The sequence below is a fragment of the Carcharodon carcharias genome, chromosome 25, assembly GCF_017639515.1.
Source record: "Carcharodon carcharias isolate sCarCar2 chromosome 25, sCarCar2.pri, whole genome shotgun sequence".
Taxonomy (NCBI): domain Eukaryota; kingdom Metazoa; phylum Chordata; class Chondrichthyes; order Lamniformes; family Lamnidae; genus Carcharodon; species Carcharodon carcharias.
In genome coordinates this window covers 4,999,488-5,287,845 of record NC_054491.1, presented here as the reverse complement: position 1 = coordinate 5,287,845, position 288,358 = coordinate 4,999,488, and the positions used below count along the sequence as shown (strand labels likewise).

Sequence of the window (288,358 nt, the reverse complement as noted above, 5' to 3'; positions counted from 1 at the left end):
TGGATTTCTCAGGACCCACCAGACGTCAGTAAACACCAAGTCAATCAATCTTGTTGAAACTCTGTCTCACGAGGGGTTCCCAGCTTCACCTTCAAAGGTCTCCCTTAGAATTCTCTCAAAATGTTTCTCCACTTGGATGGCTTTAACAATGGCTCACCTCACAAGGTTTCAGTCTCACCTTCCAACATTCACACTCCCTGTATTCCTGAGCACACTCAACACTAGCTTACAAGCACACTTTCAGATCTATGACCATGCAAAGCAGGACACCACTGCTCCAAAGGGGTACCTTTGCCCCAGTGGCAACATCAGTTAGGATCACAAGTAGATGCCATACCCATTGTCTACCAACCCCTGCTTGTTTTTTTGCCAGTGGTGGGGGGTGGTGCCCATGCTACGTGGCAAAGCCACCAAGGTTCAAGTGTAGACAGGGTGAACTTACTGTTCTGGGACCCTGTGCCCAATGGAGCTGGTCCACCCTGACCCTGCTTGTTTCTCCTCCACCAGCCTCCCTGACTGCGTATCCACCCTCCCCTCCTCACCAGGGCCTGCCTGATTGACGCTGGTGAGACTGCCCCACTTACTCTGGAGTCCAACTCCAGCTCCGATCCTTGATGGGGAAAGGCTAAAGTCCCAGCAGCGGCCACGGCTTCCAGTGGAGTGTTGGGGCTGGAGAGCCACCAGCCGTCTGACTGGTCAGCAGCTCTCGGAATCAGGACTTTCTCCCGGGCGAGGGTGGAAGGCTCGACCCGAGCCAGTTAACAGGCTGTTCAATCAGCTTGGGGCTTCCTGACCAAGTAGAGGCGAGCTCTCCCCTGATTTTTCTGTTGGGAGTGGAGCCACACACTCAGCAAAAATTTCTGCCCACTGAATGCAGTGGAGAATAGCTTTATCAAAAATTAAGCTGCAGGTAAATCTAACATTCCACGATTAGTTGGGCTAAGCTAGGATATTGCTTAATATGAGGAAATAGAAAGAATTGAAACACAGGGGTCATTTTCAATGAACAGATTTCATGGAGTGGTTAAATTTATCAAGGCTAGGAAAGAGTCAGAATGACTGAGGAGATATAAATCAATCATAGAGTCTGTGAGACGTGAACAAGACAACATTTAAGAACATACTTACAGTGAAAATTGGAGAGATTTTCTCCTTTACCTGCAAAAGAATTTATGAGTCATTATGGCATTTGTGTCACTAAATGTGTTTGCCAACTTAGTTTAAAATTATTTGTATCAATGTCATAGTAACAAAAAGACTGCCATCACACTTTCTCCCCCAACACCCCACCTCACTTTCCTCCCTATCCGTTCATTCTGGCATTTGTCTCATGCCTCATGCCCTTTCCACTTGCCTCATCTTCCTCTTTCCCCTCATAGGCATTTTTCTCTCCCCACTTCATTCAGTTCATGTTGGCATTTTCCACTTCCTCTTTCTTCTTTTTCCTCCCTCCACTAGGTTCTCCCTCTCTCAGATCATGTGGACAGTCTTCACCCCTCCAGCAACACCCCCAATGCTCGCTGGTCCTTTTCTCCCTGGACTACCATTGACAATCTTCCCTTCCCCACAGCTTTGTTCCCAGCTCAATGCTGCTGCTGCTCTAGTGGATAAAACCATGGTCAAGAATTCCAGATGCAAATTACTGAAAGCGTTCTTTCCCCAGAGTGGGGCAGTGTTCCTGTTACATGGATCAACATTGCAATCATCACATGAAATTGGACAGTGAGAAGGGATGAGAAGAGTGACACTGATTCCTGCCTGCAAAGACAGACAAGCAGACATCGATCCTCAAACTCCTTATGCCTCGTCCTTCAATATCATTTAAATCGCATTTTTTCACCTTATTTCCCACTTAATGACTCGTGATTGAAATTTCACAGGTCTGAAATTCTGCCCGCTGCTTGAAATTGGGGGTGGTCCCTGTCTTCACTTTGCTCTCTGTGCCTCGGAGCATGTGGACAAAACTGTTTTGTCTGATTTTGTTTCCAGCAACCGCCACGAAATTGAGCTGTGGTTACAAAATGATCCAAGAGCTTTTGACTGGAACCCATTTGCAAAATTTGTGTGTGAACTGGAAAGCAACAGGTAATTATTAAGGAGCTTTGACTTGTTTTGTTTTTCAAAAAGGTAAAATGCAGCCCAATGGGTCATATACTTAGCACAGTGCATTACAGGGACCTACAGACCAGCAAAATCCTGTGTTTGCTCGCAAATTTCACTGAATTAGCTGATCTCCTCTGGTGTGTCAATGTATCCAAACGACTACATTAAAATACAAATTTAATCAGTTTAGATGGAAGTAGGAGGAACAAATCAATCTGTAACAGAGCAAGAATGGATCCACTAGAATTAGTGTTCATTGCTGTGTTTAGGTTTGATTCATAACTTGCAGTTTGAGTCAGGTGACAAAAAGATAATACAGTTCACTTAAAAAAAAGGCACATGTACTGAGAAAGGTGCTGTCCCCCATTATGTTGAGCACTCCTTGTTAAGGTGGTGAGCATCATAGGTTAAAAAATTTCTCTATAAAGCGATATGCTTGCCATTTCAACACACCACCCTGCTCTCATGCCCACATATCCGTCCTTGGCCTGCTGCAATGTTCCAGTGAAGCTCAACGCAAACTGGAGGAACAGCACCTCATCTTCCGACTAGGCACTTTACAGCTTTCCGGACTTAACATTGAGTTCAACAACTTCAGACTCTCTCTCCATCCCCACCCCTTTTTTATATTCAATTTTATTTTTTTTATTTTTATTTAATTTTTATTCAATTTTTCCGCACTTATTTTCATTATTATTATTTTTAAAATTTATTTCCATTTTTATTCATTGTTTTATCCCCAGCTTTTAGCCTATTTTTGATCTTTTTTCCCACCACCATCCCCTCCCCCCACCCCACTTCCACTAGGGCCACCTGTCACTTTCCAGAGTGCTTACCCTGGTCCAGCCATTATCACATTCTGCTTTCCACTCTTAATCTCACCATTAGCACCCCCTTAGCCAGTACCACCACTATTAACAACCCTTTGACCTTTTGTTTATAACATCTTTTGCAATCTCTCCTTTGTCTCCACCTATTGCTGGCTTTCTATCCAGCTTCACCTGTTCCACCGTTCTTAAACGGTATATATTTCACCGAATTTCTACTTCCATTTAGCTCTGAAGAAGAGTCATACGGACTTGAAACATTAACACTGTCAGACTTGCTGAGTTTTTCCAGCATTTTTTGTTTTTGCTTCAGATTTCCAGCATCTGCAGTATTTTGCTTTTATTCTATTGATAATATTATGATCACTTTAGATAAATATTCATGCACCATTTATTAACTATATCTGGCTCATTACTCATTACTATATTTAACATGGCATTCCTTCTTGTTAATTCTAAAACACATTGCTGCAGAGAACTAACCCGGATACACTCAAGAAATTCATTGCCTTTCTGACATGTGCTAGTCCGCTTATCTCACTTTACATGAATGTTAAAACCCCCCATTAAAACCACTCTGCCTTTATTAAATGCTTGTCTAATCTCTGTATTTACACCATCTACCGCTTCACAGTTGCTACCTACGGGTCTATACAAACAGTCTGAAATCTTTTTCGATATCTTAATTTTACCACTGAAGTCTCCACTGTCTGCTTTCTTTTCACCTCAGTCCGGCACCCCATCCATCACCTTAAACATTCACACCCTCCACCACCAGTGCATGGTAGCAGAACTGTGTACAACGTACACTCACCAAGCCTCCTTCGAAAGCAAGGAGACAACCTCTACCACCTAGAAGGAAAAGGACAGCAGACACATGGGAACACCTGTTGCTTTGCTATCGCTGGTCAAAATCCTGGAACTTCCTTCCCAACAGCACTTTTGGTGTACTTAAGCCACATGGACTGCAGCAGTTTAAGAAGGCGGCTCACCACCACCTTCTCAAGGGCAATTAGGGGTGGGCAATAAATGCTGCTCTTACCAGCGAGGCTCAAATTCCATAAAAGAGTAAAGTAAAAGGTCCAGGCACACAACCTGCCCTGCCTTATCTGAGTCTAGATTATTTATTTATTTCTGTCTACGTACGAACAAACAAACATAATCTTCTCAATATTACATTTCTCAATTTCTGCAGTGCCACCCCATAAGAAATCATCAACATGCATCATGAAGTTTCTCATTATGATTCCATTATGATTCCAATGATACATTGCTTTGAGTTGGACACAATCTATTTTCAGCAAAACAGATCTCACAGAGAAATGCCATGGCCTGGATGCATCATTCAGGCCATTAACTCACTTGTTTAGTTTTCCTATGTTGCACCCCCACTTTGAGCGGTTTCAGAAGCACTCCACTCTGAAAAGTATCACCGTGAAGAACTGCGGCATTTATGTTGATTCATCTGCATTCCTAAGAATATGTGGCCAAAAGAACTAAAAAAAAACTTTCCAAGATTAATTTTCCAGCGATGGGAGAGTTCACTCTACCTATATCACCCAGTTGCTCCTCAAAACCCCTTGCAATTAATTTTAGCTCTATAATTGCCATTTGCAAGGATCTTTTTTCAGTACAAATCCATCTATGTGACAAGTTGGTTGTGCCTCATCTGGTACTTCAAAATAAACTTCAAGCTCTCTCCAGCAAACAAATTCCCTTTAATATGTCTATCTCTTATAAGTTTATCCTCAAGTTTGTTGACAGCCGCTAAAACTTCATGATGATGAGAAGTTCTACTTCTAGTTCAGCTGTGAGAGTATTCTGTGGCCTTTATTTTCTTGACTAATCTATTCAAGCTATGGAATCTACTTGCACTTTTACGTCTGTCAGGAGTACAACTGTGACATTGCTCTCTTGCACTATCAGAGTGGCTTTCTCCAGCCTGTGATCATTTTTGGATGCAAGATCACTTCTGGAACCACTGTCAGTGCTTGCGCTGCACTAAGAACATAAGAAATAGGACCAGGAGTAGGCTATTCAGTACCTTGAATCTTCTCCATATTGGATAAGATCACAGTATATCTGATTGTTGCCTCAACTACAATGTCCTGCCTGCCCTTCACAACCCTTGACTCCCTTGTAGAAGATAAATCTATCTAACTCAGCCTCTTGCTGTTTGGGATAGAGAATTCCAAAGATTAATGACCCTCTGAGAGAAGAATTCTTCCTCATCTCTGTCTTACATTGGGGACTGCTTATTCAAAAACTGTGCCCTTTAGTTCTAGATACCCCCACAAGAAGAAACGTCCTCTCAGCATCTACCCTGTTAAGTTAACCACCTCCCCAGAATCCTATATGTTTCAAAGAATCATCTCTTTTTCTTCTAAACTCCAATGAGTATAGGCCCGACTCTCCTCATAAGATAATTCCTTCATCCCAGGAATCAACCAAGTGAACCTTCTCTGAACTGCCTGCCACATAAGTAAACCCTTCCGTAAATAAGAACTCAGAAGCTCTACGCAGTACTCTAGGTGTGGTTTCGCCAATAGACTGTACAGTTGTTGCAAGATTTGTTACTTTTATACTCCATCCCCCTCGCAATAAAGGCTTACATTCCATTTGCCTTCCTAATTACTTGCTGTACCTGCATGCTTTTTTTTGTGATTCATGTATGAGGACAACCAAATGCCTCTGCACAGCAGCACTTTGTAGCCTCTGTCCTTTTAAACAATATTTTTCTTTTCTTCCTACCAAAGTGGACACCCTCACCTCTTCCTACATTATACTCCATCTTTCAAAATTTTTACCCACTCACTGAACCTATCTATATCCCTTTGTGTCCTCCACACAACTTGCTTTCCAACCTCTCTTTGTGTCATCAGCAAATTTGGCTTCATAACGCTCAGTCCCTTCATCCAAATCATTAATATAGATTCTAGATCTAGCACTGATTCCTGTGGCACCACGCTAGTTGCCGTTTGCAAAACTGAAAACCACCCATCGATCCCAACTCTGTTTAGCCAATCATCAATCCAAGCTAATATATCACCCTCAATACTATGAGACCTTCTCCTCTGTCACAGCCTTTTATATGGCACCTTATTGAATGCCTTTTGAAAATCCAAATACACTAGATTTACTAGTTCTTCCTTATTACATCCTCAAACAACACTAATAAATTTGTCAAACACGATTTCCATTTCACAAAAATATGTTGACTCTGCCTGATTATATTATGATTATCTAAATGTCCTGCTGCTACTTAATAGTAAGTTTGAGCATCTTCCCAATGGTAGGAGCTAGGCTAACTGGTCTATTGATTGCTGCTTTCTATCTCCCTCCTTTCTTGAATAGGGATGTTAAATTTGCACATTTCCATAAAGACAGTGCCCCTTAAAATTTGAATGCATTTGAATCTTGCAACATGTCCTCCTCCCAGCTGACTTTCCTACTGGAGATAAAATGGAGGCAATGATGCCGATTGTTACAAGAGAAAGCTTAACTCTCAGACCTATTTGGAAAGGCATTATAATTCTCCTTCCAGTCATCGACAGGATGAGAAATATTTGTTTTTTGCTCTGAAGAATTTAGTAAAGGCCTTTTCCCAGTGGTGAGTAAAGTCTCGGGCTCTAATTAACCAGACTGTTTAACTCACCAAACAGAATCGTCCCAGATTTACACTAAGTGTTGTTGCAGGGCAGGAGAAAGAACATTTTACCTGCCGGCTGCAATGGCGGCTTTTCACACCATATTGATCCAATCCCACCTCATTAACCATGCGTTCCTGGGAAACACGCCATTTCGATGGCGGGCAGTTCTCATTCACCCGCAACGCCATCACCTCGCCGTTTCCTCACGTGGGTGCCATGTTTAAAGTGCAGCCATGCGCACACATCTCAGTGCTCCCGGCCCAGGACTGCTGCAAACAAGATATGGTTCTGAAAGACAAGTAAGCCCCCCACCACCCCCCCCAGGTTTAGTGACACATCCTTCGAGCACTTTTTGGACACTGTGGAGACCCCCTGGACTGGCTGGAAGAGGGGCAGTAACATTATCATTCCAGTTTGGGAGGCGGTGGTCAGTGCCAACGCCCTGCAAAAGAGGACAGCCACCCAGTAGCGGAAGAGGATGAATGACCTCTTCCGTTCTGCCCGGGTAAGTCACTCTTCTCATCACTTTCAACTCGCACACTCACAAACCCATCACACATCCGCAGGGCCCACACTCACTGCCAGTTCAAGGGACATCACCATTCACTCTTGCACACACACCTTCATTGTCCAAAGGACCACTCACCACTCACACATGCCAGGCATACCTATCATCTGGCCTGGCAGCCGTGCCGCTTATGTCCTCTTCCCCAGTGGGATTCATGCAGGACAAGTTGGCACGCAACAAAATGGAGAGGTCACAGACTGGTGGAGGAATGCCTGAAATCAAGGCCCCCATGGACTTTGGGAACTGCCATCTAACTGGCCGGCGAGGATTTGGACCGTTCCTGACAGTGATGTCAACACTGCTGTACCAAGTGAGATTCCAGCAGTGCAACATCCATCAGACAACCATGCTGTGAGTGATGTGTCCTGTTTCACAGGCCACTGCCATATACTAATTATCTCTCGCTACTTTGGCAGGCATATCTGGGAAACAGGCGACCGAGTCCACGACCCACAGCCTCCTATCAAGCTGCGAAAGCACCTCAGAAGAAGAATTTAAAGGCACCCTCATTGAAGACCTGTCACAGCGCTCATCCACACCGTCCACCAGCACAGAGACACAAACCTCAGTGGAACCTAGTTTGATGGTAGCTTCGGGGTCATAACCTGGTGAGCACATTGCACTGTCTGATCCACAGCAGGCGGCAGCAGGGACTTCCCAGATTTCCAGCACTCAGAGGAGTGCTGAAGGCCAAAATCTGCTGAGATCGTCAGATGACGAGTCTGTGGACTCAGTCATACCTCAGTTGCTGGGGTTGCAAAGGCAATCTCGGGAACATCAGGAAAGGTTATCCCCTGCACTCCTCAGATTGCAATGCAAGATGGAGGAGTCTGTCCACCTACCAGCTGAGGTGATAGTGCCAGCATGCCAATGCATCAAGGTCAACCCTGGCAGGATGGTGGCCGCCATGGAGACCTTGGCCCAGGACATCGGTCCTGCACTGCTGCCTGGTCTGAACTCCATAGTTGGCCTCCAGCAGTGACAATGCAAGAGGGGTGCAGCACAGCTCAATCTCACCCCAGCTCCCCCTTCTCCTCAAGGGGTCAGCCAGGAGTCCTTGGGCACCCATAGGGAGGAGGATCAGAAAGTGCACACTCCAGGGCCTTTCACGCAGGTGACTCCAGGAGTGTCCAGCTCAACCGACGCCCCTTTTCCTATAACCCCAGCATCCGAGGAGGGTGGATCCCGAAAGCAGGCCGGTGCCCTCCAGGTCTTGGCCCTCCTGAGGACTCATGCCAAGGTAATCAGAGAAGGGACATAGCAGTAATCAGGCTGCCTTCACCTCTGCTGTGGATGTCAGGGGAAGCACCAAAATGTAGCGGCAGCGTTAGGAAAGTTAAGAAGATGTCGTTGCACAGCATGGGCACGGCTGTTAATCACTTGTACATAATTTTCACTATTGTGAATAAACTCCCATGAATATCTCCTTGCCAATGGCCCCTTGTTCTGATGAGCAGTGTTTGTGTCACTCAGATATGAAACCTTGGTTCCTGCACAAGATAAAGGCAGGTGTCTCAGTCCAGGACCTCTTTCCTGTGCTTTGTGCAGCCTTCAGACCAAAGTGATGGTCCAGTCTCACACTCCCTGGACACATTACTATGCTTGCACCTCAGTGGTGCTTGTTATTGCTGCCAGAATGTCATGATCAGGTATCACAGAGTTCCATCATTCTGTCTCTGTGTGCTCTCAGCACCTTTGAGGTGGGGCTGGCCCCACATCTCTTCAGCATCTGTGACTGATGACGCTGTTCTCCAGTTTCACAGCTGTGTCTCCATGATATGACCCTGATCACAGAGCACAAGCGAGCTGCCCTAGCCCAGACCGGAGACAGACATTCACAGAGACGAAGTGAAGAACTATGGAGTGTCCTCATTGCATGTCATCATCATCCTCTTGGAATCGAGCGACGGTTAGGGCCTCCACTGCATCTCCATGACAGAAGCCTTATTACAGAGGTCATTAGCGTTGCCATCAGCCAGACTGGAGTCAAATGCTCACAAATGTAATGTGAGGACCTATGTTGTCTCCTCACTGCATGTCATCATCATCCTCCACAGACCTAACAGCTCTGAGGGCCTCCTGAGCATGCCAGCCTTGTCGGTCAGTGTGAGGGCCTCACCATCATCATCATCATCTCCTCACCCTCATACCCTCGGCATCCTCCTCATCGGAGGAGATGTCCAGCTCTTCCATCTCCTCCTCAGCCAGCTCCTCTCCCCGTTGCGGCATTAGGAAGCAAAGGGTGCAAAATTTGACAACGATGCATGACACTCTCTGTGGACTATATTGCAGGACTCCATCAGACCGGCCCGGGCACCAGAACCTCATTTTCAGCATCTCAGTGGTTTGTTCCACCAAGTTGCGAGCAGCTGCATGAGCCTCATTATACCGTCGCTCTACTGCAGTCTGAGACCACTGCATGGGTGTCATCAGCCACATCCTCTGCAGGTAGCCCTTGTCCACAAGGAGACATCCCTGCAGCCTCTTTGGACCCTGGAAGATGGCAGAGATCTGAGACTGACTGAAAATGTAGGAGACATGGGCACTCCTGGAGAACTGCATAGACCTGCAGGATGCATTTGTGGTGGTCGCACACCAGCTGAACATTCAGCGAGTGGATGCCCTTGTGGTTGACATAGCTGACCGTGTGTTGCGACAGAGATCTGAGCTCCACACAAGTGCAGTCAATGGTGTCCTGCACCTATGGAAAACCTGAGATCTGGGCAAATCCCAGCGCTCTTGCATCTTGATTGTCGCGTTCCCGGGCAAAATGTACAAAGTTGTGTGCCTTCATGAAGATGGCGTCCGTGACCTCATGGATGCACTTGTGGGTGGAGGCTTGAGAGATCCCACAGAGGTCATGTGGAGCCCTGAAAGGACCCACTGGTGTAAACATTGAGCACCATGGTCACTTTCACAGCCACTGACAGTGGATGCCCTCCATGTCCCCGTGGTACTAAATCCTGCAGCAGTTGGCAGATGTGATCGACCAGTTCCCTGGAGATGCGCAGTCTCCGGCGACACTGGTTCTCGGTCATCTGCAGGAATGAAAGGCAGCGTCTATAGACCCTGGGTCTAGCTAGGGGCCAAACAGCGATGGCTAGCTGTGGCTCTTTAGCTGCATGTGCCGGAGCCCCAGTCGCCCCTTCTTCCTGAGGGTGCTGGTCCTCCCTCTGCTCAGCCATGCACCTCCGTCCCTCTCTTCTCCTTCGTCTCTGCTCCCTGTAAGCCATGAAGCATACAGCTAGGCCGCCAGGCTTCATGCTCTGCTGTACTCCACCTGCAGGAAGAAAGGGAGAGAGTTAGCATGGGTATAGTAAGAACCTCTCTTGGTTAAGCCAGAAGGCCGCTTAATGCATCCTGGAGAGTGCTGGCCACCACTTGGATGTCCAGAGTCTGGTCCAAACCTGAATGATGACTTTCCAAGGGGCTTTGAGCACCTGCGCCAGTGACTGTTCCATGGCCAGCTTTCACAAGGAGAAGGAGAACATGGATACAATGGGATGGGAAAGCAGGAATTGTCCTCACGGAAATAGTTCCATTATTGTGTCTTCAGATACTTTACACTTCAACTGTCTCTGGATTTCACTCATCCACCACACCAGTTTCGCCTCATTCAAATAATGGAGAGACCTGCGATATTTCCGAATCGATAGGAAACGTTCCTGAATCAAGGGAATTTTGTCAGATTATAGTTAGGGCATCTGCAATGTTCTCACCTCCCCCTTCAATCCTGGAATGGAAACCATCTGGTCCTAGGGGTTTTTCACTTTTCATTACAGTTGTTTCCCTTAGGTTCATTTTGGTGGGTCGCTGTCCCCGATTCCTTGGGATTTCCAGCATGCTGACCTCTTCATCAACTGCAACTTTCACATATAGTAGTTATTCTACAGAATCACAGAATAACATGGTGCAGAAGGAGGCTATTCAGCCAATCATGTGTGTTTTCTCTCCAAATGAGCAATGCACCTAGTACCATTCCCCTCCTTCTCCCAGTAACCCCCTCCATTCTTCCTTTTCAGATAATAATGCAAGTCCCCCTTGAATGCTTTGATTGAATGGATATGCCTGATGTTTCCTTATTTTCATTGACAATGTCACCATTTTCAGTTTTCAAGGGATTCATATTGTACCTAACTACCCACCTTTTCCTAATATAATAGTAACACTTATTTGTGTTGATTTTGTTATCCCTTTTAAGTTTCTTTTTATGTAATACCTGCTGTGTTTTTTTATCATCCTTTGTGCTTCTTTGTAGTTTCCCATTCACCAGGATCTGTGCTTTTTTTTTGCATCTTTCTATGTTATTTCTTTTAGTTTCTATGTTGTCTCTTATCTTTAGACATCAAAGGACTATTTTTGACAAGTGAGCCCTTTCCGCTTAGGGATATAAACAGGAATAACATTACAAATTCCTTTTTGAACACCTCCCACTCATCTTCTGTTAAAGATGAAATCACATAATGATGCCTACCTCCTATACAGTATATGCTCAAGACTAAGAAATATTTTTGATCTCTCAGGAATTCAATTAAGGGATAGGGGGAGCAAGCCAGGAAAGTGGAATTGTGGCCATGATTGTGTTGAATGGTGGAGCAGGGTCATAAGGCTGTAAGATCTCCTCCTGCTCCTATTTCTTATGTTATTATGGTCACACTTGGGCAGAATTTTACGCCGGCAGGATTTTTCCAGTCCCGCCGAAGTCAACGGACTTTTGAACAGCTCACCACATTTTACGGCCCCACCCCCACTGTGACAGGCATCTAATATTCCGTCCTTTGTACCTGTATTGATGGGAGGTGAGCTACCTGCGCTGAGAACTAAAGTGTTCTGGGAGGAAAGGAAGGACACATAGACTTCATGAGGAGAGCAACTGAGTTCAGGGGATTGGCAATTGAATGAATTGAATGAAGAAAGAAGACTTCTCCATCTGATTCCTTTAGCAGTTATTTCAATACTGATAGGATGTATTTTTCCACTTTATTTCCCATTGAATGACAGATGATTGGATTTTCCCAAGTCCAAAATTCCACATATTGTTTGAAATTGGATGGGGTCCCTGCGTTCTCTGTGCCTTGGACCATGCGAAGGAAATTGTTTTGTCCGATTTTGCTTCCAACAACCACCAGGAGATAGGGATACGGATCGGAAGAAGAGGTGTTGTTCCTCCAGTCTCAATTTCTCTGCTCCTCTCACCCATTCTAACCTGTCTCTCTCTGAACTTACTGCACTCCATTCTCTCAAGTCCAACCCTGACATTGTCATCAAACCCGCTGACAAGGGTGGTGCTGTTGTTGTCTGGCGCACTGACCTCTACCTCGCAGAGGCTGAGCGTCAACTCGCAGACACTTCCTCCTACCTCTCCCTGGACCATGACCCCACCACTGAACATCAAGCCATTGTTTCCAGGACTGTCACTGACCTCATCTCCTCTGGGGATCTCCCTCCCACAGCTTCTAACCTGATAGTCACCCAACCTCGGACGGCCCGCTTCTACCTCCTACCCAAAATCCACAAACAGAACTGCCCCGGTAGACCGATCGTCTCAGCTTGCTCCTGCCCCACAGAACTCATTTCTCGTTATCTTGACTCCCTTCCCTCTCCCCTTGTCCAGTCCCTTCCCACCTACATCCGTGATTCCTCTGACACCTTACGTCACATCAACAATTTCCAGTTCCCTGGCCCCAACCGCTTACTCTTCACCATGGACGTCCAATCCCTCTACACCTCCATCCCCCACCAGGATGGTCTGAGGGCCCTTAGCTTCTTCCTCGAACAGAGGCCCGAACAATCCCCATCCACCACTACTCTCCTCCGTCTGGCTGAACTTGTTCTCACACTGAACAATTTCTCCTTCAACTCCTCTCACTTCCTCCAAATAAAAGGTGTGGCTATGGGTACCCGCATGGGCCCCAGCTATGCCTGTCTCTTTATGGGGTATGTGGAACATTCCTTGTTCCAGTCCTAATCCGGCCCCCTTCCACAACTCTTTCTCCGGTACATCGATGAATACTTCGGTGCTGCTTCATGCTCTCGTCGGGACTTGGAAAAATTTATTAATTTTGCTTCCAATCTCCACTCCTCCATCATTTTCACATGGTCCATCTCTGACACTTCCCTTCCCTTCCTTGACCTCTCTGTCTCAATCTCTGGTGATAGACTGTCCACCAATATCCATTACAAACCCACCGACTCCCACAGCTACCTCGACTACAGCTCCTCACACCCCGCTTCCTGTAAGGACTCCATCCCATTCTCTCAGTTCCTTCGCCTCCGTCGCATCTGTTCCGATGATGCTACCTTCAAAAACAGTTCCTCTGACATGTCCTCCTTCTTCCTTAAATGAGGTTTTCCACCCACGGTCGTTGACAGGGCCCTCAACCGTGTCCGGCCCATCTCCCGCGCATCCGCCCTCACGCCTTCTCCTCCCTCCCAGAAACATGATAGGGTCCCCCTTGTCCTCACTTATCACCCCACCAGCCTCCGCATTCAAAGGATCATCCTCCGCCATTTCTGCCAACTCCAGCATGATGCCACCACCAAACACATCTTCCCTTCACCCCCCCATCGGCATTCCGTAGGGATCGCTCCCTCCGGGACACCCTGGTCCACTCCTCCATCACCCCCTACTCCTCAACCCCCTCCTATGGCACCACCCCATGCCCACGCCAAAGATGCAATACCTGCCCCTTCACTTGCTCTCTCCTCACCGTCCAAGGACCCAAACACTCCTTTCAAGTGAAGCAGCATTTCACTTGCATTTCCCCCAACTTAGTCTACTGCATTCGTTGCTCCCAATGTGGTCTCCTCTACATTGGAGAGACCAAACGTAAACTGGGCAACCGCTTTGCGGAACACCTGCGGTCTGTCCGCAAGAATGACCCAAACCTCCCTGTCGCTTGCCATTTTAACACTCCACCCTGCTCTCTTGCCCACATGTCTGTCCTTGGCTTGCTGCATTGTTCCAGTGAAGCCCAACGCAAACTGGAGGAACAACACCTCATCTTCCGACTAGGCACTTTACAGCCATCCGGACTGAATATTGAATTCAACAACTTTAGGTCGTGAGCTCCCTCCCCCATCCCCACCCCCTTTCTGTTTCCCTCTTCCTTTTCTTTTTTTTTCCAATAAATTATATAGATTTTCCTTTTCCCACCTATTTCCATTATAAAAAGAGAAAAAGAAAAAAATATATATTTATTTATTTATTTTATATATTTTTTTACATCTTTTATGCTCTCCCCACCCCCACGAGCTATACCTTGAGTGCCCTACCATCCATTCTTAATTAGCACATTCGTTTAGATAATGTCACCAACTTTAACTTTAACACCTATGTGTTCTTTTGTATTATTGTTGTTGACATCTTTTGATGATCTGCTTCTATCACTGCTTGTTTGTCCCTACAACCACACCCCCCCCCTCCACTTCTCTCTCTCTCTCTCTCTCTCTCCGCCCCCCACACACACACCTTAAACCAGCTTATATTTCAACTCTTTCTTGGACTCGAACTCAAGTTCTGTCGAAGGGTCATGAGGACTCGAAACGTCAACTCTTTTCTTCTCCGCCGATGCTGCCAGACCTGCTGAGTTTTTCCAGGTAATTCTGTTTTTGTTTTTGACCAGGAGATAGAGCTGTGGTTGCAAAACGATCCAGGAACTTTTGGTTGGACCCAATTTATGTGTGAACTGGAAGGCAACAGATAATTATTAAGTGGCCCTGGTTTGTTTGTTTTTTTCTAAAAGGTAAAAAGTTACCCATTTGCTCATATACACAGATCAGTGTTTAACTAAGACTTCCAGAGAAGCAGATCCCAGGTTTGATCACTAAACTGCACTGAATAACTTAATCCTATCTGGTGTGTCAAAATATTCAAACAACTCCATTAAATTACAAATTTAAACTGAGAAATTTGGTGTTTAGATGGAAATAGGGGGAAAAGATCAACTTGTAACAGGGTAAGAATGGGTCCCCCACAATTAACGATCATTGCTCTGTTAAGTTTTGATTTGTAACTTGCAGTTAAGCATTCTTCTGTCAGTCAATTGACACAGACTGTTCACATCGCAGGAGTTCAAATGAATCTCTAGCTAAGGTACAGCGTGTGCATGCAATTAAACACGATGAATGTACAATTAACAGAAAACTTTTCATTTTTTAAATAAAAATTCAAGTTAAAATGCACAACCAAAATATTAAAATGAATAAACAGAACTTCATTATCTGTACAAAGCATCACACCCATGAAACATCCTTCCTCTGGAACCTGTAAAAATTTCTCTGTATATGCATTTCTATTTGTAAAACACTCAGGCAGATAATGAGTTACATCAACTCAATAATTTGCAGGATTTCTCTCCAGCATTTTTTTCAAGCAAGTAAGGTCAATCCATATCCTTTTCTCATTCACACTTTTCGTCAAGGGCAAATTATCCCACAATGTACGTTATAGATAACATTTGGTGGATATTGTTACGACCAGCTGAGGATGTGTAGAATGGTGTCCTCTTTTCCCACTCCCCGTTTGACCACAACTGGTTTTTTTTTAGAAGAATACGCTTGTCAATTCAGTGAGCTTTTAACTGTTTAAGTGCTGTGATTGTAAAAGACACAAAGGCAGGTTTCCTTGTAAGTTGTTTAAAGGAAATAGAGCAGTATTTATTGTACTTAACACCCAATTTAAATAAAAATAATAAAAATTCTCTGAATTGTGCACACAAGCATTCACACACACACACACACACACACACACACACACACACACACACACACACACACACACAGGGCTGAATCTTACACCTCGCAAGATGACATCTGGCGAGCGTCCCAATGTCATCCCACACTCGTCAAATATTTCGCTCAGCGGGCACATGCAAAAGTCAGAAGTGCGCCCACCAACAACTAAGAGGGAAAGTAAGCCCATTAACAGCGCAACTGACTCCGACTTTTCGTTACCTGTCCGAATTTACGGTTGGCGGGCAGGCAAATCGGCCAGGCACCTTTTGCATTTTTCATCAAACCTCATCCACAGGCAGGATGAGATTTCCATGATGAAATAAAATATAAATACATTTCTGTGGACGGCATTTTCATTAGTTAAGTTTCCAGCTGATTGTTCATGATGCATGGGCACTTTTTTTTCAGTTGTTGGAACCTTTTAGTTTTGCTTCTTCAGGTCTTCAGCTCGCTGAGGCAGCTCTCTGCCTTCGGGGAGCTTTCTGTCAATACCCGCACTGATGTTCTCACCCGCCCTCTTCCCACCGCCTTCCCACCCCCAACCCAAGCAGCACTGAGCTTTTTAGTACGTGGTTCACGCTGGATGGCTGTTCATTGGCCAGCCAGCATGAAATCGCGCTCCGGGGCTGATTGTAGTCGGCGGTCTGTTTCCTGGACGATCCTGAGCCCGCCAATCACATTCAGCCCACACACACAAACACACACACACATTACAAAGTTAGAGGACAGGAAAAGTGGTTTCAAAGCCCAATAAAGTTCAATGGTATAGAGATGGTACAGCTTGATGTATAGAAAAAACTGAATTATTGTAGTAACCATTCACCCCCTCCACCACCAGTGCACAGCGGCTACAGTGTGTACCATCTACAAGATGCACTGTAGCAAGACCTCTTTGACAGGCACTTCCAAACCCGCAACCTCAATCACCGAAAAGGACAACGGCAGCAGAACCATGGGAGACCTGCATCTACGTATCCCCCTCCAAGGCACACCACATTCTGACTTGAAACAATTTCGCCATTCCTTGACTGTTGCTGAGTCAAAAACCTGGAACTCCCTTCCTAAAAGCACCATGGGTATACCTACACTACATGAATGGCAATGGTTCAAGAAGGCAACTCACCACCACCTTCTCAAGGGCAATTAGGAATGGGCAATAAATGCTGGCCCAGCCAGTGATGCCCACATCCCATGGACACATATAAGAGAAAAAAAACCTCCACAGCAGAAGGAATATCACACAGCGCAGAAGATAAATTGTGATTTTTCCAGTATGCTAATTGAAAGGGACTATACCTTTCAATCATCTGGAGTGAATTATTCACCTGAACTGCACTGTGCTGGGGCAGCTGTCAACTTGCAGCTAAAAATTAATGCAGTTTTTCATCATTCACTGTTTTATTCCTTTCACAGAGTTCATTTCTGGAAGGACTTGCAGCTGCAGTCTCCATGCCCATTATGGTCATATTTTCACATGCCTCTGAACTTGTCATTGGAAAATGCCCCTTCATAACCAGTCAGAAGTTTCTCTGGTACTGTGAGTCCTATCTCAATCCATTGTCTATAATCACCTGTATGTCCTTTCTAAGAATTAGTGTAGAAAGATTAAATCTGGTGGCCAGATCTAGAAAATGTAGGACGAAAATATTCTTTACAGATTTCACTTATCCTACTAGACTTTTGTTTTAGCCTTGTATACTCTTCATCAACTGAACCTGCTTCTTGTAGCAGGACTTTCAACCATTGACAAATAGGGTGAGCAAATTGTCCGCGCAACTTTAAGATAATTTGCAATTGTCCCTCTGATTCTTAATGGGCAGAATTTTCTGCTTGACATGTGGTGGGCGGGTCCCACACGTCCGTGCATAAAATGATGCGCAGTGACATCAGGCGAGCGTCCCGACATCACCGGGCACCATCGCGATATTTCGCTGGGTGGGTGAGAGATGATGTTCAACGTGTGCCCGCCATTAATTAACGGGCTAGTTAAGGCCCTTAACTCGCCAATCGATGCCAATTTTCAGGCGTCCGTGTGATCTTCGGCTCAGCACACGGGTGCAACGGGCAGGCGGGTAAGAAACTTTTTAATAAAACTCATCCACGGGCGGGATAAGAGGGCTCAGTGGGGTTGTCAATCTGGCCTGTGAGTATTTATTGGAGAAGGTTTTTTAAACTTGCCTGTGTGATCTGTAGCAGTTCAGAACAAATTCCATCAGCTTCCTGCACACTTTGAACCTTCAGCTCAGCACTCTTCAGTCAGGAATCTTTATCAGGCCTGTAGCTTTCCAGAGGACTCCATTTAGCCTGATTATGGGTTCTGACATGTCCACTGGAGGCAGTTCCTCTGTGGAGGAAGAGGGGACTAGATTAAGGAGGAGGCCAGGATTGGACAGTCAGCATTCAGCAGAGCCACTTATGGAGGCCAGGCACAGGCACAAGGGGCGCAGGGCCAAGAGGTAGTCCAAGATGGAAGGGGCCACAGAAGACGCCACTATACTGCTGCCAGGGTATACAGGCGGCGAAGCAGCTACCTCAGTATGTCTGAGGTGCAGTGCTGAAGGAGGCTTCGTCTCTGTCTCTCAAGGGAGACAGTCAATTCTATCTGTCAGATGATTGACCCTGAGATCTCCCCTAACTACGTGGGTGGACACCCCATGCCAGTGGCTCTGAAGGTCACAAGTGCCCTCCACTTCTATGCCTCAGGCTCCTTCCAGGGCTCGGTGGGTGATCTTTGTGGTGTCTCCTAATCAGCTGTCCACACTTGTGTCAAGCAGGTTACAGATGCTCTGTTCAGACGGGCATTGACCTTCATCCACTTCCACTGCGACCAGGCAAATCAGACACAGCGAGACAGAGGCTTCACGGCCATTGCTGGCTTGCCCCATGTCCAGGGTGCTATAGACTGTACACATGTGGCCATCAAGGCACCAGCAGGTGAGCCCGGTGCCTTCTTCAACAGGAAGGGCTTCCACTCCATGAACGTGCAGATAGTGTGTGACCACAGGATGCTGATTCTACAAGTCTGTGCAAGGTACCCAGGCAGCTCCCACGACGCCTACACCATACGTTGAGGTGTTTTATTCTGAAACGTGGGCATTTTTTCTGGATTTTAAATTCTGTTTTTTGTGGATTTTAAATGCGTCAGCTCCGTGAGGTGGTTCTCTGCTTTCAGGGAGCTTTCCTTCCGCACTCCCCCCGCGCCCGCGCTGACCTCAGAGCTCGCCCTCCTCCCGCCCCCCCCCCACCCCCTCCCAACCCCGGCAGTGCTGCAGCGCTGAGTTTTTCAGCTCCCCTTTCAAGCTGGTTGGCCGTTAATTGGCCAGCCGCCCTGAAATGGTGGTCGGGGGCCGATCGCCGTTAGCGGTCAGTTCGCTGGCTGCTCCTGGGCCCGCCGATCGCGGCCGCCCGCCAACCTGAAAATTCTGTCCCGGGGTCACTGGGGGGGGGAATCTGTGCAGCGTGTCCCAATCTCTGCTGCCCACCCAGCTCCATCAGGCTGGTCACTGATGCTCTGTTCAGACCGATGATGAAATTCATTCATTTCCCGACGGACAAAACCAGTCAGGCTGAGCAAGCCAGGGGCTTCGCAGCAATTGCTGGGTTCCCCCTTATCCAGGGTCTCATAGACTGCACACGTGTGGCCATCAAGGCACCAGCGGGTGAGCCTTCGTGAACAGAAAGGGGTTCCACTCCGTGAACATTCAGATTCTGCAAATCTGTGCAAGCTACTCTGGCCACTCCCATGATGCCTACATCCGCTCCAAGGTGCCAAGGCTGTTTGTGGCTCCAGCTCAGTTGGATCGTTGGCTCCAGGGTGATAAATGGTATCCCTTGAAAAGGTGGCTCATGACGCCAGTCCAACACCCGAGGACAGAGGCGGAAGAGAGGTACAATAGGTGTCATGCCTCCACAAGGGTGGTAACTGAGACTTTGGGCTGCTGAATATGAAGTTCAAGTGCCCAGACCGACCAGGGGGAGCACTGCAATATCCTCCAGAGCGCGTGTCGCTTATAGTTGATGTCTGCTGCGCTCTGCACAATCTGGCGCTGACAAGGGGGTCCCAATGGAGGATGAAGACCTCAAGGCAGCTCCACAGGACACAGAGGACAACTCAAGTGATGGTTCTAATGGGGAGCCCTGGGAGGTACAGGGTGAGAACGTGGATGCAGACATGAGGAAACTTCAGGGAGGAAGGGATACCAGGGAGGCCTTGATTCTCCACATGTTCAGCTAGGCATCAAAGGCATGGCTTGGAACTTAGGGCAAGGATAAACATTCTTACTGAATATTGCTGATGAGGCCATCCTCTAACACCAACGTTGAATTACTACCTCTGAAATAATGTTAGCAGCCACTACAATTGGTCACAAGACATTCCTGTGATGAAGATCGTTGGGCCTATGACACTATCCTGTGGATCTCCTGTGGTGATATCCTGGAGCTGCGATGATTGATTTCCAACAACCACAACCATCTTCCTTTGTGCTTCTTTTTTGGCTCCAACCAGCAGAGTTTTCCCCCTGAATCCCTTTGGCTCCAGTTTAGCTAGGGCCCCTTCATGCCACACGCAGTTAAATGCTGCCTTGATGTCAAGGGCAGTCACTTTCACCTCAGATCTGGAGTTCAGCTCTTCTGTTTGAACCAAGGCTGTAATAAAGTCAGAAGCTGAGTGGCCCTGGCAGAACCCAAACTGAGCATCAGTGAGCAGGTTATTGCGAAGCAAGAACCACATGATAGCACTGTTGATGACCCCTTCCAAGTTTTGCTCACGGTGCCTTAAAATTACATTTGTGAGTGCTGCGTCTTGGTGCCTCCCCTCACTGGCAGCAGCATTAGAGGCAGATTGCTGACTGTGATGTCCTGGCGCCCCTCATGACCTTAGCAGTCATCCCCTGACTGGCGGAGCCTGTGCAGACGCTGCCTGGGAGGGTGCTTCCAGCACCTTGGCTGTGCATTGCTCAGTCTTCACAGCCTCATCAGATGCAATGGTCACTGGCAGATAGGCGGAGCAGCTGCTGCCATTGTCCAGAGCCCCTGAGAGGTGCCTGCCAAAACGACAAGCAGCTCATCCTCCAGCATGAGGTCAGTCTGAACCTCCCTGCTAACCACTGATGGACGACACCTAGCAGAGAAACTCAGTGTCCCATCCATCTCTCACACTGGCAGTGACCACCTGAGGTCACTGCCCGTGTGTGAACTTGCAGGTCCATACACAATCGCAGAAAGCCCTGTCTCTGTTCCTGGAGCTACCACTCTCTCAATGGAGGAGGCTGTGTGCTCGGAGCTTGGGTCATTGCAGTGCTCATGCTCCACATGGACTCCTCCATGACAGAGACCGTGACACCCAGATCCTCAGGGATCTCAGCCAGATCTTCCTGCGCATCCCACTGGATATCCAGCATCTCCATCTGATTGGCGACTCCACAAGCTCATCATCAGCATGTTCCAAGAATGGGACATGGGTGGATCTGCCTGTGGGTCCACCTCAGATATTAAAGGGTCTCTCTTTGGGGTCTCTGCAGCCTCTAGAGGATGATGCATCTGAGGGAGGAAGACAACAGGCAGAGAAAGAAAGGCTGAGAGATTCCATCAAACAAGTTTTGAAGTGTAATGTTCATTGAAATAACCCTCTGTATCCAGTGGCATTGAAACCTGTTGACTGTTGACTTCCTTCTGTCTGGAAGATGTCTGTAAGGATAAAGCAGCATATTGCACTCCTATTATAAATGTAACCTCTCTATTAAAACCTCTCTGTTAAAATCTCTGTCATTCATTATGATTAGCGATTTGAGGGAAAGCTTTTATAAGGTGGTTGAGCGCAAGTTTTCATGTTTGTCGCTTCATCATGTCTTTTTGGAAAAAGCTTGTAGGATAGAGCAGTTGAAAATTTTCACTGGTCCTGACATTTCTGTAATCACTCTGCCAGACTATGATGCTGTATTTTTTTCTGGATGCTCACAAGTGTAAGAATATTTATTGCTGAATCAGTATTGCAGCTGCTGCTACAGAAACTCTGTTCAGTACTGACTAAACGTGCAAAAGTAAAAACACGCTCTTTAACCAATTCAAAATTATTGTTTTTTTTTATTGAGTTTATTTGGTTCAGTTGGTTCAGTGATGCCACATCCCATGAATGAATTTTTTTTAAAAATGTCCTTATAAATTTCTGGCTCCAATGAACATCTTTGTCTCACTGACAGAAATGAACCTGTAATCAATCTCAGGATGAAATGCAGTTTATTGCAACCTCAAGGTTCCGGATTCAAGTCCCGCTCCAGGGCTAGAACACTAAAACCAAGGCTAACACTCCAGTGCAGTGCTGAGTGAGTGACACTCTGCCAGAGGTGCTACCTTTCGGATGGGGTATTGAGGCCCAATGTGCCTGCTCAGTTGGATGTAAAAGACCACATGCCCTGTTTCGAAGAGGAACAGGAGAGTTATCCCTGGCATCCTGGCCAATAATTATCCCTTAACGAACATCACAAAAAAACAATTATCTGAGCATTATTAAGTTGTTGTTTATGGGAGTTTGTTGAATGCAAATAAACTGCCACGCTTTTTACATTACAGTAGTGACTAAGATTCAAAAGTACCTCATTGGCACTTTGAGATTCTGGTGATAGTGAAAGTGCTATATAAATGCAAGGCTTTCTTTCTTTTCCTTTCTTTGTTTTTCAACACATTTGGTATCTTGATTGTGCCATCTGAAATTTGACAGGTATTTTCAGATCTTTTATACAGATATACATTATTGGTATATCCTTTCTCACTCCATAGCAAATACATAACAGATACTGGGAAAATTGCGAGAACAAAACTATTTTTCTTATGCACCTTATTTAAGATATGTTATCAGAAGCGAAACATACTCACTCTGGCTAAATCCTGTTGTTTTCACATAAGTGAGGCACATTGTTTTGTCAGATGGACATAGCTGGTGCCGTGAATTGCATTCCTCTATGAACCTGGAGTTTATACAGTAGTTGCATTTCAGGGCTTCAGCTGCAATATTAATGAAGGGCAGATGGTAATAATAAAACATTGAATCAGCCCTTTATGTGATGTCCAGTGGAATTGAAACCTGTTGACAGTCTGTTGATTTCCTTCTGTCTGGAAGATGTCTGTAAGGATAAAGCAGCATACTGCACTGCTGTTATAAATGTAATCTCTCTATTAAAACCTCTCTGTTAAAATCTCTGTCACTCATTATGATTAGTGATTTGAGGGAAAGCTTTTATAAGGTGTTTGAGCACTAGTTTTCATGTTTGTCATTTCATCATGTCTTTTTGGAAAAAGCTTGAAGGATAGAGCGCTTGAAAATTTTCACTGGTCCTGACAGTTCTGTAATCGATCTGCCAGACTATGACGCTGTATTTTTTCTGGGTTGCTCACAAGTGTAAGAATGTTTATTGCTGAATCAGTATTGCAGCTGCTGCTACAGAAACCCTGTTCAGTACTGACTAAAAGTGCAAAAGTAAAAACACGCTATTTAGCAATTCAAAATTATTGTTTTTTTATTGAGTTTATTTGGTTCAGTTGGTTGCACACTTGCTTCTGAATCATAAAATGTTAAATTCAATAGATGTTGATGTGGACTCACATTTCAGTGCCGTTCTAGACGTGTTGTTCTAGTGTTCTGTCCTTCAGATGAGGTGGGTTTGCAGCTGTGGCTTAATTGCTAGCGTTCTTGTTTCTGAATCAAAGGTCATCGGTTCATCTTTCCACTAGGCACTTGAGCACAAAATCCAGGCTGACATTTCACTGCAGTGCTTGTGGAAGAGGTGTTTAATCAAAGGTTCCACCTTTGTAATAAGATGTTACGCCAAAGTCCCTTCTGCTCTCTCAGGTGGACAGAAAAGATCACATGACAATTTGGAGTTCCCTTTGCTGTCATTGTTGTTGATTTATGGCATGCTGTCATATCTCAACGATGAGATCTTGAGGTTTATACGGTTAAATATGAACCATTTAGTGTTAGTCTTTAACTATTTACAGATGCAGGTTATTGTCTTGCATGGTGTTGTTAACTCCATGCAGGCTGGTTCCAGAGCATTCTTTCTAGACTGTTCTCTCAGTCTATTACCATGTGAATCCATACATCATACAGTGGACAGTGCTATTCTCCAGTCCCACATTAACCCTTCCTCTGCTGAGCACCTTTACATTACAGTGACATGCAGGCACATACTATAACATTTGTCAATATTCATCCCTCAGCCAAAACCTAAAGACCTTATCACACTGCTGTTTCTGGGTGCTTATTGTGATCAACTGTGCATTAAAACACTCCAAGAGAAATAATTGGCTGATAGGTTGTTGGGGACATCCCTAGATTGTAAAACCAAGGACCTCTCCTTTGATATTTCATTGGACAATTCAAAGGTTTACAGCAAGAATTGGACAACAAGTCTGTCCCTATATACCTATACTATATATTACTTCCTCTTTATATACTAATATCAAATCTAATATAACACTCTGCATTTTTTTTGCCCTTGTAGGAGGATAGGAATGCATATAAACAAAGCCACATCATAATTCATAAAAATTTATTTTGAACAAATAATTTGTATGAGTTTCTGGTGCAGCTCTGACAAAGATGAAGTACGTTATTGTCTTTTTCATTGGTGGCTGGCCTTTTAAATCCAGTCACAATATACAAGGCACTTAAAAATTGGCAGCCAAGTATCTGTTTCAAGTTTAATTTAATATTAACATTTTTAAGTTTTTGCAAAGCGTGAAAGAGCAACTAAGCTACTTTCGAACAGATTTACATTGATTTGTTCAATTAGATGTAACACAGTCAGTCAATTTGGAAAGTGGCCAACAGCTGTCAAAATAGTGGAAGCTCGGCTAACTTTGCAGGGATATTCAAGGATCTCGGCTTCCAAATCTCTGAGCATTTCAAGCCAGTTTATGTCCCTCAGCAGTAAGAAATAACAAAGAAAATAAACACAGGCCCTGAATTTCCTTGCTCTCTTTAGCACTTACAGGATTATTAGGCAAAAAAGCTTGAGAAACACACATTTAGAATATTCTGCTGCTTGCCATCTATTAATATGCTGGGTGTGAGTTTCCATGACCTTCTTGCAAGCTTCGAAGATCTGCCTATCCAATTCTCACGAGGCCCATTTACATATTGGCATCAGTCACCCAGTGGCATTTGCCACCTACACTTACTATGCTCAAGTGCTCTAAAGAAGCCTGCAATCTTTACAGAGGCTGCGTCACTTCTGTCGCTGTAGTTTCCTGGAGACCTTTAGGTTGGTGAGGCTGCTCAAGACTTGGTACCACTGGCCAAACTTGAGCAACATTAGTATCTGAAGTTTGCATCCGGGTCCTACAACTAATGTATTTGTATAGCAAAGCAGCCTTACCCCTCGTTTAAGGCTGACAGGATCCTTTTCAAGCAAGCAAGGTTTTTCAAGCAATTTTTCATGCAGGGACTGTCCCTTTAAATTTAAAGGGAGTGGAAACTTTCAACATATCCGGCTCTCTAAGTCGACTTTCCTGTTGGAGTTAAATGGAGTTAGGTTTTACTTCTGGCAATTGTTACGAGAAAAAGTTTAACTCTCGGGTCTATTTGGAAACGTATTATGTTTCCCCCCTTGGTAATACACAGGAGAAGGAATTCCTGCCTTTCATTCTGAAGAATTTGGTAAAAGCCTTTTCCAGTGGTAAGTAGAGTCTCTGAATCTAATTTAGCTCACTGGTGTCCTGAAGGGAAACACTCTAATTTGAGCATTCCCCTACTATTTTACTGAGCAATCACTTAGCTTATTGCTCAGCACATTTTGTACCAAGTACTTACAGAATTTCTGACAGCACAAAGCTGCTGGAGACTGGAAGCAGTTCGTGAATCTGCACAACGTCAGCCCAAGCCACTCCTTTGCATGTTCCATATGTGAGTGGAGCTGAATACCTTCCCCCAGCTCCAGCGCTCCTGAGTCAGTGACATTATTACTAGCTAGACTAACAAGTAAGGAGCAGGACTGGGGGAAGAAAGCAGGAATTATGAGGGGAGTAGATGGCAATAATGAGAGGGGAGAGTGAATGTGGCAAGTAAAAAGGCATTTAAGGGTATATGGGGAAGAATTCCACACCCCCCCCCCCCCCCCCCGTGGATGAGGTCTCATGTTTTTTTCTGAAGACCGAATTCAACAACAATTCAACAACTTTACGCCATGAGCTCCCTCCCCCATCCCCACCCTCTTTCTGTTTCCCCCTTCCTTTTTTTCCAATAAATTATATAGATTTTTCTTTTCCCACCTATTTCCATTATTTTTAAATAACTTAAAATCTTTTATGCTCTCCCCACCCCCACTAGAGCTATACCTTGAGTGCCCTACCATCCATTCTTAATTAGCATTCGTTTAGATAATATCACCAACTTTAACACCTATGTGTTCTTGACATCTTTTGATGATCTGCTTCTATCACTGCTTGTTTGTCCCTACAACCACACCCCCCTCCACTTCTCTCTCTCTCTCTCTCTCCGCCCCCCCCACACACTTTAAACCAGCTTATATTTCAACTCTTTCTTGGACTCGAACTCAAGTTCTGTCGAAGGGTCATGAGGACTCGAAACGTCAACTCTTTTCTTCTCCGCCGATGCTGCCAGACCTGCTGAGTTTTTCCAGGTAATTCTGTTTTTGTTTTGGATTTCCAGCATCCGCAGTTTTTTTGTTTTTATCTAGATAGTATTCAGTGACTGACGGGCCTATGAACAGAACATGCAGCACAGAGAGCAAGATGAATTTTTGCATGGAGAGTTGCGATAAGCCTGTGAAGTCAAGGCCATGTCAACGTGCAAGAATAGATGGTTGAAGAAAAGGTGATTAAAAGAAATCAAGAATTTGGGAACAGATTGAGCACACAGGATTAGGACTACTACTCATGTGAAGGGTAAACCCCAACTTCGGTAAACTACTTCGGTTTTGTAAGTCAATGTAGTGTAACAAAGGACTGAGGTGAAAATTGCAGGTTTTCTCAATTTCCTGTAAAGAATTTTTAAGCTATTATAGCACTTGTGTCACTAAATCTGGCCGTTAACTTGGTTTAAAATTGGAACTAGAAACGTCAACTCTTTTTTTCTCCGCTGATGTTGCCAGACCTGCTGAGTTTTTCCAAGTAATTCTGTTTTTGTTTTTAAATTGTTTATATGGTTGTCATAGTAATGAAGAGGTAGTCATCTCTCCCTCCTACATAAACACAGAGGCACTCTACTTCTTCCTCTCGCTCTCTTCAGCCCTTCAATTACTTGTTCACACACATCTTTTCCACACTGTTCCTCACCTCAGCTCACATAAGGTATTTCTTCCCTCCCTCCCAGTATTTGTCTGCTGGCTTTTAGCCTTTCCACTTCCCACAGACACTCATCTTCCTCGCACAGACATTCTTCTTTCAACACCACCCGACTCTCCCCAACCGCCGCCCCCCCAACTCCATTCAGCTCATGTTGGCAATCATGCCCTCCTATTTCCTCCCCTCTCTCAGTTCTCCCTCTCTCAGATCATACTAGCATCCCCGTGCCACGCGAGTGCTCACTTGCTCCCTTCTCTCGTCCCTCCCTCAGATCACATTGGCACTCTCCTCTCCCTCACATCTTCCCCAACTCAAACTCAGTGTTGCTGCTGCTCCAGTGGATAGATTTGTGGACAGGAATTCCTGATGCTGCAAAATTATTGGAAGAGTTCTTTCCCCAGCGTGCAGCAATGTACCTGTCACAAGGAGCAACATCACTATCGTCATGTAGGAATTGGGTGCGGTGAGATGGAATGAGAAGGATGACATTGATTCTTGCCTTCAAAGACAGACAAGCAGACATTGATACTCAAGCTCCCTTTAGCTGTTGCTTCAGTATAATTTGAGTTATATTTTGCCACTTCCTTTCCCAATTAATGATTGGTGTTTGAATTTTTCCAGGTCCAAAATTCCGCACACTGCTTGAAATTGGATGTGGTCCCTGTCTTCACTTAGCTCTCTGTGCCTTAGGGCACGCAGAGGAAATTGTTTTGTCGGATTTTGCTTCCAACAACCGTCAAGAGATTCAGCTGTGGTTACAAAATGATCCAGGAGCTTTTGACTGGAGCCCAATTGCAAAATTTGTGTGTGAACTGGAAGGCAACAGGTAATTATTAAGGAGCCCCGATTTGCTTTGCTTTTTAAAAGGTAAAAAGCTGCCCCATTGATTTATATACGCAGCCTAGTGTGTTACTGAGACTTAGAAACCAGGAAAATCCTGGGGCAGAATTTTCTGCTTGTCAGGCAGGCACACGCCCGACCAGAATGAGCGTAAAATGACGCGCGATGGCATCGGGCGAGTGCCCTAATGCTCCTATGAAACCCCCTTGTTACATTTCACTCTGTTAAAAATTGTTATGCAAATGCAACTTGTTATTGAAGCATTTGAAGACATGATATGATATTGTATAGAAGAATATTCTTCCTTTTATTTATTTCTGTCAGCTGGTGTTCATTTTTATGTACTCTGCCAATTTGTACATATCAACCATCAGAAGCTCTTTCCTAAAGACAATCACGTTTTTGCTGTGGAGCACCCCCTTTACTGGGGACTCGTCAGAACAAACATTGGAGAAAAATTTGCACCAGGCAATGCAAGTCACCTACTTTGAGATCGAATAAGTTGAGTGTGATTCTCTATAGTAACCTGTATCAGACACTGAGTTTGTATCTTTCAGGGAAAAATGGGCAGAGAAAGAAAAGAAGCTGAGAGATTCTGTCAAGCAAGTCTTGAAGTGTGATGTGCATCAAAGTAATCCCCTGTGTCCAGTGGAATTGGAACCTATTGATTGTCTGGTGACTTCCTTGTGCCTGGAGGCTGCCTGCAAGGATAAAACAGCATACTGCAGCGCTCTTAGAAATGTAACCTCCCTGTTAAAACCAGGTGGGGTGCTCATTATGATTAGCGATTTGAATGAGACATATTACACAGTTAATGGACTGAAGTTTTCATGTTTGAAATTTGATCAGGTCTTTTTAGAAAATGCTTTGAAGGAGGCTGGTTATGAGATAGATCAATTTGAAATTCTTGCTTTTCCTGGTGATGAAAGATCTGTAACAGACTGTGAGGCTTCAAGTTTCCTCGTTGCTCACAAGATCAAGAATACTTTGTGCTAAATCAGTATTACAGCTGTTGTAAATCTATGCAGTTCACAACCAACTAAATGCGCAAAGAATAAAAACACACTATTAAATCAAATCAAAATGCTTGTTTGTTATTGACTTTATTTCATAGTTGGCTTTATTCACTCTTCATAATCAAGAAGTTTTTAAAATTCAACAGAACTTGATGGAGAGTGACAGTTCAGTGCCGTCCCATGGCAGTGTTGCACTGTGCTGCCTTTCAGGTGAGATGGGGGGCCTGAGTTTTCACTTTGTGGGTGGAAACAGGAGTCAGGACTGTTCCTGGTTCCTGAAACACCTCCACTTGTTGGGAGTTTGAACGGCACGCCACCTTAATTAATGGCCTACTCCTGCTTCTAACCCATATGTTTGCACGTTAATTGACCTGGAGACAGTTTCCCTGTTCAATTAAGGCAGGCAGGTGGGCTCTCGAAGCTGGAGGGATAATCCGAGGCCTTGCAACCTCGGAGGCACAACATGGCGGCAGTAGAGAGGAGCTAATTGAGAGGGTGCTTCAACACAAACAACAACTTTTTATTTTCAAAATGTAATTAGAGAATAGCAAAAGCAGCCAAATCACCACTGTGATGATGTCGTGGGGTGGGGTGGCATGGGATCCCTTTACAGAGCAGCATTTGGCTGCAGCGGTACCCAGTGGGCCTGTCTGGAATGCTGTCGTCATGGCCTGTCACTGAGGCCTGCCACTTCCCCAGACAGATGAACTGCATCTCCCCCCATCCCACCCCCAACCTCTTTGCATTGGGAAATGGGAGGCTGACTGGAAAATCCAGGTTGATCTCATTTACTTATCATCATCTTAATGAGACCAAGTGGCCGGCCGCTCCCCCACCCTGCCTCAAGGGGGATGCATGAGAGGCAGACAGCCTTGCCGGGCTTTAAACCCATCTCTCCAAAGTGGCTGCGTTGGGCAAAGAGTCAGGCCACAGGCATGCCAGCCAGAGCCAGTATTTTCAGACTCCATCCACCTCTCTGTTCCCAACCTTGGCACGGCCCAAAAATTCTGCCCAAGGTTTCAGCCGTGACTCAGTTGCTGGCATTCTTGCCTCAGAGTCAGAAGCTTGAGCAGGTTCATAGTCCCACTGCAGCACAAAATCGAGGCAAACAGTTCATTGCAGTCCTGAGAGAGTTCTGCGTTGTTGGAAGTGCTGTCTTTCTAACAAGACGTTATACCCATCTATCCTCTGAGGTGGACAGAAGAGATCTCATGGCAGCATTTCAAAGAAGAGCAGAGGAGCTCTCTCTGGTATCCTGGCCAATATTCATCCCTCAACCAAAACTTCAAACTGACTGGGCATGATCACAATGCTAATTCTTGGACCTTACTGTGTGCAAATAGTTCATTACAACAATTAAAAGGTTCTTAACTTGCTGATAAGTTCTTTGGGACTTCACAAAGTCCTTATGCCAAGAGATCTGAAGAAGGGTCAAAAGGACTCGAAATGTTAACTTTGTTTCTATCTCCACAGATGCTGATAGATCTGCCAAATTCTTATAGCATTCTGGCCCAACAATACTGCAGAAATAAACTAATTGGTCATACCCAGCTTACTCCCATATCCTTTGATACACTTGCTTAATATCTCTGGGTTGAAAATTTCTATTAACCCAACAGCCACAACCCTCAGGAGGAGGGGATTCCACATTTCCACCACCCCTCTTTGTGAAAAAGTGCTCCCAGATTTCACTCCTCATTGGCCTGTATTGAATTTTGAGATTGTTGCCCTCTTGTCCTGGATTCCCCCACCACAATAATTGGCTAAATAGGCAAATACTTTATTGAATCCTCATTTTTAACACCTCAATTAGGCCACCGCATAGCATCTCAATTATGAGAAACTTCAGAAATTTTCTTCTGCGACTTGCCTGAGTGATGTGGTGGCCGTGGGGACACCTGTCACCCATCAGCTGATGTGCTCCTGCCCAATGACCTTCAGCAGGCAGGAAACAAGCTAAGCCCGAGATTTAAAATCTCCTCAGCCTCATAGTGCCAAGGTTTTATCACTCCGCCATAGGTCTCGTCTGCCCAATTCCTGCCCCAAGTTAAAATTTGGGTTTAAGGTAGCTGTTCAAAAATTGAAGAAAAGCATTCTATTTGATATTTTGTTAGTCCTCTGGAATCTGCCCTAAGTGAGCTTCAGAGAATATTTCTAACTGGACCCAAATTATATGTCACATGCCCTTTAAAATCGAGGGAGAAGATCAGCTGCATTATCCACCTTCAAGTTTGGCTTTTAATCAGGGGCCAGGGATTGGAAATAGGAGCTAGTTCCTGGGCCTGACTCCGCCTAACATTGTTCAGACACACCCATTGCAACTTTCGATTCTCCAGGCAATGAAAGGCCAGGGATCAGGCTTGCCGTCCAATCGGGGTTGGCGGGTGATCTTCGGATATTGGAGAGCCAACGGGAGACTGTTCAGCATTGATTAGCAGCCCCAACAGCTGAGGTGGGAGCTGCTATACTGGAAATGGAGACACTAGGGGACAAGTGGAGGTAATTTAATTTTCCTTTTCGAAAATGCATAGCTGCCTGACTATCAATCTGGGGAACTCGATCGCTAGGCAAATCCAGGTCAAAGCAGCCCACTTGATTGGCACCCCATCCATCACCTTCAACATTCACTCCTTCCACCACCCATGTGTAGTGGTAGCACTGCATGTAATCTGTAAGATGCACGGCACCAAAGTTTCAACAGCACTTTCCAAATCCACAACCTCAATCGCTTAGCAGAACAAGGGCAGCAGGTGAATCAGAATACTACCACCTGCAAGTTTCCCTCCAAGCCACACATCACCTTGGCTTGGAAATAGATCGCATTCCCTCACTGTTGCTGGGTCAAAAACCTGGGACTCCCTACCTAACAGATTTTAAGGAGCCCATATTCCTCTTAACCAAGCTCTTTCTTCTACTATAATCGTAAAAAGAAAATTTTGATTTCATTTTGATATCGCTTGCAAGTCTCTTTTCATAGTCTCCTTTTGTAGCTCTTATTCTTTTTGTCAACGTTGTATCTTTCCAATTCACTAGGATCTGTGCAATTTTTTTGCATTTTTGTATACTTTTTATTTTGATTTTATCTTGTCTTATCTCTTTATTCATCCTTGACTGTATTTTTTGACAAGTAGAGCTCTTCCCTTAGGAGTATAAACTGATTTGACATCACATTGAATTCTTTGTCAAACACCTCCCAATGATCTTCAGTCATTTTACCCATTAACAGATTTGTCCAGTTTAATGTGGACAGTCTCAGTCACATGACATTGAACACAGCTTTTACTAAATCTAAGATCCTTGTAGATGTTTCATGTTTCTCCTTTCAAGCACTACATTGACCTCAATCCTATTACAATCGCTATTAGATAAATGCTTCTGCACCCAATAGGCTGTTAACTAAATTTGGTTCAATATTCATAACTAAATCTACTATGGCGTGCCCCTTTGTTAACTCCAAGACATACTGTTGCAAAAAACTATACAAACATACAAACTAGGAGCAGGAGTAGGCCATTTGGTCCTTTGAGCCTGCTCTGCCATTCAACAAGATTATGGCTGATCTGACTGCAACCTCCCACTTACCCCGGTAACCTTTCACCCCCTTGTTTATCAAGACTCTATCTACCTCTGTCTTGAAAACTTTCAAAGACTGCTTCCACTGCCATTTGAGGAAGGGAGTTCCAAAGACTCAATACCCTCTGAGAGAAAAAAATTCTTCTTATCTCTATTTTAAATGGCAGCTCCTTATTTTTAAACTATGACCCCAGTTTTAGATTCTCTCCAAGAGGAAACATTCTCTTTACATCCACCTTGTCAAGATCCCTCAGGATCTTATATGTTTCAACCAGGCCGCCTCTTGCTCTTTTAAACTCCAGTGGATACAAGCCTATCCTGTCCAACCTTTCCTCATAAGACAACCTGCCCATTCTGGTACTAGTTTAGTGAACCTTCTCTGAATTGCTTCTAACGCATTACATCTTTCCTTAAATAAGGAGACCAATACTGTATGTAGTATTCCAGGTGTGGTGGCACCAGTGCCCTGTACAATTGAAGCATAACCTCCCTACTTTTATATTCAATTCCCCCTTATAATAACCGATAATATTGGGTTGAATTTTTGATTTGGCGGGCAGGTGCGATTGGTGGGCCCGGGATCAGCTCTCCGACTGTGATTGGCCCCCGAATGCGATTGCACACTGGCCAGCCAATTAACGGCCAACCAGCCAGCATGAAGCGTGTGCTGGAAAGCTCAGTGGGCATGGGAGGAGGGGGAGTGATGATGTCAAAGCAACTGAGGCGAGCGCTGAGAGGAAGGTCCCTGAAGGCAGAGAGCCACCTCAGGGAGCTGCAGGCCCAAAAATGTTCCAATAAAGTTTTAAAAAGCAGAAAAAATTTTCCGAGCATCTCAATCATCCACCTGAAAAATATAGATGGAAAAAATGCTGCCCTAAGGTTCTCGTTTTTATTTTATTTCATAACGGAAACCTCATCCCACCCTTGGATGAGGTTGCATGAAAATGTAAAGGCCACCTGGCCGATTCACCCCTCAACCAACCAGAAGATTGGACAGGTTTCGAAAAATAGCAGACAATTGCGCCATTAACGGGCTTAATTGCCCACATAATTCTCGGCAGGCATGCTTCTGACTTTTGTGAGCACCCGCTGAGAGAAATATCGTGTCGGGATGCTCACAAGACATAATCTCGCATGATTTCACGCCCGACCCACCCCATCAATATAAAATTCAGCCCATTCTATTAGCTTTCATAATAACTTGCTGCACCTGCATACTAGCCTTTTGTGATTCATGCACTAGGATACCCAGATCCCTCTGCATCTCAGAGCTCTGCAATCCCTTACCATTTAGATAGCAAGCTTCTTTTTTATCCTCCCTGCCAAAATGGACAATTTAAAATTTTCCCACATTATATTCCATTTGGGCCTGGTCTTTGCCCACTCACTTAATCTTGCTATGTCCCCTTGTAGCCTCCTTAAGTCCTCTTCACAACTTACTCTCCTACCTATCTTTGTATCATCAGCAAATTTAACAGCCATACCTTCGATCCATTTAGCCAAGTCATTTATATAAATTGTAAAAAGCTGAGGGCCAAGCACTGATGCCTGTGGCACACCGCTCATTACATTCTGCCAACCAGATAAAAGACCAATTTATGGCTACCCTCTGATTCCTGATAGCCAGACAATCTCCTGTCCATGCCAATATGTTACCCCCCACACCATGAGCTTTTATTTTCCGCAATAACCTTTGATGTGGCACCTTATCAAATGCCTTTCTGAAAATAAGACAGTACATCCACAGCACTTGTGACTCCTTCAAAGAACTCCAATGAATTGGTTAAACATGATTTCCCTTTCACAAAACTACTCTTCAGAAACTCACTATCTTTCTGACATCTGCCATCAGACAGAGAAGAGACAAGAGAGGAGAAACCATGTAGACTCTCTATCCGAAAGTTCATCAGTCTCAATATCTACTCGTCAAGTATTGGTCTAATTCTCCTTTAAAGTATTCCATTAATCTATACATCAATTTGACTGCAAATTGTCTTGCAAAGAAAGGTTGGACAAGCTATGCTTGTGTCCGCTCGAGGTTAGAAGAGTGAGAGGCAGCTTGATTGAAACATTTAAGATCCTGAGGGGTCTTGACAGGGTGAATGTGGAGAATATGTTTCCTCTTGTGGGAGGATCTAGAACTAGGTGCCATTATTTAAAAATAAAGGGCCAGCATTTAAGGGAAGAAATTTTTTCTGTATTGGAGACTGTCATTATACATAGCGACCTGAATTTTCATCTCGAGGTGGGGAGAAGGAGTCAGAAAAATTGCCAGCCCACCCACTTTGGAAGGCAACGCAGGATCTTCATTGCTGGATGGTGGGGTGCAGGATGGAGCCGGGTCAACCAGGAAGAAGTTCGGAGGCAGCCTCAGGGGCTGCTGGGTGAGGAAGTGGCCTATTTAAAAGGCCCACCTCAGTGCTGTGGGATTTCATCCCGGCTAAAACAAAAATACAAAGACCCTCCAGCCCTCACCCCCCCACACTCCTGCCTGCCCCATCCATGCCATCTCATGCCCCCATGCCAGGCGTTACCCACCCACCCACCCATGGCACCACAGCAAACCCCCATAGTGCCTTATGTCCCCTATGCCAGGCTATGGCACTTCCATGCCCCTTGGTCCACTATACACTGTATAGAACCAATGAACTCTATGGTGACAGTAAGGAGGTAAAGAAAAGCTTTAAAATAAAGTCATTAAGTCATTCATTACTTAACAGTATGGCCTGGAGCTTGCACTCTTCGGGTGCGCATGATTGGCAGGCTGGAAGTGGACGCAAAATGTGTTTCCAGATGCGATCAGCCTCGCACCCAATTTCACACAAAGGCTCAGCGACGCTGGGTGGGAGGGGGAGCGGCAGGGCCCGAAGAAAGTGATGGCACAGGCAGATGCTTCTAAAGAGCTCCCTGAAGGCAGAGAGCTGCTGTGGAGCTGCGTCGGCGAGCTGCAGACCTGTACAAATTGAAAGGGAAGAGAAAATGCAACAAACTGTGTCTATGCAGCACATTCAAGCACCAGACAGCAGAACTCAAAAAGCCTTAGTCTCCAGACACCTTTTTTTATTATATTTCACCCTGGACATTTGGATCGAGGTTGTGGCAAAAACACAAAGGCTGCCTGGCCAATTGGCTCGTCCGCCAACTGTAAAAATGGACGGGACAGGTAAAATTGCTGTCAATTGCCTCCTTAATGGGCTTAATTGCCCGCTTAATTAACGGTGGGGGTGCACGGCAGTTGGAAGTGCACCCACCAAGCGAAATATCATGCGGCTGCATACCCGACATCTTCTCGCATGGTTTCACATGCTGTTGGGTTGGACACGTGCCCTCACAAGTGACCTAAAAGTGTCAATCATCCAGCCCTTTAAAGTATCAATAATTGAAACCACAAATCTTAGAAACAACTTTAATCTTGTGTAAATAAACATTCTGAAATTGACAACAGAGATCAGGGAGACAGACCTGTCAATCAAACAATGTTTTCTGTGGAGCATAGCTGTTTCAACAGGAGTAATGGATTTCTGGACTCTCAGCCAAGCTTCATTATGTATGCCCAGACATCCTTTATGTTTGTTGAAGCAGCTGCTCTCCAGAATGTATTTTTTTAATGTAGTGGAAAGTAATGAATTAATTTTTTATCAAGCTTTATTTTTACACATCCTAATATTATAGGGTTCATTGGTTCTGAACAGTATATCAATGTCAATGGGCATGAAAGTGCCATAGCTTGGCATAGGGGCATGATGAACTATGGGGGTGGCAGGGGGCTTTACCTTGGCACGGGGTCATGAGGGGCCATGGGTGGTAGCCTCACCTTGGCAGAGGGAGCATGGGGAGGACCTTTAGAATTTACCATTTAACAGGTTCATGACTCCTCTAAGGTCCCTAAAAACCTGGCCCGAAATTTGGAAAGGAGGAGGACATGCCTATCTGCTTAATGGAGCCGGCCATGTCCAGAGTGCCAGGGGCGGGCTTTTGACAGAAACCAGCTGCACCCTTAAAAGGCACTCCCAAAAATCAGACAGCCTGGGATTGGGGTCAGGAATCCTGGAATCCGGACCCAGCCACCAAGGCCTTCCAAGTCATCCCAACTCGGAAAAATTCAGTCCAGTATTTCAGGTATGGCCATTGCTTAGTGCCTTGTACAAGCTCATTATCACTTCCTGAGATTTGTGTTCTATTCTTGTGATAATACATCTCAAAATGTCAAAATGACCACCAACCGTGTTGTCAGTTTCAGTCAGGTTTCTACCAATTCCACGGATCTCCCTTTGTATCCCATAGCCTGCTAACATTTAATTTACATCCCATTGTTTAGTACCCTTCTCTATCTCAATACCTTGTAATTCTCCCTGTTAAATGCCATTTCCCAATCAACGTCTCACCTTCCTGTTCTATCCACATCACCTTTATATCTTTTCTTGGCTATCCCTTATTTTGTAAAAATGTATCCCAATTTCATGCCATCTCCAAACGTAGAAAGGTGTTTCTTTGCCAAAGTTCAAGATCTTTTAAGTGCATTTAAATCAGCAACAGACCCTTTGCTGATCTCTGTGTTGCTGCAATAGTGACTCTACTGACACACCGATGCAGTATCATTCACATCCACTGCTTGCTTTCTGTTGTTCAATCCACCTCAGGGGTTTGTCTATTATTCCAATTCTTCCAAAGTTGTGGGTGAATTGCTAGGTTGATGTAGAATTTAACTTCTTTCAGAAATCTTAAAGTTATCGCATCCTCATGATGTCCATTGTCACTGATTGTCATTGAAGAATTCCAGTACGTGTATTAGGCAAAATCTCCCTCCCAGAAATCCATGTTGACTGTCATTTACCACGTCATACCTATCTAGGTTTTTCTCTATCTACTCTTCTTGAATGCTTTGTCTACATTATAACAATGGATGTTGATTTTATTAATCTATGGCTTCTGGCTATCCTGTCTGGTTCCAAACCTTGGGCTCTGCTTGCATTTCTCTTCACTTGTTAAAGATATCAGCAACAATGTGATTGATTTTCTTCACGTACCTTTGTATAAAGACCAGTTGGGCCTGGGCCAGTTTCTTCTAAACTCTAAAGAAGACAGGCCCAGTCTCCTCAATCTGTCCTCATAGGACAATCCTGCCATCCCTAGGGATCAGTCTGATGAACCTTAATTGCACTCTCTCTATGGCAAGTATATATTTGCTTTGCTAAGAGGGGCAAAGCTGCACACAATACTGCAGTGATCTCACCAATCCTCAATACAACTCCAACAACATTTCTTTACTCCTGTACTCAAATCCTCTTGCAATAAAGGCCAACATACCATTTTGGTTTCTTTTCCCTATGACTTGTTGCACCTGCATGCTAGCTTCCAGTGGCTTGTGAACAAGGCCACCCAGATCCCTGTGGACATCATCACTTGCCAATCTCTCACCGTTTAAGAAATACTCTGTATTTTTGTTTTTCCTGCCAAAGTGGATAACTTCCGGGTAAGTCCAGCTCATAGCATGGCTCATTTCACTTGCTAGAAGTGACATGCAGGGGCCTATTCTCTAAGAACAAATTGAATCTGTTCAAGCCTTGTGCCTTTTTTGAACTACTCAGAAGCATGGGGAGCCTATAGCACTCTATTGCTTTCTCTATGGCAGCACCTTGGCCAACCTGAGTTGACCTGCCAACCAACCAGCACCCCTTTTCTCCTGTGGTATAAATTCATTGTTTGAAATTTGGCATTCTTGCATTTGTCCTGATGAGTCCAAGACAAAAAGTTTTGGCTTGTTTCTCTTTTCAGCAATAATTCGGGAATTATTTTATCTGCTGGAACAGTAAGTCATTGGTGTTGATTATCATTACATACCCTTCATCATCACTGCCAGATTTCTATTGTCGCCCTCGCTGTACACAGCACAAACCAGAGATCTTGTGGCTCTGCATGGCTCTGTTCCACATTAACTAGTGCACTTACCAAGTGAGCCTGTACATTTCCCCTCCTCTGATGTTCAAGAAGAGGAACCACAATCACTCTAACACAATTTAGTGAATAACAAGTCGTGTTCAACCTCTACAGTTTTGACTTCCATTTATGGAAGTGTAAAAGGAGACAGTGACACAGTGGTAATATCACTGGCCCTGGTAGCCCAGAGGCCCAGGGTAATGTCCTGAGAAAGGATTCAAATCCCACCATTGGGATAATTTGGAATTGAAAAGCTAGTCTCAGTAATGGTGACCATGAAACTGTTGTAAAAACCCATCTGGTGCAATAATGCCCTTCAGGGAAGGAAATCTGCCAATCTTACCTGGTCTGGTCTACGTATGACTCCAGACCCACAGCAATGAGCTTGACTCTTAACTGCCCCTGAAGTGGTACTCAGTTCAAGGGCAATTAGGGATGGGCAGCAAATGCTGGCCTTGCTTGTGATGTCCACATCCCATGAAAGAATAAAAAAAAAACCTTTGGCCTTAGACACCAGTATGCAAACACTGAACACATTCAAACAACACTTTTTCCCCACTACTTAATCTATAAGATTAAGAGGATATTTGAAAGAGGTGTTCAAAATCATGAGGCGTCAGGACAGAGTAAATGGGGAGAAACTGTTCCCATTGGCGGAAGGCTCGAGAACCAGAAGGCATCCTTTTAAGGTGATTGACAAAGGAAGCAACAATAAAATGAGGAAGACCATTTTACACAGCAAATGGTTAGGATCTGGAATACATTGTGAGTATGGTGGAGGCAGATTCAATCATGGCCTTCAAAAGAGAATTGGATAATAATCTGAAAAGAAAAAAAAATGCAGGGTTACAGGGAAAAGACGGGGAGTGAATTAGGTGAGTTTCTCTTTCAGAGAGCTAGCACGTCAGGCAGAATGGCCTCCTTCTATGTGATTCTATGACTCTCAGATAAGTGCAACATTATCACATTACTTATCAGACTTGAAAGTCGCCTCCAGCACATGATGTCAGAGCCACTGAAAAAAATACATGGTTGACACTTATATCCTCACTGGTCATCCCCCACAATGTTTATTATTTCATTCACTGAAAAACAATTAACACTTATTCTCTTTTTTTTTTCTGATGATAACTCCCTATCTTTTTTTGTACAGATAAAGCAACACCTTTCAATAGAAATCTTATCATACCCCATAACTAGGTAATGTAGAGACCCTCCCTTTTATATGCAAGAGGTACAATCAGATCATTTTGAATTTTAATCCTGGACATGCAAGTTTATGATTGCCACTAAGATGCTCCATTTTAATTAGCCTGATGTTTATAGGTTTAAGTATATGGGGTTATACCCTGACAATTGATTCTTTCCCTGTGCTCGACATGGACAACATTGTCACCCACAAACAATGACAAAAGACTTTACCTTAATGAAACAACATGAACAATAAATAACACTTAAGAAAACAGCTCATTCTGTGTAAAAAAAAAGTGCACATTTTCCCATTAAAGTTTCCTTTGAGAAATGTATGAAATCCAAACACGCGCAGGCTGATGGTTTCCATTCATTTAGGTTGAGATAGTCAATTCCAGAAGAGTCCAGGTGATGACAGCAGTGCTTCCCAGCAATATCCAGCAATGACTGGAGCCATCGGCGGCACTGTCAGCATTACAAAAGTTGGTGGAACAGCAGAGAACTTTTCTACCTCCAACGAGTATATTATCGACATCAGCATTACACTCCAAACGAAATGAACATTTCTTGGTTACCTTCACAATTCCAAGTCCGGCTGTAATAGAATAGATATATTATATAACAAGTCTAAGTTCCTCAATTGATCACCTGATCATGGGGTTGTTATTCAACATTTCATGATAAATATAATCAATATTAATCATTAAAGTTAACCCTTGTTTGATTTGGATTTATCATAATTTTTCCCCTATCTAATGTAAAGCGAGTTATTTTACTTTTCCTTTCCTCTTCTCCTCCGACACCTGGGGGTTTACCAAGTTCCAGTGTCTGTCCACCACCTTATTGCTGATTACTAATCATTGAATCGTAGAATAGTACAGCACAGAGGAAGGCTATTTGGCCCATTGTGTCTGTGCCAGCTCTTTGAAAGAACTATTCAATTAGTTCCACTCCCCAGCTTTTTCTGTATAGCCCTGTAAATAATCTCCTGTTAATCTTCAGTGTTTTAAGGAGAACAATCTTAGCTTCACTAGTCTCTCCACATGAAGTCAATTTTCACTGGTACCATTCTAGTATTTCTCTTCGGCACCCTCTTCAAGGCCGGATCCATTCCGTCATTCACGTCTGATCCATTTTAGGGAGTATCAGCAAGCTAATTAACTGAGGATGGGAGAGAATCCATAGCAGAGCTCAATCTTCTCTCCAGCCAAAGGGGTTAACTGGTAGCAATTAGAAGATGGCTGTGACTTCCTCTCCCTAGTCCAGAGCTGCTGAGGCCACTTATGCCCAGGCTGAGAACAACAGTCTATTTTTGATGTTCACTGGCTAATCCACTATGGTGTTGCTGAAGTGGAGTCTGGGGTCTGCAACATGGCCCTGATACACCGTCCTGAAACCATTGTTGATTGTCCTAACCAGTCAAAAACTCTGCTAAGACATTTTGTGTGAGGGAATGGTTTAAATTAATCTTTGGGTCAACTACAGGCTATGTGGCATAGTGATATTGCCACTAGACTGGTAATCCAGAGATCCAGTGTAATGCTCAGGGGACCCAGGTTCAAATCCCACCACGGCAGTTGGTGGAATCTGTTAAAAGTCTAGTGATGACTATGAAACCATTGTTGATTGTCATAAAAATCCATCTGGTTCACAAATCCCCTTTAGGAAAGGAAACCTGCTGGTCTGGCAGACCCCATAGCAATGTGGTTGACACTTAAAAATGCCCTCTGAACAAGGGCAATTAGGGATGGGCAATAAATACTGGCTCAGTGATGCCCACATCCCACAAATGAATGTTAAAAAAACCATGTCCTTATAGATTTCTGGCTCCAATGAACATCTTTGTCTCACTGACAGAAATGAACCTGTAATCAATCTCAGGATGAAATGCAGTTTTTTGCAACCACAAGGTTCCGGGTTCAAGTCCCGCTCCAGGGCTGGAACACTAAAACCAAGGCTAACACTCCAGTGCAGTGCTGAGTGAGTGACACTCTGCCGGAGGTGCTACCTTTCGGATGGGGTATTGAGGCCCAATGTGCCTGCTCAGTTGGATGTAAAAGACCACATGCCCTGTTTCGAAGAGGAACAGGAGAGTTATCCCTGGCATCCTGGCCAATAATTATCCCTTAATGAACATCACAAAAAAACAATTATCTGAGCATTATTAAGTTGTTGTTTATGGGAGTTTGTTGAATGCAAATAAACTGCCACGCTTTTTACATTACAGTAGTGACTAAGATTCAAAAGTACCTCATTGGCACTTTGAGATTCTAGTGATAGTGAAAGTGCTATATAAATGCAAGGCTTTCTTTCTTGCTTTTCCTTTCTTTGTTTTTCAACACATTTGGTATCTTGATTGCGCCATCTGAAATTTGACAGGTATTTTCAGATCTTTTATACAGATATACATTATTGGTATATCCTTTCTCACTCCATAGCAAATACATAACAGATACTGGGAAAATTGCTAGAACAAAACTATTTTTCTCATGCACCTTATTTAAGATATGTTATCAGAAGCGAAACATACTCACTCTGGCTAAATCCTGTTGTTTTCACAGAAGTGAGGCACATTGTTTTGTTAGATGGACATAGCTGGTGCTGTGAATTGCATTCGTCTATGAACCTGGAGTTTATACAGTAGTAGCATTTCAGGGCTTCAGCTGCAATATTGATGAAGGGCAGATGGTAATAATAAAACATTGAATCAGTCCTCTATGTGATGAACTTTTAAATCTTGATATTATGTCACCAGCAAACTATTGTTTCACGAGAAAATATAAGTGCAGGAGATAATTTGTATTACAATTCCATGAACATAAATATCTGCCCAAGTACTATTTTCCAACAGTCATGCAACAACAAGTACAAGTCATTAATTTTGTGAGGTGAATTAACTATGAGTTTCTGCTGATATTCAGTTCTGCCTTAGTTATTATATAATTCCTAAAAACATATATATACATCCAGTTTTCTTCTCTCCCCATGCTATATCATACAGATGGAAATTTTATATATATGTTGCAAAGCCATGCTTTATATCAAAAATGACTTTATGTATTTACTGACTGAAAAGCACTGATAGAATTTTAAAAAGGCTAAGGCAACGTTCCAGTGACTTGACCCTGCAGTTTCCAAGATTGCAGAACATTTGCATCACCCTACACAACAAATTCACGCAGCCAACCTGCCCGCAGGAGGCCAGCAAAGAAAATCACCTGAGGAGAATGTGAATGAACCACAATTCCTGAGTCATTTGCAGGACATCCAGACTCAATTGGGTGAGCAACCAGCATTAGGCCTAATCACTTCAGACAAAGGACTCTGACTGAGAGAGGAATTCATCCAGCCATAATTGAATCAAGTTACACCTGGAATCTCCTAGCCATAACCATATTTGAGTCATTGGTCAGTTGGAGAGTGAGGAGATGTGACAGGCCAGGCAACCTTTTCTTGTATTTTTTTGTATTGTATTTTTCTTGTATTTTCTTGTATTGTTTTCTACAGGCCACAGACAGATGCAGAAAAGAAGTCGAAATGGCAAAACCCTGTCCGGGCATTCCTCCCTCTCTCCCTTTCTCTCTCCCCATCCAACTTGCAAGCCTGAGCCCTGTCTGTTGTTTGACTATCCATACGCCGCAGGCAGAAATTTTAAAAAAATCAAACTCAGCAGCTGTGCCTGTCTAAATATAAATTGCCCTTCAATATATGTAGATTGTCTTGAGGCCAGAAGCAGGAGACACTCAGCTCAGCCTGAAACCATCCCAGTCATTAGTCTATAAGACGTGTATACCTCTAACTTTTATTGGACCCTAAAAATCCTATTTAATCTATCCTCCCAGTACGTAACTTATTTGCATGTGTGCGTCAACTTCAAGCGTGTGTGTGTGTGTGTGTATGTGTGTGTGAAAGTTGGAGCCTTTTTATTATTTTTACTTGGACTGGGTTAAATACAATAAGTATTCTTTTCTTTAAAAAATCAAGAAAACATATATGTGTGTGTCATTTACAGTTACAGCATTTAAACAGTTAAACACTCACTGAATTGGCGAGCGTATTCTTTTTTAAAATCCTGTTGCAGTCAAACAAAGAGTGAGAAAAAAGGAGAGACATTCTAGCCCTCCTTACCTGATTGTAACAATAGTAAGTATCATTGAAACCAATATTGAAACATTGGAACCAAGCCTGATCTATCACAACATGAACACACACACACACACACACACACACACACACACATATCTACCCTGTCAACCCCCCTCAGAATCTTATATATTTCAGTAAGCTCATGCTCACATTCTTCCAAACTCCAATGACTATAGACCCAGCCTGCTCAACCATTCCTCATAAGACAACCTCTTCATCCTAAGAAATAGCCTAGTGATCCTTCTCTGAGCTGCTTCTAATGCAAGTATATCCCTCCTTAAGTAAGGAGACCCAAACAGTATACAGTACTCAAGGGGTGGTCTCACCAATATCCTGCACAGTTGTAGCAAGACTTCCCTAATTTTATACTCCACCCTGCCCCTTGCAATAAAGGCCAAAATTTCATTTGCCTTCCTAATTACTGGTTGTACCTACATGCTAACATTTTGTTATTTATGTACAAGGACACCCCTGACATAAATAAACCCAGCAATGATTTTGAATATATTTCCATTTGCAAGAATTTCAACTAATAAATATTATTAGAAATGAATTTGATGAAGAATTTTATAGACTAGTTTATTAAATTCTTACCAGTGAGAGAGCAGAAAGCTGCAATGATGGCTCCAGTAATGAATTTCATTTTGACCTTACACTTAGTTGATTTCTGATCCTCCTTGAGTTCTGTATGTTCCCTGTTGGGAACAAGACGCCACAATCATTTGTGCCTAATACAATTAAACATCTTAGAACACTTGTTATTGAAAGAAGACTTCAGCCCCAAAACCAGAAATATGTAATTACATTTATCCTAACATTAAAGTAATCTATTTATAGGTAACACCTACCAGATTACTATTCTGATAGATCAGGGGTAAAAGTTCCAACTCTGAACCATACAGCTTAGGGGAGGCCTCTGAGCTAATCCTAGGTCTGAGCTGATTTAGGTGTTCATAGCCAGGGTAACAGTATTAAAGTTGTTCATGCTGTCATTGAATTATGTAAGAGAAATTTGACCACTTATGCTTGTTTCTAGAAGTGTAGACTCTGAGTTAGGACAGAATTGGCTAGGCTGATATATGTGACCGTAGCCCTGCAAGTCTATCAGCCTCAGGTGCCCATCCAATTTCCTTTAGAAATCATTCATTTTTTCCACTTCCACTGCCCTCATAGGCAGTGAGTTCCAGGGCATGACCACTTGCTGCATTAAAAAAATGTCTTTCCTCACATCTCCCCGAATCTCTTGCTGAAAACCTTAAATCTGTGTCCCCTAATGCTTGTATGATCAGCGAATGGGAACAGCTTTTCTTTATTTACTTTATCTAAACCTATTGCAGATATTACCTCTCGATCTTTGGGAAGACTGTATCTACCTATGCAGGTATTCCCTACAGACTCTACAACAAAGCTTTTAGAGAATCTGACAATTTGTCAAAGACTACTCTTAATTCTACAGCAGTTCCAGGTCTTCTGGACAGTAAGTTTTCTGTTGGGTTTAAACAATGGCATTGGACCACATGCCTTCCATTAAAACATGATGAGCCTCACCTCATAAACAGGGCTTCCTAGCCTACAGTATGCACCTATTCAATATATACTCTTGGATGTGACCATTTCTTGTATAATTTGGCATCTGTTTGTTGAGGTTCTCTAATTCACCAACAACCTACACACATATTTGGCTGCACTGGAGTGCTGCTTTGGGCTGCAATAGAGTGCTTAAGTTGGACTTTGGTGACTGAGGGATTTCAGTGAGGATGGAACGAGGTGATCCTTTGAGTGCTGTAAACCAGTAGGGTAAGTATTTACTACTTTTATTGCTTATAGTTTTTAAGGTCTTATTTTGTGGTTCATCGTTTGTAAGGGCTATATTCTGTAACAACGAGGAGCAGGCAAGAAGGGCCCTAGAGTAGTTGATATTATTTGATATTAAGTATCTTCCAAAAGGTTTAATTTAAGTTAAAGGGGTAAGTCATGGCAGGGGAGCTCAAAGCCGTGGTGTGCTCCTCCTGCTCTATGTGGGAAGCTGGGAACATTTCCAGTGCTCGGGGCCAGGATGTGTGAGGGAAGTGTCTCCAGCTGCAGCTCCTGAAAGCCCGGGATTTGGAGCTGGAGCGGCGTCTGGGGACACTGTGGACATCTGCGAGGTGGATAGTATCGTGGATAGCATTTATAGAGAGGTATCGCACCACAGGCTAAGAGTCCACAGGCAAGAAGGGAATGGCTGACCACCAGGCAGAGCAAGAGGGCTAGGCAGGCAGTGCAGGAATCTCCTGTGGCTGTTCCCATGCAAAACAGAAATTCCGCTTTAGATACTGTTGAGGGGAATGGCCTTTCAGGGGAAAGCAGCAACAGCCAAATTCGTTGCACCATAACTGGCTCTGCTGCACAGGGGAGGAGTAAAAAGTGTGGGAATGCAATAGTTCTAGGGGATTCAATTGTAAGGGGAATAGATAGGTGTTTCTGTGGCCGCAAACGAGACTTGAGGATGGTATGTTGCCTCCCTGGTGCTAGGGTTAAGGGTGTCTCAGAGTGGCTTCAGGATATTCTGAAGGAGGAGGATGAACAGCCAGTGGTCGTGGTACAAATTGGTACAAACGGCATAGGTAAAAAAAGGGATGAGGTCCTAAAAGCAGAAAATAGGGAGTTAGGAAGGCAAGTTGAAAAGTAGAACCTCAAAGGTAGTGATCTCAGGATTACTACCAGTGCCACTTGCTAGTCAGAGTAGAAAGAGTAGGATATATCAGATGAATACATGGCTGAAGAAGTGGTGTGAGGGGGGAGGTTTCAGATTCCTTGGACATTGGGGCCAGTTCTGGGGGGGTTGGGACCTGGGCAGGGCCGTTACTGACGTCCTAGGGGGAATATTCGCTAGAGTGGTTGGGGTTGGTTTAAACTAAAATGGCAGGGGGATAGGAACCTATGCAAGGAGTCAGAGGAGGGGGGGTCAAGGACAAGAACAAAATAGAGAAAGGGGAATAAGAAAAGTGATAGGCAGAGAAATCAAAGGCAAGAATCAAACAGGGCCTCAGTGAAAAATAGTGGGAATGGGACAAGTAATGTTAAAAAGACAAGCCTTAAGGCTTTGTGCCTTAACACGAGGAGCATTTGCAATAAAGTGGATGAATTAACCACACATCCAGGGGTGTTCAGTATTTAGGAAGGACAGACAAAAAGGAAAAGGCGGTGAAGTTGTATTGCTGGCTAAAGAGGAAATTAACACCATAGTGAGAAATGATTTTAACTCTGACGATGTGAAATCTCTATGGGTAAAGCTGAGAAACACTAAGGGGCAAAACACATTAGTGGGGGTTGTATATAGACCCCCAAACTGTAGTGGTAATGCTGGGAATGGCATTAAACAGGAAATTAGTGATGCGTGTAATAAAGGAACATCTGTAATTATGGGTGACTTTAATCTGCATGTAGGTTGGGCAAAACTGAATTAATAACAATAGCATAGAGGAGGAATTCCTGGAGGGTATATGAGATGGTTTTCTGGACCAATAAGTTGTGGAACCAGTTAGAGAACAGTCCATCCTAGATTGGGTATGTGTAATGAGAAAAGAATAATTGACAATCTAGTTATGCGAGGCCCCTTGGGGATGAGTGATCATAATATGATAGAATTCTTCTTCAAGTTGGAGAGTGATGCAATTGATTCTGAGACTAGGGTCCTGAATCTTAATAAAGGAAACTATGATGGTATGAGGCATGAGTTGGCTATAATGGATTGGGAAACGTTACTTAAAGGGATGACGGTGGATAGGCAATGGCAAACATTCAAAGAGTGCATAGGTGAACTGCAACAATTGTTCATTCCTGTCTAGCACAAAACTAAAACAGGAAAGGTGGCCAAACCATGGCTTACAATGGAAATTAGAGATAGTATTAGATCCAAGGAAGAAGCATACAAATTGGCCAGAAAAAACAACAGGCCTGAGGATAGGGAGCAATTTAGAATTCAGCAAAGGAAGACCAAGGGATTGATTAAGAAGGGGAAAGTAGAGTACGAGAGTAAGCTTGCAGGGAACATAAAAACTGACTGTAAAAGTTTCTTAAGGTATGTGAAGAGAAAAATATTGGTGAAGACAAATGTAGGTCAGAAACAGGGGAATTTATAATGGGGAACAAAGAAATGGCTGACCAACTAAATACATACTTTGGTTCTGTCTTCACAAAGGGGGACACAAATAACATACCAGAAATGTTGGGGAACACAGGGTTTAGTGAGAGGGAGGAACTGAAAGAAATCAGTATTAGTAGGGAAATGGTGTTGGGGAAATTGATGGGATTGAAGGCTGATAAATCCCCGGGGCCAGATAATCTATATCCCAGAGTACTTAAGAAAGTGGGCCTAGAAAAAGCAGATGCATTGGTGGTCATCTTCCAAGATTCTATAGACTCTGGAACAGTTCCTACAGATTAGAGGGTAGCTAATGTTTACTTACTATTTAAAAAGGGAGGTAGAGAGAAAACACTATAGACCAGTTAGCTTGACATTGGTAGCGGGGAAAATTCTAAAATCCATTATATAAGATTTAGTAGCTGAGCTCTTGGAAAACAGCGGCAGAATTGCACAGAGTCAGCATGGAAAGGGAAATAATGCTTGACAAATCTACTGGACTTTTTCAAGGATGTAACTACTGGAGTTGATGAGGGGGAGCCAATGGGTGTGGTTTATTTGGACTTTCAGAAGGCTTTTGACAAAGTCCCACATAAGAGATTAACGTGTAAAATTAAAGCACATAGGATTGGGGGTAGTGTATTGAGATGGATAGAAAACTGGTTGGCAGACAGGAAACAAACAGTAGGAATAAACGGGTCTTTTTCCGTATGGCAGGCAGTGACTCGTTGGGTACCGCAGGGGTCGGTGCCTGGACCCCAGCTATTCACAATATAGATTTAGATGAGGGAGCTAAAAGTAATATCTCCAGATTTGCAGATGACACAAAGCTGGGTGGGAGGGTGAGCTGTGAGGAGGATGCATGGATGCTTCAGTGTGATTTGGACAAGCTGAGTGAGTGGGCAAATGCATGGCAGATGCAGTATAATGTGGATAAATGTAAGGTTATCCACTATTGGTAGCAAAAACAGGAAGGCAGATTATTATCTGAATGGCTATAAATTGAGAGGGGGAATGTGCAACGAGACCTGGGTGTCCTCGTACACCAGTCACTGAAGATAAGCATGCAGGTGCAGCAGGCGGTAAAGAAGGCAAATGGTATATTGGCCTTCATAGCCAGAGGATTCAAGTACAGGAACAGGGATGTCTTGCTGCAATTATACAGGGCCTTGGTGAGACCACACCTGGAATATTGTGTGCAGTTTTGGTCCCCTTATCTGAGGAAGGATGTACTTGCTATAGAGGGAGTGCAGTGAAAGTTTACCCGACTGATTCCTGGGATGGCGGGACTGACACATGAGGAGAGACTGAGTCGATTAGAATTATATTCGCTGGAGTTCAGAAGAATGAGGGGGGATCTCATAGAAACCTATAAAATTCTAGCAGGACTAAACAGGGTAGTTGCAGGAAGGATTTCCCTGATGGTGGGGGAGTCCAGGACCAGGGGTCACAGTCTGAGGATATGGGGTAGACCATATAGGACTGAGATGAGGAGAAATTTCTTCACCCAGGGAGTGGTGAGCCTGTGGAATTCACTACCACAGAAAGTAGCTGAGGCCAAAACATTGTATGTTTTCAAGGAGGAGTTAGATATGGCTCTTGGGGTGAAAGGGATCAAAGGGTATGGGGAGAAAGCGGGAGCAGGCTATTGAGTTGGATGATCAGTCATGATCATAATGAATGGCGGAGCAGGCTCAAAGGGCTGAATGGCCTACTCCTGCTCCTATTTTCTATGTTTCTAATACATGCAGAGATGTCTCAGTGTGCTTTACTGAACAGAGGATAGGTGACTAGTGGAGAACAGTAAGGGTGGGTGACAATACCATTCTGGCTAACTTGTAGTTTATGAATGGTAGAAATGGGAGGTTAGGCAGGGAGAGCATTAGAGAAGTCAAGCTACAAAGTGATAAAAACATGAATGAATAGCTTAAAGGTTAAGCGAGAGAAGTAGGTTTGAAGGTGGGAAATACTGTAGAGGTGAAAGAAATCAGTCTTAATGCCAGATTTGATAAGGGGAAGGAAGCTAAGCTCAGAGTGAAGCAATGTTGAATCAAATAATTTTACAGCACAAGGGGCCATGTGGCTGATCATGACCATACCAGTTCTCTGAAAGTGCTGTGACTTAATCGTATTACTCCTTCCTTTGTCCATTCACTATTTTCATTTTTCAAATATTAACCTACATCCCTTTTAAAAGGTATTTTTGATTCTGCGTCCACTACTCTTTCTTGTAGGTCAATCAATCATTTTTCTTATTCACTCCATTTGTTTTTTTTTCAAAACAGTCTGACATTTATGTCCATCAGTTATCCCACCCTAGAAATACAGAAATTCTGACAGGACTTTCCAGGGTAGAAACTGAGAGTTTGTTTTCCCCCCAGCTGAGGAATCTGGAACACAGGGGCACAGTCTCAGGATAAGGGGTTGATCATTTAAGACTGAGACGAAGAGAAACTTCATCTCTCAAAGGGCTGCTTCATCATTGAGCGTATTTAAGGCTGAGATAGCAGATTTTTGGTATCCCAGAGAATTGAGAGGTATGGTGAGTGGGGTGGGAAAGTGGAGTTAAGGCAGAAGATGAGCCATGATAATATTGAAAGGCTGAGCAGGCTTGAGCGGTGGGCTATTCCTGCTCCTCCGTCTTATGTTATATTCAAAAATAAAATTCCTTGGGCACTGGAAATATGAGTAAAAACAGGAAATGCTGGAAATATAAACAGAAACAGAAAACAGTATTTCTAGCAATTTCTGTGTTTTTTAATTAACCCTTAGTAATAGTTTTGCCAAGGTTCTGCATCTCTAGGCTAATTCTCAGATGGCAGCTACAGCAGGGTGTGAGATCGAGCTGAGGTTGAAAGATGCGCTGGTATTTGTGGGAGACAAAGCCAAAGTCTACAGTGTTGCTAAAATTAAGCTGGAGGAAATTTTGGTTTACCCAGGTCGTAGTATTACTTAAACAGTTGGGATGAGTGGCTAACGTTGCAGGTTGTTAGAAGGTGGAAACAAGGAACTTGGTGCATAATGCACGATAAAACATACCCCACGTCTATAGATCAGCATGAAAATGACAAAGAGGAGGTGGGGACAGGAAAAGCTCAAGGAACCAGTTGAGAAAGGAGAAGAGTAAAGGGTCAGAACTTTATCAACAATAAAGACCTTGAAGGTTTTGAGGCCATTTGTAAAGACAATGCTAAGGGGATGGTCATGTATTTATAAGGTGACTTTGCGGAAGGCAATGAACTCAGCTGTGAGGAAGGAGAATGAGTTTAAGTGGAAACTGGGGGTAATTTAAAATATGCAAATGTGAAGGAACTGTAGAAATAGCAGGGGATGCAGAGGTGAGATTAGGAATAATAGCTTGGGCAAGGTTCATGGTAAAACGTTAAGCCAGTTGGGATGTTGGTGTGGAGCAAAGGAATTGCCATGGGCGGAATATTTACTGGCCCCCAGATATTGGGAATGGTGGGGGTGGGGGGGGTGGGGGGGGGGTGGTGGTGGGGGTGGGGGTGGTGGGGGTGGGGGGGTCGCAGTGTGATGGAGAAATGGTAAAATGGAAAATGCTGGGACAGCTTCCCACGCAGTGCCACTGCTGCGGAGGGTTCCCCAGCAGTGGTTCAGCTGCTGCTGAACAAAGGACGGCACCAACTTGAATAACTAATGGACCACTTAAGAGCAATTTTTCAAGGCCATTGGAATTTTGATATTGGCTCACCCACCTCACAGGCAGCTCACAAGCTGCTTGAGACCAAAAATCTGCTATCTCAGCTTTAAGTATGATGGCAGCTTCTCTGGTGGGGAGGGGGGGGAAGAGGGTGGGGGGATGGGGTGGGGGTGGGAGGGATAGCATAAGGGCTGCTCCATGGCCCCAACGCTGACGCTGGAGGGGTTTCCTCTCCATTCTCCTGGTCCTGCTTGCTTCTGAGGGCACCTCAATGGCACTGAATTGTCATCTCCTGGCATTATCGCCAGGAAGTCCTGTCTCCTGTAACTCTGCCACCTGAGAGCCACCCTGACGATGGATCCTCCACCACTTGACAAAATCTCACCCTATGTGTTAATCAGGGATCAAGATGATGACCCTGCCTAACCTCTTCCTGAGTGCATGCTGAAAGCAATGGTAAAGCACAGGCTACACTTGTTGATCTCCAGCAAGCAACATCCAAATCCCAAGCTTAGAATTCTTGTACCCACCTGTTCCTTGTTTTAAATCGTCATGGGGTCTATTATTCTCCCCTGTATGTGTTCCAATGTGCTTTCATCTGTGTAAATTTATGCTGCTGGGAATTAGTGTACACATAATTAGTATACTCATTCCATCAGGAAAAAGCCTACATGATAGCAACTTGTATGGTTTACATTTTTCCTTTATCTTAGAAAATCCACAAATAAAGGTGAGCATGTCTCCAATTACAAATTGCTAGTGAGCTACTTAGGACATGTCAAAAATTAAATTTACTTCAATAAATGATTACTTGGCAATACAGCACAATATACATTATGTACAAAACAAAACAAATTAGATTTTCTTACATGGTTTGTTCCATATGTTGGTTAGAGCACAGAAGGATGCCATTCATCCCATCATGTCCGTGCTGCATTGTTGCAAAAGCAACTCAGCTAGTCCCACTCCCCTGCCCTTTAATTTAATATTTTCATCACTATCTTTGAATCTCTCCATGGCCTTGTTTTGCCCTATCTTTGCAACCTCCTCCAGCCCCTGCACCCCTCCCTACCTCTGTAATTCCTCCAGCCCTTACACCCCTCCCTATCTCTGCAACCTCCTCCAGCGCCTAGGCCTCTCCCAATCTCTGAAACCTCATCCACTAAACTGTGGGAGGAGTTTTTCCAGGGCTCAATATTTCACCTATTGACTGTGAATGGTTGGAAATGTAGCCAGTCTTGTTTAAATCTTAATGTAAGCCTGTGGCTTCTAGTTGTGGTTTAGCTCTGGGACCTCTGATCCAAAAATAGTTTGCTAAAATTTATATGCCTTTCAGCACATAACTTGGACAATGTCCCGCCTCAATCTTATTTTCTTTACTAAAAGCAAGCTCATTATTGTAAGGATCTCAAGACTTTGCAACCAAGCCCAGAATTGTTGGATGAGATGTTAAACGGAAGCGTACTTATAAAAGATGCCATGGCACAATTTGAAGAAAGTGCAGCGATCTTGATGTCCCAGGCATAACTTCCCTCAGCCAATATCACCAAAGAACAGGTTACCTGGTCATTAATTCACTTGCTGTTTAAACTTAAGGACCTTGCTGTTTGAAAATGTCTGCCTATATAACAATGATTGTACTTCTAAAGTAACTTAATTGATTGTAAAGCACTTTGGGTATGAATGGTGTTATGTAAATATTTTCTTGTTTCGCCTTTGTTGTTCTCTGAACATTTCCAAGAAACACATATAGTTTTGAGGGTAAAATGTCCAACGTTAGAGAAAATATTTTAAATATGGCTTCACTCATCAGTGTTCTGTTAAGCTTATATAATATTGTTTCGACTTATGCCACTAAGGCAAATGTGGCTCTACTTCTAATCTCTAAATGTTTCCCTTATTCTACAAGGTTTTCATTCATTATCTTTGCTGATAGTCAATACCACTACAGGATGATTAATGCACATCATCAGGCCTTCCCCCTGCCCAACTTTTGATTATGGCTATAACCTTTCCAAGGGATGATGTCCATCACTATTCCTTCTGCAGTAAACTAGCCAAGGACCTAGCTCAGCAGTGCCTGACGACTGAATCTGGGGCATTTCTGGTCAGAACGCTTTCCTATACAACACACAGTACATCCATTATCCATCAGCAGATTCAGAAAACTGTGTTTACCATAAACAGAAGGGCAAAAACAGTCTGTTTATTAGAAGCAGTTGATGGTTCAAGTCACCTCTATTTTAAAAGTTACATAAAGCTTTCTTATGTTTTTAAATTCTAGAGATCAACATTTAATATATTGCAAATCAGATAAGTAAATAGAATTTTTCAAGTATTTGATTTAACTTCTTCAGTTGATATCCTTTTTAAAATAACATCTTTTGTTGAGAAACTGGTTTTTAAATAACGTCTTCCAAGCACTTAAGATTTTCTCTTCTGCTTACCTCGCCCATGGGGCTGTTTTGACCTTTGCCCTGTTATTACATACCTCTTAATGGACTGTAAGAGGAGAAAAATACTGCAACAGGGTATCAACCATGGAGATAGAGTCAGGGTAATAAACAATGTTTTGGGATTTTTAACATGTCTTTATCAACTTTGGTGACAACTGACTATTCACAATTTACTTTGCAATTCAGATTAGCACATCCTAGAATATTAGTGTTACTATGGATACATGTATGATGTCAGCACGTCAGTTAGCTGTTTAAAATTAAATGCTGTAATAATGTCACACGATAATGATTGGGCATTAGCTGCAGTGATTGTGATGTAATTTAAGACCCAGATTAATTATGATGCCACACTCTTTCCTTTCTTGTCCAGACCACAGCAGGTTCCGAGTGGTTCCAGAGGAGAGTCATTACTGGACTCAGAACGTTAACTCTGTATCTTTCTCCACAGATGCTACCGGGCCAGATGAGTTTTTTCAGGACTTGCTGTTTTTATTTCAGATTCCCTGAGCAGTTTGCCAACAAAATATTTCGAGGTAATCCTGAAGGTGTCCCAAGGATAACGACTGATTACATGAATCTCGGTGTGTTTCATAACTAGTCAATCAATATAAGTTCTGGTTGGAAGATTTTTGCCAAAATGTCTTAATTGAAAGTTTGATTTACCATGAAGATACAGGGGGAAACTATTTATTTTATATGATTGCAATTTGTATCTTTACATTCTTGAATAATATGAATATTATGGAACCATAAGTTTACACATTACAGAATTCCCCCAATTTTTATCACCTCTTGTAAATCCTGATTCAGGCTTACATTGGTCATCCTCCAGTATATTGCCCAAGGGGATATAACTCAACTATGGGTCTAGGCCATGAACGTTGAGTCCGATATCACAGTTGAGCTAATTATCTCCTGACCTGACACTAATACACATGCCAATTATCTGATGCTCATCCTGCAATGTTAACCAAGAGCAATGAGCAAGTGTTCAAGCTGCTGGTGTCCATCACCACTCTACATCCTTGACTTACCTCAGCAGATAGAGGCATATAGATTCTTGGAGACAAAGCTAACCCATTGAAACCATGGCTGATGACACCATTCCACATTAACAAGGTTGCGACACAGATAGGGTACAACTGTGCACACACAAAGACCTAAGAAAGGGCCATCAGAGTGCTTAAAGCACAATGCTGGTGTTAGGGCATCCTGCAGTAATCCCCTTGATAAAGTGGCAAAGATTGTGGTGGAACAATGTGCAATGCACAATTTCAAACTGCAGGAAGGGCTCAGCCTTGACTGGCAGATGAAATGTTCAAGTAACTGAAGGACCTCAAGCTGCATGTCCCTGAGCCCACAAATGGTTGCCTCTTGGTGGAAGGCAAGGTTGCTGCAGTCCAGAGAGGTGTCTGCACATCCACCGAAGTTCCATCAGAGGATTGGAGGTAGCTAGGAAGAAAGATTTGCAGCTACTGCCTTCCACAACCTCAGGTCGTCTTAAAATGCTATACAGCCAATTAAGTATCTTAAAATCTAATCACTGTTGTAATATAGGAAATGGTAGAAATATAGGAAGTCTAGAACAGCTTCGCTGTGACATGTTCCCCACAATAATGTGAACACATAAAAAGGACAGGCAATATTTTAAAAATAATTGAACTTTTATTCAATGCAGCAGTGCAAAAACAGTTAAACTAAAGGCAGATGTAGATGCAACCAAAACCCAGTAAACTCCTATCAATAAGAAACAATTATTAAAGCCTGAACAATTTCAAAACCAGCAGACATATTTGACAAGGTGCACACTCGCCCATCTTCAGCTCTGTTGAACTCAGCAGCTGCAATAATGAAGGTGGCTGAGGAAAAGAGGACCAACAGCAGTTAACTTTGAGGCAGTCAAACAAAAAAGGATGTAGAATTGTCCATTTATAACAGGTTACGCAGTCTGAAGCGTGCCATTGGGACCAATAGGGGAGCAGAAGTAGGTAGACTCTGCATGCAAAGGGGCACCTTCAAAAAGAGGAGTTTGTTCAAAGAAAATGGATAGTAAATGGGTTTCAGCTGGAGGTTCCTCAGCAATCAAGGGAATGCTCCACACTACTTCCAGGCAGAAGTTGTCCAGCTTCCAACTAGCTGAATATGGTCCACCGGAGAAAAGTCATCTGGCAGTTGATGGACGCATTCACATATACTCTCCTTTCCAATGGTCCCCAATAGGTCCATCTCAAAGCTTGGGCTATATCTTCCATCTCAGGTTCCTCAGTAGTGGCTGGAGCTTCACAGCTGTCAGCATAAGGGGAGTAGGCTAGGTTTGGGTACAGCAGGAACTGCTGAGGCAGAGCTACAGTCAAACATCTCCTCCACCTCAGCTCCCTCACTGGAGTTAGGTTAGGAATGTCTTTCATTCCTCTGGGGTGCTCAGCCTCCTTCTAGTTTCCCCCCCCACCATTCCCCTCTTCCTACTGCTCAATCACTGCCTTGGTGCCCTCATGTCTGAATAAGCTAGAATAAAAGGCTACATTGATGTAGAATGCTCACCCCTCAGATTACATAGTCAGCTTTACAATCAGTACACAATATGGAAAAAAGCAATTTGACCCAGTGTTGATGTTCTTGGTGACACTCCACATCGTCCAATAGGGTATGAAGGTCCACATTTGAGACCGTTGCTTGAAATCATCCTGTGACATTTCTGTGGATAAGAGGATGTTTAAGAAGCGAAGATTACTTCATACAGCCTCTTAGAGTAAAGCCACAGTTAACATTTTAAAGTTGAATTCATGTGATTTTCAGAAGTTGCAGCTCACTTACCTCCCCAGAGCCACACATCAATCTGAGTTATGATGTCTGTTCTTAGGCTTTTCTAATACCATGTGTTTTGTCGGGGGGGGGGGGGGGGGGGGGGGGGGGGGGGTTAGCCATTGTCTGTGCCATGCAAAGAATGGACTTGCTATATTGAAGATGAATCAACAATCCAGAAAATTGTGGTGTAAATATAATACAATATAAACAGAGCATGCAAATATTCCATTAACAGCATAAGCCATTCCAACAAATTCCAGTTCTGTGTTATTCTCACTCGCCTCCCCTCAACTTTATCTCCATTATAAATGATCACTAGGAAACTACAAAGTATCTTTGCATGATAACTGCCACAATTCATAAATTATTTCATGTTTACAATGCACTCAATATTTTGTCATAAATTGGATAACAAATTATTCCATATTTACCAATTAATCTGAAATCAACTAATTCCTAATTTTTATTGTACTTTAAGCAACAAACAGAATCAAACCTGTAACACGTTCACTTCTTACAACTGCAGCCACATGCAACCTAAACTACAACTGAAAAATTTTGTAAAACTAGGAATCTAACACATGTATTATTTTACAAAACTGCTATCACTTAAAATACCCTTGAGTGCATTGCATTGATTTGGCCTCACTGGGCTCAAGTAGGGTATTTTTAACCACACAATTCAGAACAAGACTCATTTTACTGATATGAAGTGTTAAAGCTATATGTGTTCCTGTGATAAGATTGCAAAGAATTATAAAGTTTAGGCTAATGTTTGCAAGCCAATGGGGGAGTGTTAATACTTTTATTTATGACTTTAAATATATAAACAACACATGAAATGAGTTGAGTGGCAGGATTTTATAACACACAAAATCCTGTTGTAACGATGGAGCAAGATTCAGTTACTTCTGGGAATTAATTTCACAGCACATCATTCCTTCTTGTAGATTCTTTTCCAATGGTTTTATCCAATGAAAGCAAACTCTTTTTTTTAATGGTAAAATCAGTGGGACTAAAATTTGCCACCTAAATATGTACACGTTCATTTTGTATATACTTGCTCATCAGCACTTCCACTGAGTTTGTTAGGTTTTACTTCTGAAGTGCCACATCTGCAATGATGTGAACAAATGGCTTACAATATGTCTTCATTTGAAAGTAAATTCTGGGACTGGTAGTGCACCTTGCTTATACACCAATACAGAAATAAGCCTTGCTGCTATTTTGGTAGTGATGATCTCAGAAGTTAGCTTCCTGCAGAAGGTGTGTTTTCATGCAGGTTTTGTAAGGCCAGGTCAGTCCATTTCATATCTTGTTCATTAATAGATTCAGTCGTTCCTCCATTATCCTGTTCAGGTTCTGGAAGTTCACTCTGCGAAAGGCAAATAAAGAATGGAATTATTAAGACGAATGAGATTATTAAGATGTTCCAACAGGACATCCACAATAATGTGCCCCTCAATGTACTTAATCACCTAAGAGAAGCTAACAAGTAAAGCTTCCTTATGTTTCTAATGGTGCATCATGTGAAGCTTTAATTACCAACTTCTACCTAACAACATTTACTTGCAACAGAGAGGGACATTAACACCATGAAAAGCTGAATAAAGTTCCTGAAAGCACTACACACCCTTTAGATGTTTAGTCCATATGTTTACTGACAGTTTAATGACCCACTCAAATTTCCCAATGAACCATACATAAATGAACCTAATGACACACAGTTAAAAAAAGTAGCACAGATATACAGCCGCACATCAATGAACGATGAGAATTAATGCACCAGTTTCTCTTCCTGCCTCTTGGATATATACGTCAGATATATCTGGTTTTTCTACTGTCTGATATCTGCATATCTATAACTGCAATATTGACTTGAACACATCTTTAAATCTACAGCAGGTTGGATGTTAACGATCTGAAGTCGTTTTTGACCCCTTTCCAAAAAAATGTCCTGCCTGTTTTATTGACATTATGAGCATCATGAAATACAGAAGAAAATAGGTCAGCATTATGACACTGCCTCTCTGAAAAATAAAAATTCTACAAATATTTAGGTCAGAAGAGGAACTGGACATATGATGAATTATTTAAAAATGTTCCTACTTACAAATTTTTGTAACTCTTTCCCCAGGCCTCAAACAGGTACTAATATGGGTGTTTGTAAAATTAAATTTCTTAATCTTAAAATGCAAACTAGGTCACAGTTCAACATTTCTCAAAAATAGAATATTCTTACACTAATATATGTGTGTATCAAAACATTATGCTAAAATGTACAAGGTATGTTCATATAGAGGTAGTCTGAATATACTACAAGATATACCAGTAGCCAAATGAAATATTGCCATGTCGGCTGGTCATTGAGGGCCATATTACAGATCCATTAAAAAAATGTTTTAGCCACCCTTGCTCTTAGTTCTACTAAGTTAAAATAACTCCCTTCCCCAACCCCAGGCCCCTCACATTCCTCCCTCGTGTCATTCTCCTGAAGATGCTGGCTTCCAGTGAAGTACTGTTCCACATTCGACAGTCCTCTGGTACCTCACCAGGGCATCTCCATAGTAAATGTTTATAGGCTATTTATAATTGAAGGTATCACAGTTGAAGCTTACATAAAATTCACCCTGATCTATATAAACCTACACCAAGAACAATCAATAGATAGCAACTGAAGTAGGAACTATGGCTTCGTTTTCTTTAGGCTATTGATGTTGAGTCATAACACTGCTCCAGCCATGAAATGTCCTAGTGTACACAGCTCAGTTCTACAATACATTTTATTTTCCAAAATTATTTTAGTGGTTGAAAACATTTGTTTCTCGTAGAATTTTGGAACTATAGCTAGAGAACAAAATTCTAACATTCAATATGCTGGGCCATCATCCTGTACCGTGTACTTACAGTGCTCTAATTGCAACCATATAAAAATATTTCTGGAATCAGTGCAAGAACCAGGTAGGTCTATTTGAATCACTAGAGTAGGAGGCAGTCCTACACCTTGTTTTCATTTTGCCACATCTGTATGCCTTATATTAAAAGTTGCTGCACTCCAAAAGTAATTATGATGCACCTTCTGGCATTTATTCACATTTTAAGGTTCAATAAAAATGCAAATATTTATTTATATGAATTTTGTACATACTAGAGGTATTTCCACATCTTCATATGGCAGTTTGTCCTCACGCCATGCATCATCTATAAGGTCCAGAATTCTGCCATCTCTTTGTACTTCACTGTCCATTGATCCTCTCTGTTGGCACTGCAGACTTTACACACAGTCCAGAAAAGTTAGTAAACATAGAGAACGTGCATCTGCATCTATTACTCTCCCTCCCATAACTAATTTTTGGTGCTGAAAAATGCTAATTCTTTGACTGAAAAATATTCAAAAGGAAATAAGTTTGTCCAATCTGATGTTTTTTGCCAGCCGTGACATAGTTGGTAGCACTCTTGCTTGTGAGTTATAAGGTTGTGACCCACTCCGGGTCCGCAGCACAAAAACCTGGATTGAAAATCTAGTTCATTTGCACTGTGGGAACTGCTGTCATCTGGACGAGGTGTTAAACCAATCCCACCTGCCCTATCAGGTGGGTGTAAAAGATCCCCTAGCACTATTTTGAAGAGTAGCAGGGGAGTGCCCCCAGCATCCCACTCAACGCTTATTCCTCAAACAACACCACAAAAAACAGATTATTTAGCCATTATCACGTTGCTGCCTGTGGGAACTTGCTGTGCACAAATAAGTGACTAAACTTCAAAAGTACTTACTGGCTAGAAAGCACATTGCAACATCCTGAGGTTGGGAAAGGTGCTATATATATATATATGCAATTTATTTTTTACATTTATTTAACAATAAACCGTTGTAGCTGTAATTCATTTCCCTCAGTATGTGCACCAGCACATTTCTTTTTCAGTTAGCTCAATGGAACGGGTAGGATGTGTTGAGATCTAATTCTAGTGGCATTGCATGGCAAACAGAAGATTTGTCAGAGGAAGACTAGATCAGAGCTCAATGCACCTGCACCACTATTTTGCGAGCAACGACACCTCTCCATTTAGACACAAGACCCATAATCTTGATTCCCAGTTATCTAATTCCCTTAAAAAAAACTTCAATTTATTTTGTAACTATAGCCTTTGCGGTGTGTTCACAACTTGAATTCCAAGATTATGTCACCTTTTCCTAAATTCCCATGTCAAGGCAGTTATTCCCTATTAATTATTTTCACTTTGAACACCTCATTCATATCATCAGGATTAGAACCACATTTATTCAAGTTTCATCTAAACTCATTTCCTTAACCTCAGATTTTTGTCGTTTTATTCTTCTATGGGACATGGGCGTCACTGGCATGGCCGGCATTTGTTGCTGACCCCTTCCTACCCACCCCCAAAAGTCCAGCATGCCCATTTTTTACATAGTATCGCAGACTCGGTACTGTTTGATCTTCTTCAGTTTGCATCAGCCTTTTTGATGAGCCAAATCCTTCAAGCCCTTTTTAAATATAAATCTGGTCATGATCGCAGTTGCTGTCTGTGGGAGCTTCCTGTGCATCAATTGACACAGCGACAACACCTATACCTATACCTCCGCTGGCTGTGAAGCTCCTGGCCGCTATGTAAATGCAAGTCTTTGTATTTCCCCCCCCCCCCCCCCTCCAATCCCCTCCCCCCTCCAGCTGCCAGTTTGTGCTCCAAATGCGCGACCTCACATGTCGCCAGGGGTGAAACTGAGTGAGTGAATCCGGCTGGAGAGAAACAGGCTCATTATTTATCAATCAAAATCACCGCCTTTGGCTCTCAGGACAGGACAGCGACACTCGGCTCCTGTTTGGGTTTGAGCGGGGGGGAGGGGAGGGGGGGGGGGGAGAGCCGCTGTGGCCTCAGACAACAGCCGAGCTCCCGACCCCCAAAACCCGCTTCACCCGCTCCCTCAGGGGAGGAGGGGAGGGGGGGGGGGAGGGGGGGGGGGGGGGGGGGGTAAGACCACTCACCTCGATCAGTCCCCGTGATAAACGGTCCGGCCTCTTCCCTCCTCTCCAGATCCCGTCCCTCCGATAAACGGTCCGGTCTCTTCCCCACCCCACGATCTGTTCCCCCCGATAAAACGGTCCGGCCTCTTTCCCCCCCCCCCACATCCGGTCCCCCTCCCCCCGATAAACGGTCCGTCCGTTCCCCTCCCCCCCCCCTTCCTCCTCCCCAGATCCGGTCCCCCCGATAAAACGGTCCGGCCTCTTTTCCCCCCCCCACCCCCCACATCCGGTCCCCCTCCCCCCGATAAACGGTCCGTCCGTTTCCCTCCCCCCCCCTCCTCAGATCCGGTCCCCCCGATAAAACGGTCCGGCCTTTCCCCCCCCCCCCCCCACCCCCCACATCCGGTCCCCCTCCCCCCGATAAACGGTCCGTCCGTTCCCCCTCCCCTCCTCCCCAGATCCGGTCCCCCCGATAAAACGGTCCGGCCTTTCCCCCCCCCCCCCCCACCCCCCACATCCGGTCCCCCTCCCCCCCGATAAACGGTCCGTCCGTTCCCCCTCCCCTCCTCCCCAGATCCGGTCCCCCCGATAAAACGGTCCGGCCTTTCCCCCCCCCCCCCCACCCCCCACATCCGGTCCCCCTCCCCCCGATAAACGGTCCGTCCGTTCCCCCTCCCCTCCTCCCCAGATCCGGTCCCCCCGATAAAACGGTCCGGCCTCTTCCCCCCCCCCCCCCCCCCCCCACCCCCCCCCCACATCCGGTCCCCCTCCCCCCGATAAACGGTCCGGCCACAACCAGCGAGTAATTGGTGAGGAGATGAGTTTGTTTGAATTCAGACGGAAGGTCAGAGTTCCTCCCCGTACGGACCTCCTGCCCGAACTGTTGAGTATTTCCAGCATTTTCCGTCTTTATTTCAGAGTTCCGGAGACGAGGGTATTTTTTTCTTTTGGATTATATTTCGTTTTTTGTTTCTCCCGCCAACTCCTCGGCTCCAACCGTTTTTCTGACTCTCTCTCCCTCACCGACTTCATTTTCTTACCTCCTCCCCCCCCACCCCCACCCGCAACCTTCCTCTCTCCAGCATTATTGCGGGTTTTTTTTTTTCCCGTGCCGATAAATAATTGCCAAGTTTGGCCCAGTCCCTGTAAAAGAGTCGACCTTTCCCCTTCAGCAAAAAGATAGAAGCAAAAAAAAAAAAACTGCGGATGCTGGAAATCCAAAACAAAAATAAAAAAATACCTGGAAAAACTCAGCAGGTCTGGCAGCATCGGCGGAGAGGAACAAAGTTTAAAGTTTTCTTTTTATATTAAAAGCAAAAAAAAAAACTGCGGATGCTGGAAATCGAAAACAGAAACAAAAATACCTGGAAAAACTCAGCAGGTCAGGCAGCATCGGCGGAGAGGAACACAGTTAACGTTTCGAGTCCGTATGACTCTTCAACAGAACTAAGGAAAAATAGAAAAGAGGTGAAATATAAGTTTGTTTAAGGTGGGGGTGGGGTGGGGTGGGGTGGGGGGGGGGTGGGTGGGTTAGGTAGGGTAGAGCTGGATAGAGGGCCAGTGATAGGTGGAGATAACCAAAAGATGTCACAGACAAAAGGACAAAGAGGTGTTGAAGGTGGTGATATTATCTAAGGAATGTGCTAATTAAGGGTAGAAAGCAGGACAAGCAAGGTACAGATAGAAACAAAAAAACTGCGCATGCTGGAAATCCAAAACAAAAACAAAAACAGAATTACCTGGAAAAACTCAGCAGGTCTGGCAGCATCGGCGGAGAAGAAAGGAGTTGACGTTTCGAGTCCTCATGACCCTTCGACAGAACTAGTTCTGTCGAAGGGTCATGAGGACTCGAAACGTCAACTCTTCTTCTCCGCCGATGCTGCCAGACCTAGTTAGTTTTTCCAGGTAATTCTGTTTTTGTTTATGTTAAGGTACAGATAGTCTTAGTGGTGGTGGGGTGGGATCGAAATAGGCTAAAAGGTAGAGATAAAGCAATGGATGGAAATACATTTAAAAAGAATGGAAATAGGTGGGAAAAGAAAAATCTATATAAATTATTGGAAAAAAAAAGGGGGATCAGAAATTGGTGGGGGGGAGGGGGGGTGATAGTGGTGGAGAAGAGAGTTCATGATCTAAAATTGTTGAATTCAATATTCAGTCCGGAAGGCTGTAGAGTGCCTAGTTGGACGTGTTTGGGGCTCCCAGGGTTGGTGAGTAGCTGGAGTTTGCTGGAACTTGCAGGAAGAAGGTGGGCAGAAGGTTTAATTTGAATTTCTCCCTCGGAAGCTGTTATAGTGGTTGCTTTTTGTGTAGAATTTGATTTCCTGCAGAGCCACCACACTGCCAAAAAACAAAAAAATGCTTACTTACTTTACTTTTCAGGTGATACGTGTTCATAATTATTGACATCTCTAAGGGTCGAGATGTTCAAATTTTATCTAGAAATGAGCCTGAATGAAAAGTGACTGAAAATTCCCCCATCAGTTTTGTCAAAGCTTCCAGTATCACTCTTAAAAGTGTTATGTCCAGAGACTGAGAACGCTGGTGTTTCCAGGTCTATACAGGACCTCATGCTAGACAGGAGGAGCAAGTGGCAGTTTTCATTGCAAAATGCTGCCTTAACCTCAACGATTTTCACTAATTCGTCTGCCTAAATTTCAGGTTTTGCTGTAGAAATAGGGAATCCAATGCCTGTTAGTCAATGTAGTATATGTGGTAATATTTATTGTCGGAATTGCCAGTATGTGTTCCTCTGTCAATGATTGCAGCTGACAGCTATGGGACAATGAAATAAATCACACTGCAAATATTGGAAATTTGCAACAAAGAGAAAATACTGGAAATATACAGGTCTTTCAACATTTAAAAAGATTAAAGACAATTTAATATTTGAGATGTGGATCCTTTAGATTGGGGATAGGTTTGCAAATATGTTTCTGGATGCAAAGAAGGAAGCAATAGAAAGTGAAAAATCCAGTTTCTTGGAGTGAAGAACATCTTAACTTTTTTGTAGCAGTGATTTAACAGGTGAGGATTGAATGAACATTTTTTCTAGAGTACTTGGAAAGACAGAATGCAACTGAAGAAAGAGATTTACACTTACAGTGCCTTTCACAAACTCAGGACATCTCAACTTCAATGACCCTTTCCAATGCACCTTCACATTCTCAGCAAAAGGGCTTTTACATAAACAGGCATTTATGAACCAAAACATAACCGTATGCACGTTTCTAATGGGATATAAAGCAAACAATCTACAGCTTATCCTCTTAAGTTGTACTGGATGAAGTATGGATTGCCCACCTTATTCGGAACTTTCCATATGATGGAAAAACAATATGCTGCCATGGTTAATGTTGCAGGCTAATTTTTTTTATATAAGAAAGAGGCAAGGTAAATTGTATTAAGCTTGCCAATGCAGTACATAAATTTCATTGGTACCTAATGTTGTTTTGAGTCCAGCTTAACAAATTATTTAAAAATCAATAGTATTTATCAAGAGGCCTTTAATGTTTTTTATTTAATCTCACACCTTGCAATTAGGGAATCCTGTTTTGCTGGAATGGGTGAGAAATGCTTTTGGCCTATATGAACTCGAGAAGAGCAGCAGCTTTTTGCAAGATGCCAGAATAGACCTTTCCAGTCACAAGTATGAATTTTGATAAACTATCAGCTGTTGGAGCAGAATGATCATTGATGGGATAACCACCACAGATAGCTATTGTTTCTGCCTTGCTGTAGAAAACATCTTAACATTATCTGAAGAATTAAATTGGTCGTAATCAGGGTCAGCCTTCAAGTCATTAATACTATGAAAGGCTGACTATATTTTCTGAAGGCAGCTGCTTTTTTTTTTGAAGGCAGATCCTGTCCTCATAACATATACAAAGAAAACAGACATTTCTTCTAGGAAGTAGTTAGCTGAGACCAATTTGAAATTGATTTGTAATGTTTCAAGAAAGCATGGTGCATTTTTATAAAATTACAATCATGCGCTCCCATGGACAGACTGAATAAGCCCCTGAATAAGTAGCTGTTAACAGAAACTAGCTTAATTTTGTGATTAATTTGTAATGCTTTCAAACAGCATTAAATGTTTTATCTCTAAACACACAAGAAAACAACACATGAAGCTGGAATCATTTCCCCATGACAATTAATAGAACTAGTTTAAATTTGCCAACTTTTGCCTAACTAAAAGTTGAATCGAAAACTAAAAGAGAAATGTCATTACTTGAAATGAGATTGATCTCTAGTCTGATGGAATGTCAATAGGTCAAATATGAGAGAAGAATGCAAGGGGTTAACATTTCTGTACCACGGTGATCCCGCAGTTGGCTTTTGTTTTGTGTGCTTGCCACAATGGAACCTTGTGTTTGTCAATGACGTTGGCTTAACTGAGGAATTTGCTGTGTTTTTCGGAGGGTAGGTGGGTGGGAGGCAGGGTAGGGGTTAGACAGAGCCATTGCTCCCTTTTGATATCCTATGTTCAACAGTTGAGTGTCATAAGAACACAAGAAATAGGAGCAGGAGTAGACCATATGGCTCATCAAGCCTGCTTCGCCATTCAATACGATCATGGCTGTTCTTGGGCATCAACTCCATTTCCTGCCTGCTCCCCTTATCCCTTAATTCCTTTAGAGACCAAAAATTCATCTATCCCAGCCTTAAAATGTATTCAATGATGAAGCATCTACAACCCTCTGTGGGAGCAAATTCCAGAGGTTCACAACCATTTGAATGAAGTAATTTCTCCTTATTTCAGTCCTTAGGAAATCTCTGAATGACTGGATCTGAAATTACCATCTTATACTTTTTCGAAATGCCAAATGGAAATTGTAAGAGCAATATGTAACATTAAGAAGCTCATGCAGATCACATTTCCAGATCCAAGCTCTTAATTTGAATGTTCAGTGAAACTAGAATGTGAAGAAGCATTGGTTCAGACAATCATTTGTGCAAAAACTATTTTACTGCTGACAAGCTAAAATTCCTCTTCTACGAGCAGCCAGTCTTTGTGGAAACAGCATGCATCAAGGTGTACAGTGAATTAACATTGATCAGCCATTTAAAACATGTTGAGATTAATGAAGCATTCTCTTTAATGGAGATGGGATTGACCAATTTTAAGAATATAGTGAGTACTTTGACTTTCAAGCATTTCTGTCTTGAAAAATCATGAATAAAGATGAATTATTGAGTCATTGGAAAATAAAAAGCAGATTGTTCTAACTTGGTGACTCCTCTGGCATTAATTCTCCTCACCTTTGTGCCTTGGCTAAGTGTTTGGTTGAATATGTTATAGCTAAACCTTTGGGTTGTGGTGATCTTGTGAAGAAGTTTCCAGCAAGAGCACTATAGAAATGTTAGCATAATCAGCCACTCAGCTTCCCTTGACTGTACCCATGCTAGATTCCCCAGCCCATTCTCTTTACTCTTGATTTTTAAAATCTGCGTTACCCCAGATGGATCTTCAACCCCTGATCTTTAGCTCCATAAATTGCTGATTTATCCATTAGGCAATTAAAATTAATCAAATTTTCATTTTGATTGTAATCAGTTCTGAACCAAATTAATAATAGTTAAAGTTGAACAAATCTACATAATCAATAAAATATATGTACCTTAGGCATTGTGAGCAGTTATTGTTTTCTATCTTGTTTTTATTGTATTTGTTGGTTGGCTCTAATAACCTTAGCAAGCAGTGCATGAACGTTTCAATAAATGTGGACAAATGTTTCCTGGATTCAAATAAAATCTTGAGAGACTTGCAGGAAATCAATGAGTCTTGGTGGATTTTGTTAAAATGGTGCATTTCTATTAGGGAAAAATGTTGGATGCATCTTTTCAGTATTGGGAAATAAGTGATATGTTTGTCACAACACTACTACAGATAAATGATGACAATATATTTTAGCAAAATTTGTAAACAAAAAGCTTTAGCAACACCTTCATAATGTTCTCTATAATTGATGATAAAAGACCATAAGACATGGGAACAGAAATTAGGCCATTTGGCCCATCGAGTCTGCTCCGCCATTCAGTCATGGCTGATAAGTTTCTCAACCCCATTCTCCCGCCTCCTCCCTGTAAACTTTGATCCCCTTACCAATCAAAAACTTTGAATAATGAGATTAAATTCTGTACTGTGATTTATTAGTATTTTTATTACAATCTTCTGATCACCTCACCATTTTGTCCAATATTTTAATTATTTTGCATAATTGTTGATTTTTGGGGCAAAGTTTATCTTGTTCTGGAAGCTCCGCCATTTCAACAGCCCAGCTATAACTGACTTCTTTACGAATACATTGTTTAATGACTAACGAAATTATTTTTTTCTTCCATCGCAGGATTCAAAAAGGTTGAAAAATCGAAGATGCCCCCAAAAAACAAAAAACGCGGTGGATCTGGAAAATCAAGTAATTTTTTTTCAGTGCTTTACCAGTGATTTTGTGTTTGTTGTTGATGGTTTAATCTGGTGGCTTTGTAACCAACAAGTATTGTTTAATGATCTATCGTGATCTGTGGTGATTGGCTCTGATTTGAAAGCATCATCAATCCATAAGTTTCCCTCTTTACATTTTTGAGTTTGTGTTTTAATTTTCTCCCTCCTGTTCTCTTCCATTCCACTCCCCTTCTGAAACCATTAATCCTTTGCTGGAGTATTGCTGCAGGAGTTTTGAGCACTCCCTGGTCCTTCGTCCAGGTGACCATTATATTCCTGAATGACTTGATAGCGGATGACAGCAGGATATTTACCGAGGGGGGGCTTTGCTGGAACCACTCCTATCTGACACTCAAACAGATAGTTAGGGGGTTGGGTGGAGTGCTGCACAAATGTATTCAACAACAACAACTTGCATTTGTGTGCTGTTGTGTGTTCTAAAGCTAAGTGCAGCATCTCTCCCAGAATCCCAAATAACCTGGTCTTTTCCTGACAGCTATTACTGGCTGAATTCACCGAATCATCAGGTTTATTGAACATGGATGGTTTTAGTTAAGAACAAGATTGATGTATGATTTAAGTAAAGATCTTGCTGTATTTGCAGAATGGTGAGGCATGGCTGAATGTGAGCTCGTGGTTGTAATTTTCAATATAGAATGTTCACAATTGGAAGATGAGGGGATACGTGCTGAGTGGTGACCAGGCACATTCATATGGGGTGGGAAAATCAGCAAAAGCCTCTCTGGATCTTCTAGTGACCATAATAGGAAGTATAAATCTGGACGTGTTTTACATTCTATCCTGTGTAGACTTGCTGTCATCTTGTGTCACATCGCATCGTGAGGTTGTCTTGAGTCCCATTCCCCAACACTCTGTGCTCGCTGACCGCCATTGGCTCCTGGTTAAGCAATGTCCCCATTTAATAATTCACATCCTTGTTTTCAAATCTCCCCAAGGCCTTGACCCTTTCTATCTCTGTAATCTCCTCCAACCCCACAATCCTCTGAGGTCTCTGCACTCTGATTTTGGCCTCTTGCACTTCCTTGACTTTAAAAAATTACTGAAGACAAATATAGGTCCCTTACAGTCTGAGATGGGAGAATTTATAATGGAGAACAAGGAAATGGTATAGCATTTGAACAACTACTTTAATTCTGTCTTCACGGAGGAAGGCACAAATAGCTTCTCAGAAATGCTAGGGAACCGAGGCTCTAATGAGAAGGTGGAATTGAAGGAAATTAGTATGACTAAAACAATAGTGCTGGAGAAATTAATGGGACTGAAAGCTGATAAATCCCAAGGGCCTGATAATCTACTTCCCAGGGTACTAAAGGAGGTGGCTCTGGAAATAGTGGATGCGTTGGTTATCATCTTCCAAAATTCTGTAGATACTGGAATAGTCCTGGCAGATTGGAGCGTGGCAAATATAACCCCACTATTTAAAAATGGAGGGAGGGAGAAAACAGTGAATTATAGACTGGTTAGCCTAACATCAGTAGCAGAGAAAATACTAGAGTCTATTATAAAGGATGTGATAACAGGACACTTAGAAAATATCAATGTGATTAGACAAAGTCAGATTGGATTTATGAAAGGGAAATCATGTTTGACAAACCTACTGCAGATTTTTGAGGACGTAACTAGCAGAATAGATAAGGGAGAACCATTGGATGTGGTGTATTTGGATTTTCAGAAAGCATTTGATAAAGTCCCACATCAGAGGTTAGTGTGCAAAATTAAAGCACGTGGGATTGAGGGTAATATATTGGCAAGGATTGAGAAATGGTCAGCAAACAGGAAACAAAGTAGGAATAAATGGGTCTTTTTCAGGATGGCAGGCAGTGACTAGTGGGGTATCACAGGGATCAGTGCTTGGGCCCCAGCTATTCACAATATATATCAATGATTTGGATGAGGGAACCAAACTTAATGTTTCCAAGTTTGCTGATGACGCGAAACTTGGTGGGAATGAGAGTGGTAAGAAGGATATTAAGAGGCTTCCAAGCGATTTAGACAAGTTTAGTGAGTGGGAAATGCAAATGGAAAATGCAGTATAACATGGGTAAATGTGAACTTATCCACTTTGGTAGGAAAAACAGAATGGCAGAGTATTACTTAAATGGTGATAGATTGGGAAATGTTGATGTACAAGCATACAGGTGCAGCAAGCAGTTAAGAAGACAAATGGCATGTTGGCCTTCATTGTCATAGGACTTGAGTACAGGAGCAAGGATGTCTTACTGCAACTGTACAGAGCATTGGTGAGACCATATCTGGAGTATTGTGTGCAGTTTTGGCCTCCTTATCTAAGAAAGCATATACTTGCCTTAGAGGGAGTGCAGCGACGGTTCACCAGCCTGATTCCTGGGATGACAAGATTGTCGCATGAGAGAGATTGGGTTGACGAGGCCTGTATTCATTGGAGTTTAGAAGAATGTGAGGGGATCTCATTGATTCTGACAGGGCTCGACGGATTGGATGTAGGGATGATGTTTCCTCTGTTTGGGGTGTCTAGAACAAGGGGTCATAGTCTCAGGATACAGGGTAGACCATTTAGGAATGAGATGAGGATAAAGTTCTTCACTCAAAAGGTGGTGAACCTGTTGAATTCTCTAACACAGAAGGCTGTGAAGGCCAAGTCACTGAATATATTTAAGAAGGAATTAGATTTCTAGACTGTAATGGCGTCATGGGAAGGGAGTGGGTGTTTGATGTTGAGATAGAGGATCAGTCATGATCATGTTGAATGGCGGAGCAGGCTCAAGGGGCCGAATGGCCTACTCCTCCTGTTTGCTATGTTTTTAATTAATCTGCCACTGGTGGCCACGCCTTCAGTTGTCTAGGCCTTAAACTCTAGAATTCCCTTCCTAAATCTCTAGCTGTCAGAGGAAAGAGAGGCTTAAAACCTACATCTTTGACCAAGATTTTGGACACCTGCCTTGTTCTCCTTGGAGAAGAGGAGTTTGATGGGAGATTTGTAAGAGGTGTGCAAGGTTATGACAGGTTTGGATAAGGTAGACAAACTGTTCCCATTAGCTGATGGTAAAAGAACTGTGGGACACAGATTTACGTTTTTGACAAGAGATGTCGGGAGAAGAGATGATAAATTATTTCAAAGGGAAATTGGATGAGCATTTGAAGGAAATAAACTTGCTGGGATATGGGGATATAGCTGAGGAATGGAACTGACTGGTCCTAGAAAGCTGGCTTGGACTCAATGGGCTGAATGGCCTCCTTCTGTGCTGTAAGTGACTCCTGAACTGATATTATGAGCTCACTGAAAAATTTACCTCACTTTAAATTGTTATTGAATCATAGAATGGTTAGAGTACAGAAGAAGGCCATTCAGCCCATTATGTCTGTGCCAGCCCTCTGCAAAAGCTACTCTCTGGTCCTGTCCCTATGGCCCTGAGAATTTTCTCTTCTGAATCTTATCCGATTTCCTTTTGCATGTCCCAATTGTATCTGGCTCCATTATACACTCAGACAGTACATACTTCTCAGGAAGTTACCTACATATTTACCCTTCTATCTGTGTCTCTGAACTTAATTTGGTTGAACAGTTAATTTTCATTGGTCCAAGATCTTTAGGCAAGCTGGTGACAAAGTCATCAACAGCCAAATGGATGGTTGGATATATTCTACACTGCTGCCATTTGTATGAAAGAAGCTCAGTGGGAAGGTTAAGTGTCATTCCATTTACTATTTGACATCTTCCTTGGCATCTCTCAATCAAGTATATGTTTCACATGGCACAATGCTCACATATTTCGCAGGAGAATGGGATTAATTGGACAGATCTACCCAAGAGCCTAGAAAGGCACAATGGGCCAAATGGTCTTCTGTGCTGTATTATTCTATGATATTAGTATTTTACTTTAACTGCCGCAAATCACCACACTATTGGCAGATTGATCCTGACAGCTGGTGGTATGGATCCTCCCTAATCCTCACACATTTGTGCTACTTTATGTGCTCCAACAGTGTGTGGGAGAAACAAAATTAAGAAGAAAGATCATTAGCCCAGTAGCTCCTATATCTTGAATTATATTACTCATTCTTGGAATGCAGGGTTTATCTTATGAAGAAAGGTTGAATAGGTTTGGGCTATACCCATTGGAGTTTAAAAGAATGAGGAGTGATCGTATTGACACATATAAGATCCTGACGTGACTTAATAGGGTGGATAATGGAAGGATATTTCTTCATGTGGGGAACACTAGAGCTGGAGGACATAGTTTAAGAATAAGTGGTCTCCCTTTGAAAATGGAGATGAGAATTTTTTTTTCTCTTCGGGTTATTAGTATGTGGAATTCTCTTCCCCAGAAAGCAGTGGATCATTAAATTTATTCAAGGCTCAGTTACACATATCTTGATGGACGTCAAGGGGTTATGGGGGCAGACAGGAAAGCGGAGTTGAGACCACAAACAGAACAGCCATGATCTTATTAAATGGCAGCACAAGTTTGAAGCACCAAATGGCCCATTCCTGTTCCTAAGTCCTATGTTCCTTTTTGTATCTCAACAATTCCAACTGATCCTTTCCACAAGCTCTCCAGATCAAAACATCATAGGAAATAAGAGCAGGACTAAGCCATTTGGCCCACCATTTGATAAGATCAATGTTGATCTAATTGTGGCCTTAACTCCACTTTTGCGCTTGTCCTCCATAACCCTTAACTCAGTTGTCGATCAAAAATCTGTCTATGACTCAACCTTGAATATATTCAATGACTCACCCTCCACTGCTCTCTGTGGAAGAGAATTCCAAAGACTGATAATCCTCTGAGTGAAAAATTTTCTCCTAATTTCAATCTTAAATAGAAGACTCCTTACTTTTAAGCTGTGTCCTCTACTTCTAGATTCCCCTTAAGAGGAAACGTCCTCACAGCATCTACCCTGTAAAGCCCCTTCAGAATATTATACTCTTCCATAAGGTCACTCTCATTCTTCTAAACTCCAGTGAGTATAGCCGCAACCTTTCCTCATAAACTAACCTCTTCTTCCCAGGAATCAGCTTACTGAACTTTCTCTGAACTGCTTCCAATGCAAGTATATCCTTCCTTAAGTAAGGAGACCAAAGCTGTACACAGTACACCAAGTGTAGTCTCATCAATTTTTCGTACAGCTGTAGCAAGACTTCCCTATTTTTATACTCCACCGCCCTTGCAATAAAGGCAAAGGTTATATTTGCCTGCCCAATTACATGCTATACCTGCATGGTAACTTTTTGTGATTAATGTACAAGGACACCAGATCATTCTGTATTGTAGCATTCTGCAATCTCTCTCCATTTAAATAATATTCTGCCTTTCTATTCTTACCAAAGTGAACAACCTCACATTTTCCCACATACTCCATCTCCCAAATATTTTGCCCACTCACTTAATCTATCTATATCCCTTTGCAGACTCTTTGTACCCTCCTCACAACTTGCTTTCCTACCTATCTCTGTATTATCAGTAAATTTGGCTACAATACAGTTTGTCCCTTCACTCAAGTCATTAATATGGATCATAAATAGTTGAGGCCTCAGCGCTGATCCCTGCAGCACTGCACTAGTTACAGTTTGCCAACCTGAAAATGACCCATTTATCTGGATACTTAGTTTCCTGTTAGCTAGCCAATCCTCTATCCATACTAATATATCACCTCGAAGAGCTCTTATCTTATGCATTTTATGTGGCACCTTATCGAGTGCCTTTTGGAAATCCAAATATACTACATCTACTGGTTCTCCTCTTTCACTTCTGCTCGTTATATCCTCAAATAGCTAATAAATTTGTCAAACACAATTTCCCTTTCACAAAACCATTTGACTCTGCCTGATTGTATTTTAATTTTCTAAATGGCCTGCTATCAGCTCCTTAGTAATGGATTCTAGCATTTTCACCATTGATGGGTGTTAGACTAACTGGCCTGTAGTTGCCTGCTTTCTGTCCTCCCCTTTCTTGAATAGTGTTTTTACATTTGCAGTTTTTTCCCAATCCACTGGGGCCTTTCCAGAATCTCTCTCCATTTAAATAATATTTTACCTTTCTAGATTCCAGAATCTAGGGAATTTCGAAATATTCCAACCGATGCATGCACTGTCTCTGCAGCCACTTCCGTTATGACCCTGGGGTGCCGGCCATCAGGTCCAGGGGACTTGTCAACCTTTAGTCCCGTCGGGTTTCCTAGCACCTTTTCTCCAGTCATTGTGATTGTTCCAAGTTCCTCCCTCCCTTTCCCTTTTGATTTTCTACTACTCTTGGGATGTTTTGTGTCTTTTACTGTGAAGACAGATAACAAAATACTTGTTCGAAGTCTCTGCCGTTTCGTTATTTTCCATTATTAATTCCCCAATCTCACCCTCTGAGGGATCAATGCTCACTTTAACTATTCTCTTACTTTTTATATACTTGTCGAAGCTTTTACTATCTTTTTATATTTCCCGTTAGTTGTTTTATTATACTCCAATTTCTCCCTCTATTTGTTTTAGTTATCTTTTGCTGGTTTCTCAAATTTTCCCAATCTCTGACCTACCACCAATCTTTGCAGCCTTGTCCATCTTTTCTTTCAATTTGATACCGTTCTTAACTTCCTTAATTAGCTACAGATGGTGCATCCTTCTCGTGGAGCCTTTCTTTCTCAATGGAATATATCTTTGTTGAGAGTTATGTGATATTCCCGTAAATGTCTGCCACTGCTTTTCTACCATCTTGCCTTTTAACCTATTTTCCTAGTCCCCTTTAGCCAACTCTGTCCTCATGCCCTCGTAATTGGTTTTATTTAAGTTTAAGACACTATTTTCAGAGTCAAATTTCTTAACCTCAAACGGAATATGAAATTCCGTCATGTTATGATCACTTTTAGCTAGAGGTTCCTTTACCATTGTCATTTATTAATCCTATCTCATTACATGTTACCAGGTCTAAAATAACCTGTCCCCTGGTCAGTCTCAGAACGTATTGTTCTAAGAAACTGTCCCAAATACACTCTATTATTGAGTAATAATAACTATCCTCCAGACTACTTTTGCCAATTTGATTTGTCCAATCTATATGAAGAATAAAATTTCCAATGATTATTGCAGTACCTTTCTTACAAGCTGCCTTTATTTCTTGATTTATACTCTGTTCTACAATGCAGCTACTGTCAGGGCCTTTAAACCACTCCCACCAGTGACGTGTTTCCTTTGCCCTTTCTTATCTGCATCCAAACTGATTATAAGTTTTGATCTTCTGAACCAAGATCATTTCTCGCTACTGTATTGATCTCATCCTTTATTAACAGAGCCACCCCATCTCCTTTTCCTTTCTTCCTGTAGTTCCGTAAAGTCAAATACCTGTGAATGTTCAGTTTCCAGCCATGGTCACTTTGCAACCTTTTCTCTGTAACGGCTATCATATCATACTCATGTATTTCCATTTGTGCTGTCAGTTCATCTTGTTACAAATGTTGTGCGCTTTAATTCTGTTTTTTTGTTTAACCATTTTTCCCTACTCTGACCTTATTTACTGGTGCACTCTTACATTTGTACATTCTGTCCCTTCCTGTGACAAGCTGGTTACCTTTACCTGAATCACTAGCCTGCACTATTGCCTTGGCTTTTCTTGTTAACTTTCTAAATCTTCCTTCACATGAACCATCCACTCCATTATTTAGTTTAAAGCCCTCTCTGCAGCCTTAGTTATATGATTTGCCAGTACACTGGACACAGTGCAGTTCAGAGGACTGTCCCAACGGTACAATACCACTTTCTCCACTACTGGTGCCAGTGCCCCATAGATTGAAACTCATTTCTCCCATGTCAACCTTTGATCTATGCATTCAACTCTTTGATCTTATTTACCCAATACCAATTTGCTCATGGCTCAGATAGGCAGAGATTATTACTTTATGGTTCTGCTTTTTAATTTTGTCCCTAGCTACTCATGCACCCTCAGTAGAACCTCTTTCTTAGTCATTAGTACCCATGTGGACCATGACAACTGGATCTTTCCCCTCCCACTACAAGTTCCTCTCCACCCCTGAGGAGATATACTTAACCCTGACACCAGGTAGGCAACACAGAAACTATTCCCTACTACAATTACATTCTTTTTACTCCACCCGTTTGAATGACTCCCTGAATCACGATGCTGTGGTCTGTTTGCTCATCCACCTTGTGGCCCATGCTGTCATCCACACAAGTCAGTGACAGGAGGGTGTGACTACAGACCAAATCACAAATACATAACCTAAGGGGTGTGACTGCCTCCTGGAACAAAGTGTCCAGGTAACTTTCCCCCTCCCTGATGCACTGTGGTGTCCAAAGCTCGAACTCCAACTCATCACTTCTGAGCTGAAGTTCCTTGAGCTGCAGACACTTGCAGATGTGGCTGCTGTGAAGCATACTGGTGTTCACCAGAACCTGCATGCTACAGCTGCAACACATCACCTGGCCTGCCATCTTTAATGTGTTTTATTTAACTAACTAGGTTTCAAGTTTAGAAATATCACTCAACTGTTATCCTTGGTTGTATTAAGTAGTTTAACTTGTTAAGCTATAAATTTAGTGCAATGCCCTGTACTTATATCTCCCCAGTATCAGTTTAAACTACTGCCCACGTCAAGAAGGATAAAATCTCGCCAATCAATCACTTACCTGCTCACCTAATTAATGCCTTTGAATACTCACCAGCTACTACATGCTGAAAAATTGTTTTTAAAATGTAGCACCTACTTCACCTTCTGCATCGAGTTCCCAACTGCACTAAATTCCCAAATTAGCACTCTGGCCTCATTGTCTCCACTCTGTGCTCCCACTTCGTGTGATCACTAAACCTGTTTGCTTCTGTAGAGGGCTGGTGACTTGCACCCAAGTTTCAACTGCTAAGTCACCTTCCTGCTACAGTAATTAACACCTATTCAGGCAACCACTTTCAATTGATTGATAGATAACTGTCACTGATAGGCTTCTTAACTAGTTTGTAACTTTAAAGTCTCAGTCAGAGTCTGACTGTTAATCTTAATTATAGCCTGAGAAAAACTTACCAGAGATATCCTACCTGCACCAATTCCCAAATTAGCACTCGTCACACTCGGACCCCATAGTCTCCACTCTGCGCTCCCACTGTAGTTTTGATGGGGTAATGTTAAATGGCCGGTTAGTTTTAGTCGAGGAGTCTGAGAGTAGGATACCATGTGTAGCATCACCTATCTGTGACAGCATGCTAACTTTTCATTAGTCCTTGTGGTGCATGATGCATTCGGAACCTTTTAAGCGAGGCTATACTCACAAAGCGTATGGAGGATATATCAACATTTAAAGAATTAAGGCAACCCTATTAAGTAATCTGTTTTAACAGTCCAATCAACTACATTGGTTTTCTGGAAGAGACTCTTACATTTTTTTTGTTGCTTGCCCTCTGTCACCAATAGAAACAACTGAACCAGCTGCCAAATCTGCTAAAACAGAGCTGGATGACTCAACGGAACATGTGACTGTAGAGAGTTTGACCACTGGCAGAAGAACAGCAGTAAAGTCATCTGGTGAGGATAAAGACAACAAAGGGGCACACAACTTTTGGCTGATGAAATCAGAACCAGAAAGCCGAATGGAAAATGGTGTTGATGTGAAGGTAATGTGTTGTTATCATAGGCAGGGTCCGGTAGAGAGGGGGTGCAGATGGTGCCGAACTCTGGAGTCCACGGCTGGGGCTGGGGGTGGCGGGGATGTTGGGGGGGTGGTGGTGGTGCAGAGGCTACTCAGATTTGTAGACCCGACAGATCGATTTTAAAAACAATTCGGACCTTCAGACTGAGTTCTGATTTTTTAAAAGCTGGACTGTCAGTCGGTGTCAGGTTAGTTTCACTGAGTTGCAGCGCTGCTGCTTCCAACCTTCAAACAGCTTCGCGATTCTGATTCTTTTTTAAAATCCCACCAGAAATCTACAAAGTTGCCCCAAGGTCAACAGCAGCGCAGCAAATTAGAGTGTTCTTGTTTGAAAAACAGTAAGTGAAATCTCCATTCTAGGGCCGGTTGGATGATGGAGGGGAGGGGATTTGGTCCAGGGAGGTTGGCAGATGTTGGAGTGGAGGTTGTAGGTATTGGAGGGGTGAGGAAGTTTGGGTAGTGTTGGAGGGTTATGGTGGAGGTTGGGATGGCTGGGGTTGGGGGGGGTCACTTTTTTTTGCTGTTGGACTTTCTTATTTATTAATTACATTTTTCCATTTTCGGCTGTAAATGCACAATATACAACACATTTTTTTGTGACAGTTTCTGGGGGAAGGGGGAAACAATCCAGTTCTTGAGTTAAGGTCATACAGAATTTACATAGTTTGTATCATCCTTCTCTGAAAAAATCAGACCAGCAATTCAATCCATTGCACATTTTTTTTAAACTGGTAGATGTCTGATTGGCAAATCCTGGGCATAGTGTCATTAATGTAAAAGCAGCAGATGCCATTTATGGTATCTTGTGGATTGGTGCTAGAGAAATCAGATTGGTAATGTTGTATTAACTACAGAGTTGAACTGTTTTGTAATGTAGTGATTTTGTTGTAGCCACTTTCCTAACATCAATTTGATTGCTCTATGATTAATTATTCTCAGGGAATCAGCACAGGGACTCCAGTTTCACCATTGCTACAGTATCTCTGCCTACTGCATGCGATGGAATGAAATAAAAACAAAAGCTTTATAATGCACCTTCACAATGTCTTAAGTCACTTAGCAGCCAATTAAATACTTCTGAATTGTAGTCACTGGTATGTCATTCTGGAAGGATGAGATGAGCTGAGTTAGATGGCCTTTGTCATCTATAATTATTTTGAGACAACGGCTGGAGTTCTGATTATTTTGTTGCAAGTTTTCTATGAGCAGGCTTTGTGGGGTGAAATTGCCAGGACAGGAATGCATAATGGGTTAATGGGCTCATAGTGAATCACAGTTTTATCCTGCACATGATTCTCATGATTGTCTTTTTCAAAGACTTCAATCTTGTCCTTATGTCTACTTGCCTATTATTGCACTCTATCTTGATGCTTTTTATGAGATTTTTGAGGTATTGAAATTGTTAACAATCTTTGGCTAGACCCCAGGGGGAGATCCAGTTAGGAACCAATAACGTTTTATTTAAAGTAGATAAACTTCGAGATTCAAGACGCTTACCCAGTGAATAAAGCCCCAAAGATTCCACGTGTTTTAAACAAACCAAAATACATTTTACAAGTTCAGCAAGATAAAACAATTTACAATATCTATCTTATATTCTAATATTCAAGTTAAGTATGAGGTATATGTGAACAGGCAAACTGTGGTCGGACACATTACACTACACAATAGATGACAGATGTGACCAAAGCCAATTCCATGGATTTTTTTTTAATTCATTCATGCGATGTGGGCTTCACTGGCTGACCAGCATTTATTGCCCATCCCTAGTTGTCCTTGTGAAGGAGGTAGTGAACTGCCTTCTTGAACCGCTGCAGGATTTCTCAACAACACACCCAGACAATCGTCACATTGTGAGCCATCCAATCTCACTAAACCTTTGTCTTTCTCCCGAGGGATTCCAATCTCCATATTTAAAGATCCGCCTTGGAATTCTGTACAAAAATCGCTCCTACTCAGCTGGTTTCAACAACGACCCACCTCGCAGGGTTTCAGTCTCACCTTCCGAGATTTCTTTCTCCTGGATCTCCGAGTATACTCAAGCTTCACTTTCCAAGTGCTATTTCAGATTTTTGGCTGTGCCAAGCAGAACACCATTGCTCCAAAGGGGTACCTTTGCTCCAGCGGCCCACAGCACAGAATCACCAACCTTTGGCTGCTTTCTCGAATCTACAGAGCTCATTGTGCCCACTTCACTTGAAGTTTGCTCCTGCAGCTCTTTCTTGAATTTGGAGCCTATTACTCTGCTCTTTTCTTTAACTTCGCTTATGGGACCTGGTCCTGTCCCCTATCTTCATCCCTTACCTGAGACTACCTTTTGGGATCTCTCCCTGTCCCACTCCTGCTTCCTGGGACACCTACAAGATAATGGCGCTCCGTGTCAGGTCATCTGACCTGCCTTTTCACACCATTCTGTTTCTTTTCTCCTGCGCAGGCAGACAGGGCTGGTAAAAAGATGTACTGCGCATGTGCGGCCATTTCCCAGCAAGTGCTTGCGCAGGAGGCTCGAGGTTCTGGTTTCTGTCTCCCTTTTTGAATAAAGGAGCTACGTTTGCTATTTTTCCAATCTGATGGAACCTTCCCTGAGTCTGGGGAATTTTGGAAAATTAAAAACAATGCATCAACTATCTCACTAGCCACTTCTTGTAAGACCTTAGGGTCAAGTCCATCCGGGGGATTTGTCAGCCTGCAGCCCCAACAATTCGCTCAATACTGCTTCCCTGGTAATTATAATTTTGCCGGGTTCCTCCCTCCCTTCCATTTCCTGATTTACAGCTATTTCTGGGATGTTACTTGTGTCCTCTATAGTGAAGACCAAAGCAAAATACCTGTTTAATTCATCTGCCATCTCCCTACTTTTCATTATCAATTCCCCAGGCTCATTTTCTATAGGACCAATGCTAACTTTGATAACTCTTTTCTTATTTAAATATCTATAGAAGCGCTTACTATCTGTCTTTATATTACTAGCTAGCTTTCTCCTGTTCTTCAATTTATTACTTCCTTATTAATCTTTTTGTCATTCTTTGCTATTCTGTGTATTCTTTCCAAACTTCTGACCAGCCGCCCGTCTTTGCATAATTATAAGCTTTTTCTTTGCATTTGATACCGTCTTTAATTTTTTTAGTTAACCACAGATGGTGGGCCCTCCCTTTGGAATTTTTCTTTCTCATTGGAATGAATATATTCTGTGTATTCTGAAATACACCTTAAATGGCTGCCACTGAACCTCTATTAACATATCCCTTAACCTCATCTGCCAGTTCACTTCAGCTAGCTCCGCTTTCATGCACTCATAATTTCCCTTATTTAAGTTTAAAATAAGTTTGTCGCACTCGTTTCTCCCTCAAAATTAATGTAAAATTCAAATGTATTATGATTGCTGCCACCTAGGGCTGCCTTCACTATGAGGTTATCAATTAAGCCTATCTCATTGCTCAGTACCAGGTCTAGTATAGCTTGCTCTCTAGTTGGCTCCAGAACGTGGTGTTCTAAGAAACTATCCCAAAAGTTACAAAACCCATGATTTCTCTCCTTGGCCTTGATCATAAGGGGTGGTTTACAATAATATTCAAAAAGAATTGTAATGTGTGTTGAAGTAAGTTTGTTAACCTTTACTGTACTGTGTTCAATATGCCTCCTTACCTAAGGAAGGATAGAAATACTTGCATTAGAGGAGGTGCAACAAAGGTTCACCAGGTTGATTCTTGGTATGAGAGGGTTGTCCTATAAGGAAAGATTGAGTAGAATAGAGTTATAAAAACAGAAAATGTTGGAAAAACTCACCAGGTCTGACAGCATCTGTGGAGAGAGAAACAGTTAACATTTCGAGTCTGCACGACTCTTCAGAGCTAAAGAAAAGTGGTAAAGATAGAAGATCTAAAGAGAAGTGATGGAATTTATATGGAATTTATACTGCTTGGGATGGGGGGGGTGGAGCAGGTAAAGCAGGATAGAAGGTCAGCGGTAGATGGGGGCTAAGGAGAGACTGACAAAGATGTCATGGACACAAGACAAAGGGAGTGTTAATGATAGTGGTGAAGACTAAAAAAGATGCTGATAGTGGCATAAAGGTGAGAAAGCCGAATGTCTTAATAGCAGAACAAGGGTCAGCACTCTGAAAGAACACCATAGAACAAGTGACAGATGGGCCTTTTGCAGGGGAGAGAATGGGGAGGAAAAAGGATTTAAAAAGGGGGTTAAAAAAGGTATAAAACAATGAATGAGTAAATAAAAATGAAAATAAGTAAATAAATAAAAAAAGAAAATAAATTTTTTAAAAATGATTTAAAAAGGGTGTGAAGATAGAGGAGAGAGTTTATGATTTGAAGTTGTTGAACTCAATGTTAAGTCCTGAAGGCTGTAAAGTGCCTAATTGGAAGATGAGGTGCTGTTCCTCCAGTTTGCATTGGGCTGCTTTATCCCTTGTTTATGACACTTTTTTTTATCCTTTTTCCCCAACCAGCACCACCCCCCCCCCGCTCTTCCCCAAATGGTCATCTGTCACTTGTTCTATGGTGTTCTTTCAGAGTGCTGACCCTTGTTCTGCTATTAACACATTCTGCTTTCTTACCTTTATGCCACTATCAGCACCTTTTTTAGTCTTCACCGCTACCATTAACACTCCCTTTGTCTTGTGCCCATGACATCGTTGTCAGTCTCTCCTTAGCCCCCACCTATCACTGACCTTCTATCCTGCCTTATTTACTCCACCCCCCCCGCCAAATTAAACAGTATAAATTCTGTCACATTTCCACTTTAGCTCTGAAGAAGAGTCTTGCAAACTCGAAACATTAACTCTGTTTCTCTCTGCACAGATGCTGTCAGACCTGCTGAGTTTTTCCAGCATTTTCTGGGTTTTTTTCCATATTTCCAGTATTTACAATATTTTGCTTTTATCTTAGAATAGAGTGTTATTCTCTGGAATGAGAGGCGATCTCATTGAAACGTATAAGTTTATTTTGAGAGCTCTTTACCCAGTAAATGCTGTTTCCCAGGCTGTCTAGAAGTAGGGGTCATAGTCTCAGGATAAGGGGTCAGCCATTCACTATTGAGATGAGGAGAAATTTCTTTTCTTAGAGAGCTGTAAATCTTTGGGATTCTTTACCCCAGAGACTATAGATACTGAGTTGTTAACATATTCAAGACTGAGATTGATAGATTTTTGGACAGTAAGAGAATCAAGGGATATGGTGGGAAAGTTAGCCAGTAGACTTTTCTTCCGTCTGTATTTCAAATGTTAATATAAGATCAACAAGGTAAATTTTACATTTCAGTTACATTTTTCTCATAATTTACCTATTTCATGTTACTCAGATATCACACACCTGGGACTTGAATTCCCAGTGTGGGCATATCTTGGTGGTTAGATCTGACAATGTGTCCATTCACCTAATCTCAAGATATAGTGGAGTTTCCTGCCAATCCAACTAGAAAGTGGAGTTGATTTAGAAGGGGTAGTATAGCCTACTTCTGTTTCCACTTCTTAATGCTACTATATTGGTTATGCTGTATTTCTATAAAAAGAGCTGATCCCAATTTAAGTTACTGACTCTTTATTGAACAATGCAGTTCTAACTGTAGTGTTCTTCCTAGATATTTAATGGTGGGACGGTTAAATCACTACACTGAAAACTGACGATGACTTTATTCAGCAAGCCAAATTGTCCAAGAAAAATTACTCCTGTACAACTTGAAAACAGTAGTAAATATGAGCCTATTTCCTCAATTTCTCCTGCCCTGTGTGCATGTGTTTTTTTTTGGTGGGGTTGGTGGGGATTTGGTTGTGCAGGGCAAGGATGGGAGGTGAAGGTGGGAAATTAGTTGGCAAAACAGGAACGTTTCTTACTCTTGTGAATTCTGAGTATTTATCAAATAAACTTCTCCAGTTATTATTTTGAGGGGGAAAGTAAAATAAATGTTTCTGCATTAGTTTCTAATTCTTCCTTTGGTTCTATTCCTAGTTCGGAGTGGAGGATTTGAAGGCACAACAAAATCAGACTGCCTGCTGGGATGGTGTTCGGAACTACCAGGTATAAAAAACACTGGACATCACAATGAGAGATTTTACTGGGCCAAATTTCACTGGTTCCATTCTTTAACGTGTGGAATGAGTTAAAACACCTAGAGCAAGATAATATCAGGCTAGAGCTTTGGGCAATCATGAATAAAATAAGAGGCATAAGTCACAAGGGTATCAATTTCAAGGTTAAACTGGATATTTTCTAAGCAATTGATTTTGTTTTCTATTTGGAATTCAGAATTGACCGACATTGAGCTTCTAATTAATATTAAATGCTCACATTGCCGGGCCAGGAGTTTGATTTGTTGATTGAAGGCTCTAGGTAGTTTAGTTTTCCCCTAGTTAAAGGACTTGAACTCTTCAGAAAAATGGGAATGTAACCTTTCTGGAGCGGATTTACATCATTTTATTCAACGTGTTTGCTTTCACAACTTCTGCCTCCCTGTGCATTTTTGATTTAAAAGTTTGGGAAAGTTAGCCAGTAAAATTTTCGTTCATCAGTATTTCAAATGTTAATATGAGATCAACATGGTAAATTTTACATTTTTCTCATAATTTACCTATGTCATGTTACTCAGAAATCACACACCTGGGGCTTGAATTCCCAGTGTGGGTATATCTTAGTGGTTAGATCTGACAAATGTGTCCATTCAAGTGGAGTTTCTTGCCAATCCAACTAGAATATGTTCAACCATAACATGATTATAAATCCAGCATGGCTTGAATGCATTTTGAATAGAGCCAAAGGAGCCTCAAGGTGTTACGGTGGAGGACCATAAAAGTGGGGCTGGAGAGTGTAAGGTAAACATAGGACATACTCATTGTTTTCAACTTTTTTTTAAGCAATTCGCCTAAACTGCATGTTACAGAGTCTCAATTATCTCAAATCGTTTCCTTCACAGATGAAAGATTCACAGCATCAATGGAGCAAGGGGGAGGACCCCTTCAGCTGATGAATCAATACTCTTCCATGTCAAACACTACTTCAAGGAAGCACTGAGGGTGGAAAGGGTGCAGAATATACTCTGGGTGGGGGACTTCAATGACCATCACCCAAGAGTGGCACCACTACTGACCGAGCTGGCCTGGGTCTACAGCAGTTGGTGAGGGAACCAACGAGAGGGAAAAACATACTTAACTCATCCTCACCAACCTGCCTACCGCAGATGCATCTGACCATGACAGTTTCGGTTGGGGTGACCACATCACAATCCTTGTGGAAACAAAATCCCATCTTCACATTGAGGATACTCTCCATTGTGTTGCACTACCATGGTGCTAAATGGGATAGATTTCGAATGGATCGAGCAAATAAAGACTGGGCAACCATGAGGCACTGTGGGCCATCAGATGCAGCAGAATTGTACTCAACCACAATCTGTAACTGCATGGTCCAGCATATCCCCCCATATACCATTACCACCAAGCCAGGGGATCAACCCTGGTTCAATAAAGAGTACAGGAGGGCATGCCAGGAGCAGCACCAGGCATACCTAAAAATGAGGTGCCAATCCAGTGAAGCTACAACACAGGACTACTTAGATGCCAAACAGTATAAGCAGCAAGTGATAGACAGAGCCAAGTGATTCCACAACCAATGGATCAGGTCTAAGTTCTGCAGTCCTGCCACATCTAGCCATGAATGGTGGTGAACAATTAAACTGGAGGAGGAGACTCCACAAATATCCCCATCCTTAATGATGGCAGAGCCCAGCACTGCAGTGCAAAAGATAAGGCTGAAGCATTTGCAACAATCTTCAGCCAGAAGTGCCGATTGGATGATCCATCTCCGCTTCCTCCTGATGTCCCCAGCATCACAGGTGCCAGTCTTCAGCCAATTCAATTCACTCCACATGATATCAAGAAACAGCTGAAGGCACTGGATACTGCAAAGCCTATGGGGCCTGACAACATTCCTGCAATATTACTGAAGACTTGTGCTCCAGAACTTGCTGTGCCCCTCGCCAAGCATTTTCAGTACAGCTACAACACTGACATCTACCTCTAGATGTGGAAAATTGCCCAGGTTTGTCCTGTACACATAAAGCAGGACAAATTTAACCCAGTCAGTTACCGCCCCATCAGCCTTCTCTCCATCATCAGTAAAATGACGGAAGGGGTCATCAACAGTGCTATCAAACTACACTTGCTTAGCAATAACCTGCTCACTGATGCCCAGTTTGTGTTCCGCCAGGGCCACTCAGCTCCTGACCTCATTACCGCCTTGTTTCAAACATGGACAAAAGAGCTGAACTCCAGAGGCGAGGTGACAGATACTGCTCTTGATATCAATGCTGCATTTGACTGAGTGTGGCTTCAAGGCACCCTAGCAAAACTGGAGTCAATGGGAATCAGGGTGGGGGGGAAACTCTCCACTGGTTGGAGTCATACCTAGCACAAAGGAAGATGGCTATGGTTATTGGAGGTCAATCATCTCAGTTCCAGGACATCACTGCAGGAGTTCCTCAGGGTTGTGTCCTAGGCCCAACCATCTTCAGCTGCTTCATCAATTGCCATCCACAAGGTCAGAAGTGGGGATGTTTGCTGATGATTGCACAATGTTCAGCACCATTCATGACTCCTCAGATACTGAAGAAAATGCAGCGAGACCTGGACAATATCCAGGTTTGGGCTGACAAGTGGCAAGTAACATTTGCGCCACACAAATGCCAGGCGATGACATCGCCAAGAGAGAATCTAACCATCCCCCTAGACATTCAATGGCATTACCATCACTGAGTCCTCCCCTATCGACTTCCTGGAGGTTTTCATACAGACTAGCCTTATAAATACTGTGGCTACAACAGCAGGTCAGAGGCTAGGAATCCTGTGGTGAGTAACTTACCTCCTGACTTCCCAAAGCCTGTCCACCATCTACTAGGCACAAGTCAAGAGTGTAACGGAATACTGTCCACTTGCCTGGATGAGTACAGCTCCAACAACACTCAAAAACTTGACACCATCCAGGACAAAGCAGCCCACTTGATTGGCACCCTATTCACAAACTTGCTGTCCCTTCACCACCAATGTACAATGGCAGCAGTGCGTACCATCTACAAGATACCCTGCAGGAATTCACCAAGCCTCCTTAGACAGCACCTTCGAAACCCATGACCACTACCATCTAGAAGGCGAAGGGCAGCAGATAGATGGGAACACCACCACCTGGAAGTTCCCCTCCAAGTCACTCACCATCCTGACTTGGAAATATATCGCTGTTCCTTCACTTTCGCTGCATCAAACTCCTGGGACTCCCTCCCTAACAGCACTTTGGGTGTACTTACACCGCATGGACTGTATTGGTTCAAGATAGCTCACCACCACCTTCTCAAAGGCAATTAGGGATGGCAATCCCTAGCCAGCAATGGCTATATCCCATAAATGAATTAAAAAAGAATATTTACTTTCCCAGATGAGGACTTGCAGACCCTTCTTGAAGTAATTGAAGCAAGTAGGGATCAGCTTGTCATCTCCCCCTTATCCCAGCTCTCTCATATGCAGCGAGAAAGAGGTATTGGCAGAGCTGGCAGAGTCTCTGACTGCCGCATACATTGTGCCCAGAATGGAAGACAAATGCAGAGACAAATGCAATAACCTGAGATGAACATGGACCATGCTTTCCAGTCTTTTCCCGCCCACTGTGGACACAATGCATAAAACTCTGGCGGAACTGTCTCCATCAGAAACCTTGTATGTAAACTTCTGAAGTTGAAAAAAACAGATCCTTTGTTTTATCAAAGATTTTAAGTGGAGGGGGGAGGGGGATTCCTCCATTTCTCCAGAAGGATTAACTAGAAGATGGCCATGACCTGGTGATTGTTATGGCACAGCCGATGGTAAATGCTTAGCTGCTCAAATCCTGAAGGGAAACTTGAAACAACTGCCACACTGTTTTGCAATTCGTATAAATTTCAAGATATGTGCCATGAATTCAGTAGTAATAAGACCACCAAGTCTTATAGGTTTTTTTTACAAAACTACATTAAACCTTTATTAATTGAAGAAATGATTTTAAGCACGCACATAGGGAAGAATTTTTGTCGGCGAGTAGGGGTGGGGCCTGCTCGCCGATGTAAATTATGCATGGTGACATCAGGCAGGCATCCTGACCTCACCACACATCATTTAGTTTTTTGGCTGTGTGCCTGCCAAACTGTCAAAGGCCTATTAAGGCCATTTAAATAGTCATTAAAACAATTAACAGGGCTGTCCGTCCAACCTTAAGGTTGGTGGGCAGGCAAAGAGCCCGGGCGGCCTTCGCATTTTTCATGGAGAGGGTGCTCATCCACGGGTGGGATGACGTTTCATGAAGGTTTCATTAATTCAATAAATTTTTAAATCAAAATTCAGGAACATGTCCCAGTTCATGTGACACTGTCACATGAGGGGACGTGTCCTAAAAATATTTCCTTTTCTTTATTTAAATTTTTAAACCTCAAACTAATCTCCCTGAGGCACAGAGGTGCCTCGGAGATTTCTGCGCGCAGGCCCTGGCTCACGGAATCCCCCACCGCCAGTTCAGCGCTTCTGGGCGCGCGTCACACTGGGCAGGCCTTAATTAGTCCGCCCACGTAAAATGGCGGCATATCCCGATCAGGAACGCTGATCTGGTTCGCACCTACCCCCCACACAACCCCTCCGAAGGGGCAAATGTCTGCCCTTATATCTACAAATTATTACAATGATAAACTCTACATACCCTAGTTAATTTAACTCCCAGTTACACTTTTCTTAAGGCAACTGTAAGATACAGATTTTAAAAGACCCTGGAAAAGAAACATAATACCCTGAACAATCCAATTCAGTGAGTTTTCTTAACATTGTTCTTTGTAGACAACAGCTTGAGGCTAAGATGCTGGAGACTTTTCACATTTGTTTAGATCTTAGAATGCCTGTCTTTACACACAACCTTCACTCCTTTTATACATTTTTCCACTTTGAATGCAAATTCCCATTGTTTCACTATGTCTTTGCACTTTACCTCTTTGATAATAAAAATCTTTCATTGTACCAATTTTACCAGTAATCTTTGGGAAAGATAAGCACACTGTTTCTGAACTTCACCTGACTACTTGACACATTTCATCCTTTGAAATCATTCTAGTCTGGGTTATTTAAAAATATAAATGTCCCCTTTACACCTATGCCTACCTACTTAATAGTTCAAACCTAGCTTATTTTCTCACATATCGAAGCCTTCAGACCAGCTGCCTTTAATTCAATTAACACACACACACAGACATAGGCCCATGGACACAGGCCCTACTTTGCAATAAGTTCCAATAACTTCGAGAATTATTATATCTTCCTGACAGTGATTCAGTGGAGGGCGATTTAATGGCTGTAAGCCTAAGGAGGCATTTACTGGTGGAGCATTAGGGGATTATTAGAATCCTGGGCTCTATCAGTATGAATATTGAGCTTTCAGCAGGTTTGGTCTCCAAGATTGAAATGCTCAGCACCAACATTGCACAGCCAAAGGAACAGCTGCTAGAACCAGGTGACCGAGCGCTGTCGCATGCAATGTCTTCATGGAAAGGCGGCTGATATGACGCAAGCACTGGCTGCTGTCACCTCTCTGAGCATCAGTGCCAGCCAGGCCTCCCTACAGCAGACACAGTACTACCTGCACAAGGCAGCTCTGGATCTTCCTCTTGGGATGCAGCCACCAGCAGTCCTGGTCCAAGTGCACACGTTTGTCTCACCTTCACCCCGCGTCCCACGTCTCTGATCCCAACTCTATGCCTCAGGTGAACAGTCGGACAGAGGGTGTGCCTAGGCTGTAAGGCCAGGTGAGGTGCCTGGAAGCAGTTGGGGATTTTAATTCTTGTTTCTACCCCCTATTCTATTTCCTCCTTTGTCAGCAAGAGGGGAAATTGTCTGGCTGGAACATGAGACCATCGTTGTAATTGTTGCTAATCAATAACTTATTGTTTCCAGAAGTTAAGTATTTATTTAAATTTTTTGAAGTTTTCAAAAGTACTAGCAGTTTCCAGTGTTTATATTAGCTTAACTCAGTTTGGCAATGGTTCCAAAAAAATAATTACTGTGCATTGAAAGCTATAATTTTGTAATTAGTTCAAAAAACTAAGAGTTGAACATTGCAGTAAAACTGTTGTAAGTTAAACTATCTCTGTTGGGGTTCATTATAGCTTGACTTCTTCTTTTAAATGTGTATTTTTAGCAAGGTGCACTTGCAATTTTGAAAAAAATTATTGTAATAAATCAAAGTTTTAAGTTTAATAAAGCTGTGTTCATCATCACGGCCTCTCTGGTGTTGCATTTTGAATGAAAGCCTACACCACAAGCAACGATCTGACCACTTGTCCCTCTGAACCTCCTGCACCTTGGCTCTGGCTCATCTCAGCAGTGCACGATCTTCTCCTTCATTTGGCAGCTCTGGTATATCAATTACTGGATTTAGGAGTTAATTACTGCAGTAATTTGTAGACCTATATATGTGCTTAAAATCTTTTCCTCTATTAATAAATGTTTAATTTAGCTTTGTAAAAAACATCCTCGAAGACTTGGTGGTCTTATTACTACTGAATTCAAGGCATGCATCTCAAAATAAAGTACAAATTGCACACAGTTGTGGCAGCTGTTTCAAGTTTCCCCCTGGGATTTGAAAAGCTCAGTATTTATCATCCGCTGTGCCATAACAGGCCCATACACTCTCTGGACTGGGTAACTGTAAATGGACTGCTGCCTGTACTTCACTCTTCATGCCTCTGGTCTTCTACCTCCTCCAATGTAATAGCAGCGGAGAGGTATAGCCAGAAAATGACTGCATTAACAGGATGAGAATGACTCCAGTGATTCTTGAAGCAGCTGATTTGCACCTGCTACAAGGTGACCATTGACACTGGACAATCTTGTCATAATTTGAAGAGAGCTTCTGGGCAAAAGCATTTGCAGGAAAACCTAGTATAATGCTCTGTAACTTGGGGGAGCGGCCATTATCATGGAAGGAGAAGTGTTTGGATAGAAAGCTTGGATAGACTATTGTAAAATATTGAGGAAATATTGTAATCATGTGGACCAATCACTTGCACCCAATTTCTCATAACCTTTTACGCTGCATTGCCTGCTCTGATAGCATGTATATCTGGGTGCAAAGATGCCAGGAATTCCAGAATATTCAGGGTTTCCTGAGGGACGAAATTACAAAAACATCAGTACCCACAGTTTGATGTAAAATTCAGAAGAAGGTTAATTATTTTGGGCAGTTTTCCGTGTATTTTAATCCTTTGAATTATCTGAGAGACTTTTTTAAACACCCTTGGTATTATTTGCTTGGGAAGCAGAAAAAAATGTGTTCCTCACAAGAATTGAACAGCTGGTGGTGTAAGAAGATAATCAACCTTCTCATGTACTGTACATATGTGAACATATAAAATGTGGATTTAAGGCTCAAAGAAAAGCTATCACATCTAGTTACAAGGCATAAAGTGAAATCATAGTTTATTTTGTACATTCTGATAATAGGCTCGAAATTTCATGAGAGATATGAAGGTGGGACAGCTAGCCTTTTTCTACCATAGCAATTGTAAGGAGCCAGGAATTGCTGCAGTTGTCAAGGTTTGTATTTTCAATAAATATTAAGCTTTCAGTACAATTTTTGAACCCCTCAGTACAAGTTTTGAAGCTGTTTTGTGCTTTTTTTGAGCGCTTTTGGATTGTGATCTGCTTTGTACTACGTTTGTAACAAGGTGAATTAATATTATTGCAAAAAATAGGTGTTTTTTCCCACCCCCTTTAAACGTTTTGCTCATTAAAGTGAGGAATCTCAATGCTGGGGAATGAAATATTATGCCATTTGTTGTAGCCTGTTGGCAGCAAGACTTCTGGACACTATAAGATGCTGAGTAGGGACAGAATAAAATCCAGAGAAGAGTGCCCTTTACTGCTCCACTGCATTTCTGTTTTCCATACCAGCCATGTCTATAGCCTCAGCCATATTGCAAATCTATGGGTAACTATTGTGCTGTGGGACCTTTGGCTACTAGAAATGGGATATAGGCACAGCAGAGGGAGAGCAAAATGTGTTGCCTTGATCCCCAATTAGAGTCATTGCTTTTGGTGGGGTGGGGGGGCGGATGGGGGAGAACTTGCAGAAGAGAGTAAAAATTGGTTAGTGCTAAACTATTGTATCCTCGAACAAGGTTAAGGAAATTTAATGATTTTCCCTTCTGGGCCCAGACTGGTGCAGAAATGTATCCCATGATTGACCAGATTGAAATGTTGAGCGGTATTTGATACGTTAAATGTGGCAATGTGATCCAGTGTGCCAATAATAGAATATAAAATAAACAGTACAGCTTTATAGGACACTGCCTTCATCCAAGTGCAGTAATGAATTTATGTCAGCACTTTTAATCTGTGGTTAAAAATTCTAAATCCACTGCTTTGATTAACTCTCAACAATTACTTAAACTTAGTGTTTCCTACCTCTTTGTATTTGTAATTCTCGTTGTTTCTTTTATAGATCGTAAAGGAATCTTATATTGATCACACACAGTTTGATAAGAAGGATCCTCATTATGATCCCAAAAGCTCAAAGCAAAATCCTAAATGGTTCATGGTAACTGACAACATTCTCTTATATTTATTGCAATCGTAAAAAAAGACAAATCTTTCAGAAATGTTACAAATGATTTTGGTTTATAAAATTACTTGGGGTAATGCTGTGATTTATCACTCAGATGTTCTTGTAAAATGACATTTTCATTGCCTCTAGGACAATTTAACATATATTTGCAGTATTTGAGCAACAAATTGCAGCAAGTATAAAAATCCATGGGGCATCTTGAGATGTTATAATGTGCCAGCATTGATGATTAAGCTCTATTGGGAGATATATTCAAATATGGACAGGGTTGTCTGTTAGCTACCTTTTATACTCATTATTTCACAACAAATAGAAAACAGTATGTCTTACCCCATAGTGGCTAATCAGCTCTGGCACCTTTAGAATCATGAAGCAGAGCTCATCACACCCATACACACTTTTTCCCCAAAGAGAGGGAAATACTAATAATACTTTTACCACTTGCATTGGTTCACTTAATTTCAGCCGATCATGGTCATTAGAGGATGTCTTAGTACTCTGTTCTGTATATTATTGATCAAGTGCTTACAGATTATATCTTGTCAACAGACCTGATGCTTTGAATTTTTAATCATTCCAGCAATTACATGATTGTAGAGTGGCAATGAAGACCTGATTAACCACAGCCTCTGCAGATTATTAAACAGCATATGTGCAGCACCATAATTGGGTTGGTGTTGTAGGTAAAGCTCAAGAAAGTCGTTAACCAGATATTCTTTGTAGCTCACAACCACTGGAATGAATGCAGAGTCTATATAGAACCCATTCAAATATAATGTAAATGTTTACCCATTTGTTAAATTTAATAAAGAATTAAAGGGAAACTTCTTTATCCAGAGACTGCTTAGAATGTGAAACTTGGTACCACGAGTAATCGAGGTAAGTAGCATAAATGCTTTCAAGGGAAAGCTAGCTAAGTACTGGAGGGAGACAGGAATATAAGATTATGCTAATAGGCTTAGATGATGTAGGTTGGGAGGAGTCTCATGTGGAGTGTAAAAACTGGCATAGACCATGGCCTGAATGGCCTATTTCTGGTGATTAAATATAATTCTTTTTGATGTTTTAAAAGTGCCACTCCAGCAGTAATCAGATCATCCCGTTTCTTGTGTCTTTATTTCAGAATAATGGTGTTAATTGTCTCCCACCATGAAACTTTTCCTATTTGAGCAAGTGGGCACTTAACCTCTGGCAAGTGGCCTCTGTAAATACTGCTCTTGACCAGCTCAATTGTGTAACTCTTATTAGGGCATGTAGAATTATTACACAAACAATATAGTACCAAAGCAAAAATGGTAGGAAAATCTCAGTTCTGACTTGTGATTTGTCAATTAGTATGAGGTAGTGATGGCTGCAAGCAAGAGAGAATTATAAGCAGCAGATTAAAATCAACATTAAGGGTTGATTGCATAAGGGAGAGGTGCCATTAAATATCTACATTGGAAGAATGGAAAGACATCTGACACAAATGCATCTTCTCCACTGTCTGAGTTCCTCAGGTTAATGTCCTAGGCCCAACCATCTTCAGCTGCTTCATCAATGACCTTTCTTCCATCATAAGGTCAGAAGTGGGAATGTTCACTGATGATTGCACAATGTTTAGCGCCATTCATGACTCCTCAGATACTGAAGCAGTCCATGTCCAAATGCAGCAAGACCTGAACAATATCCAGGCATGGGCTGACAAGTGGCACATAACATTTGTGTCACAAGTGCCAGACAATGACCATCTCCAACAAGAGAATCTAGCCATTGACATTCAATGGCATTACCATCACTGAATCCCCAACTATCAACATCTGGGGAGGGGGCGTTACCATTGACCAGAAACTGAACTGGACTAGCCATATAAATACTGTGGCTACAAGAGCAGGTCAGAGGCTAGAAATCCTATAGTAACTCACCTCCTGACTCCAAAGTTTGTCAACAATCTACAAGGCACAAGTCAGGAATACTCTCCACTTTCCTGAATGAGTGCAGCTCCAACCCACCATTCAGGACAAAGCAGCCCGCTTGATTGGCACCCTATCCACAAACATGCATTCCCTTCACCACTGATGCACAGTGGCAGCAGTGTGTACCATCTACAAGATGCACTGCAGGAACTCGCCAAGGCTACTTCGACAGCACCTTCCAAACCCATGACTGCTACCATCTAGAAGGACAAGGGCAGCAGACACATGGGAACACCACCACCTGGCAGTTCCTCTCCAAGCCACTCACCATCCTGACTTGGAAATATATCACCATTCCTTCAGTGTCACTGGGTCAAAATCCTACAACTCCCTCCCTGACAGCACTGAGGGTGTACCTGTAGCACATGGATTGCAGCAGTTCAAGAAAGCAGCTCACCAACACCATCTCAAGGGTAATTAGGGATGGGCAATAAATACTGGCCTACCAGTGACACCTTCATACCATGAACGAATAAAAAAAATCATTTTCTTTTCCAGGTGGATGTGCAGTTTGTCAGGATGATGAAGCGTTTTATCTCTCTGGCTGAAATGAAGCAATACCATCAGGAACACAAAACAAAGGAAGGTCCACTGAAAAACATGGCACTCTTTACCAGGGCCAGGCTTTCTGTACAGCCAGTAACCAAAGGTGAGGTTGACACATTATATAGATGTAGTAAACACATTGCTTCTAACTGGAGTAGTGACAATGCCAAATTGTTGTAAGAGCAGTAAGAATACTAACACTGTCAAACTAATTGAAAGTTACCAAGTTTTCACATTGGGTAAAACAAAAACTGAAGCATTTGTTTGTCATAATTAATGAAAGCATAGGAATCAGTTAAAATGTGCTATTTCTAAAAATGATTTTTCATTAACTATTGTGTTGTTAAAAAAAACATTTTCCTCCTGCTCATTACTGAAGAATTTCACCTTATTTTCTGGCACCTATTGTCAACTGATTCAACATCATCAGTGCTGTGCCCTGTAATCAGTCATAAGATAATGTTTGCTGGTGAAGCAAGGTCAAACAAAAAACAGAACCAAGTGATGAGTAGTTGCTGGCTTATTGGTGTATTGAATTCAGCATTTTCCTCGTTTGGAATATCCATTGACAACTGGTAATGTAAAAATAAACAAAATCCTGGGAAAGCAACTGAAAGAGAAGCCAGTTCATTTATTGAGTGTGATCATTCTTTAGAATTAATCTAATGAAGGGTTCCACCCAAAACATTATCCCCTCAGGTGCTGAATAACACTACAAATTTAAAATGATTTTATTTCAAATATTAAGTTGAAATACTAAAAGCAGTATTAATTCAAACTTTGTATTTAATACTCTTGTGAATAGCTGACTGAGGCCCAGTAAACTGCCAGTGTTTGTTACAAATCAGGTGGCAAGGCAAGGAAGTTTATTTGATTGATTGTTAAATCTCTGGTAACTTAAGTTCAATTTAATAGTTTTCTTTTTGAGAAGCGTTTCCTTAAAAGATATCTTCCCCATGGGAGATCAACCAGAGCAAAGACAGTAAGTACTTCATTATTTGAAACAGCACTATTCCTCTCAAAATTGCAAGAGACAAACCTGCTGTGAGGTGTCATTATTTCCTTCTTCACTCATGCTTCTTTCCTTGATGGAAGCGTATGATGCTAGTTATATTTTTTTGTTAATTGAATCCTTTTAAGTATAAATGTCCTTATGCACAATTTTACGATGAATGCTCTTCCTAGGAAGGCTTACCAAAAGTCTTATGGTAAGGCTTTCTGATAAAGTAATAGCTTACAACGAATGGTAAAATGAAGTATTTTTAATAGCTGTTTGTTTTTTTATACTTTAACAGAGGAATTCGACTTTGTCCTGAGCCTTGAAGACAAAAAGCCAGTTTAAATGGAAGAGATTGCTGGTGGGAGTCATTAATGATCTTCAGTCTTCCAGTTATTAATGCTGTTTAGGTTGAACTGAACCTATACTTTGAACGTATCTATCAAGTGCTTGTTTTCTTTGGAGTTGGGACTCAAAATGAATCACGTTGCTTAATTCCACGTAGAGATTATTATTCTAGATTCATGCAGTCACTATGTTTTCTAGAGAGAGATGCATATTATCTTTGCTGAAAAATAAAGTTAGGGCCAGAGTTAATACTCCAGGTTCGTTTCTTGTTGCAGTCCTCATATGGCAGTGGAAGACATGGAAAAGTAGTCTGTAAAATACATTTGACAAGACCTGCATTGCCTCATATCAGGATTACTATGTATTTAGTTTCATTTGTAGATGAAGTGCTGTATGAGGGAAACATTAGCTACCTAACCATTCTCTTGCACTGTTTAATTTTACACTGATGACTGCCAGAAAAAATACCTTGAATTGTAAACAACCTATTACCTTGAAAGTTTGTCCTTGGAACATAATTTTAAGTTTTAAAAATACATAAATTGTTTCACTATTGTTTAAATTCTTGTCAATTCTAAGAAAAAGTATTGGTGACATGGTTATTTTGGTACATTTAATGTTGAGTTTCTGTGGTGAATTCTTCTCAATACACAAGGGATGCATTTTCACTGATGTAGAAGGAATACCTCCGTTTACAATAAGAAAGATCGGTTTAAAGTTTAATACTTTTCATACCAGGTACAAAATAATCATGCAGATGAGTAAAAGTTGGCAAAGCTTAGTCATGTTCCTGATGTTAAGTATTAACTGTTTCAAGTGCATATTGATGTGATTACATCACTGTATCTGGATTTTATAATAAAATTGATTTTATTTCACAGTAACTTTTCAGTTAATGAATATTTAATTAAATCTCTGCAAATAGTGCTGATATATGTATTTGTCCACAGAATAGTCGGAGGACAAAAATGTCTTTCATCGTCTCAGTGGATCTCCTTGCACCAAGCGACCAGAGGTTTGAACGAGAACACTTAATGGTGCATGTGGACAATCTCTATTTTACTGAAATAAACAAGGTTTATTCTGGTCAAAGGGTCATGAGGACTCGAAACGTCAACTCTTTTCTTCTCCGCCGATGCTTCCAGACCTGCTGAGTTTTTCCAGGTAATTCTGTTTTTGTTACGGTTTATTCTTGTCTGAGGAAATGGGGGCATTGAGCAGAAGTAGACCATCAGCAGCAATGCATAGCAAAAAAAAAAAGCATAAACTCAAGCCCCAGGATTTTATGACAGAGCAGGCTCCTGTAAGTTACACCACTTTAGGAATCAAATTGTTTGAAAGATAAGCCATGTGGCCCATCATCACACCCCTTCTGCTGAGACACCTGTAGAATCAGAAGGGGTCAGCTTTACTGTTACTTTACTAAACCTAAAGACCACTGTAAAAGGCAATAATGGAGAGGCAATGGCGTAGTGGTATTGTTGCTGGACTAGATTCCAGAAATCCAAGGTAATGGTCTGGGGAACCAGGTTTGAATCCCGCCATGGCAGATGGTGGAACTTGAATTCAATAAAAATCTGGAATTAAAAGTCTAACAATGACCATGAAACCATTGTCAATTGTGGTAAAAACCTATCTGCTTCACTAATGTCCTTTAGGGAAGGAAATCTGCTGTCCTTACCTGGTCTGGTCTACATGGAACTTCACACCCAAAGCAACGTGGTTGGCTCTTAAATGTCCTCTGAACAAGGGCAATTAGGGATGGGCAATAAATGCTTGCCTAGACAGCAACACCCACATCCCATGAGTGAATAATAAAAAAAAGCAACAAAAGACAGAACATATATATTTGACAACTATATTTTGTAAAATCCAGTATGTCATTGGAAGAAAATGTACAAATCTGTTTTCTTTCTCACACTGAGGATTCATACTTGCAAACTAGTCAAGGTAATTTTTTTAAATGATAAATTTTCAAATAAACTAATTGTGCATGTACAATATTAAAAGGAATGTTCTATCTAAAACAGTTAACTATAGCCTTTTGTGCCCTTTCAAAACAATCTAGTATTTATAGACATGTACAATTTTATGTGAAGAAGCTATTTCAAGCTAGCTACTGACACAAGCAGGCAAATATCCTTTCAATGATGGCAGTTTCACAAAGATATACACAAAATTCCTTTACAGTAACAAGTTACTTTAAAAAGCTAAGCTGTCACATGATTAATTTTTTCACCCTCTTGAGAGCTGTTTACTTCGTTTTCTAACTTCAATCAGGACAACTTCTCAAAGGCTTTGGTGAGTCTTCTCTGGTCGAGGATTAAGGAGGTGGCTGATACCAGTTTCTGCTGCAAAATTTCAAACTGAAGACCGATGAGTTTGAATGTCAAGGCAGCTCGTCACCTGGCCATATGCAGTCCAATGTAAGAGCTCCTGGTCAATGATTTCATTACAAAACTGAAGAATGCAACTAATTTGAAGGTTGCATGACAAGTAAAAGCCTTCATCATGATAGTCTATACTTATTTTCTATTCTGTTTTGAGGAATAAAATATAACTGTTTTCCACGTCACTATGTATATATTGTTTCTCATAATAATAAAAATCTCTACTTAAACTCACAACACATTCTGCCTTTCTCCTTCCTCTATTAAAATTTTTGTAAACCACAAAACTAAGATAGTATTATAAATGAAGTTAAGACAAGGCATCACTGGCCTGGATAATTGAAAGCAAAACTATCCAGGAAAAATTACAATATTAATGATATTCTCTATCACTAAGATTATCAAGGCATTTTGTAATTTGTTTCAACAAGTGCTATATTTTCCAATAGACTCAATGTCCAAATGTACTTTTTGAAAGTTAATTTCAAAGCACAAAGGCTTCATAGAAAACAATACCTCCACATCACAGCAGCAAAAGAAACAAGCAAAATGGTGCAGAACACACTGATTACACAGATCACCTTAACAGCAGACTCCCACTTAAACTTTATTGTGCATTAGAATTGTTCACATCTCAATAGAACATAAAATGTAACCAGATATCCTGGCCTGTATTTTGCTGGACAAAATAACACATGTGGAAATAAACACATGAAAGTAGTGAGGGAATCACTGGGCATCAATTAAATTCCTCTTCCCTGACATGGAATGTCATTAATATTCCTCCTAGTGCTCCTTTAGAGAGAGGCCATGTGGTGGCTATCTAGTCATTTCCACCTGGTACGTTTAGTACTGGACAAAATTCTAATTTTTCTTATGTTGTTCACCTAACATTATCCACCCCACCTCCCTCTGTACCCCCACCAAAGTGTGGAACTTTGTGCTACTGGCTTCATTGGTCATGTGTCGCTGGTCCATTGAATCTTGTGAATGACTAATGATAAAAGTCTTGGGCAAATGTACTCCTAACTGGTGACTGCCACCTTCATTGTCATGATTTTAATTAAAAAAATGTACAAGAAAATTTCAATCTAGGAATAATCCATCATTCGCTCAAGAAAGAAAAAATAAATGTTCCAAAAGGTTCATCCAATTAGACGCACTTCCTGGATAGCTTCATGGCTCAAAGAATTTCAGGAATTATGAGAAATGATGAGAAAATAAAAACATCAGGCAAGAATCCCCAATACAATTTCAGAATTTATATCCAAGATTTCAAACTGTTAGCAATAAATTGGATTATTGTTTTCAATTGAAGTGACATTACATTTTATGATGCAACAGGTGACAACTGTTATAAGTGCAACAATCTGTAAAATTAATTATGATTCTGGAATGAAGTAATCAGTTAGTTAATTTTCTGCTGTTAATGCTGACACAGAGCAAGTCCACCAGGTTAGTAAACTATTGCAGTATAACTTATACTTCAAAATAAACATAAAACAATTGATTCTTTTATCAGAAAATGTATGGAGAGTTTAAAAATACTGAAATATCTTTTTGGCAGATATATCATTACTGAGACACATTCAAATATTTTCCACTTCAAATTGCACCTTTATATTAAGACAAAGCCATTGTTTTGTAATTCAGTTTACAAACAAAAATGTCTGAAGACAAACTTATGATGCCTTCTGCAGAACTAGACTGACTGACATTGAACATGAGAGGGACTTTAGAGATGCAATTAAAGATGTTTAAAGTTACAGTACGCTACAGAAAGAATGTAAAACATATCTTTTTCATACAAAGACTTTACGGTGGCATTTATGGTATTAATCTCCATTCTCACCCTGCAAAAAGTCAAATTCCTCACCAAGAGCATTTTATTCCCAAAAACCATGACTCCAAACTAGGCTATCGGCTTTTCCATCAAAGTGGCTCCATGTTTTGGAATCAAGAGGTGTTGCTCTACTGAGTTTTCCATCTTGCACACTTGCCAACTGGCCTCTTTCTGTGCTCTATGATTCTGTGATTCAGTTGCCAAGTGGCTCCCTTTTTATTTAGGGTGGCACATTATTCATTTCCCTTCTGGGCAGAGGTGGCTAGCATTGGTATTACATCTGATTAAGCAACACAGCTGAGGACTAACATAACTCCTAAACCTGAATGACTGATTCAAATGTCTAGTAGTCTTCAGCATTGATCTGTTAACTAGCAGATTATGAAGTTTGTACCTTGTATTGTTGACTGAGACTAGAGGAAGCACTTGTTACATTTGGAAGCCTACTTGGAATTATGTAGTACCTATTATTTAAGCAGATTATTAGATCACAGTTTCATTTTCCACAAGTTTTCATGATTATAAAAATCCCTTCATTAATAATGGAAACACGAATGGAACACCATCCCATAGTTACTAACAAAAATAGAGAATGTCATTTATAAAATCAATTATTTGTTTGGGGTACCCCATACCAATCATTAATACGGCATCATTTTTCCTAGAGTGTACACATTTTGAATAATAGCTTCAGATCATCTGTCCTTTAAGAAATGCTTTGTAGGGCTACATGTTCTTTTAGACCATCTCGGATTTTTAAAGTATTTGATAATGATACTTAAGTACCCACTTTTAAATGTGCAACCTCAAATAAAATACCAATAATCAAAAAATGTCGAGAAACTAAAATCTTTTTGCAGGATAGAAAGTCAAAGTTAATACTACTTCGGATTGTTTGATGTGGTTGGAAACAATTTTAATCTTCCCCATCTGCAGTGACTTTAGCTGATTTTAAAATGATTATAAATATGGGTGAATTTTAGGATGTTAAACACTAATCTATTATATTCTTAAATTGAGTTCCTAGTGTAATTTCTGCTTAAAAATAGTGCCTATTTACTACAAACACTAAAAACACATCCATTGATGTAAAATGGACATTACTTCTCAGGTGAAAATCCCATCTTACTTCAGCATGTGTGCTTCTTTGAGCCTACCCAGATCTTGCATTTATGTTCTGACAAATACATCACACATATTTTATACCATTAACTATCCTGCTTGGAGTAAAATGTCTGCAGCATTAAAATGGCATATTGGAATAAGATGGTGATATGGAACGTTAACATTTGATCATGATTTTTACAGAGGAAAATGAGCATATTGAAATTCTCCACTCAAAACTGTTTCTATATCATCAAAATTTTAAGTATAATCACATTTTTCATGTTTATACTAGGGAAAAATAAACACACTACTCTATCAGAGGGATGTGCTGTGATCTGGGATTCACTGCCTGTAAAGGTACTGAAAACAGATTCAACAGTAACTTACAAAAGGAAATTTGATAAATACTTGAATTGGAGAAAATAGCAGAACTATGGGGAAGGAGCAGAGGATTGGAACTAATAGGACAGCTCTTTTAAAGAGCAAACATAGGCACAATTGGGCCAAATGTCATCTTCCTGTGCTGCAAGATTCTATAATTTTATACTCCGAACTTATTTATGCTGAAAAAAGAATTTCCATTAATGTAATTTTTTATACAAAGTATACCCACCTTTAAAACGTTTAGAGAACCGACACATTTTGGACAAATGTATAGAAACACCCAAAAACATTGCATGCATCAATAATGGAAACATTCAGGTAATTCAGTTTTAAAGCACAATTAAGATATAATAATTATATCATGTGCTAGGGTGGGTTGGGGTGTGGTGGGTGGGGAGGAAGAGACAATAATGGCTGAATTTAATATGAGATGTGGAGTGTAGAACAGAATTCAGTGCAATTTGGGGTGGGTAAGCAGATATCAATGTTTGATCAAAGTAGGATTAACCCAATGTTAAATCCTTTCAAAGGAAATGGCTAATTTTTCATATTAAAAAAAAACGATTGATAAGCTGATAAACTAGTGCTGGATTCAGATGCTCTTCATGATAGGACAAAAAACTGCATGTGCTTGAACAACAATACAATAATGGAACCTGGACTTCTTGACTCTTTAAGCTTCACTTGGTATTGTATGCTCCACCACATATTTAATGTAAAACAAAAATCTGGATTAACTCGATGGTAAAACAAGGGCTACTGTATAAATTTCAGTCCCACCTTCTCTTGTTCCAAAGAAGTCTTCTGAAGGGAATTGGGTCAACTTGAAACAAACTCATTTCTCCGCCACTGATTTTTTTTTTTTGTAGGTTATGTTATTAATCTAGCTGCCTAGACTCTGACAAAAAAGGGACTAGTTATCTGCATCCTGATTTTGTACTGAAGGTTTGTTTCCAGTATTTGCCGACCCTTCATAACGTTGTGATGCAATGGCTGCCTGATGGGACATACTCTTTCGAACAATATCCCCTTTTCGCCACAAAGTGATTTCCTATATATAAAGAAAACAGAAGTGACATAAGGCACACAAGCAGTTTTTTTCACCAATATTTCATGATATTAAAATTATCCTGTGCCCCCAGGAGAAAGACTTTGAAAACTAACATTGAAGAACATTAACACCATATAGAAGAGATGTCACTAATATTAAAGAGGCCCCAAATAGCATTGTTTTCCCCAAAATACCCATTACAACTTGGCAGAAGCTCCATTTAACAATGGAAGAAACAAGATCTAGTTTACTGAAACGAAATCACGTTAATTGTCCTGATTAAGTGCTACTGAGATAGTCAGCTTGTAGTGCTGCTTTTCTCTATGAATAAAGATACCTCTGTTTGGTAGCTACACTACAAAATGCTTTTCACAATCCAAGTTCACAGCAGTGGTCTGTTTGTTTCCTGCATATAGTTCTGGATATATCATTGTTCTTGGAGGATGTCCCTAGGATAATTAAATGATAATGTGGATTGTGCTGATGTAATATCGGTAACATATGACAGAGATATTTACAATGGAAAAAAAACTGGAGATGATCTTAAGGTATTAACTACTTATAGAAATCTGATGAATGTCTCTCTGGTATCCAGTTTAAGCTCTAGGTCAGTGGGAATTTGATTCTAGGCAAGAAAAAGTTGAGATACAACCTCATGAAGATAGCTTATCCAGGAGACAGCGAAGGAGAAATTAGGTGGTTAGTTAAAGATGTTTGTTGATGACGCATGGGTAACCAGAGTCACGGAACTTGTTTTATTGCCTTGGAAGTCTGACAATATTTGTTTCTCCCAGGAATTAGCACTAACGATTGGTGAGAGCAGTGCATGAAATTTGCTGTCCAATGGTAGGAGTATTGACATATGATAAGGTTGTCGTACCTGTTACTTATGTTAAAATAGGCACACTTTACAAAATACAATAATTAATAAAAAGTTCTATAGGGTAGCAATAGAGTAGGAACTTTTAATGGATTACAAATGCAAGAGAAACAAAAGCATTTCCTAGCTAATAAATTTGCAATGATTATCAACTGATTTCCAAACACAGCACTTGATCTGTCCAAAGGCAACTCTAATGATATCAGCATTTTTTCCAGTTCCATTTTAAGAGAAAAATAAGATGAAAATGGTTATACCTTGGCATACTCCATTCACAATATAGTCTGTGGCTTGCATTTAATTTACAAAGAACCCACCATGTTAAGCAGATGGCACAGTAATTCTGTTGCTTTGCTATCAACAGGAGCCACAAAGTCAGTGGAATCTACCAGATAAAAGTAGATACACCTGTTAAGCAAAGCCTCAAGCTTTAAAATGGCTTGTCTAAGCCATTTCAAAGTGGATCTGCCCACTGCAGATATCCCAAAGGGGCGTTTCTCGGAAGCCCAAGGCTATAACCAGTCTTACAGAGGGAGTGGTTGTAGAACACTAAGGCAACATCAATCACTCTCTAATCACAAGTAATTTAGGCCAATTAAAAAAGATAGTTAACTATGGTTAAACCATTTTTTTTTGTCTAAATCCATTTAATAATGTAGAAATCCTACACATTGAAACCTTGGTTTGGAAAAAGGTTATTTTGCATTTTTACCAACAGGTTAATTTTGAACTGCTTATGAAATTTTTATTAGCTGTCAATTTACAAATCATCATTGTAAAGGTGATAATTGTAGCATGAAATTATTATTGTTTTAATGGAGCTTTATCCATATGCCTATGCCTCATCTGAATCTAAATCAAACATCATACTTACAGTAGAGAGTGGGTTTCAAAAGTTAATTTATATCTAAAAGTAGTTTAACAGCAGGAAGCTGAAATGGCAGGCAGGGAATATGCATGTTATCCAGATTTACTGGCGAATGCCTCCTGCCTACCCACTTATGGTACAAACATTCTGGTGGTTTTAGTTAATACAAGTGTAGTGCATCTCCAGATATGTGAGAAAAGTGGATTTGTAGTCATGGAGGGAGAGGGAAGAATGTTTTAAAAACTGTGTGCGTGAGTGCAACAACATCTTATGCATGTGCAGATTATTTTTGTTTTTTTTAATACATCTGTTTCCAAAGTAGCTTCACCTTGTAGAAGAAATACAGTAAGTGCAAATAAAACCACTGAGTACTCCGAGAGGATAAAGAACACTATCGTTGGGCTAACTCTAAGTCATAGGCTGAGATTTTCCAGTCCCGCCCACCCACCACAGGACTGGATATTCCCACCTGAAGTCAACGGACCTTTAGCTAGTCTGTTAAGTTTTCCGTCCCGCTCACTACGATCCCTGTCATAGGCAGGACCAAAAAATCCTGGCCATGGTTTTCGGTGAAATGGCCCTTTCACATCTGGAAGCCCAGCTCTTCAGAGTTTGTGAACCTTTTCTTTTAAAGTGGAAAATCAGACTCAAATTATGGATTAATTCTGCAATGCTTACCAATACAAATTGGGTATGCTAATAGATGGGGTACGTTCCATACTTAATGACTATATTAGCTAGTACTTACCTGCTGTTTGAAATATCGCCTTTCCTCCTCATCAATAAGAACGAGATTGAGATAGTATCGAACAGAGAACTTCTTGTTGATATCCCTCATAGTTGGAGTCAACTCATATCCAGCCAGAAAAAGCCTGATTGGAATGGACTCGCCTAAAAAGAAAGTTTTTTTAAAAATTCTGTACAAATTGAAATAATCAAAATTATAATAAAAGTTTTCTTTTCCAGTCTAATAAATAGGAGGCAGTAGCAAGAGATACTTTATCCCTGGTCCTCATTACTATTGAAAGTGCAGCTTTTCTGGTTTTGATTCAATGTGATGTGACTGGTGACTGTTACTTGTTGAACTAGCAGGAAATGCGTTTACAATGCTCCCTACTGTTTGATACACGATAGTAACACCATACTTGATTGGATCAGGATCACTAGAATTTTATAACTGATTCAAAGCACCACTACATTGTGCTACAAAGTGGGAAGGATTTGCAAACCTAATTGACCATATTTATGAACACAGGAATTCTTAAGGTGGTGATTAATGCTGGGGACAGTTCCATGGACAATGCTGGCATTCCTGCACTTCACCCAATTACCATCCTTTACCAGAGAATCTGAACAGCAAACGCTGCCCTTTCTAGACATCCAAACTTCCAACAGGAATTAGTATTATTTAGTGCAGGAGTTGTCCTGCCTGGTTTCTCTCCTGGGAAGAAAATTTCCCAACCAAACTGCTTTGTGCACAAGGGATGGGCTGTAAATGCTGGCTTTGCCAGTACTGCCCACATCCCTAGAATGAATTTTTAAAATGTTATATTAAACTGCAGCTGCCAATTGCCTACCCATTGAAATTCCTCACGCAGCTCACAAAGTTCAAACACATCTCTCACTATATTAACCAATGTAAGGTTATTTGCGTGTAACCTGCAAATACTGGGATGAAGCTACTGGTACTCTCTTTCAGATTATTTCCGAAAAAGTTGAAGCATACCAGCCCCAACACAGCCCTGTTGGATTTCACTCATCACACCTGCAATCCAGAATGTGACCCATTCACACACTGACCCTATATCAGACTATACAGCCACAATCCAATTTGAACTCCTTCAGCCCTGTGAAATAGAAATTTTATAAAAACTATTTTGGAGTTATTCTTTCAGTGGTTATTTGCTATTCAGAAGAACAAAGAGTAAAAGACAAAATGAGGAATAAAAAAGCTAATATTAAAAAATACTTTTTTTTTTTAATGGAGTCATTCCAGTTGTCTTAGCACACATTGGCTAAACTTCATTCAATTCGATACAAAGATATAACTGCTAAAGTGAATTGGCCAAAAAGACACGTTTTGTTGTTGATGAGAATGTGCAAATAAGGTTTTGCTCAAGAGTGTCACTAACTACCTCGGACTGGGGCTCCATCCATGATTTCATACTTTGCTATTGTATCATTTTCATGAAACACATTTGGTCCAGTTCCTGTAGTTTCCCTTTTTATGATGTCAATCTCCATATGCTTGATCTTGATTCGAACCAGTAAAAAATAGATCTTTCCCACAATTACATCTTTCAAATGGTACCTAGAATTAGAAGAGACATCAGGACTTTCACAATCAAACATTGGTGTTTTCAGGTGTGATCTGGAAGTACTCAATTTCCTTTGTTGATTTTAAAATATTATGTCCACTTTTCTAATAGAATTTTATAGAAAATATATTGTAAGACAAAGAAGTATATGAAACCAAAAAAACAAATCTTCAAGCATCATCCTCTGAACCAAAATGTAAAACAAGGGAGAATAGAAGTGGCGCTGCAATTCTCAACAGTTTAACACTTTAAGCAGTGTAAGACCTGTCAGCTTTCAGAATACAAACACAATTTCTTCCACAACATGATTGCTAAGAATTTGAGTGCGCTTATAAAATTTATAGAATTGGAACATTGCAAGATCCAAAGAACAACTTTTGATCATTAGTAATGCCATCAAAGAAGTGGAATCTCCTTATCCTAAGCTTTTAAAAATATTATTATGCCTTTTAAAGAAGGGACTAGATGGTACAATGAACTAACTTGTTATCTTTGGGACTTTGGTTCAAATCCAGTCTAAATTGCTTTATCATCAGTTACAAAACCATGGATTAACACACCAACATAAAACATTCCAATGTAAGGTATTCAGAAGCAGAGAGAGGAGATCCAGCACAAACACCTGGCAAAATTTAGCAATGGATTACCTCAAGTGTGCATGTTCATTATAGATGTATCCCTATACTAAACCATAAACATTATTCTATGGACAGTAGTGTTAACGTAGTCCTTCGCTTTGATATTTCACACAAGTGAATCGAAAAGTTAATTGCACACATGCGAAATTATCGACTATCCACCACAAGTAGAGGCAGCACTCCGGCGATGTCATGAGAATACTCAACATCTAATGGGAGAGCAGATCCTCATGCTGCATCATCGTATGGGAGCCACCAATACTGGTCTATTAAAAAGGGATATTTTGCAAATTTCAATGTTTAAGGAATTTAAAATTAACTGCAGTAACAGCAAAGTCCATAGAATAAACACAATATTGCACCAGTACCAATACAATCAGTATTTCATTTGAGAGGACAGCTCATAGTTCTTGCGAATTTTCACCTGTGAAATACACGTGTGTATTGCTATGGATACAGGATCTCATACACACATGCATTTTTAAAACATGCCTGTTTTTAAACCTCAAAAAGGATGTAGTTAAAAAGATGGGAAAGCAAAGTTAAATCTTAGACTACAACACGACTAAATTATCAATGCAAGCTCCAATGCAGTGGACCGAAGTAAGTTTCTTACTTCAGTAAGACAATCAGAATGAAGAAATTTAATTTGCCTTATCTATAAACCAGCCTGCAAAGTCAGCATGTAGTTTTTGGTAGAACAGTATGTTTAAAAGCTCCATAATAGCTAAACAACTAGCAAAATGATGTGCCATGTAAAAAAAAAATGATGAAACCATGGCATATTTTGAAGTAGACATGATTAAAACTACCAATTTAGAAGGGCGTAAAATTCAATTGCATACATTTTCACTAAGCATCACAGTATGAATAAAGTTGACATTTTAGACTAAATTAATGTGAAGTATATTCTACTGAATTGCATCACTGTTATACTGTGGCACTACAGGTCATATGCACAGGAGCAGGCGTTTGTGCAGAACATTCCACGCGACTCTCAAATTCCACATATGTGGGTGATAGTGCCAATGCTGCATTTTTATGATCCATTCCCAAGAAGGTACCGGTGAACCCTCTTGTTAATCTGCTGCAGTACTTATACTGATGGCACACTCGCAATGGTATAAGGTAGGAAATTCCAGGATTTTGAGCAATCAATGGAGGATAGTGGCATTTTATGGCCAAGTATATGTTAGGATGGTCTGCAATGTGGAGGGGAACTTGAAATTGATAGTATTCACATGATGGTGCTGTTTGTCACACTCTTGGTGGGAGTTGTTCATAAGTTGCTGCTGCTCATTTGTCAGAAAGGTTGTCAGGAATGTTGGGCAAGGAGACTGCTTGGTTTTGGATAGTGTTGAGCTTCTTGCCTGTTGTGGCTGCATCCAGGCGAGTAGTGTGTATTCCATCACATTGCTGAGTTCAGCCTTGTAGACTGTGAAACTTAGAAGGGTCAGGAGGTGAGCCATTCATCACAGAGTATCCAGCCCCTACCTTGCTCTTGTAATGCTAATGCTGCTGTGGCTGGTCAAATTAAGTCAGCTGATCATCATTGATCAGTAAATGTTAATGGTGAGGAACTTGGCAGGAATGGTGCTGTTGAAGGTCAGGGAGGTTGTTAGACATTACCTGGAATTTACACTGTGTCACTTGCTAACCCAAACCTGGAGGATGTCCAGATTCAGCTGTAGGTTTGCACAGGCTTCTTAATTTTCAAGAGCTGAATGGAGCTCAACCATGGGAAATCAGAAATAAAGTGACCCCATGATGTAGGGAAGTTCATTGATGAAGCAGCTAAGGATGGTTATGCCAGAGAACCTTCCTGCGGTAACGAGGAACACAGTTAATGTTTCGAGGCCGTATGACTCTTCAGCCAAACTACGGAAAAATAAAAAAAGAGGTGAAATAAAAGCTGGTTGGGGGGGGGGGGGGTGTGAGAGACAGGTAGAGCTGGATAGAGGGCCAGTGATAGGTGGAGATAATTAAAAGATGTCATAGACAAAAGAACAAAAAGGTGTTGAAGATGGTGATATTATCTAAGGAATGTGATAATAGGTGAGATTAGGGGTAGAAAGCAGGATGAGCAAGGTACAAATAGCCCTAGTGGGGGGGGGAAAGAATCGAAATAGGCTAAAAGGTAGAGATAAAACAATGGATGGAAATACAGTTAAAAATAATGGAAATAGGTGGGAAAAGAAAAATCTATATAAATTATTGGAAAAAAAGGGGATCGGATCGGGGGTGGGGATGGAGGAGAGAGTTCATAATCTAAAACTGTTGAACTCAATATTCAGTCTGGAAGACTGTAAAGTGCCTAGTCGGAAAATGAGGTGCAGTTCCTCCAGTTTGCATTGAGCTTCACTGCAACAAATGCAGCAGGCCAAGGATGGACATGTGGGCATGAGAGCAGGTGGAGTGTTGAAATGGCAAGCGACAGGGAATTCTGGGACATGCTTGTGGACAGACCGAAGGTGTTCTGCAAAGCGGTCACCCAGTCTGCATTTGGTCTCTCCAATGTAGAGGAAACCGCATTGGGAGCAGTGAATGCAATAGACTAAATTGAGGGAAGTGCAAGTGAAATGTTGCTTCACTTGAAAGGAGTGTTTGGGTCCTTGGATGGTGAGGAGGGGGAAAGTAAAGGGGCAGGTGTTGCATCTTCTGCGGTTGCATGGGAAGGTGCTGTGGGAGGGGGTTGAGGGGGTGATGGAGGAGTGGACCAGGGTGTCCTGGGGGGAACGATCCCTGCGGAATGTCGCTGGGGGGGGTGGTGAAGGGAAGATGTGTTTGGTGGTGGCATCATGCTGGAGTTGGTGTAAATGGCGGAGGATGACCCTTTGAATGCGGAGGCTGGTGGGGCGATAAGTGAGGACAAGGGGGACCCTATCATGGTTCTGGGAGGGAGAGGAAGGTGTGAGGGCGGACGCGCGGGAGATGGGCCGGACACGGTTGAGGGCTGTATTTTTGTTTTTGTTTTGGATTTCCAGCATCCGTAATTTTTTGCTTTTAAACTTCCTGCAGTGATGTCTTATATCCGATAACTGACCTCCAAAAACCATGACTACATTTCTTTATGAAAAGTCTCCAGCTAGGCAGGTTTCTCCTTGACACCTGTGACCTTTATTTTTATGTAGGCTCCTTGATGCCATAGGCAGCTATTCAGCTTTTCCCTGGTACTCAACGCTTGCATCCATTTCTGGATCAAGGCTGTGAAGAGGTTGGAAACCAAATGGTTCTGACAAAACCTGAACTAAGCAAGAAAGAGTAAAATAGAACAAAATGACAGATATTAATAAGTTTGCACATTTGTTCATTTAAGTTAATAGATTCATGTAGCAGGACATGGTTCCCCTTTATTAACAAAACTTTACTGAACTACTCCTAGTTTTGAGAATCACAGAAATTCAACACCACCTATTAAGCTATGGATGAAAATAATGGTGAAGCAGATAGCTTCTTTCCTTATCCTCACTTATCACCCCACCAGCCTCCGCATTCAAAGGATCATCCTCCGCCATTTCCGCCAATTCCAGCATGATGCCACCACCAAACACATCTTCCCTTCACCCCCCCGGCAGCATTCCTCAGGGATCGTTCCCTCCGGGACACCCTGGTCCACTCCTCCATCACCTCCTACACCTCAACCCCTTCCCATGACACCTTCCCATACAACCGCAGAAGATGCAACACCTGCCCCTTTACTTCCCCTCTCCTCACCTAAACACTCGTTTCAAGTGAAGCAGCATTTCACTTACACTTCCCTCAACTTAATCTACTGCATTCATTACTCCCAATGCGGTTTCCTCTACATCGGAGAGACCAAACGCAGACTGGGTGACCGCTTTACAGAACACCTTCGGTCTGTCCGCAAGCATTACCCAGACCTCCCTGTCGCTTGCCATTTCAACACTCCACTCTACTCTCATACCCACATGTCCGTCCTTGGCTTGCTGCATTGTTCCAATGAAGCTCAACGCAAACTGGAGGAACAGCACTTCATCTTCCAACTAGGCACTTTACAGCCTTCCGGAGTGAATATTGAGTTCAACAATTTTAGATCATGAATTCTCTCCTCCATCCCCACCCCCTTTCCGATTTTTCCCCCTCCTTTTTGTTTTTTCCAATAATTTATATAGATTTTTCTTTTCCCACCTTTTTCCATTTTTTTTAATGTATTTCCATCCATTGTTACATCTCTACCTTTTAGCCTTTTTTGATTCCTTCATCCCACCCCATCCCCACTAGGGCTATCTGTACCTTGTTCGTCCTGCTTTCTACCCTTAATTAGCACATTCCTTTAGATAATATCACCACCTTCAACACCTCTTTATCCTTTTGTCTGTGACATCTTTTGGTTATCTCCACCTATCACTGGCCCTCTATCCAGCTCTTCTTGTCCCACTCCCCCCTTAAAACAGCTTATATTTTACCCTTTTTCTATTTTTCCTTAGTTCTGTTGAAGAGTCATGAGGACTCAAAATGTTAACTGTGCTCCTCTGTACAGATGCTGCCAGACCTGCTGAGTTTTTCCAGGTATATTTGTTTTTGTTTTGGATTTCCAACATCCGCAGTTTTTTGCTTTTAGCTTCATTCCTTTAGTTTGTTGTTCCTAATAGATCTAAGAAATCTTTTAAAAACAATTTTCTTAGAAAATATATTACTGTACATGATTTTTTACTCCTCCTGGGCTAGACAATTTCCTACAGCTGAGGAAGCACAGGTGGTCTACTCCCAGGACCCCTTTTACTCTTTGGCTGAGGCAGTCATCAGTGTTTTTAAAACAGCAAATGGTGGTTTTCATCGTGCTCAGCTCAGCACCAGAATCCACAGCAACCAATACTAGGATCTCAGCAGAGTGGAGGAGTTTGACTCCAGGACTTGGTGTGCTAATTCTCAATGTCTTGAACCACCAGCTCCAATAAAGAGATGACTTGTATCATTCTTTGGTTGTTTGGTCAAAGCCTACTTGAACATGAAATTTTCTTCTGGTAAAGCAAATATATTCACAAGTAGGCACCAGATAATAAAATTATATCTATGCAAGTGGCACTGTCATTCTGTTAAGGACAGACAGATTTCACTTGGGTCCTCAAGGGATTTACACAGCCTCCATTTTGTCTGTTCATTATCCAGATATGGATTGACAAAATGGAAAAGGACAAAGGGGAAAATTTTCACTTTGGATGATGTTGTAAAATGGGTGATATCGAACTGACCACCCATTGCAAGCCTTGCCCAATTCTACATTCCAGTGACTTTAATAGAAAAGAAAATTAAGCAGAGTATATAATAGGCAGCTAACTCCATACCACCAAAAGAAAGAATTACCCCAAGAATCCAATTGAGAATTGGACCCCACACTGATGTTCCTTCAATATTGCATGGATGTACATGTCATTCCAACTACAGTCAAATCCACAAACAGTGAAATCCTCTTGTATGCAAAACAATTATGAAGGAAAAAAGCTTGCATATATCCAGATAAGCATATGGCTGTTGCACATGGGGAAAAATTTTCCAACTACTTAATGATTGCGTCTAAGGGACCGATTTTAACTCTGTGCAAGTGGATAGGTTTTAAGGGGGTTAAAGATCTCACCCCGAGTCTCTCATGTTATTTGCAGCACTAATAATCATGTTGGGATTTGCTACCATATTTATAGTCATGTTCCCTATCTGAACTCAACAGTCCATCTGACTTGCATATGAATCAGAAATCACCTAATTCTTAAAGGCTGACTATATATATGTTAGCTCACTTCCCCAAAGATCGAGACTCATACTGGGATATAAAGCACAAGTCGAAGTAACCAATCTACATAAGAGTCAATACGGGGTCGGGGAAAATCACAATGGAGCCTGATCTTCTCATCCAGTAACAACACAGCAATCTGTAGGATTGCTTTCCTCCTCACTGACCAAGGTGGCAATGCCAATTCTAGCATCTTTCTGCTTTTGTTGCATACATAACTTAAACCCACATTTAGAGCCATGCATTAAACAGTGACTGAAGTAGAGTTTACAGCAAGTAACTTAGAAATAACCAGACACCAGAAACGTTGGTTAAACAAGGTCTAGTTTTGTTTCAGACCCAGTCAATAACAATATGCTTCTCATGGGCAAGTCTGGTTATATGCAGCTTTTGTCCATCTGTCTCAAACTATTGCCTACAACAGGATTTCACTGTACATACTTTGACTTGTTGTATTCAAATTCAATGTGCAGGCAGTCTTCAATCCCAACTTCCATTTTGATGGACGAGTTCATCTCGGGGTAGGTACTGAGGGTGTGAACGACAATGTCCATCTCCTTTGTAATGTCATTCAACCTACGGCTGATGGTTGCTCTTAGAAAATATCTGAATTTGGAGAAAAAAAGGAAACATTGTGAGTTTTTCTTTAAAAGATAGTTAAGTTGATTTGAAATCTTTCCTTGGTGTTGATAATTACCACACCTCCATTTCTGTATCTGCTGATATTCACTATCATTTCTAAACCATTATTTTTTGTTCCACAGTAACACGACAGACGTAGACAAGTCTACCTCTATTGCCAATCCTAACTGTCCCGACAAGGTGATGGTGAGTCTCCTTCTTAAACCATTACAGTCCTAATGGTGAGTCAGTGGCATTAGGAACCCTGTGAAGGTTAGACTAGGCAAGGGTGCCAGCAAATAAAATAAACAAATGTGTTAAAATGAACTGATAACCTCTGGGGTGATAATCTTTTACCATAACATTACATTAATGGCAACTGGCAAAATCCAGTCTACAAAGACTATGATATAACAGTTCCAATGTCATTACTGTAAACTACGAATATGTAAAGCATTAAACTATTTATCTAAACTTTTTGACAGAGCACTACAATTTACATGAGTGCTAATCATGTTCAATCACCTTCACATTCACTCGTTAAAGCAGTGTTCAAAATACTTTCCTACTTCTTCACAGCATTCTTGATTTTAGGAAAGCTTTATGATAGACATATGAAACTTGTATACCCAATTGTAAAAAGTAACCAGTATAGTTACAATTTTCCCTTTCAAATCGTCAGTTAAGTTTTCATTTCAAGTTGCGTAACATTGCAATGAAGGACTAATGGTCATTGGCACCGGGAGCAATGAGATAATGATTAAGAGTACCTCACAAACAAGTGAGTTCAATCATTGTGATTTTTCGTACAATGCTCTGGTATCAATACATTTAACAGTTCTAGTAATAGTACCTTAGTTTCAAAATAGATGATAAAAACACAAAAGCCTCCCATCAATAATTTTTGAGGAGAAAGACAATTAAATAGTGCTGAGGTGCAATCTACTCATGACCTAACCTGTTCTGCCAGTGACTTAGAAGGGTTGCATAGCCTACTCCTATTCCTATCTTATGGTGTTGTATCTTTTTATGATGCTCATTCAAGGACCTGCAGAGCACCTTTTCAAACAAAATTCTATGCGCAATCATGTACATGAGGGCACTGAGTGAAAAAAACAAAGAGATTATCTTGAGTTTGTTCAAGAGTAATTAGACCACACAGAATATTAAAAAAACCATGGCAGGAAAGATATTGAAGCCATTGAAACAGTGTGGTGCAGACGCATTAGAACTGATACGAAAAATGAAATGCTATTGATATTAATAAAGTCAAAACATTCCAGACTTTAGTCAATGAAACAGTGAAGACTAAGGGAATCAAAGAGGTTTCAAAAATTATGAAAGCTTTTGAAGGTAAACAGTGAAAGAGTGCTTTTCCACTCTGGCGGAATCTTGGTAAAAACTTGAATGTGTTATTTATCATCTTTTCACCATCCAACAATCAACCTATTTTCAATGGTTGGTGAATTGGTGACATAAATGCCACATAATCTTGCAAGCAACCATGGCCAATAATTGTGTATTTGTGGATCATTTAACAACATTTTTGCAGGCTTTCTTGGAGTTTACTTTTGGGAGGCTCCAAATTTTGTTCCCTGCTTTTTTATCCCCCTTGGTTTTTTTCACTAAAATAAAAGCTGAACAAACAAAAATTAATTGAATGATCCTTAACAATTGCCTAGATAACTAATACTACTTTTCTCCTGTTACTGTGGTTCTTGCTTCAAAATTACCCTGGCATTTGAATTAAGCAGTTTTAAACACAAAATAGCAAAAGAAAAACAGAATTACCGGAAAAACTCAGCAGGTCTGGCAGCATCGGCGGAGAAAAGAGTTGACATTGAGTCCTCATGACCCTTCCACTGGTGACTTGCGTTGACCCTTTTTATTCCAGAGATCTCTCTAACATTTCTTTTATGCTGGTGTTACAGACAGGAGAGGGACAGTTCAAACTGCACTGATTTCCTCGAATCACCTGTCCATAGGCAGAAGGTGTGGAAGGGTCATGAGGACTCGAAACGTCAACTCTTTTCTTTTCCGCCGATGCTGCCAGACCTGCTGAGTTTTTCCAGGTAATTCTGTTTTTCTTTTGGATTTCCAGCATCCACAGTTTTTTGTTTTTTATAAATAGCAAAAGAAGTTTGTTTAGTATGATTTAATTTCACATAAAATTTGACTAGCAACTTCAAGTTAACAGGAACAGATTATTGTATATTTCAGTACTTATTTTGTAGAGTCAATTCTCTCAAACAAACATATTTTATTGCATCACTAAAGTGCAGATAGTAATTACCTGATCAATTAGTGTAAATCAATTTAATCAAATATAACTGTTGCACATCCCTAGAAAACTGTTTAAATCTATTTTAAGATATTCAAGAGCATTTCCTAGAAAGTTACAGAGATTCCAAATTAATTGTGTTTTGCACAAGGATATGTTTTATCTGAGCAAAAAATGCCTACAGAGGAATTTGTACCCTGGGTTGATGCAAGGAAAAGGGTGCCACACACACATCTGGTTTGGCCATATCTCAGCAGAAATAGAGAGAACACTTGTCATAGCTATGTCAAAAGGTGTCTACTATTATCTTGGTAACACTGCAACAATTCATCCTGTATATCTATATAAAGCTTATCAGACAATGACTGGACAGGCTGTTTGTAAGGTTTTTTTTGATCAGATACTTTATATTATTTATTTGCATTTGCTTCCCTAAATGAAAGTTCCGTTCCAGTAACATTATGACTACAGATTGCTGTCTCCTGGCATTGCTCACATTTCCTGGAATATGATTGTGAAGTCCAATTGATAAAATGACTGTCTCTTTAAGGCCATTAATCTGTGGCAATTGGAAATATTTAGAGTTGCTCTGAATTGGACATGGTCTATAAAGATTGAGTAAATCGCAAGTAAACTTTACGTTCAGGTTAATGACCAACTTTATTTTTCAAAATAGAGATGCTTTCAAATTTTAATAAAGTACATCAGTATGGTTAAACAACACCTCAATTTTAAAATTCGCATCCTTGTTTATAAATCCCACCATGGCCAAGCCCTCCCTATGTCTGTAATCGCCCGCAGCCCTACAGCCCTCCGAGATAACTGCTCCTCCAATTCTGGCTTCATGAAAATTCCTGATTTTAATTGTTTTACCATTGATGGCAGTGCTTCAGCTGCTTTGACCCTAAAGCTCTGAAATTCTCTCAAATTTCTCTGCTTCTCTACCTCACTTACCCGTTTTATGCACCTCTTAAAACCTATCTCTTCGACCAAGCTTTGGTCATCTGCCCTAATATCTCCTTATGTAGTTGGTGTCATATTTTGTTTTATAATGCCTCTGAAATGCCTTGGGATGTTTAATTACACTAAAGGCATTAGATAAACATTATTTTTGTGTTCCAAACAGAATTTGATAAATCTATTAGTGGTTCCCTTGTGGAAGAAATTAAGGATCAGCAACTGAGTTACAAGACAACAGACAGGGCAAAGAGCACTGGCTAAGAGGGAATAGGAGAGAGTTCCAAATAAGAAAAAAATTAAAAACTTTCATTTATATAGCAGCGGCTGAGGTAATGGAGAGGACAAGTTGGGTAGTATTGGGGTGTTCAGGCAAGAATGGAAAAATGAGCATGTCAAAGACATTTAGGGCAAAAAGAGGTAGTTCCGAAAAAGACACGAGGCAACCAGTGTTCCTTCTAAGCTGTGTGCTGGTGTGGCCGTACAGCAGTCCAAACATATTACTACAGCTATGCACGTTTTGATGGTTAGAAGAGGTGTGCTGCCACTCTAGCACTCAAAGTCCCTCTTGCTCCCTCGTTCACTTTCTCTCTCTCGCTGCCCCCCTCCCGAGCTCTCATTCACAATAGTGAGCAGGAGAGTCGGGGAGAGAAGTGGCAAGTTGACAGAGGCAGCGAGCTGGAGGCGAAGCCATGACCAGGAGCCAAGCTAAAGGTTAGTAAGTTAAGAGTTCAGTTATGTCGTTAGTTAATGGATTTTTGGACCATTTAGTGCCATTGATCTGGTCATTCTGCTGCAGCTTGTTTTGTAGAATGATGAAAGGAAGATTAATCCCAAAGACATTCAACACATTAAAAACACATGAGAATTTCTATGGATTTTGTGAATAGTTTTGGATTCCTAGCCCCAATTTTCAAATAATAATGCAAAGGTTCTTGTAAGGTTACCTCATGGAACATTTAAAATTGTGCATGCTTCCAAATACTACTTCTCCTCAATTCATTTTTTATGCATCGAGAGAGACAATTTGCTTTTAAAAAGGTGAACCAGTTTACTACTTCAAGTCATAGATTTTTAATCTAAAAAAAATTGTAGGTGGACTAAATGCCACTACTTCCCCAAAAACCACCTCAACAGTTTTCTCCCTCTTGGGGTTCCATTCTGCTCTCTTCTCCAGTTCCCAAACATAATTTCCCCCTTCAATATTCATTTAATTTACAGGGACACTAGTTCTCTGACCTTTACTCTCCAGTTCAAGAGCCAACCTCTCTCCAAATTCAGAAACACTTTACTCCTGCCTGATTATGTTTGTTTGTTGTGAAGAAATGACTGAGTTATTTTTCTCACCATTCATAGCAGTTGCAAGTAGAGAAAATACTCGATAATCTGAAAAAATAAAAGTTGCCTTTTCCAGATTTTCTATTAATTCAAAAGACAAGCCTCCTTACCTCTATTTTGAGCTTGTCAAACTGAAATAAAAAATTCTCATCTTGTCTTGAGCCATCACTACTAATTTGACTTTTCTTCTGTCAAATGACTAAAATACAAGCTACAATATAAAAACTAACAAATGTCTCTCTCATGTATAGTAGTGTGGTGGTTATGGTACAGTGCTGAACTTAAAACCTAGAGGTCATGAGTTCAAATGCCACCATGGTAAATTTAAAGTTGTATTCTGTAAAGTATGGACTGGCATGTTACCATTTCAATGGCTGAGAGTGGTATTCTTTCTACCTCTTTCACACCCATGGCAACTTTTTAAAACTATGTATTCTATAGAGTTTTTTGGTTTCTACTAGTGGAACACGTCTGCACATTCCTTTGATATTGGTGCATGTAAAAAAATTAATTCCGCACATGAATGGAAAAAAATTAGAAGGAACATTAGAGGCAACAAGTTTTTGAAAACCAAAGGCTTTCAACAAAGATAAAAGGAGATGACAAATAAGAAAAGAAAAATGAGAAAACTGCTAGTGGAAGTAGAGTTGGAAAGTCATAGCTACATAATCCTCTCAAATCGAATATGAACAAAGATTTTTGTTTTAATCAGTGTCATTTAGATGTTCAGCTAGAAGGAATAAATCTGAAATATGAAAGTCAAAGCGCATGCAGATTTAAAAAACTATTACTAGAAAGTCTTTCTTGGTCTTACACATAGCTAGCTGGAGGAAATGGTAGGTGCATTTGTTGTAATGTCTCTTAGCCAGCTATAATGACACCTCTGGAGCAAGGAAAAACACAAATTTTTGCAACTTTGTTTTTAGTGAATTGCAGGTGTTACCTTTACCAGAGAACACATACTCCAGGAACATTGTCAAATTTACTAAAGATGAAGTTAAAGGGGTTTGAGGATGTAGACCTGTTGTTTAACAAAACTAGTAACTTCAGAGCACCAATCAACAAAGCAAATAGAATGCTAAACCATTCAAATCCATACAGTACAAGTCTAAGCATGCCTAAATCTGTGCAGTATTCAAGTTAGATTGCAGTTTGAGGATTGACTACAGTTTTTACCACCGAGAGACAGGGAGCTATTTGAGCCCTGGAGTGAATGCAGAGAAGAGCCACAAGGGTGACTGCGGTTTCAAAAATCTGGCCGATGACGAAAGCCTAGAGACACATGTACAATTCAGTTGACAAACAAGTTGATCTCAGAGAAATACAGTGTCTATGCTAGTAGACAGCATAGTAAATATAACTGGGAGCATGAATTCCAAGTTAAACCATCAAAGCAGAATGAGGGACATAGGAATACAAGTAGGTCATTTAGCCCCTTAAGCTTATTCCACCATTCAATTAGCTACCCCTTCCCTGCCTCGGTTCTGTAACACATAACATCCTTACAGCACAAACGTCTATTATCTCAGTTTTAACATTTCCAATCGAGTTAGCCTCAACAACTTTTTGGGGGGAAGAGAGTTCCAGATTTCCACTCCTTTTGTATGAAGAAGTGCTTTTTAACATCAGCCCTAAATGGCTTAAGTTTGATTCTAAGGATATGCTTCCTTGTCCTGGGCTCTCCCATCAGAGGAAATAGTTTCTCTCTATCTACATTATCAAACCCATTTTAATCATTTAAAACACTAATTCACTCCTTCATCTTCTATATGCTAGGGAATACAACCTTAGTCAATGCACCCTACCCTCATAATTTAACCCCCTTTTATCTCCAGAGACGGGTCTGAATTAAATTAAATTAAGGATTGATGTCAGTTATTTTTTTTTTAAAACAGAATAATTAACATATGGGATAGAATTCTGTGATGTCATGGAAGCCAAAATATTTAAATCATTTAAATTAACAGTTCCTGGATGGATCAGTGAAAATCAAGGAGCTGGGATGGGTAAGTGGTCTTTATCATTCGTATCTATCATGATCTTTAATGAATGATGCTTTTTAGTTCCAGTTTCCATTCTTTACAGACATCACAAGAGTAAAAGTTTGAGGCAGAGGCAGGACTTACCGTAACTTCACATTCTGGCCAGTATACGATTCGTAAGGCTTTTCTACATGTGTAAACTCAAAGTCAAATGTCTGGGACTGTGTCATCTCACCAGGTCGGGCCAGGTCTTTTACCAGAGACACAAACTCATGGTGATTCCCTCGGTCATAGTATAACTCTGTTAACAGAAAGCATAACTTTGTTTAAATAGCTTATGAAGTGTTCAAACAAAATCTTTCCTCTCCAAATGTTGTGCTTGCCTCCTACAGTCACCAATGTTATGCCATGAAAGTTTGAGAACACAAGTTTGTCTCAGAGATTTTCCAATTTCTTTCTTTTACATTATGCAATTCTGAAATACAATTCAGCAACATAGTAACGACCCTCTCACTTCACTGGGGAGATTTTGTTCACAGCGAATCTAGTCAAAAAATATCGGCAGGCTTTCAGTGTTTCACGTTTGTATAGCATAAAGTATTTAAAACAAAATCCAGTTATCTTTCCATTCCACAATTTGCTGCCCACTTCAGATGCCAAATGAAGCAGTTAAACAGGTTGAGAAAGAAATACTGGCACACACTGTAGGGAAATACAAAACTGTTTACAAATTCTACTTTAACCTTATATAACGTTTCTTAGGGTCGATACAGTAAATTGGTTTTCCTCAAATTCAGTTTTATTTTAAATCCTTCGTCCACCAATAATTCTGCAATTGGACAACTTGATTTTTCACAAAGGCAATGCAAACAGTTACATCTTACTTATATTCATTTCACAATTATATAGAAGATTTAGAGCTCTGAAATGTTCTGAATACTGCACTGAACTGTAAATATATAGAAGCTGAAGTTGCACAAGATTTGAATCTCACTGTCCAAATTTTGCTATATTTGTATTTCAATACTTTTTAAAAGCATTTGCTTTTCTCCACCTACAGAATAGTCACAAAATCATGCATTTACAATTGTCATCTCATCAGACCAGATGCCTCCCAGGTGGTCACAATCCATCCTACAACTAACCTATTTACTGTAATTAAATTATATCGCCTCCGGCAAGCTGCTCCAGTACAACGCTTGCATCTACCTAAAGAAGTGGAAAATTGCCCAAGTTTGTCCTGTCCACAACAAAAAAAAGACAAATCCAACCCATTAGCCTACTCTCAATCAGCAACAAAGTGAAGTAAGGTATCATTGACAGAGCTATCAACGGCACCTATTCATCAATAGAATGCTAACAGTTACTCAGTTTGGTTCTGCCATTAAACTCCAAACCTCATTACAGCTTCGGTCCAAACATGGACAAAACAGCTAATTCCAGAGGTGAGGCGAGAGTGGTTGCTTTTGACATCATTTTGCTGAAGCATGGCACAAAGGAGCTCAAATAAAACTGAAGCCATTGGGAATTGGAATGGAAAACTCTGGCTGGAATCATATCTAGCACAAAGAAAGATGATTTCAGCTGTTGGAGGTCAACCCTCTCAGCCCAAGGACATCACTGCAGGAGTATCTCAGGGCAGTGCCCTAGGCCCAACCATCTTCAGCTGCTTCAACCACCTATCTTCCATTATAAGGACAGAAATGGGAACATTTGCTGATGACTGCACTGTCCAGTTCCATTTGCAATTCTTCGGATAATGAAACAGCTCATGCCTGCATATAGTAAGGCATGGACATAAACAAGCTTGGGCTGACAAGTGACAAGCAACAATCGGTTCTACACAAGAGCCAAGCAATGACCATCTCCAACAAAGGAGAATCTAAGCATCTCCCATTGACATTCAATGGCATTACCATCATCAAATCCCCCACAACATCATTGACTAGTAACTTAACTGGAACAAGCACATAAATATTTTAGCTACAAGAGCAGGTTTGGCATTCTGTGACAAGTGACTCACCTCCTGATTCCCCAAAGTCTTTCAAGGCACAAGTCAGGAGTATATGAATACATTTGCCTGGATTGGTACAGCTCTAACAACATGAAGAAATTCAATACCACCCAGAACAAACAGCCTGCATGATTGGCAATCAATCCACCACCTTAAGCATTCACATGCTCCACACCAGTGCATAATAACTGCAGTGTATACCAGGATACACTGCAGCAATTTGCTAAGGTTTCTTCAACAGCACCTCCCAAACCCTCAACCTCCACCATCTAGAAGTGAAGGGCAGCAAGGATTACAGGATCACCACCAACATAATCTTTTTTTTTGGAGTTCATGGATGATTTAAGTTGGAGGTCCTTTTAAATTGAACACAGATCACTTCGTCCAAGTAACACATCAGCCCGAGTTGGAAATTATACAAATGTTCCTTCACTGTTCCTGGGGGCACTTTGGGAGTAACTTTACCACATGAATTGCGGCAGTTCAAGAAGGCATCTCACCAGCACCTTCTGAAGGAGAGGTAGAGATGGTCAACCTCACTTAGCCTTGCTAAGTGTGATGGCCACACTTCATTGAAAGATTGAAAGAAATTAAATTGAAAATCACACCTCTGTGTCATAAAGAGTTCAGTCTTGCTGTTCAACAAAATAAAACTTCCAATATCATGAAGGGTTACACAACAGGTTTCACTAGACTACAGTTTGTTTGTTAGCCTTCCACCAATCTGAATCAATTTGTTAATGATCCAATGTTTTCATACAAATGGCTTGAATAATATTTGGTATCAGGCAATAAAAATGTTTACATTATTGACACCCCCTCCATTTTTAAAAAAAAATGTAACAACATCCTTCCTAGTCATCAGTTAGCATACAAATGATATGAGGGGGAGGTGTCAGAGTGGTATTGTTACTGGACTAGCAGGGTAAAAGCTCTGGTGACCCGGGGTCAAATCTCACCACAGCAAATTCAAAGTGGAATTAAAAGTCTAATGTTGACCATGATAATGAAATCTGCCATTCTTACATGGTCTGGCCTATATGTGACTCCAGATCCACAGCAATGTGGTTGACTCTTAAATGCCTGCTCAAATGGCCTAGCAAGCCACTCAGTTGTATCAAATTGCTAAGAAGTCTAAAAGAAACTTTTACGCCATCACCACCCCTGGGTGTGGCCTGGACAGACCCAGCAGAAGTGGTGTCACAGTGATATACAGTCAGGAGGGAGTTTCCCTGAGAGTCCTTGACATCGACTCTGGACTCCATTAAGTCTCATGGCACCAGGTCAAGGCATAGGTAAGGGAACCTCCTGCTGATTACCATATACCTTCCCCCCAGACTGGTGAAATTTCAATTTAAATGTGGGGGATTTTGGTCGCATCAATGCAGACTAAGCTGGCCAAGTCTTAAATGACATAGCTGCTAAGCTGGGTCTGCGGTGGTGAGGGAACCAACAACATCCTCACCAGCCTGCCTGCCAGCCACAGATGCACCTGTCCATAACAGTATCGGCAGGAGTGCCCACTTTACAGTCCTCGTGGAGACAAAGCCCCGGTCATCACAATGAGGGTACCATCGACAGTGTTGTGTGGCACTACCACTGTATTGAATGGGACAGATTTCGAACAGATCGAGCAACTCAAGACTGGGCAACCGTGAGGCACTGTGGGCCATCAGCAGCAGCAGAATTGCACTCACACAACATGTAACCTCATGGCCCGGCATATCCCCCCACTTTACCATTACCACCAAACCATGGCATCAAGCCTGGTTCAATGAAGAGTGCAGGAGGGCATGCTTGGTGCTGCTCCTGGTATAACTAAAAATTAGGTGTCAACCTGGTGAAGCTACAAACAACACAGGACTACTTAGATGCCAAACAGCCTAAACAGCAAGCGATAAACAGAGCTAAGCGATTCCACAATCAACGGATGAGATCTAAACTCTGCAGTCCTGCAACATCCAGTCATGAATGGTGGTGGACAACTACCACAACCACCTTCCTTTTGTGCTAGGTATGACTTCAACCAGCGGAGAGTTTTCCCCTTGATTCCCATAGATTCTGGTTTTGCCAGGGCTCCTTGAAGCCATACTTGGTCAAATGCTTTCTCCTGGTTGTGGTAGTTGGAGCTCAATCTTCTCAGTTCCAGGACATCACTGTAGGAGTTCCTCTGGGTAGCTGTCCTCGGCCCAAACATCTTCAGCTGCTTCATCAATGACCTTCCTTCCATCAGAAGGTCAGAAGTGGGAATGTTTGCTGATGATTGCATAACTTTAAACACCATTCATGACTATTCAGACACTGAAGCAGTCCAGGTCCAAATGAACCAAGACCGGGAAAATATCCAGGCAAGGGCTGATAAGTGGCAAGTAACATTCACACCAAACAAGTACCAGGCAATGACCATCTCCAACAAGAGAGAATCTAACCATCGCCCAGGATATCATCCAGGGCAAAGCAGATGGCTTGATTGGCAGCCCATCCACAAACATTCATTCCCTGCACCACCAATGCACAGTGGAAGCAGTGTGCAACATCTACAAGATGCACTGCAGGAATTCTCAAAGCCTCCTTAGACAGCACCTTCCAAACCCATGATCACTACGATCTAGAAGGACAAGGGCAGCAGATAGGTGGGAACACCACCGCCTGGTAGTTCCCCTCCAAGCCACTTAACTTGGAAATACATCATTGTTCCCTCACTGTCACTGGGTTAAAATCCTGGATCGATCTCCCAAACAGTACTGTGGGTGTACCTACAGCACATGAACTGCTGCAGTTCAAGAAGGCAGTTCACCATCTTCTCAATGGCAACTGGAGATGGGCAATATATGCTGGCCTAGCCAACGATGCCCATATCCCATAAATGAAAAAAAGAATAAGAAACTGTGCCGTGCAATATCTGAATGGATGCTAAACAGTTCATACCTTTTAAAAAGTACACAAATAAATGCTGTATGAATATGTCCAAGTGCTCATATCAATATTGTAAAATTTCAACCCATTTGTCCAGGAAGTGTAGAGAGGATTGCTTTCCAAAAAGCATTTTATACTGCAAATAAATTTCAGGGAAAGAGTAAGAAATAAGCAATTTAGGACTTGCTAGGCAATATTAATGGATTTGATTTTTTAAAATTTATTCCCCTTCCTCGACCGAATCAAGCAGAGCATGACAGAGTTCCAAACTCATGCTTTTATAAGTCAAAGGTTGCAAGGACTTTCCATTGAAGCAGATGGTGTACAGATTATTCAGATGTGAATTTTGGAAAAACTGTCTCACAGGAACAATTAGAAGGTGGTAATCAATCACATCTTCTCGTTATTGAGTTCCAAGGTTTGAGCTTCAAGCCAGGTTAGTATAAGCAGAAGGTCAACTATTAAGACAACAACAACTTTGCTGCTAGAATCATATTAATAAATTGTCCACAGCAGAAAACAAGGCATTTAACTGTTTACTGGTACTGAAGAACATTTGCAGTATCAAGACTCGAGACCCCTATAGATGGCAAAAGGAGAAGTTGAAGGTGTATCTTGCTCTAGGCAGATAAGTTTCACATATGTACAGAGTAATCAATAAAAGACACTTTGTGAACCCAAATTGAAAAAAATCTGCTCCAACCAAATTCTTGTTTGTCCTTTGAGGGGAGGATGACCACGTTCATCACTTGGGGTGTTTGGTTGGGTTCTGGTGAGTGTGTAGGTGACTACTAAGGCCGATTCATGCCCAGAAGATTCTGCTGCAAATAGGAAAGGATACTGCAGACAAATGAGTTTTGGATGAGTTGCTGGCTCAGGAATTCCTCTCAGTTTATTTTCTCTCTGCCTGATATGTTTCCAAAGGAGGCCACACCATTTTTTATTTAGTTGCTCCAGGTGCCGTTATCTTCACACTTTGACCCTGGAGCTTGAAGCTGTCACCCTGCATCCTCTCTCAGTCACCTTTGACCCTCCCTCCATCAGCCTCAAGCCTCACTCCATCACCCTTGTCCTGACTTCGCTGACCCTCAAGCTACTCATCATCACCCTTGCTCAACTTGCATTGATCCTAGAGCTGCCCCCATGAATGTCAATCTGCCCCTGTCCGCCCCCTCCACTAGCACGCTTGTACTTCCGTCATCAATGACCTGCCATCCAACATCATCACACCTCCATCACCTTTCACCTGCCCGCTGTTGCTTTCGACTCTCAGGACGTCAGCATTGACCTTCCCAGGACTCAAAGTCGATATCAAAACTCCTAAGTGAAGCCTTCGGTGTTCTTGGAGTGCTTCCTTTTGTTGCTACGAGCGCGCATCCGACTCAAGCTCTCCAAAGAACATATGATTTGGTGAATGAATGAGCATCAGGCATTCTGGCTACATGACCAGCTTAACTCAGTTGTGACTGTGGATGTTCAGGATGCCAGCTTGGGTGAGCAACTCTGTCTGGTATTTTGTCCTGCCACCTGATCTTCAGAAGCTTCTGAAGGCAGCTCAAAGTGCAAGTGGTTCAACTTCTTGGCAAGATACTGGCACACAGTCCAGGTCTCACATGCATAGAGCAGAGTGGGCTGGACTATTGCTCTATAGACTTTCAGTTTGGTAAGCAGACTTACACTACTTTGTTCCCAGACTGGTGTTCAAAGTCTGCTGAAGGCTACAATTGTTTTGGTAATTTTTGCATGTGTCTTATCATCAATATAGACAGCTCAAGAGAGAGTGTGCTGCCAAATTAAGTGAACATATCCATTGCTGACAGGTTCTGGCCATGGACCAAAACCTTTAGCCCAAGATAGGGCTTTCCAGAGGAGGCTGGTACATTACTTAAGCTTTCTTCTTGCTGATTGGCTGAAGTTGTCACAAGCATTGGAGAACAAGTCCATGCCACATTGCATGCCCAGCTCTGAACCAGGAACTAGTGCACGGTTATCAGCAAACAGGAAATCACAAAACACGTCCTTGGAGAACTTCGCCTTTGCCTGAAGTCATCTCAGATTAAGCAGCTTCCCATTCATGCGATACCCGATTTTGATTCCAGGATGGCGATCCTCAAGGCATCGGAGCACACGATGCAGAAAAACACGTTGAAGAGGATTAGTGCTTGCACGCAGCTCTGTTAAACTCCTTCAGTGACCAGGAATGGGCCAGAAGACTCAGCATTATCTAGGATAAAAGCAAGCATGCCATTCTGGAACGATTAAACCATTGTGATAAATTTCTCAGGGCAGCTTAATTTCTCCATCACCTTCCAAAGGCCCTCAGGGGTGACTGTGTCAAAGGTTTGTGCTCAGGTCAACAAATGTTGTTTCGAGGTCCTTGTTCTGTTCTTGACATTTCTCCTGGAGCTGTCTAACTGCAAACACCAAATCAGTGATCCTTCAACCTTTTCTGAAACTGCATCCACTCTCTGGCAGTAGATCTCAGTCAAGGTGTTGCACTAAGTGGATTAAGAAGGATTGCACTAAGAAGGATTCTGAAGATTTTGCTGGCGATGGACAGTGAAATCCCTTACTGATTGTCACAGGATTGACAAATTCTTTTCTGCTTGTACAGGTGGACAATGGAGGCATCTTTGTATTCTTGCAGGATGGTTCCTTGCTCCAACACAACTGAAAAAGTTCAGTGAGCTTCTTGACCAGGCATTGACCTCCAGTCTTGTAAGCTCAGCTGGGATAGCAGCAGCCTGGAGCTTTGCCTTGAGTCAGGAATTTGATTGTGTTTGTTGTTTCTAACACCGTGGGTAGATATTCAAGAAGGCAGTTGATGCCAACCTGTTCAATCAACCCTCAAATCCATTGTTGAAGAGAGAGTAGCAGGACATCTGGAAAATCATAATAAATGAGGCAGAGTCAGAATAGTTTTGTGAAAGGGAAATTATGTTTGACAAATTTATTATAATTCTTGAGGATGTAATAAGCAGCATGCATAAAGAGGAAGCAACAGATGTAGTGTATTTGGATTTCCAAAAGGCATTCAATAAGGTGCCACATAAAAAGTTACAACATGAGATAAGAGCTTATGGTGTCAGGACAGATAGTTTAGCAGGGATAGAGGATTGGCTAACAGAAAACAGAGTTTTTCTAGAGATTTTCCTCTATAAATGGGTTATTTTCAGGATGGCAAACTGCAACCAGTCGAGTGCCACATAGGTCTATGTTAATGACTTGGCTGAAGGGACTGACTGTATCATAGCCAAAATTAATGGTGATACAAAGGTATGTAGATTGAGAAAATCAAATGGAGAGACATAGCCACGAACATAAATTCATAGAGTGTATTTGGGACAGTTTCCAAGAACAATATGTTGTGCACCCAACCAGGGATCAGGCTATTTTGGATCTGGTAATATGTAATGAGGCAGGTTTAATAAATGATCTCAGAGTAAAAAATCCCCTAGGAAATAGTGACCATAACATGGTGGAATTTACACTCAGTTTGACAGTGAGAAACTTAGTTCGGAAACATCTGTGTTAAACTTAAATAAGGGTAATTACAAAAGAATGAGGGCAGAGTTGGCTGCAGTGGACTGGGAAAGGAGTTTAGCAAAAAAGGCAGTTGATGAACAATGGCAGATGTTTAAGAAAATAGTTAATGACTCACAACAAAGACACATCCCAGTGAGGAAGGATTGTAGGAAGGGGATAACCAAGGAAGTTAAGGATCTTATCAAAGTGAAAGAGAAAAAATACAATGTGGCAAAGATTAGTGGTAAATAAGATCATTGAGAAAGTTTTAAAAACCAACAGAAGATGACAAAGAAAGAGGGAGAAAATAAACTTTGAGGGTAAACTAGCAAGTAATATAAAAACGGACAGCAAGACCTTCTTTAAATATATAAAAAGGAAGAGAGGCCTAAGTCACTATAGGCCCCTTAGAGAATGAGACTGGGGAAATAATAATGGGGAACCAGGAAATGGCAGAGAAGCCGAATAAATACTTTGCATCAGTCTTCAAGGTAAAATACACTAATAGCATACCAAAAATACCAAATCATGGGGCAAAAGTGCGGGGAGGAAATAAATACAATAACTATCTTTAGAGAAAAAGTACTAGGGAAACTAATGGGGCTGAAGGCCAATAAATTACCTGGACTTGATGGGTTGCATCCTAGGATATTGAAGGAAATAGTTGCAGAGATAGTGGATGCACTGGTAGTAATCTTCCAAGAGTCCTTAGATTCTGGAAAAGTCCCAGAGGATTAGAAAACTACCAATGTAACACCCTTATTCAAAAAGAGAGGGAGACAAGAAACAGGTAACTATAGGCCTGTTAGCTTAACATCCGTCATTGGGAAAGGTTGGAGTCTATTATAAAGAATGTAATAGCAGAGCATTTAGAAATGCATAATCTAATCAAACAGAGTCAGCATGGCTTCATGAAGGGGAAATCATGCCTGACAAATTTATTAGAATTTTTTGAGGAGATAACAAGCAAGATAGATAAAGGGGAAACAGATGTAATATATTCGAATTTCCAAAAGGCGCTCAATAAGGTACCGCACATAAGGCTACTTAATAAGATAAGAGCCCAGGGTGTTGGTGGATATGGGAGGGTGGGGGGGGGGGGCTGGGCACATTTTCAGAATGGCAAGCTGTAAATAGGGGAGTTTTTTTTTAATTTTTGTTCATGGGATATCGGTGTCACTGGCTAGGTCAGCATATATTGCCCATTCCCAAGTGCCCTTATGCAGAGGGCATTTAAGAGTCAACCTCATTATTGTGGATCTGGTGTCACATGTAAACCAGACCAGGTAAGGACAGCAGATTTCCTTCCCTAAAAGGACATTAGTGAACGAGATGGGTTTTTATGACAATCGGCAATGGTTTCATGGTCATTAGACTTTTAATTCCAGATTTTTATTGAATTCAAATTCCACCATCTGTCGTAGTGGGGTTCGAACCCAGGTCCCCGGAGCATTATCCTGAGTCACTGGATTACCAGCCCAGTGAAAATACCACCATGCCACCGCATCCCTGGACACCCTGATTCCCCATCTCTTGCCTCCTGCCACAGGGATCAGTGCTGGGGCCACTTTTATTTACAATGTATATTAATGACTTGGATGAGGAAATGAATGTACTATCGCCAAGTCTGCAAATGACACAAAAATAGTTGGGAAGGCAAGTGGTGAGGATGACACAAAGTCTACAGAGGGATATAGACAAGTTAAGTGAGTGGGCAAAAAGCTGGCAGAAGGGATATAATGTGGGAAAGTGTGAGATTATGCATTTTAGCAGGAAGAATAGAGGAGCTGAATATTATTTAAATGGAGAAAGACTGCAGAAAGCTGCAATACAGAGGGGTTTGGGGGTCCTAGTGCATGAATCCCAAAATGCTAGCATATAAGTTCAGCAGGTAATAGGGAAGGCAAGTGGAATGTTGACCTTTATGTCAAAGGGAATGGAGTATAAAAATAGGGAAGTCTTGCTAAAACTATACAAGGCGCTAGTTAGACCACACTTAGAATACTGTAAACAGTTTTGGTCCCCTTATCTAAGGAAAGATATACTGACATTGAAGGCAGTCCAGAGAAGGTTCACTAGGTTGATTCCGGGGATGGAGGGATTTTCTTACGAGGAGAGGTTTAGTAGTCATTGGGCCTGTACTCATTGGAGTTTAGAAGAATGAGAGGCGACCTTATTGAAACATATAAATTTCTTAGGGGGCTTGACACGGTAGATGCTGAGAAGTTGTTTCCCCTTGTGGGAGAATCTAGGACTAGACGGCATAATCTCAGAGTAAGGGGGCAATCACTTAAAACAGAGATGAGGAGGAATTTCTTCTCTCAGAGGGTAGTCAATCTGTGGAATTCTTTACCGCAGAGGGCTGGTCGTTAAATATATTCGAGACTGAGATAGACAGATTTTTAATCAGTAAGGGAATCAAGGGTTATGGGGAAAAGGCAGGAACATGGGGTTGAGGATTATCAGATCAGCCATGATCTCATTGAATGGTGGAGCAGACTCAATGAGCTGAATGGCCTACCTCTGCTCCTATGTCTTATGGTAGGAAAAGCAAATTGTGAGTAGGATAAAAAAAATGTCTGAAAAGTGATACAGATTGGTTAAGTGACTGGGGCAAAAAAAAACGGCAGATGGAGTATAATGCAGGAAAACATGAGGTTGCCCACTTTGGCAGAAAGAATAGAAAGCAGAATATTATTTAAATAGAGAGACATGCAGAATTCAGAGGGACCTGGTGTCCTTCTACATGAATCACAAAAGTCAGCATGCAGGTACAGAAGTAATCAGGAAGGCAAACAGATTGTTAGATAAAAGCAAAATACTGCGGATGCTAGAAATCTGAAACAAAAACAGAAAATGCTGGAAAAACTCAGGTCTAACAACATTGTTGAGAAAATAAAACAGTTAATGTTTTGAGTCCTTATGATTTCTTCAGAGCTAAAGAGAAGTAAAATGTAATGAAATTTATACTATTTAAGGGGGAGGGGGTGAAGCAGGTGAAACTGGATAAAAGGCCAGTGATAGGCGGAGGCAAAGTAGAGATTATGAGATGTCATAGACAAAAGGACAAAGGGGTGTTAATGATAGTGATACTGGCTAAAGGAGGTGCTAGTGGTGGTATTAAGGTAGGACAGCAGAATGTGATAATGGCAGGACAAGGGTAGGCACTCTGGAAAGAACAACATGAACAAGCGACAGATGGTTAGCCTTCATTGCAAAGGGGATGAAATATAAAAATAGGAAAGTCTTACTACAGCTATACAGGACATTGGTGAGGCAATACCTAGGAATACTGCGTGAAGTTTTGGTCACCTTATTTAAGGAGGGACAAACTTGCATTAGAGGCAGTTCAGAGATGTTCACTAGGCTGATTCCTGGGATGAGGGGTATGTGAAGAAAGGTTGAGCAGTTTGGGCCTGTACTCATTGGAGTTTAGAAGAATGAGAGGTGATCTTATTGAAACAAAGGATCATGATGAGCTTGACAGTGTAGATGCTGAAAGGGTGTTTCTGCTCCTAGAGAATCTAGAAATAGAGGACGTCGTTTCAGAATAACAGGTCTCCCATTTAAGATGGAGGAGGAATTTCTTCTCTCACAACTGTTAAGTGTTTGGAATTCTTTTCCTCAGTGAGCTGTGGAGGCTGGGTCATTGAGTATATTCAAGGCTGAGTGAAACAAATTTTTGATAGACAAGGAAGTCAAGAGTTATAGGGGGCAGACAGGAAAGAGAAATTAAGGCCTTAATCAGATCAGTCATGATCTTACTGAATGGCAGAGCAGTTCAAGGGACCAAATGGCCTACTCCTGCTTGTGTTTCCTATGTTCTTCTGTTGATTGCTTGTTCATTGATGGATGAAGGCCCACTGAGGATGTGGTTAAAGTGCTCTACTCGTCTTTCTAGAATTTGGGCTCCATGAGCAGTGCTAACCTGTCACACCGAGGATTGGTGATGAATCAGTACAGTGGGACCTGTAAACAGATCTCAGAGCATCGCAGAATCTCTTCCAGTACTTGTGGTCTGCCTAGGACTGACGTTTGTTTCACCAAGTTTAGAAACTCAACAATAAATCACAGACGTACATCAAAATGCTGCATGATCAGGGTTCATCAGTACTTAAAAGATGTAAAATGACCATGTGTTTACAAGTAATTCTTGAAGCTCAGTCTATCAATCAAGCCTTCAATACCATAAACTATTGTATTGAGTGGGACACTTGGCTTCAGTAAAGATTATGACTGATTATCAGTGGGCTTTTTCCACCATAAGTTTGGTTTAAAAAAAAGCACACTGCAGCATATTAGCTCAGGAACTTTCAAATAACCAGTGCAGAAGTTTGGTTAAATGCATTGTGTGAGATAATTGTAACCACTAGTTCTGGAATCCTTCACATTACATACAATCAAAACATTTCTCTGTTTAGAATGAATGATAGCAATAATATCCATTAGTGACATTCTTGCTATAATCTACTTTGCAAATTGTCTCTGTGCTTATTCAGCTTCATTGGCTTTTACTGTCTCATACAATTACTTCATAGTGAACTTTATGACTGAATGACTAATGTACAACAGATCATGTGCCTTCCAAGGCAGTCTAAAAATCACAAGTTAAAAAATGTACACTTTTTCAATAGAGAACCCCGCAGCTTAAACTGTCATGACATTCTATTAATTAACAAACTAGGATCAACTGAAACATTTTAAATTTGCAGTTGAATCAGTACCCAGGAAGTTGCAGGACTATTTTAAAGTGGTTCTGTCGTCAGTTCCCAAGTTTAGAATTTGCCTTGTTTATTTTGTGGGACAGGCTCCACAGAAATAGAGGAATAGAAACACTGCATCTGCAGCTTTTTTATGGTCCACGACTATGTACTTTGCTGTCCTTCCTTCACCAGACACAGGGCGGGAGTTTGTCTTTATAATCTATTATATGTACACCAAACAGCTGGAAAATTACTTAGCAAACCACCTGTACTGGTGAAGCACATGGCCTTTGAATACAGCATTACCAGGTTTATTGCCAACAGCACCATGTAGAAGGCAGCATTCCAATAATGTGGAGATAAACAATATTTCAGGTTAAAAATGCAAGTAAAAATGCATGTACTTTGCAATTCTGATTTGGGAGAATCATCACTGCCCCACTCTTCTGCTACTCCTCTCCCATTTACATTTCCATGACACCCTCATCTATCAAGTGTAGACAGAAGATTCAGAAAATCTATCAATAATTCACAGTCCTCATTAAAATATAAGTCTTTGATGCCATTTAAACAAGATGTTGGTGCTTTTACATATTCCACTGCAGCCAGTGGTGAAAAAATTGGCATATATCCCAATGCTTACACTTTTGGTGCCAGAGTTTTTCAACCAAAAATAAGCACAGTTAACATAACTGACATTATGTCAATACAGAGCTGTTGTTTTTGGATTTGTATATTGGCGCATAACTACCAATCGACAGCAACTATAAAAAAAGTTAGGTGTCGTGACTGTAGGCTATGTTGCCAAGAGCCCAATAATGACAGAAACATTTGCAACCAAGATACCAAAAGATGTGGTTCTTGCGTGTTTGAAAGAATTCACCAATAACTCTGCCGCAATCCATAAGGGGCAACCTTAAATTCTGTGTACAAAAAATAACACTTACATAGAATGTGGCTGGTATTTTATGCAGATATTTTGTATTGATACTTCATGTTGAGGAAATTCAGCTTTGTTTCTCTTAAAAGCATGAGGTCTGATTTAGTTTCTCGAAGTTCTTGCAGTACTGTTCTATCATAATCATTTTTGTTTTACTCATTCACGGGATGTGGGCTTCGTTAGCTGGGGCAGCATTTATTGCCCATCCCTAATTACCCTTGAGAAGGTGGCGGTGAGCTGCCTTCTTAAACCGCTGCAGTCACTGTGGTGTAGGTACATCCACAGCGCTGTTAGGGAGGGAGTTCCAGGATTTTGACCCAGCGACAGTGAAGGAGCGGTGATATATTTCCCAGTCAGGATGATGTGTGGCTGTGAGGGGATCTTGTACAGGTTGAGAGTTCAGCAAAATCTCTCATTACGTGAGCAAACCAATTTCAAAATCTTAATCACATTAGCTATACTGAATCTGGGAACAAGAAATGGTTTTCTCAGGATCCAAATGTATATCACTGGGCAGATTTTATTTTAATCCGTTATGAATTAAAAGTAAGCTTCTTAGAAAATGTCTATTGTTCTACTAACTTTTTAAAGTAAGTTGGTTCCCAATTTTGAACTTGGCATTTTCTCTTCAGTGCAGAGATCATGTGTCATCTCAGTGCCTACACATCTATTTATACCTTCCCGAATGAATCAGATGCGGAGTTAACCACTCTGCAGGAATTAACTGAGTCAAAACCCATCATAAACTTCAACTCATACAAGACTCTTCTGCTTATATCCTAATCCTCTCAAAATTCCATGCCCTTACATTCCATGCCATTTCTTCACAGATTCATATGACACATGTCGTCATTCAGCCCATCATGTCTGTGCCTTTGGAAGAACTATTCAATTAGTACCACTCTCCTGCTCTATCTCCATAGTCCTGCAATATTTTTCCTTTTCAAATATAGTATTATATTAGGGCACATCAAAGGCATCCTGTAGGATGATGGCTACCCTGATCAGATCATTTCACCCTGTATATCACGCAAAATCATGAACGGGCAGAAGGCCGTCACTTTTGGCCATGAAAAGTGCCCACTGTACCTCAGATTACCCTGGAAGGGTATCTCAAAAATTTGAGCAACAGATGAAGCTAGCTATTTCACACGGCTACTATGCAGTAGTAACACAAGCAGTATTTGCCACTAATAGGATGCTGCCATCAAGCCAAAAAGACATTCTGTCTGTCATACAAACAAGTAATGTGGTATATGAATTGCAGTGCCAGTATGATGCTTGGTATGGTGGTTGTACATCCTAAAGGCTGGCGGATTGTATCAAATGGCATGTCTCAGCTGCTGTTCTCAATGGGTAGGATATAGACCGTACTCATCCACCCATGCTTGCAAAACTCAAAACATAGTGTCCAACATTAGATGGGATTCTGTGATTGGTCAATATTTGCCAAATAATCCTCAATGTGCTAAGAATTATGCCGACAATCAATTTAAGATCATCAGTGGGGCTCACAGTGTGGCACATGTGTTTGTACTGGAAGCTACATATATTAATACACAGGGCCCTGTTCTTTGCAGATAGAAAGAACACGTACACATATTGAGCCTGTTTCAGGAAAACAAAATAAATGACAGCCATTTGCTGACTCATTCCCCAGGGCAATACCTTGACCAATCCGGGTCAAGCTGCCTGGTTTAACTTTCAAACAATGCTTGGCGATTAACTGTCAGTTACCATCACTGGTGCATTCTCCATGGCATCGCCACTTGGCAACCAATCAGCACTCTCTTCATATACAGTATAAATTGTTGCTTTCCCCTTAGATTTTTATTCTTGCGGAGTGTCCTGATGCGTGCAAGATGAAAAGCTTAGGCATGTCTCTTTATTCAGCAATACTCAAGTTCTGTACTACCAAATGACTATATACATAAAAAAATTCTACATGGATGCAATACTCCAGCTGAGGGCTACGTCTGATTCCCTCCAATCACATATCTGCCACAGTACCAAAACAGCTCGTATCAGTCACAAATTACATCCTATGTGACAGTGACAAAGGTAAGCTATCCTTCCATGTCTTCTCAACCTGTCTACACAGAGTCTTTGCCTTAGTTGATCACACTATCCTCCATTAATGCGACAATATTGTCCATCTTAGTGGGACGGCCCCAAGGAATGGAACTCAGCTCCATTCTTGTCTAGTAGTCACCAGAAAATCACTTGCAATGGCTTCCCTTTCTGTTCCATACTGTTATCTCTGGTGTCACCCAAGGATCCATCCTCGGCCCCTTTTGGTTTCTTATCTACATGCTGCTGCTTGACAATATCATCTGAAAACAAAATTTCAGTTTCTACATGTACGCTGATGACATCCAGTTCTACCTCGCCACCAACTCTCTCTATTCTTCCAATGTCTCTTAAGCTGTCCGATTGCTTGTCTGACATCCAGTACTCGATGAGCAGAAAATTAAATATTAAATATTTAATATTTAACTAAATATTAAGACAGAAGCCAGTGTCTTCAGTCCCTGCTACAAACTCTGTTCCCTATCCACTGACTCAATCCCTTTCCCTGGCAACTCTGAGGCTGAACCAGAATGTTTGTAAACTTGATGTCACATTTGACCCCGCAAGAAGAGCTTCCAACCATATAGCAATGTTAATGTCTATAATGTTATTGGGAATTATTATTTTTTAAATAGAGTTTAGTGGTGTGTGTGTGTCTTCATTGGATTAAAGCCATGTAGTCTGGCTGCTTTGATGTATAGAAAGAAGTAGGTTTGAAATGGTAATTAGATAAACATGGAGAAGTTTAGAAACATAGATGTCAAGGAGGCAATTTGCATTTTTAAATAAGCCATTCAAAAGAATGGGTGAAATATTCCATCTGGCTGGGAGACGCTATATAGGTTATGGCAGTTGTTCAAGTTTCCCTCCGAGACTTAAAGAACTCAGCCTTTACCAATTTCTGTGTCATAACAATGCCATCACTCAGAATGCCTAATTTTACCTCTAACACTGCCCAAATCTAGCCCACTTCAGCTCACCAGCTGCTGAAACACTCATCCATTCCTTTGCTACCTCTAGGCTTAACAATTCCAATGCACTCCTGGCTGCCCAAATGTTCTGCCCTCTAAGTATGAGGTCATCCAAAGCGCCGCTGCCCATGTTCTAACTCTCAAAGTTCCATTCACTCATCACCATGTGCATGTTAACTTGCATTAGATCTGAATTAAGCAATAGCTCAATTTTAATTTTTTATCCTTATTTTCAAATTTCTGCACAAAATGCACCTGTCTACCTCTGTAATCTTCTCCACCCAAAAAGCCCTCCAAAATATCTAAGCTCCTCTAATTCTGGGTTCTTACACATCCCCAATTTAAATCATTCCAGCATCAGTGGCCATGGCTTCAGTTGCCAAAGCCCTCAGTGATGGAATTTCCTCCATGAAATTCTCCACCTCTCTTTCCTCCTTTTAAGACAGTCCTTAAAACATACCTCCAAGGGCAAGCTTTTCATCATAAAGTCAGAGTCACTTACATCGCAGGAGGCTGCCATTTGGCTCAGCGAGTCTATGCCTGCTCCCCACAAAGCAATCTAGCCAGTCTGATTGCCCTATGGCTCTGCAAGTTAATTTCCCTCAAGTGCTCTACCAATTTCCTTTTGAAATCATTGATTGATTCCCCTTCCACCAGCAGCTTTCAGATCATTACCACTCACTGCATAAAAAAGTTCTTCCTCACATTCCCTGCATCTCTTGCTCAAAAGCTTAAACGTGTCCCCTAGTCCTTCCACGATCAGCTAATGGGGAGAGTTTTTCCTTGTCTACCTTAACTAAGCCGGTTGTAATCTTGTATTCTTCTATCAAATCGTACCTCAATCTTCTTTGCTCCAAGCAGAACGACCCAAGCCTTACCAACTAAACCTTTTAACTAAAATCCCCATCCCTGGAGCCTTTCTGGTAAATTTCCTCTGTATCTCTCAAGGATCTTCACATCTTTTCTGAAGTGTGGTGACCAGAACTAGATGAAATTCTCTAGTTAGGGCCTAACCAGAGCTTTATAAAACCAGAGCTTTTGTACTCAATACTTCTATTTATGAAGCCCAAGATCCTATATGCTTTGCTAACCGCTCACTCAATATATCCTGTTCAAAAATCATCTCCCCTAATACCTTCTTACATGGGTAGGTGTCAAATGTTACTTTATAACGGTCCTGTAATGTGCCTACTTTAAAAAGATATAAGTGATTTATAAAGGTTCCATTATACATAAAGTACAAAACCTCATCTTCAAACACTTCCAGACTCACTCCATCCACCTCTTCAAATTACTCCAGATTTACATCCCTTCTGGCAGCTCTCGTTAAACATTTCTCACTCCCTACCATGGGATGCAGAACCTTCAGTCAACTCACCCCCGGTTTTCTGGCAGCCTTTTGCAAATTTCTCTCTTTCTTACATTAGGCCACCCCAGCTTCGAAAGCCTCCTTACAAAGTCAACCTCTGGGTTAGCCAACTACTTTAATGTTGCCAAAAACAAAAACAGAATTACCTGGAAAAACTCAGCCGGCCTGGCAGCATCGAGACACTTTAATGTCCCTGCTACTTGGCTCTGAAATCGAAATGCCTTAGGGCGTTTTAACGCTTAAAAAAAAAAACAAAATAATAAACTGCTGGACAGACAGATGAGTGTGGGCTCAAAAACAGTGATGACCGCAAGTGGAATTAACGAACGCAGGCGGGGTGAGTGAACCTCTAAGGCTGGTGCCTAATGTTATATTTACAGCGACGAAAAGAGGGGGCAAAACGTCTTTCTGGTGACAGATTCGACGTCGCCATGGTCGGGCAGCATGTCATGAAGGGCCCAGTTGGGGTGGAGGGGTGGAGTGGGGGGGGGGGGGGGGGGGGGGAAAGGGGTGGAGGGGGAAAGACCCGCCTCCCCAGCAGTTCAAATGCGCTCGGCAAATGAAGCAACGACGACTCCGGCTGGTCAACCTTCCATAATTCCAAGAACAAATTCCACACTGCCCCTCGCACTCGGGCCTGAGTGGCTACCTACCGATCTGCCCTATGAACTCGATTTTAATCCCTTGGTGTTCTAGCCTTTTCCCGGGGTTTTTCAGAGTGACGTTCAGTTTCCCGGAGACGGTCTCCCCATCGTAGAACAGGTAGTACTTATCCTTCTTCCCGTCCTCTGTCTTGTGCTCCACTCTTTTGCGGGTCTCGGCGTCATTCAGCAAAACGTCAATTTCTGCACTTTGCCCAAAACTGAAAAAGCTCATTTTTGTTGTTGTTGTTGTTGTTGTTGTTTTTTTTTCTCCTCTTTCTCTCTGTCTCTCTCTGTCTCTCTCTCTCTTTCCTTTGCTTTCAAAATGGAATTTAAAAAAAAGAAAGGAAACGTAGGGTGGACCCGAAGCCCCTGTCTCGTCCCGGAATAAAACACACTGCTGGACCTGGACCCTGTACAAACCTCTTCCCCCCACCCCACCACCACCACCACCACCCCCCCCCCACCACCACAGCCCAAGTGGGTTGCAAGGCTGCTTGGATCCTTTTCCTGTTTCGGTGTCTCTGCAGCAACTTCGCCCTCGCCCTCAGCGCGCATGCGCCCCTCCGCCCGCCCCTGCATGAGGCGCACGCGCCAGCCTGGATGTCACGTGACCTCATATTTCTTCACCACCAACCCCTCCAATTAAAATTACATTTAACTCTCATTTTTTTTTTTAAAAAAAAAATAACAAACCTAAATTTCAATTCAGAGTGAAGGAAACGTATTTATGTGAAATTTTGACCCTTCTTCCCCAATCTTGGACTTAAATAATCCTTTTTTTTTTGTCAAAACTTTATATAGCGTCAGGATGACGAGAGACCAGAATTCACTGGGAAACAAATTAAAGACTCAATCCAATAAACCACCCAAAAGGAAGTACCCGCTGCCCATTTGAATATTTGTAATTCCAACTGACAAAAGCCTGGAAACGAACCCGCCCAACCGCGCACGCGCAATAACGGCCGCGCGCCGCCGCTGAGAAAATAACTTAAAAAAAAAACAAATTAGGCTTCAGATAGCAATTTAAAGCTTTCCATAAATGTAAACGCAGTGATTAAAAAAAAAATTATAATATTTCAGTTTTTTATAATCCCCTTTTGCGCCGGCCGGCATGGGGGTGGGGGTGGGGGTGGGGGGGGGGTGGTGCTGCTGGGGAGTTGTTGAGGATTAGTGCGCAGGCGCGGCGCCGGCGCCCTGTTTTGGCGGGTGAATTGGGTTTGAAATGGCTGGAACGCAGCTGGTGCTGGGACTGGAATCCTTCAAACTGCGGCAGATTAGTACAGGTAAGGGAGGGGAGGGGAGGGGAGGGGAGGGAGTTGAGCATCTTGGGGATGGTGAAGCTACCTCCCTGCTACGATCTGCAGGGGAGGAGAGGTTAACTAATAAATAAGTAGTTCCTTTGTAGGGGTATCTTTCCTGTCCCGGGGACAGGACAGGACTGGACTGGGTGCCGAATACGATGACGACCTGCTTTGCACTTACTTCTTGAACTGATTTGTTTGCAAGTCATGGGATGCATCATTTTGTTTTTTGTTTGGATGCATAATTAACCATTCATACGCCATCCGGAGATGGTTCAACTGAAAATTACCCGTGCAACTTAACTGTAGGTAGGTCCTGGCTGTCGTTCACAGTCAATTGGTCCAACTGCATACCTTGCAAATGATTATGTTCTCGGTGTGATAACTCACAAACCAGTTGCAAGCGCATGCACTAAGTCAGCCGAACATCGCAGGGATTTAAAGACGAATCATATCGGGCTGGAGACGTTACTCCGGCCATTTCTGTTTTTATTTCAGATTTCCAGCATCTGCAGTATTTAGGGTTAAGGTTAGGGTTCGTCCAGGACATGTTTTGTGATCCAGACGAGTTTGGAAATGAACCGTGGAGGAATCCTGACATGCATTGTGTGCCTGCAGCTCCTTGTTGCTCTCTCTTCACCCCCCCCCCCCTCCCCCAACCACCTTAAACCAGCTTATATTTCACCCACAACAAAAACAGAATTACCTGGAAAAACTCAGCAGGTCTGGCAGCATTGGCGGAGAAGAAAAGAGTTGACGTTTCGAGTCCTCATGACCCTTCAACAGAACTTGAGTGAGTCCAAGAAAGGGGTGAAATGTAAGCTGGTCTCCTTGTAAAGAAAAATCAGTTATGTTGAAGGGTCATGAGGACTCGAAACGTCAACTCTTTTCTTCTCCGCCGATGCTGCCAGACCTGCTGAGTTTTTCCAGGTAATTCTGTTTTTGTTTTGGATTTCCAGCATCCGCATTTATTTTGTTTTTATCCTTGTTGCTGCCCTGGAGGTAGCGTGAGATTGTTGTGATTTGCTGTGATCCGTGTAAATCCACAGACTGGTTAATCTCGTAGGAATACAGTGCCAAAAAAATGCCTGTTGATTCACTGATTGATTGTATCATGATAGTTGTGATTATATTTGTCATATAAGTAGATGTTGCAGGAATTCTTGTACATGCAGTTCTGTATCCAATTTTACAACGATGTGGTTTTTTTTAAGAAAAACATATAATTTCTAACGCCTATTTTCCGGCTGGATTTTTAATAAACTTTAATATCATTGAGACTGCCGGCCAGCTGAATATACAATTTGCATTCCGCCCCCAAGTGGGATGAAAAGGAACATTCTCGCGCCCGTCCACCTCTGAGAGCGTGAAGGACTCATCGCCTGTTGACATTTACACAATTGCTCTTTAGAGGTTTTTGAGATGAGACATCAAAAATTGTAATTATCTGTTCTCCAACATCCAACACACTGACTACAGCAGATATGGTAATTACATTCCTCTGGAATATACAGTCAGCAAAGATTTTTAAGAACCGTGTTTTACCAAGTCAGAGCAGATATCACAATGACATACTGAAAGTCTGCAAGACCAGGGTGTGTGTATGTGTGTGTCTCTCTTTCTGAAGTATTGAGCACAGATATTGCAAAGCAGACACAAATAACTTCCCAGAAATACTAGGGAACCAAGGGTATATTGAAGGAGAGTGTAAAGAAGGAGGAATTGAAGGTAATTAGTATTACTGAAAAAAATGTGTTGGAGAAATTAATAGAACTGAAAGCCGATAAATCCCCAGGGCCCGATAATCTACATTCCAGGCTACTAAAGGAGGTGACCCTGGAAATAGTGGATGTGTTGGTTGTCATTTTCCAAATTCTGTAGATACTGCAACAGTCCTGGCAGATTGGAGGGTGGCAAATGTAACCCCACTATTTAAAAAAGGAGGAAGAGAGAAAACAGCAAATTACAGACTGGTTAGCCTAACACCAGTAGTAGGGAAAAAAATATGAGTCTATTATAAAGGATGTGATAACAGGACACTTAAAAATATCAGTAGGAGTGGACAAAGTCATGTTTGACAAACCTACTGAAGTTTTTTGGGGACGTAACTAGTAGAATAGATATGGGCAAAACAGTGGATGTGATGTATTTGGATTTTCAGGAAGCTTTTGATAAAGTCCCACATAAGAGGTTAGTGTGCAAAATTAAAGCACGTGGGATTGGAGGTAATATATTAGCATGGATTGAGAATTGGTTAGCAGGTAGCAAACAGAGGCAGGAATAAATGGATCTTTTTTGGAGTGGCAGGCAGTGATTAATGGGTTACCGCAGGGATTAGTGCTGGGGCCCCTGCTATTCAAAATACATCAATCATTTTGATGAGGGAATCAAATGTAATATTTCCAAGTTTGCTGATGATACATTCCCACCTAGTTTTGTGAGTGGTGAGGAGGATGTTAAGAGGCTTCAAAGTGATCTGGACAAGTTGAGTGAATGGCCAAATACATGGCAGAAGCAGTATAATGTGGATAAGTGTGAAGTTAACGACTTTGGTAGGAAAAACAGAATGGCAGAGTATTATTTCAATGGTAATGTACAGAGGGACGACCTGGGTGTCCTTGTACACAAGTCACAGAAAGCAAGTGTGTAGGTGCAGCAAGCAGTTAAGAAGGTAAATAGCATGTTGGCCTTCATTGCAAGATGATTTGAGTACTGGAGCAAGGATGTCTTACTGCAGATGTACAGGGCTTTGGTGAGACCACAGCTGGATTATAGTGTGCAGTTTTGGTCTCCTTACCAAAGAAAGCACGCACTTGCCATGGAGGAAGTGCAGTGAAGGTTCATCAGATTGATTCCTGGGATGGCAGGATTGTCATATGGGTCAACTAGGCCTTTATTCACTGGAATTTAGAAGAAGGTGAGGGGGTGGGGGTGGCCTCATTGAAATGTATAAAATTCTGATGGGGCTGGATAGACTGGATGCAGGATAATGTTTCTGCTGACTGGGTGGGTGGATTCTAGAACAAGGGGTGACAGTCTCAGTTTACAGGATAGGCCATTCAGGACTGAGATGAGATGAATTTTCCTCACTTGGTGGTGAACCTGTGCAATTCTCTACCACAGAAGGCCGAATATATTTAAGAAGGAAATAGATTTATAGGTGCTAAAGGCATCAAGTAGTATGGGGAGAGAGTGGGAGTATGGCATTGAGATAGAGGATCAGCCATAACCATATTGAATGATGTAGCAGGCTTGAGGGGCCGAATGGCCTACTCCTATTTTCTATGTTTTTATAAGTAACCATACCAGAAGGAGGAATCTACTGTAATCCAAGATCTTTTGGGGATGAAACATGGAAATCTGTTCCATGCAGCTACACCTAGGATGACAACTGAACAAAACAACTGCAAACTGGAATTGCCACATCAAAACCAGCCAAAGGACAGTTAACCAGATATTTCTTTTGGTTGTTTAGTCTTTACAATTCATGGAAAAAATAAACAATCTTTACATCTATCTTCTCATTCTACCATCTGTACTTGTTTGTGTATGTGAGTGGGGCCCAGGGAATGTATGACTTGTGAATGAGTGTTACGATTTACCTAGTTCTCTTCTATTAATTCGAAAGTAGGTCAAAAAACTTATATTGTTCTTTAATTTAAACTCAGAAAACCTGTGAGATTAATTCTTTATCATCTGAAAGTGTACATGGTGGGATTCCTATAGCTTTGGCAAGGCACGTTCTCACTGAATTCACAACACTACCATGTCACAGCCAGACCTGGAGTGGTAAATTAGACGAGTCACTTTTTAACCCTTCATCATGTGGTCATAACACCAACTCATGTGGTTCAGCAGTTTTGGCATTGTGTGAGGATATTCATGGACTTGGGTTCACGTGCATTGCTGGGAATCTGTAGGTAGTTTGGCTCAATGAAGAGGTGGAGGAAAGACTTTTATGGGTTTTATTTTTGTAATTCAGCTTTTAACTATTTTACAGATACGGTGAATGTTAGCTGAGCGTGCAGTATAATTAAAAGTTGGGTGTGGAACAGTGAGAATATTCTAAATTGGTATTTTTAATCATTTCCAAGCACAAAAAGAAAAATACAATGGAAGATGCATGAAATAGGTTTAAAGCAAATACAGAGACTGGGAGAGGGGTGGAAAGAACAGACAGTACCCTCCCCTTTTGCCTAGAGTTCATGCTTTCAGTTGCATGGGTCTGGAGCTCTAGAATTTTCTCCTTGCACTCTCTACCTTGCTTTCCTCCTTTAAGACCTCTTTGATCAGGCTTTTGATCATCTGATATCTCTTATATGGCCAAGTGTCATATTTTGTTTTCTAGTGCTCCTGTGAAGCACCTTGGGACACTTTATTATGTTAAAATCACTTTGTAAATTGTTGTGCCATCATCTATTTTATTCTTTTTTCCCTTCCTCTGAACCTGCTTAAAACCATCTTTAACTCTTTACAGTTCCAATGAATGGACATCAGCCTGAAGCATTAACTATGTACACTCTCCACAAGTGCTGAGTATTTGCAGCATTTTCTGTTTTGATATTATTTTCAAATGTGAGTGCGCACAATTTTTAGTCTGATTTTTCTAGCATGGTAAGTTTCCTTCTCTTAACTCGCGCTTGCAGGCAAACTGATGTTCTGGACATTCTACTCCCATGTCACCTCCAAATCAGCTCATGGCTGCCACCAGAGAGTATCTACGAGCTGCCAAGTCAAGATGGTATAATTTCCCTCCCTGTGCAGCAGTGCGCATGTGGGAGCTTGTACCCATATCCTTGCACACTGCATTATGGTACCCATATTAACCTTATCAACTGTGTAAACATTAACATGGTAGCCCTCTCCTACCTGCACTTTTTAGCTGATATATCGATTATGTACCATATGTTTAAAAAAAAATACACTAACTTGTCTGCTTTTTTTTCTGCTTCTCATGGACCTATTAGACTGCCAGCTGTAGAAGGAAGCTGAGTTTACTGGTTGCTTGTTGCCAGCTTACAGATGATACATATTAGGACACTGCCAATTAAATAAAAGACCTAATACTGTGTCAGTGATGTCAGGAGTACAGCACTCTGGTGACTATATGCTATAATAGAAATAGCAATGTTCGCATTCGTGAGCATCCAGGTACAACTTTACAAACACTGTTGGCAGGCTAATATGTATTTAAAAGGAAAACGCTGCTTGGAAGCCAATTGAGCACTGCTTTTCTGGAGTTGAAGCAGATATGTAAAATGAATAACAGGCACATGACAAATGTTGTTATAGTCTCATTGTATTTTATGTGTCTCTCATTCTTTTGAGTGTTGAAAGATGCATTGATTTTTGGTGCTTTTTTTCAGCATGGGTAGATACAGTATGGGAGTTGGATTTTACAGAGACTGAACCATTAGATTCACGTTTGGAATCAGAGATCACAGAAAATGGAATTGAAATATTCTCCCAACTTTACAAGAGACTTTTTAAGTTCATTGACCAGCACCAGCCAGCAGAGACATTGGGTGTAAGTATTCTGGATGGTTTGTATTCTCCCTTTAGTCTAATCATTGCCATCAGTGCAAATTTATGACTAAATGCATTCTTTCTTTACTTTTATGCCTTGCTTTCCATTCAAGCTGCACCTTTTAGGAAGATAGTAAGCATTATTGTAGTCTTGCTTAATACCTTCAAATGTGATGGCTCCCTTTATGGAATCATAGGATCTTGCGGCACAGGAGGTTATTTGTCAATGGTCATTAGTTCTATTGGGGTGGGATTTTTCCAGACTGCTGCACCACTGCTGGGACCTCTCCTTCACTCTCACCAGCCAAATAAGTTGTGTCTGTATAAGAGGAGGTTTATAGATTAGTGGTAGTGTTGCCAGACCAGTATTCCAGAGACAAAAGAGTTCAAATCCCACCATGGAGGCTGATGGAATTTAAGTTCAGATAATAAATCTGAAAATAAATAAGAGACCATGAAGCGATTGTCGTAAAAACACTAATGTCCTTTAGGGAAGGAAAATTGCCATTCTTACCTGGTCTAGCCTACATGTAACTCCAGACCCACAGCAATGTGGTTGACTCTTAAAATCCACTCAGTTGTATCAAAACAGTTAAAAGTCAATGAAAAGGAATGAAACCCGGTGGATCACTTGGCATCGACCTATGCACTGGAAACAACAACAGCAGAAGTAGCCCTGTTGATCCTGCACTGTCCTCCTTAGTAAAACCTTGGGGGCTTGTGCCAAAATTGGGAGAGCTGTTCCACAGACTAGTCAAGCAACGGCCTGACATAGTTGCACTCATGGAATCAAATCTTACAGATAATGTCCCAGACACCACCATCATTATCCCTGGGTATGTCCTGTCCCACCAAAAGAACAGACCCCATGGAGATGGCAGCACAGTGGTATACAGTCAGGAGGGAGTTGCCCTAGGAGTTTTCAACATTGACTCTGGACCCATAAAGTCTCATGGCATCAGGTCAAAGGGCACAGAATGTACTCTGGGTGGGGGACTTCAATGTCTATTACCAGATGTGGCTCAGCAGTATGACTACTGACCAAGCTGGCTGAGTCCTAAAAGACATAAATGCTAGACTGGGTCTGCAGCAGGTGGTGAGGGAACCAACAAAACCTACTTGACCTCATCCTCACCAACTTGCCTGCCCCAGATGCATCTGTTCATGACAGTATCGGTAGGAGTGACTACCACATAGTCCTTGTGGAGACCAAGTCCCATCTTAACATTGAGGATACCCTCTATTGTGTTGTGTGACACTACAACTGTTCTAAATGGGATAGATTTATAGCCAATCTAGCAACTTGAATGGGCAACCATGAGGCGCTGTGGGCTATTAGCAGCAGCAGAATTGTATGCAACCACAATCTGTAACCTCGTGGCCCAGCATATCCCCCACTCTACCATTTCCACTAAGCCAGGGTTCAATGAAGAGTACAGGAGGGCATGCCAGGAGCAGCACCAGGCACATCTAAAAATGAGGTGTCAACCTGGTGAAGCACCAACACAGAACCAATTGCATGCCAGACAGTGATAGCAGCATGCAACAGACAGCTAAGTGATCCCGCAGCCAATGGATCAGATCTAAGCTCTGCAGTTCTGTCACATCCAGTTGTGAATGATGTTGAACAATTAAACAATGAACAGGAGGACGAGTCTCCACAAATATCCCCATCCTCACTGATGGGGGAGCCTGGCGCATCAGTGCAAAAGACAAGGTTGAAGCATTTGCAACAATCTTCAGCCCGAAGTGCTGAGTGTCTCCTCCTGAGGTTCCCAGCATCACAAATACCAGTCTTCAGCCATTTCAATTCACTCCACGTGATGTCAAGAAACAGCTGAAGGCACTGGATACTGCAAGGCTATGGGCCCCGACAATATTCCAATAGTACTGAAGACATGTACTTCAGAACTAGCTGTGGCCTTAGCCAAGATTTTCCAGTACAGCTACAACATTGGCATCTACCCAGCAATTGGAAAACTGCTAAGATATGTCCTGTATTCAAAAAGCAGGACAAATCCAACCCAGCCAATTACCGCCCCAGTCTACTCTCGATCCTCAGTAAAATAATGGAAAGTGTCGTAGATAACTATCAAGTGGCACTTAATCAGCAACAACCTGCTCGCTGATGCTCAGTTTGGGTTCTGCCAGGACCACTCTGCTCCTGAGCTCATTAGGGCCTTAGTCCAAACATGGACAAAGAGCTGAACTTGGTGAAGTGAGTCAACGAGGGGAAAACTCTCCACTGGTTAGAGTCATACCTGGCACAAAGGAAGATGGTTGTGGTTGTTGGAGGTCAAACATCTCTTTTCCAGGGTATCACTTCAGGAGTTCCTTGGGGTAGTGTCCTAGGCCCTACCATCTTCAGCTGCTTCATCAATGGCCTTCCATCAGAAGGTCAGAAGTGGGGATGTTCATTGATGATTGCACAATGCTCAGCATTATTTGCTACTCCTCAGATACTGAAGCAGTCCATGCCCAAATGCAACAAGACCTGGACAACATCCAGGCTTGGGATGTTGAATGGCAAGTAACATTCGTGCCAGGCAATAACCATCTCCAACAAGACAGAATCTAACCATCGCTCCTTGACGTTCAATGGCGTTACCATCACTTAATACCCCCCACCTATTGACATCCTTGGGAGTTACCATTGACCAGAAACTGAATTAGCCCAGTCATATAAATACTGTGGCTACAAGAGCAGGTCAGAGGCTGGGAATTCTGTGGAGAGTAATTTGCCTCCCGACTTCCCAAAGCCTGTCGTCCATCTCCAAAGTACAAGCTAGGAGTGTGATGGAATGCCCTCCATTTGCCTGGATGAGTGCAGCTCCAACTACACTCAAGCTTGATACCATCCAGGAAAAAGCAACCTACTTGATTGGCAGCCAAACCCCCACCTTCAGCATCCATTCCCTCCACCACCAAAGCACAGTGGCAGAAGTGTGTACCGTCTACAAGATGCACTGCAACAACTCTTCAAAGATCCTTCAGCAGCACCTTCCAAACCGAAAACCTTTACCACTGAGAAGGACAAGGCAGATGCATGGGAACACCACCACCTGCAAGTTCCCCTCCAAGCCACACACCATGTTGACTTAGAAATATATTGCCATTTGCTGGGTCAAAATCCTGGAACTCCCTCCCAAACATCACTGGGTATGCCTACACTGCATGAAGTACAGCAGATCAAGAAGGCAGCTCACCATCACTACCTTCTTGAGGGCAATTAGGGATGGGCAATAAATGCTGGCCTAGCCAGCACATCCTGTGAAAGAATTTTTAAAAAGTGTATTTTTCTAATTCAATTATCACATACTCGTGTGTATTTTAACTGTCGTTTTGTGGGAGTCTGGAAACATTGTGCAAAATCTTTTCCTTTGCCCTGTGATGTGATGAAATCCTACTCTAATAACCTCATGAATAAGCAATACAATTCATCAGAAAAGGTACATTGGACTCTTAATAGCATTCCTGTGTGCCTGGTAGAATAGAACTTTACGACTTCCTAATTTTTGTGATATGGTAGCAATGTAGATCAATCTCGTTTCCTTTTAAATAATGGTTGAGTGTTAATTGAAAGGCTGGACCAAATCCATGTTTTCACACTCAGAAACAATGAGAAGCTGATTTTACCGAACAGTGGCTGTGAAGAGCAGAATTGTTTTTATTTCATTGTGGATTCCATTTGTACCATATGTCATTTCTATAGACACTTGGATAAATTAGATAAGCTGTAACTGCTCCAAATTAAATCTGTAAAGTATGTAAAATGCATCTTGGTTTATTCGGGCAAGATTACTCATTTGTGTCGATTTAAAATTTATCTTGCCTATTAGTTCATTTGTCCAGGATTTCCAGCTTTGTCTGACTCATGAGCTGTTAATTTGAAGAAGTCAAGAAAGTTAGGTAATTGATAAAAGAAAGGGGAATAGAGAGAAGAAAATGAAAGCACTTAAAACTGAAAAAAATGCATAAAAGTTAGAAATTACAGAGGTGAAAAAATTATTTTGAGTTCTATGACTTGATTATGTTTTCTCTTTGTTAGTTCTTCCAAGAATAAAATGGCCATGATTCAGTCAGCTGTCAGGTTGCTCAGTCATTGGAAACATCACAACTTTGTCTTGTCCTCATTCAACGTCCACAAATGTGGTGTACACTGTAGGAATCTCTGAGTAATAATAGCAGTAGGTTTCTGGCTTCTTTTGCACTCGGCAGATCCAGGGCTCAAACCAGTTGCAAGGTCCTTAACACTGTTCTGTCTTAAATCAGCTAACTCAAAAAAGACTAGGAATCAAACCTCGAGGGGCCTTAACTTAATTATCGTTGAGCCTTTGGGCAAGTGTTCCATATTTCAAGTTTTTTTGCAAGATGAAGTTCAACTCCTGTAATATGAATCGAAACTGTTGTCTGCAAAGACAATCCCAATATTAATTTAAGTGATGCATTATGATGTCACATGGTTGGGGCGGGGAGAGAAGTCCTATAGAAAATGTTTCTAGACTATAATATAATCAACTGTTTTTTAAGATAGTGATTCATTTATATTGCGCATCTGCCACTGTCTAGCGCTGAAATTGATGGGACATTGGTACTATAAATATCGTGATACTACAAAAGGCTTTCTGGACACCTGTTTTTGGATTAGGTCTCTTGATGGGCAACAGACTTGTTAGTCCAGCCTTTGGACTCTGCAGTATTAAAAACAGAAGTGTTCTGATACCTAAGGTGGAGATGGCAACAGAGAGAACCTTGTTTCCTGCCAGTCTGAGTGGCTGAAACCTTATACTTCCCCTATACTGGTATTGCAAGTAGTTTCATTTCTACTAAATGGAATAAAAGCAATTTTTCAAATCTCCCTGTATGTGCAAGAGACTAGAGCCTTTGTGGTTGTTTTTGTTTTTGTTTCTTTTTAAAATGATTGTACTGAAAGTCCATGAAGCACTAATAAAGGAAACCTTCAATTCACCACTAATGTTGTTTTTGCAATTCTGCCTAATGTACTTTCCCATAAAAGTTAAGACCAGCTCTTGCTTCCACATGAAGTTATTAACATGAAATATCTGCTTCCTCTATTGGAGTCATTGAGGTATTTCAGTTCAGGAACTTTGATCCCTCTTATGTGTTGTGCTGCCTGATTTCAGCTATGGTAGCAGTAAGGGGCATTTGGCATCTGTGCTCTTGAGTTAGGGAGGGGGAAATAAATGACCTTTGCAGAAAGCATTTATGTGTGTTGAGAATGAGGGAATTAAGGTCAACTGCTTTTCACTTGGGTGAAGTACTTTAAGGTAAAAAGTTGACACCTTGTGGTGAAGAAGGGAAGAAATTAGTAGGAAAGGAGCATAAATAAGATTCTTTTGTAATGCCACCTCTAGCCCATTAATTTTCCACTTTTTAGCTTATTTTAATCCCATTCCAAAGTGATGGTACTAAGTTGCTAAAGGGATTTCAGATTGTGTATAATATCTTCACATAGACAGACTGCACTCTTGTGGATTGAATTTTTAATAAAATTTGCTTACAGAAACAGTGTTTAAGCTCCACAAAAAATTTTTGACCTATATAACTCTTCACATTTCCAGTAAAGTTCAGTGACTTTAACAAACCTACGTTTATTATGCCTGATTCCCAAAACTTATATTTGGTCAAATTTTGTATCTGAAGTGAATTTATGTTTTTCCTTTTTGTTAGGATATTTGGACAGTCTTTACAGAGAATAATCTCTCCCACAATGCCCTCATTGCTGTCTTGCATCATTTTATCTGCATGGTCCAGAGTAAGAGAGCTGATGTCATCCAACGAGAATATGCCTTGCATGCAGCTGGACTTTATTTCCTGCTCCTCGAAATCCCAGGTGAGGTTGCATAGCTCAAAAAATGCTTAGTAACATAATCCACGTAACAGAACTCCAAGTCTTTTGTTTTAGGAAAAAATGCCAACCAAGTGCGATGGAATTCTGGCAGATCAATACATTTTTGAACCTGTCAAATAAATTTTCCAACTTTTTGCCTCTTATCAGAAATGTCCACAGTTTGTAAACCAACTTGAGTGTTTTATATGTATGGTTAAACTGAAACTGTAAAAGATATTTTAGGATGGAAATTTTCCTTATCTGATTTTATTTGTAACCCTTCTTTCTGCTTCCCCTTTGTTTTTTCCATAGACTGCTTTTGCAGTGCTGCTGTTGAGTAGCAGCCATGGAAATCATACCTGTGTATGAATTGCTCCCTTGTTTTAGTTATTTTTTTTTTTAAGTGTAAGTTGCTCCATTATAATCAGCAGACCCTTTGACATACTCCTTTTATGTAGACGCAAAGCAGTTTCACAAGACATTAGCTGAAAAAGCAATAGGGTTCTTCTGGAGTGTGGACCTGATTCAGTCTCTGAGTACACTGATGTCAGGAGGTAGGGAGCTGTCTTTGAAGGAGCTTTGTATCAGTTGTGTTTTGCATGGGGTATTATATAACTAGCTGGTGGAATGCTGCTTCTAGAAAAACTAAGTATTTTTAACAAATCTTTTTCATGATTGCTGCCTGTTCCTTCGAATTTGGTAACAATACTTTAGGAATTTAAGACTGGGTTGCAGCCAGAATCTTGTACCAAGCTCATCTCCATACCAATGTTACAAGTTTTATTCAGCTGCCTAAGCAGTTTGAAATATAGTTGAGTTACATTTGAACAAATGCAGCCTAATATTTTTTAAACTATGTGTCTGATGCCAGTTATTTTCAAACGTGGTTGACAGTTGTTCAAAATCCAGGGAATTTTAGTAACTGAGATATTTAAACTCTAATTGTTTGTTTGAGTCTGAGCATTTGGAATTAGAGGAAAAAAAGACTTGGCAGATATAAAGATATTCAAAACAACTTGGCAATTGACCTTTTTATCTAACTTTTTGACATGCAAACAATAAAAGTGTTTTTTATAAATAGATGTATTTGATCTCAGTCAGTTATTAACTTCCTGCTTTTATAAAATATTTTCATCTGAGAACTGGTTAATATCTATAATTGGAAAGAGGTATTGTGGAGACTTGAAATAAATTCAGAATAAATGTATACAAGATTGCTCAGCTCATTATGCTGAGTATCTTGATGAAGGATTAACTAGTGATCAAGCCTAGTGAAAACACTATCTTAAAACATAGGGACTCACCTATGAGAGACCTGAAATTTGAAACCAAAAGTTGTAAACCAACAACGGAAGATTTCAAAACCATACTGTCTTTATTTGAAAGTTCAGTTTGCAGGTATACTCCTCACCACTTACACTTTTTTCACATACAACCACCTATATCGGGGAAATGATGTGAAATGTAGGCATCAATTACAAAGCCGCTCTTAAACTACATTAAGTGGGCCGTCTGATTCAGGCAGTTAAAATGCATTTATCTGCCATTAAACACTAATGACATCTAGAACTCCTGCCACTGCTGAGTGTCCTCTTGTCAGCTTGCTGAGCTGGACACATTCGGGCTCTATTTTAACCTTAAAGAAAATATGAAATTGAACAAATTTTTTATCCCCAAGTTAAGTATGACCCAACTTCTTACCTCGCGGAAGCTGAGCGTCACTCGCAGACACTTCCTCCTACCTCTCCCTGGACCATGACCCCACCACTGAACATCAAGCCATTGTTTCCAGGACTGTCACTGATCTCATCTCCTCTGGGGATCTTCCTCCCACAGCTTCCAACCTGATAGTCGCCCAACCTCGGACGGCCTGCTTCTACCTCCTACCCAAAATCCACAAACAGCACTGTCCCGGTAGACCGATTGTGTCAGCTTGCTCCTGCCCCACTGAACTCATTTCTCGTTATCTTGACTCTCTTCTCTCTCCCCTTGTCCAGTCCCTTCCCACCTACATCCGTGATTCCTCTGACACCTTACGTCACATCAACAATTTCCAGTTCCCTAGCCCCAACCGCTTCCTCTTCACCATGGACGTCCAATCCCTCTACACCTCCATCCCCCACCAGGATGGTCTGAGGGCCCTTAGCTTCTTCCTCGAACAGAGGCCCGAACAATCCCCATCCACCACTACTCTCCTCCATCTGGCTGAACTTGTTCTCACACTGAACAATTTCTCCTTCAACTCCTCTCACTTCCTCCAAATAAAAGGTGTGGCTATGGGTACCCGCATGGGCCCCAGCTATGCCTGTCTCTTTATGGGGTATGTGGAACATTCCTTGTTCCAGTCCTACTCCGGCCCCCTTCCACAACTCTTTCTCCGGTACATCGATGATTACTTCGGTGCTGCTTCATGCTCTCGTCGGGACTTGGAAAAATGTATTAATTTTGCTTCCAATCTCCACCCCTCCATCATTTTCACGTGGTCCATCTCTGACACTTCCCTTCCCTTCCTTGACCTCTCTGTCTCAATCTCTGGTGATAGACTGTCCACCAATATCTATTACAAGCCTACCGACTCCCACAGCTACCTCGACCACAGCTCCTCACACCCCGCTTCCTGTAAGGACTCCATCCCATTCTCTCAGTTCCTTCGCCTCCGTCACATCTGTTCCAATGATGCTACCTTCAAAAACAGTTCCTCTGACATGTCCTCCTTCTTCCTTAACCGAGGTTTTCCACCCACGGTCGTTGACAGGGCCCTCAACCGTGTCCGGCCTATCTCCCGCGCATCCGCCCTCACGCCTTCTCCCTCCCAGAAACATGATAGGGTCCCCCACGTCCTCACTTATCACCCACCAGCCTCCGCATTCAAAGGATCATCCTCCGCCATTTCCGCCAACTCCAGCATGATGCCACCACCAAACACATCTTCCCTTCACCCCCCCTGTCGGCATTCCGTAGGGATCGTTCCCTCTGGGACGCCCTGGTTCACTCCTCCATCACCCCCTACTCAACCCCCACCTATGGCACCACCCCATGCCCACGCAAAAGATGTAACACCTGCCCCTTCTCTTCCTCTCTCCTCACTGTCCAAGGGCCCAAACACTCCTTTCAAGTGAAGCAGCATTTCACTTGCATTTCCCCCAACTTAGTCTACTGCATTTGTTGCTCCCAATGCAGTCTCCTCTACATTTTAGAGACCAAACGTAAACTGAGCGACCGCTTTGCAGAACACCTGTGGTCTGTCCACAAGAATGACCCAAACCTCCCTGTCGCTTGCCATTTTAACACTCCACCCTGCTCTCTTGCCCACATATCTGTCCTTGGGCTGCTGCATTGTTCCAATGAAGCCCAACGCAAACTGGAGGAACAGCACCTCGTCTTCCGACTAGGCACTTTACAGCCTTCTGGACTGAATATTGAATTCAACAACTTTAGGTCTTGAGCTCCCTCCTCCATCCCCACCCCCTTTCCGTTTCTTCCCCCTTCCTTTGGTTTTTTTTTCCTCCAATAATTTATATAGATTTTTCTTTTCCCACCTATTTACATTATTTTTAAATCTTTTATGCTCTCCCACCCCCACTAGAGCTATACCTTGAGTGCCCTACCATCCATTCTTAATTAGCACATTCGTTTAGATAATGTCACCAACTTCAACACCTCTGTGTTCTTTTGTCTGTGACATCTTTTGATGATCTGCTCCTATCCTAACACCCACCCCCCCCCCCAGCTTAAACCAGCTTATATTTCCCTCTCCTTGTAAAGAAAGATCAGTTCTGTTGAAGGGTCATGAGGACTCAACGTCAACTCTTTTCTTCTCCGCCAATGCTGCCAGACTGCTGAGTTTTTCCAGGTAATTCTGTTTTTGTTTTGGATTTCCAGCATCCGCAGTTTTTTTTGTTTTTATTCTTAAAAATTGTGTTACACGTTCCAGCTCTGTTTTAAGATGAGAAGGGAGCTCACAGCCTGTCTGATTAACTTGTTAATTTGCCGTCTTACAGATAGCTGACAGTTTCAGGACTTTAATCTCAGCAAAGTTGACTGAATTATTGGCTGCCTGTACAGGCTCCTGAATCACTTTTGTGTGCTGAACAGAATTATCCTGACTTCTTACATGCCTCCACTACTTTACATCATTCCTTTGCTATACTGATTTACTGTGTATAGTTTGCAAACTGCATGGATACCAGCACACCAGCTGTTAGTGGTGGGGACTGTACTGCTCTGATAATTACACACATCATATCAGGTGCCAAATGATTGATTTGAGTGGGGTGGTACGTTGAAACAACTGTTTACAATGATAATCCTAATTTTCTAACCTTTCCAAAGTCATACCTCTTTCTGGCAACCACCATTGTTTGTATTGTATGTGGGGAGAGGGCCTTTGTCTAGGCATCAACCTGTGTCTTTTGTAACAGAGGTATGGCCTGATAGCATGACCTTGTGACCTTGATTTATTTCCCCCCTCCCACCTTCACCGTTCTACCTGTCACCACCCCCTGAGAACACAGCAGAGATGTAATGCTGTGTCAGAAATGATTGTAGTTGTAAACTTGTTATTTTGCATTAAGGTCACAAGCCTGCTGCTATGTCATCTATTACATCGTGATTGCCAACTTGTTTGTAATTTACCTCTTTACTGACTACATGTCAGTTTATGGCTATGACCGATGTCTTGTGTATAGGCATACTTAATTCAGAAACTGTCTTTATAATGAAAGCTGTTGGAATGAAAAATGGCTTGAAATCAAGTAAATGTGCTTTTAGTTCTTTCAGAAAACACCACCCAGTAATGCACTTTGATTCTGAATCTAATTCTGCACATTGGTCAACACCCTACAGCTGCTGAGCCGAGCCTTGTAGCCTATTGCATTTCAGTACTGTATGGAAACTTCAAATTTTGTCTCATATTGATTCCACCTGACCGTAGAACTGTTTTTGATTTTGGTTTGTTTCCAGAAAATATTGCAACTAATGCAGATTGCTGAGGCACTGGGATTTTGGTCTGTCACATGTCTAGTAACATGTATATTTAATTATTTGTCATTGAATTATTGTCACATTGGCTCAGTTGTTTGCACTGATGCCTCCTGAGTTAGAAAATTCAAATCCCTCTCTAGGACTTATCACATAACTGACTTTCGGAGGGAGTGTTGCCTCCTTAGTGAGGTCATCTTTCCGATGAGACATTAAGCTGAGGCCTCCAGCAGAGATGGATGTAAAAGATTCCTTGGCACAATTAAGAGTGCAGTAAGTTCTCCAAGTGCTCAGACCAACATTTCTCACTTGACCAGCGTTTGACTCCTTTCTTGTTCAAATTCACCCTATTAGCTTAAATATCAAATATTACATGCATACGGTTATAACAATGCAGGATCAGGTCTTCATTGAGATACCATTCTCATGATTCCTGTATGAGTGCAGGAATTTCACTCTTGTATTCCATTTTTACCTTGGATCACTACATTCAATGCATACCACCAATAAATCATAATGAAGCAAAGATGCATGCAAGTAGTAGCAGAATAGCAAACATAGATTCAGCAAAATGCACTTAACCTTTTATTAATCTCTACTAATCATTTGGTAATTCAGGGTTTGTGAGGGCAATGTTACCAGTTCCATTTTCCCATAAGCAAAAGTGAACAAGCTGACATATTCCAGCTACCAAACATGGCCGAGTTACTTTCACACATTCCATCAGCCTCCTTACCTGTGGAGCTGCCCATGTCTTAAACTCACTTACAAAATGCATTACTTCCTGAAAAATGTATATTTTATTTTCTGAAGGATACTGCTCAGCTGAAGGCTGTTTTAACTCCTCATTTACTGGTCCAGCTGGCTGCCCAGAACATTGAAGTATTCAGGTAGTGCAGACTCTCATCCCAACAACAACAGCACTGAATGATTCTGATTGTTCACGCCTTGAACTGCTGTTATATTCCTTGCTGTTCGCAGTTCACTTACCTAATTGTGCTTCGGGAGTAATTCATTGGTTATAAAAGTACTTTGGGACTTTATAATGTATTATGTAAATACATTTTATTTTTCTCAATTTGGGAAAAACATTGCCAATTGTTTGCCCATTAGAAATTTGGAGTGCTGAAAATTCCAAAAATGTTTCAACTATCCTATGTCTCTGGTTGTAGGTGTGTAGCACTAAAGAATTTTGTCTGCTTGAGTAAACATACAATTCTTTTCTTTTGAGACTGAAGTATTTAACCTAAAGGGAACACATATGCCTCATTCTGTTTTGGAGCTGTAGAAAATGTTTACAGCTTCTACAGCACTTCTCTTCGTGATGGCAGCACCCTTGATATCCTCCAACCAAAGCCCAGGGAACGTTACCATATCATTTTGCACTCTAACAGCCTATTATTCCCAGCAGTCATGCATTCATATATACCATTGCAATCTAAATAAGCTGGGATGAAATGTGTAGTGACTTCCTAGAGCATGTATAGTTTTATTTCTAAAGGGCACTGATTTTATAGATATTGAAATCACATAAGAATACTCACTTTGTATTGGTAAATACTTTTCCAGGTATGTTGATACTTTGCATCTGTAATTTTTAAAATGTATATTTTTGTAGGAAGTGTAGCCAACCGTATCTTTCACCCAGTACTTTTTGACAAATGCCTGGACACTATTAAAAAGAGCTGGCCTGTAACAGAAGAAGGGAATAGAAAGCGGAAGAAAGATACCCAATTGAAGAGTTCTCAGGATGGGGTGAAAGGAAGAAAGCGAGCCAAGCCAGTCAGACAGAAAAATAATGAGGTATGTACCACTCTGGCCTTTGCGAAAGAATGATAACAACTTTGATAAAAGCAAAATACTGCGGATGCTGGAAATCTGAAACAAAAACAAAAATAGCTGGAAAAACTCAGCAGGTCTGACAGCATCTGTGGAGAGGAATACAGTTAATGTTGCCAGTCCATATAACTCTTCATATTGATATTTTGATATTGGTTTTCCATGTCAAGTGCACTCTTCAGTCAAGAGCTCCTCATGAGGTACGAGATAGATTTGGAACTCGAATGTAAGCTAATTAATTACATTAGTACCAATTTTTTGTTTCTGATTTTCAAAGGGCACAAGGTGACTGAAGATGCCCTGTGGTCTAATATCTGTTCCTCCATTCCAGGATATATTTGAGGAGGAGGATGATGAGGAAGATGCCGATGTTTATTTTTCCACACATGATCTCTGCCGTATCAGGGATGATATTTTGTCTCTGCTGAAAAATATCCTGCGACTGCTGTCCAAATTCTTCTTGAAAGAAAAATCTGATTGTGCTCAACACTGTCTGCAGGTAAAGATGCAGGCTGCTGTGCCAATCTTACGATGGGCCCAACACATTTGAATCAGATTGATGGTATAACTTATTTTGATATATGGGTACTGGAATAGAATATAACTATTAGTCAACACTTCAAAATTTTATACTATTTTATGCTGCCTGTCCCCTTTGATTCTGATCTAGCGTCCAACTGCTACAAATTGTATACTAAATAATCGCTTTAATTACCTTATGTCAGAGCAAATACAACTCATTGGTATCACTGGGTCCTGTTGACAGTATATAGCATGCCATTTAGGAACAATGGTTCACTTAATAGTGCATGTTGATATCCTATTAATTTAACAAATAGATAATAATTGATTTGAAATATGAAATCAAGTAACTGTCTCGAATATGATGGTTCTTGAGCTGATGGTATGCCAAGGAAAGCGATTGATTAAAAATGAACAGAGGCTATTGAATATTTTGGGGTCCTTTAACTGTGAAAGGAAAGGATACAGGCAAAGCCTTTGTAGAATCACATTGCAGTTAATTAAGTGAATAATGTCTGCGATAGGGCATAATGTCCATGAACTGTGAAGGTGATTGTTTTATGAGAATATTTGTGCAGATAACTGGTTTTAATTAATCCTGATTATTTGCATTTTTGAGACTTTTTTTGTTTCTGTAGCTATTTGCTGAACTGACCAACTTTGAGACTGTAATTGGAGTATTAGACTTTTCCGATTCTATGTAAGTATGCAAATACAGTAAAGAAAACTTCACTCATTTCTCTGAACAGTGTATGTAGCATGTTTGCTATTTGTTCTAGTGGCAATAAGTGTGCACTTTATTAATTTTTTTTTCTATTCCTGCATTCCTCTAAAACTCCTTGACCCCCTTACTAGCATTCTGTAGGTACCCCTCCTGTTCATGTATGAACCAGACTGCTAAGCACTACTAGCTATCCAACTTCAGATAGTCGAGCTCTAGCCTGCTCTCCACTCTAGTATCCAATCTTGTACACTTCCTATAAGGATCAAAAGTCCAAATTTTGGCTAATTTTACTCTCATTCTCGCGGAGAACTGCAGCTATCTTTAGTGCCCTCCTTGGCTATCCTGGCTAATTGAGGATTTCCTGGTCTGTGGTGCAGTAGTGATTTTTACTGCATAGTTATCAGGGGACAACGTTTGACTTGTGATTATGATGGAAATATAGATGTTATTTAGGTAGAGGATTTTGTGTTTTTCATAGTTTTCTATTTCTTGGTTAAGTTTTCCCTCCTCCTTCCTCCTGGGTCTGATACCATGAACCTGGGTTTTGAAAGGAGATATGAGATCAGTCTAAGGTGACTAGGTCCCAGATTTCTTCAACTGAAATCATGGAAATAGCTAATAGTGTTACTTTGTAGATGAAACATGTTGCTCTGTTTCTGGAAATAATTTCTAAAGTTTATTGATGGTAAGTGTAGCTGGAGTTCCCATTAACTAGGCATTAATGTGTTGGAAATGATGTTTTGAATTATAAAGCAGCAGCATGTTTAGGCAAGAGTGACCAACAATTTGCAGCATATTTTATTAAACTCAGTCGAATGATTTCCTTGTTTTGGAAAGGATTTATTTAAAATTAGCAGATCTGCTAAATATATATTCAACAAATTGGAGTTATTTGGACTCTTTAACTGTCCTCTTGTTTTTGTTCTCAGAAATATTGAAAGGATGAAGACTTTGCCAGAATTGGCTTATTATGGACTTAAATTACTGTGCTCCCCTAACCATGGTGATGTTAAAAAGGTACTGGCCTTAAGAGCTTAACATAATATTTGTTTCAGGTCATTAATTTCAATATAATTAATAAATTGAAATTAATGTGATTAGATGTATTTAATTTTGTTTTGCATCTTTCCAGACACTCCGCTGGCTCTTCCAAAGACTATTGAATACAATTTTATTGGTAGGAGGAGGAGGTGGTTCCAAATCTGGTGTACTTCTGGGAGTGGGACAGAAAGTTATTGCTGCCAGAGATCAAGCTATTAGATTTGTCAGGTGAGAAGTTCTCATGAAATGTTTTTCTTTTGGAGGAAACATTTTTAGGTTCTTTTTAACATTTGATCCAAAATAAGTTACTTTTCTAGAATACAGCTAAACATGGTTTGATAAGGGCCTATGATTTCCTAGGTGAAAAACTATCAAGGTCCCATCCCATAGCTAGTTTGCTAGCTATAAGCCTAGTAGCTGCGTGATGCAACAGAAATGAAGTTGTTGATTAATCACAGAAATCAATCCCCCTCAATTAGAATAAGACAGACCCAGACATGAGGTGAGGAAATCTCCAGTGGTGGAAAGTTTTGAGAACCGTAGGCCCAAAGTGACCTATTGCTTTTGAGCATATACACTTCTCATATTTCATGTCTCAAATACTCTTATACCTTCTCCCAAAATATCATTTTGATTGCCTTGGTATGTCCCAATTTGCTTTGACAAATGAACAGCTAAAGTAGAGCCATCCATATTTTTGAATGTTAATTTTAATTTTTCTTGGTCTCTTTGCTAGTTGTGTACTAAGTAGAGGGAATATTTTGTATGAAGAACAGTTACACAGCAGTAAAAGTGGTATGAAAACATTATCATATGAATTTATTATGACTTTGAAATATTTTGTTCATAGTTACATTGTGGATCAGATGGAAGACACTGCGTTACCTGTACTTCGAGTTTTGCTGCAGCACATCTGCACTAAGGTTTGAATTTTTTTGCTTTGGAATGATATATTACAGTTGCTAATCTAGGATGTTGAAAATTTCAAGCAAATAAAAAATTGATAGATTCAACATAACTTTATCTACAAATTTCGCATAAAGTGTTTCAGATTTTAGCACCGAAGGAGCTGATTAGCTCTCTGAGAGCCATATACGTTACCCGTTTCCTTTTGTAATATTTCTTCCACTATCTAAAATGGTTTTTATGTTTCTGGTAGACCTTCCATGTCCTATCAATTCTAAATTGAAAAATGAATCTAATTTTCCCTTTTATTTTGGTGTTAATCTTTATTTTATGCCTTTGAGTTACCAACTCATTAGCCCGTAGAAGTTGGATTTCCTAATTTACTTTTTCAAGACTTTCAATCTTATTTGCTTTAATCTTTGGTTACTCTAGTTTCTCCTCATATTTAATGCATCACTGTCCTGAAAGCATCAGTGAATTCTTTCTCTACCCACTTAATGGCATTCCTAAAGTAAGGTACCTAAAATTGGGTGAAATATTCTAACTGCAGCCTGACAAATGATTTATATAGGTTTAACATTGTCTCAAGAATTATTCATTTAGCATCCCACAACTTTTATTCATCTTGTTCTGCTCTAATCCACTTTGGTGAGCATCACAGTCAATAAAGTTCAAAAATTGATTTGAACCTTCAATTGCTTCATAGAAACAAATTTGAATTGAAATGGCTAACTCCTTTTTGAAAATTGGTTATCTATTTTCAGTGCACATTATGTTGAGTAAAATGTCCAATGTGCTATACTTTGAAATTAGGTGTGAAAAGTGAAACTTTGTTGCATTAATTTATTTTTTATGAGCTGCAAGTATTGTCCTACATATTCTCAATTTAAAATGGTTTCTAATTTCACAGCCTTATATTCACATAACTCCTATACTGGAGTCAAATGTCCCAAGGTACTTCAGAGGATCACTGTGAAACAATTTGTCACCAAGCCACATAAAGGGATATTAAGGCAATTGAAGGCTGGAGGAGGCTACAGAGATAGGGATGGCTGAGGCTTTAGGGAGATTTAAAAACAATAATGATAAACTTTAAAATCAAGATATTGCTTAAACGGGAGCCATGTAGATCAGTGAGTACAAGGTGAATGGAACTTGGTGCAAGTTAAAATACAGGCAGTAGACTTAGTGATGACCTCCATTTACAGAAGGCAAAATGACAGAGCCTGGCTAGAAGTGGGTTGGCATAGTGGCCTGGATCTTGTAGGTAGAATTCGCTACTATTGCAACCACAAGATCCAGGCCATTCAGATTCAGAGGTCACAAAGGGTTTCCAGCAGCAGATGAGTTAAGGCAGAGTCCAGCAATGTTACAGAGGTGGACATAGGCAGTCTTTGTGATGCTGCAGTTAAGTAGTCAGTAGCTCATCGTGGTCAAAAATAATATGAAGTTGTGAACAGTCTGATTCAGCATCAAGCAGTTGCTAGGGAGAGAAATGGAGTCCGTGGCTAGAAATAGGGTTTGTGGTGCGGACTGAAGACAATGGTCTTCCCAGTATTTAGTTGGAGGAAATTTCTGTTCCTCCACAGAATGACAATTTAGAAACTGTGGAGTTGTTGCGAGAGATGAAGGTGTAGGCTGGGTGACATCAGCATATGCATGGAGCGTTATATGCTTTTTGGATCATGTCGCCAAGGGGTAGCATATAGATGAGAAATAGGAGAGACCCAAGGAAAGATCCTTGGAGCACATCTGAAATAAATGTGCGGGAGTGGGAAGAGAAGCTATTGCAGGTGGCTCTGTGGCTACAGCTGGTTAGATAAGAATGGGACCAGGTGATTGCAGTCCCACCTAGCTGAATGATGCTAGAGAGCCATTGGGGTAGGATGATGTGGTCAGCCTTGCCAAGGGCTGCAGACTGGTTGAGCAGGACAAGATGATATAGTTTACTTTTGGCACAATCACTTAGGATATCATTTATGAACCGTTTGAGAATCGCTTTGGTTTTGTGGTAGGGATGGAAACCTCTATTACACCAATTTACGTACCTTAGCAGATATAAAATGCTTGTTTGAAAGCAACGTATATACTGCCTTTTGTGTTCTTGGGAGTTCTCAGCCAATTGATCACTCTAGATTTACTGTCATTTATGTAGGTAATATATTGGCTAATTTGCACACAGTAAAACCCCACAGGCAGCAAACAGCAGGCCTGAAAATCTGTTTCAGTGCATTAGCTGAGGCTTGAATGTTGCCAATGTGTTAGGAAAACTTGCTTTCTAAATAATTAAGTGGGGTCTTTAAGTTTCCTTGAATTTGAGACTTTGATTTGATCTCATTTGAAAGATGACACTTCTCACAATACAACCACCCATCGACACCTGGACCGTGTGAACAAGCTCATTGTGGATCTTGAACCCATAATCTTAAGTGAGCACATTACCAACAGCCAAACTCAGTTAATCCCCACAAGATGACTTGTTTGGCATGTCCACTTGTCTTGGCTGATTTGAGTTTTTGTTAGCTACATTTCATTTTCTATGACATTTAACTACCTACATACTGGCGGCTGGCATATCCATGCTCGTTCACAATACTCAGTAAATGTCCACATTGGTAATCTCTTTGGGGCTTCTTCTGCTCTGCTGCCCTAACTTCAGCAGAAATCCTGTTTACGCCCGCTTTTGACAACCTTCTGCCAAAGTTATAGTGGTGAAGCAGAAGAAATTTCTTCTGCAGTTTCAGGATTTTTTTTAACACAGGTGATAGCTTGGAATAGTGTGAACTGTTGTGGACTCTATATTATAAAGAGAATATAATGGCAGAGGTGCAAAAAAGCAGATACTAGGATGATGCCAGAACTAAGGGGTGACTTGATGGAGGTCTGCAAGATTATGAAAATGTAAACATTAAGATGATTTTACTTTCGGGGGAGACCAGAATTAGTAGCCATGAATATAGGATTGTCACTAATAAATCCAGTATGGATTCGGGAGGAATTTCTTTACCCAGCGAATGGTTGAAATGTGGAACTTATTACCACATGGAGTAGTTGAAGTATTGAGTAGGGGGAGGCTTGTGTGGAGTAAAAATACCGGCTGTTCTGTTCCATAAATACTATGTAAATTTCCATTGGTTAAAGGAAATGATTAGCGGTGTCCCATAAGGATCTGTACCAGAGTCTCAACCAATCATGAATAAATGACTTGGATAACGCAATAAAGAGCCACATATCCAAGTTTGCTAATGATGCAAAGATTGGTAGTGTAATGGGTGTATAAAATTGCAATGTTTATTTATAATAGGTTAAATGACTGAGCAAAACTGTAACAATTCAGTGCAGATGAGTGTGAGGATATTCATTTTGGGCCCAAAAATATTAAATCTGAGGTTTTTTTTTAAATAGTGAAACGTTAGAAGCAGTGGAAGTCAAAAAAAATTGGGTGTCTGTGTACACAAATTACTAGAATGTAGTAATCAAGTACAAAAAGTAACCTAAGATCTAATGTTCTGTTATCCTTTTATAACTACAAAGGCTACAGTATAAAGGGACAGCAGTTTTCCCAAGGCTGTGCAAAGCCCTGGTTAGACTACACCTGTAGTGTTGTGTACTGTTCTGGCAACTTAGGACATATTGACCTTCAAAGAAGTGCAGTGCAGATTCAGCAAAATGTTACCAGGGCTCCAAGGATTAGATTATCAAAGCAGATCACAAAAACAGAAGCCTTGTAATTCCTTGGAATATGGAAGGTTAAGGGGTGATTTCATTGCAGTCTTTAGGGCTTTGAAATAAATTTATAGGGTAGATAGAGAGAAACTTTGTCAACTGGTGGGGAAACTCAGACAAACGAGCATAACCAAATCAGAGACAAGCCATGCAAAAGAGAATAAAAGCAAAATACTATGACTACTAGAGATCTGAAATAAAAACAGCAATTTTTCCAGTGCTTTGTTTTTAATTCAGGAGAGAAGGAAAGACTTATGCAAAGGGTGATGGAAATTCTCCCACACAAACCAGCAGATGCAAGCTTATTAATAATTTATTATAATCCAACATTGATAGATTTTTGCTATCCAAGGGTATTAAGGGATATGGAGCAAGCAGGAGGTTGATGTGTGGAGTTAGGATAATCAGCCATGATTTCATTGCATTGTAGAACAGGCTGAAAGGACTGAATGGGCTAATCCTATTCCTGTGCTGGCGTTTGATACTGTTTATGTTGTAGGTACCAGATAAAGCGGAATATCGTACCCATGGTGCCCAGGCCCTTGTGAAATTGCTGACAAGACTTCCTTCTGTGGACTTTGTTGCTTTCTTAGATTGGTTGCACAAATACTCACAAAACAGCAAGGTAAGAAAACTATACTACTGAAGTTGCTGGAAATCCAAATTAAAAATACTCAACATGTCAGACAGCATCTGTGGGGAAAGTTAAAAACAGTGAACCTTTTCAAGTTGTTGACCTTTCATTAGATTGAGCTCTCCACCTGCTGCCTAACCGGCTGATTATTTTTAACATTTTCTGTTCTTATTTAAAGTAAGATATGGGGGAAGGTTTATAACTTCTTCACCTGGTTGATCCTCTGGTGAAGAGGATTGTCTATCTGCTGTAGAACAGGTTTGAACTTCATTGAATAAAAACCAAGCAGGTTCTATAAACAGATGGGTGATCCATTCTACCTTATTACTACCCAAGCCGTGAAGACGAAAACCTACTTGAATCCCTACTCTTTGGTGTGCAGCTTGTGCATCATGTTACAATAAGCAATATTTTACCATCTTTTCAGTAAATTCAAATGTAAATATTCTAACATGATGACTACTAATGTGGCATGTGTTCATTTTAATTTTATTTTTTTTTTCTTTTATGCCTCCTTCAATTGCATTACAAAATAATTTCTTTGAATAACAAGATTTTGAACTTTAATATTGGCCTGAATGGTTGCTGTCTCAGATACTCAGTGAGGAAGAGGATGCATTACACCTCTTTTCTTTTAACACTTAATTTGTGCACTGTTTCTTATGATTTTTAGGTAGCTTACAGAAACTTTACATTAGATGTGGTAATGGCATTACTGGACCTTCCTGAGAGGGAACAAGATAGCTCCATTCCTCCAGAGCATCAGAAGTATCTCTATCACAAATACTGGATTCAGTTTGTAATCTTGGGTAGATGCTCTGATAAGGCTCCCTCAGTCCGAAGCAGAGCACTCGCTTGTCTTGCACAGTGCCTAGAGTTGAATTCTTTAACAGCTGTGGAGTATGTTCAGGAAATATTGCTAGGAAGTAAGTATCATTAAAATCATAATGCACTTTTCAATCTATTACTACTTTGCACAAACTTGTATTCAATTTTGCAGGATACATATTGAAATATACAGAAGTGCCTGAGTAGTAGAAATTAGTGGTTAGTATGAAAATGATCGAGAATGCCAGATTTAGTGCACAATGATTTGTCTAGTTGCTCTGGGTTACAGGATTCTGACTCCCAAGATTCTTGAAGCCTTGACTTGAATATGTGTGGAGCTGCTGCACAAACATTTAATCAATATCGTTCTTCCAAATGCAGTAATGCACACATTCAGTTAGTCTGCAAAGAATGTAATTCTGCTCCTATTATTCCATGTAATTATTCACATTGTTCTCCGCAAGCTTATGTCAGTCAATGCAGCTCAGTTATTGATGGGAGCAGACTTAATGAACTGTTATCAATGAATTATATAAGCTACTTGGTGGATAGTTTTCCACAAATTCATTTAATTAGATTTTTTTCCCTCTTCTTGACAAGTGCTTATGTTGACAACAGATTCTATTTTCCCAATAGAAATTATAGCATCAGCACGATGGGGAAAACCCATCCTATATTAGAGATTTGAGTGGAGTCACACACCTGGCTGAATGCTGAAGTTGTAAATTACTATTAAATGATGTTCTAGAGACAATTTAAGAATGGCTTCCTGTCAGTGTCAGGAAAAATGAGAACAAACTCTCATTTTGAATGTTTGCATGCATGGGTTGTCGATTGCTGCTGGATCTACCTGGCTGTTGACATCATTCTTGTATGTTTTATTATGTTCTGATTTATGCATCAGTTTGAACCTGGTCAAAGCCTAAAGAAAAATACTTTTAAACCAAATTGCTAGTGCTTCTTGAAGCTTCCTAAAGGTTGAAACAAACTAATAAACTGGTCAGCCCAGGGAGGCAGTCATTTATGGTAAATCACTTCAAGCTAATTTTTGCAGTTGGAGGAAGATCAATGTTTCATGGGCAGTCAGATGGAGAACTGAACAGTCCGGAGAATACGGTGAAGGTGGATGCTGAAGGTAACCATATAATTCTTTTTACTTTCAATAAAAGCATGATTAGGTTGAGGCAGCATGGTGTGGCACATGTTGGGGTATTAGCGATTGGTTGCATGGGGTGATTCTGAGCTCATTCTGTTTTCATTGCATCACTAGGAATTGATTAGATTTTCTTTGATTTGCCTCTGGTTGTACTACTGTACTTAGACATTAAGTTTGAACGGGGGGTGGGGGACTGTGTATGTGTGTCCCCCTCACCCTGACCCTTGCTTTGTCAGCTCTCTGTTAACATTAACAGTATGGAGATAGAACTTGCTTTTGCAATTCATTTAGAAAAACAGTCCAGTGAATTTGTAATTTCCTCTACTCCCTATACTCTACATTTCTGCAATACTTCTGGCACCTCCTACCCTGTCTTTGCACTTTCAGTTACCCTGTCCTCATCCAATGTTTCTCATTAAGATTTGAATTTTACATCTTTCTGGCATTTCCTTCTTCCAATTTTTCTCATACTTTATACTCCCACATTCTGATACAAATGAATTATCTGCTTCCTTGCTCTAACTTCCACGCTGGTTCTACTGGCTCTCTTTAAACCGTCATTTTAATCTTTTTGTGGCCAAATATATTTGCTGCCTTTAATGATTTTGTAATCTTTGTAACCTTTCACAGCTTTTTGTTGCACAAATCTTCAACTTTCTTTGCTTAAGTCACTTTTCTTGACGACTGTGATTTTAATGATAAGCAAACACCTTGCCTTTCTTCCACTGATCAGGTTGGCACTGATGTAGAGTGTTTTGCTATCTTAAATGACCTCAACAACCTTATAATTCAATCTTATTGGGACAATCTGAACCTTTTCCTCACCTTCAGTCTTAATTTTTGCAGCATATCTGTTTTCTTGCCACTGGGCTGTTCAGACAGTTTCTGAGATCTGCATCCTGCAGAAGAACCTGCAACAAATTGCATTAAAAACACTCCAGTCTATTTGGCATTATAAGTTAGGCAGTACAGAGACTGATAATTCTTTGCTGTTTTTCTAACTTAACTGCTTTTATTTTTTCCGACCATAAATTGCTAGTGTTCTAGCTGGTATGGAATTTAAAATGCTGTGTATTTTCCTGCCAGTGAAGTACAATTTGGTCAGTGGCTAAAGCTGCTATCTGTCCTATGCGCCTTTTCTTTTCCTTCTCTCTATTTCACTGAGTTTGAACTCAAGAATCACTGCCAACTTCCTCCTTTTTCCAAAATGCTAGAACTGAAACTTCTTGTCTGTCCAAGTCTTTCCTTCCGAGAGTCTTCAAGCTTTTAAAATAGAAACTTAGTGTATTGAAACATCTAATTCTTAGTGTACCTAGTTTCCTATTTTACTGTTTTACCTTTGGTATCCTGTGCTATGGCCTTTCGGTTTTCACTGTGGCTTCGTCATAACACCTTTAGTATTTCTAAATATTTATCACATTTCAAATTCATTTTTGCAGTTGGTTACTTGTGTGGCATTGCAGTAAAATATAGATTGGGAAAAAAACTACAGACTGATTATATTCAATTTGTTTTGTTTCAAACATTTTGAAACTTCTAGCCACTACTAACCAATGCAAGGACACACTAAAAAGCATTGAAGTCACAGACCCTGGGGATTCCACATTCACTAATGGTGAGCACAAGAATTCATGTCCATGTGAAATATATCATTGCTGTAGGCCTTGTATTGAAGTATTTTACAAAAGGTAACTTGATTTTTTTTATTTAATTGAGTAAATCCAGTGCTGATACTGCTGAGCTGTCTTAAATTACACTTTCTGGCTGGCATCTGTGTACGCAGATTAATTTCTTTTTCAGATGTGTTGAAGTGGAGTTCCCTAACAAAATATTTATTAGGATTTTTAAAACATTTTTATTGAGAGAAGGAAAAAATGCAAAGAAAATCCATAAGAGTCAAGGGGACAAAATGGTGCGAAACAAAAATGTCATAAGGAACATGTTGGGGGCAAAAGGAGATAGGATTGAGTTTTTAAAAAAAAACCTAAGGGGTAAGGAGGGGCAAAAGGTTACTGGCTTCCTGTCTTTGGTGCAGCAACTCTGGAAAATTGTTTTATGAACAGCATCTTTAAGATTAAAGTTTTAGTTATAGAATTCTGTACTGAAAATAAATCCAAAGATCTTGATAGGTTTTAGGTAATTGAATTCTGCATTTAATTTTAAATTTTTCTGCTCCTGCATAAACATGTGGTTTCTAAGTAAAGCATCTCTTAGGTCAGTCATTACACTGTAGCACATAGTGAATGTGCTGGCACTCCACATTGTATAGTATGAGCCCATTGTATGCAAATGAAAATAATTGGATTACAATGTTGTTAAAATGCTATGTGAGCAATTTGAACAAACTGCGAATATAGCAGCCCAATGATTCAGCTTTTGCTGCCAAATATTTTTCAAGTTAATTAAAATAATACATTAAAACTCTGAAGATGTGCATGAGATCTGAAAACATGTATAAAGTGTCCTTTTTGTATGTCAGTGGTATTAAGTTAGTCTCAGCACAATGAGACACTTTGAAAGTGTTTAGAATTCTACATTAATGAAATACTCTGCATTCCGTTTGAACAGTGAAAGAAATTATGACCATGTTGAGGTTGAGAGCTGGTGATGAGAGAACCGTTGTCAGAAAATCAGCTATTCAGGTAGATGTGCATGTGAGATCATGGTGCTGATTATTTGTTTACTTTTATAAATCATGTATTGCAGCCAGATATTTGCTTCTCTTGGTCTCTAGCTGACAAATGGAAAAGGCAATTGAGACAAATATCCGATTTAGTAGGCCCCCTCTTCCACAAATGGGCTGGCATTTTACATCCGGGAAAATGCAGCGAGCCATTCTAAACTCCATTGACTTCGGTGGGACTGTAAAATCCAGCTGTCGTAAAATTCTGCCCATGATGAGTGTGGAGGCAAGGCAGAATAGTTCTGGTTTTCCAAAATCCTAAGTTGAGCTGGCCTCCCTCCACTAATGCTGTGAGCTCCGAGCAGACCTGTGCTGAATTTACATGGGTAGTCAATTCACTTAATTTGAATAGAAAACAAGTACCTGAAGAGTTTGCCCTATGCATGTGACTTGTAGCACAATTTAGCTGCAGAGCACAGAATTTGGCAAGATTGCAGCTCACTTAAAGAAGAAATGGTCATGATGGTTCAGTGTTGGGACCATTACAGCGGTGACTACACTTTTAAAAAATGCTTCATTGGCTGCAAAGCTCTCCAAGTGTGGTGGCGGTGAAAAACATTATATAAATCCATGCCTTTCAAGTCTTTGTTTCTGGACTTGAGTATAGGGCCACAGTATCAGATTTGCAGACACAACAGTGTTAGGGTATGCAGTTAACTGAAGAGGACAGGAAGTGATATGAGGCCAACATAGATTAGTAGTTTGGGCAGACAGTCAGCTGAAATTTATTTCAGAAAAAAATAGGTGAATATTTTTGGCAGGAGGAATAAGGAGAGATATATGCCTAAAGGAGAGAACTTTAGTTTGGTGAAGAGACTGAAGCATTCATTTGCACAAATTTTAGAAGTTGGAGGACTAGTTGCTAAAGCTTCAAATAATAAAGAAAAGAATCCAAAGTGTCAGCAATGGGATCACATAGTTGAAAAGCGAAGACGTAATGTTAAACTACACCTGGAATCCAGTTTTATCAATCCACCTTAAGAATGAGGTCGACGCTCTGGAGCAGGTATAGAAAAGAACTATTAGTAAGATGCCAAGGATGAGTTTTGTTAGTAATGAGGAGACAGCACTGGGTCTGAGAGCTGGCACAAATACGATAGGCTGAATGGCCTTCAGTGCAGGAAGATTCTGAAAATGTAGCAAGAATGAGAATGGCTGAATACCCAGCAGTGCTAACTAGTCATAAATCGTAACTCAGGTTGAGACTTGTGGAAAGCCAAAACATACATGACCTTTGAAGAACTCCAAACAGGCCAGGCCCCAGGGCTTCCATAAACCTAGACTATATAGGTAAGATTCATACTGTGAGTAGAAGGCAAAGACCTGATTTAAACAATCAAAATATTTAATTGCGGTGTGGAAGTAAGTCAGGCAGCCTCCTTTTTATTTTGTTCATTGCAAAATTGAATGCAACATGTAACATGCATGCAGGGTTTGGTAGCCAGTTTATCTGACCCACACCCACATCATGGAGCATTAAAAATAATCATTATGTACAACTCTGGGTTTGTATGCATCTTAGTGCTTTTCTCACTCCGCTGCCAGTTAGTTGATTGCTTTTAAAGCAGAACCCTTGAATAATATTACATGTTTTTCTGTATAATGCATGGGTATGCTTTTCTTGAATTGTACAGTAAGTAAATGAATTAGTTCCCTGGTCCTTTAGTTAACAGTTGTCAACCAAAGGGGAATTGTACAAAATAAAATATATAAATCATGTTGCTGAATGCAAATTAGTCTTTGGTTAGATTTTCATTTCTTGATGTATGAATATGGTGACATCAGCTGTTTTGTGCTCCATACCTACAGGTGTTTGTCAGCATTTTAAAACACAATATTGCCATCTGTACCCAAGAAGACTTATCAACGTTACAGGACCATTGTCGAGATCCTGCCTCATCTGTTCGCAAGCAGGCATTGCAGTCAATCACTGATCTTCTGTTGGTACGGTTTTTTGATATTGTTTTCTGATCAGGATGCATAGTAAATACAAATACTTCTAATAAATGCATCAAGGACTTATTAAAATTATGTTTGTCGTGCTGGCACAGGAGTAAGTATAAGTGTGAAAACTTGAACAACGTAGCTTCACAGCAGATGGCAGCAAATTATACCACAAAGTGACCAGAGATTGATTCAAATATGTGATTTTCTTCTGATCTTGTTGCTGAATGGAGACCTTTTTTCCTTTAACTTTTAGCATTTGTACAAAATCAGCAGTTGAGTCACCTAACTGTTATTACAGAACATCTAACAGCTATCTCAGGCACAGCTTGTACAGTTTTGGGCCTGATTGCTTATCTGTGCCTGCCGATGGAGAGCACTTCTAATAAGTGGAGGCCTAAGTTGAAGGGAAAAAATTAAGATGATTTCACAACTTTCTTCTAAAAACAAACCTTAGACTATGCAGTGTTTATATCATGCAAGATGGCTATGTATTCATTAATAATCAAAACAATTAGCATGATATTCAATAGCACCCAAGAGTGGTTACTTAACAATTGTGAACTTCTGATGTAAATCATACCAAAGGGAGACAGTTATTTCCCCCTGAGGAAAAGATGGAAGCTTGGCTAGATGACTGCATTCCTTCATGCATTTTCTCGTGGCTGCTTGCAGAGTACTGTTGGCTAATAGCTGGAAACTGATTTCCAGACTGTCCTCTTTATTTTAGAATGGAAGGTGACACAGGAGTGTCTAGCGGACAACAATAAATATTGCCAAGCTTCTATTTAGCTGGTGCTATATATTTGAGAATTATTCAGAATTGGGAGGATTAAGCTCATGAAAATAGTCGCTTGGTAGTACAGATCTTGAATATTGCTGAAAAGAAAGACATGTTGCCGAAGCTTTTCACCTTGGCACTCATCAGGACAAACACAAGAATGCCAAATTTCAAACAATAACAATTTATACTACAGTGTGTCGACTGGTTGGCAAGTTGACTCTGATTGGCGGAGGCGTCGCCAGGGAGGAAGCAGGGAACTATAGGACCCTCAAGCTCCCAAGTAATTCAAAAAAGGCACAAGGCTTGAATACATTCCTTTTGTTTGCAGAAGACAATAGAATTTCGATAGAATTGCTTGTTTGTGGACTAAGAAGTCCCCATGTGCAGTTGAAAGTGTTTTTTTGAATTGTAATACCTAGTCCCTCAATCTTATCTAAATAACAAAACATCTAACAGTAGACGTTTTATTTTGGGTTTTGCAAGCACAGGCTGTTTGAGGACAGTCTGTATTCTATGTATTATGAAGAACCAAAGGAACATGCTGTTTGATTCAATCAGTCAATCGCAAGGACGTATGACCTACATACATGGCATCACACCGGCACTGGAATTCATACACAATGTTACTCAATTGTGTGGTAGGCAGAATGTCTTTTTGGACTGACTGACCTGTTGGTGGAAAATATCATTTGCATAGTAGCAGCGTGAAACTGCTTGCTTAACCTGTTCAAAGTTTTGTGCCTTTCTAGGATAATTTGAGGTAGACTGGGCACTTTTTTCATTGGTGAACTTCGGCCCATTTGCGAGTTTGCTGGCATTTATCGAGCAGTGCACTGTTCTACGTGTTTTTTAAAATTTATTTGTGGGATGTGGGCATTATTGGCTAGCCAGCATTTATTGCCCTTGAGAATGTGCTGGTGAGCTGCCTTCTTGAATGCTTGCCATCCATATGGTGTAGGTACAACCACAGTGTTGTTAGGGAGGGAGTTCCAGGATTTTGACCCAGCAACAGTGAAGGAATGGTGATATATTTCCAAGTCAGCATGGTGAGTACCTTGGAGGGGAACTTGAAGGTGGTGATGCCCCCATGTGTCTGCTACCCTTGTCCTTCTAGATGGTAGTGGTCATGGGTTTGGAAGGTGCTGTCTAAGGAGGCTTGGTGAGTTCAGACCATAGTCAACCAGCCCACGCTTGCAAAACCTAAAACAAGACATCTGCTGTTAGATATGATTCTGTGATTAGGCAGCACTTGATGAACAATCCTGAGTGTGATAATAGCGACACTAACAACCAATTTATGGTAATCAGTCAAATTTGTAACTCTTGGAAGAAATGACATACACTTATGCGTGGGGTCCCATTCTCTGCAAACACAAGGAATATGTTCAAGTCTCATGTCTTTTTTTGAATTACCTGGGAGACTGGGGAGTTGCTTGCTCCATGGAAATACCTTCGATCAATTAAAGTCAAGTTGCAGCCAAACTGCACTATTTTCTCCTGTAGTATAAATTGTTGTGATATGTTTGAAATTTGACATTCTTGTTTTCATCCTGATTGTTCTTACTTGTTTTGCTCATTTTTCTTTTAAAAAAAAAACTGGTACAATTTATTGGTAACTGTAAGGTTTTTGTAATAGCAGTAGTAAAGTTTATTGGTAGTAGAGTTTATTAATTCAAATAAATATAAATAAAAATAACAAACTTTAAAATAAAATAAGTAAAATAAAATAATTAAAATAAATACCTAAAATACGCAGATAAAAGCAAAATGCTGTAGATGCTGGAAATCTGAAATAAAAACAGAAAATGCTGGAGTTTTCCAGATTTTCTGTTATTATACCTTAAACACATCTGTGCAGTTAAGTAACATCTAACTTTTAGTTCTAGGCGGTACTAGCTTTTAATAAGTTGTAACTCTTTCGAGTACAAACACGTTTCAATCTGTTCCTATTCAGATGAAGTTACATTGTTTCATAGTTTGTCATTGTGAGATTTGAACTCTTGATCTTGGGGTTACAAGCCCAGTACCATAACCACTTGGCTATCTAAGTTGTAGTATATGTTGGAATTATTCTAAGTTAATTAAGAAAGAAATTAAATGAAATTAACTAAACAACAAAAAAAACAATGGTAGGATAGGTGTTAGGCTGCAGCTGTGAAATGTGGGAGCTTCTCAGTGCCAAGGTGATTCAAAGCAAACATGTCTGCAGAAAGTGTAAGCAGCTAGAGAAATTCCATATCAGGATTATTGATCTGGAAGCAAAATTGCAGACCCTGCAGAACATAAGGCAGGGGGTGAAATACCTGGACACTATGTTCCAGAAGATAGTACACCTCTTAGAATAAGGTTGACTATTTTGGACAGTGGTGAGGCAGGTAATGGGACCAAGCAGACGGTTGTGGAGGAGCTTCAGACTTTGCAACTGTCAAATAGGTACAAGGTACTTGCTAACTGTGTGAACGAAAGTGAGGTCTACAGGGTGGGTGAGCAGACTGGCCATAGCACCATGTTACTGGAAGCTGTCCAAATGGGATGGGCAAAAGGGAATGTTGTGGTAGAAGGAATAGTATAGTGAGGGGAATTGACACTGTTCTCTGCAGCAAAGAGTGAGAGTCCGGATGGCTGTGTTGCCTGCCGGTGCCATGGTTCAGGACATCTGCTCAGGGCTGGAGAGTAACTTACAGTGGGAGAGGGAGGACCCAGTTGTCATGGTCCTTGTAGGTAAGAATGACAGAGGCAGGACAAAGGAAGAGATTCTGTGCAGTCAATTTGGTGCTTAGCTCTTCATACTAAGAAGCAGAACCTCAAAGATGATGATCTTTGGATTATTACCTGAGTCATGTGCAAATTGGCATAGAGAAGATAAGTTTAGGGAGATGAACGCTTGGCTCAAAGACTGGTATGGGATAAGTGGGTTCTGGTTCGTGGAGCAGGAGGGGAAGTGAAAGCTGGACCGTTGGGACAGTCTACACCTGAATTGTGCTGGGACCAGTGTTCAAGCGAGCTGCATTACTAGGGAAGTAGTTTAGGCTTTAAACTAATAAAGTCGGGGGTGAGGGATCAAGCTTGGGTAGATGCAGCAAATCAAGGGGTAAAGTCAAGGCAGGAAAGTGAAATAGTAATATGGGAAATGAGGATCAGAGAATGGCAATAAGGGATGGGAGAAAACATCTAAGAATAGATCAACAGTGAAGACAAGAGGCAGAATTTTTCACTTGCATGTGGGTGTGTGCCCGACACACTTGAGCATGAAATAGTGCGCAATGACGTCTGGTGAGAGTCCTGACATCGTGCACTCATGTAATATTTCAGTCGGTGGACACGCAGCGCACCCGTCGACAATTAAGAGACCTACATAAGGCTATTAACATATTAATCAACTGTGATTTTTTGCTGCCCCTCCAACCTTACCGTTGGCTGGCGAATTGGCCAGGTGGCCATTGTCTTTTTGAGGAAACCTCATCCAAAGGTGGGATGAGGTTTCCGGTATTAATTTTTTTAATTAAATGCACAGAATTTTCATGTATATGTTCGGGTGACTGTTTCTGATACGTGGGCATTTTTTCCGGATTTTAAAAGCTGTTTTTATTGGATTTGAATTCTTCAGCTCCCCAAGGTAGCTCTCTGCCTTCAGGGAGCTTTCCATGAGCACTCCCATACGCCCGTGCTGACTTCAGCGCTCACCCTCTTCCCACCCCTACCTCAGCAGCGCTGAGCATTTCAGTGTGCCTTTCATGCTGGCTGGCCGTTTCCCCGACTACTCTCAGGCCCACCGATTGTGCCCGCCCGCCCGCTGAGCTGAAAATTCAGGCCTAGATGCTTAGAAAGATAACAAAAACAAAACTAAAGGCTCCGCATCGGAATGTGCATAGCATTCATAACAAAGGAAATGATAGTGCGCATTCAAGTAAATAAATATGATCTGATAGCCATTACAGAGACCTGACTGCAGGATGACAAGGTTTGAGTCCTGAATATTGAGTGGTATTTGACGTTTCAAGAAGAATTAGGAAGCTTGGTAAAGGTGGAGGAGTAGCACTGTTAATCAAGCATGGCATTGGTGTCATAGTTAGAGATAACCTTGGTTCAGGAGATCAGGATGTAGAATTGGTTTGGGTACAGATAAGGAATAATAGGGAAAGGAAGTCACTGTTGGGAGTGGTCTACAGGCCCCCTAACAATAATCTCAATGTAGGACAAAGCATACAAGAAGAAATGGGTGCTTGTGATAAAGGGACAGCAATGTTCATGGGTGATTTCAATCTACATATAAACTGGAAAAATCAGATTGGCATTAGTAGCCATAGAATGCTTTTGAGAGTTTCTTAGAGCAGGACTTTCTGGAACCAACCAGAGAGCAGGTTTTATTAGACTTGATATTGTGTAATGAGACAGGATTAATTAATGACCTTGGAGTGAAGATGTCCCGAGTTGGCAGCAGCTGCAATATGATTGAATTTTATATCTTGTTTGAAAGGGAGAAGAGAGTGTAAATAAGGGCAACTCTGGACATGAAAGTTGAGCTAGCTGTAATGAACTGGGATACTAGGCTAGAGGATAGATCAATAGAGAAGATGTGACAGACATTTAAGGCGATATTTCAGGATAAATATATTCCTACTGTGAAGAAAAAGTCTAAGGGAAGAACCAACTATCCGTGATTAACTAAAGAAGTTAAGGAAAGCGTCAAACTTAAGGTAAAAGCATATAACTGCGCGAAAATGAGTGGCAAGTTGGATGATTGGTCAGAATATAAAGAATGGCAAAGAATGACTAAAAGGTTCACCAGGAGAAAAATTAGAATATGAGAAGAAGCTAACTAGAAATGTAAAAACAGATAGCAAGAGTACCTACAGGTATTTAAAAGGAAAAGAGTAAATAAAGTGAGTGTTAGTCCTTTAGAGAGTGAGAATGGGGAGTTAATAGTAGATAATAAGGAAATGGTGGATGAAATGAACAAATACTTTGCTTCTGTCTTCACTATAGAGGATACAAAAACATTCCAATAATAACTCTAAATCAGGAGGTGGAAGGGAGAGAGGAACTTGGTGAAATTACAATCAATAGGGAAGTGGTACTGAGCAAATTGATGGAGATGAAGGCTGACAAGTCTCCAGATCCTGATGGACTTCATCTTAGGATCTTAAAAGAGGTGGCTAATGAGGTAGTGGATGCGTTGGTGTTAATTTTCCAAAATTCACTTGATTCTGGAAAGATTCCATCAGACTGGAAAGTAGCAAATATAACCCTTGTATTCAAGAAGGTAGGGAGGTTGAAAGCAGGACTATAGGCCAATTAGCTTGTCATCTGTCGTGGGGAAGGTGTTAGAATTGATCATTTAAGGAGGTTATAGCTGGGTGCTTAGAAAAACTCAAGGTAACTGGGAAGAGTCAGCATAATTTTGTGAAAGGGAAATCATGTTTAACCAACTTATTGGAATTCTTTGAAGGAGTAACATGCACTGTGGATAATGGGGAGTCTAGATGTACTGCACTTGGATTTCTAGAAAGCATCTGATAAGTTGTCACATCAAAAATTATTGCAGAAAATTAAAGCTCTTGTTGTATGGAGTAACATATTAGCGTGGATAGAGGATTGGCTGGCTGGCAGAAAACAGAGTATGCATAAATGATTAGCAGGATGTGATGAGTGGAGTCCCGCAGGGGTCTTTGCTGCCTCATCTTTTTCTAATTTATATCAATGACTTGGATGAGGGGAGCAACGGCATGATAGCTACATTTGCAGATGACAGATGTAGAAAAGTAGGTTGTGAAGAGGACCTAATGAGGTTGCAGATAGATATAGATAGATTGAGTGGGCAAAAATCTGGCAGTTAGAGTATAATGTAGAAAAATGTGAAGTTGTTCGTTTTGGTAGGAAGAATAAAAAAAGCAGAGTATTACTTAAACGGAGAATGACAGCAGAATTCCAAGGTGCAGAGGGATCTAGGTGTTCTAGTGCATGAGTCACAAAAAGTTAACGTGCAGATATAGCAAGTAACTAGGAAGGTTAATGGGACGCTATCCTTTTATTGTGAGAGAAATTGAACATTGAAGTAAGGATGTTATGTTTCATTTATTAAGAGCATTGGTGAGACCACATCTCGAATACTGTGTGCAGTTTTGGTCTCCTTGTTTAAGCAAAGATGTAGATGTGTTAAAAATGGTTCAGAGGAGGTTTACTCGATAGATACCTGGAATGAGCGGGTTATCTTAGGAAAGGTTGGAAAGACTGGGCTTGTTTCCACTGGAGTTTAGAGGAGTGAGGGGGTGACTTGATTGAAGTATATAAGATCCTGAATGGTCTTGACAAGGCGGACATGGAAAGGATGTTTCCTCTTGTGGATGAGTCCAGAACTAGGGGGACACTGTTTTAAAATTACAGGCTGCCCTTTTAGGACAGAGTTGAGAGAAATTTTTTTGAGGGTTGTGCGATTTTGAAACTCTGCCTCAGAAGGCAGTGGAGGCAGGGTCATTGAATAGATAGATGTTTGTTAGACAAGGGAATCAAAGGTTATTGAGGGTAGATGGGAATGTGAAATTTGAAACTCATAGACCAGCCATAATATTGAATGGTGAAGAGCCAAATGGCCTACTTCTGCTCCAGTTTCGTACGTTCATATGAATCACGTGATAATAAAATAAATCGAGGACTACAGACAGTTCAGTGATGAAGACACATTTCAAAGATTGGCCTGGGATGTTTTGACATTTCTCACACTTGAGAATCAAGAGCTTTGGTAAATATGTATTGGATTTTACATATTTCAGTTTACCAAAGCCATTTGAGTTGCCTTTGATATTTAGCATTTATTTATCTTGAGAAGTTAGAATTCTAGATAAGTAATTCTTTGTCCTCTTTCCATAGTCATTATCTTATCAAAGCTTTCCTTTTGTGGTCCCATCAAAATAATTTAATTGGTTTACATTTAGTGCCATTAGATATTTGATTTCTGTTTTCAATAGAATTACTTATTTGTGGGCCAGCAAGTCCCCATGTGCAGTTGAAAATGTTGTTTTGAATTGTAGTCTTTATAAAGACCCTCAATCGCATCTAAGTAGCAATAAAAGTGTTGGTAATGTTAATTGAACCTACTTCTGTTCTGAAGTTATGGCTCAATGTTTATTTTCCAAATTGGTTGTTAATTCAGGATGTTCGGATGCTCAGATTGTATTTATGTATGTTTCTTGCAGGCTCAACCCTGTAATTCAGTGCTGCAAAAGGCTTGGATGAATGGAGTAATCCCTATTGTAATTGACTCTGAGAGTTCTGTACAGGAAAAAGCACTGGAGTGTCTGAATCAAGTGATAATACAACAAATCAAGGACTACAGACAGTTCAGTGATGAAGACAAATATCAAAAATTGTCCTGGGATGTTTTGACATTTCTCGCCCTAGAGTGTCAAGAACTTTGGTAAATGTGTATTGGACTTTGCATATTTCAGTTTACCAAAGCCAGTTGAGTTGTCTTTGAAATTTTGCATTGATTTATCTTGAGAAGTTAGAATTCTAGATAAGTAACTTTGTCCTCTTTTTCATAGTCGTTATCTCCCCAAAGCTTTCCTTTTGTGGTCCCGTCAAAATATATTCAATTCGACATTCGTGAAGAGCCTTATATCTCATACTGAGACTGAGCATGCTCCTGCTGCCTGGATGCTACTTTCAAAAATTGCAGGATCTTCCCCGAAGTTAAATTATGGGAAGATTATAATCTCTTGGGATAATGTTTACAGGTTTGTAATTTTTAAGTTTACAAGAAAATATTCCTGTTGTACCATATTTTTACAGCAAGTTGTAAAATACATAATGTACGGATCTGGTGGTTCTGTTTTTTAAAAGCTTTTATGGCATTCAGAGTTTTCAGATAATACCTACCATAGGCGTTCACTTCAATGTAAGGCTGGAAGGTAGCAAGATGTTGTGACTTCAGCAATAAGTTGCAGTTACATCATCTTATCACAGGCATATGGATCTATTGATAGAATTGCTGCCCTGAAGCTATTAAATAACCTTTCAGTCTGAGTGGGCATCTCACTTTCGTACACAATAGGTGGAATAGTTTTTCTTTTTAAGTATGATTCATTCCCCTGCCCCCTAATTCAGAGACAATTCCTATTTGGAAAGTGTTCTGTGTTGTTATTTTAGTTTTTTTTTTAAACTTTGAAGAGCTTCAAGGCAGGAACCGAGTGGTAAGATATCGAAGCCATGCTGAGGGTGAGTATGTGACTGGTCTGCTTTTTTCATATGAGGGACTGATTTATTTGTGAAATATTATGAAAACAAGATGCTCAATACTACATAACAAGTATCAGAAACCGCAGATCATACCAATGCAGCATGAAATTTTCAATTCCTTGATCTGAAATTGTTTTCTAATATTTGCAGGTCAAAGAATATAGACAACAGCACAAGTCACATTCTGAGTGTCATAGGAAACATTGCCCAGCATTTGTCTGAGGCAACGAGGTCTAAGTTGATAGGTGAGTTAAGTGCAATAACATTCAAGGGTTTTTAAAAATGTTTCAAGTGCATTTGCAGAGGGCAGCAGTGGTGGAGTTGAGGCCAGCATTAACTTTGTGTCTTTTCTGCTATTGGTGAACGTACTGAATTTTGCCTTTCTGCTTAATTTGATTTTTGTTCCTTTGTTTCTGCCATTTGGTTTCAAGTGCACCCCAGATGAATGCAATAAAGGTTTCTTCATGTCGCCTGCAATGGTCAAATGTGAAGTTCTCTTTGGGCTAACTCAGTCGGCTAAGTAGAGGTGGCAAATTCATGACACAAAATTGTATACAGTTTGACACCGAATAGTTATACTCAGGGTGCAAATAGATGGCTTATGTTGAAAATAAATGTTCCTTTTGCATAATAGTGGGTGGCCTTTCTTGGCTAAGCCACATTGTTGTGACAGAACAGAGAAGGAATTGCCTTGGATCCACTCTGTCACCAGCTGTGGAACCTTGGGCTCTGGGTTTTGGCACTTGAGCAGCAGCTGGAGTCACTGCGGTGCATCTGCGAGGCTAAAGGCTACATGGATAGCACGTTCAGAGAGGTGGTCACACCGCAGCTTAGGAACCTGGACACAAAGGGAACGGGTGACTGCCAGGCAATCCAAGAAAATTAGGCAGGTAGTGCAGGAGTCCCCTGGGGTCCTGCCCACCAATCGGTTTTCCATTTTGGATACTGGTGGGGCCGTTGGTTCCTCTGAGTGCAGTCAGAGCCAAGTTTGTGCCACCACGGGCAGCTCTACTGTACAGGAGGGAAGAAAGAAGAGGGGAAGATCAATAGTAAAAGGGAATTTGTTAGTTAGGGGAACAGACAGGTGTTTCTATGGCGGTAGACGTGACTCCAGTTTGGTATGTTGCCTCCCTGGTGCCAGGGTCAAGGATGTCATGGAGCGACTGCAGGACATTCTCTGGGGGAGGGTGATCAGCCAGAGCTTGTGGTCCACCTTGCTACCAATGACTTAGGTAAGAAAGAAGTTGAGTCCCGAAAGCAAACTTTAGAGAGTTAGGAAGGAGAGTGATAAGCAGGACCTCTACAGCAGTAATCTCAGGATTACTCCCAGTCCCACATGCAAGCGAGTATAGAAATAGGAGAATTGAGCAAATAAACACGTGGCTGGAAAGCTAGTGTAGGAGGAAGGGCATCTGATTCTGAGGCATTGGGACTGGTTTTGGGGAAGGTGGGACCTGTACCCAAACGATCTACACCTGAACAGGACTGGGACAAATATCCTTGCTAGTGCCGGTGGGTGGGGTGGGATTAAACTAGATTGGCAGGGGGATGGAAACCTGAGGGCAAATTCAGAGCAGGGAACAGGAAATGCAGAATTACTGAGTGACTCTGAAAGACAGAAGCAGCACAGATTAAAAAGTGTACAACACAGGAATTTGGCAGTGCGACAAGATATATATTTTAAGTTCAAGGAGCATAGTATATAAAGCCGATGAGCTGTGGGCACAGACATATGGCAGCATGATATCATCACGATAATGGAAACTTAGCTTAAGGAGGGGCAAAAATGGCAGCTCTACATCCCTGGAAATTGAGTTTTTAGACAGGATAGGGAGGGAGATAAAATAAAAAGGCGGGGGTGTCACATTATTGGTTAAAAAATCAATTACAGCTATAAGGAGGGATGATCTGTTAAATGAAGCATCAAATGGGGCCATATAGTTAAGCTCAAAAATAAAAAAGGGGCAGTCACATTGCTATGAGTGTACTATAGCTCCCAAATAGTGGAAGGGAGTTGGAAGAGCAAATATACAGACAGATTTCTGAGTGCAAAGCCAATAGGACAGTAATCATTGGGGCCTTTGACTACCCTAATATCAATTGGGGTGCAAACATTGTGAAGGGCACAGAAGGTGCAAAATTCTTGAACTGCATTCAAGAGCACCTCTTTAGTCAGCATGTAACAAGCCCAATGAAAGGGGCACAATTCTAGATTTAGTCTTAGGAAATGAAGCTTGGCTAGTAGATGAATTAGCAGAGGGGGACCATTTTGGAGATGGTGACCATAATATAGTTAGATTTAGCATCATTATGTAAAAGAACAAAGAACAGGAGTAAAAGTTCCAAATTTGGGGAAGACAAATTTTACAAAGCTGAGAAGTGAACTGACGAGAGTGGACTGGATACGGCCACTAGAAGGAAATACTGTGTTAAATCAGTGGGAGGCATTCAAAGGTGAGATTCTACAAGCACAATGTAGACATTGCCTACAAAGAAAAGGGGTGGTGCTGCCAAATCTAGAGCCCCCTGGTTATCCAGAAGCGTACAGGCCAAGATAAAGCAGAAAAAGAAAGCTTATGACAGTCGCACAAGATTTAATACTGTAGAAAGCCTAGAGGAATATAGAAAGTACAGGAGTGAAGTAAAAATGGAAATTAGGAAAGCAAAGACAGGATACGAAAAAATATCGGCAGGTAAAATCAAAAAAAATCCTAAGATGTTTCACTGGTACATTGAGAGCAAGAGAATAACTAAGGAAAAGGCAGGGCCTATCAGAGATGCAGATGTGGGCAGGATTCTCCATGAGTACTTTATCTGTCTTCAGTAAGGAAAGTGATGATGCAGACATTCTAGTTAAGGAGGAAGAGTGAAATATTAGATACAATAAACATAGTGGGAGAGGAACTACTGGAGGGACTGGCATCACTGAAGATGATAATCACCAGGGCCAGATGGATTGTATCCCAGGCTGTTGAAGGAAGCAAGGGAGGAACTAACAGATGCTCTGAGGATCATTTTTTAATGCTCGCTAGCTACAGGTGAGGGTCCCAGACGATTGGAGGTCTGCGAACGTTGTACCATTATTTAAAAAGGGTGCGAGAGATAGGCCAGAAAATTATAGGCCGGTCAGTTTGACTTTGGTGGGCAAGTTGTTGGAAATAACTCTGAGACGGGATGAACTGTTAATTAGAAAGGCACAGATTGATCAAGGATAGTCAGCATGGTTTTGTTAGGGGAAGATCGTGTCTTACTAACTTATTGAAATTTTTTGAGGAAGTAACAAAGAGGATTGATGAGGATGTTGTCTACATGGATTAAGGCTTTTGACAAGGTCCAAAGGGCAGACTGGTCAAAAAGTGAGATCACACAGGATACAGGAGAAGGTGGCAGGTTGGATCCAAAATTGGTTCAGTGACAGGAAACACAGATTGATGGATGTTTTTGCAAATGGAAAACGGTTTCCACAGCGCTCGGTGTTGGGGCCCTTGCTGTTTGCTTTACTTGCGAGGACATCTTTGCCAAGGCCAGCGTTTTATTAACTGAATTCAAGTTCCACCATCTGCAATGGGGGTATTTGAACCCATGTCTCCAGAACATTAGCCTGGATCTCTGGATTACTAGTCCGGTGACAATTTCTTGTTTGTTATTTATATTAATCCTTTGTTGTATATATTAATGATTTAAGCTTAAATGTGGAAGCATGATTGGGAAATTTGTAGATGACACAAAATTTGGCCATGTAATTGATAGTGAAGAGTATAGCTGTTGACTCCAGAATGATATCAATGGTTTGGTTGAGTGGGCGGATAAGTGGCAAATGGAATTCAGTCTGGGAAAGTGTGAGGTAATACATTTGAAGAGGGAAAATAAAAGCAAGGGAATACTCGATAAATGGAAGTTATTGAGGGGCTGAGGAAGTGAGACTTTGGAGTACAGGTCCTTGAAGATGGTAGGACAGGTGGACAAGGTGGTCAAGAAACCATATGGAATGATTTCCTTTATTGGGCGAGTTATTGAACACAAAAGCAGCGATGTAATGATGGAATTCTATAAACCGCTGGTCTGGCCACAGCTGGAATTTTGTGTACAGTTCTGGTCATCAAGTTATAGGAAGGACATAATTTTTCGATAGAGAGCATAGAGAAGATTTACAAGGATGTTGCCAGGGCTCGAAAATTGCAGCTATGAGGAGAGATTGGATAGGTTAGAGTTGTTTTCCTTAGAACAGAGGAGGCTAAGGGGTGACCTAATTGATGTGTACAAAATTGAGGGGCCTAGATAGGGTTGAAAGAAATGAGTTGTTTGCCCTAGCTGAGGGGTCAATTGCTAGGGGGCATAGATTTAAGGTGATTGGTAGAAGGATTAGAGGGGACATGAGGAAAAACTTTTTGACTGAGAGGGTGGTGGGCACCTGGAATCACTGCCTAAGTTGGTGGTTGAGGCTGAAATGGTCAACTCATTTAAAAGGTACCTGGATCTGCATCTGAAATGCTGTAACCTGCAAAGCTACAGGCCAGGAGCTGGAAAGTGGAATTAAAATGAGCGACTAGTTTCTTTTTTCTCTTTTTGGTCGGTAGAGACATGATGGGCTGAATGGCCTCTTTCTGCACTGTAATTTTTCTGTTCTATATATTTTAGCCTAGCATTGTTTGCTGATAATGGACATTAAAAGCAACATAATGTTACATTTGCCAAGACTTAAGGGATCATATTTGCCACAAAAATTGCTTTGTTCTCCTTTTCTGATGGTCGGTATGTAAAACAGTTACTGTTAACACAGGGATGAGAAATTTCTGCCATTTGGTGGAATTCTGATTTTTGGCTTGCAGAATTGCATCCTCTTTTTTTTCCTTTCTGACCTCCAACAGGCCCAGGGGAAGAGTCGCTCAGCTCCTCTCTCTTTAACCCACTGCTAATTTTGACCTGGCTTTGACTCCATTGGGAGGTGTAGAGGCTGTGCTCCCAGTAGCTGCTGCTTCAATGTACAGTCTGCAGAGGACCATCTTCTGCTAGGCCGCCTTCCTGCTGCCGCTTCAGCTGTGGGGTTGTCACTTGTGCAGGATGGCAACTTGGCCCCGATCCAACCACAACCCCTGGCTCGGCTTCAGGCTCTGCTCCCAGAGGGAGGGAGATTCCAGGCAGCTGCGATCTCAGCCATGTTCCACGCTCGGCAGCAGCCCCTGGCCTGGCCCATTTGGGACCCTGCTGCTACCCAACCACCTGGTGATGTAAGAGGCTGTGCTCCACGGCCTGCTGGGATCTGAGCACCCCCCCCCACCCCCCGGGCCTGAGCTCCTTTCCCCAGTGAGGTGGCTCGCTCTTCCCTGGTATTGCAGATCCAAGTGGCACCGGCCAAGGAGGAGCTGCAGCCACCCACTGACAGCAGGGGCAGTGGAAGCAATGAGCTAAGTGCGGATAAGGTGAAGAAATCCAGGTGGGGGTGAGGGTGAAGGAGGAGGAGGGGACGAGTGAGTACGGAGCAAGGATATGGCTGAGTGAGTGGGAAGGGCTGAGTGTGGATGAATGGGGAGGGAGGGCATGACCGAGTGAGGGGGAACGGGTTTGAGAAGAGGGACTGCTGAGTGAGAGCGAGTGGGGGAAGGCAGGTTGGGAAGAGGAGTGTGTGGGACGAGATGAATTGATTACTATGTGGGCATAAGGGAGAGGGGGGCTTCATTGAGTCCTCTGTCGCAAGGCTATAAGACAACACTTGTACAAGTACTTTAAAAATTTTAATAAAGAATACATCATTTAAATGTTCATCTATAATATGAAAACTTTAACAACATACCAAATGTTTCTATGTTGGTTTATTGCTGTTTTGTTTTTCCTGGCATCTGGGGTCATGTTAATTTCAAGGGGAGGATTTTTCCCTTGGACGGGCACGGCGAGGGCAGTTGGGAAGCCGACTGCCGCCCGCAATCGGGGCCAGACCATGATTTCAAGCCGGTGGGCCAATTAAGGCCCGCCCAACGTGAACCTCGAGCGACAGCCTAAGACTCGAGCCACAGCGCTCAGCACTGCCTGTGTGTGGGGGTTGGGAGGGAGGAGGGCCAAGTGCAAACAGTGTGTGGGTGCACGCTTCAAAATCTCTGAGGCGCAGAACTGTCTCAGTGAGATGAACATTTTTTCAAAGTAGAATTAAAAATTTTAAAAATGTTATAAAACATGACCCCTCTGTCACATTAGCAGGGACATGTTATTAATTCAATTTTAAAATTTGAATTTTATTTTTATTTGCTGTTAGAAACCTCATCCCACCTGTGGATGAGGTTTCTAAAAAATGCAAAGGCTGCTTTGCCTTTTCATCTGCCCACCAACCGTAAGGCTGGACAGGCAGCAGAAAGTTTCTTTCAATTAACTTTTTAATGGCCTTAATAGGCCTTTTAATTGTCGGCAGGCGTGTTGCCGACTCTGGCGCACTGAACTATAAATTCTTCCCCCAAGAGTTTTTTATATATTTGTTTAATGGATGTGGGCATCGCTGGCAAAGCCAGCCTTTGTTGCCCAGCCCTAATTTCTTTTTAAGATGAGTTAAATTGGGGTCACATTGGAAAATAGTTTGTGAAGCACTGCTGTCGCCCTTAGCTTTGCTTTGCATGTACATAATCTAGCAAGGTCATGTTCTGTTGTTAATATGGACTTCCTCAGCACATTTAAGAACATTTTTTGTCTTTGACCTCACACCTGATTAATAACAGTCTGATCTATAAAAAATATTACTTTAATAAGCATGTGCTTTTCTTACAGATGAGGTCCAGAATTGGATAAATGCATTTTGCTCTCCTCCAGAAATCATTAGCGCCGCAGTTGAAGCCTTGTACAAGCTCTGTCAGGCCCAGTGTGAGACACCTGAGGGCACACAGGTAGGTTTGCGTATATATCTTGAAAAATAGACAAGCATCTACTCTCCTAAAGAAGGCTGTTTAGGCATAAAATTTGCATAAGAATGGTGAGAATAAATTGCACATCGATAGCAATTCTGCAGTTGGTGCTGGCGAAACGTTTCTAGGCTGAAGCCTGTTCTAATCAAATTTTTTTAAACATACTCCTCCTTTGCTCCTGTTTAGATCTGATTCTGCTAAACGTAGGTGGATAGCCTGTTTCCAGACCTCTACATTCTATTTCTGGGTTCCTAAAAATAGTCAAGGATTGATTTTTTTCTTCTCTCCTTTGTGGGAAGTAGCTTTCTTCACTTCTCTGAATACCACTAAAATTGAAAGCTCAGTAACTAGGGATTATGGGACACAAGGTCGTAGTGGACCATGGGACATCATTTTGGAACTTTCCGCTAAGTATTTGACACATGCATAAAATGGTTTTCAAAACCAATTACTGATCAAAAAATAATTAACTGAACAATAATCATATGGTAAATAGCAGATTAAGTCGACTTTATAGAATGGAAGTGGTAATAAAAATCTACTACTCAGGCTTGTTTTGTTTCTCTGACTCACTTCGGGATGTACTTTTATTAAAATACACTAACCAGTGTAAGTTGTCACGTATGAAGGGGTTTTGTTGTTGGAATAAAATCTCACTGTAGAGTATATAGTGATGTCGTGTTTCTGCAATAGGCCCTGCTGGATCAGGTGTGTGGAAAACTGACCTTGGCATGCGAGTCTTACATCTCTAATATTGTTCTCCAAGATGGTGAAGCTGTATTTGCGGATGAAAATACATTGGTAAGTGACTCATTTCTATTAAATTCAGTTAAACACTATCACTGCTATAAAAATGTAATATTTTGACTTGGCTTCTTTGCATTTTATGCTTGCAAAAGTAAAGACTATAGTTACAGTAGCGTTGCAGAGTCCTGGAAATACAGTAATATTTTTGTTATCGGGCATGCTCCGGTAATGGGTGGTGCCAGTTAATCAAAAATGCCAATTAACTAGAAGTTACGTTACTCTGGACACAAGACAAGTTGCAGCTCTGTCTTTGAGGGGAGAGGGGAAGCAGCTGGGCAGTCAAGGGTCTCAACAGCAGGGCATCACAGTAAAACCACCACAAATGAAGACCAAGCTGACACCACAACCTTCAGACCGGCTTTCAAAAAAAAATCTAGCAGCCAGTTTCACTGACAGTTGCTCCGAGTGGTAACTGCTCCTTCCAACCTTCAGGCAGCTTTGTGTATTTGTGGCTGACTTTTTTTTTCTCCCAAAACAAAAATCATAACCAAACAGATCACTACTGCAAGACCAACCTGACATTGGGGTTTTGAAAATCTGCCATTTGACTCTTTGATTCTGACCTTCAGACCAGCTTTTTAAAAAAGAAAAAATCAAGCATCAGAAATTTCAGTTAATCAAGCATTTCAGTTGGTACAATGCTGGATAACGGAAAGCTATTGTAATTTTCTTTTCTTTCACGGTCAGGTAGGGACATGAGGGTATCTGAGAGAGCATGCTGGGATAAATTGCAATGAGTAGTAACTTGTCCCGGAGCATTGTTACCTATCAATAGCGGATGAACATTCAAAACTTGTGAAGCAAACATTAAGAAGTTGATAGATATTTAAAGAAAACATTCCATCTCTTCTTTTTTGTCTTTTAAGGACCCCAAATCACTGATTTTTAATAGGGTTTAAGTAATGCGAGTGTGTAAAATTGTCATGCAACCACAATCTGTAAAAGGCTAATAATGGATGAATGAAATTTTAATACTGTGATTTCAGCCCAATTTTTGAATTTGATAGATTAAGTAGGGAGAAACTATTTTCTTGAGCAAGAGGGTTGGTAATCAGAGGTTACAGATTTAAAATGTCCGCCAAAGGACTAGGTGGGAGATGAAGAGAAATTGCTTTGCACAGTGTTGTTGAGATCTGGAACTCACTGTCAAAAAGTTTGGTGACATCATATTCTATTGTAACTTTTAAAAGGCAATTGGATATGTACTTTTAAGACTAATTTTCAAGGCAATTGGGGTAAAAGCTGAGATGGAGGCCTAAATTGGGCCACTTTTAAAGTCAGCAGAGGCATGATGGACTAACTGGCCACCTCCTACACTATAAGATTCTATGCTTCTAATGGCATATTCTTGCATTCCTTCAAAGAAGATTTTAAACAGTAAAATACTATGCTGGCCTGTCACTGTAATACTTGTGTGGGGAGCAGTTTGAGGTGATGAATATAAGAGAATTGTGTACCTCAAAGTATAAAGGATCAAGTATATTTATAGATTTTCATTCCATTCCCCCTAACCAATTTAATAACAAAGGAGTTTTCCAAAAGCACGTTATTTGGTGTACTTGATTGTCCTCCCAAGTGACCCTCATTCTTCCAACACCAGGAATTCTGTGGGAGATGTGTGTTGCCATTTTCTTTGCATCATGAGATTTGCTAATTTCCAACATCTTCTATTTCCTCAGGTGAAGCATCTTTTTACACTTGGTGAAGTAGCACAGCTGTGCCCTGGAAAAGTTGAGAAGCGCATCTTCATGCTGGTTCAGTCATTTCTTGCTACCCCTACCAGCTTAGGCCCTGGTGAGAATGCTGATGTTTTTTTTGCTAGGAATCCTATTATGCAGAATAATATTGTTAAGTTGATTAATGAAACAAGCTGATGGAAATCGATTTGCTTTGTTATGTAGATGAAAAGTGTCGGAAATATTTAGGTCTGGCAGGTTGATGAATGTCAGAACATTACTTTTATCTGCAGAAAATATAGTTTATCGTGGCTAGCTTTTGCAACGTGTTGAATGCCTAAGTCATTTTACACAATTTGGGGGTTTTACATTGAGATTTCCATCACTTGCAGCTTCACACATGAGCCTCGAGCTTACAATATCTATTAAGTGTAGCAAAGAGACAGGCAAACCAAAATGACCCTCGTTAATATATTTTAATTGACAAAATATACCACATGCCCCCATATGATTTCTTCAATTTCAAGAAGACATAAGGTCAGTAGCATCATCAGACAGTGACTTAGCCCACAGGCTTTTAAATCAATTTATTGAATAGTTAGTTAAGTGAACAGTATTGTGTAGAAGCTACATTCGTAATTACAAACCTTGCTATGATATTTGGGATTTTGAAAATAAGATAGGTCTGATAGCATTGATTCAACAATGAAACAAAGATTCCTTGAAACATGGACACTTTTCCTTTGGCGGGCTACCTTTGCATCTCTGGCCCACCCTATCAATCTCTGCTTCAGAATCCTAACTGAGAGAAAGTCAGCCGACAATGTCATTCAAAATCTTTTGAAGACGTCCCGCACCAGCAATTTGGATAATAAGATGTGATATAAAGATAGGTGCATTATACAATATATAACTGATGTTTCCCAATTTAAGGTCGCAAAGTTGAATTGCCCTTGAGTAAACAGAGGCCAGAATTTTAATTATTCTTCACTATGGTGGGTTATTTTTTAAGTATGATTGCTCAGGTCAATTAGGTGTTAGATATTGTGGTCCAGATTTTGTAAACTAACCTTAATTTTAAAATTAGTAATGATCAGGATTGCAGTTGTAAACTCTAGGTCTCTGATTTCTCTACCACTTGAGGTACTTATAATGGGGGAACTTTGTACCCTTTAAAAAGATTTCCTCCTTTATTTTTTTCAAAGTATGACACAGGTATTTGTAATATGCCAGACAGGAAATGAGTACTACGTCATCTCAAAATTAATTGGCTTTCTATATTAAAGATTTAATTGAGGGGAAACTTTGGTACCTAAACATATTCCTGGAGTTGGAAATGAACTCCCCGTAAGTTTTTCCTGAAAAAAATCTAACCATTTGATTTGTTAAATGATTTGATGATTTAGGCCTGAATCTTCTGGTCAGCAGCAATTCTGCTGTGCACAGTGCCACTGCCCACAAAGATTTTCCTAACCCGACACTACTGCACGTTTCTTCTGGGATCTTGTGATCCTAGCTGTCAGAAGTGCACAGCATTCTAACTCTAGCAAGTGAAGCAGCGTCGGGGGAATGAGAGGACAAATCCTGTCTTTACAGCATTAGCTGCCGTATTCTGATAAGTTTAAAAGTCCAGCCTTTGAGTGTGGGTGAGTAGATGAAGGAGTCAGTAGGTGGTTGGTTGGGGGATCTGATGGTGGGAGGGTTAATTGGGTAGTGGCTAGTTGGGTCAAGCGGTGAGTCGAATGGTTTCAATGGGTGGGGGGGTGAGGAGAGTTGTGATTAGGGAGTAGGTTGTGAAGCTACCCAGGTAGTCGCTTGGTAGTACAGAACTTGACTACTGCTGAAAGAAAGAGACATGCTGTCGAAGCTTCTCGCCTTACACTCAGGCAGGTGCGTGAATTCCAAATTTCAAAGGGAATAACAATTTATACTGCTTGAGAAAAGGGTGCTAATTGGTTAACAAAGTGGACTCTGGTTGAGGCATTGCCAAAGCAAATGTACCAGGAACAGTTATCCCCCAAGCTTTTGTTTAGGTTCAAAAAAAGCCAAGTCGACTCTGGTTGAGGCATTATCATGTGGAATGCACCAGGGAACCATTGTTGCCCCATGCTTTAGTTTAGTTGAAAAAGGCACAATGCCTGGACATATTTTTCTGTTTGCAGAGGATAGGACTTTGAGTATGAATGTATATAGCATCTAGAAGGTATAAGTGAGCCATATTGTGAACCTGACTGATAATCTTATATTGGTTTGTTAGTGTAATTCTTAGCACACTCTGGATTGTTTTTTTTTAGCAATACTCAAGAAGGTGTTAGACCAGTTCTAAACTAATATTCTCTGAGTAACTATCGAGGTAAGTCATGGAGATTGAGCCCAATCCTCTGAGCGTCAGAGGTGTTCACGCAGGGTCCTAGGCAGCAGGGAAATTCCCACATCGGTCTGTACGTCAGGACTTCCGCAGGATCCTCGTGTGCTTTTTCCATCGTATGTTCAATGTCCGATTTGTAGACTGGAAAATTTGGGCCTAAGTCTTTACTAACTTATATTCTCCAAGCGAATAAAGGTTCTGAATTGTATTTTCTCTTGCTAATGTTTCAGATAGTGACGATATCCCAGCTTCACAGCCCCTCTCTCAGTTTTCAGGATCTGCTGCTATGCCTTCTGTTATTCGAGCACATGCATTTTTCACTCTGGGTAAGATCCTTTTGTCATAGGTTTGCAATAAATAGTTTCTTCTATTCCATTAACTTATTCCACCTGTGTGCATTTCTAGCAGGAACAGCTGGGTACTGATCGCGATTGGGAATTCTGTTTTTTTTTCTTCCCTCTTGAGGTGCTGAAGTCAAATTATTGTGCCTTTATTGGTAGCTGGCTAAGAACTTGCGGAAACTTCGAGGAGCCCATGTAAATCATTGTGATGATGAATAGGGATTGTGTTTTTAGAGATAAGTGATCCAAAATCTCGGTTGCCTGCAGCAGCGATTTTTCTGCAAACAGCAGGAAATTCAGCCAAAAGTACAAAATCATGATAGTTCTACCAAAAATTAGGAGATGCGTATCCTTTTACGCATATTAGAATTTTTGAGATTGCATGAATTTAAACAGAGGTTAAGATTTTCTGTAACTTAGTTTAAAATATTTTCTATTATGGATGGAACTAGACTGGATTGACCTGATGGACCCTGGTTCAATCCCAAGTCTGATGCAAGTTTGGATCTCACCAGGAACTAGTCAGGGCTTACACTTGATTGCCAACATTGAACTGAACGTGTGTGTGTATACATCAATGAGTAGGCCTGGATTTGATGCCTGTTAACGCTCCCTGTTGCAATGGGACTAAAAAAATCTTAACCTTGCTTATTACAGATCTTAGCAACTATATTACAGACTCAACTCTACATTGTTTATAGTGACGATATATCACCTTATTTTACTTTGCACAGGAAAATTGTGCCTACAACATGAAGACCTAGCAAAGAAATGCATCGCGGCCCTTGCACGCGAGTTAGAGGTGTGCGAAAATGTAGCAGTTCGCAATAATGTTATCATCATCATGTGTGACCTCTGTATGCGATACACTTCTATGGTAGATCGGTACATTCCTAACATTGCTGTTTGCTTAAAGGATGATGACCCCTTTATTCGCAAGCAGACTCTGGTCATGCTGACCAATTTACTCCAGGTAAGCAGAGAGTCTGTCCTTCTATTATGCAAGATCAGATAACTGACTGAGAGTTACATTTGTGAATAGTTTGCTGTTTCCACTTCCTAATCTTGATTTAAACTTTGCTTTGTAACCTGTATTCTCTTAAGTAGTGACCCTATTATGATAAATCTGAAGTGGTTTTTATCTAACTGTTTTCACGCTTTTAGAATGTAAACAAGAGAGAAGTGCCATGGAGTTTATTTTTTCTCTTTGCAGGAAGAGTTTATAAAATGGAAGGGCTCCCTTTTTTTTAGATTTGTGAGTGTTCTGGTGGATTCAGATGAAAGTATTCAGAGGTAATTGGCTTCTTTTAACCTTTTGTTCACTCAAGCTATCAAAAACTTTCTGTGACGATGAATGCATGTTAAATCAACAATGGATAGAATTTCATAAGGTTTGCATGCAGCATGTGGTTGAGTGCTGTAAGACTATTACTCAAACAGCAGTTTGCATTTATATAGTGCCTTTAATGTACTAAAACATTCTAAGTAGTGATATCAAATAAATTTGACACCAAACCACATAAGGAAACATAACTAAAACCTTGATCAGAGATGGGATTTAAACACTAGGACTCACATCTTCCACTCACCAGCAATGCTGCACCTGGTGGTGTGAACAAAGATTTTCCAGACTCGCACTATTGCCCATTCGTTTCAGGACCTCCCAATTCTGACTGTCGGAGAAATGAGCAGTGCAGTGTCCCCAATCTAACTCAAGTGAATGGATTCAGGGGAAGGAGAGGACATGCGCCCTTTTTTAACAGCAGTATTTAAAGGTCCGATCTTTTAATGTATGATGTGGGTTGTGAATGGGTGAGTGGATGTAACTGAAAGCAAGTAGCCAATAGATTAAAATTGAGGTTGCTCAAGAGACTAGTATTAGAAGTGTAGATTTCTTGGAAGTTTGTAGGGCTGAAAGACATTACAGAGAGAGAAAGGGGTGAGGCAATGGAGCGATTCGAAAACAAGGATAAGAATCTTAAAATGGATGCATTACTTAATCAGGAACCTATGTAAGTCAATGGCCACAGGGGATTGAGTGAACAGGACTTGAGGTGAGTTAGGAGATTTGGATGATCTGAATCTTACAGATGGTAGAACATGGGAGGCCAGTTAGGAGTGTGTGGAATAGCCAAATCAAGAGGTAACAAAGGACATGGATGAAGGGTTTGTTATCAGATAAGTTGATGCAGCGTGGAGTTGGATGATGAGGCTGTCTTAATTACATGAATATGTGGTCGGAAGATCATCTCGGTGTCCAACATGACACCAAGGTTGCAAACAGCCTGATTCAGCCTCAGACAGGTTTAAAATAAATTAACTGCTCTAACTCCTGTTTATGGCTGATGTATATATTTTCTGCTTTTATTTAAGACTCCCAGGGTTTGCTTGTTTATTTTATTTTTAAATTTATATGCAGTTTCTAGATGGGAAGCAGTCTGTTCTCCCCTGCAGTGTTTCCCTGTACCAGTTATGAAGTGCGCTGTTGTGGTGTAACACTGGCTTGCATTCACAACAGCAACACACCAATAACTGAAGTGTCTCTATACACGATGGCTTTTTAAAAAAATATATGACCATGAAACCAGTATCATGTGCAGTTGCAGACCAGATAATTTAAAGGATAGCCAACATAAATATGAGCCAGAATAGACCGTACAGCTCCTCCAGTCTTTTCTGCCATTCTGAGATCATGACAGATCTTCTACATCTACTTAACTTTCATACCCTGGCCCATATCCTTAGATTTTTGACACTCAAGGAATCAAACAGTCTCAATTTTGAATATACTAAACTACTAAGCATCCCTCTGAAGTAGAGCATTCCATAGATTCGCAGTGAAGAAATTCTGAGTAAAGAAATTTCTCCTCGTATCAGTCCTAAAAAGCTGATCCCTTATCCTGAGACAGCCCTTGTTCTAAACTGTTCAGCTTGGGAAGCTGTGTCTCAGCATCTATCCTGTCAAGTCCTCCTTTTTATAAAAAAAAAATTGAGAGTGAGAAAAAGTCATTTGGCCTTTTTTTAATTCATTCGTGGGATGTGAGCATCACTGACAAGGCCAGCATTTATTGCCCATTCTGAATTGCCCTTGAAAAAGTGATGAGCTGCCATTTTGAACTGTAGTCCCTGTGGCCATTTAAAATTAATCCTTTTAAGCACCCAAGCCACCATGGTAACAAATGGATTTTTGAATAATACTTTTTTCCACTTTCCTAGGTAGAACATTCCAAACAATTAGCATCTTCTATATAAATGGTTTTTTCCCCCTTCTTGATATCTGCTCTAAATTCCCATTTTTTTTTAAAAAAAAGTGTCCTCAGGTCCTACCATCTTGTTATGTTTTGAAGTTCTAACCTGAATTTGCCTTTGCTTTGGCAAAGTAAGAACAAAAGGTTAATTAACCCCCCCATGCCTTAAAGTTTAAAGCAGAATCCATCCTGCCATTAAATCATTGGCCAGAGTTTTCTGGTCCCGCCCATGTCAAGAATCGTCACGGGCAGGACGGAAAGTTTTACAGACCAGCCAAAGGTCTGTTGACTTTGGGCAGGAATTTCCAGTCCTGCCTGCCTTGGGAACGGATATTCCTCCCCATTATTTATGTTTGTATGGCTCTTTGTGAGCTCATACTTGCATTCCATTCTGCAGATTGAATATGTGTAAAACTGATTTCTGTTTTATTTCAGATTTGCACAGTTCTGTTTAGTCCACCTGCTCTTGAAAAGAAACCCAGTTATGTTCTCTCAACATTTTATTGAATGCATTTTGCACTTCAATGGTTATGAAAAACATGAAAAATATAACAAATTTCCTCAAACTGAACGGTATGTAAATGTTACTTCTAGATGTTGAATAACAGTAAGTTATAATGACTCACTTTGACAACTACTCGAACATTTTACAATTAAACGTGAAATGCTTCCTAATATCTACCTAAAAGGTAACCCTGTTAATCACTGAGATCTCAATAGACTGTGGGAACTGTATACATTGATGATCCTTGACTTTCATGTAAGAATAAAGTTAAATACAAAGAGGGTGTTTTCTGCAATGTTTAATTTTTAAAAAGATGGCCTATTACACAAAATAATTAATGTATTTTATTAAAACTAAATTTGAATATGTTCAAATGCAGAAAGGTGCTAGTGAGTTCATTTGCTTCAGGTAACTTGCTGTCACTGTGTTTTACACCTTCCCTTTGGTTGTCAGTAATGTTGTGCATTTTGAAAGTTGCAATTTTGTCCAAGATGAATCAGGTTTTCTTAAAATTTATAAATTCCAAATATCTTGAGCTTCGGGTTGTTCAGTATGATAGAGAAGTTTGCAGAATTCTGAATTCATTTTATTGTAAAGGCTTGGGTAAGTTGTACAAGGTATGTGTTAACAAGGCAAATTTGATTTCTTAGTGTGTTACCACTGTTTCTGCTGCATTGAATTTATTTCATTCAGCGTTCTGAGCAGGGGTTTCATGATCGATGCCAATTTCATTAAACAAGTTTTCAAATTGCCTTACTATTGTTATGCACTCCCAACAACCTTGTTTGCATTTGGCTGTTATGAAGCACAATGATGGAAATTAAATTATCCAATTGAAGGTGAAAATCATTGGCTGATGGTATGTAGTGATGTTCAGCTACTTGTGTACTCAAGGGTTCAGTAGCCCCTTCAAATAAATAGGTGTCATCCATGGTGGCTTCAAAATTCACTGTTTAACATAAAATGATAACAAAAAATAAATTGTTGTAGCTCTAACTTTTTCAAAGGGGTATGAATTGTGGCATTCACTTGTTTAAATATTTTACATATAACAGTTGTATTCATAAAGAGCAATCGTTCTCCAAAGAAATCCTCTGGGTCGCAATTTCACACCCTTAAAAGAGTTATAGCACTTCATGCAATGACCTTGAGCAGTTGATAAAATTGTCCCTGTTGGCTGTTCAACATGTAATATCTCAAGTTTGTCTTAGTATGCTTAGTATTGTCAGAGACTAGTACAATTCATGACCAACTGTTCTGTCCTGACAGGGAGAAGAAACTGTTTTCCTTGAGAGGGAATAGAAACAGAGAGAAGCGAATGACCATTTACAAGTTTCTGTTGAAACATTTCACAGATGAGCAACGCTTCAGCATTACTAATAAGATTGCTCAAAATATTCTAGGTATGGGCTTCTTTGCCTCTGGAAGATTTAGCGTGGTTGTAAGTTTAAGTTAAAATCAAGTTAAGTGGAGAATAATAAATTAGAATCATTAAATGTATGTAACAATCCAAAGGCTCAAATGGCACAACCTCAAACAATATAATCTCAATTTGGGGTTCAGGTGACCATTTATTATGTCTTTTTCTAACTTTTTTTTCAAAACAAAATAAGGGGATATGGTTCCGTCTATGCCATACAGTTTCCATCAATCCTCTGCTCTGTTCACAACCCCCCCCCGCCCCCCCTTCCCTGTCACTATAAATGTAACCTGTTCATGAATTTTAATGGGCTATTTGGGGAAAGGGGGGTATCATTGCTATTCCTGTCTTCAACCATTGTCTACATGCATAGGATTCACTGGGTTGCAATCAGAGTGCAGTCCTGGCTGATTTTGTTTTAGCTTCTGTGGCACCCTACACCATACCAGATGTACTTAAATAACTTTACAGGGTAGATGCTGAGAGGGTATTTCCCCTGGTGGGGAACCTGGAACTACGGGGTAGGTCTTTAAAAGTAAGGGGTCTCCCAATTAAGATGTAAGTGAGGAGGAATGTCTTTGAAGATAGTTAGTCTTTGGGATTCTTTTCCACAGAGCAGTGGAGGTTGGGTCATTGAATATTCGAGGCTGAGTTGGATAGATTTTTGATCTACAAGGGAGTTGAGGGCTGTGGGGACAGGCAGGAAAGTGGAATTGAGGGCACAGATAAATCAGCTATGAAGGGTGGAGCAGGTTTGATGAGCCAAATGACCTTCTCCTGATCCTAATTCTCAGGATCTGTGACATGTGCATGCAAATTTTGATTTAATGGAAATATAATTCAGAAAGGAATATTAATAAATACATATTTAAATGAACGATAATATGGATTTAAAACTAAATTCACTACCAATGACAGTTTGCCCAAAATGTAGGGCCTCTTTTATATCAAAAAAAAATTTAGATGGGTGCCAATTTCTGGCTGGTTATATTTTTTTGGAAGAGTTATAATATAATATGTACTTGTGATTTGCTTTTTTGCCAGCCTGTTTCGTTGATGACGTGCTTCCTTTGGATATGGAGGCGAATGAGTTACTGTCGGATACTTTTGTGGTGATGAGTTGCAAGGAGATCAAGCTCTCCTCTATGGTAACAAAAACTGGTGACGAAGCCCAGGCGGATGATGAAATGGCCCTGGCTAATGCAGTTATGCAAGCAGCACAGAAAAAACTCATATCTCAGGTAACTGATCTGTAACCACCAGGTAAATGGCAATAGATTTGGTGTGCATAACCTTGTTAATTAAGGTGAGCTATTGAGTATATTAAATATTGTCACAATTTCAAAGATTCCCATGTATCTGTTCCATATTTTACAAAGCACTTCTTTATACACAAGCTGTGAGACTTGCCTGTGTAGTGATACACTATAGCACCTTTAAGACATTGTGAATGAGTAATTTAATCAGGTAATACCTTTACATTGTATCAGGTTTATTATTCATCTGAAATAACTGAATGTACATCAAAGAAAATGTCCGCTTAGTTCTATTGCCTCATTAAATATCCTAGAGCACAGAAAATACAGAAACACTATTTTAAGAGAGAGTTGAATTCTTTTTTTAAATAAAGCTTAATTTATACATTAATAAAGCAATAATATATTCAGTAATGTACTGAAGTTTCAGGTTTTAAATATTCTCTATTATTTTACAGAAAGCATACTTCATAACTGTAGTGTATTACTTATATTTTTGAAAAGGCATGCTAATGAGCCAGAGATCAATCAAGTTGTTGCAGGGCTGGAGAAGGCTACAGAGATAGAAAGGGGCGATTTGGTTTGAAAACAAGAATGTGAATCTTTGTTGCCAAAAGGGGAGCAAATGTTTGCTTGCTGAGCATGGGGTGGTAGATAAAATGGGACTAGATGCATGTTGGGATATTGGTAGCAGAGTTTTGGATGAGCTCAAGTTTATGGAAAGTGAAGTAGCCAAATTATGCAGGACAGCTCTTGCTTCTTCTAATCTGGTGACCTACAGTAGTATGGAAAGTATCTCTTAATTTCTGACCTTAAAAACTATAAACTGTGATTGCAGTGTCCTGATTTCAGAATGTAAACTCTAGATTTCTGTTGTTTGAATTATCTAGGTCTTGAGTGATCATTAATGAATCCTGTAGAAAAAGCTCTTTCTCAGTTTTGGGACTCCTGCATGAAGCTTGATGTTTAGTTTGACTTGAATTCTGGTCACTTGGTGTCACATATTGGAAGTTGTGATTTTAAATTTTTTTCCCCTACTAAATATTTTTTTAAAATAACACTTATAAAAGTAATTTCTTATACTGCGATTCTTTTTTTTTTATGTAATTTCGAAAATGTTGGAGGCGCTGGTGAGAAGTTTAGAGGAGAAGAAGAAGCATAGTTTGAACAAATTTGACTTGAAGCTGGTCAAAATTTGTTTTCGGAGAGGTCATTTGACTAGCAAAACCCGTGTTACAAGGAATTGGAATATTTAATGTGTCTTAGTACTTGCAACCAATCCTCAACCATGACTGACAAAGTCCGCTACAGTGCATTGCAATGATAAGATTTCTACTCCAGTGCCCCTCCCCTATTCCATCAAATCCAAATCCATTTTTATTGCCTAAATAGTTAGGAGGACATTAGTTTATTGGGCCCAACAGCCGTTTGGCATGTCCTGTGTTCATGTGTAAGCCTTGGTGGTGATTTTTGGCAGGTTATTTATCATAGGGACATCTTGTTCTCATTTTAAATGCACATATGCTGACTTCCAGCATTCATCACTGGATCATGATCAATACCAGAATTGTGGTTGTTTCCTCAAAATTTTGGATGCTTATTGTTGTGCCTCAGAATTAGCACAGACCGTGGATCAAGTCTGCAATCTTCCTGACAGTTTAGCTACTTACTGGATAAACATGATGAGTTACTGGAGAACAACACTGATTTTCAACATCAAATTGAAAGTAAATTGACATCACTGGCATAAGATCTTGGAGAACTGAAACAAGATCAAAAATATAAACTCGGTGGAGAAATCTGATTCACAGGATGATGGAAAGGAAGAAAAGCTCTGGACAAACACTGTCAGGCAATAGCAATGAAAGCATGTAGGAATGCAGAGCTAGCATCAAAAGAGAAGATTCTTTTAAAAATGCAATTTGATATACATTAGCTTAACATATCTGTTCGGCAAAATGAGGAGTTAGTAGATATGGCCTGTGAGAAAATGAAGCTTTGCTTATTGAAAACTCAAAGCCACTGCATTTTTATTCACAGGTACAAAAGAAGAATTTTGTAGAAAACATCATCCCAATTGTAACATCCTTAAAGAACCAACTGGAACAGAAGCACATCCCAGCACTGAAGGATCTCATGCATTACTTGCGCGTAAGAGACCTCTGCTGGATATTGCTGTTAGCACAGTATTCTTTTGTGCCCTGCCTATCTCAACAGCCCTGTAGTTTTTTTAATGCACAACTCTAGACATTAATTAATTTACTCAGAGTGGAATGTAACTGTGACCTGGATGATCTTTAACTTTTGAGTTATTTTACCCATTCGATCTTCCTTTTTAGAAGTGGAACAAAAAGCCCTTCCATTTCTAATAGAAATGGATTATGAGGGGACATGAATTAGCACTCAAGAGAAAGACCTTTAATAGAAGATGAGCAAAGTAGAACAATTCACACTGTTGTGACTTATGTTACTGTTTAGAGTTGGGTTGTGGTATATTTTTGGGGTCAAGCGTCAATGTTTTACACAACCTTTAGCTATTTCTAATTGACCCCAAGGTATTTAATACTAACATTAAGGGAGTAATTTTAAGACCTGACAATGGGTGGAGAAGGTTAAAATATAACAATTTGGTGTAGGTGGGTTGCAGTGCAATTGACTAACCTCTCGAAAGGTAATTTAAAATAATTTGAAAAGGAAAAAAACTTGTATTTACATAATACCTCTCACAACTCTGGAGAAATCTGATTCGCAGGGTGATGGAAAGGAAGAAAAGCTCTGGACAAATACTGTCAGGCAATAGCAATGAAAGCATGTAGGAATGTAGAGCTAGCATCAAGAGATTAAAAAAGTGTAAATGGATATACATTAGCCTAACTTATCTATTCAGCAGATGTCTTGAAGCACTTTACAGCCAATGAAGTACAAACAAAGTGTGATCACTGTTATAATGTAGGAAATGTGGCAGCCAATTTGGTACATAGCAAAATCCCACAAAAAGCAATGTGATGGTGAGCAGATAATCTGTTCTTTTGTGGTATTTATTGAAGGATAAATATTGGCCAGTACATTTCACAGAACTCCCCTGCTTTCCTTTGAGATAATGCTTTGGGATCTTTTATGTCCACCCAAGCAGGCAGATGGGGCCTCGGTTTATTGTCTCTGACAGTGCAGCAGTCCCTCAGCACTGTGGCTGAGTATCAGCCTTGATTTTGGTGTACAAGCTCCAGAGTGGGACTTGAACCCGGAACTTTGACTCAGAGGGGAGAGTGCTATCAACTGAGCTGACACTGGATAATATTTTAATAAGACTATCCAAATTTTACTAAAGGTTTTTACATTTAACAACTGCAAGCCAGTTTTCCCAAGGCTTGGGAAATCCAGCAACTGAAGAAGACAGCAGGTAAGTCTTTTTTATACAGGAGAAACAGGAGAGCTTCCCTCCGGTCCCTTAAGCAAACCTGCTTTCTGTAATTTGAAGCCCCCACTTCAACCCTGATATCGTGTTTTATAAAACTGGGAAGCAAGCCAAAAGTTTTTTTTTGCTGATTCCTAGATGTGTCTAAGCTTAGCAGGTGAGAAGGTGACCTGTTCCCTCGGTCTGTGCCAGTGCTGTTAGCAGCAGTGGTGAAATGGTATTTGGAGTTTGGTAAAACTCCCTCTGTAGGGAAGACATAAGACGTAGGAGCAGAAATTAGGCCATTTGGCCCATCAAGTCTGCTCTGCCATTCAATCATGGCTGATAAGTTTCCAAACCTCATTCTACCGCCTTCTCCCCATAACATTTGATCCCTTTACCAATCGAGAACTTATCTATCTCGGTCTTAAATACACTCAATGCCTTGGCCTCCACAGCCTTTTGTGGCAATGAATTCCATAGATTTACCGCTCTCTGGCTAAAGAAGTTTCTCCTCATCTCTGTGCCCTCGGGTCCTAGTCTCTCCTACTACTGGAAACATTTTCCCCACGTCCACTCTATCCAGGCCTTTCAGTATTCTGTAAGTTTTAATCAGATCCCCCCTCATCCTTCTAAACTCCATCGAGTATAGACCCAGAGTCCTCAAACGTTCCTCATATGTTAAGCCTTTCGTTCCTGGGATCGTTCTCATGAACCTCCTCTGGACCCTCTCCAGGGCCAGCACATCCTTCCTGAGATACGGAGCCCAAACTTGCTCACAATATTCTAAATGTGGTCTGACCAGAGCCTTATAAAGCCTCAGTAGCACATCCCTGCTTTTATAATCTAGTCCTCTCGAAATAAATGCCAACATTGCATTTGCCTTCCTAACTACTGACTCAACCTGCAAGTTAACCTTAAGAGAATCCTGGACTAGGACTCCCAAGTCCCTTTGCACTCCAGATTTCTGAATTCTCTCCCCATTTAGAAAATAGTCTATGTCTCTATTCTTCCTACCAAAGTGCATGACCTCACACTTCCCCACATTGTATTCCATCTGCCACTTCTTTGCCCATTCTCCTAACCTGTCTAAATCCTTCTGCAGCCTCCCCGCCTCCTCAATACTACCTGTCCCTCCACCTATCTTTGTATCATCTGCAAACTTAGCCAGAATGCCTCAGTTCCTTCATCTAGATCATTAATGTATAAAGTGAAAAGTTGTGGTCCCAACACTGACCCTTGCAGAACTCCACTAGTCACAGGCTGCCATCCTGAGAAGGACCCCATTATCCCCACTCTCTGCCTCCTGCCAGACAGTCAATCTTCTATCCATGCCAGTACCTTGCCTCTAACACCATGGGCTCTTATCTTACTGAACAGCCTCCTGTGCGGCACCTTGTCAAAGGCCTTCTGGAAGTCCAAGTAGATAACATCCATTGACTCTCCTTTGTCTAACCTACTCGTTACCTCCTCAATGAATTCTAACAGATTTGTCAGGCATGATCTCCCCTTGATGAAACCAAGCTGACTTTGCCCTTATTTTACCATTCACTTCTAAGTATTCTGAAATCTCATCCTTAATAATGGACTCTAAAATCTTAACAACGACCAAGGTCAGGCTAATCGGCCTGTAATTTCCCGTCTTTTGCCTCACTCCCTTCTTAAACGGGGGGTTACATTAGTGATTTTCCAGTCCTCTGGGACCCTCCCTGACTCCAGTGATTCCTGAAAGATCACCACTAACACCTCCACTATCTCTTCAGATATCTCCTTCAGAACTCTGGGGTGTAATCCATCTGGTCCAGATGATTTATCCATCTTCAGCCCTTTCAGTTTTCCTAGCACCTTCTTGGTAATGGCCACCATACTCACCTCTGCCCTCCAACTCTCTTGAATTTTGGGGATGTTACTTGTGTCTTCCTCCGTGAAGACTGACGCAAAGTATCTATTCAGTTCCTCTGCCATTTCTTTGTTCCCCATTTTACTTCTCCAGTGTCATTTTCCAGCGGCCCAATGTCCACATTTGCCTCTCTCTTGCCCTTTATATATCTAAAAAAAAACTCTTGCAATCGTCTTTTATATTACTGGCTAGTTTAGCCTCATATTTAATCTTCTCCCTCCTTATTTCTTTTTTAGTTGTCCTCTGTTGGTCTTTGTAGGCTTCCCAATCCCCTGGCTTCCCACTGCTCTTCGCCGCATTGTATACTTTCTCTTTAGCTTTTATGCTGTCCCTGACTTCCCTTGTCAGCCATGGTTGCCTCGTCCTCCCTTTAGTATGCTTCTTCTTCCTAGGGATGAATTTTTGCTGTTTCTCCCAAATTACTCCCAGAAACTCTTGCCATTGCTGTTCCACTGTCTTTCCTGCTAGGCTCATCTCCCAGTCAATTCTGGCCAGCTCCTCCCTCAAACCTTTGTAGTTACCTTTATTCAACTGTAATACTGTTACATCTGATTCCAGCTTTTTCCTCTCAAATTGCAGGGTAAATTCTATCATATTATGGTCACTTCCTCCTAAGGGTTCCTTCACCTTAAGCTCCCTTATCAAATCTGCCTCATTACACATCACTAAATCTAGAATTGCCTGTTCCCTAGTGGGCTCCACCACAAGCTGCTCCAAAAAGCCATCTCGTAGACATTCCACAAATTCCTTTTATTGGGTTCCACTTCCAACCTGATTTTCCCAGTCTACCTGCAAATTGAAATCCCCCATGATCATTGTAACCTTGCCTTTCTTACACGCCTTTTCTATCTCCTGTAGTATCTTGTGCCCCACACCCTGACTACTGTTCGGAGGCTTGTACATAACTCCCATTATGGTTTTTCTACCTTTGTGGTTCCTCAATTCTACCCACACAGATTCTACATCATCTGACCCTACGTTGTTTCTTGCTATCGATTTAATTTCATTTCTTACTAACAAAGCAACCCCACCCCCTCTGCCTATCTTTTCGATAGGATGTATATCCTTGGATATTTAGCTCCCAGTCCTGATCCCCTTGCAGCCATGTCTCCGCGATGCCCACATCATCATACCTGCCAATTTCAATCTGCGTCACAAGCTCATTTACCTTATTTCGTATACTGCGTGCATTCAGATACAACGCCTTCAGTCCTGTATTTCCCGTGCCCCTTCTCACTGTCGTCCCTTTATCTGATGTGCTTGAAGTTAGATTCCTAGCCCTTTCCAAACACTCTGTCCTATTTTGTGTTCTGGAGACTTTAATAGCCTCTCCTGGGCTCTCCTTTCTTTTATGTTTTTTCATAATTTTCCATGAAGTTGAATCCACTTCCCACAAGCTAACCTGCTACTTTGTTTCCCATTAGTCATACCTCTTGGAGTTTTACCCTTCCCTTCCCCCCCCACCATTTTCTAGTTTAAAGTCCTGTTGACCACCCTATTTACCTTTTTTGCTAGAACATTGGCCCCAGATCGGTTCAGGTGGAGACCGTCCCAACAGTACAGATCCCTCCTGTTCCAATACTGATGCCAGTGTCCCACGAAATGGAACCCCTCTTTCCCGCACCACTCCTTTAGCCAAGTGTTTACTTCCCTTATTCTCGAGTCCCTATGCCAATTTGCACATGGCTCGGGTAGTAATCCGGAGATTATAACTCTTGAGGACCTGTTCTTTAATTTGGTTCCTAGTTCCTGATAATCTCCAAACAGGTCCTCTTTCCTAGTACCTATGTTATTTGTCCTGACATGGACCACAACAACTGGATCCTCCCCCTCCCTCTCCAAAATCCTTTCAAGCCGGTCAGAGATGTCCCTCACCCTGGCACTGGGCAGGCAACATACCATGCGGGACTCTCGATCCTGCTTACAAAGGATGCTATCATCCCCTAATTATACAATCTCCTACAGCTACCACTTGTCTTTTTGCTCCCCCATCTTGAATGGCCTCCTGTGCCACAGTGCCGTGGTCAGCTGGCTCATCCTCCCTATAGCCCTGTTCCTCATCCATACAGGGAGCAAGTACCTCTTACCTGTTAGACAAGGTCAAGAGCTGAGGCTCCTCTGTTCTTGAACACAGGATCCCTTTACCTGCCTCCCTTGCAGTCACCCTGCTGACCCTGACCACTGACTGAATTTGAGGTGCTTAATGTACCGGGTGTGACCGCCTCCTGAAACAAAGCGTCCAGGTAACTCTCCCCCTCCCAGATGTATTGCAGCGTCCGAAGTTCAGACTCCAGCTCATCAATTCTGAGCCAGAGTTCCTCCAGCAACCAATACTTGCTGCAGATATGGTCACTGCGGCTCGCAATGGGATCTGCCAGCTCCCACATCATACAGCTACAGCACATCACCTGCCCAGCCATCTCTACTTTGTTAATTAATTTGCTTAATATGCTTAACATTTTCATGGTGCCTCCCTCTTAAAGTAAGCCTACTAAACAAATGCCACATATGGGCTACTGCAGGCCTACACAGTGATTACACAGTTCTGCACCAGCACCCTGCACACTTTTTTTCTTACTGTGATATTGATAAAGGAAGAGTTCTATATCTTATGCTGCATTTATTTTTGTATTTCCCTAGGAAGTGATGCAGGATTATCGAAATGAGGTCAAGGACTTCTTTGCTGCTGATAAACAGCTGGCAGCTGAGTTGGAGTACGATCTGAAAAAATATGAAGAGGAGCTCATTAGTGAGGAAGTGGAAGGACAGAATCTGTCAACAGCATTGGAAGTGGCAAACCCGACAGGCACATCTGCAGTATGTCTCAGCTATTACTTTTTGTTTGATCACACGCCCATAAAATGCCTTGATGTTTTGCACTATACAAATGCAGATTGTTGTTATATTTCGACACAAGTTTACTCCAGTGTTTCAATGAGCTTCTGTAAGGGAATCAGTTTTTTTCTGTTTTAAGGTAAAACTCTTGAATGCTAATTAAGGGAAACTTTTGTATGCAAACTTCTTTCCAGCATAGGGAAGGTCAGTAATGTGTCAGCTGGGACATTACAAAGCTTTTCCTTGTGAGGAGGTTAGATATTTACTTTTATCTCAAATATCAGAGCACAACTTCACATTTTTATTGTCTCTTTATTTAAAGTTATCACCCAGAGTTTCACCTGCAGTGGTGTCTGGTGCAAAAGTTGGAAGCGAAGCACATTCTCCTGCTGGTACAAAAACAGCCCAAACTGCAACAGAATTGCAGAAGACCCCCACTTTGGCTTCATGTGGTTTTATTACTCCAAAAACTGGAATTCTGAAACTGAGAACATCTAAATTCACCAAACATAGGTATGAAAGCTAAATAATCCTCTTTGTAGCTTGCACTGCCATCACAATTTTCTATCTCATTATTGGACCACTACCTCAAAAATGCCACTAACACTTGCTCACCATAACAAATCAAAACTGGCTACTTTAACCCCAAGAAAAATTAAAATGTACCTTGTTATATTTTTGGTTGTGAATGGATAACATGAATCTGGAGTTTGATAGTTTTATTGGCTTAAGCAATGGATTGATGCTTGTTCCAATTGAATGTTTTAATATCCCAACATTTAAATCTGAACTGCTGTCAATCACCCATCAAAACCAACAAAATGATGCTGGGTCATAATGTTTGTTTTGTGCGCAGAGCAATAAATAAGTCTCATAAAAGAACAGCCATTGTCGTAATATGCTCTTGGCACAGTTGACTATTTAAAAGAGGTCGTTAGCATTTAGTCACCAGTTGCATTCAGCCCCAGTGTAATGTGCACAAGGTCCTCAATGGATTAGAAAAAAATATAACATCAAAGCAATTTACATCTGTAAATTACAGATCGATGTCACTGAGTTCAATGGCCATTCTGAATTCTGCAAAGAAGGCAGTAGAATTAGGCAAAAGGCGCAACAGCAGCACTGGGCGGATGCCATTGTCTTTCAATGGAAAGAGTAATGCAATACAAAGACTGGCTACTGGGCATGGAAGTGCTGAAGGTAGGATACTCTTTTTGGTGAAGGAGGTCTGTGTTAATTTAGTTCAGTTTCTGATTGATCTCTGGCTTATTAGCAATGCCTTTTCAAAAATATAAATAGTACACAACAATTATGAAGTTTGCTTTTTATTGTAAAATAGGGAATATTTAAAACCTGAACCATTAGTGCATTGTTGAATATATTATTACTTTATTAATGTATAAATTAAGCAGTGTTTTTAAAAGGATTCAATTCCATCTCTTAAAATAATGTTTCTGTATCTTCAGTGCTCTAGGATATTTAATGAGGCAAAAGAAGTAAGTGATTAGAGGTTTGCCCTGATGGATAGTTAATTAATGCACCCTCCAAGTGATACTGTGCCTACTCAACTAGAAAGACCCCAGGTCCAATGTTCATTGTGTAAAATTCTTTTATATTGCAGTAGAGATAGCACAATTGACTTCATTATCTCACACTATGGCTTGAGGAGTTGGGTAAATGTTGACGATAAGGAGTCATCAATTTGAAATTGATCAACAAGAAGGTGGAGTGCAAATAGTAACTTCCTTATGCTGAAAGTTGGTGAGGTACAGAATGTTTTGCTCTGGGCAATAATTAAGCAGAGAGTACTGCTTCTTCCAGGAATAGATTGACTAAACATTTTGAAGTTCAGGAAGATAAATTTTATGGAGAGAGAAGGCAGTGGGAATAGCGTTGGATTGCTCTCGCAAGGACCTGTGACAGAAATGTTGAGCTTAAATGGCTTCTTCTGAAAATTGCTATTGTTCTACACCATTTTCTAATAGTGGTGCAGTCACGATGCACTAAATGTTAGTTGCTCTTCTTGCTTGAGACCAAGATTAAAATTGTTGCTGTCATTCACTAAACTATAATTTCATGAATTTTAGACCATAAAAAAGCCAAGTTTCATGAAAATTTAATTTAAGTATCTATGACCCAAATGAGGGGTATTTTACTTGAATGAACACTTGCCTCTGCAATGCTCAGCATTGTTGTGTGAGCACTCTTCCTTTTGAGTAAACTGGAAAAATACACTATTTAAATGCTTGGGTTGTGGCATTAAAATGAACAGTATAATATCTGAACAATAGCCAACCTCTTCTCACATTTGTTTAACTAGTACTCTTTTTTTGTAAAGATTCATTCCAGGGCTTGGGAGAGCGTACAAGATCAGAAGCTTCATCTGCTAATGCTTCTGTAGTTGAACGAGCTATCAGTACTCCTGACCGTGAGTGATCTTTACAGTCCTGTATTAACATAATAACGGATAAAACAATGGGTGGTGGTGTGCTGACAATGTCCTGAAGGTTATACTATCCTGCCATTTTCCAATGTCCCAACCTGATGTATGCTTGTACTAAAAAAAATACCAATTTCAGTCTCTCAACAATTTAGTATTGAATTATGATTTATTTTGAACTATAAATTATAGCTCTCAAAATAAATTCATTGAATTTCTAATGAAACTCTGATCAGATCATAAGTTCATTGTGTGTGCAGGAGAAGAGCTGTTTGCCTTTTAGTTTCAATAAAATATATCTGGCTTCAAAATTGCTTTAAAAATACCACACAACGAGGAACTATTTGAATGCAGCAATAGAAAAATTAGGATTGAGTTAAAGTCTCCCACTCCTGGCAAATAAGTTGAATTTAGCAAATTCTCATTTAAGCTTATTGGCTGAGTATAAAGCAAGTTTTAGAGCAGCATTGATGGCAGTGGAAGAGAATGCATAACTTAGTGGTTACCCACCAAACATTAAAAAAAAGCAGAGAGAGGCAGTTGGCCATGGAGATCCACCGAGTTACTTGTGTATTTTAGAAGTTTCCCTCTCAAGTGAAAACTGAAAAGTAATTAGTTTTAATTGGGTTTTAATCCACATTCTGCCAATGCTATTCAGAAAATTCTGTAACTATATACTAGGCCAACTTTCAGGACATCTGAAAGTGCTTCACAGCCAGTGAAACCTTCTTGGAGAGTTGGTATTGATGCAATGCGATAGTTAACTAAATAATGTGATGGGTAGAGCATGAGAGAACTCCCTTGTGCTTCTATCAATAGTGCCATGGACTTTATTGACTCATCCTCTTGGATGGGTCTCACAGTACTTCAGCATTTCAGTGAGATTAAGATTGTGTATTTTTAGTGAGTGCCTGTGAAATGTGTATGCAACCATCAAGTGTGTCAGTTCTGTTGTCCTGCTCTCCAATGGAGATGCCATTCCCTGTGTAGATACTATTTATAACATTGGTGTCAAACTTTTGATTTTTTTTTACAGAAAGTTGTTGAAACAATTTTTCATTATGCTGAGTACTTTACAGCACTGTCTACTGCAAAAAGACAAGTTTTAATAAGTGTGACATTTATCCTTTATATCCTCTGCTGGCTCACCTGCTTGTCACCACTGTTTCACTTGAGATTATGTAGAAAACTATACTTAAAAACGTTAGATTAAGGATTTGCAAGATACTTCTAATATCATGCAGTCGCCGCTTTCCACTTCAACAATGGTGGTCCTTTGGAAGCGAAGTAGCAGAAAATTGTTCCATTGATCTTAATAGTCTGTTAATTTCTAAGCTTTTGAGGACAGTTACTGTAATAAAACCAAGGTAAAAGCATTGATGTCTTATTTCCCAAAATAATAAAAGTAAAAATCTCCATTTTGTGCAGATGACTTCAGTAGAGGAGTGAGATTATTAACTTTTGATTCTAAGATCAGGGTCCCTGCAGGTCATGGAAAACCTGGAAAAGTCTTGGAATTTGTAAAACACATTTCCAAGCCTGGAAAAATCATGGAAATTTCCAGAAAAGGCCCAAAGTCATTGAAAAATCATGGAATTTTATAAAGACAGGGAGGAGACTTTTCTAACTTTTGGGTAGAATTCCAACCTTTTCCATAGTTTTTACTCATCCCCTTCCCCCTCCTCCATAACTGTTTGCTTTGCTTTGAATCCAGTACAGCTTTTGTTCTCCGTCTGTCTGATCCCACCCATTACCATTGCTGGTTGGCTGCTTTGAGTACTGCCAGAACAACCGCAGTCATTGGCCAAGTAAGGGTTCCCTGTTCTCTCCTGTATTGCATGTTTTGTGTGAGGAAAGGGATATTTGTGGGTGTCAACAAACTCAAGAAGCTTAACACCATCCAGGATAAAGCAGCCCACTTGATTAGCATCTCATCCACATTCATTCCCTCTACCACCAACGCACAGTGGCAGCAGTGGGTACCATCTACAAGATGCACTGCAGGAACTCACCAAGGCTCCTTAGACAGCATCTTCCAAACCCACAACTGCTACCATCTAGAAGGACAAGGGCAGCAGACACATGGGAACATCACCACCTGGAAGTTCCCCTCCATGCCACTCCCATCCTGACTTGGAAATATATCACCATTCCTTCACTCTCATTCTGTCAAAATCTTGGAACATTCTCCTTAACAGCATTGTAGGTGTAGCTACACCACATGGACTGCAGCAGTTCAAGAAGGCAGCTCACCACCACCACCTTGAGGGCAATAAACGCTGGCCTAACCAGCAACACTCTCATCCCATGGAATGAATAAAATAAAAGTTATAGGTTTTTTTGTTGTCATGATGGATTTCTTCAGAGCCAGAATACTCTAAACTAGGTAAGAAAAAGGAATAAGCACATGGTGGAGGAGAGTATTTCTAAAATGATGCTGCTTGTCTAGAGTCCAGACCCACTTGCTCCAATCTTTCGCATGAGACCCACCTGAAAATTTCTTCAACATACACCTACAGACTGGCCTCAGTTTAACGCTCCCTCCAAAACATGGCATCTTTGATAGTACAGTATATACTCAGTACTGCATTGGTGTGTCAGCATCAAGTCTCTGTAATGTGCCTTCAACTCATTACCATCAAATTCTAAGGTGTGGGTATTACCACCGAGCCACTGCTGACACCATTATTATTATAATTTCCAAAAATTAATTGGATGTATATTTAAAACAGAATGGGTTTCCTGGCCTGTGTGGCTTTGCCTGTTGGCAACGCCATTAAAGCTGAGAGTGTGAGACCATAATTTTCCAAGGAGCAGATTGGAAGAACTGAAGTAGCACTGAGCATGTAAAACACACAGTCTGCTTTTCAATAGCTGCAGATGTTATGTTCAAAATAAAGCAGGACTGAATTTGATGTGTTCCTGTGGCAGAACTGTATTGTTTGTCTTTTTGTTTTTGATTAATTTTTCTTCATTTAACAATAGGCTGGTGACCCCATAAGCACTAATGAACACATTTTTACAAGGTAGAAAGAGAAATTAAAGTTATTGGATAATTGATACACAATGCAAGGTTCCAATGCTTGTGTACAGCTACAAATAGTAGAGTTCACGATGTATTTGAAAGAAAAGTAGTCATGAAATATTTTAATTTGATCCTGGAAATGTTGCAATTTTATTTTACTAAAGATGCAGGAACCCTATGTTATGTTATTTGGAAATCAAAGCATGAGAGTAGAATTCTGATATTTACAAATGATGAATGAAGTTAGTGATGTGCACCCATGATTGAGATGAAGAGTTTTAGTTGTTTCTCCGTAACTACATTCTAGAACATCCGTGGCCTAATGGTCTTCATGGACAGCAAGACATAGCAGACTGTGGTGGGATACAAGTGGGTTGTCAATACATATTGAACCTACCCCAGTAAGAGTTTATCACCAGGAGTGATGGGGAAGAAATTGGCTGAAAGATGCAAACATTTGGGGCACTGGGTATGGGTAACAGCTGGGAGTTTGGAATGGAATAGCAACCTTATTCTAATTCCTAATAGTGTTGCACCAATTGATAAACAGCCTATAATTTTTGACAAAAGTGTCAGCATCATTCAAAAATGTGCTATCCTTCCCAAAAAATGAACTGATGTCATAAATTAGAGTATTACAACTGCATACCAATGAGACTATAATCCTTGAGTAACTTTATTTTGTCCATTTCTTTTCAGGAACAATTGATAATGTGACCTTCGGTGCAGGAGTCAGTTACATCAGTATAACACAAACACCAACATCTGAAAAGAGTGAGTTTACAGTGTGCTTATTGCATTTTAAAGTAACATAATATATTACTTACAAAAACACACTATGGCATTAATTGCATTATTCTGTTCTTTGTCAGTTTTAGACTTAATATTTTCAACTATAGTAAGGATTATACTTCTGAATAATGTGTTACTTGTATAAAAGGGTGTGAAAGCCAGGGAACAAAAATGTTAGTAACTGTATTTAGTTCAATGAAATCTTGAATCATGCAAGTATAATTATGAATATTTAGCTAATAGAAAAGTATCTCAAGTTAGTCTGTTTCATTAAGAATATTCAACTATATTAAGTTTAGAGATTCTGTAAAAGCTTTTATGCTAACTATAAAAATGGTGGCCTGGACATTGTAGTGAAGGCAAAACGATTGGCATTCACTGTCATTGCAACTATAAAACTACTATCAACTTCTGTCCTCTGCACAATGCAGAATTCAAAAGTTGCTGTCAGGATTTTGTACTCCTCCACGTGTGCTTTTCAAGTCTTTGCTACGAAAATCTTGGATATCGCTTGAATTTATGTGAATTAGGTGTATCTGGGTTTTTAATGGTGTAGCAAGTTCATAATTGCAGCAGTACCACCTCTTTGGGTGGAATGTCAAATTCTCCATTATGGTAAAACAATTTGTCATTTTTTAAAAAATTTATTTGTTTCTACCTTAATCATTTTACAGAAAGTGAAATAATGATGGGATTTAGTAATAAAAGATAATAAGTGCTTGTTACTTCCTGACTTTTAAGTCTGAGAATTCTATGTCATTAGTTACTTAGCCTGCTGGATGAGATCACTGTTGCTGGACACTAGGGATTCTCTGTAGCTGGCAACAGAATGAACTTAACATTGGGAAATCCACGCCAGAGTTAATGGATCTTGGTGGGCAACTTTCTTTGAACTCAGCAGCGAGTGCCATCACTTTGCTGCTGACCGCAAAATCCAGCTCTTGATATGGGGAACGTGACCCACTGTGCTGTTGATGTGTTGCAAATTGATCATGATAATGAAATGCAGGTTGGAAGGAGTGATTTTAGCTTGGAATTTTGTTGGTTTGCCATTTTTTCTTCAGATTTGCATTTAATGTAAAAGAAAGTTGATAAATTGTCTAGAAACCTGAGTTCTGTGGCTTTTGAAATGATAACTGAAAGAAATCAGTTTTTAAAGACCAAAATATTTGAGTTATTAACCAGTTATCAGCATAGTCCTGTTTTGGAAGTAAAACTACAGTGACGAGGTTTTTGCTTAACTAGTATAAAATATGCCTTGGATCAAGAGTGGGGAGAAACTATTGAAGGAACTGTGCATTTTTCCATAGTACTTGATGAAAGGATCATTTTTTTCATCTATACTACCAGCAAAATTATCCCTCAGTAAATTGAAAAGAATGCTGAAGCTCTGGATAAAACTAAAAATGAGTCATGCATCTAACTTATGATGATGTGTATAAGTTTAAATCTCTTGGGTGCACATGTAACTACTGCAGCATGATGAAAGACTTGAACTGTTATTTTTGTGATCTTTGTGATTCTGTCTGTGGGCTAATTATTTATTTCTCACGAATAGATAAAGAACATTCACAGGAAGAGCAGAAAAACATGCTGTGCCTATTGTCTCCAGATAAACCGTGAGTAACTAAATAATACGAAGTAGTATTTGGGACCTTAGCATCAGATGTTCAAATCCCTTTGTACTGTTGAAAGTGGCATAAGAAATTTGGCTCTAAATGACCTGAGGTTTCACCAAGTGTTTTCCTAAAGAAGAAGAAATAAAGGTCTCGTTCACGTTTTGAAATATTTCTGATGTAAATAGTGTAACATAACTTTGTATTTAACATTGTACTGATAAGATTCAGTATTTGCCTCTTCCTCTGAGCTAAGAATTTAAACGGATGGGCAAACTTGCATATTTTTATGCAAAGACTACAGCAACTTGGTTTCTCATTTATTATTGAAATGCATTGCACTGTAAATATGACCAAACTGGCTACAGAAATTTACATCTTACTATTTGTTTATATACCTTTTTAACTGTTAATTTTCAGCACCAGCGAGACTAGCAGTAATGAAAAATCACAAGTGAGGAATCTCATTCCTTCAGTTACACATTTTAAAAAATCCTTTGTGTGTTGTGCTCTATTAGATTACCTCCTTATTCCTCTTTCTGTACCTGATTGACATTTAATTCACCCATTCTAATTGACACTTTTCCACTCTGGTTGAGGAGAGGTTGCTTGTCACTCAGGTACCAAATATCTGGTTTCCCTCGTTCTGCTGCTATTAGCAATTAAGCATTTAAAAACTTAATGTGTATGGGAAAGTCTAACTACATTCACTCCTACGGCAAATTGTGTTCCATGATCCTTTCTTTTCAAAGGAGATAACTGGTAATGACCTGGGACTGCCTGCCTACAAGGGTGGTGGAAACATGTTGAAAGGAAATTGGTTAGGCACTTGAGCAAAATAAACTTGTAGGGCACTGAGGATAAAGCAAGGGAATGGGACTAGATTGCACTATAGGAAGCTGGCATGGACTAGATGGGCTGAATGGCCTCCTCCTATGCCATAATGACTGCAGTTGTGGTACTGCATTTAATGCCCTGAGATCCTCAATCTATAAATCCCTAAGCTCTTCCACATTGATTCTTCACAAGAAGAAAGTGCTTCAAACTTGTTCTAAAGGGTAATTTGCTCAGGGGATTCTTGATCTAGCTATCCTTTCTCACTTTATCCCATTCTCCTGAGAGCTGAAATTGTTACTCAAGAAACCTGTTTTCCAGCTTTACTTGATCTCAGGATTTCAGTTGGAGACACATCCACTATTTGTCTGCCAAACTTAACTAATATTTATTGTAAGTAGATTATAAATTTAACAGTCACTTATCCATTAAGTTGCTCAGCTCTCCTTTATTCCTGTAATAGAAATAATGTTTTCACACTTTATCCATCCTGCTCCCTCATTAGAACCACTGGTATGCTCTCATGTATTCACTTCCTACTCTTAACAAATTCAGTCATGAACCAGTTTCAGCTGGTCAGTCAGCCTAATGTTACAATAGGTTAAATAGTATTGAATAAGAGACTACACAATTAACTGCCGATTCACAACATTTGCACAAGCTTAAATGAAAACTAAGTTGGAGGCAGAAAACTACAAGATTTCTGAATTACTTTGATCATAAACTTCCAGCACAGGAGGCCATTCAGCCCATTGTGTCTGTGCTGGCTCTTCAGAAATGTAGTCATGCTTAGTCTCAAATCTCTGCTTTTGTACATTATCATGCAAGTTCCTTCTCAAGTATCTACTCAACTTCAAGAATTTATGGAATCAATTCCCATCACCTCCTCAGGTGCAGTATTCCAGATCCTGACATTTGAATGAAAAGGTTTTTCATCCCTCTAGATTTTTGCCAGTGATTTTAAATTTGTCTCTGGTTTTAATCCACTCACCAGAGAAAGTAGTTTTTCTCCACGTCCAAAGTTGCAGATGTTATATACAGTATTCCTCAATCCAAATGATTTGTATAGTGAAAAATACAGTTCCATAGGAAATACCACTGGTCAGATTCCACCAATCTAAGCACTCCCTATTTTATCTCCTACCTTGCAACCAATTAACATCATTATACATACAATAAGTTTTTGCCCTTAATTTATGCTGCCAAGGTGGAAACTCTGTGGTCCTTCTGCTGCAGGGGCAAAAGATGAAGAGTCGGATGACTTTTCTCATCCATATTAGCTTGTGATCCATTCAAAATGTGTTCTGCTGTAGTGGCTAAGTACTGAAATTGAAGATATGTTTTTATTTGATAAGTCTAATGCTTAGCTTAAGGTCAACAACATTTATTGAAGGTTACCAAATGTTTAGCAGATTTGAAATAATGCATTTTTTGTGACGATCATAAAACAGCAAAGTCACAGATGGATATAACTCATTGAGGTTGCTTACTTAATCAGACTTAGTACAAAGTCTTCATAAATATATCTGTTCCCTTAGAGTTCCTCACCCGCGCCAGTGGAATGTGGAATCACCGGTTATCAGGAAAGGAAACCAAACCCAAGGCAGAACAAGATCTGCGAGAAAATGTCCCTTAAGACCTTCAAACTGAAGTTTGCAATTTGTATTGTACAGTTGTGCTTTGAGAATTTGTATGCTCTCTTCCAGCTTTCTTGCTAAGAATTGCTTCAAGATAAAGTATTTTAGGATGGATTACTTCTGTACATTTTTTGGGGGAGTAAGCAGAGAACTGAAGACTGCAACTAGTTGTGACTAATTTCATGGTTATTGTTCAGTTCTGTGGAAAGTCTTAATTCTAACCAGCATCAGTGGTCCTACTGTTCTGGCTTGGAGACTTGCTGCTGAATACATTGGATTCTTAATTGAGGCTGCCACACAATATAAGAGGAACTCAAACTGAGCTGAAATACAATAACATGTTATCTTACTAGGTACACATTGTTTATACACCACTTTTGGAGCATTAAGGTACACTAACAAAACTGGGTACTGCTTTGACTCTAAGCATACAATAATCTGTATCTGGAAGCTGGGATTGGGCAATTGATTGTAAAAATACATCAGCTCCAAATTTGTCATACTTTCAGAAGTAGGGGTTGTCACAAGGAAAAATATGTAAAATACCTGAATTGATGCATGACAAACAATCAATGAGCAATCTGTTGCACATTGGGTTTGCTAAATGAGCAAGACTGAGGCTGAATTAATTTCCTCTAATTAATTTAGCAATTAACATTGTAAATCTCATTTTTGCTCCTTTTCAAACTGTACCTGATCATGAGTCTGTTCCTGTCTGATTAATGCCTATTCAATTGTATACAAATATTACAAGCAGTAACTGACATAAGCCATCCTGGTTTTGTTTTCATTGCTCATGATTCACAATTCCTCAGTTACGATTTTGCATCACTTAAACAGGGAAAGCCTCACTTCCAAAACATCAATACATAAATAATTGACTAGTATCTAAATTATTGCCTGACCTTAAGCCACTTGGTGGTGCTGTGTACTGCATAGTGGTTGGAATTAGTTACCATACTTGAATCAACTATGTTTATTACAGAGCCACTCTGGATATAATGCTTGAATTTTATACAACAATGAAACTTAGTGTGAAGCAAAATTTCTAAGGGCAATTTTCTATTGGGGTCCAAAGAATATGCAAAATTACTGGTAGGTTGACAGATGGTTCACTTGAATCAGACAAAGTAGTGGCTTGACAGATGGCTGCAAGGGAGGGTAAAATTTGTTGTTCGCTATCCCATAACCCTTTCTTGTTAAGTGCATGTAGGTTGAGTGAACAACACAATGCTCATGCTCGTATATGAAGAGTGGTTAAGGGCAACCAGTATCTGTAGAACTGTATTAGAAAAAGCCTCAATTTCTCATTTGGATGAGCGGGGTACAGTAAACTTCCCCTTTTCATTTCAGCAATAAAGTGGAAACTACTGATGAACGTGACAAATACTCAGTATATAGTCTGTGTCATCAGTGGGCTTGAAGGTAGACTTGATTGGTGGTAAAATTAATTCAATTTGAGAATGAATATTTTTAATGTATAAAAGGAATTGAGACTAAATTAATACTGCTTTAAATAATTACAAAATGCTTAGCTAAAGACAAGCTTCTCAGCAAAGCTAGATTTTTACCGAGAACAAAGTTGGATTAGGAACAGAATTAAGAATTAGTTAGGCTACAGCTGTAATCAAAGTAACAGATGTTTCAATGAATTATGAAATCAATCCAACATCAAGAAAAGTAATATTTTATTAATTTTGAACACATTAAAATGTATTGTTAGTCATATCAATTGAGTTCAGTATTTGTTTAAATGCAACATGCATGCAATTAATTTCTAAATGTGAATGTGTATCTTAATTCAAGTCAGCATAGCCCAGATTTCACAATTTCTTGCAATACAAACTTTTCAGAATTGGTTTTTGACAAGTGTAAATATGGGAATATATTCAGTGTGGATTTCAAATCTTCAGTGCCCATATTTGTCTTTTGTTCTCAGAAATTGAGGTTGAACTCATGCACGGTTTGATTTTTCCCTTCCCCCAAACTATCAAGGACGACCTGTAGTATTGAAGCATTTTAGTTTACAGGTCTAAGTTCTGCATCTTTCCACTAACTAAAACTATTTACCAAATTTAGTCCATCTGAGATTTTGACAATTTGCTTAAATTTAATTTTCTTTAACCATTAACTTGGGTGTTAAAATTGCTGGTGGATTTAAAGTCCTAAATTTGGCTGCTGTCTACAGCAATGTAACTTTTTCACCAATGGGCTTCTGCATGTACAGTAGGCCATCAAAGTAGGGGAAATAGTTGTTTTTAAATGCTGAGTAGTATCAACTTCATTCTCTTTGAAAGTAATAAAGTACAGGATACATGTAATCTCAGCACTGATCAGAATAAGTTAAAGGTTTTTTGCAGGACCAAGGTTTCTGTTGAAGTTGAACTATATTCAAAGTTAAGATCATATTTTTCCCTTTAAAAATGCAAGACTGAATTTTAATACCAGCTTGAAACAGAGCATCGCCTGTCATCCTGAGCTATATTAAGACAGTAATAGTTTGTGAAAGCTCAGGAACCTGTCACTATTGCCCAGTTATACAATGCAGAAATATACCCTTGGGGCAAGCTTGCATGTGGGTGTTTAGGTTAGATGATGGTAATCTGCTGTGTCAGTCTTGGCCATTTTTTCCCCAAAATGTTTATGTTGTGCTTTATTCCATAAATCTGGGATTACAGGCTCATTGTGCAAGGTTTTAGTTCGGTAGATTATCCTTTGCAAAATTGGGTAGGAACATGAATGAGAAAAATCATACGAGCATGTGTATAGCCTAACAAAGATCAGGAAGAAAAGAAAATATTAATTTGGTATTTCAATAAGCCTCAATAAATGACTGATATGACAGCTTCCTAGAATAGCGTTGACTTGAACTTGCGTAATATAATTCAAAACCATGAGGATCAAATGGACCAAAATTTTGATTTGGGATGCACAAGTAGAATGTGAAATCCTCAAGTTTAGTGTTTTAAAGTACTGAGAATCCAATGAAACAACTCCCACACGCTGGCACAAGGTAGGATTCCAAGTCTAAAGCTTTGACAGTTAAAGCAACTCCTAAATATCCAGGAGCGAAGTTAACTTTCTAAATAAAGGCACTTGTTGATACTGATTAGAAGTACACAGTGGCATTGATCAATTCATAGCAAATGGACTGACGCTATCATTTGGACATCGCACAATTAAGTAGAACCCTGTCTCCTACGTTAGAGTTAAATAAGTTCAGCTTATCCCACGAATAGCATTCTTGCATGACTGCCATGAAATCACATTCCTCTCTCAATAAGTCTGTTGAGCTGAAGAATTTAACTGAACTAAAATTGCAAAGGGATAATTTCCCTGGGGAAAGGACATAAAAATAGGGCTATCAATAGCTCTGAGCTAGTACTAGTGCAATGAGCCTTCTGTTATGAACTTTTGCTACTGTACAGGCAAGCATTGTGTCCACAACCACCCCATCCCCATATCTGGATGACAGTTGTTTATATGGAAAACTAGGCTTATTTTTTGTATTTGATTAATAAACTTTGATTCACAATCTTTAAGTGAATCATTGTGTAATCGTGCTGGCAGAAGCAACATTTAACTCTTTAATAGGTACTTTGTGCACTATTACAGCTTAAAGCAGGTAATAAATAACATCCCTCAAAACGTCAACTTGGGTTAGGAAAACATATGGCTTAGCCATATAAATGTCTCAAAAATAGAAATCATTTTACAAAATATACTAACTCAAATGAATGTAATAACGACGTGAAAAATCACTAACAGGTTTAGTGATGGAATATTTATTGAAAAAATTGGTACCTGAAAATTATTTGAAAATATTAAACTATGCAATCAAGGGATTCTGATGCTACCAGGACTAATTTGTATGATCAGATTAAGTCAGGCAAAACTGGATTATGGTGTACAGTTGCTGCATTCCCCTGAAAACTACTAAATCCAGAATAAAACAACTTCAGGCCACATTTCCCTATGTTTCTAAACCCTTAAAATTTTGCAATGTATTCCATAAGGAGATTGATATGAGTTTCCAATAAACCTACTGTATACATTTAAGCCATGTGCTTCCAAAAAAAATCATTATACTTTAGGCTTAAACTAACAGTTATAGTAACAAGAATGAAATGTTACTCCACTGCCTTCATAAAATAAACTGAACAAACCTTGGAAGGAGTGGCAAATTTAACTTTCTGTTCATATATGGGATTAAAAGGTGATTTCACATTTTGTAGTCATGAGCTGCATGATTTTTTTTTATAAAAGGAAAACAATCAATTGAAGTGTGACCTGAGGCAGCTTCTCTGTGGGGAAGAGTGGCTGATTTTTGGGGTGTAATCAAATGTGCCTATGTTACACTATTTTACTAAATATGAGCACTGAACAAATAAACCTCTGATCTTCTGGGGCTACCTTTATACATATTTAAATTGCAATGAAGCTTAGAAGTAAAGTGCTTGCCACAATTGATTACAATTCTTCACAATTTCACTTAATTATCCCTACACACCAAAAGAGACCAACTTCTCACAAAGGAAATATTTTGTTCGTTGTAGCTATAGTATAAACACACTTAAAATATACACACGATCACCCAAAACCATTTTACAAAATAGACTCAATGAGTGCAATAACTACAAATGAGGAATCACTTTGAATGTTATTAAGCGTGCTTAGTGATGGAATTTGTAAAAAAAGTATCTGAAAATCATTTCAAAAATATTAAACTACAAAATGCAATCATTGGACTCATGATTAAACAAAAATGGATCTGGTTTCATCAGTCAGTACTCTGTTTGCATTATAGACTTGAGTAATCAAAAAGTCATTGGTTCAAGTCACACTCCAGCAATTTTTAACACAATCCAGGCTGGCACTTCAGTGCAGAACTGAGAAAGTGCTGTTAAACCAAGGCCCCATCTGCCCATCCAAGTAGACATGGAAGATCCCATAACACTATTCAAAGAAAAACAGAAATGCTTGTTCTGGCCAACATTTATCCACTACAAAACAGATTATCTGGTCATATCTCTCTGCATTTTACGGAACCTCGATGTCCACAAATTGGCTGCCATACCCCCCTACATCACAAAATATGACACTTATTTAATTGTTGTAAAGGGCTGTAAGACATCCTGAGGTCATGCAAGATTCTACATAAATGCAGGTCCTTTTAACATTTGTTTTGTATTATATGGCGAAGACTATAGGACATTTATTGGAAGCAACCCTTTTACTTACATTAAACAATTTCAGAAACAAACTCTTGACTGACAACCTGCTGCAATTGTTTATGAACAGCAAAGGTTCAACACTATTTCTGAATTTAACAGTCTGAGATACTCTAACATGCTTAATGCCCCTAGGTTAAAATTAAAGGCAAAGCTTGTGAAGAATGTTTCAAACTTTAAAGTCCAAAAAGCATAGTTAAAGATCACTTTGAATTGTGTTTTTAAGACTGAAAAGGTTTGCTATTAATCAATTGCTTGGATAGCAAAATGTAACAGGTAAGCACGTATTAACTTCAAACTTCATTTTTTTTAAAGTCAGGGTGGAAAGTGTTAAAGGTAGCAGATTCACCAATATGTTCCTTAATTCCAGAAGCTGTTCTGCTTATAGATTCATTTAAATTTACAGAACTGAATAAAAATTTGATTAAATGTTGACATTTTTCTCCATCCCATGAAAAAGTTTATGCCCCAGAGAAATTTGCATTTGGGGCACAATTAAAGTGAAAAAAGTACTCTCATAACCCCAAAAAACAATGGGGTGAACAAAAGAATTTGAACAGCCATCAGATGAATTTAAAATCAGATTACAGCTGTGAAAGGAGTCTTCCTAATATGCCACTGTATAATCTTACTAAAATGAAGTGATGATAGTTAAATCTTCATACTGGTCAGCAAATGAACAATATCAAAAGTTGCACATTTAATTCTGAAACAAATCTGACGCAATGTAAACTTGAGGGTAGAACACCTACCATTATGGGTGTCAATTTTCTCCAACAAGAGTTTTTTACATTATATTACTTGACTGCATTTGTCTTATCCCACTTCAATTAAGGGAAGCTACCTCTTAACATACAAGTCAAAAGCCTCGAGTTTCGAAGAGGAGTCTTATTGGACTTGAAACGTTAACTGTTTCTCACTCCACAGACGCTGCCAGACCTGAGCTTTTCCAGGACTTGCTATTTTTAAGTCAAAAGTCCCTGCTTTTTCAAAATGTAAAATTGCTTCTCCAAAACAAGCTATGACATTTAAATATATTTCTTTATAAATGTAATAGGTTAGAAATATCACTCCTTTGTCAACAAGGCATATATTGAGGAAAACTACAATACCTCAAAATAAATTCAATACTGTTTAAATATCCTTTCTTTAAAGTTTTATTTAATGACTGCTTTCCTGGGTGTGCTGGGCAATTATGGCAGGCAAATTGGTTGGTTTGAATTTATAAAGCCATGAAATATTGCTGCATATTAGCTTAACATTTAAACAGCATGAACTACAGCAATTCATGATTCACAAGTACTGAGCACCTCAAAGAATCTTTGAAAACACTTTTCCTATTCAGTGATCTCCTACAGATTTCTGTTTTATCCCACGTTTAAGAGTCATTTCTTGGCAGTTTGCTTGTCACAAGTTAAGGAAAAAATTACTGAGAGCTCCAGGTTAATGAATTAAAAGAATACTTAAGTGATATTTTGGGCATATTCTGTACAAATTTACATAAAATAAATTGTTTCACAATTTCAAATAAATATGGGACCTGGATAGGCCTCAAAAGAATTCATCACCTTAGATATTCTTCACCTTGACGATTTAGTACATCCATTTTATGGATCAAAAGGCTTGAACCAATTATGGGTAAATTATTTTTGAGAAATTTAGGCCTACAGTTTGGATTTTGATGTATTGATAATGGCCAAGAAGCAGTAAACTTTAAATATGTAAAATTATTTTTCTGAACCAGATTTTAGGACCCTTAGCCATATATTACAGCAGCAGATGATTAGGGGATCTCATTACGAGCACCAAGATAATGTGGTATCAAAAATGAAAATGGAATAAAAAATGTCATTGTTTAGTGGCAGAAAATAGTGGTCAACAGCTTTGGCAAAATAGTAATTTTATATTACAAGATTCTGGTATTAACCTTTTATGGATCTGTGGCCCATAAAACTAGTATTTAAATTCATTACTGGTTTGAGTTCCTTTAAGAGGTATTTTTCTGTTGTCTTCACTTTTCTGGTCTTCTCCCCTTTCAAATAACAAAGGATGATTTGTGTCGGAAGTCACCCTACAATGGAGGGAAGGAATAAGTTATATTGCAGTTCACACAAAAATTAGTCACGCAGTTATGCAGAGAAACTTCCTCAGGTCAGAGGCCGAACCTCATTTTATGGAGCTCAGCCCATTTGGCTCTTCAACTTTAAAATATTGTTTCATTAAACAAGATGCCACAGCACACCAGTGGATCTAGATCAGCAGAATTTTAGGATTAAGATTCTAGATGTATCTTTTTGAATTATCTAAAGTGAATGAACTTGCCCCATTACATCTAGTCCCTTGTGTACCATGAGTATCAAATTTGTGGCTCATGCCAACGTTCATCTTACCTCATCATCCACAGGATTTGATCTGACATAATCAACATCATCTGCTTTAGAGGAAGCTTGGTAACTGAAACAAAAAAATGCTTTACTGCTTTGCATTGGAAGATAACTAAGCCTCGTTAATTATTAAAACAAATTATAATCTAATTATATGCTTCACTACATAATGTGAATCATATTTAAATAAACCACCCTGTACAATTAATTTATCCAAAATGATATTGATGAAATATTTTAAAAATTGAAGCATATTAAAATACACTAGCATTTCTTCAACAGGGTGTTCTGAAATCATTATGAAGCCTTTGTGATTTCCAAGCTGACCTATTTACAAGACATATCAGCCATCATTTTAAGCTGTACATCACCTTATTGTGAACTCAGTTAACGAAAGAAACTAAGTGGGAAGGTGATCACTGGAAATCACAACTATATGATCATTATTAATTTCAATGTGGAGTTGAAAATCATGGGCTGTATAGCCTCGATTTTCCATGGTGAATTCCCAGTGACTGCCACTCCCTTTGTAGAACTGGTCTTTTAGTTTCTACTTTGATTACATTCATTTCCCTGAATTGCCTGTTAGTTCAAAGTTGAAATGAAAGAGGTTTTTTTAAAAAAAGAAACTAGAGAAATACTTGAAGGGAAGAAATTTACAAGACTTGAGGAACAGACAGCAGAACTCTTTCAAAATGCTGGCATAGGCATGATGGGTCAAATGAGCTCTTATGTTGTATCGTTCCACGATTATAGTTACTGTTGCCATCCCATTCCTCAAAATGTTACCCTTGGATGTTAAGACTAAACTATTTCTGTTTACAGATGTCTAAACTAATTTCAAGAATAAGCAACTCACCCTTTTGGAGGCTGTTTCTCTAGGGTGGGGTGGGGGTGGTGGAGTGAAGAAGAAAACAGTATTGAAATAGCAATTATCATTGGTAATGCAATAAAAAAGTTGAGTAAAATTACTCTTATTAAATTAAATTGAAATGAAAAATTATTGATCTCTAAAACGATCTGCGATCCATACGTGTATTATCTTTCTACTGGTTTTCTATTATCATAAAATGAAAATAATGTGTTACACAATGGCCTATATAAGAGATTACTTACTATTGAACCATGCTCAACCTGCAGACTACATGATTTAATATTTTTAACACTACAAATAGGAAACAGTAGAATATTTATTTACTAGCACGGTACAAATCACATTACCTCCAACGAGCCTACTGCTGGCCACAGAACATGCCATAATAACATTCTGACCCGTATTAAACTAGATAGATCAGCCATCTCTTTAACAGCATGCAACTATTTTTCATTGGTTATTTACGTTGTATTAAAAATAACATTACAGCAATAAACATCTTTCCCTTGAGTGCTGGAACCAGAAGTTTCTTCAAAAGATGGTTACTTTTTAAAGAGTGCAGTTGACTTACTTGCGAAGTATCCTCGTTTATATGCAAGTCTGATGACGACGGTTATAATCATTAAAACAAGGACTACAACAAGAACACCACCAATGATTGCAGCGATATTGATATCATCTGTGGGATGACAAGAACATTACAAATTCATACTGTAAATAATCACTCAGCAATTTTATTTAGAAACAGTTAATATACAACTTATGCAACAATGTTTTTACAGAACCTTTCATAAAATATAAGGTATTTCACAGGGCAATTTTATAGCAAACAGGGAGTGGGAGAAGAATTGGAATGCAGTCAACCAGTATTTTTTGCAATGGCTTTCAATTAATTTACTGTGAAGAACCATTACAATTCATATCACCTGAATTTCCTCCCTTACCCTGAGATCGCTAAAGGCAATATATTTCTGCACTGCTACTCAGTTGCTTTGTAATACAACTGCATGCTTACTTATGCTATGGAGGAAACTAATAGCTCTGCTGTTTGATTCAGAGCCAACGTTAGTTACTATGGGTCTTTAACATTAGAAATTCCAGTCAGTGAGTGCCACCTAAAAGGAGCAAGAAGATTTCATCACTGAGAACAATATCAGTTTCTTTAATGTATTTTGAAACAGAATCCTATGATTTGTTCATCAATTTTGACATAGAATAGATAATAATAGTGTGGATGCATTTAGTATAAGTCAATATTTTTTCCACCCCATCCAGTGCTAGTTCACTGGCATATCTAAGTTAATTGACTTACTGGTGTACTTTGCTCAACATTATTTCAATCACTTTATGCAATGTTATTTGGTGCATTTTTAAAATTATAATACCATGGGATCTTTGACATCCACCTGGAAGATAGACAGAGCCTTGGTTTAAGAAGTACCCCTGATAGTTGAGCACTCCCTCTGTACTGTACCAAAATGTCAACCTGGATTATATCTTCAAATCATGAAGTGAGACTCAAGCCCTCAACCTGTCTGATGGGGCCAATGAACCAAGACTGACGCCCAAGTTGCAAAAGAAATTAGCCACAAATTGTGAAATAAATTTGTAATTTCCAGATTAAAATAGTAAACAACCTATCTTACAATTGATCAGAATACTAAAAACAGATTTGGGCAACCTACAGACTTCCATATGCTGAGGTTCACACTTTGCATGTCCAACATTATTTTCCGCAACACAGTGGTATTCTCCAATGTCCAGTTTTGAGATGACAGTAAAGCGCTGCCAAAATAAAATCACACAGTTATCAATTTAATAGTTAACTTATTTTTGAGTAAAATCCTTTCTTAAAAGCTACTTGTTCAACAACAACTTGTATTTATATAGTGCCTTTAATGTAAAAATATTATAAAACAAAGTCTGACACTTAGCCACATAAGGAGAATTAGAAAGCTTGGTCAAAGATGAAAGTTTTGAAGAGTCTCTTAAAGGATGTAAAGAGGCGTAGCAAGAGTTTTCCAGAGCTTGGTGCCTTGGCAACTGGCCACTAATGGAGCAATTAAAATCAGGGATGCACAGGAAGCCAGAATTGTGGGGCTGGAGGAAATTACAGAGATAGGGAGGGGCGAGATCAATGATAGGGGAACAGGGATTGCTGTGAGTTAAGAAGTTTTGGGTGACTTCAAGCTTATAGAAGGGAGAATGTGGAAGACCAGCTATAGGAGTGTATTGGAACAGTAGAGTCTAGAGGTAATGAAAACGGAAGAGGCTTTTCAGCATATGAGTGAGACACGAATGAGGTCTGAAGCTCAATCAGGATCCAATGTGACACCAAGGTGGCAAACAGACTGGCTTAATCTCATTGTTGCCAGGGACTTGGAAGCTAAGGAACAGAGTTTGGAGCATGACTGTAAAATATTGGCTTCAGTGTTCCCAATATTTAATTGGAAGAAATTTATGTTCAGCAGGTACCAGATGTTAGATAATCACAGATAATTTAACAACAGCGAAGGAGTCGAGGGAGGTGGTAGTGAGGTACGCTAATGACACCCAGCTCTACAAGTGAAAACTAACTGTGCCTTTGAATTATGTAGCCAAGGGGCAGAACGTAGGAAATAGGAGGCAGTCAAGAATAGATCCTTGTGGGACACCAGAGGTAACGATGCAAGAGCAAGAAAAGCCGACAGTGCGTTCCATATCGTGTTATGAGTCAGCTAAGAAAATGGGTGGGCATTCTGGGGTACAACTCTAAAGTTTGTGCAAGAGCAGGGGGACCTGGGTGTATACGTGCATAAGTACTTAAAGAATGCAGGGCAGGCGGAGAGAGCAGTTAATAAAGCATACAGTAAATTAGGCTTTATTAATAGGGGCATAGAGTACAAGAGCAAGGAGGTTATGCTGAACTTGTACAGGACATTAGTTAGACCTCAGCTGGAGTTAGCACGTACAGTTCAGGGCACCACACTTCAGGAAAAATGAATGCATTGGAGAGAGTGCAGAAGAGGTTTACAAAAATGGCACCAGGGATGAAGATAGGTTGGAGAAGTTGGGACTGTTCTCCTTGGAGAGGAGAAGGCTAAGATGAGATTTGGTAGAGTTCAAAATCATGAGGCAGCTGGACAGAGCAAATAGGGAGAAACTCGTAAAAAGATCGAGAATGAAAGGGCACAGATTTAAAGTGATTTGCAAAAGCAAACGTAATGTGAGAAAAAAACTTATTCACACAGCAACAAGTTCAGGTCAGGAATGTACTTCCTGGATGTGTGGTGGAGGCAGGCTCAATTGAGCGATTGCAGAGGGCATTACATGACTATCTAAATAGAAACAATGGGCATGGTTACAAGGGAAAGGCAGGAGAATGGCACTGAGTCATAACGTTCATTCGGAGAGCCAGCACAGATATGGGCTGAATGACATCCTTCTGCACCATAACAGTTGTGATCACATACTTCTGCTCATGGTGTGAAACAGACCACAGAGATATATAAAAGGGTATATTAAATTTTTCTTCTCTTTGGAGGCGGCCTTTGGCCTTGAGTGTCAAGCAACAATATCACAATGGACTATGCAAGTCCATCAACTGAATTATCACTGATGAGAACCCATGATCTACTGTATTTCCAAATTCCAGAGGACTGTATTTCCAAATGATTGCAAAAAGGCTTTATATTACTGCATTTATAATATTCTATTAATGGAAAGGTTGAACAGAAAATGTGCTCTCTCTCCACAAATCTTATCAAATATCTCAATAGGAAACAACACTTCTCTGTCAATATTTGCCATTGTAAATTGTGAAGTCAGCAATTTCCATTCAATTTTGCCAAGATAAAGGTCACAGTGGTTTGGTTGTGGAAACTAAGTAGTCTGGAGTTTCTGATGAGTTTTACCCAACTATCACCATTTTGTAACTGAAGAAATTTGCATTTATCAACTGCTGGGGGCAATGCTACAGGTAATTTATCAGTATAATAAAAACATGCAGTCAGAAAACATACCCCCCAACCCCATGCTGGTCAGGAATCAATGTTTATAATGAGTTAGAACACAAAGAAACTCAAATATAAAATTTTAAGATTAGATATTAACCTATCTACCACGATATTTCATTTTAAAGTTACTTTGCTATGTGTTGACATAACTAAGCTTGCCTTGGGGGTCTCCAGGCATGAGTTATCTCCTGAATACTACTGCAAGCAATCCAGGAGAAAATCACAATTACATTCATGTATTAATTAAAACAGGGAGGCTCAACTGGTAGTAGGTGGTTATGTGATTAAACTTCCAGAAATATATCTAAAGTTGTCAACCTGAATTATACTCCATATTCAAAATTCCAGGCAACGGCTGAGTTAAGTTGATATATAACATAGTACTATGCAACTCACCAAGATAAAGGGCCATCATGCCAGTATAACTCACACAACCATGTTAAATTAAATTTTATAGAGCAACTAGCATCTTGGAAATAAGACAGTGGCAAGTGTATTAATTTGTCTAATATGCAAGACCAGATTTCAAAGTGCATAATTTTACTTTAAAATCAGATAGCATTATTTCTTTTGCCTTCCTAATAAAAGGTTTGCAAACATTTCCCACATCGCCCATGATCCCCAAAGACTTTTCAAATTTGATTGATTATTTCTAAGGCAAGTTAGAGGGTTAGTAATACGCATATAAAGATGCTGAAAAATTACCAGAGTTCCTGTATTGGAGTCTATTTTATAAGAAGAATTGAGAAATTTTGGATTGGATTTCGGGTCACCTGGAAGAACGTCACCATTTCTGTACCAAGTATACGTGGATGGTGGATAGCCTTCGTGTTCATTACAGGTCAAAATTGCAGTCTTCCCCACTGGCACTGATTTAGGGACAGCACATTTTGGTGCAATTGGTTTCACTGTGGGTAAATAAACAGTGTTAAACAGGATATCGTAAGACTGAACTTACAGCTCATGCAGAATACATACTTGGTAAATTTACAATGCAAGAGGCATTAATTTCAGCAAGATTTTGCTCATGTTCAGAGTACCCAATTTATATCATCTGCAGTATATCTCATATTAATGTAATACAGATGCAGGTTTACACATAACTCAGTCCAGATTTACAATGCAGCATTCATAGGCTGGTTATTAGGGATAGATGGGAATGTGGATTTCTAAACACAAACAAATCAGCCATGATCTTATTGAATAGCGGAACAGGCTTGAGGGGCCGAATGACTACTTCTGCTCCTACTTAAAAAAAAACTGACTGCAGGCAATGCTACAAGAAATTTATTAATAAAATTATGCAATCATAAGCTCCCGTTACAAAACGTTGGTCAAGAATTATTCTTCAGTAACCATGAGGTAGAACCCAAAAAAAATTCATGCATACAAAATGTTAAGATTATACATTGTCACACAAAGGGAAATGCATTGGTAAATGGCATAAAACCTGTTTGATATTTGAGATTATATCTCAAGATAGCAAACATGTACAGGAATTTTAAATAAAGTTCACATTAACATTGATAGGTAGCTAAATACCTGATTGGATATTAAAATTACTCACCTTCAGTAGCATTGCAAGAATAAAACGTTTGTTTTGCTTCTAATTTACTCTTGTGTCTCACTAATTTTTTGTTTCCTTCTCAGGTTCATCCATGTTTTGATTTATACCATGTTTAGTTTTACATTTAAACAAACATTCTTGGAGCCCTTGCCTCTTCTGTGGTGCATGAGATACGCAAGACCCAGATCCAGAGTCATGGTCTATCCCCATCTCAGCCAACCATAAATAGCAGGCCTCTCCAAATTAATGTTCCAGACAGTGGAACTCCCTATCCCTAACTCCTAAATTTTAAGTCATCTACCTAAAAACCTAATGTGTTTGTCTATTTAGTACGTATGAATAAGGCAAGCTGAGGGAATGGGTTAGAATTCAAGCACCAAGACAAAATGAATGGCAGACCTGGGTACAGGGGCAGAGAACTTCTTGAAAGTATTTCCAAAATAATGGAAAATATAAAGGTATAAATGAATAGACTATTCAGCCTCTACCATCTTCTGCCGATTCTGAACTGGCAGAGTACTTACAAAAAGGAAGTAATAACCTGTTCTTTTGAGTGCTTAATTTTATTAGCAATCAAAAAATCCTGACATTTTATTCCACCACCCAAAAATGGTGTTGAATATTATAATAAAGTCAGGTATTTGCAAACAGAGAATTTTTTTAAAAGTCAAGGCTGGTCATTCTCAATATTGCCAAAATTTCCTGTAAGCTCGTCCAGTTCACTCAACAAAACACAGCTGCCTTGAACTGCAATGGGAGAATGTAGTGCTCCAAGGTGTATTGAGAGTGGCTGTGTATTTTGGGAGTAACAGTCCTAAAAACCTAATGTGTTTGTCTATTTAGTACGTATGAATAAGGCAAGCTGAGGGAATGGGTTAGAATTCAAGCACCAAGACAAAATGAATGGCAGACCTGGGTACAGGGGCAGAGAACTTCTTGAAAGTATTTCCAAAATAATGGAAAATATAAAGGTATAAATGAATAGACTATTCAGCCTCTTCCATTATTCACTTAGATCTATATCGGCTGATCTATATCATACTCCAACTAGCTGCTTTGGCTCCATAATTTTTAATATCATTGATTGCTAGTTTTTTTGCACTAAGTTTCAAAAATCTTTGATGGTGGCTGCGGGAGAGGGAGTGGTGGAGAAAAAAGGAGCGTGGGGGGGAAGATTTTTGCTACTCTGTGTCATGAAGTACTTCCTGGCATTAATTCTGAATGACCTAGCTCAAGCTTTCCTGGATTCACCCAAAGAAAATAAGTGACAATACTTCAAAAAAAATATTAATTAGATGTGAAGTATTTTGGGCCGTCCTGAGAATCCAAAACTTAAACTGTGGCTTTTTTCCTTTATCTGTTACAAATATATACACATTAACAGCAAAAAATGTAAGCCATCTGGGTAATATATTTTTAAACAGGCATCAAAACATCAATTCCATTTTAAAGATTTCTTTACTTTGGATTGAGGTTAAAATCTGAAATTCACTCATGCAGGCACAGGAACAAAGAAAATCATCAATGGAAAAATACAGAAGCAACCTGATCGTGCACATTCACTAAGTTAAAAAGTAACAAAAGGTACCTTGCACTGTTAGATTAATAGAAACATCACCCAAATATCCCTTCTCTTTGTGTACAACTTCACAGCGATATACTGCAGTATCTTTCCGAGTCACGTTGTGTATATATATAGACGACTCTCTGAACTTTGCGCGATCAATCAAGTCTCCTAAAAACAAACAATTTTTTTAAAAAATCTAACAACTCACCTTCATAAAGCACCTTTAACAAAGCCAGATCATCCCAAGGTACCTCATTTCATCATTGTCAAAGAAAAACGCCAAGCCAAAGGAGGAGATATTAGATAAGGTGACTAAAAGATTGGTCAAATGGGTTTTAAGGAGGAGAGGGGTAGAATATTCAGTAAGGAAATTCCAGAGTTTCTGGCCTACATGACTGAAGACATGGGCACCAAGTGCAAGGAATGAGAGATGCATAACAAGTCAGAGTTAGAGAAAGGTATAATGCTTGGAGGGTTGCAGAACTGGGATATGTTGCAGGATGGGGAGGTGGGGTGGTGAGTGGCAGGAAAGGCCATGAAGATAGCTGAACATGATAGTTTTCATTGACGTGCAGGGGGTGGGGGGTAGAGGGGGTGTGTCAGGAGTTAATGCAAGTGAGCAAGCACAGGGTGATGTTTAAGTATAGTTTGGTGCAAGCAAGGATATGGGCAGAGGAATTTTGGATGAGCTGAAGTTAATGGAAGGGCAGGCTGGCCAGTACTGAAATAGTCATATCTGGGGGCGACAATGATGAGCCAAGTTAGGGCAGAGACAGCCCAAGATGTTATTGGGGTGGGGTTAGATGGTTTGTGACAGAAAGGATATGGGACCATAATCTCAAAAAGCAAATAGAGGATGCCAAAGTTGCAAACATTCTGGTTCAGCCTGAGATAGTGATCCTGAACTCCAATGGAACTAATGATGAAAGCAGAGTTTGTGGCAAGGGCTAAAAATGACAAGCGTGATTTTAGCAATCACCAGCTCCCTCCCCGCCACCCCAACCAAAGATTTATCAGCAGCACAATATAATTTTAAGGCCCATGCAGGGAGACTGCTTGGCAGTAGCAACAGAGCAGAGGAGCTGACTGACCAGGAGTGACTTGGTAAGTTTTAAAATTCTCCTGCATTCAAACTCCTTGCAGGCTAAGAAAAGCAGGAGTACTCCTCACACCACCACCCCCTCATCAAGCCCACTGAGTTGCCCTTAGGGTTTCCCAGCTGACAGTATTTCCCCAATTTTTATAGAAGCCCCAGCACCATCATCCCAACAATTTTTCAATCAAAGAAAACCCCTGCCTTCCCTCCCACCACAAAGCCATGGAATCTTCTCCACCCATTGTTACAGCCTCCTGCCAGGTTCCCACTCCCAACCAGGTAGTCAACCTCTGCATTTAATCAATCTGTTTAAGTCTGTACACAGGACTATATAGTGTCCATATTTATTCATTTTGCAGAGTTTATAATTTGGTATCAAACTTAGAAATCATTCACTCTCTCTCTTTGGCCCAATTATTTGTATAAATGGAGAATAACACAAAAGATTCCTGAGGTACACTAGTATTTACATTCCAATCTAAAAATATCCATTATCCCCTACTCATTTTCAGTTCCATATCCACTGCTTTATTTATGCAACTATAATCTAATACTACATGCCTTACTATTCATAATATTTGTAAGGTGACACTTTATCAACTGTCTTTTGAAATCTATATACAACATATTGCCTTCCTTTTCATCTATTAGTAATTTCCCCAAATAAAATTCTCAAGTATAATTCTCAAGTATAAGCTACTTTTACAAGTTCATACCAATTTTGATATACCTTAATTGTTCTTATGTCCTTAAGTGGTCACAAATTTCATCCTATATTACAATATCAAAACTAAGAAGATAACTGCCTTTTCCCTTCCCCTTTCTTGAACTGTGTTAAACCTTTGCCATCTTCGGCTCTTGACTCAATCTCAGTTTCCAAATATATTATGATTTGATTGTAGCATTGCATATTATAATCCCCTCACAACATATTACAAAGACAAAAGTATCAGTTATAGAAATGTTATATTCCTTGACACCAAGACACTAGCTGATCTTCTGTTTCTCAGGCTTCATCATTTCTCCTGTCTAATCTGTCCACAAAAAAAAGGGCAGAATTCTATGATATAAAGGTTGGCTATGGGGCAGGATATGCTTGTTTTATTCCTCAGGAATACCTGCCATTCAAAATAAAAATTAGCAACACATGCACATCCTATACCTATTTATCTAGAAATAATTATATAAAAATCAGACCACACCTCGAAGCTCGTTTTCAAAATATACTAAATCTGTGCCAGCGTTGAGTTTTTTCCATTCGACACGAAGTTCATCATTTTGATCATAGGTGGTAATGCAGGATAACAAAACTTCTGGAATAAAATATCCAGGATTAATTTTTTAAGTTTTCTTTTGAATACAGAAAAATTCATGTGATTTGTTGAATGTAAACTATTGTTTTCAAAATAGAGAAGAATCCCAGCACAGCGGAGAGGAATGTTCTTCACCTTGTGTATCCAGTGTTGTCATCAACCACATTAAATTAAGCACAGAGATCAGATGTTTCCTTTGCTTTTCACTGTTGTGCCCCAGCTCCAATGTAAGAATACGCCCTACTGTACAAATGTGACATTCTTCCAATTCCATCATAGGACATCATGTACAATGCTCCCACTAGGGTGCATGGCCATGCAGCAATCTGGAATGTACTGCACAGGGATCAAACAAGCTGCACACAACCAACATTCCCTTCAAGATGCGCACAGGTGTGACAATCTTAAAGGAACCATGCAGTGCAACAAGCTGGCTGTACACAGCAAAGAGATATTAGAGGGAAAAGTGATCACGTAGCCTTAATAAGATTGCCAGCCAGTGCTAAATAGAGGCGGCATGTGTTGTCAGCATGCCTTCTGAAGACTGCTCAAACTCATTTCACATATGCCCTTAGTCAACTGAGCAAAGAAACCTTTTATCCCAACAAATTAACCTAAACCCCAGTTTAAAAGAAAGGTGGCCAAGTCATTGCACTATCCAGTATCTGCAATCAGAACATAAATTGTCATTTAAGCAGCAAACAGCTAAAATTGGTTAGCTTTGCTTCCGCTAACTTCTTTAATGTAAAAAATCAGTGAAAAATAGAGAAGTGCAGGGATTCAAGTACAAAGCATTGAAGCACTTTTAGAAAATTAAGTACCACTTTTCTTGCTTGCTCTGGACTAACTTTGAGTGATAAAAATATTCACAGAAAATAATTGTTTTTGGAGGATCATTCAAAAACATTATTTGTCCAAAAATCCAAATGGTAAATATTTTCTTTCAAGGTATCTGCAGGGAGGTGCATTTTATCATGTTCTTCTAAGTCTCTGCATGTTCCATAATGAATTTTCAGATCTCGCCTGTGATCAGTTGTTTGCTAGTACAACAAAGTGGGCAGATTGTAGGAGGAAGCATTCCAGACAGGGGGAAAATTTAAGACAAAGGAGGAGGAAAGAATAAATGTACCAAGTCTCAACTAAAGAAAAACTACTTTAAAAAAAATAAAATTTGTGCAATGTAAAACAAACACTTTGGGCTATAATGTGCTTTCAAAATAATGAGGTTAGGGTGCTTTTATTATTTATGAGAAAATTCTTGGAGCAACTTCATGCGCAAGGCAGTTATGGTTAAAGTGCATCCAAAAGTTGCTAGTCAAATTATGTGAAAACTGCATCTAGCTCTCAATGTCACTAATAAACCGCATTGAATAGCGTGAAGTTGCAGTAGTTCAGTTGTGAATATTAAGCTTAAAGGTTTAACATTTTAAGCATAAGTGCTCTTATTGTCAAGGTGTGTTAATTACTTTCAGTCAACCTCTCTGGTACTGAAAATTAACTATTACAAGCGTGGAGTCTCATTCCTTCAAGTTTTAAAATGTTGTTGGAAATATAAAAATTTACTTTTATATTTTAGCATCTGTTCCACTTTCCTTTTGCGTCTCATCTCTCTCAATTCAATTTTTTACCTCCCTTTGTCTTTCGGTACCCAATTTGAAATTAAATTCACCCATTCGAATTGCCACTCCCTTCTCTTATACTATTTACTTCACAATGCTTTATTCTGATTGGTTAAAGAGATATAGTTATTTGCCTTGTTCACTCAGGTATTAAATGCCCTAAACAAAAACAGAATTACCTGGAAAAACTCAGCAGGTCTGGCAGCATCGGCGGAGAAGAAAAGAGTTGACGTTTCGAGTCCTCATGACCCTTCGACATGAGGACTCGAAACGTCAACTCTTTTCTTCTCCGCCGATGCTGCCAGACCTGCTGAGTTTTTCCAGGTAATTCTGTTTTTGTATTAAATGCCCTGTTCATCCTACTGACATTACCACAACGAACTTTCAGCAACTTGCCGTGCAAATAATTTAAAATCTAATCAATGACAGGTGCTGTTAGATGCTCTGCCTCATCAAGTTACAACACTAGGTTTTATAATATATTGAGAGAAAAACTTGATTTTTGTTTAAATCACAGGAATGTCTCATTCAAAATCATACTTGCTTACAAATCTATAGAGGAGCTGGGAAAATGCAGGAAATATAATACAAATGCAAAGTGGGTGGTGTATTATAACTTTGCGGGGGTGGGGAAGAAAAAAAGCCATTCTACTTACCGCTAAACTCGTTTACCACAGGGTTTGGGTTGTTAGTTGTTACACTTCCTGCCAATATTTGACAACCTGAACAGAAAATGAACGTGAAGTATTATTTTTATTGACAATCTTTCATAAATATTAGTAAGTAAGTTGTCTCCAAAAATTACTAAACTTGGCCACACTGAAATCACATGGTCTAAGGTGAGTAAAATCTGAAGCTGTGGTCAGCAAATGAAAATTACTTTCAAGTTGCCAGATTTTTTCACATTAACACTTTTGTGTCAATCAATCCATCCTGTGTCGGATGGAAATTTTCTGGTTGCAAATTTGGCTCAATGTCAGATAGATTATTTTCATGAATAGAGTTAACAATTTTGGTCTCTGCTCCTAAGGAAAAGTATATAAAGGTTCACTTGATTGATTCCTGGGACAAGGGTTGCTTTATGACTGCTTATAGTTGCTCTGGTTGTGGAGGTCCAGAATTCCCTGCCTGAAAGGATAGTAGAGGTAGAAACCCTCAACTAATTTAAAAAGTGCCTGGATTTAAAAGGGCTACGGACCAGATACTGGAAGGTGGGCTAGTTTTTCAGCCGGCGCAGACATGATGGGCTAAGTGGCCTCTTTCTGTGCCATAAACCTTTTATGATTTTACGAGGACAAATCAAATAGTTATATACTCAGGAGTTTAGAAGAATGAGGTGATCTAATTGAAACATACAGGATTCTGAGGGGGCCCATTACAAGAGATACTGAATGGCTGTTTCCCTGCCTGAAGAAACTAGAAGTAGGGGCCACATCTCAAGATAAGAAATTGCCCATTTAGGATTGAGATGAAGAGAATTTTTTTTCACTCAGGGTTGTGAATCTTTGGAATTCTCTATCCTAGAGGGTGGTCGATTCTCATTCAGCCAAACTGAGATCAACAGATTTTCAGGCACTATGAGGATTGAGGAATATTAGAATAGGGTAAGAAAGTGGAGTTGAGGTAGATCTGTCAGAATCTTAATGAGTGCTACAGCAGTGGTACAGATGGTCTATTTATGTTATGTTAAATTGCATTTTGGAAAATTCAAAGGTATAATCTGAGACACGATGTTGTAATTGTTCCATGCTTGGGAGGAAGAAGGGTACTTCGGTCCTACAGTTCCCAAAACTCTCCTCCAACAGGGAACTCCTCAGGATATTTCTGGGTCCATTGTAGACCAATTAAGAGAGATTGTTTGCTGCTATTAGTCAACAACCTCTTTATCATTGTATGTTGCAAGCGCTTCCTTGGTACAAAGCCAACTAGTGGGTCATTAGTCTTTAATTTCTATTTTCCCATGAAAGCACTGCAATGATGCACCAACCATGTGTTCAAGGTTACAACTGTCAGGATTGCTAGTTCAATGCTTCATGGGTCAAGAACGTTTGTACATTTTGCACATCTATTCTGCCATTCAATAATTAACTCCTCAATATAGCAATTCCCACATACAACTGGGTTCCATTGCCCTGTTTTTCTGTTTATACTTTAATTATTTTCTTCATTTTCCCTTGTCTCTCTTTTCTTTCAATGTCTCTTTCTATTTCTAAATTGATTCTAATGCACCCCATTTCCTTCTCCATCAATCACTATGTTTACCTTTCCTTTCACTGGTCTACAGAATAAGCCATTGGGTAGGACATTAATGAGGTCCCAGAAGCAATATCGATATTGCTGTGCCAATATCAATTTGACATTCCAAAAACTTGTAACGCACACATGATGCAACATGTATGGCTTTTTTCCAATTACATAGGACTCTCACACTAGCATGTATTTCTTCATAGTCATGCACATTCACTTGCTTTGAAACGTATCAGCTAACACCCCACACAACCACCACTTGCTCCAAAAGTTGGAAAATGCCTGGTGCAAGGACCAGGTCAGCTTGACTGATGGTAGAAATCGTCAGGATACAGAGGTTTGTGATAGGTGCAACATGGTCAAAGCATCAAAAGTTATTTGGAAGCCAGATAAAATGTAATCACTAGCTCATCAAGAGTTTGGTAATAATTCCTACTTAATTATGCATGATTGCTATCTCTTACTTGAGGCTTTTGGACTCTTTAATTACTGAAAGATTTCCCCAAAGTCTGTCTCTTCGATCTGGCAGAAATCCAAACTGTGGCTGACTAAGATTTTCAATATCTATCATCACATCTGGTGGCTCTACAAAGTTACAAACATGGCTTTGATCTAAAAGTTTTGCAGGAATTATGCTCTAGATACTTATGGACTGATCCTAGTTTTCTTTTCAAGTACCATGTTGATTCAGTATCATTTAGCTTGTGTATTAATAGCCTCTAAATAACTTAATATAATTTAGTTTGTTGGTGTGGTGTTTTCCACCTTCAAGATGCCAGAATTTGATGGACATCCCACCTTATCTCCAGTGAGCTACAGAAGGTAATTGTTAATCTTGGACACAGTAACCCACAGGCGCTCATGTATAATAGTTACAGATTTTGCTTAAATGAAAATCACCTTTTTGAACACAGAAGTGTTAGGGAACATAAGTAATACCCTAACCCCTTCAGAGTGGCAAAAATTGGAAACAGGTAATATCCTTAGTGCAGGTCCTCCTTAAACAAATTTAGAACTTCCAAGTTTTAATACTCTTCACCCTTTCCATCACTAGACTAGGGAAGAACAATTTGCAAAAGGAAATGAGAAATCTTGTTGTCAATAAAACATTCAACTCCAAAAGCTTACCAGCTGCCAATAAAGGAAAAACTGGAATTCAAAAGTATTACAATGGTAAAACCATGAGCAAATTTATGTTCTTCAATTAATTGTGACGTGAAGTTTTCCATCAGGAATGCCTTTCACCTGAACACAATAATGCAAAAATTGTGGATGTTGGAAATCTGAAATAAAAACAAAGTGCTGGAAATACTCAGCAGGTCTGGAAGCATCTGTGGAAAGAGAAACAGAGTTAACATTTTAAGTAGAATAATGACTCCTTCAGTTCTGCAAATAATGCAAAGCAAAGGGAAAGGCCTAATTCAGAAATTTCAGTGAGCAACCCATAATTTATCAATACCAACCATATGAATGGGTCAAAGAAGAAGTGGGCGAGAATGATACCATAGATTGTGGCACATGAGTTGACCTGTGAAGCATCGAAAAATCCTTCCAAAATCAGAGGCTGACTTATACACCAAGCACAGGACATGTCAAGCAAAGCTGCAAAAATGGAATGTAAATACTCAGACTCATCTCCATTGGGAGGCACTGAAAAACTGTACACCACTTGTTTGGGAAGATGGCAAAGCCTAACTTTACTCTTTCTGGGGAAGAGGAATGCTTTCAATATTTGATTTGATAAATCCAGCTTGTTCTGGTGCCTTGCAATAGATACTTGGATGGAAAAAAAACACTTTCCAGCCATCCAACTGCATTAAGCAAAGGAAACGAGATGTACCAAACAGATATTAAAGTCTATGGTAAAATCCAAGCTTTTCCCTCTCTCTATTATAATCTACCGATAAAAAGGGGGACTGCCAATCTGTATTTGACTAATTGATACACACGTAGCCCGATAAAAACTCCTTTTCCTGTTTTCAAATCAAAATCATGCATTTTCAGTTAACAAAACTATTAATTTAATATGACTCAGACTCCTTTTAGACGAACACAACTCCAATTGCCTTTAAGGGCTTTTACTGTTCAACAGTGTCCCTTCCTCTAGTTTCAGCGAAGATGATCATCCCTGCAAAACTGCTGCAGATTACAGCAATTCTTGGAGGGCAACATGATAAAATGTACACAACATCCAGAGCTTTGTCCACTGGATGGTTTCACAGTTCACACAAGAAGAAAAATTTTAATAACAGGACAAGAAATTTAAAATACATTTTACTGTAAATTCTCGACGGGATTTCAATAAATGATTTCAGTTTTAAATCATCTTTTTTCATGTAACTATAAAGTTCAGTAACATTTCCTCTTGGTATGACTGAATTCATCCAGACATACTGCATTTCAACATTTTTTAAAAATTACATTTCAAAATTGATTTATTAGTAGAAAGGAAGGGCAGGGGATGCTCAACTTGCACACTGAATGTAGGCCTAAACATGCTTTTAGTGCCAAAAAGTGGGATCATCTTATACATCATAAAACTCCAGCATTGACTTCAGCTCAGGAGAGTTGCATATATTTTTGGATAATCTATTAACATTGAGAATCCAGTAAAATTTTTCTTTTGAACTATTCAAAAAGACTCTTTTTGGTTGCTAGATCCAGAGGTGACTAAGCATTTGTTTTTCCTGAGGCCCCCTTCGGAGATTCACGTCCCATTCACGCCCCTTCTAAGAAACACTGTCTTTGTAGTTTAGCATAGATATACTGGTAACCTAGAATACTTCAATAGTTTTGTCTACTTAGCTATTTTGGTTCTGCTCTCTTACACTTTTGAGTTTCAAGACTTGGAACTTCTGCGCTAGATCATACTATTTGCCCACAGTAATATCAAAATGTACAATTTACAACCACTTCTTGTTTTAAATAGCCCTCTAATAGATGATTCTCTACCAACAGCTGAAATACTAGTCTTAGGATTTTAGGATGTATTAAAAAAACATTGCAGCAATTATGTACATAAGCTGTACCACAATGTTTTTTACAGCAGCTGACCATATAACCAATAGAAGCGCATCTATACACAGAGGTCATTGTACATCAAAAACCCAACAGTACCATTTGACTCCATTTAGCAACAAAAATTGTGTGTCTTGGAGTACAAACAACTGTAATAGCTTGGTAAATTGATTGTGCCGCATTTAGTTTGTACAGAAAGAAGAGTTAGCTAATCTTCAGAGAGTTAGCAGATAAGCATCTTTTATTTTAACAGTATTAATTATAAATGCCATAGTTTTGGCAAGTGCATTTCACTTCCAGCAAGATACTCAAAGTGACATATCTAGATATTCTGCATGGAGCAATTTTTTTTTAAATAAACAGTTCACATATGAATTGGTTGAGCCAGTAAAATACCTCAATGAGATCAGCTTCCTGTTTTTCTAACTGAATCTGAACAAGATTTTTGTTGTATATGGGGCAATTACAGCATGTCATTATTTGACAACTAAACTTGAATAAACACTAGTATTCAGGATGACAAAAAAGGATGAATACAAGAAACTGATTAAATTAAAACAGCACGTATGCCTGGTGTCTAATATCAGCTACAACCTTTGCATTTACTTGCTATACACTCTATAACTATGGTTCAATTCATTTCTTGTATTACAGAACTGCACGGCACTTTTTAATTAAAAAAATTAAAAGCTTATATCACACAATTTGAGTAATATCATGAGAAAATGTTACAATTTCTCAATGTTCTCCCCAATTCAAAATTGGTTTGCATTGGAAATATAAACAAGACCTTTGCTATGAAGTTTATATAATGTACAATGTAAATAAAGACAAATCAGAAAGAGAGAGTTTCCCTTGTATACTTTATCAAAAACTGAAGTTAGGACTTCTCAAATTTGGAATTATTGCCATCCCTTTAAATATGAAAAATCAAATTTAATTTTGAAGTAAATTAAGAATCTTAGTATCTTAGTATGTTAACTGAAGTGAAACATTGAAATATTGTATTCCATGAGAAAGTTATACTTCTTTGAACTTTAACTTTGAAATACATAATTCAATTGTTGCTGGATTTGTTTTTAAACAAGTGTGTAAATTTCTGTGCTGATTGCAACACATTCATTCTTAGATAAGGAATTGCTTTCACCAAAACACACAAGTGCCAAAAATGAAACAAAAACAGCAAATGTTGGAATATGTCTGATAAGGGGTCTGCCCAACAGAAACTTGATGCGCATTTCCAGCTTTTTTTTCCTTTTACCAGTGTGGTAAATCTTGTTCTGCTTAATAACAGATTTTAAACATGTAAGCACTATTATTAATGTATTTTGTTTCATCATTCAGTTCTAGTTATTTTTGAAGTGGATTCTATTGTTGGAACCATGTTTTCTGCAAACATACTTTAATCATTTATTCTGTACTTGTTTTCTGCAGTTGGAATTGATTTTAGCCTAACAAAAATCTGCAAGATACTTCAAAGTACAAAACTAAAGGTTCGTAGGTTAATAAAAAGAATCATGAGCACAGCAGAAAAGTCTGAATAAAGAATTTTCATGAAATCCCACTAGTGTGAATGGTTCAGGTGCTCTAAGCTTTCAAAGAGAAAAAAAAATCAACACTCGATATTCTTTTTACTGTGATATCATATGTGCTCTGAAATTTATTGTCCTGGACTTTTCTAGAAATTTTATGACTGATTTTACAAAGCTAAATCTCAAGATAATCCAACAAGCATAAGAGGTACCAGTCGTGCCTGGGAAGGCCTTTCTAGAATTCACATCAATCTATTCATCAGTACATGGCATTAGCAAGAACACTCCAAATAAAAGCTGCAAAATCTCAAAATAGTAGATTTCCCAAAATCCTATGCTGTGTTGAAAGAGATTTATTTTCAGAACAGTTACGTCAGAGCATATTAAAATGCTTTCTCGAAAGGGAACATGCAGAAGAACTTCCCCATGGGACCGCTGAATTTGAATGTCAGTAACGATTTAGACAAATTTTTTAAAACTATTAGCCTACCCACCCCACGGTATTAAAAATTACAGCCTTCCAGGAGTTTTCACAAGTTGCTACAAAATAATTTCATTCATTATTTCTACAATGCCTCAGCACATTTGTTGCCCTGAAGGTATATTGTTAAATTCAAGAATTTCAGCTGTTTAAACACATCCCAGTGTTACAGCTTGAGTAGTCTGTTAATTCAGTCTAAGCTGTAGTAATGTGAAGTATTTAAACAGCTGAGATTCTCAAAAACACTGACTTTAATGTTCTTGCTGCATTTTTCTCATTTTAAATCATGTCATGCTTAGTTGCCTGCCATAATCAAGGGACAAGAAAGTAAAATGCTATTTCATGAAAGATCAAATTAATTATGTCACAAGGTTGAGAAATAAAACCTAAATAATACCAGAAGCCATAGAAGTATACTAATATGTTCACAAAGCCAGTTGTTTCATATGACAATAACTCTGTAGTTTAATCCTCAACAGCCGTGACTCACAATGCAATCATTTTAAACAGCTGACATTTTTCAATAAAACAAGTGTGCCTTTAGGGTCACATGTGGCTATGAACAGCTCCGACCTACAGTGTATAATGATAGATTCAGGAATTAATTTTGTCAGTTGTAATCCACATTAATACTGCAGTATTTAAAAACCTAGACAGGTTTATACACCAATTCACTTTGCTAAGTTCATAAAAGGTGTTACTCTCTTTCAAAACAACTTCAGAATACAAAGGAATACAACAGTGCCAAATATCGTTTATAAAGCACTAATTTTTCAAGTCCCTACCACCAAAGCACTAACATTTTTGGAAAATGTATACAAAAACACAACATACTTACTAGATCAGGTGTTGAGAAACCAACTGACTGCAACGTGGGCAGAAAAATAATGCCACCCTGATTCTGAAATGGCATTGTGAAACTCTGTACAAAAGCAAAATACTGCAGATGCTGGAAATATGAAATAAAAAATTGCTGGAAATGCACAAGCAGGTCACAGAACTGAAATGTTAACTGTTTCTCTCTGCACAAATGCTGCTCAACCTGAGTATTTCCAGCATTTCTGTTTTCATGAAAGTTAGCTATTTTTACAATCTGGATTCTATACATTTGTAACTTAAACAGACCAACTAAGTTAAACATCTCAGCAAATTAGGCAGCTTTCTTCCTCTAGAGGGAATTTCTAATTACAAGGCCTGAAGCATTTTAAACTTCTGGCTCCATGCTGTAAACTGTGTCTCTCTGATCTGTAACTGTGGCTCTGCCTTCCAACCAAGGGTTTTCCTTTCTTCCAGTTGATTCTGACTTCTATGAAGCACGGGGCACTGTCAATGACACCTTCAGGGGATTGCCAAATGGTCTGTCCACCAAACCAACTAACCTGCAAGTTCACTTAGTTGATCTTGCTCTTCTCCCTGAAAAAAATTGGAAAAACATAGAAGGCTGCACACCAGACCTTTCATCCACCAACTTAAAGCATGCCCTTTTAGAGATCTGGGACTTCAGTTCTGCTAGGTTTTGCCCATATTATATTGTGGTTAAGCCTTAGTTTCATCAAGGGACTCAACCAAGTAGCCAATTCCCATAGTGCATCAGTTTAATTCCATGCTAGTTACATTTGTAGGCACTCAGGATCCATTACTGTCACTGCCAGCTGGATTAAAATTCCCAGAATATAGAAAATGGCTGCCACCTTCTACCATGTCTAACATTAGACAAAACTTACAAATAGATAGTTGTAACATGCGACATTGTCCATGAATCTTATTGCCATTCAAAAATTCCCATGATGCATACTGATTTTAAGACCACATTAAACATCACAACTGTACTCCCAGACTACCCAGAGAAATGCCATGGGCACTAACTAGTTTAAAAATAAATGTATTTTCCTGGCATATTTTCCTTTATAGACATACACAGGAAAGCACAAAGAAATAGATAAAAGGCTTACAAGGAAAAAAACACATGCAGCAGAAGGGGGGAATCATTTAGCATGCTGTACTTTTTAACCTGGAAGGAAGAAAGACATTGTAGGGTATATTTTGGTGAAAATAAAAATTAGTGCTTGTTGGAAAATCTGCCCAGGCTGTTTCTAGCATACCACAAGAAATTTAAGTTAGTTTTGTGAACACATTCCAAAGAGAAACTGGGTGTAATCCACTGGAATGATTTCATTCACATGAGTTTATTAGGAAGATGCTGCTAGGGAAGCTCTCAGCTAGGACAATGGAAGCTGCTTCAATTGGCAGTTCATCAGGTTAATTCCCAAAAGTTCAGAGATTAAGTCTTTGGAATTTTGACTAGCTGGAAAAAGCTGACCAACAGCCGAGAGAAATGGAGGGCAGCCAGAGGGTGAGAACTTTCATTTTGTGACAACTAGTAGTCAGAAAAGTGTATTTAGCCCTCTAAAAAGGGATAACTATATGTTGGTCATCAGGAAATGTATGAATTAGACCAAAATTCATCATAAACATCTCATTCAATGACAAGTAAAATAAGTCAGCTGGCTGCTTTACAATTGTCCATATCTTAGAGTATAAAGTTTAACTCTTGATCACAGGAGTTTCTTTATATGGCTGTCCCAACAGTAGAAGTAAAACAGGCTGTGTGAATTCAATGTCGAATCAGGTATTGGATTGTTATATATTGGATTGAAAGAAAAAATGAGAAAAGTTTTAAAAGTTTTGAATTTTAATCTTTTTAACAAATAAGACCTTAAAAAAATGAAGACTCCACATTTGTAAGTTAGCATTCAGGTGTCAGATTGACCAGAGTGTAATGAACATATCTCATCACTGAAAGGGTACTTGGACTGAAATGGTCAAGCAGTTGCTTTCTGTGGTGAGTTTAGTTCACATCTACCATGCAAATACAGCAACTTCACACCATTCAATGCACTTTTCTATGGTGAGCCAGAAACCGAGATGCTAACATGGAGTGGAACATACCAGACAGCAACTTTTGGATTTCTGCATTTAATCTTGTATCTGCCTTCGGCTGATGTTGCTGTGCCATTCATATCTAAATAACATTAAACACTGTTGGCCTCAATGTTATTTTGATAGCCAATCATTGGGCTATACATTTCTACATGAATTACTCAAACTTAAGCTTGTTGTGCAATACTTGTTTCACAAATTACACTTGTTTGTTTGAAAATGTCAATAATCACACTAATTGTACAGTATTGAGCAAACGTATACAGAATTCTAAATTATATAAAAAATAAAAACTTTAGCAAACTTCACACTGATGCATATATAAAATGACTTGCTTTATGCTTTAGCAAATGAAATGGTTTCCGAACTAAAAGGCTGTTCCTTTGAAGTTAATACACCAAAATTCATTTTTAAGAGCAAAACTGATTTTTGGAATGTATCCAAATTGGTGTTCAGTTTACATTTCGGTTTTGTGCTTAAAGAGAAATGTCAATCCCTCAGGAATTAAATATTTTCATCATTAAGAAGTCAGAATTTCTACATCAGACACACGGGAGACAACTGCATAGTAAAGCTCCACTTGCCTCAACCTTCTATTGTACAGGTAATAGATTTCCTTTTTCCACACAAATCCAACCTTGTAATCAGAGCAGGGGAAGGCAGGGCATAAAGCTGAACACAAAAAAGTAATTGTTGGTCTTGTGACCCACTATTTTTCCTTGAATGCCAAACACAATGTTGCCACTTTCACATCAAAAATACATTTTTTTTTAAATTGTTCATGGGAAGCAGGCGATGCTGGCTAGACTAGCATTTATTGCCCATCCCCAACAGTCCTCGAGGTGGTGGTGGCAAGTTGCCTTCTTGAACAGTTGCAGTCCAGGTGTCGCAGGGAAACACTCAGTGCTGTTAGGGAGGGAGTTCCAGGATTTTGACCCAGTGATAGTGAAGGAATGATGATTTAGCTCCAAGTCAAGATGTTGTATAGCTTGGAGTGGAACTTGAGGTGGTATTCCCAAGAATCTTCTGCCTTTGTTCTTTTATGGTGGTAGAGGTCACAGGTTTGGAAGGTGCTGAAGGAGCCTTGGAGAGTTGCTGCAGTGCATCTGGCAGATGGTACAAACTGTTGCCACTGTGAGATGATGGTGGAGGATGTGAATGTTGAAGGTGATGAATGGGGACACCTGGATGGTGCCAAGCATCGAATGTTATGGGAGCTGCATGCATCCACCACACTCCTGACTTGTGCCTTGTAGATCCAGTCAGGTGAGTTACTTGCCACAGAATTTCCAGCCTCTGACCTGCTGTTGCAGCCACAGTATTTATATGGCTGATCAGTTCAGTTTCTGGTCAATGGTAACCCTCAGGATGTCAACAGTGGGAGATTCAGCAATAGTAATGCCATTGAATGTCATGGGGTGATGGTTAGATTCTCTTTTGTTGGAGATGGTCATTTCCTAGCACTTGTGTCGCACAAACATTATTTGCCACTTATCAGCCCAAGCCCAAATATTGTCCAGGTGTTGCTGAATATGGACAGGGACTGCTTCAGTATTTGAATCATCTTGAATGGTGCTGTACACTGCAAGCATCAGTGAACATCCTGACTTTATGATGGAGGGAACGTCATGATGAAGCAGCTGAAGATAGTAAATATTTCTGCTCATGGAAGCTGCCAGTGTGTCGTAAGCACAGAGAGATAGAGAAAAACTGGGAGACATGCCAAATGGCAACATTTTATGAATTGCAAAGGTGTTTTTTGGCATCTCGCTACTGGGTCCTATTTAAATTTTTATCTTTATAAGTATAAAGGATATAGTAAAGCCTGTAAATTCAGGAATTTGCATCAGGTATTCTTTAAGAAAATGATATGTACACTAAACCATTTGAGCCAAATATTCCAGGATTGACATCTCTGGCAGCCTTCCCTTTTGCTCTTATCCATTGTTGTGCTCAATTCTAGAGACCTGCTAGCAATTCATTTTCTGTTCTTCGGGCTTCCTCGTTCATCCTCTGCTATTCCACAGTCCTTTTCTATTGAGGAAGGGATGATCTGATCTTGAGTCGGGTCTCTCACATTTGAAGGCTGCACAGGGCAAGATCGCTTTTGTGGGGCCAGCCTGCCTGGCAGATACCAGTCAAATTGGGGTGTGGTGCCCTGCATATCCCTGGCTGGACCCTACCCATCCATTCACCACAGCTGCTAATATTTCCATCATTGGGGCATGTTGGTAGCTCAAATCAGTCCTTGATATACTGGTGGAGTAGGGCATCTTATGGAGATATGATTCATGTGATGTTCAAACCATGTGACTGTTATGATCCCAGCTGAGGTTACCCCTGGACAAGCCTGATCCCAGAGTGGAACCCAGCTTGATAGGTCCTAACTTTTAATTTGTTTAAATATGTGGAGACACTACTTCAGTCAGTGGCCACTGAACAGAATCACTAAAAGCTAATGAGCTTTTAACAGAAGAATAAAACATTTATTTAACAAAAGATTAACTATATCATAATAGTCCATCACCCACAACTATACCTTTACAGATGTATACAGATTTGTAAGGATAACACAAGTTACAAAATCTCTTATACTTTGATGTTCACAGTAAGTACACAGTTTATGTAAACCAATTAGCACCCTGTGGTCAGAAACACCACACTCTGAAACCAAGTGACAGGTGCCACCTCAACCAGATGCTATGGGTCTCTCCTCAACTCCCCCCAGACACCTGTCACACTGTGAGCCAACCAGTCTCACTGAACTCCATCTTTCACATGAGGGTTTCCAGTCTCCATTCTCGGAGACCTTGTCTTGGGATCTTCTCCCAAACCAACACTTTCTCTCGGAAGGCCTCCACAAGGGTTCACACCCAAGGTTTTGAACTCTCCTTTCGATGTTCCTCTCCCCTGAGTCATCACGTGCATTCAAGCCGTTTTCCACATACTCTCTATCTCTGACTCAGCTATCAACAGTACCCACTGCTCATAGCAAAGAGTTACTGACATTCAGTTGTCTCTTTGGAACTTCTTGCCTCTTCTGAAGCCTTATCTCTTTAAGCTTGAAGTTTTAAACCTAAAGCCTTTCTCTGCCCCTCACTCTTAACTTCACTTAACAGGACCTTTTACAGGTTCCTGTGCTTCCTTTGACTAGAAGGTCTGCTTGGGATGTTCTCCTGTTTCTCCCCTGGATTTTAGGGTATTTTCTCTAGCTTGGAACTGGCTAATTGTCCCCTTTGCTCCAGCCTCGCTTGACAGCTACTTTCAAAATCAACCGAACTCAAACAGCTTCCAAAAATCAAACTGCTATTTCTCTTCTTGTGCGTGTGTCTATGGGAGGGACCTGCCTCTCTGCACCCCTGTTGTTAGGCAACAGCCCAGTTTCTCTACTTGTTTGTTTAACTTAGCTGCCACAGTCGTAAAACTCTCATTAGAAATGCAGGCACCTTTTAAAGTGAAGCTAAAACTTAATTTGACCTTTCTTAACAGAGGTACAGAAATACAAATTAAACTTAAACATTAAAGCTAAAACTCATTCCCAACACCCACAAATACAAAACATAAAACTTACTTAAACTCTATTTCCTAACATGACTTATACAACTATTAATGGATTTATCTTATAAAGCTTAGGTTCCCTTGTAGTTGAGAATGTTTATTGGTGGTTTTATGCCAGCAACTTTTGAGAAATTTCAAGCAGGAGGCTACCCAAGAGCAGGTGGAAGAGCAAGAAAACCATTTTGTCCATCTCTTCTTTCCTAGCCCTATTTCAGTCTTCTGGCCACCCCAAATCCTGCGCCTCTGCAATTTCAGGCCACCCTCCTGTGATTTCAAAGGCAATTCCCACCTTCTTTTCCCCAACCAGTAGTTTCCAGCTTCTGTATAATGGAAAACAAAAACAGAATTACCTGGAAAAACTCAGCAGGTCTGGCAGCATCGGCGGAGAAGAAAAGAGTTGACGTTTCGAGTCCTCATGACCCTTCGACAGTTCTGTCGAAGGGTCATGAGGACTCGAAACGTCAACTCTTTTCTTCTCTGCCGATGCTGCCAGACCTGCTGAGTTTTTCCAGGTAATTCTGTTTTTGTTTTGGATTTCCAGCATCCGCAGTTTTTTTGTTTTTATCTCTGTATAATGGAGATCACTTTACCCAGTATCCATCACGACAGAGAAAACCCTCTCTCCCTGTGAGGAGGTTTGGAAGCATTCACTTCCAGAAAAAGATGGGTTTCTCTTCTGTTAAGCATGCTGGGTAAAGAGCTCCCCATTACACCACAGCCATTATTGTACTGGCACAGGCCTGTTCAACATTTTAGCCTGTAAATGGATTTGGTCTGTTGAAGGCTGCCTATGGCTTGAAGTGACAGTTAACATATATTGTAATGCAAGTTATTCAGGACTGTTAGTAACTTTCTGTTGCTTTTTGCAGGGACCCATTTTTTGGGGCTGTCCATTTTTACAGCTTTCGTTGAACATATAAATTTAAAACAATTCTTGAAAAACTACTATACATGATTGAAAAAACTAACAAATGTCATTATTATTTTGCTTTTATTTCATAAGTTGTGGATTAAGGGGAAATGTAATCTTTTGAAGATTGTTTTCTCCATTCAAACAGTATACAGAGCTGGTACTGAAAGCAAAGCCTGCATAAAGACACTGGGATAATTATACAATTATAGCTTAACTATTTGAATACTATGCAACAGGGTGGGGAGGCATGGAGGGATGAAATTAATATTAGATCAAAGTTTAGCTCACATTAGTAGAGAGAAATCCAAGAAAAATGCGATATGATCATAGCTACATAGTGATTTTGAGAGCCAAGAATGTTTTGGAAATGCTGGCTTTAACAATTGAGTAGTTTTTACAAAAGTAATTTTTTAAACATGGTAAAATTATATTAACTAACGGAAGAGTATTTTCACATTAATGGACAGCTGCTAGTACTGTGCCAGGAAACTGAGGATAGACAGGTCAACGAAAGGACGAGCTGTCGTTCTTGCCCTTCAATCATCCTGCTGCCTGAAATTCTCTTGAACAGAAACCATTGCTGCAAATATTACCAGCTGTTTTTCCTGAAGCAATTTCTCTATTTTGGCTTATTCTTGCTGTCAAATTGGCTGTTGGCATTGATCATATGCATGGCCTTTCTTCTGTACTGGAAATACAAGGAGAATTTAACATAGCAACATGATATAAAATCCATCATGCTATCTTGAACATAAAAATGTCAACAAAATCAGGACCATTGAAACAGTGAATGGCTACACTACTTCAAGGTATCTTGCCCCTCTTAAAGGGGAGTTAAACTGCAGCTGCTGGAAGTGGTCAGGGGGTTCATTAAGATTTTTTCCAAGATGGCTCAACCTGCAAGAATGCCGCACCAAGGTTTTCTTATAATGCACTGGAGGCCTCAGTGCAAATGCAGAGAGAAGGTAAAGGATCCTGTATCCACAGTGGAGCAGGAAGCCCTCAAAACATTTTCTCATCAGGCAACAGGAAGAAAAGCAGGAGGGCTACACCAGCAGTTTACCTTCAGAAACATGGATGTAGGGCAGGAGGAAGTTTAATGATTTAACACAAGTCGTCAAGGTGAGTTAGTACGATCTTCACATAGCATATCGCAAGTGCACCACCAGCGTCATCCACTGCTCAATTTACCACACATCATCACCCACCTAACACAGTGTCTACCAGTATTCAACCCTTCAACTCAAATGGTATATCTCACCCTTCACTGTCACTGGATCAAAATCCTGGAACACTCTCCCTAACACTGTGGGTGTACCTACACCACATGGACTGCAGGGGTTCAAGAAGGCAGCTCACCAACACTTTCTCAAGGGCAATTCAGGACTGGGCAATAATTGCTGGCCTAGCCAGCAAAACCCACATCTCATGAATGAATAATAAAATACCCTCACCCTGAGCACTGTTGCAAGAATTCTCCAAATTCTTTTCCAATTACTTAAAAATCTATGCCCAGGTTATTGACCTCTATCCTAACAGAAATACGTCCTTCCTATCAGTTCAATTTTATTTATTTCAGTTAAATTCCCCCTCAGCCTCCTCTGTTCCAAAAGAAAACAACCCTAGCAATCTTTCATCTTAGCAAAAATTTTCCATTCCTTGTAATATCGATTTCTTGTTAATCTCTCTAATGCAATGATTTCCATCCAAAAATGTGGTGACCAGAACTGTATGTAACACTGTAGTTTTCGATATATTTCCAGCATAATTTCCCAGCTCTTATTTTCCAGGCCTCAGCCAAGGAAGTTTAGTATCCTCCTTTTCTAATTCTCCTATTTTTAGGGAACCGTGGACATGCCCTCCTAGGTCCCTATGTTCCTCTGCACTTCTCAGAATCCTACCCGTTATTGTGTATTCCCTTGCCTTGTCTGTCCACCCCAAATGCATTACCTCTTACTTCTTTGGATTGACTTCCATTTGCTCTTTTGACTGCCCAGCTGACCAATCGTTGATATCTTCCTGCAGTCTACAATTTTTTTTTCCCACACTATCAACCACATGGCTAGTTTTCGCATCATCTACAAACTTCTCAATCATTTCTCCTACATTTAAGTCTAAGTCACTGATTATATACCAGGAAAAGCAAGAGATCCAGTGCTGAGTCTGTGGAATCCCACTGGAAACAGCCTCCTAGTCACAAAAGCACCTGTCGACCTTGGTTTCCTGCTGTTGAACCAATTTTGGATCAAACTTGCCACTTTCCCTTGGAAAGTATGAGCTTTTAATTTTCTGACCAGTCTACTATGTGGAACTGTGTCAAAAGCCTTGCTAAAATCTACAAAGACTAATGAAGCACATGCCCTCACTGACCCTCTTTTTACCTCCTCAAAGAAATGAAATCAGTCTGACACAACCCTCTGCTGACAAATCCATGCTGACTATCCTTGATTAATAATCTGTATCTTTTGAAATGACCATTTATGCTTTCTCCCAATGGTTTTCAATAATTTGCCCGAGGTTAGGCTGTCTGGATTGTAATTATTTATGTTAGCTCTTCCTCCCTTTTAAACAATGGTACATCATAAGTCCGAGAGCACAGCGTCTGTAGCCAGGGAGGATTGGAAAATGACGGCCAGAGCTTCGCTATTTCTTCTCTTGGGAGTCTGTTATAGGTTTCATCTCAGCCTGTGATTCATCCACTTTCAAGGATGAACATCTTAATATTTCCTTCATTATGTTTATCTCATCCAATAATTCACATCCCTTCTCCTTAACTACAATATCTGCTTCGTCTCTCTCTTTTGTGAGGAGACGCAAAGTATCCATTGAGAACCATGCCATTGTCTTCTGCCTTTTTGGGTGCTAACAGACCCAACTCTTCCTTTAGTTGTTATCTTATTCAATTTATAAAACACTTTGGATTTCCCTTGATTTTACTTCCTAATGTCTTTCAAGCCGACTCTTTGCTTTGCTAATTTCCTTCTTCATTTCACTTTCAATACTTTAGGTTTTCTGCAGTATTGAGTTCTTGTAATGGCACAGCTGATGGTAAATGCAGGGTTGTTCAAATCCCAAAGGGAAATTTGAAACAACTGCCACAACCTGTTTTGCAATTTTTATAAATTTCAAGATGAGTGCCTTGAATTCATTTGTAATAAGACCAAGTCTAGTAGGCTTTTTCCAAAACTAGATTAAACATTTATGAACAGAGATTATTTTAAACACATGCATAGATCTACAAATTACTATTACGATAACTTCTAAATCCATTATTTAATCTGACTCCCAGTCACACTTTCGTTAAGGCAACAGTAAGACAGAGATTTTAAAAGTCCCAGGCAAGGTGACACATATACCCCAAACCAGTCGAATTCAAAGTGAATTTTCTTAACTTCAGCTTTTTGAAAACTGCAGCTTGAGGCATAGATGCTGAAGGCTTTTCACACTTGTTAGGTCTTAAAATATGCCTACCATTACACACAGCTTTCGCTCCTTTATACATATTTTCCCCTATGAATGCAAATTCCCACAGTTTCACCATGTCTTTTATGTTTCTGATAATAAAAATCTCTCATAGCACTAAGTTTTACCAGTAATCTTTGGGAAAAATAAACATACTTGTTTCTAAACTTTGCCTGTCTAGGTGACACATTTCACCCCTCCTTTGAAAACAATCTAGTCTGTAAAAGGAGCATGAGAGGAGTCGGGAGTTGAAGAGAGGCGCGAGAGGAGTCGGGAGTTGAAGAGAGGCGCGAGAGGAGTCGGGAGTTGAAGAGAGGCGCGAGAGGAGTCGGGAGTTGAAGAGAGGCGCGAGAGGAGTCGGGAGTTGAAGAGAGGCGCGAGAGGAGTCGGGAGTTGAAGAGAGGCGCGAGAGGAGTCGGGAGTTGAAGAGAGGCGCGAGAGGAGTCGGGAGTTGAAGAGAGGCGCGAGAGGAGTCGGGAGTTGAAGAGAGGCGCGAGAGGAGTCGGGAGTTGAAGAGAGGCGCGAGAGGAGTCGGGAGTTGAAGAGAGGCGCGAGAGGAGTCGGGAGTTGAAGAGAGGCGCGAGAGGAGTCGGGAGTTGAAGAGAGGCGCGAGAGGAGTCGGGAGTTGAAGAGAGGCGCGAGAGGAGTCGGGAGTTGAAGAGAGGCGCGAGAGGAGTCGGGAGTTGAAGAGAGGCGCGAGAGGAGTCGGGAGTTGAAGAGAGGCGCGAGAGGAGTCGGGAGTTGAAGAGAAACTGGGAGAGCAGAGGTGACTGAGGGAGTTCGGTGAGGAGAGAATGAGGTGATCCTTTGAGTACCGTGAGTACGGCCAGATAAGCATTTACTACTTTTATTGCTTATTGTTATTAAGGCCTTATTTTGTGGTTCATCGTTTGTAAGGGCTATATTCTGTAACAACGAGGAGCAGGGAAGGGCCCGAGTGTAATTGATATTATGTATCTTCCAAAAGGGTTAATTTAATTTAATGGGCCAAGTCATGGCAGGAGAGCTCGAAGCTGTGGTGTGCTCTTCCTCCTCTATGTGGGAAGCCAGGAACATCTCCATTGCTCTGGGCCAGCATGTGTGAGGGAAGTGTCTCCAGCTGCAGCTCCTGGAAGCCCGGGTTTCGGAGGTGGAGCAGCAGCTGGGGACAATGTGGCGCATCCACAAGGTGGACAGTATCATGGAAAGCACATATAGAGAGGTGGTCACACCGCAGGATAAAAGTCCACAGGAAGGAAAGGAATGGCTGACCACCAGGCAGAGCAAGAGGACTAGGCAGGCAGTGCAAGAATCTCCTGTGGCTATTCCCCTGCAAAACAGATAGACCACTTTGGATACTGTTGAGGGGAATGGCCTCTCAGAGGAAAGCAGCAACATCCAAATTCGTTGCACTGTGGTTGGCTCTGCTGCACTGGTGAGGAGTAAAAAGTGTAGGAATGCAATAGTTTTAGGGGATTCAATTGTAAGGGGTATAGATAGGTGTTTCCATAGCCACAAACAAGACTCCAGAATGGTATGTTGCCTCCCTGGTGCTAGGGTCAAGGATGTCTCAGAGCAGCTACAGGACATTCTGAAGGGGGAGGGTGAACAGCCAGTGGTCATAGTACACATTGGTACAAATGACATGGTTAAAAAAAGGATGAGGTCCTAAAAACAGAATATCGGGAGTTAGGGAGTAAGTTGAAAAGTAGGACCTCAAAGGTAGTGATCTCAGGATTACTACCAGTGCCACGTGCTAGTTAGAGTAGAAATAGCAGGATACATTGGATGAATACATGGCTGAAGAGATGGTGTGAAGAGGAGGGTTTCAGATTCCTGGGACATTGGGACTGGTTCTGGAGGAGTTCGGACCAGTACAAACTGGACGGGTTATATCTGGGCAGGACCGGGACTGATGTCCTAGGCGGCACATTTGCTAGAATGGTTGGGGAGGGTTTAAACTAAAATGGCAGGGGGATGGGAACCTATGCAAGTAGTCAGAGGAGGGGGAATCAAGAACAAGAACAAAAGACAGAAAGGCGAATAAGAAAAGCGATATGCAGAGAAATCAAGGACAAGAATCAAACAGGGTCTCAGTGAAAAATAGTGGGAATGGGACAAGTAATGTTAAAAAGACAAGCCTTAAGGCTTTGTGCCTTAACATAAGGAGCATTCGCAATAAAGTGGGTGAATTAACCACACAAATAGATGTAAACAGGTATGATATAGTCAGGATTACGGAGACATCGCTGCAGGGATGGGAACTGAACATCGAGGGGTATTCAGTATTTAGGAAGGACAGACAAAAAGGAAAAGGCGGTGGAGTTGCATTGCTGGTTAAAGAGGAAATTAATGCAATAGTTAGGAAAGATATTAGCCCCGACGGTGGAATCTGTATGGGTAGAGCTGAGAAACACTAAGGGGCAAAAAACGTTCGTGGGGGTTGTATATGGACCCCTAAACTGTAGTGGTGATGTTGGGAATGGCACTAAACAGAAAATTACAGACACATGCAATAAAGGAACATCTGTAATTATGGGTGATTTTAATATGTATATAGATTGGACAAATCAAATTAGTAACAATACCATAGAGGAGAAATTCCTGGCGTGTATATGGGAAGTTTTTCTGGACCAATACGTTGAGGAACCAACTAGAGAACAGACCATCCTAGACTGGGTATTCTGTAATGAGAAAGGGATAATTGGCAATCTAGTTGTGCGAGTCCCCTTGGGGATGAGTGACCATAATATGACAGAATTCTTCAACAAGATGGAGAGTGATGTAGTTGATTCTGAGATTAGGGTCCTGAATCTTAATAAAGGAAACTACGATGGTATGAGGCGCGAGTTGGCTATGATGGATTGGGAAAGGTTACTTAAAGGGATGACGGTAGACAGGCAATGGCAAACATTCAAAGAGCGCATGGGTGAACTGCAACAATTGTTTATTCTTGTCTGGTGCAATAGTAAAACAGGAAAGGTGGCCAAACCATGGCTTACAAGGGAAATTAGAGATAGTATTAGATGCAAGGAAGAGGCATATAAATTGGTCAGAAAAAGCAACAGGTCTGAGGATTGGGAGCAGTTTAGAATTCAGCAAGGCAGGACCAAGGGATTGATTAAGAAGGGGAAAATAGAGTGGGAGAGTAAGCTTGCGGGGAATATAAAAACTGACTGTAAAAGTTTCTATAGGTATGTGAAGAGAAAAAGATTGATGAAGACAAATGTAGGTCCCTTACAGTCAAAAGCAGGAGAATTTACAATGGGGAACAAAGAAATGGCTGACCAACTAAATACATACTTTGGTTCTGTCTTCAAAAAGGATACAAATAACATAACAGAAATGTTGGGGAACACTGTTAAGTGAGAGGGAGGAACTGAAAGAAATCAGTATTAGGAGGGAAATGGTGTTGGGGAAATTGATGGGATAGAAGGCCGATAAATCCCCAGGGCCTGATAATCTAAATCCCAGAGTACTTAAGGAAGTGGCCCTAGAATTAATGGATGCGTTGGTGGTCATCTTCCAAGATTCTAGAGACCCTGGAACAGATTGGAAGGTAGCTAATGTAACTCCACTATTTAAATAGGGAGGTAGAGAGAAAACAGGGAATTATAGACCAGTCCACCTGACGTCAATAGTGGGGAAAATTCTAGAGTCCATTATAAGAGATTTAATAGCTGAGCACGTGGAAAAAAGTGACAGAATCGGACAGAGTCAGAATGGATTTATGAAAGGGAAATAATGCCTGACATATCCACTGGAACTTTGAGGATGTAACTAGTAGAGTTGATGAGGGGGAGCCAGTGGATGTGGTTTATTTGGACTTTCAGAAGGCTTTCAATATAGTCCCACATAAGAGATTGACGTGTAAAATTAAAGCGCATGAGATTGGGCGTAGTGTATTGAGATGGATAGAAAATTGGTTGGCAGACAGGAAACAAAGAGTAGGAATAAGCTGGTCTTTTTCCGAATGACAGGCAGTGACTAGTGGGGTAGTGCAGGGATCGGTGCTGGGACCCCAGTTATTCACAATATATATTAATGATTTACATGAGGGAACTAAATGTAATGTCTCCAAATTTGCTGATGACACAAAGTTGGGTGGTAGGGTGAGCTGTGAGGAGGATGCAGAGATGCTTCAGTGTGATTTGGACAAGCTGAGTGGGCAAATGCATGGCAGATGTAGTATAATGTGGATAAACGTGAGGTTATCCACTATTGGTAGCAAAAAAGGAAGGCAGATTATCTGAATGGCTATAAATTGAGAGGGGAGAATGTGCAACGAGACCTGGGTGTCCTCGTACACCAGTCGCTGAAGGTAAACATGCAGGTGCAGCAGGCGGTAAAGAAGGCAAATGGTATGTTGGCCTTCATAGCCAGAGGATTTGAGTACAGGAACAGGGATGACTTGCTGCAATTGTACAGGGCCTTGGTGAGATCACACCTGGAATATCGTGTGCAGTTTTGGTCTCCTTATCTGAGGAAGGATGTACTTGCTACAGAGGGAGTGCAGCAAAGGTTTACCTGACTGATTCCTGGGATGGCAGGACTGACACGAGGAGAGATTGAGTCGGTTAGGATTATATTTGTTGGAGTTCAGAAGAATGAGGGGGGCATCTCATAGAAACCTATAAAATTTTAACAGGACTAAAACAGGTAGATGCAGGAAGGATGTTCCCGATGGTGGGGGAGTCCAGAACCAGGGGTCACAGTCTGAGAATACGGGGTAGACCATTTAAAACTGAGATGAGGAGAAATTTCTTCACTCAGAGTGACAAGCCTGTGGAATTCGCTACCACAGAAAGTAGTTGAGGCCAAAACGAAAACTGTTTTCAAGGAGGAGTTAGATATAGCTCTTGGGGCAAAAGGGATCAAAGGATATGGGGAGAAAGCAGGAGCAGGCTATTGAGTTGGATGATCAGCTATGATCATAATGAATAGTGGAGCAGGCTCGAAGGGCCGAATGGCCTACTCCTGCTCCTAGTTGCTATGTTTATTTAAAAATGGATATGTCCTTTTACATCCTACATTCTAAACTTCCCCCAGGTTTACATCAAAGACTTCAGACCTGCTGCCTTTAATCTAATTAAGTCCCTCTCACACACACACACATCGACATCACTATTTTACAATAAATTCCAATAACCTTAGAATTATTATATCTTCCTGACATTTCTTGGCATTTGATGAGGTTTTTTGTCTTATTCTACTCTCTGCTCTGAGGTCTCAATTTATGAGACCTATTTCTTTATGAGAACCTATTTAAGAATTCTGGGCCATCACTGACAAGAGTCTCTCCACATTTAATCCTCCTCCTCTATTTCCACATCTTCCTCATTCAATAATTTCTTCCGACAAGTTGCAGATGATGTACTTCTTACTTTCTTCCTCTCTTCTCTGCACACACCACTTCACCATAACCCAACCTATGTCCCGCTTTCATTTCAAATAACCAAACTGGAACTTTCACCATCAGGTGATGATGACAGTGAAGGCGAAGAAACAGCTCTCAATCTTAAACTTACAGCCATTAGCTCAGATACTGATCTTGTTAATATTCAATAGATTAGGGCTATAGGAGGAATTTGCACTTAGACATCAGGCACAAGTGCACAGGAATAAAGATAAGGGCAGGGGGGAGAAAGGATAGTGCAAGCTCTTTGACGGAGGGTGAGGTCTCACACTTGATCTGGAGTCAAAAGAGGACAGGCTACAGGTGGGTGATGTACACAACCAAATGTTTGGTGAACTGGAAAGTCTTCACACAATGTCAAGGAGCATGGAGGCATCCAACTCAAATTTGGCACAGGGTTTTGCACAGATCTTGAAACCCAGGCTTTCATATCTGAACGGGTAGTCACCTCCATCAGCAAATCTGTGGAACCTACATTGATATAATATCTAATGGTCAATGTCACAACTTCCACTGCAACTGAAACAGTTTCAGCAGAGTTGCATTGGTTATCAGACTGCAAACATTGCAGGTGGGGGGTGCCCCCATCTTGGCTCTGGGTACCACTGCTTGAAGGGCTTCTAGAGCAGCACAGTTTTCCAACATATCACCAAGGTTGCTGAAAATAAGTGTCAGTGGCTCAAAGGAACAGAAATCTTGGTGTAATCTCAGAAGAAATCAGTTCTGCTCCCACCCCTGCCATTCCACAAGGGCTCTTGCTGTTGCCCATGAGCCAACCAGCCCAGACTGCTGACCTCAGGCCAACTGAATATGAACAATATGAAGTTGGGACTTCTTGGCCCAGAGTTATCCTCAAAAGCTACCAGCAGTCATCTCAATTGAATGTTAACAGCTTTCTCCACATCCCATGCTGCAGACACTGGGGAATCATCTCATAGAAGCACCAGGAAAGTTAAGGCACACAGAAGTCAGACACTAAGAAAATGCACAAGCATGATTAGTTCAATCTTGCATGCATTAGTGAATTTATAGAATTAGATTTGAATATACACTTTTACTGGCTTTTTGTGATATGATGGCAAGAGACAGAAGAAAGGCAAGGAGTGAGAGACTATTGGTGAATGAGAAGGTGCTGCTGAGGTTATTGTTACTACTCAGGAATAATCTGATCATATAAACCCTGTCTGCCAGAGCTCTCCTACACTGTAGTGCCCTCCCTCTTGTACTTCTCCATTTCTTCCCCCCTTCTAACACATTGCCATGCTCTCCATAGCCTCTCTTTTCTCTCAGGTCATGTTCAATTTTCCCAAGTATACATGACCAGGACACCCATGTCTGAAATCAGCTTCTTTCATTACAGTATTTTAAGATAAAAGGTGCAAGACCAGCCGAACCCCTTATAGAGTATTAAAACATGAGTTTACGGAACCTCCAAAAATGCATACAATTGCCCCAGCAGCCAAAAGGAATAATCCAGCAAGTACTTCATGGTCCCTTTGAATTAAATGGTGGGGGCAATCCTTCACTTTGTTTAATGCTGAGTTCAGCTGTGCAAAGTTAAGGCAGCAATTTGGCTGGAGTCAAGACTTGGAAGTGGCAGTGGTGACTTCACATCAGTATAGTACATCCCTTCTAGTCATTATCTTCCTGCTCTGCATGTTGCCAGTGGTTGTTTACCAAGGTGTTCTGCACATCGACCTCAGCCCTCAGTTTAGAGCCTTGTGGCCACATAATGCTGAAGAAATGGGTGCTACATGGTCCAATGTAGCCCCCATTAACTCTTGAATGGCCAAAATAGGCTACTTGTGTCTTTGACAAAGTTTCTGTTGGTGAAAAGGGTTGGAAATACCTTGAAAATTACCTTTGAGTTTTAGCAGCTTTCAAGACAATCACATTTTATTTCTATTGTGTTTGTATGGACTTAGAATAAGGCAACTGGTACCAGGATGAAGACATAAAACTGATCCTTTAAATGTCACAATAGTTAGGGTGACTATGAAAATAAGCTGGTCTCACTATTTGTCGTAGTTGTGATGATTGGAGAAATTACTAATCAAGGGAAGAGTAAGAGGATCAAACCTTAATCTCATAATCCGTTCAGAACAAAAAAGTCAGACACAGTAATAAATGAGCAGCCAAAGTTACAGCGGAGCCAAGATAGAAACATTATGCATGAACAGTCATGTCCATTCAATCTGCTGACTTCAGCCTACCACAATGCTAATTCAGCCTACCACAATGCTAAATGAGCATAATAGAAACAGCAACAAAACAAATTCTTAAACATTGCTGAAAAGAGAGACATGTTGCCAAATCTTTTCGTCTTGTACTCGTCAGAACAAACGTGAGAATGCCAAATTTCAAACGATCACAACAATTTATACTACAGGAAAAAAGAGGGGCTGCTTGGTTGGCAAGTCAACTCTGATTGGCTAAAACATTGCCATGGAAACAGCAACAGGGAGCTATAGGCTCCCAAGCTCCCAGGTAATTCAAAAAGAGACTCAAGCTTTGAACATATCTCTTACGTTTGCAGAGAACATGTCTCTGCATATGAATATGTCGTTCCCAGCAAGCTTAAATGAGCAACATTACAAGCTCGGCTAATTATCTTAATTTGGTTGCTGGTGTAGCTATGAGCACATAGCAAGTGCTGTCCAATCGTGGAATCACATCTAACAGTAGATGTTTTGCTTTAGGTTTTGCAAGCACGGGCTGGTTGAGTATGGTCTGCATTCTGCCTATTATGAACAACGGAAGGAACATACTATTTGATTTGATCAGCCAATTGGTGGGACGTACAGCCTATGTACCTGGCATCGCACTGAAACAAATTCAAACAACTGACTCTTCAATTATTCAAATCTCAAAATGTCACTGTGATGCTAAATAAATCCTTTGAGGGCAATAAAACGAGTGCAGTAAGATAAACAGAATTTGATCTCTAAATTGCAAATAATTATTCCAGACAAAAATATTGTACAGAGTTCATTCTTGATCAGAGGATTGAAAATTAATTGGCAATTCCAATGAGATATCTTTTTACAATATATCTTATGCATGATGACCAAATGTTTTTATAAATCCAAGAACCCAACAATGCATGGAAAATTGAATTTTGAATTGTACATTCTACTTAAGTATCCCACAACAGTTAAAATACTTTGAGAAAAAGATCTGTGACTGCCCTTGACATCAAGGCATTATTTGACCGGGTACAAGGTACTCTAGCAAAATTGAAATCAATGGGACTCAGTGAGAAACTACTTCACTACTTGGAGTCAAAACTAGCACAATGAAAGATGGCATTGGCTGTTGGAGGCTAATCATCTCAGCTCCAGGACATTGCTGCAGGAACTCCTCAGGTCTTTTCCTAGGTTAAACATCTTCAGCTGCTTCCAGAAACTTTCCTCCATCACAAGTAGTGGTCATCCTCCAAAATTCCATAGATTCTGGAAAGATTCCTGCGGACTGGAAAGTAGCAAATTTAACCCCACTATTTAAGAGGAAAGCGAGAGAGAAAACGGAGAACTACAGACCTATTAGCTTGTCGTTAGTAGAGAAAATGTTAGAATCTAGTGATAACTAGACACTTGCAAAATAATGATATGATTGGGCCGAGTCAACATGGATTTATGAAAGGAAAATCATGCTTGAGAAACCTGTTGGAGTTTTTCTTTTTGAGGATGTTACTTGTAGTATAGATAAAAGGAGAGCCAGTGGATGTGGTGTATTTGGATTTTCAGAAGGTTTTTCATAAAGTCCCACACAGGTGGTAAGGAAACAAAATAGGATTGGGGGTAATATACCAGCATGGATTGAGGATGGGTTAAAAGGCAGAAAACAAAGTAGGAATAAATGAGTTATTCTCAGGATAGCAGGCTGTTACTAGTGGGGTACTGCAAGGCTCAGTGCTGGGGACATGGCTGTTCACAATCTGTATAAGTGATTTGGGCATGGGGATCAAATATGTTATTTCCAAAATTGCTGATGAAACAAAACTAGGTGGAAATGAGAGTTGTGAGGAGTATGCAACAAGGCTTCAAGTAGACTCGGACAGGCTAAGTGAATGGATAAGAACATGGCAGATGGAATATAATGTGAATAAGTGTGAAGTTATTCATTTTGGTTAGAAAAACAGAAAGGCGGAATATTTCTTAGATGGAGGGGGGTTGGGAAGTGTTGATGTCCACTATCTTTATAGCCACCTCCTTCAACAGTCTGGGAATTTATCAACCTTCAATCCAATTAACTTTTTTTGGAGTGCTAACTCTTTATTAATACTAATTTCTTTCAGTTCCTCATTTTCAGATGCCCCTTGGTTCCCTAGCATTTCTGGGAGATGTTCTGTATTTACTTTCACAAAGACAGACACAAGTAATTATTTAGTTTCTCTACCATTTCCCTATTCCTCATTATAAATTCTCCTGTCACCGCCTGTAATGGATCCACATTTGTCCTTGCTAATCTTTTCCTTTTCACATACCTAAAGAAGCTTTTAGAATCTGTCTTTGTTTCTCGCTAGCTTGCATTCATATTCTCTTTTCCCTTTATCAGTTTCTTGGTTCTCCTTTGCTGGATTCTAAGTTGTTCTCAATCTTTAAATTTACCACTTCTCTGGCAACCTTATAAGCCACTATCTTTGATCTAGTGCAATCTTTAACTTAATCACAGTGATTTACCTTTCCTGTTGAGCTTTTGTGACTTAGATGAATGTATATTTGTTGTAGACCATGGAATACTACTTTAAATACTAGCCCTTGCCTGTCTAGTAATAACAGCAAGTGCAACCACTAAATGTTATAAGTAGGTATGCCTGGCTTTGCAAGAATGCCCATATCATTTCAGTTATTCCAGGATTTGAGTAGGAGTGACATTGTGGGGGGGGGGTGGGGGGAGAGAGAGAGAGAGAGAGCGAGAGAGCTTTTTTCATGCTAGTATGTGTGAGAAAACACAAACTGCAGTTTGAGTTTTCTGACGAATATTAGCATGAAAGAGGCTCCTCTCCCTTCTACATCCTACCCAAATCCTGGAATATCTGAAATGATATGGGCATTCCTGCAAAACTAGGCATTCCTACATTTAATATTTAGTGGCATCACTCACCTCTGTTACTAGCATTCAATCTGCACCAAGCTTCTGAATCCAGTCATTTATATGGATTAAAAATGGGACTCCAACACTAATTCCTTAGGCACTCTACTTAATACGTGCCTCCACCCATCACTCCAAAAACAAAACACCCACAGATTCCTTTCTTCCAGCCATTATCCACTTCAAGCTTTAGTTTGCAACTTCTCTAGCAGCTTTTTATATGAAATGTTATCAATAATTTTCCAGAATATCTAGGTACATGGAAGTTTACTTTGCTTTTAACATTTGACGGAAGTATTCATCATAAATTCAAGTACAAACTGTTCTCAATTTTCCAACCATTAATACTCATGGGCAGAAAATTAAAAGCAGCTTGTGTCTGAAACAGTTATTGATGCTGATCTTTGGCTCAGGTACTGAAGAAGAATATGCCATCTTGTGTCATATGATTTCCTGCAGTTTGTGTTATTGCAGTGACAAACATCCCTAAAGCCACAGTCTATGCCTAATAGATTGTACAGAATGTTGAAGTTTGCACTTGATAATCAGTAAAATAATGGAATGAATTACCAATCTAAGAATATGAAGTTAGTCTGTTATCCTTTGAGTATGTTAGTTGAATTCCTACCCAGCAGAATTCATCCAGTATTTACCAACTTCCCCATGATGACTGCTAGAAGTTTTAAAATTTTAGGAAATGATAAGTATCATCTGACCCTTGGAATTCATTCTTTGGAGCACTTTTAAGGCCACTTAGGTTCTGCAGCACACAGATGTCAAAGTGACTTGACTTTGATTATTTTGGTCAATAAATACCATAGTTACCACAGTCTTTTCTAACGAATACTTCAAGGAAGTAGTGCTCCAGTGCATTAAATATTCTGTTTCCCCTCAATTTCACACCTATTAGTAAATCTTCCCTGATGTGCTTTTATATTGGAAGAATATCTGTATATTTTCAGGTTCCTCTTTTGTCCTCTGACTGACCAGCTCTCATCTTTTTCCAGTACTTGTTATCCACATTTCCTTTATTCATTTCACTTAAATGATTACAGTACTAGCCAGTTTACTTGTCCTTCGTATTCAGTGGGCTGGGATCACCTGCCTATTCAAACTGTTGATTTTCTATTTTACTTAACCATGACAAGACACCTATCCACTCCAACACTGGGCATTCACCTGCAATAAATCCCCTCACATTTATCCATCTGCGCCCTTCTCTCCAGGTTCATAAAGTTTTCCTTTGCACTTGGTGACTGAGGTACAATTGTGACAAACATCTGTCAAACATTTGGCTCTAGGCATGTGTCCACTTCCCAGATCTCTCATGACCAAAATGAATCATGGACTCGATGTGGCAGTACTGATTAAAAGTCACTCCTTCATTTCAACTCAAGACTAGAAATTACGTTCATGTTAGAATTTACATTTCTTCCATTCATGCACCTTTGATGAGCGACATCAGGGCCAAACTCTTGAGGATTTCCACGCTAACTAAATTGTGTTGTTCGTTAACAAACTGACTTTTTTCTTAACTCCCAAAAAAAATTTCCAGAAAAACACGACGTCTCAACTAAAGTTTTGATAGACAATAGATAATCTAGTCAAATTATAGATATTGCTGTGTATTGTTGAAATGGGACTACTAAAAAAAGGAAAATGCTATTTTGTAATGAATAGCACTTGGTCCAACTTTTACTGAACGATGCATATTACACTTCATTCTTGGCATTAGGCACCAATATAACCAACGCACAATTCCTTACATCACAAAGATGGCCACGTTTTGAATTTTATCATTTACAATTCTCATTCTATATCACAAATTTCCACTAGGAAAGGGAAAGTAACAGCGTAGCATTCAGATCACAGCTGTATCAATTTTTACTCCAAATTAAAAAGAATTCCGGATGAGTACCATTAAGTGTTTCGAAGTTTGTCATTTAAATATTCTGTACTGAGAGTATCAATATCCTGCTTTGCTTTATGAATTAAATACAATTCATATTATTAAATCCCACTGATTCACTTTAATGTTTTATGGCTCAAAACATGCTATATCATTTCTTATCGACAATGTCCCAAGAAACTCAAGAAATGGACTGAATGAATTTCATCTAGGTTATAGCTCATTTCCATTCCCAATAAATACATACATTACAATTTGTGCAATTTTTGCTTTGAACTAATCTCATTTTTCCTTAGTTGCTTTTAATAAGTATGAAAAAGATTACATTTGTAAATCTCTAGCATTGATAAAGCACATTTAGCAACATTCACTGAGTTGTGCAACTTACATACAACTAGTTTACTATTTTTTTCAAACTGGCATAGCATTTATTGTTTTGCAGTTAAATTTATTAGCAGTGGTCAGGAATAATAAATTTTCATCTGTCCAGTCATGCTCAGCGTCTGATTTTTTTTTAAAAGTTTGGCAGGTAAGCAAGTCAGGGAAGCATGAAGTAAAGAAATACAGCTTCTGCATTATGAACAAGGTCAAGAAAACTAACTGAATAAAATGGGACTTGTTTGGCTACGCTATTAAAGTTTGGCTTGCGTATCTTACTTTGGAAGCAAACGACAAATTCACAGTGTTTCATTTATGTGAATGGTTGTAGTAAAGAGTAAAGAGATATAATTTGGGATTTTATTAAATGCAATCCAGCTCACAATTTATTCCAAATGCCAAATACAAAATAAACCATCTTTGGAACTGAACCAAAACACTTACTTATCATGGCAACACTAAAAGGTCAAACAATTTCCAGGCTTTGAAAAGTTGCAGGCTTCTATTCATACATGCCAAAATGGTATTTCATTATTAGAAAATTGCCTACAGAGGAGATATTTTTTCAGTTGGACAGTTACATCACCATTACATATCCATCATTTACAAGGGGTACTGGTGGAGTTTGAAGCACATCACTCTGGAAGATGATAGCAGGCAGCAGAAACAAACAAATATGGCGATATCCCAAATTACTGCCAAGCGAACTCAACAGAAAGCTTCAAAAAAAAAAAAATTTGTGGGCATGTGACATTTTGTAGAACAGCCATTTTGCTAACTGCTGTCAGATGAGGCTGCTCAAATACACCTACAGCAGGGCAGAAGATTAATACTGGTTAGATACAGATACAGAACTAAAGCTCAGTTACAGTGCTCAGTTTTGGACCCATCTAGAAATTACATTTTATACACCATCACAATCTTCTGCAGCCTTGTCTGCACTTCATTACCTTCTCAGAGTTGATATTAAGCCAAATAAATATGTTAATGTTCCTGTAGCTACACAAGTTCTGATTACTTCTGTGTTAATCATCTAGTGTTGAAGGATGAAAATTAATATGCTCATGGGACAATGTGTTCCAAAAGTATCTAGTCTTTGAGTTTGATCTTGTTCATTGCTAAACAACTGAACACTCAAACGAAGTAAATTTTCTTTTCATTAACACCAGAATTTCCTGGGCCTCCAGTTTCTCCTGCTCCATTCCTCATTAATGACGACCTCAAGTGAATATCCAACATTATTCAACCTTTGTTGATGATTACACTATCAACTTCACTTAAGTCAGTGAAATAGCAATTTCAGCTCAATCTTGTCTATGTCTTTCTAGCTTAGTTAGCCAAATCTCAATTTTGATAGTTCCATCTTCAGTTTGTCTTTTGATGATCAAAGATTTATAGCCTATGGTCTCAAACAGAGCTCCTGACTTGAAGCTTGTTTTTTTCTCTTAGTCTCCAAACACTTATTTCCTCCTTCAATCAAGCCCAATTTTGGACAAGACAAATATTAGCCCTGTACCAGAAAAGGTTCTTGAAGGTTAAGAAAACTGGTTAGCCAATACCTCAATGAGGTGGTGCTAAAATTGGATAGGATAAAAGTAGTTAAACATATGAATGCTTAGTATAAACCTACATAGTACACACTATAACTAACTAGAAAAAAATCAGCAATGTTTCATCAGCCTTGATACATGTTAACACGCAAAATTGATGATCCATATTTTTGAGAATCTGTGTAATAAAATGAGGTAGTGGTTGGTTCCCTCACACAATGAATTTTTATTGTCCAAGTCAGAAAGTAGGTGGATGGTGTACACATCCAGTTGTGTTCCTTGCTTTTGTACAAGCTGTTATTGATCAAAACAAAACCTGGCTTGTTAAGGAGTTAGCAGCATGATCATTGTGTTGTACTATGAACAAAGACTACTTGTTCAAAACAAACTCAGAAGCAGCTATTTGACTAGCGTCAGTAAAATATTAAAGCTGTGCACTATTTCTCTCCATCCCGCATTGTGAAGAATCTTTTCAGTCACAAAGAGGTCTACGTGTAGATTGACAAAATCAAAACAGCATACTGTTAGTGAATGTTCAATTTCATTCCTTCCAGATTCACTTCCCCTCCACACCACCTCACCAAAATACAAAACATTCAACTTTTGGTACCATGTTACCTAGGGTGCAAATACAGAAATGAGCCCAAATGAAGTTTTGAGCATTGCAAATATAAAGAGACTATTTTTAGCATGGGCGTTTTGTTCTTTGGTTCAGAAATACATAATAATACAGGTGACATAAAAGTTAAAGAATTTTGGCTTGAATGGATACTCTCATCTGCAGCTTTCCAAAACTACATCAATTAATTTCATACGGCCACAAAATAGATTTTGGAAATGTTCCACTTTTAATTCTATGCCTTTTGTTTGAATGCTCAGGTAGAAAAACACAACTAACTTCATGCTGAAATTTTAGATTTCTTGATGGCTATCTCAGCTATTGGACAGTTTAGTATTAGAAATTTAATTCATTTAGAATAATTGAAGTCATTCTGTAGATCAAGGGTGGATTCTGATAAAATGAACATTCAGACTAATAATCACTTCACAGCTTCTTTTAAAAAGCATGACGAAAATTGTTTTACAAGTGCAAAAGACGAGAATTCGTGTTTTACACAAAAATAACCATATGCACCATCACTGTAACATACGCAGCATTCAGCAGTGCAGATGCATCAGCTCATGAGCTAGACAGAGATTATCGGCAGGAATGTGTACCTTCCGAGTATGATCTCACTGCCCAGCAACTTTTTACATCTCTAAGTAAGAACCATCATCAACCTGTGCATAAAAGCAAAATGTGACAAATTCCAGGTGAGGCATGTTGCTCTACATCTTGGTTTCACATTGGATGCAGTAGGAGACTGAGCTACTAATGCACAGCAACTCCAGCCCTTGTAACTTATGAGTCTAGAGGCAATCACACATGACATAAGATGAATTTTTTGAAACTATGATGAAAGTTAAGGGTGCAGAAGTTTTCCCTCTCCCTTATAAGGCTTGGCATCCAAAAAAAGGGCCTGTTGCCAAGGTAGTAAACTAGTTTGTTTAGGCACACATAGCTTTGCATTGCCTACCGAAACGGTCACCAACCACCATAACAAGTAAACAACTCCACAAAGCAGGACACAGCCTAAAGACAGAAACTGCTGGCCATGCCCAGCCATAAAGTGCTAATTCACATTATTCTGGCATACTGCATTCATTTTTGCAACAGCCATGAACACAGGGTAAAGAAACATCACTCAACCATAAAAATTGTTATTACTTGAGCATGTCAAGAGAATTAAAAGCAACACTTGAAAACTACTTTTACATTGCAAGTCTACCATTGGTGAAAAGTATTAATTTTGTACAGACATTAAAATGACAAATGTAGATTCGAAGTCAGGACCTCACCTGATTCAGGAGCAAATCATATATCTAGAGAACAGTACACTGCAAACTCAAAGTCCTGAAGGAAACAGCAGAACTTTATTCAACTGGGTAGAGGCTAAACTAAACATATTGCCATGAAGGGGAAAGAGTATAAAATCTAAATATTCCTGGATGATTTAAGAAACTGAGGTTAAAAGCAAACATAAAAGTTTTTGATGTCTGGTTTATACTACAGTACATTAAAGTATAACACAAAATGCAGAGCAGAATTTAAAAAGTGAATGAGAGGGGCAAAGGCAGTTATGATAAAAGTTGACCAGATAACAAAACTGAAGTCTTATAATATCAAGACTGAAAGAACAGTCAAAGCAAGGCTGTCCCCCACCTTTCTGGTGCTGTGGGATTCTAATTTCCTGTACAGTGTAGTCTCCATCAATTTGTGCATAAGAGCATACAAATTAGGAGCCACCTGGCCCCCCGAGGAGCACTCCGGCTTTGCCATTTAATATGATCATGGCTGATCTGAATGAAACCTCAACTCCACATTTCCACAGATCCCCTATAACCTTTCTCCCCTTGCTTATCAAGAATCTACCTCCGCCTTAAAGATATTCAAAGACTCTGCTTTCACTGTCTTTTGAGGAAAAGAGCTCCAAATGCTCATGAGCCTCAGAAAAATTTCTCCTCATCTCTGTCTTAAATGGGTGACTCCTTGTTTTTAAACCGTGGCCCCTAGTTCTAGATTCTCCCACAACAGGGAACATCCTCTCCACATCCACCTTGTCGAGGCACCTTAAGATCTTAAAGGTTTCAATCAAGTCATCTCTTACTCTTCTAAACTCCAGCAGATACAAGCCTAGCCTATCCAAACTTCCTTCATAAGCCAACCCTCCCATCCCAGGTATTAGTCTGGTAAACCTTCTCTGAACTGCTTCAATGTATTTACATCCTTCCTTAAAAAAGGAGACCAATACAGTATACTACTCCAGATGTGGTCTCACCAATGCCCTGTACAACTGAAGCATAACATCTCTACTTTTGTTTTCAATTCCCCTTGCAATAAACAATAACATTCTATTAGCTTTCCTAATTACTTGCTATAACTGCTTACTAGCCTTTTGAAATTCATGCACCAGGACTAGATCCGTCTGCATGCTCTTACCATTAAGATAGTACACTTTTATTTTCCTTGCCAAAATGGACAATTTCACATTTTCCCACATCATACTCCATTTGCCAGATCTTTGCCCACTCACTTAACCTATCTATATGTCTCTGTAGCCTCATGCTCTCTTAACATCTTACTTTCCTATCTTTGTGGCATCAGCAAATTTAGCAAACCATACTTTCAGTCCCTTCATCCAAGTCATTTATATAATACTGATATTAGGAATAACTCCAGTGCAGTGTAAAATCTGGTTTACAATATACTCCGATTGCACTCTGTATATGCATTTTGTATAACTACCTAAGCCCAATTTAAATATTTAGATATCAGGGATTCTTTTCACTGAGGATGCTTTCTTAAATGGTTACAAATGCCTGTATCTGTACGGTTCACTCCTAAGCAAGCCTGCTATTCCAGCAAGACAGGAAGGAGCCGAGCAATATAAACATTGTTCTGCCCTGCTAGAACCCAAATTGGGACCAGTAATTATACTCTTCATGTTACTGGTAAATTACTCTAAAATAAGAGGATAATTGCTCGCAACAATATCATTAGTCAATGCAGTTGATTATCACAGCCATAAAAATTCTAGTATATTTAAAAAGTAGATTTAAGAGCTGTACTGAATACTCCAATCTCAAAATACTGCACTACTTTTCGAAAAGCAAACAACTTTTCATGAATGAAGTTTAGCCTTTGTTCCCCTCCTTACATTCTGATGGACACATTTTTTTAGTTATGTTACTACATAAAACTTTCATATTGCAGTATATTTAAGTGGTTCACTCACTCCTAGGGAAATTCAGTGGACGGACATATCTTTTATCATAATGGTAATTGCACCGCATCTTACTGCAACCCATACAAAATACTGCGGGTTGCAAGGAACATTCAGCAAGTCAAGACAGCAAGTCTGTCTGGTGGACAGAGAAACAGTGAACGTTTTGGGCAGATAACCTTTCACCAGAAAATGCTCCAGTTTCTCGCTCCTGAGTGAGGACTTCTGTTTCCTTCTTACTTGCGCCAGTTGTTAAAGGAATGCGATTTTGGCCATTGCCCCGCAACCCAAAACAATCCAGGATGACTGACGAAACAATTAAATGTTGTGGAAAATTTACAACACATATTTTGCTAGTAAAATTGAATGCCTACTTGCTAGTTTTATTAAGGTGCCTGGAAACAGAGGTTATTCTGTAGGAAAAAAGGCGGGGGGGGGCAGTTAGAAGTGACTAAGACAACTTGGCATGTAGCTTGAGACTGCACTGAGTGCATTTGTAAGGACTGATCAAGTGTGGAATTAAACCCGCAGCAAAAGTCAGCGACGGTATCAATATTTCAAAAACAAAAGTTAATGACCCACTCGAGGGGAAACAAGTTAGCTTATTTAGAATAAAACTAAAAATACCTGGAAAAACTCAGCAAGTCTGGCAGCATCTGTGGAGAGGAAAACAAAAACAGAATTACCTGGAAAAACTCAGCAGGTCTGGCAGCATCGGTGGAGAAGAAAAGAGTTCGGTTCTGTCGAAGGGTCATGAGGACTCGAAACGTCAACTCTTTTCTTCTCCGCCGATGCTGCCAGACCTGCTGAGTTTTTCCAGGTAATTCTGGTTTTGTTTTGGATTTCCAGCATCCGCAGTTTTTTGTTTTTATCTCTGTGGAGAGGAACAGAGTTAACGTTTCGAGTCCGTATGACTCTTCAACAGAACTAAGTAAAAATAGCTGAGGAGTGAAATATAAGTTGGTTTTGGGGGCGGGGGGTTGGGGAGAGACAAGTAGAGAGCTGGATAGAGGGCCAGTGCTAGGTGGAGATAGCCAAAAGGTGTCACAGACAAAAGGACAAAGAGGGGTTGACGGTGGTGATGTTATCTAAGCAATGTGCTAATTAAGGGTAGAAAGCAGGACAGATAGCCCTAGTGGGGTTGGGGTGGGGGGGGGGGTGAAGGAATCGAAAAAGGCTAAAAGGTAGGGATAAAACAATGGATGGAAATACATTTAGAAATAATGGAAATAGGTGGGAAAAGCAAAATCTGTATAAACTATTGGGGGAAAAAAAAAGGGGGCTGGGGGGGGGGAGGGGGGAATCGGAAAGAGGGGTGGGGATGGAGGAGAGAGCTCAAGATCTAAAATTGTTGCATCCAATATTCAGTCCGGAAGGCTGTGAAGTGCCTAGTTGAAAGATGAGGTGCTGTTCCTCCCAGTCCAGCGAATTGTGCACAAACTAAACTTCCAGCACTTTATCCATATTCCCCTCACTCGCACGGCAGAATTTTAAAACATAGGGAAGCTGCTCCTTGGTCCACATTGGCTCTCAAGAAACGTTCCCCGTTAAAAGGAGCACTTTAATTGAAGAGCTTAAAGTAGCTTAAGCCGAGATATAAGAAGAAAACCTGTGGAGGGACAAAACTAGCGGGTCAGAGAAATTTGTCGCTCGCCAGGACCGTTAGATTAAAACAAAACAGACAGGATACTAAAGGGGGGGGGGGGGGGGGGAAAAAAAATACTCTCAGAATACAAATCAAGTAAAGATGCGCAGGAGGGCTCAAGATGCGAGGTCACCGAATATCGCCCGGTGCCTGTTACTTACTCTCCGCCAAGAGGAGGAAAAGCCCAAAGAGCTTCAACGACCAGCGCACCCCCGCCATCTTGAATGCCGCTGCTCGGCCAGTGAGCGCGCCTGCGCGCAGACCGCGGCTTGGTCACCAGGATGCAGTTACCCTGAGCGACGGCACCATGGCAACGGGGCACCAGAGGAGGATGGGTGGATGCTGGCCCTCCGCAAGGCAGGTAAGTGCCGGCAAATTGAGGGGAGGGCGGGGAACTGGAGCTGCTTTATCAACAGAATTCTTAATTTTGATTTTTAAAATAACTATTTGCTGCACGGTTGTGTCCCTTTAAGAAGGGAGAAAGCCATTGCTGCCAGTTTTATATCAACCATGATTGACAGCTGTTATCAGTCATAAAGTATGATATTAAACTGTATGATATTCATGCCACCATTAAAGCCATCTATTTCCACCTCCATAACATAGCCCCTATCTCAGCTCATCTGCTGAAACCCTCATTCATGCCTTTGTTACCTCTAGACTTGACAAATCATCGTTCTCCTGGCTGATTGCCCAAATTCTATCCTCCACAAACCTGATGTTATCAAAAGCTCAGTTGCTTGTGTCCTGATTTGCAGCAAATCCTGGTCCCCTTACCACTCCTGTGTTCGCTGACCTTCATTGGATACTGGTCAAGTAACATCTTGATTTTAAAATTCTTACCCATGCTTTGAAATCTCCTCACCCCCTTACTATCTCTGTTACCTTCTCTAGTCCCAGAACCCTCCGAAATATCTGTGATCCTCTAATTCTGCCCCCCTGTGCATTGTCAATTTTAATTACTCCATCATTGTTGGCCATGCCTTCAGTTGCCAAGACCCCAAGCTCTGGAATACCCTCCCTCACCTCTCTGCCTTCCTTTCCTCCTTTAAACCACTTCTTAAGACCTACCTTTTTGACCAAGCTTTTGTTTACTTGACTTAATTGTGGCTCATTGTCATACTTTGTTTTAAAGTACCTTGTGAAGTGCTTTGGGATGTTTTATTACATTAAAAGCACTGTATAAATATAAATTTATGTTTTTGTAAATTAAAAATTTAAAGGAAAATTAACTAATCAAATTAATATTTGATTCCCAGTGCTAATGAAGCACTGTAGTGGGAACTTATTATCTCTTAGTTGATAATGACAGCTGCCATTGATTGAGAGAATTGGCATAAGAGGTAGACAGATTAGGAAGAGTAGCTACTTTTTTTGGAACGTTCAAAAGTTTGACAGTGACAAGTTGACCAGATAAAATTACAGTTTCAGATTTCATGTATTTTGCTGATGAAAATTCATTAAAATTGTATTAACCCTAATAAGTAATATTGCCACACCATAAAACACAGGTGTTTCTGGGGAATACAGGACAAAAAATAGATATTAGGTGAGTGCTTAATGTTTAGACAGTATTATAAACTGGACACAGACGAAAGTCCAATGGGTGACAATGCTGAGGTGTACAGGTTTGAAGATTTTAATTTTGCACCAGCATATATTTCCTTGTATATTCATTTATTTTGTGAGATTCAATATTGAAAGGTTTATGAAGTGTAATATTTGCATAGATATATTATTTTTCCTTCAGGAATATGTAACTTGGTGACTGCTATTGCAAACTTTAAATCTGAAAAGAAACCTCATCAGCATTTATATTATGAATGTCTAGTTTAGATAAAAGGAGTCAGAGTTTTAAAAAATAATGGGTTTGTCATACTCTGAATATTTGAAGATTAAATAATTATGCAACAAAGCGTGCCATAAACGACTTTTGAGTATTTTGACAAAGAAAACAAACAAAAGTTGTGACTGGCTCAGTTAAATTGAATATTGTCATCTTAAATTGTCATGAAATTTTCAGGTGGTATATGAGAACAACAGTTAGTCATTGGAATTATGTTCAAGATTATATATAATTCTATTTTTATGCAATTTTCTTTTATTTTGGATAACGGGATGTTGCACAGGGGCATGTTTAATTCTACTTCCTATAGAAACTTCACATAAATTCACTGCAGTCTAATTATACATCTAGCTTTCTAACTAAATTTATACTAATCTAGCTCATATAGGCTGAATTTTGATAGTTACTCACATGCTGGAATAGAAGTCAGCAAACTGCATGTTTCTCAAAGTATTGGATTTGTATTAAAGCTAATTTTGTTTAATCTGCAATTCGCTAATGGAGAAATGACATCAAAACATTGGAGTTTATTATGCATAAATATTAACAAATTTTATTTCTCTGAGGTGAGTAGTGACTTTGTTCAAACATTGAATTTTGATCAACATCCAGAATATTTGTAAGGAAATGTTTTTGCCTTCCTTTCTGTATTCCACTACTCTGGACCATTTGCTGTATTAGAGCTACATTTTTAACATTGGAGTTCATGTTTTAAAGCAATTGGCAAGAATTGAATCAGTGAGTTTAATTAGAAGTTCTTTAAAGTAAACTAGAGATGTAAGAACCCAAATCACCCACTCCTTATATTTAGTTGATGTATAATCGGTTTCTCTCTTTGCAATCAGGAAACTTTTTAATCCATTTCTAATCCTCGCCTGACCAAAGTGGTTAGAAATTGCCCTAACACTGTTTTCCAAATTAATAGCAGGTCATTGATTTTGAGGCTATCCCCCAGAACAGATACAGTCCTAATCCTAGATTGCCTCGGAATAACAAATGTGAATGTAGCTGTCCTAATTTGCTTGTATTGCCCCTTTTGTAATGGAAGCTTTTTAACAAAACCTGCAAGTGTGGAAGGTATTTGTAATTCAATGCTTAGAATGACTATTGATATTGAACAGAATCAGGTGTTGTTTGAAGCATGATCTAATTGCTCTTTTTTAAAGCGTTGCACAGATACTAAGTAGCTTTTCTAAGTATGCCTTCGTTTCACATGAATGTCAAGTAAGCAAGTAGGTTCCACTTTGATTGTAGGCAATATCTGAAGAGAAAACAGTATATGAAAGACAGAAAAAAGTTGTATAACAGAAAATGATAATAATACAGCTGCTCTGTCAGCACTTGCTTGTGTAAACTCTTTGCCATATCAGGCTTTAGATTCAAAATATTTGTCTTTTTTTCTTCACAATGCTGATTGATCTGTGGTGCATTTCCAACATATTCTATTTTTAGTTCAGATTCCCTGTGTCTACAGTTCTTTTTGTTTTTACTTGTACCAATTATGGCATTATTTGTGAAGAATAATTATATGCAGGGAGCGTGCCCAGCTGATTCACTAATGATCTAGATTGCTTCCAAGCAACAACAAAAATATAAAGAAAAAAGGGCCCTTTGTTGAAATTAGACTAAATAATACACATTTTAAATAAAACAGTGGAATAGTAGTGATCTTTGAATATTTCAGGATTGTTTCTAATATTTAGAAGTATGACATGTCAGTGACACTGTTTAGGTGTTTTCAGGATAGTATTCATCAAAATCATTTTTTCCCTAAAATACCATTTGTCTATTACATTACAATGCAAGCATTATTTATTTCCTGCATAAATCACATTGTTATTGTATTTTATTTTGTTTACTTTTGAACTTACTTGTATTGTCGACGTTCTGTATCTTTCTTTACAGCATATTTAAAAGTCAACTTTGTAATTCAATCATAAAATAAGAAGGGATATTATTTCTTCCTCAACACCTTTGCTTTCATGAATCGCTAGTGTAGTGCATAGCTTTTAATCTATCTATAAAATCTTGATTCACCAGATGCTTGTTAATTCTGCAAAAGCAGGATCAAGCAATGCATCATCACATATAAGTGTAAACTTGTCAATCATGCCTCATAGTGACTAATGTCAAAGGACATAAGCTGAGCTTTGCTGTAGGTTTCTAACTTCTAATCCCCATGTGAGTCAACCTATTATGATTAAAGTTCTCTAATGCCTCAGATTTAGAATCTTCCTTGGATGTCCTTGCAGGCCTAATCACAGTAGCAGCTAAAACATAATGAAAGCAAACATGACCTTGTATCATCTTGGATGTTTGTAAGAATATATTTCCTGTTTATAAACAGTTGCTGTATTTTCATAAGGCTTCTGTCAGATCATTTTTTTATGGCACCAAATATGTTGGCTGGCTGACTGAAGTGTGGTCTTTGGAAACAGAAATCATTGTGAATCTGTTTGAACAAAGCTCTCTTTCCCATTGTTGAGTTTACCCACGTCATGCAGCATCCAGGGCTGATAGAAAAGTGTCAGGCCCACAATAATGTTACCCTGAAACTAAGGAGTATGAAGTACACAAGATCTATTTACGGTCATTGTCCTGATTTCTCCAGTCCCACTCTTGTAGTGAAACATCCTGTCTAAGCCTTCTATTTTGTCATTTATCAAGATAAGAATGTAAAGAAAGAATTTCTACCCATGCCATCCATAAATTAAACCTTTGTGATTCGCTAATTATTTTTGCATCTCCTGGGGGTTGTGATGCTTTCCTCAATTGTAGAATAATTGTAATGTTCCACTGTTCTTTGTTGTAAAGCCTCATGTTAAACTACCTCCTAAAGAACTTCTACATGAATTCTCTAATTACTAGTGATCAAATAAAACAAAAGCAAATTCAGAATATTGTCACAAGTATTATATTAGCTAGTAAATCATCTGCATTTCATTTATCCCAAAGGCAAAGTTATTATAATGTTTACATGACTTTCCACATGGGATTAATATAATGCCCAAGGAAATTCTAGCCACATGCCTTTTACATAATTATATTTTCTACATAAGAAACTTAAAACACCAATGTTTGGGATGTAAATTCCATTATAGTTGGCATATTCCATTATAATCAAATAGTATAATAATTAAACATAATTGCATATATGCATGCATCACACACAAGGTAAATACTTGCCCCAAAGTTCAAGAGATGAAAATAAGCTATAAACCAACCATAAATAATTGCTATGAGGTTAACAATAGTTAAGGAAGATGCCCTCTAAACCCTGATGGCTCATTTGTTTCATTTACAATCCATGGGAGGAAACAGCACCTCACTTGCAGCAAATCTAACTCAATAACTCAGAAGGCAAATGCCACTTGCCCACCCAGCCAACAGCATCATCAATCAAACTTGGCTTTCTTAGAATCATATATGAAGATAAACAAAGCTGGCAGAAGCTGTTTTGAGTCCAATCTTTAGGGCAGGCCTGTCTAATTATTATTTTGTAATAGAATTTAGTCTGTTGTGCATTACCCCTCACTTCCCCTTACAACTAGTGGTCATGCCTTCAGCAAGGATTTATGAAAGGATAATCATGTTTGACAAACTCGTTAAGAGTTTTTTTGAGGACGTTATTGTAGCATAGTTAAAGGAGAACCAGTGGATATGACGTATTTGAATTTTCAGAAAGCTTTTGATAAAGTCCCACAAAGGAGGTTACTAAGTAGAATTAGAGCACATGGGATTGGGAGAAATATACTAGTATGGATTGAGAATTGGTGAACAGACAAAGTAGGGAGCAGGAATAAATGGATCATTCTCAGGATGGCAGGCTGTTACGAGTGGGGTACCACAAGGATCAGTGCTAGGGCCACAGCTATTCATAATCTATATAAATGATTTGGATGTGGGGACCAATTGTAATATTTCCAAATTTGCTGATGATACCAAACTGGGTGGGAATGTAAGTTGTGAGGAGGATTCAAGGAGGCTTCAAGGGGGCTTAGGCAGACTGATTGAATGGGCAAGAACATGGCAGATGGAATATAATGTGAACAAGAATGCAGTTATTCACTTTTGTAGAAAAAACAGAAAGGCAGAATAGCTCTTCAATAATGAGAGGATGGGAAGTACGGATGTCCAAAGGGACCTGGGTGTCCTTGTTCACAAGTCACTAAAAGCTAGCATTGCAGGTGCAGCAAGCAATTAGGAAGGCAAATAGTACATTGGCCTTCACCATGAGAGGATTTGAATACAGGAGTAAGGATGTCTTGCTGCAGTTATTTGGGCCTTGGTGAGACCTCATCTGGAGCATTGTGCACAGTTTTGGTCTACCTATCTAAGGAAGGATATACATAGATGGAGGACAATGGAGGGTCACCAGATTAATCCCTGGGATGGCAGGATTGTTTTACGACAAGAGATTGAGGAGACTAAGTCTGTATTCACTAGAGTTTCGAAGAATGTGGGGTGATCTCATTGAAACTTATAAAATTCTTACAGGACATGACAAGTTGGATGTAGATAAGATGTTTCCCCTGGCTGGTGAGTGTAAAACCAGGGGATAAAATCTCAAGATAATCTCATTTAAGACTGAGGTGAGGAGGAATTTCTTCACTCAAGGGTGGTGAACCTTTAGAATTCTCCACTCCAGAGGGCGATGGAAGCTCAATCATTGAGCATGTTCAAGACCGAAATCGAAATCGATTTCTGGAGACTAATGATATCAAGGGATTTGGAGATAGTGTGGGAAAGTGGCATTGAGCTAGATGATCAGCCATGATCTAATTGAGTGGTGGAGCAGACTCGACAGGCCGAATGCTATGTTCCTATGCTACTTATTGGGAATTCCTTCCCTAAACTCTTCAGCTTCACCAACCTTTTAACTTCCTTAAGATTCATCCCTTTGACCAAACTTCTGTTTACCTCTCCTAATAGCCAGTATGTGGGCTCAGTGTCCATATTTTAATTCCGGCTCCGTGAAACACTTTGGGATGCTTTCCTACATTAAAGATGCCATGTACATGCAAATTATTATTACTTTTACTTCATAAGATGAAGATTATTATAACAGAGACATTAGGCAGAATTTTCCACTCTGGACCTAAGTCCGTTGGCGGGAGTGGGAAGTCGGAGTGACTTCTGTTGGAGAGTGGGGTGAGTGAGCACATTGAATTGTGCGCTGCTCACCTGATTAATTATGCAGCCAGGAGTATTATGTCGCATTGTGTGATGGGAGTGGGGGGGTCGGGGTGCAGCAAGAAGTCACATATCCGGCTGTTATGTCCGGGCGCCATATTAAAAAGGACCCCCAGACAGCGAGTGATTTAGCATGCCAGCACTTCAGGGCACCAAGATGGCTTCCAGAAAGCAGCATGCATTGGCCCCATAGTTCTGCAATGCCACCCTGGAGACTCTTCTCCATGGCCATGGAGGACAGGAGGGACATCTTCTTTCCAAGGCATCGGAGCAGGAGGCCCACCCGACTCACCACACCTGCCTAGGAGGAGGTTGCCAAGTTGGTCAGTGCCACAGGGGTACAGAGGAGGACTGCCTTGCAATGCAGGAAACGCATGGACGATTTAAGCCATGCCACCAGGGTAAGTGAACCATCTACTCAACTCAGCACTTTCTGAACCTGTCATGGAACGAGGGCGTCAATGGCAAGGCCAGCATCTGTGCTGCCCATCCCTAAAAGCACTTGAGAAAGTGCTGGGGTGTTGCCTGATTGCCCCAGTACAGTCCTTCTGATAGGGAGTCCTTGTGCTAGTCCGCTGGTAGGGAGGCAACTGTGGGTTGCCGACACAGCCCCATTGAAGGCACAGCTATTGTTAGGGGGGGTGGAGGGGGGTGAGGGGCTAGTTGGAGTCGAGGGTGATTTGCGGATGCTACTATGCCTCCGCTGCCCTTTTCCTTCTAGCTGCTAGAGCTTTTGGGTCTAGAGGGGGCTGCCGAAGTAGCCCTGGGGACTATCAGCCAATTAACAGAGCTGCCAATGGGTTGGTGGTGGAGGGACTCAATGCTGATGGTGTTGGATGGGATAGCGGCCTACTTTGTCCTGGAAGGTATCCAGTTCCCTGAATGATATTGGAGCTACACTTATCCAGTGTATCAAATAGACAGTATTCCCTCAAGCTCCTCACATGTACCTTGAACATGGTGGACAGGCATTGGGGAGTCACAATGTCACGTATCAGCCACAGAACTAGTAGTATGTGACCTGCACCTGCATCAGAATTGCTCACAATGCATTTGTCTATCTTTATGCAAGAGAAGACAGTGCACAACAGGGAAGAGAGGGAGAAGATGGGAGAGGGCATGGCCGAGATTCAGACCCTCACACAATTTGAACATAACAGGCTGCTGAACTTGCAGGGGGAAGATCGTGACCGTGCATTTGCCGAGGGCGATGTCAGCATCCCCTAAGCATCCAGTGAGAAAGCATGCTTAATCACTGCAAATAGGAACCTGAGAGTGAGGCAGTGTGCAAAGTCAGAAGCAGTGTAGTCAGTCACTCATTCTCTCCTCTCTCCATTCTAGGTGCCAACTGGAAGAGGGCGAGGCCAATCCTTGCACCTGAACTCAGCCCCAGACTTCAGGAGACCTTGAAAGGGGACGAAAATGACTTCTCACATGTACAGCCTTTACAGCATTCACCTTCACCCTCCACCAGCCCAGGGATGTACACCTTGGTGGTTCATAGATCTAGTTTAGGCTCGGGCTCACACTCACCGCACAGACACATGTCCACAACAGAAGGAGGCAGTGACAGCCAAGGTCCACGGCACAGGGAGCATTGCTGGAAAAGTGGCCCCTGCTAAGTCTAAGTCAGATGATGAGCCTCTGGAGGTGCTCATTCAGAAGATGTCGGAGTATCATCAAGATGCAGGGTAACACCAGACAGAGGCGGAGGAGTCCGTCCGCATGATCTCTGATGCAGTGGATCTGACGTGAACGCATCGAATTCTCCATGGACAGGATGGCGGACGCCATGGAGAACCTGGTCCAGCAGCACACCCAGTTTCTGCCGGAGATGTGTTCAGACCTGCATTGCTGTAGTCATGGGTGAGCTTTCGTTGTGGCTACGTGAAAGGGGCACAAGGCACATCGACCTCCCTCCAGGTGCCCCTGTCTCCCCAAGGAGTCAGGGAAGGCCCTCGAGCACCCAAAGGGAGGATGGGCATCAGGCAGATGCCTGATCAAGACCTCTCCAAGGATCTCCATGCATTCTGAGTCCCCTCTGCCTGTGACACCATCATCTCCATCCTCTGAGACTGCTGAGGGTGCACCTGCCCCAGAGCAGAAGACCTAAAACAGGCTGGGGCCCTCCAGGCCTCAGATCCCCAGAGGATGCCCGCCAATGTCAGCAAAGACAACAGAGTATAGCAGTCAGCAGGCTCACTCCACCTGTGCTGTCAGGGAAGCACCGAGATGTAGTGATAGGGTAAGAAAAATTAAGTATGAAGTTCACACTGGTGGCACAGGTGTACAATCATTGTATATAGTTATTGCACCTTTGTAAATGTATGAATCATTGCCTTTCATGGAGGTCTCCTGGGTTTTTCTTGCTGCTGCTTATGTGGTTGGCTGTGCACATTCCCCCACTCCCCCCTCCCAGGGGCTACCAAGGCAGGCCCTTTGTTCCCCTTAATCATGCATGCAGATGAAGACATTGCTCTTTGTCAAAGATCATGTGAGACATGTGTGAGACGTCTCCCACTCACATTATTCCACTTCCCTCCACTGTCCCTTGAATCCTAAAGAGAGACCTTTGCCCTGTCAGGATATATTATCGGGGTCGCCTTCAGTTGTCTAGTTCAGCTAACCTGCAGCTCCAACGCGCCCAATGTCCCTCCTCCCTAGCATTTTTTCTGTTGGACATCAAAGGCGTCAATATTCTGTTCTAACTTTGCCTCAGGATGGTGCGTGTCACCTTCCAAACCACCTCCAACCCTTTCTACGCACCTCCTGTAGCCCATCTCCCCATCACTATCGACCCCAGTGTAACCTTCACCCTCCCATCAGTCACCCTTGAACCTCCCCCCTTCACCTAGAGCCCATCAGCGTCACTCTTTAAATGCCTTCATTCCCTGATAAGCCCACACCTGTCACAGTCCCCATGCCCACCCTGATCCTGCCCACTCCCAAGATCCATGTTAAGCTGCTTATCCCCTCCAATGACTCCCCAGACGAATTGGAGGGAGAGGATCCAGTCATCATGGTCCATGTAGGTACCAAGCACATAAGCAGGACAAGGACGAAGTTCTGCATAGTCAGTATGAGAAGCTGAGTACCAAATTAAGAAGTAGAACCTCAAAGGTAATCATCTCTGGATTATTACCTGAGCCATGTGCAAATTGGCGCAGGGCAATTAAGATTGGAGAGATGAATGCATGGTTCAAAGACTCTGGAGAGTGACAGTGGGGATTTAATAGTAGATAATGAGGAAATGGCAGATGAAATGAACAAATATTTTGCTTCAATATAGAGGACACAAAAAACATTCCAGAAATAGCTGTAAATAAGGAAGTGGAAGGGAAAGGGGAACTTAGTGAAATTACAACCACTAGGGAAGCAGTACTGAGCAAACTGATGAAGCTGCAGGCTAACAATTCTCCGGGTCCTGATGGACTTCACCCTAGGGTCTTAAAAGAGGCGGCTAATGAAGAAGTGTATGTGTTGGTGTTAATTTTCCAAAATTCCCTAGATTCTGGAAAGGTTCCATCAGACTGGAAAGTAGCATTCATAACCTCCCTATTCAAGAAGGTAGAGAGGCAGAAAACAGGAAGCTATAGGCCAGTTAGCTTGACGTCTGTCATGGGGAAGCTATTAGAATCGATCATTAAGGAGGTTATAGCTGGGCACTTAGAGAAACTCGAGGTAATCACAAAGAGTTAGCACGGTTTTGTGAAAGGGAAATCATGTTTAACCAAATTATTGGAGTTCTTTGAAGGAGCAACATGGATAAGGGGAGCCTGTATATGTGCTATATTTAGATTTCTAGAAAGCATTTGATAAGTTGCCACATCAAGGTTATTGTGGAAAATAAAAGCTCATGGTGTAGGGGGACTAACATATGAGCATGGATAGAAGATCGGCTGGCTAACAGAAAACAGAGCATGTATAAATGGATCTTTCTCTGATTGGCAGGATATGACGAGTGGTTTCCCACAGGGGTCTGTTCTGGGGCCTCAACTTTTTACAGTTTATATCAGTGA

The 288,358-nt window shown here is 40.4% G+C and overlaps 6 protein-coding genes across 12 annotated transcripts; 3 read left to right on the top strand and 3 right to left on the bottom strand.

The window, feature by feature from the left end:
• Nucleotides 1-25,059: 25,059 nt before the first annotated feature.
• Nucleotides 25,060-29,112, top strand: LOC121269741 (nicotinamide N-methyltransferase-like). Of its 2 annotated transcripts, none has more exons than XM_041174618.1 (3): nt 25,060-25,147; nt 27,810-28,014; nt 28,586-29,112. In XM_041174618.1, exons 1-3 carry the CDS (start codon nt 25,066-25,068, stop codon nt 29,022-29,024), a joined length of 726 nt encoding a protein of 241 aa, XP_041030552.1. In that variant the 5' UTR covers nt 25,060-25,065; the 3' UTR covers nt 29,025-29,112. The 2 variants fall into 2 exon arrangements, with proteins under 2 accessions (XP_041030552.1, XP_041030551.1); XM_041174617.1 differs by lacking the exon at nt 25,060-25,147 and adding an exon at nt 25,209-25,561.
• Nucleotides 29,113-55,782: 26,670 nt separating this feature from the next.
• anapc13 (anaphase promoting complex subunit 13) lies at nt 55,783-62,917 on the bottom strand. Of its 3 annotated transcripts, XR_005941379.1 has the most exons (4): nt 62,793-62,917; nt 60,091-60,214; nt 56,952-58,317; nt 55,783-56,832 (listed from the first exon to the last, which is right to left on the bottom strand). XR_005941379.1 is itself a non-coding variant. In XM_041174310.1 (3 exons), exons 1-3 carry the CDS (start codon nt 62,822-62,824, stop codon nt 58,192-58,194), a joined length of 282 nt encoding a protein of 93 aa, XP_041030244.1. In that variant the 5' UTR covers nt 62,825-62,917; the 3' UTR covers nt 55,783-58,191. The 3 variants fall into 3 exon arrangements, 2 of the variants coding, with proteins under 2 accessions (XP_041030244.1, XP_041030245.1); XM_041174310.1 differs by having other exon boundaries at nt 55,783-58,317; XM_041174311.1 differs by lacking the exon at nt 62,793-62,917 and adding an exon at nt 61,946-62,055 and having other exon boundaries at nt 55,783-58,317.
• Nucleotides 62,687-97,375, top strand: thyn1 (thymocyte nuclear protein 1). Its single transcript, XM_041174309.1, has 8 exons — nt 62,687-62,733; nt 68,278-68,346; nt 77,778-77,977; nt 83,976-84,044; nt 91,523-91,615; nt 92,523-92,618; nt 95,099-95,249; nt 96,442-97,375. The coding sequence occupies exons 2-8, from the start codon at nt 68,304-68,306 to the stop codon at nt 96,486-96,488; spliced, it is 699 nt and encodes a 232-aa protein (XP_041030243.1). The 5' UTR covers nt 62,687-62,733; nt 68,278-68,303; the 3' UTR covers nt 96,489-97,375.
• A 2,748-nt stretch (nt 97,376-100,123) lies between these two features.
• On the bottom strand, nt 100,124-140,479 carry LOC121269606 (vacuolar protein sorting-associated protein 26B-like). The gene is made up of 6 exons (XM_041174307.1): nt 140,060-140,479; nt 121,043-121,199; nt 114,161-114,325; nt 107,150-107,325; nt 105,763-105,905; nt 100,124-103,266 (listed from the first exon to the last, which is right to left on the bottom strand). Exons 1-6 carry the CDS (start codon nt 140,280-140,282, stop codon nt 103,129-103,131), a joined length of 1,002 nt encoding a protein of 333 aa, XP_041030241.1. The 5' UTR covers nt 140,283-140,479; the 3' UTR covers nt 100,124-103,128.
• A 769-nt stretch (nt 140,480-141,248) lies between these two features.
• Nucleotides 141,249-221,436, top strand: ncapd3 (non-SMC condensin II complex, subunit D3). 3 transcript variants are annotated; one of them, XM_041174470.1, is made up of 36 exons: nt 141,249-141,333; nt 146,718-146,878; nt 152,569-152,731; nt 159,327-159,511; nt 159,879-160,046; nt 160,708-160,769; nt 161,723-161,810; nt 161,926-162,062; nt 162,685-162,757; nt 166,966-167,091; nt 167,774-168,026; nt 168,983-169,063; nt 170,625-170,699; nt 171,653-171,726; nt 173,577-173,711; nt 181,689-181,909; nt 182,037-182,228; nt 182,881-182,975; nt 189,481-189,596; nt 190,308-190,415; nt 192,101-192,215; nt 194,696-194,791; nt 195,541-195,779; nt 196,020-196,099; nt 198,490-198,627; nt 199,829-199,962; nt 201,024-201,220; nt 203,276-203,386; nt 209,170-209,346; nt 209,687-209,877; nt 210,407-210,564; nt 211,703-211,792; nt 215,529-215,603; nt 217,180-217,240; nt 217,658-217,691; nt 219,610-221,436. In XM_041174470.1, exons 1-36 carry the CDS (start codon nt 141,273-141,275, stop codon nt 219,787-219,789), a joined length of 4,650 nt encoding a protein of 1,549 aa, XP_041030404.1. In that variant the 5' UTR covers nt 141,249-141,272; the 3' UTR covers nt 219,790-221,436. The 3 variants fall into 3 exon arrangements, with proteins under 3 accessions (XP_041030404.1, XP_041030405.1, XP_041030406.1); XM_041174472.1 differs by lacking the exon at nt 141,249-141,333 and adding an exon at nt 141,603-141,660; XM_041174471.1 differs by lacking the exon at nt 217,658-217,691.
• Nucleotides 209,199-277,536, bottom strand: jam3b (junctional adhesion molecule 3b). Of its 2 annotated transcripts, XR_005941385.1 has the most exons (11): nt 277,462-277,536; nt 240,011-240,076; nt 237,625-237,735; nt 235,348-235,494; nt 232,898-233,100; nt 229,883-229,982; nt 228,769-228,876; nt 228,183-228,201; nt 227,330-227,393; nt 226,867-227,010; nt 209,199-209,250 (listed from the first exon to the last, which is right to left on the bottom strand). XR_005941385.1 is itself a non-coding variant. In XM_041174474.1 (10 exons), exons 1-10 carry the CDS (start codon nt 277,517-277,519, stop codon nt 226,975-226,977), a joined length of 912 nt encoding a protein of 303 aa, XP_041030408.1. In that variant the 5' UTR covers nt 277,520-277,536; the 3' UTR covers nt 226,084-226,974. The 2 variants fall into 2 exon arrangements, 1 of the variants encoding a protein (XP_041030408.1); XM_041174474.1 differs by lacking the exon at nt 209,199-209,250 and having other exon boundaries at nt 226,084-227,010.
• Nucleotides 277,537-288,358: the final 10,822 nt, after the last annotated feature.

Bases quoted from the DNA above. Each gene is read 5' to 3' on its own strand.
- LOC121269606 (XM_041174307.1), bottom strand. From the start codon at position 140,282: ATGAGCTTTTTCAGTTTTGGGCAAAGTGCAGAAATTGACGTTTTGCTG. The intron at 114,326-121,042 runs GTAAGTCCTGCC...CTCCAAATTCAG, and splicing joins GGCCAGAATGTGAAGTTACG to ATATTTTCTAAGAGCAACCA. The intron at 103,267-105,762 runs GTAAGTACTAGC...CTTTATATATAG, and splicing joins GGCGATATTTCAAACAGCAG to GAAATCACTTTGTGGCGAAA.
- anapc13 (XM_041174310.1), bottom strand. From the start codon at position 62,824: ATGCTGGAAATACTCAACAGTTCGGGCAGGAG. The intron at 60,215-62,792 runs GTCCGTACGGGG...CTGTGTGTAAAG, and splicing joins CTCAACAGTTCGGGCAGGAG to TCTGCAGTGCCAACAGAGAG. The intron at 58,318-60,090 runs GTATGTACAAAA...TGCCTTTCGCAG, and splicing joins AAGATGTGGAAATACCTCTA to AGTGAACTTCCAGAACCTGA.
- thyn1 (XM_041174309.1), top strand. From the start codon at position 68,304: ATGCCCCCAAAAAACAAAAAACGCGGTGGATCTGGAAAATCAA. The intron at 68,347-77,777 runs GTAATTTTTTTT...TGTCACCAATAG, and splicing joins CGGTGGATCTGGAAAATCAA to AAACAACTGAACCAGCTGCC. The intron at 95,250-96,441 runs GTGAGGTTGACA...ATACTTTAACAG, and splicing joins TGTACAGCCAGTAACCAAAG to AGGAATTCGACTTTGTCCTG.
- jam3b (XM_041174474.1), bottom strand. From the start codon at position 277,519: ATGGCGGGGGTGCGCTGGTCGTTGAAGCTCTTTGGGCTTTTCCTCCTC. The intron at 235,495-237,624 runs GTGTGGTCTGAT...GTTTGTTTTTAG, and splicing joins TTTTGAAAACGAGCTTCGAG to GAGACTTGATTGATCGCGCA. The intron at 229,983-232,897 runs GTAATTTTTCAG...TTATTTTGGCAG, and splicing joins ACTCCAATACAGGAACTCTG to CGCTTTACTGTCATCTCAAA.
- LOC121269741 (XM_041174617.1), top strand. From the start codon at position 25,408: ATGGAGTTAGGTTTTACTTCTGGCAATTGTTACGAGAAAAAGTTTAAC. The intron at 25,562-27,809 runs GTAAGTAGAGTC...GAATTTTTCCAG, and splicing joins GGTAAAAGCCTTTTCCAGTG to GTCCAAAATTCCGCACACTG. The intron at 28,015-28,585 runs GTAATTATTAAG...TGTATCTTTCAG, and splicing joins TGTGAACTGGAAGGCAACAG to GGAAAAATGGGCAGAGAAAG.
- ncapd3 (XM_041174470.1), top strand. From the start codon at position 141,273: ATGGCTGGAACGCAGCTGGTGCTGGGACTGGAATCCTTCAAACTGCGG. The intron at 162,063-162,684 runs GTGAGAAGTTCT...TTTTGTTCATAG, and splicing joins CAAGCTATTAGATTTGTCAG to TTACATTGTGGATCAGATGG. The intron at 195,780-196,019 runs GTAAGCAGAGAG...TTCTCTTTGCAG, and splicing joins TGCTGACCAATTTACTCCAG to GAAGAGTTTATAAAATGGAA.